A 285,371-nucleotide genomic window follows, 5' to 3' on the forward strand; every position below is an offset into this window, starting at 1 on the left:
GGTGTCCTTATGAGAGAAGAGACAGACACACACACACAGGGAGAGAAAGCCATTAAAGATAGAGGCAGATGCGGGCTGCTGTGTGCTGCTGTGGGCTACCGTGTGCTGCCAGGAGCAGCAGGTGGCCAGCAGCCAGCGTGAGTGGCCAGCAGCCAGCGTGAATGGCCGGCAGCCAGCGAGAGCTGTCGTGAGCTGCTGTGACCAGCTGACCGACTGCCTCAGCCAGGGGGAGAGCAAGGCTCATAATACCAGTAGGGGCCAGGGAGCTGTGTCCTACCCAACTAGACTGAGAAACAATGGCTTGAACCTGAGTGGGGAGAAAGGCGGAAGAAGGGGGAAAAAAAAACCTGAGCTGCCATAGACTACCTACTCTTCAAACACAATCAAGGATGTGAAAATTTTAAAGGATTATGCTGCTTCAATCTTTCTGATAATTCTCATTTAATAAAAGATGAGGTACAATAAATCCATAACATAGTTTCCAATATTAAACAGCAGACAGGATTCTTTGGTTTAGATTTTTCCTTCCTTACTTCCTAGCTTCCCAGTTTTGAGGGACTTAAGGAAACTTTCCTCATTTTTCTTTTATCCTTTATTATAGGTATAACCTCACGCTGTTGCCTGCAATGCGTCTCAGCTTACAGACTACCCACTGGTTGGGTATAACGGCCTACAAAACAACATCTTCACCTGGATTTGTTCATCTACCGGGGACCCTCAGACAGACCTCTGGACAAGCCCTAGCTGCCGGTCTCTCTACGCCCCTCCTCGGCCTGAAGTAGCCAGAGCAGTCATCACCCCTATCCCCTAGTGGCAGTTAGGGTTCCGTCTTCAGAGGGGGCATTGAGACACGTTAGTTAGCATGTCCCTAGGTAGACAGGGGGGTCCCTGGTAGAATAAACAAAGACAGCTGTATCCTGAAACTCCAGGTTCTGGGAATGTCTCCTTCACTCCAGGACAAATACACGAGAAGGTGCCTTAAGGCTGATACATGATCTTAAATCCCTTTTGGCCGGACAAAGGAGCAGATCTGATAGATAAGAATGGGTTATTTCATTATTCCCTTCAGGACGGACAAACAGGACAAATCTGATAGATGAATTCCATTAGAAGGCTCCAGCCCCCTTCCCCAAGCAGACAAGGGAAGGTGTAAAAGTAAAAACTTTTGCCTCAGTCACTGGGCTTCCCAGTTTCGGGTACCTCCTCCCGCTAGGGAGCTGCAACCTCTTCTCCTGCTTTTAATAAACTTTCTTCCTTAAAAAAAAAAAAAAAAAAAAAAAAAGGAGGAGGAGGAGGAGGAGGAAGAGAAGAAGAAAAAGAAGGAGAAGGAGAAGAAGAAGGCAGAGATTGGAGTGATGTGTCAACAAATCAAGGAATTGCCAAGGATTGCTGGCAACTACCAGAAGACAGAGGAGAGGTCTGGAACAGATTTGCCTCGGAGACTGAGGAAGGAACAAGCCCTGCCAACATCTTGATTTTGGACTTCTAGACTCAAGAACTGTGAAAGGATAAATTTTTTTTGTTTTAAACCATCCAGTGTGTGGTAATTTATAGGAAGGTTGTGTGGCAGCTGTAGAAAACTAAAACAGCAGTAAAATGGAAAGTTGTGGCCTGTGTGGGAACATAGGATGAGGTCAGAGAGAGAACAGATGAGTCTGAGACAGTCAATTGAGGCGACAGTAAATCGGGGCTGGACTGGGAAGGGCGACTGGACTTATTCACGCAGGCAGTGTGATAACACAGAGGATTAATTAAATTGGCAAGGGACACAGTGCTACTGGCGTTTTAGAGAAAAGTGACAGAATCAGCCGTTGTTTAGAGTAACTGTGTTTGAATAATTCAACTTCTGGAATCTCAAACTCATTCGCTTTTTCCTTTAAAAGTTATTAATTCCCTTCCACACACAACTGCAAGGATTTGACAAACTCCGGTTTGTCATTAATAACCACGGGTTATTGTGCTTACTAAAGCAGGCTCTGTTTTTTTAGACATAATCGGCTAATCTCACTTGATCCTCACAAATGCTCCACGACAAAGGCACGGTACCATCTCCCCAGCAGAGATGAGGAAACGTTCAGGAAGGTGAGGTGATCTGCACTCAGGGAAACCTCCGGTTGAAGACGTAGGGTGGGCCACCTAGGCTACTGGCGGGCTGCATGGCGTTCGGCAAATCACTTCACCTACATCAACCTACATTTTGCAATCTTTCAAAATGGCGTAACAGCTGCTAGCACCTCTTCGGTCCGGCCCGTAGTGATTAAATGAATGAAGCGTGTCGAGCGCCACAAAGCGCGAAAAGCAGTGTCGTCACCATCTCCCGGGACCACGTGGCCCCGGCTGCGCAGACTTGCGGGGCGGGCCGACCTCCGGCTCAGCTCGGGCCTAGACCCTCGCTCCGGCCGCCAGGGTCCGCTGTGACGCGGCTCGGGCCCGGCCGCTCTAGCCTCCCCTGGGGACGTCGCTGTCCTTACCTTCGGCAGGAGCCCGCGCCTCCGTCTTTGCGCCCGCTGGCCCTCCGCTCCGTCCCGCAGCTACCCACTGCCCGCCTGCCGCCCACCATGGCCCTGCTGCACTCCAGCCGCATCCTGTCCGGGGTCGCCGCCGCCTTCCACCCAGGCCTCGCGGCCGCGGCTTCTGCCCGAGCCAGGTAAGCAGGGGAGACGGAGCCGGGACCACAGGCCTGCCTAGCCTAGCTGTGGGCGCTCTAGGGCATCGAGACACCCCCACCCACACCCCAGCACACACACTTTCTCTGCCACCCCCTCGGCTTCACAGGGGGCTGAGGATGGGGCGGCCGCGCCTCACAGTGACCCTCGGGGACCTACATCCCTCCCCTCCCCTGCACCCAGGACCGCAGGAGAGCGATGCAACGCGTTCCCGAGTTAGGAAGTGTGGCCCTCTACGGCTCCCGGACTGCCATGCCAGGGTCGGGGGTCACGAGGAGCCCTTTCGGCACAGGTTGCGGGGGGGGCTCGAGGGGCCAGGGGAGAGCTCGTGGGCTGCGGCGCCCGGGACTGCCTCGCGCGGATTGGCTGCGGCGCCCGGGACTGCCTCGCGCCAATTGGCCGCGGCGCTGGCGGGGAACGTGTGTGCCACGCCTGTGTCCTTGACAGGCTGCCCTGGGGGGGCCGCGGTGCCCACCTGTCCTGGTCTCCCTTGGGCATGGACGGGGTTGGCAGGCCGGCGGCTGGCTGCAGTTTGTGTCCCCGGGGAAAGGAAGCTCACGGGTGGAAGGTTCCCGGGACTCGGGCATTCAGGCCCGGCTATCCTCTGCATTCGATGACCTTGGCGCACAGCATCCTCCCGCGCGTGTTACCGCCTGAGTCACCCGTGACACCACCACCCGCCCTTTGGCCTTTGGATGGAAGAGGGTCGCGGTGTAGTGCACCTCTTTTTTTTAAAAAAAAAGCCCTTAGGAGGCCTGGCTGTAGGGAAGTGGCCATCTCTCCATCTCGCTCTGCTCTTTCATTTCGTAAATATTTCATCATCCAAGTTTCACAGAGCCAAGTACTGGACCAGTTGCTGTTGATAGATACAGCCATGAACAAGCTTGAGGGAGGGACAGGTGTCACCCAAAAAATTACAAGTGTATCATTTCAAACTGTGTGATAAGTGTTGCAAAGAAAAAGCCCCCTGTATTAAACGAATTAGTAATTCCTTCCTAGTGGAGAGACCTGAGCCAGGCGTTTAAGTCACTCAAGAAGCCGATTGGGTGTCCTTAAGGACTACTTAATCAGGAACTGAGTCTACAAACCACCACAACCAGATATTAACTCCAAGGAGCAAGGCCTTGACCTTTTGTGTGCTTTGGCCTTTTGTTTGAATGTATGTATGATGTCTGCAAGCCAGCAAAACAGTTTGTCCTTTACAGAGCCCCCACTCTTGGCAGTAGTTTTGCCCAGGCTTTCACACTTGCTTCTCTCCCTGATTTGGTTCCTTCTTGGCTCACTGTCAAGGTGTGCTCTTTAAGTCAGCCTACTTAGTGGACCAGAATTAGGAAGGGAGTATCATTTACGCAGTAAATTTGGAGAACAGAATGGGTACATAAAATTATGGGCAAAAGAAAGTGTTTCACCACCAAAGTAATTTTAACCTCATCTTATGATTTGGCTGGGTGGCCTACAGCTCTCAGAGTGCTTGATGAAAATCCCTATGGGTGTGACCTTTTAGTCATTCTTGCAGTGTGAGAGCCTGAGTCATGTTGCTTTTCTGTCCTTTCCCCCATCAGAATATAAATTCCATGAGAGTAGAGACCGTACCTACTTTGTTCACTGTCATATCTCAGCACTTAAAACAGTGCCTCCGTGTCTTTCAAGTTGAATTTTTTTTCCCTTTCTTCCGCCTGCCCCACTCCCACTCCAATTCAAGCCGTTGTTTCTCAGTCTAGCTGGTATTATGAGCCTTGCATGCCCCCCTCCCCCTTGCTGAGGAATTCGGTTGCCAGTCGTGGGTCAGCAGCTCATGGCAGCTCTCACTACTCACGCTGGCTGCTGGCCATTCACGCTGGCCGCGTGGCCAGCTCATGGTAGCACACGGCAGCTCAAGATGGTTGCCGGCCACTCATGCCGACCTCATGCCGACCTCTGGCTGGTCCCACGGCAGCCCAGCTGCAGGGAGAGCTGTTGTTCACAATCTTAGCTGCAGAAGGCGCAGCTCACTGGCCCATGTGGAAACCCAACTGGTGATCTCCGCGTTAGGAGCACGGCGCTCCAACCACCTGAGCCACCAGGCAGGTCCAAATTGAATATTTTTATTTTAAACTTGGAATTTTTTTGTTGTTGTTGTTAATGCAATAGAAACAAATATGCCATCTTAATATTGTATCTTAGATAAAAGTCTAAGCATATAGGGAAACTACAGTTGCAAAATGTATACCAAAAATATAGTCTTGGAATATATGAGCGCTTACAGTTGAGGTGCTGTTCAGGTTTAAACATGATACATGACTGGATGATAGAACCAGATGTCTGCTAGCTGTTCAGACAGCTAGAAAGAACCTTCACTCCAGCCACTATAGGAGTGATCTTTACCTAAAGCCAAATGTTTAAAAGTGGAAAACATTGAAAATAAACTTAACTAATTGAAGTTTCTTTCAAAAAAAAAAAGCTCATTCTAATATAGTAAAGCCCTGGCAGTTGATATTCTGACACACTGAGGATTTGTCCTACTTAATTTTCACATGTGGGTCGTTTAAATGGAAGTCTCAAGTTTAAGTGTTTCCTCTAGCTTCATTTATAAAACAGCACTAAACATTTAACTTTTTCTTATTGACCTGTGCTATAAAAGCATAGTGACATTAAATCAGACATAGCCGCAGGTCAATGAAGAAAGAAAAATATGCTGATGTAATTTGATTTATAATGATCTCTTAATTATTTAATTCTGATTAGTTAATTTTTTTTAATTGGGGAATATTAGGGAACAGTGTGTGTGTTTCCAGGACCCATCAGCTCCATGTCAAGCCTTTGTTTTCAACCTAGTTGTGGAGGGCGCAGCTCACTGGTCCATGTGGGACTCGAACCGGCAACCTTGGTGTTATGAGCACCTAACCAACCGAGCCATCCAGCCACCCCTCATTGTTTAATTTTTAATGAAACAACTGAAGAAGTATCATGAGACCCTTTAGAAAGGCAGTGTGCAATAGTGGTAGTACAGTAACCAATAGTTAGCACACCAAAATTATAGTTTTTTAAATTTTATTTTGCAATTACAATTAACATTCAATATTACATTAATTTCAGGTTATAATATAGTGGTTAGACATTCATATAACTTACGAAGTGATCCCCCTAATAAATCTAGTACCCACCTGGCATCTTACATAGTAATCACAATATTATTCACTATGTTCCCTGTGCTGTACCTTATATCCCCATGACTCAAAATTGTAGAGTGTGTTTGCTATTGTTAGCTCTGTGATCATTAGCCAGTTGGTTAACCTCATAAAGTAAGAATGTGAGGGGAAGCATGTTAAAAACTAAAGTAGGGCTGGCCCGGTGGCTCGGGTGGTTGGAGCTCTGTGCTCCTGACGCCAAAGGCTGCCGGTTCGATTCCCACATGGGCCAGTGGGCTCTCGACCACAAGGTTGCCGGTTGGTCTCCTCACCTCCCTCAGGGGATGGTGGGCTCCACCCCCTGCAACTGAAAACGGGGACTGGACCTGGAGCTGGGCAGTGCCCTCCACAACTAGGATTGAGAGGACAGCAACTTGGCTTGGAGGAAGTCCTAGAAGTGCATACTGTTCCCCACTGAAGTCCTGTTCCTCCCCCCCCCCCAAAAAAAAAAAAAGTCTATAAAGTACTAGGTAGGTTCCTGGGGAAACGGCGAGGCACTGGAATTGACAATGCTTATCTGAATACTAAGTACCTAACATCTTTTGGTTGGCGAGTCACTATTGCTCAATGGCTGAGGCTTTGTGCTTATGTCCAAAGTGCACTGATAGGAATCACTTTGTCGGCCACAGGTTGTCCGCGTCAACTTTGTCCCCCCTGCAGCACCCTTTTCTTCATCTGGTACTGTCACTTTTAAAACATCAGAGTTCTTACAGTGTGGACAGAGAGTGTTTACCCTTTAAGGAATGGAATAATGAGTAGCATGGAGGACGTGCGCGTGATTACTGATGGAGGACTAACCAAACAGAATCCCTGCTCCTCTATTTAGATTTTTGAGATTCAATATTTTCAAATTGCTTTTAGAATTCTTCTTAAAAGATACCACTCTCAATATCTCTCTGCCAGAAGACTCAAGGCAGTTGTTTCTGAGAGAACTTCTATGCTAGATAATATTTTGAAAGAACATGACAAATAAGTGCTCTTCACACCGTTTCACAAAGGTGCCTTTTATCCTTGTGGTTAGAGGCAGCGACTCTGTCATCACTGAGTAAAGAATTTGGAGACAGAACCATCTTTTTAAAACTGGAAATTGCTTGCTAGAAGCTCTCCATAGTCTGTCCTTGGCCTTGGAAGTGTTCCTTTCACTCATCAGTTAATGACGGTGCTAAAGATAGGCAGGTGGCTACATGTTTCAAGATCTGAATTGTGGGGAGGAAATAATGTTGCTCCAAAGTGTCTGTTTCTTAACTATTGCTTAGATACGCGAACAACCAGAAAGCCGAAAATAATGAAGAAAATCAGAGGGATTTTGAGTTTTGAAATTATTAAGTCTTCTCCACTCTTCTGCAAGGTGCTTTGACGTCTTATGCATTGTTAGATTATTGGTGCCTATTGTTATATCCTGTGCATAGTAAACAAGTAAACATTGGTTTCAATGGGTTTGTGGCAGATCCAAGATGTCTCTGGCCATGGAAACCTTGCTCCTGTAACTGATGTCTTGTATTTCCCATTTTAGCTCTTGGTGGACCCATGTGGAGATGGGGCCCCCAGATCCTATCCTGGGAGTCACAGAAGCCTTTAAGAGAGACACCAATAGCAAAAAGATGAATCTGGGAGTTGGTGCCTACCGGGATGATAATGGAAAGCCGTACGTGCTTCCTAGCATCCGGAAGGTAAGCTTGCCTGGTTTAAGGGTTTGCTTTTGGTCTCAGGAAGTCAGTTTAAAGTATTAGGCAAGTGTTAGCTATTGTTGCAAACTGGAGCACCACCACACACTTTTGTACATTACCTCATCAGCTCTTAAGCTCAACTGAATGAGGGGTAGAAACAGTTGTTCCCCCATTCAATAGATGTAGAAACTGAGACTCAAGAGGTTAATAAGGGGCCGGCCCCATGGCTCAGATGGTTGGAGCGCTGCCGGGGTTGCCCGTTGGATTCCCACATGAGCCAGTGAGTTGCGCCCTCTACAGCTAAGATGGTGAACAACGGCTCTCCCTGGAGCTGGGCTGCCGTGAGCAGCCGGAGGTCGGTGCGAGCTGCTTTGTGCTGCTGTGAGCGGCTGACTGACCACTGGCAACCGATTGCCTCAGCCAGAGGAGCGCAAGGCTCATAATACCAGGATGGGCCAGGGAGCTGCGTCCTACACAACTAGACTGAGAAACAACGGCTCAAACTGGAGGGGGGAGAGAGGAGGCGGAAGAAAGGGGGGGGAAATGAGGTTAATAAGTTGCCCAGGGTCACACAGCCAGGTCTCTGACTCCAAATCATGAATATATGTGGTTGTTAGTGTATTAACCCTTTGAAATTCTTAGACTGGCATGTACCTTGAACTACTTTTTTTTTAATGTATCTAGTTTGATTTTATCATCTTATATCTATTTTAAATGTTGCACTTAAACCTTGTTCTTGTACATTCCAAGAATGCCGTTTTATGTTAAATGGTAACCAAGAGAAACTATATACCCATCCACGTAAAACCTAACTTAAAAAAAAAAAAACGAAAAAATGTTTTAATATTTCTGTTTGCAATATGATAAAGTATTTTACTTATTTTGCTTCTTGGACAATATCTCCAAATAAAAAAACAAGGCTTTACCGCCAAGATTTAACTTATTAAACAGTAAATATTGATCGAGGTAATTCCAAGTAAGGCAAAGAAGCTAAATGAATGCATTTTCTCCTGTCTAGGCAGAAGCCCAGATTGCTGCAAAAAATTTGGACAAAGAATACCTGCCCATCGGGGGACTGGCTGAATTTTGTAAGGCATCTGCAGAATTAGCGCTGGGTGAGAACAGCGAAGTGTTGAAAAGTGGCCGGGTAAGCGGAGCAGATTCTGGCATCATGCAGGATCTGTTTTTAAATTTAATAGTTTAAACAAATTTGAAATAATTTCAACCATTTTAAACCAATAAGAAAAGGTAGACCCCTTTGTGTGTGATGATTGTTTTGAAGTGGCCACACTTTTGCTCATATCCCTTCTTGAGATAGTAAATTGGCACTAATTAAAGAGTTTTTATAATGCCAATCCCAAAAACGTGGTAGTAATATGATAGATTTAACACTGCTTTTGTTAGTCTCTATATTCATTTTACATTAAATATGCTTTAGAAACGCCAAGCTCCGCCTAGTTTTAGGCCTATAATTAGTCTCCACCCTCATGTCCTAAGCTTCCCGGAAACAAGCCACAGGTAGACTGTTGGGGCTACGACCAGTCTGGCACACCTCTGTTGTTCCTTCACAGCCAGTTCAGACACTGAAAGGGAGCAGATCATGCTCCCTTCCTGCTGCCTCCCTCCTCTCTCAGAGGTCCAGAGAGCATCACTGCAGCCATGAAGGGAAGCATAAGAACAAATGTCTCTTAGTTGTCTCCTTCCGGCTCCATGGGGAACCCTCTTATTGTAGAAGAAAAATAGCCGTAAAGGTCACCGGACATAAGCTTTTTGCAGGCAGATTCCTGTATGCACCCACTGCAGGCCTGCCTTTGTAAAGACAACCAGTATCACGCAGGTGGGATGCAGACACACCACCTGTGTGCCTGACCTGACCCGTGGGGTCGTGTGCAGTCTAGTTTACTTTCTTTTGCAACAAGTATGTTTTTTTAACGGATACATTTGTATGTTTAAATATTTATTTTTCTGTGTAAGTCTGGGGAAAAACACACAAAGTAGCAAAAACTAAGCCAACATGTCTCCCCTTCCCAGCTGTCCAAGGCCAGAATAAATACATTTTCTTCACAAGGTTGATCTAAGTCCACTGGTTAGTTCATTGACTGAGAGAAAAGCATACAACCTCAACAGCATCTGTGATGTAGTTATGCTCATTAATCATGGACAGAATGTGGTTTGATTGCTATCCAGTCAACCACTTTTTAACCCCTCATGAAAACTTCTGTATTTTTCTGGAATGTTTGCTTAGTCTGTGGACATCTAGTCAATTGTAACCTAAGTATGAAACTGGCTTATCTTAAAATAACATCAGCTTGTCTTTCATAAATTGTACCTTTGTGAATTAATAGTATTATCAGATCTACAGTTACGTTTTTGTGTCTATCCAGCCAAAGTTGGCAGAGACAAACTGTTGAATACAAGAGCTTGTTAGTTGGGTTCCCCACCATTTAATCTAGAGTCCCCCAGTCCAGAAAATTTAATAAGTATATTTCGTAAAGCTTTGTATTTCTGTGGTGCCAAACACACACACACACACACACACCTTTGGTTTCTTACTCATCTCCTAAAGTTGGCTGATTCAAAGAAACAGGTTTACCTCGGGCATCTCTCTGTTACCTAAAAGATGAATATTTTCAAATTCCAAAAACTCATGAAGGGCACCTCTTCAACAACTTTGAAAATATAATGTTATTTTAATATACATGTTGACTGGCTTTTTTTGATGTTGGGAGAGTCATTCAATCTTGCATAATTGTAGAATAATGTTTTAATATAGTGATTATTCTTAGTGTCTTTTTTTCTTTGTATAAATCACTCCTTTCTCATGGGGGTAGGATGGGGAGGGGATTCTGTGTCCTGAAAGTTTCACATATAACACAGGATTACACTAAAAACAGGCCCTAAGAAATTAGCTTCAGCCTCAACAAAGGTATTGGGAACTGGAGAAACGGCTCTTTTGAGAATCCATGAGGAGAGTCAAGTCAATCTGTCTCTTAGCAAATGGGGAAATGAAACAGTCGTGCTGTTCTCTTGTTTCCAAATACTCTTTTGGAGCATGTCTTCAGCTTCTGAAAAAGGAAGGGTGTTGACTGTACCGGGCGGTGCTTCTCTGTACTTGACCTCTGTTTTGTTAAGTTGTGTGCCTGGAGGGAGTGCTGTACCTCACTAACCGTGGGTGTCCCTCCCTCAGTATGTCACCGTGCAGAGCATTTCTGGAACCGGGGCCTTAAGGATCGGAGCAAGTTTTCTGGTGAGTCCGGAAATTCCTTCGGGAAAGAACTGTAAGACAGTCTGTAAGCTGAGAATGATGGGGCTTCCTATTGCATGTGTATTTGCTGACCCGGAAATAGATTTCCTCTTTCCACTAAGTTGGAAGATTTCTTGTTCTCTGTTAAATGGAGTCAGGGTTAAAAATGAAAGTACTTAGAAGAAATTACAAAGAAGGTATTTGTAATATTATGAGATATTATAATAATAATAAATATAATTTATTGAGCACGTGCTATTATCAGGAGCTTCTATATTTTAACTTGTTTTTTTTTTAATTTGTTCATTTTTTTAAATTAAAGTTTACTGGGGTGACAATTGTTAGTAAAGTTACATAGATTTCAGGTATACAATTCTGTATTACATCATCTATAAATCACCCAGAGTCAGTTCTCCTTCCGTCACCATATATTTGATCCCCTTTACCCTCATCTACCACGCCCCTCCCCCCCTTAACTCGTTTATTTTTAGGAAGGAGTTTCACTTTACGCCATTTTACAGATGAAGAAATCGAGACTCAGAGAGGTCTTTGGCTGCACAACCAGTATAACTGTCAGAGCCTGGATTCCAACCCAGGCAGTCTCGCTACTTAATCAGCACTGTCTCTCAATCATAGAGAGGAGTTGAGTTTCAGTGGAGAAAAATGTCTTCTCAATAAAATACATCAACTTTTTTTGCCTCTCCTTTCATTGTTTTTTCATTCCCTTTCATCCCATCTCTTAGCAAAGATTTTTCAAGTTCAGTCGAGATGTCTTTCTGCCCAAACCCACCTGGGGAAATCACACCCCCATCTTCAGGGACGCTGGCATGCAGCTGCAGAGTTATCGATACTACGACCCCAAGACGTGCGGCTTTGACTTCACAGGTGCTATGGAGGACATTTCAGTAAGTGTGGCTTCCAGGGCAAGAGGGATGAAGGAACAAGGAAGAAATTTCCCTGTGGAGATCGGGTGCCTCCCTGCTGGGTCTCAATACCTGGCTTAAAATACTGGGGATGCGCTGACTCCCAGACCTCCTTATTTTTCTTACTTATCAACTAATAGTGACTTAGCTCCTTTTGAAGCTGCAAAGCAATCTCTTGGTTGTTTGTCTTTTTAGAAAATACCACAGCAAAGTGTTCTTCTCCTGCACGCCTGTGCCCACAATCCCACCGGAGTGGACCCTCGCCCTGAGCAGTGGAAGGAGATAGCAGCAGTGGTGAAGGTGAGGCGGGTGAACTGGCGGTGACAGTCCTGTGTTCAGTAGCTAGCCTTAGATGCTTAACCTGGCAAAGTCTTACCAGTGATAGTTAATTAACCTCAAGCCCATGTGAAGTTTCCACACATTGTTAAGTGGCCAGGAAAGAGCTCCTCACTTGCAGGATTAGTAGTGCTGTAACTGATGATACATGAGAAGTTTGGAAATAATTTTTGTTCCTCAACCTGGGTGAAGGGAATTCTGATAGAACTTCTCATTGGTTTGCCTGTGCCGTAGGCATCCACGGGTACCAGGGAGCTGTCTGGGCATCTCAAGACGGACTGCCTCAAGCTTTGGTCTTCTCTTTTTCCTTCCCAGAAAAACAATCTCTTTGCGTTCTTTGACATGGCCTACCAAGGCTTTGCCAGTGGTGATGGGAACAAGGACGCCTGGGCTGTACGCCACTTCATCGAACAGGGCATTAATGTTTGTCTCTGTCAGTCCTATGCCAAGAACATGGGCTTATACGGTAAAGTAAAAGACCCAGCTTGATATGTGTTCTGATGAGCTTGAAGAAGTGCTGGGAGAGGATGCCACAGGGATGTGGAGTGTGGTGTGCGTGCGTGCGTGCGTGTGTTGCCTGTGTCCCTCCTTACCCAAAGAGGAAGGAAAGGCAGGTAAAATGGATTTTACTGATCGTAGCCATATCTTCTTTATCGTCCCTGAATTCCTCCAGCAAAGAGAACTGACTCCTGCTTCTCTAAACGCTAAGTGGCTGCTCCATGAGCCAAGAAGATGGGTACAATAAAAAGAGACGTTTGAATACTCTTCAGTACTCAAACTTTCTGTTGTACCTAGAGAGACCATACTGGTTGTTAAAAAATTTTACAAAAGAAAAAATTATGTATAGCAAAGTGTTATGTTCCTGGTGCTTCTTATGGAAACAGATACCATGTAGCAAACTGCACCATGATTTGCTTTAGCATTTTAGCCAGACCTGGAAGACAAGAAGCACTTTCTCTTTTCAGGTGAGCGTGTGGGAGCCTTCACTGTGGTCTGCAAAGATGCTGATGAAGCCAAAAGGGTAGAGTCACAGTTGAAGATCTTGATTCGCCCCATGTATTCCAACCCTCCTGTCAATGGGGCGCGGATTGCCTCTACCGTTCTGAACAGCCCCGACCTGCGCAAACAATGGTAAACGCTCACTGACACTCCCCAACCACCTCCTTCCCCATCACGCAGCCTTCAAAGCTGGTTCCAGTTGGCCCCCAGTGACATGCAGTATTCCACAGCTTCCATGTGTAGGAGGGGAGAAGAATGTGCATTTTGTTAGCACTTTCAAATTAATGCACTGGTCTTTCCCTGTAAGAGACACACATGATTCAAAAATGGCAGTTTCTTTTATTCCATCATTTCCAGGTTAAGTAAAACCTGCCTCCGCCTCAATGTAAGTTCATATTGAAATACCTTACATTGGAAAACTTTCTTAAGAACATCTTAAGAACATATATATATTTTTTTATCCTAATAATAGCTAGCATTGAATTGGTATTTCTGCATGTTTTGGGTTTTATTATGTATACCATCTGACTGTCTTGGCACCAGCTCTAAATTCGTGTTACTTAGTCTTTTTGACCACAATCCATGGAAGACATATTTTACCTGATGATCCTGAACACAGATGACCTCCAGATGTATGTGTATATACCTAGAACAGTTTCAAAACTCAAAACTTAGGCTTTGTTTGTGTACTCCCCTCCAACATTTTCTAAATGCTAATTGCATCCAACTGCATTGAATTTATTGCCTACTAATGGGTCATGATACAATTTAAAAAACATTGCTGTGGATCAGGGATTGGCAAACTACGCTCTGCAGGTCAAATCTAGTCTGCCCCCTATTTTTGTAAATAAAGTTTTGTTGGCACACAAGCATTTATTTTTTGACGAATTGTATATGGCCACTTTCGCGCTGTAACAGCAGAGTTCAGTAGTTGTGACAGAGAGCTTATAGCCCATAAAACCTGACATGTTTACGATTTGGCCCTTTATAAAAAGTTTGCCAATCCCTGCTCTATATAATTTAGAGTTAATAAGAAGCTCAGATGCCCATGGAAGATGTGATTTGTTATACAAGAATTTATCCCGTGTAGCTGGTTAGGTAAGGGGGTATATCTCTGAGCAGTATCGTGGATAGAAAAGCTAAATCTGCTGTCTGCTACCTGCAGGAAACTTCATCTGCAGCTCACCTAGTTGTCATGTGGAAACTTAAATTAATCCTGTGAACATTGACATCAATAGTCTGGTTCGGGATAGTTCGTTTCAGTACAAAGGATCCGTGCTAGCCTTATAAAAACTCCACTACTTTTTAAATTACAGTTTGTTTTCCATTGTAAAGTTAATATGTAGGTACATTTCAGAAAGTTTGGGAAAGGGAAAAATAAACCACAACTCGAGTCACTATAACCCAGCTTTTTTTTCTTTGCCCATTATTATCCATAGTTGTCATATACTGTGAGCCATACTGTTATATATGTATGTATAGGGTTGGTTTTGTTTTTGTCACTTAGAATTATACTCAGCTCCTTTTTTTTTTAACTTCATATTTTAAGTGTATTTTTATATTTCCATATTCCCTAATGGTTAGCAATATTTTGGTGTGTGTTTTTTTTAATGTGTGCATTTCAATGCACATTTGAAGTCTAGGGACAAAGATGACAAAGATACTCTCTACCCTTGGGAGTTACCATCTAGTGAGAACGATCCACATATGCCATTGATACAAGACAGAATGGAATAAATGCTGACTAAAGGAAGAGCCATTGATTCTAGTGGGGAATGAGGGAGGATGTAATGAAAACAGCAGCATTTGAGCTGTGCCTTGAAGAGAGAAGGCTTTTTTCCCCAAAGGAAGTAAAGGGGAAGGGGAAAACCAGACAGAGACGTGCATGAGGAAAGGCAAAGGCGTGCAATACACATCGTGTACGAGGAGAATGTGCTTTGAAAACCCCAAGTGGTTTTGTGGCAAAGACAGTTTGAGGAGGATGTGGAAGGTTGCCAAGCTGGGCAGGTGGGAGCAGATCATGAAGCACCTTGATTGATATTGTGAAAAGTCACAGCTTCATTCTGTGGGCAACAAAGAGCATGGAGGGGTTTGCTAAGGTCTAGCCCTGGCCACACACTCAGTGGCCTTTAGGACCCAGGCCTCAAAGTGAATGGAGCTAGATGAGTGTGACTACAGGAAATGTAAAAATCACATGCCATCCCTAGAGGGCCAGGGGTTCCAGGTCCAGCCAGTAATTGCTCTGCTGATGCAGTGTTGCCAGCATCTTATTTTTCAGGAGAGCCCCTAAATCCACATTTTTATGTGCAAGTGCCCAATTTAAAAATGTTTCACTGCGTCAAATAAAACATGACTGAGACTGTTATGTGACCTTTAATTGGCAATTTGTAACCTCCGTTCTAACTGCATGACATCATCGTGAAGAGATGGTTTGGAAAATGAACACGTTAGAACAGGGAGATACACTATAAATGTTTTTACAGACATCTAGTTGGTGAGAGCCGACACGAATTGCCCCTGGAGCCATAGCAGTTGAGGGAATGGGTAGTCTGAAGAAGGGGAAGATGCGTCTAGAATCAAGACAGCCGTGTGTAGTCAGAGAACTGCCTTCTCCCGGTCCCCAGAGAGAATGAACCCTCTCTTCCCGGGGCTGGCTGAGCATAGCACTATTGGTTCTTTCTTTCTCCTGCCTTGTTCCGTCATCATTGCTGTCCACGGGTCTGCTCCCAGCCTCTGTTGTAAGCTTTTAAAGGCAAGGACCATGTCTCAGTCCTCTCTCTCCTCAGCACCTAGCACATAGCTTGGCACGTTGTGGGTTCACCACGCCTTGTCTTAATTATGATGGCCGGAGTGTTTATTCCATCCATGTTAAAATGTCGTATTTTACTGGATAGTCCACAGCTTTTGCCCCCTGCATAAAGGGTGGAGAGCCTTAGCCTTCCTCAGTTTTAGCAGGATTCATTCATTCAGCTTTTTTCCTAATAACTCAATTATATTAACTATTTTAGTTGCCTAATCAAAATAGTGTTCTGATATAAAACAGAATGCCATAAAATAGCTTTCTTCCTGGACCAGCACTTGACTCAGTCAAGGACAAAGAATGAACCCACCCAAGGGGAGTACTCGAGGAAGGTGAAAATGCTGTGAGCTGTGGCTTAGCTGTCAGGGCGAGGCTGGCCTGGAGCTGCATCGGGTGTTTCCCCACAGGTTGCAGGAAGTGAAAGGCATGGCTGACCGCATCATCAGCATGCGGACTCAGCTGGTCTCCAACCTCAAGAAGGAGGGGTCCTCCCGCAACTGGCAGCACATCACCGACCAGATCGGCATGTTTTGTTTCACAGGACTAAAGCCTGAACAGGTGAGTGACGCCCGTTTCCCTGCAGCCGACCAATGAATCAGACCTTGTAAACCAGAATTCCTTACAGGTCACCTGCCTATTCAGGATTACCCTAAAACCAGTAATTTTGGAGCCCTTTTAGGTATAAGAAGGACGTAACATTCATTCTGTTCCATGTATTAGTTGCTTACCTGTCTAGATCTTCCATGAGGTTGCAAACTCCCAAAGAGCAGGACTTGTTTTTGATCATTTTTGTGACCACAGCTGCTTCTCGGCAGATATAGAACAAGCAAGAGCCTGCTTATTGATAAGAGAAATAGCGATTCCATAGCTGGCTTCCGGATCTCTTTTTCTACAGATGCTGAATCTAAGTTTTTTTTTTTTTCACCTGTTCCCACCTCAGAATTCATTATACTACTTTAAAATCGCTTTTTTTGCCTTCTGTTACTCTAAGCTAGTATGCCAAATTTTGAAAATAGGATTTAAATGAGAAAATAGAGCCGCTGGTATTTTTTTTTCTATTTTTTATTGGGGAATGTTGGGGAACAGTGTATTTCTCCAGGGCCCATCAGCCCCAAGTAGTTGTCCTTCAATCTAGTCATGGAGGGCGCAGCTCGCTGGCCCATGTGGGAATTGAACTGGCAACCCTGTTGTTCAGAGGTCGCGCTCTCACCAGCTGAGCCGTCTGGCCACCCTGTTATTTTTCTTTTTTAACCCTTGGTGATTGTGCCAGGACTGGGAAATTCCCCGGCCTGGACGTACCCAAGCACTCTTCTCTCTGCAGGTGGAGCGGCTGACCAAGGAATTCTCCATCTACATGACAAAAGACGGCCGCATCTCTGTGGCAGGGGTCACCTCGGGCAACGTGGGCTACCTTGCCCATGCCATCCACCAGGTCACCAAATAATTTCCCTGACAAGAGGAAACAGAGACAACCTTGCTGTCACCTCTGCTGTTGTGAGATTCACATGGAGGAAGAGGAAGGGTGGCTGGTGGTGAGCGGATCATTTCTTTCGACCACAGTACTTAAAACTCAGCATTTGAATGTGTTTCTCAGAAGGAAAAACAAAAAAACAAAAAAAAACCATGTAGGTAAATAGGTAGAGGCATCTGTGTGGAACTTTGTGGCTCTGAACCAAACTCTCCCTCATCTTTGTATCTCCAGCTTTTCCGAAAGAGTTTACAAGTACAAGAAAGTCATAGCCAAAAAGAACCTTTCAATCACGCCATTGCAATATTTCCGAAGCTTTAACTGAAGCACCTTGTGGTGTTAATCCAACATGAAAATACCACTTATTAGAGGCTTTGTGAGAAGACCTAGTTCTAACATTAACTGTCGGCCTCATGTTTGTCTTCCCGTGATTAAGCCACCTTGTCAACAGACCACAATTACAGAAACAGTGTTTTGTGAAAACCAGCAAGTCTGCTGCCCACTGCAGCAAGGGAAAAAAGATGCTGTTTCCAGTCTCATTTAAGAAAAAAACAAAGAAGGCCCCCTTTTTTAGCACTCGCAGGCATTTTAGTGTTCTGGCCTCCCTAGTCACTGCTGTTCTTTTCTGTAGGCACAGAGATCTATAACTAGCCTAGATTTTCATCCTGTCCTCTGCTCGACTGACCACCCACCCCAACCTACTGCATTCACTTACTTGAAGAATGAAGAACATCGTTTACTGCTCGCCCCAAGCCCTCACCTTTCTTGGCAAAGAATAGGCAACTGCACTTAAACTGCGTTTCCCTGAAAATAAGACCTAGCCGAACAATCAGTTCTAATGTGTCTTCTGGAGTAAAACTTAATATAAGACCCAGTCTTATTTTACTATAATATAAGACCGGGTCTTATATAAATTTTTGCTCCAAAAGACGCATTAGAGCTGATTGTCCGGCTAGGTCTTATTTTCGGGGAAACAGGGTACTTCAGCATTCTCTTCAGTGATTGTCTCCTGCCGGGATGTTGCCTCTGCCCAGCTAGATCTCGTACCTGCATTCAGTGCTGTGGTGAAGTCACTCATGTCACATCACATCACGAGTCAGGCGGTGCAGGGTAGAACCAGGAAATAACTATTCTGGGCTTTGGTCTTAACCTTCATGTGCTGCCAGCTGGGCCCAGGCTTCACCTGTTGGGGAGATACCCACCATCTGCTCTAATCATGTAGACTTACCGCAGCCTGGTTTCTCTGTTACAATAAAGTTACTGTAGACTGGACCACTGTCTACTGTGTCATCTTTTTTCTTTCATGGGAGGAAAGGGGAGAAATGGCTGTATATCCCATAAGTTGGAACTCGTGTTCCCCTGACCATAAGCCAACAGCTGTGTTAGCTGTTCCAAATGTAAACGAAAGCCACATCTTTCTCTTTGCCTTGCCATTCAGCTTGTCCAGTTCCAACATGTTGAAAATGTAGGTGTAATCCTTTGGACCTTGGGGGACAAGTGGGGTACCTCAGAGGATGTTGTGGGTGTAGACTGGGAGCAGAGGAGATGAAGGGGAGGTGGCAGCTTCCGATGTCTATAGGAGCCAAGTAGGTAATACAAATAAACAGTGAAGGTAAAGTAAAAAGAGCAATGGAACCTGGATGTAAGATGGTCCCTGGTGACCAACCCTCAACCTCAGTGATGAGGAGCGATAGGGAAGTGACAGGCACTGTGAGAATGAAAGTCCAGGGTTGCAGGTCTTAAATTTTTCCTGATTTTTATGGGAGGTCTATCAATGCTTAAAAGTTGGCAACTAATTCAATTTTGTTTTTTTAATGATTTGCAAGCAATATGCAAACAGTAGGTTGCCAGCCTGCAACCTCTACTGTAAAGTCATATACCTGTCAGTGGACCTGTAGCAATGGCACCTGCATGGCGTCAGTCCTGCCCAAGGTTGTTCAGTCGCCTTTGCTTCATGCTAGGAGCCATGCTGGACGAGACAGCTACTGGTCAGGTGGGCAATGGAGCAGGAGTCAGGCCCAGAGCACATCCACAGTGCTTGGTAGTTGTTGGAAGGGGCAGCGGGCCCCACTTGTTCTTTCCTCCTTGCTTGTCACTGCCTGAGGGACACGGTGCCCAGCAGGTTCACTCCTGACCCTTGGCTCTTCCATGTCCCTCTTGCAATTGGATACACAAGGGTGGTGAAAGGAAAAACAAATGAACTGACCTGGAATTGATTTTTATGGAGGTCTTTGGAAAAGTATCTTAAAAGGGAAAAGCAATAAACATACTAGCTGCTGCGTAAAGGGACTGCCTAGGTTAGGAGAAGCTGCTTCAAGGCTCACTGTCTGGAACCAACATGGTTGAAAGTTGGCTGCCAAGACCTCAACTGGAAAAGGAACTTGACCACCCTGCTGACCTTGTTATTTTTAAACACAGGTATTGCCAGCTCACCCTGGACTAAGTCCCTTTCCTCACTGAAAACAGTCACGTGGGGTGTGAATGAAACCTGATGTTTTTCTCAGCAGTTCAGACTGTTTGCCTTCAACCCTTGCCTAGTTTTCTAGTCTGGGTCTGAGATGTTAACATTCCTACACCTGGTAGAGGAGCTAGTTTGCCGGCTGAGAAAGAATAGTCATGCCTTTGTTAAAAGAATACTTCCCAAATCTGGGTTTTATTAATTTTTTTAAAATATTGGTTTCCCTGGCCTTATTTTTTGGGCATTCTGACTCGATATTTTTTTTTAATAATAGAAAACTTTCTAGATGGTTCAGATACAGCTGACCCATTGACCCGCCATTGGGTACTATCAGACCAAACCGCCTCAGGCTTACCTCTAAATGACCAAAGTTCAGCTCGCTCAGCCTGCTTGAGAATTTTTCATTTTCCTTACTTATGGGCTGTGGAATTTTATTCATAGAAATTATTGGTTTATATCTAATAATTGAAAGACCAAATTTTTTTTTAAAATGATAATCTTATAAAAATCTTGAGAATAGTATTGCAAATCATACATGCGTATCTGATAAGGATTTGTATCCAGAATATATAAAGAACACAGCTCAAGAATAAAAAGACAAATGACCCAATTAATAACTGGAAAAAAATTCTGAATAGACATTTCTCCAGAGAAGACATACTAATGACCAAATAAGCCCAAAGAAAGATGCTAACGTTAGTCATCAGTGAAATGCAAATCAAAACCACTATGAAAATCACTCCACACCTACTAGGATGGCAATAATAAAAAATCTAGAGAAATTGGAATCCTCACACAATGCTGATAGGAATGTAAAATGGTGGAGCTGTTTTGGGAAACAGCTGTTTTCCTCAAAAAGTTAAACAGGGTTACTATTCAACCCAGCAATTGTACTCCTACATACGTGTATATTCCCAAGATAAATGAAAATACGCATCCCACAAAAACTTGTACGTGAATGTTCACAGCAGCATTATTCACAACAGCCAAAAAGTGGACACAACCCAAATGTCCAATCAACTGATGAGTGAATAAACAAAATGTGGTCTAGTGATACCATGGAATATTATTCAGCAATAAAATAGGAAGGAAGTACTAATATGCTCCACCATGGATGAAACTTGAAAACAGTTCATCCAAAGCACAAAATAGGTTAGTGGTTGCCAGGGGCTTAGGGGAGGGACAGATACAGCAGGTGACTGCTAATGGTTACAAGGTTTGGGGGGAAGAATGATGCCAATGCTGAAATTAGAGAGTGGCTATGGCTGCAAAACTCTGTGAATATGCTAAAAACCATTGTATTGGACACATTAAAAGGATCGATTTTATGGGGAAAATGCCTAAAACTCCATAAAGCCATTATGGGGGGTTTTTTATTAGTTTCAAGAGTACAAAACAATGTAGTAGTTAGACATTTACACCGCTCACAAAGTGATAACCCCTCTCCTCCAATCCTCTACTCCTCTGAGATTGTATACAGCTGCTACAATTGCATTGACTGTATTCCCTATGCTGTACAAAGCTGCAAACAACTCAGCTGTCCAACAAGTGATCAGTTTACAGTATGGTACATACATACGTGGGAATACTGCCTACGGAAACTACAAATCCCAGGATGTCCCGGGCTCGCCCAAGCCCCAGTGATCATGTGACTGCTGTTCACGTGTCGCCGCAGCCGGCTCCGGCGTGAAGCACGGTAGGTAGGTGGGCAGGAGGTAGCGGCCGTGCAGGGTGGAAGCTTTAGGTCCCCAGGGCCCGACCGAGGCCGAGCCCTGCCCACTCCCTGCAGGGCTCCGAAGCCTGGCGTCCTGGGCCCCACGCCCGCGCTCCGCTGGGCCGGCTGTGCCGCGCCGTAGCCCCGCCTGTCACTACCCAGCCTCCACCTAGTCCTAGGCCGGGATCGAGTCCTGGAGCCCCGCCCCTGTTTACCCCACAGAACCCCACTCGCCTCACTTCAGGCATGGGGGTCGTCCCCTCCACTCCCGGGGTGCCATGGTTCACCTCCCAATGCAGCCCACCCCTTACATTACTGGGATCCAGCCCCAGGCTAGAGGGGGAACCTGCTCCTGTTGGGATCTGAGGGCCCTACTGACTGCAGTGGTTACAGCTCGGGCCTGAGCATGCTGCATCAGGCTTCTAGTTCTGGCTCTGCCAACTCCCCACTGTGACCTCAGTCTAGCCTCTTCCCCTCCGGGGGTGGGGGGGGGGGCTGTTTCCCTGACTGGTCTGGTGCTCTCTTCTATGACAGAGTCAGTGGCTCAATTCCCTGGGCTCTGCTGACCAGCACAAAAACAGCTCAAACTTTTCTTTCTGCTGACGGCACGTTTTAGGTAAAGCCGTGAGAAAGAAGAAATTGGGGCCAGAGAGAGAAGGGAGGAGAATCAGATCCCAGATCTTTGGGGAGAGGAGCTGTAAGGTGCAAGCCCCCTCCACCATAGCCCATCAGGTGGAAAGAGCAGGTAAGCTGGGGACAGTGGAGGTGAGTGCTTTGAGGGGAGGGCAGGCTGAGAGATCTTGGGCCAAGGCTGAGACCTCTGTCTGAGATGTGAGCGGGGTTGAGGCGGTCTCACAGCTCTGGTAGCACTCGCTTTGCAGGGCCCTGTCTCTAGTTTTCCTGGAAGCCTGGGAGCCCAACACTCTTCCTCCACTACTCGCTGCTATTTTTTTTTTTTTTTTTTTTTTTTTTGCTGGGTTGCTGGCTGGGTGGCAGATTGCGTAAGAGGAAGTACTATGGCATCTGATTGATCTTTCTGGACTTGGAGCCAGCGGAAAGATATTTCCTCTGGAGCTGGTCCCTTGATTGCATGTGTGGTGACAAATATCAAAGAGCACCCAAACTCTCCCTTCCCCTCTCATGAGTGTACCATTCCCAACTGTGCTTGACCTTCTTCAGAAGCAATGTGAAGCATCTGACTACCCAGGGAGCTTCCTTTGCCGTTCTAAACCACTGGTGTGCTGAGGGCAACAGAGGGAATGCTCCTGTGATGAACAGGGGTTAGGTCAGTCACGTGGGCAAAGAGTGAGCACTGACCTGAATTTTGAAGGGCTTTGAAAGCTATGCAGAATTTAGACTGTGGACTGGAGGGAGGTGTGCTGGGCTGTAATACATTGAAATGCCCACAGTTCTGAGTGAGGGATATTCTTGGGACTCTGTGGTGTGGAAACAGGCTGGAAATCCAGAGAGATCTGGGTCCAAATCCTGCTCTGCAACTTGCTAATATGTGACCCTGGGTCAGAAGCTCTCCAAAGCTTTGTGACCCTGGGTCAGAAGCTCTCCAAAGCTTTGTGACCACTTTCATAAGGACTGAATTAGATACGTCCGTGACACTTCTGCCCCATATGTGGCCTCTCTCTAGTGCTGCCATGTTAGTACCCCTCTCTTTTATGTCTATGTCTTTTTACCTTACGGGTCTGTAAGTCTGAAACAAGTAGGGTTTGCCTCTGACCTATTTCTGTCTCTGCCATCCCATGCTGGGGCACCCAGTCTTCTACACAGAGGCACACCTGGGTTTGAATCCCAGCCACATGATCATGGGAAATTTGTTTCACCTTTCTGTGCCCACCTCAGGATAACCCTAGTACCTGCCTTTCCCATCTAGGCCAGGATGAACCAGAGCCCACAAGCCTCCTAGCAGAACAGCCCAAACAGGCTGGTGCCGCCCACCAGCTGAAGGTCTTGCCTCAGCTGCCCAGGGGATGTGGTCGTGAAGCAGAATCTGCAGACCCTGCAGGAAGAGGTCTCCCAGGGCCATGGCCCAGGTCAGCATCAACAGTGACCCTGGCGAGTGGGGCTTCAGCACAGACCCTGGGGAGCGGGCCCGTCTGCTACAGAGTCCTTGTGTGGACACAAACCCCAAGAGTGAGGGGGAGGCCTCCCCTGAAGGTCTGAGCAGAGGCACCACTTCTACATTTGGTGCCATCTTCATCGTAGTCAATGCCTGCCTGGGTGCAGGGTTACTCAACTTCCCAGCAGCCTTCAGCACTGCCGGGGGCGTGGCAGCTGGCATCATGCTGCTGATGGTGAGTGTGCAGGCCAAGTGGGCAGAAAGGCAGTTCAGCTGGTGGGTATGGCCTCTTTGCCTCAAAGGGGAGGCTTTGGATCAGGGATGGTCAGTAGGTGACACATGCTACCACTGTCCCCCCCGCCCACCCCCCCACACACACACGGGAGGCATTACTAATCTATTCCCGCATTCTTTCCTCTCCCAGACAAGGCTTCAAAAGCCTTCCCAGCAATCAGGGAAATTTGACATCAATTGCATGTTTAATAATCTTGTGGTTCTGTTTAAAAAGCAGGCCCTTGTCTTTTAGAACTGTATGCTGTAATATTTGCTGTTGAAATGATATGATAGCTTGTATTTTCTTCAAAATAATCCAGAGTAGAAGGAATAGACGCAACAAAACTGGCCATGCATTGATGATTTTTGAAGCTGAGTGATAGGTGTATCTATTATACCATTCTATCTACTTGTGTGTATGTTTGAAATTTTCCACAAAACTTTTGTTTTTTAAAGAAAATCGCAATTTAGCAGCCCCCAGTAATCTATTAAACTTGCCCTACAAGATGAAGTTAATGTGCCAACTGGCTCTGGACACTGGCCCAGTAAATGCTGAGCAAGACCAGGCTGCCGTTTGCCGCCCGGCTGTTCCCACCCCCTCTTGCTCTGTCGCTGCTCACAGGGCATGCTGGTTTTCATCATCAGTGGCCTCGTCATCCTGGCCTACTGCTCCCAGGCCAGCAATGAGCGGACCTACCAGGAGGTGGTGTGGGCGGTGTGTGGCAAGCTAACGGGCGTGCTGTGTGAGGTGTCCATTGCCATCTACACATTCGGCACCTGCATCGCCTTCCTCATCATCATCGGGGACCAGCAGGACAAGAGTGAGTTCCCTAGTAGCTACCTCATCCCTTCACCTTGGCCCTGGGGTTTCTGGGGGGAAGGGAAGGGCATGGAACACCTGCCCCAGGCACATTCATCTGGAAACCCTCCCTCCTGGCTGCTGTGCCCATGAGACCGATGGAAGTCCTGAGGCCCAGCAGAGCAGGAGGGCCGCACCCTGCAGCCACCTGGCATGACACTCCCTCCTTCTTCCCTGTGCAGTTATAGCTGTGATGGCAAAGGACCCTGATGGGGCTGGTGGCAGCCCCTGGTACACAGACCGCAAGTTCACCATCAGCCTCACTGCCTTCCTCTTCATCCTGCCCCTTTCCATTCCCAGGGAGATCGGCTTCCAGAAATATGCCAGGTTTGGAGGCCCCACCCCAGCCTGGGCCAGACAGCTCTGATCACAGGCAACTGGAGACCCAGGGGCTGCTGGAGATGCCACCTTGCCTTGGGGCAGCAAGAGTGGGCAAGGCAGGGCGGACCAGGGCTTGCAGGGGTTCCAGCATAAGTCTTCCTTTTCTGTCAGGGACAAGGGAGACAGTGGCCCTTTGTATCAATGGGATACTCAGCTCCAATGTCCTTGTCAAAGAAGGGACAGGTGATAATCAGGTGTGTGAAGACAGCCTCCTGGCCTGGGCCCTGGCTTTCCCAGGGAGAATGGGATTTTTGATCAGTTGGGATTGTCAGCCTGGCAGCACCTTCCACACAGCTTTTTATGAAGGGAGAGGCTTCCTGGCTTATGATCTGAAAAGCCATGGGATTCTAAGCTGTTTCCTGTGGTCCATAATGGACAGGGTCACACTCAGCTGTGTCCATGGTCCCCTTTAATGTTGACATTCCAGTATTTGTACCTTCAACCCTTTTACCTCCAGTATCTCAAAGGCCCTCGTTCTCAAAGTCCCTGCTTGCAGCCCTCGCCAAGTGGCGGCTGCTCTGACTAAAATAGGAGATGAGCTTTGAAGCCCAGTCTTCCAAGCCATGGACCTGAACCAGCGCATGTCCTAATGGTCAGAAATGTCATCTGGCCTCCTGCTGGGGTCCAGCTCCCTCCTAGCTATGGCCAGTTTCTCCAAAACTTATTTCTCATGCATGTCTTGAGTCTTGGCTTGGAATAGCCTCCCAGTTCATTCAGTAGACACTGTGGTCACTAGAGCTGCACGTGGATGCCCCTGGGGTGGAATCAGACAAAGGGCGCCTGGGACGAGGGAGGAGGAAGTTCAGTCCTTTCTTCCCGCAGCTTCCTGAGCGTTGTGGGCACCTGGTATGTCACTGCCATCGTTATCATCAAATACTTCTGGCCAGATAAAGAGATGACCCCAGGGGACATCCTAACCAGGTGGGTAAGGTCCCCCAGGTGCCACAGGGTAGAAGCCACCACTTGGGCCCCAAGAGGTGCTGGGTCAGACATGAGAAGGCCACATAGGTTCTCTTCTCAAGGCTCATTAGGTCATCGGGGCTTGACTCATGGGTATTGTGGGAAGGAGCAAGAGATCCCGATATTTTTATTGGAAGGAAGAATGAGAACCAGAGATGGGAAGACTTTGCCACTGCCATCCAATAGAGGAGCCAACATGAGACTAGGCCTCAGGTGTGGAGACTACCAGGGTAGAATTGCACATTTTTCTAACTCGTGCTCATCTGTAATTTCTGTATCTGCTACATAAAGATGAGTCTGTTTTGTCATTTCCCTTTTCTTGAAGAGAACAAACCAGAAAAGCAAAAGCTCCAGTGCAGGAGCCAGAAATTCTGGATTTTGGTTCCAGGAGGGCCTTCCAGAGCCTCGGTTTACTGACCTGTGAAATGGAGATGTGTCTTCTCCTCATTCCCAGATTTCTGTGGCTTGAATGTGTAGATGCTAGTTGGTGGAGGTCATAGTGGGCTGAATGAAGACTAAGGGCAGTGGGTTGTTGGTGGCTCTGTGAGGTTCACAGGCAGCAGATTCTTGTGTGTTTGTCCACAGGCCAGCCTCCTGGATAGCCATGTTCAATGCCATGCCCACCATCTGCTTCGGATTTCAGGTGCCAGTTGCCTTAGCTCACTCCTTACTCTATGATGGAGCCCACATTCCAGGCAGGATGGGGGAGCCTTGGGAGGAAGACTGGAGTGGGGGCCCCAGGACTTGCCTCTTGTCCCTGTGGTTTTTGCCCCCAAGGTACCTCCCTCTGGAAACCGGGGGTGAGGTCGCTTCCCCACCATAACTGTGACCTTCACCCTGACAGTGCCACGTGAGCAGTGTGCCTATCTTCAACAGCATGCAGCGCCCCGAGGTGAAGACCTGGGGCGGGGTGGTGACAGCCGCCATGGTCATAGCCCTCGCTGTCTACATGGGCACAGGTGAGTGCTCCCCTCCAAAGGCCAGGCTTGGAGTGCTCCCATTTTCCTTCTTTGTCCCCAAATCCTCGGGTTCAACTTTCCTGGGGACAGCCGTTCACGCTTAGCACACCAAACCCTTCTGTAGGCATTGGCTGAAACGTGGCTGCCTTGGGCCAGATGAGAGAGATGTATTCATCCGTTCATTCAGCAGCTCTCCACTGGTGCCTAGTAAGTGCCAGGAACTGCTCTCGGCCTGGGGAATGCCATGGAGATACATAGACCTGGTCCTGCCCTCATGGAATTGACAGTCTAGTCAGAGAGGTGGTCTTACAAGAGTAGAGCAGGAATCAGTAAAGAATTTCAGACAGTGATGTGTACCATGGTGACAGTGAAACGGAAGATGTGAATGGGATTGGGAGGGGGCAGCTTAAGGGGGTAGTTCACAAAAGACTCCTCTGTGAGGCGTTGGCATTTGGGGAGGCCCAAATGATGAGAAGGAGCCAGAATCTAAAGAGCTGGGGGAAGAGCATTCCAGACAGAGGGACCAGAAAATTCCAATCCCTGAGGCTGGGACAGAAGAAAGGTCTGTATAGCTGTAGAGGCGCAAGTTCGGGGCAGGGGACAGTCCCTGAGGCCAGACAGGGACTAGGGCCAGAGCCTATTGGGCCTTGAGGACTGTTGGGAGCCTGACAGGAAACATTTCAAGCAGGAGCATGGCTCATTGAAAGATGGCTGCAGGTGCTGCGTGGAGAATGGTCTGGATGAAGAAGCAGGACTGGACGACCAGGAAGGATGGCCCTGTGATTCTTTCCCCAGACAGTTCTGGGGCCAGCACTGTTCTACCTCTGAGCACAGAGCCAGGAGTGAGAGGCAAATGGGCAGAGTCCCTGCATTCCTGGGGCTCGTGTTTTGGTTGGGGAAACAGACAATACACAAGTTTAAAAACATTTCAGAGAGGGGAGTGCTGTGAAGAAATCACAGGGTGTTGTGAGATAGCGTTGAGGGTGGGGGTCATTGTGGATGGGCTGGGCAGGGAAGCGTTGTCTGAGGAGGGGACATCTGGGCTGAGACCTGTGTGATGAGGAGATAGCAGCATGAAGGGCTGAGCAGATGGAAAGTTAGTGCAGAAGCCTGAGGCAGGACCGTGCTGGGCGAGTGCACGATCAGAAACGTGGCAGGGGAGGGTGGGTGTGAGAAGTCAGGGAGGGAGGCTTCTGATCCCAGCCCGACACCCTGTAAGCCTCTGGACCTGCTCCAACGCCTGCCCCATCTGATGTCACATCCAACAGTGAATGGTCCATTCAGCCTTACCCTCCCAGGGTGGCCCCGACCCAGCCCTCCTGTCCCTGCCCTCAGGCATCTGTGGCTTCCTGACCTTTGGAGCGTCTGTGGACCCTGACGTGCTCCTGTCCTATCCCTCCAATGACATGGCGGTGGCTGTGGCCCGGGCCTTCATCATCCTGAGTGTGCTCACCTCCTACTCCATCCTGCACTTCTGTGGGCGGTGAGTCCCCCAACCCCACTGGGCTGCTCCCTCGGGGACCCTGAAAGCCCTTTGAACATGATCATGTGGCCTTGTGCGGAACCCACTTTGTAGAAGGAGAAATTGAAGCCCATAGGAAACAGTGCCTAGCATGGCCCCGCAAGTACCCCAGCCGGGTCTTGGGGTCCTTTTTGTCCCAGAGTTCCCAGAACATTCTGTGAGTCCTGTGAGAACCTCTAGCCTAGACTCTTTTCTGAACACACAGCCTTCTGGGTTTCCCAGCCCTTTCCTTTCGGGAGAAGAATAGCATCAGTTCCCGCCGGGTGAGCACGTCCTGGGCCAGGCAGAGCACTAAGCCCTTCTCATTGACCATCTCACCCAGCCCCCAAGGCCGCCCCAAGAAGAGGGCAACGAGGCCCACTTTACAGAACAGGAAAGGGGCTCAGGGATCAGGGCCTCGCCTGCATCTGCCCAGCCGGGGGTCTGGCTCCAGGAGCTGGAGGTGGGGTCTGTTAGCGGCTGCGCGGCTGAGGCTGAGCCCTCTCCCTATGGGCAGGGCGGTGGTCGAGGGCCTCTGGCTGCGCTACCAGGGGGTGCCCGTGGAGGAGGACGTGGGGCGGGAGCGGAGGCGGCGAGTGCTGCAGACGCTGGTCTGGTTCCTGCTCACCCTGCTCCTGGCGCTCTTCATCCCTGACATCGGCAAGGTCATCTCCGTCATCGGAGGCCTGGCCGCCTGCTTCATCTTCGTCTTCCCAGGTACAGACCCCTGGCTCCCAGGGCCTCCCGGCCTCAGCTCCTCGATTGCTCACCTGCCCGGCGAGAGCAACCACCAGCATTCACTGTCCCCCTCCACAGGCTCTGTGCCAACCCCTATGCAAGCATCCTCTCCCGAAAAGAAGATATAGTTGACACTCTGACTGATGGGGAGATGTGAGATTCAGGGAGGGTAACAAGCTCACCTAATGAGTAACAGAGCCTTTCAACTTCAAGTGTGCCCAAGTCCACATCCTATACCCTTAAGCCCCCATTCAAGTCCCTGCTGCTTCATGACCATCAGGAATCTGGCTGGTTCAGTCCCCAGAGGGCAATGGGATCTGGTGGCAGCACCCTGACACAAAAGCCAGGAGATCTGCGTTTCAGACATGGGTCTGCCACCAGATCCCTAGAAAACGCTCCCATCTTCCCAGCCATGAGTTCTGACAATACCCAGCTTATTTCTTTTGAGGAGACCACCTAGAAAGCCCTTGCCACTTTGCTTGGAGCAAGGGGACCACATCTGCTCAGAAGTGTCCTGGGAAGGGCCCTGGGGTCTAGGCACCACTGGGTCACCTTCCAGGCCTGCCCCTTTAGCTCTGAGTCTTGCCTGCAGCCCAAGGTGTCCCTGTCAGATGCTCGCCTCTCCTAGGAGAACAGATCTAGCACGTCCAGCTGGGTGTGGCTGGCAGAAATAGCATATCTGGAAGAGTAAACAGTCCTTTCTCCATCCACCACCACTGCCTATCCATAAGGGGGGAGGCTAGGCCTGAGGGAGGGAGCCCACCCAAGCTCTCAGAGCCACCTCTTCTCTTCCAGGGCTGTGCCTCATTCAAGCCAAACTCTCTGAGATGGAAGAAGTCAAGCCAGCCAGGTAAAGCAGGGCCCAGCCCTCGGTCCTCGCCCGTGGTCCCCTCAGGGGACGTGCTAGATCAGGAGGTAGCCTCTTATGTTGGGGGGGAGGGGTCCTTAACATAGTAGGGGTCAGAAGGCTTGCATACTTTGAAAAACACAAGTTTTGAAAATACTTTTTTTTTTAAATGGGTAACATGCTAGTTATGACAATTCAAACACTACTGAAGGACTTGAGAGGAAACAGTGGAAGTCCCTCTTCCCCCACAGCCCACTCCCTACCACATGCCTTCTCCTGAGAGAGCTCCATGCTATCAGCATGGCCTGTGCCCTTCTGGACTCTTCTGGGCATGTGTGCCTGTCTGTATGCAATGCTCTGCATGTGGACACACAAACACACGGGATTTTGTATCGAGTTTGTTTTTTTCAAAAATGGTTTCATGCCAGACACACTTTTCTGCCACTAGCCTTTTTTTTTTTCCATTTAACCATGTACCTTGGAGATCACTCTATGTCAACACAAGACAGTCCATTTCTTCCCTTTTGAAGGGCTGCAGAATCTTCTGCTGTGTGAACGTGTCCTGGATGTGAACACTCTTACACACACACATCTTGGCACAGCTGTTCGAGGTTCTTGGCAGGATCGATTCTTAGAAGGAAATTGCTACGTCACAGGGCATGGCCATTTTTATTTTGGCACAAATTACCCTCCACAAGGGCGGTACCAGTCAGTCTCCGCAGCACTGAATGAGAGTACCCTGACCCCCCCTCCCCTGCCAGCGCTATATGTATAACAGCCTTCTAGATTTTTGTTTAAATAGATAGATATAAAAACACCACACTGTTTTCATATGCATGTTTCTCTGAATAGTAAAGAGGTTGAGAATAGGTTGCATGCTTTTTAAAAATATATATTATGCAAGTAATATTCATTATATAAAATCTAAAAAAACACAGACAAGTCTACGGAAGCAAATAAAATCATTCTTACTACCCAGTTATAACCTTATTGCTATTTCTGATGCATATATTTGCTTTTTTTTTATTAAAGTTTATTGGAGTGACAATTGTTAGCAAAGTTACAGAGATTTCAGGTATACAATTCTGTAATACATTATCTATATCTCACATTATGTGTTCACCACCCAGAGTCAGTTCTCTTTCCATCACCATATATTAGACCCCGTTTATCCTCTTCTAGAGCCCCCCTCCCCCCTTACCCTCTGGTAACCCCTAAACTACTGTCTATGTCTATGAGTTTTTATTCCTTCATTTGTTTGTCTTGACCTTTTGTTGTTTTCAGTTTTATATACCACATATCAGTGAAATCATGTGGTTCTCTACTTTTACTGTCTGACTTATTTCACTTAGCACTTTTTTTGTTTTTTGTTTTTTTAATGAAATGGCTCACACTCTATGTCACCTGCTTTTTCCTGAAGATCTTTCCATCAGGAGACATGCGTTCTGATCGTGGTCCTGCCCTTGGCTTGCTGTGACCAGTCAATCCCATTAGCCTTGGTCTCTTTACCTGTGGATTAAGGATCGTACACCTAGCAGCAGTAACCTTTGTATGAAAAGCCCTTGAGAAATAGGAGGTGTTCTACAAGAAAAGAGATTTAAGTAATTATGGTAACTCACTGATATATGCATGTATCAGACATCTGCAGAGTCAGGGGTGGGTTGACTGACCAGGCTCCTCTCTCGTTCTGCCCTACAGCTGGTGGGTGCTGGTCTTTTACGGGGTGCTCCTGGTCACCCTGGGAGCCTTCATCTTCGGCCAGACCACAGCCAATGCCGTCTTTGTGGATCTCTTGGCATAACCAGTGCTTCCCAGGGAACACACGGCCTTTGCCATTGGACACAGGAACCCATCTCGTACTGCTGCAGGGCCACCCTGAGTACAGCATCATTCACCTCTACACCCAACATCGTTTTCCAGGGATGGATCTGGGATGAAATCAGGCTCCACACCTCTGGACAGCTCAAACCCAGCTCCCTTCCTGCTCCACTGTCCTGGCAGTGACGTGGATGGTGGGAGGTCTCGCATCACAAAGCAACCTTCCCCCACTCCTCCAGCTCTCAACCTCTCCATGCCTAGCACCCATCGGTGAAGAGGGTCAGAAGAAAGGATGCAGCCTAACCTCCCTCTGGAGAAGGAATGTGGGCAAAAGGCCACCATTGTCCACAGAGCAGCCAGTCCTGAGTAGGGGCATGCCTCATTAGCCCAGGACTCACTCAGCGCCTGCTCTGGTCTCTCGGCAGACCAGCCAGCAGAGGCTTCCTCTGGTATCTGACAAGTTCCAAAGGTAGCACTGAATTAACATAGATGCGCAGAGGCGGATAGATTCATGCCTTGTCCACTCCCTCCTGGGCCCACAGGGAGCCTATCGCCCGCTTTCCCATGGCTGATTGACATTTCCCAAGGCTTTGGGGCCTCGCCCTGTGTCATTACCCACACCCAGGTGTCCTCCTCCATCCCCAGACATTCCCAAGTCTAATGTTTACAAATGGTGCCAGCCCGGCTCAGCCAGGGGCCAGGGGCGTCCCGTGCCACGGTGCTGTGAGTACTCTGCCGTTCGCTTTCCCCATGCCGGGGAGTCTGTCTTCTCTCTCAGATCCCAGGTGGGCCCCTCTGTTCAGAGGCACAAGCGTGGGTGATGGACAAGTCTGGGACCCTTGCAGACCTGTGTAGGCTGGGCTGGTTACGATCAAGGCGAACCTGTCATCTTTTCTTCTAATGATTGCTTCTCTTCTCTCTGCCCTTCACTTCCACACACACCCCCACCCACCCTACCCAGCATGGTAGCCCAGAGATAAGAAAGGCAGCTGAGAGGTGGCTGGTTAGCTCAGTTGGTGGGAGCGTGGTGTTGCCGGTTCGATCCCCACATGGGCCACTGTGACCTGCGCCCTCCTTAAAAGAAAAAAAGAAAGGCAACTGAGTTGTTCTTGACTGGGTAGTATTTGACTGCAGGCATGCCAGCCTGGAAGTTTCCCTTCCAATCGGGATCTTGTCTGCTCCTCCCCGACCCCATCACTTCACACCCCCCCCCATCCCATTTTTCGGAGTAGCTCAATCTCTCCTGCTCACATAAGCATTGGGGCGGTGTGAGGGCATGCAAAACCCTCTCATCAACTTCAGCCCCACATGCCCACCAGGCCTGGCCTTGGTGGCCCGTCAGTCACCTTGAGGTCACATCTGGACTGTGCCCCAGGCAGGGTAAAGAGGAACTATTCTCTTGCTCCATATTCCCATTTTGAACACCTCGGCCACCCACTTTGGCCAACACCCGGCACCGAATCAGGCTTCCTTTACCTGAAACCTCTGGCATTTCCCTGACCCCTCCTGCCCAAAACCTCAGGGGGGGGAGGAGGACCCGCCCAGCAGCCAGCCACTCAGGGCAGTCAGATCTCAGAAGCAGAGGCTGACTGGAGGCCGATAGGCTCCTGCTCAGTCCCCAGATGGGGTGATCTGCCTTGCCTCACATTCTCTCAGTCCCTGGGGCCAGCCGCACTCTGCTGTTTGCTCTCTGCCTGCTGCCAGCACCCATGCCTGACAAGGTTAGGAGGCCGGCCCGGTCAGCAGGGCTGCACAGCCTCCTAATGCTGGATTTTGGGGGTGGGGGCAGCTAAGGGAGTCCTTGCCCAGAACCCAACCAGTTGGGACAAGGAGCTGGAATCCACTTGGCCTAAGAGCCCCCTCTCCTTCCCAGGGCATTTTACTGTTTCTTTTCTTCTTATGCACATCCAGACCAAGGAGGATAGTTAATAAAAAGGGGCTTGTGCTGCTGAACTGTGTGGCCTGTGTCTGGTGCTGGGGACAGAGTCCAGGCCACTGGCAGGAGGAAGATAAGCTGGGGTGGGAGTTGGGGGTGGGGCAAGAACTTTTAGCTTATTGTCTATAACCCATCTCAGAAATGGGCACCACCATGCTCCATTGACCGAGCTGGGAACCCACAGTGGTTCTTGACACCTCCCTTTTCTTCCACATCTCATGAGCCCTTCCCACTGACTTGGGAATCTTCTTGGTCCCCTATCCTTCTGCCTCTGCCTTGGCTCAAGCCCTCACTGTGTCTTTCATGCACTGCTGTAGCCTCAGACTGGCCACCATGCTGCATGGCCCTCCCTGACCTAACTCTTTAAGTGAACTTCAAAATCCTGAGCATTGACACCCCATCTTTCCAGAAGCATGTGTTGAGCAGGCCCCTTTGTCCTAGTTGTGAGCCAGTCACCATACTCAGTGCTGGTGAGAAGACACTCAGCAAAACAGACACCAGCTCCAGGCTCAGTCTAGGGGAAGACTGATGCTAAGCAAGTGGTCACACAAGTATATACTTGCAAATTGTGACATGTACCAAGAAGGGAAAATATAGAATGTTATATTTACGGACCCAGAGCCTATCTGGGGAGTCAAGGAAGGCTTCCTGGAGGAAGTGACATTTGAGCTGGCCCTGAATGATGAGTAAAAATGAATGAATTGAAGAGAAGTGGGGAAACCTTTCCAGGCCATGGGAACTGCATATGCGAAGGCCCTGTGGTAGGAGGAACGTGATTGTGGAACTGAAAAGTGGTCATTGTAGGTGGAGTATTGCCTGAGTATGGGAAAGCATTCTGGGATGATCTTCAAAGCTGCACCCCTTTATCCAACCAGCTCATCTTCTATTACACCCCCCTCCCTGCTCCAGTCATGTGGTAGGGGTGGGAACTCTCCAAGGAGGAAACACTTCAAAATGTTAGAGGGGTGGGACAGCTTTGGGCCATGGTTCACACCTGACTAGGGGGTAAGAGCTTAAGGGTTGACTTCACTTTCTCTGAGTGAACACAGGAAGGAAAGGTTGCATTTATGTCAAAGACAAACACAGCCAATGTCAAGACATGCCTTTTGCTCACTTGAGACGTTACAGTCAAATGTCTCCCCCATTTGACTGTAAGCTCCATGGGAGCAGGGTCATGTCTCCCTCGTCCATCAGCTATCTTAGCCCAGTGCTCAGCATATACTAAGTATTCGATAGTTAGACAAACGAATGAATATCAACTAACGTTTGTTGAGTTCTCACCTTGTGCCAATGCTGGACTTGCATCATTCTCACTTGGTCTTCGTAACAACTCTCTGAAGGAACAGAAGCTAAGAGATGTCAAACAGCTCGCCCAGGGATACTCAGGTAGTCACATTAGAGCCAGACAGCCCTCCTGCCATGCAGCCTGGTGATTTCAGACCCCAGAAGGCAAGCTCGGGAACCTACGACTCCTATCCTGGCACCAACACCAGTTCTTGGAACCCTCAGGGTCACGCTCCCAGCCAATCTATGTGACGGAGTGTGAAGCCTGCTGGCTAGTGGCTCTGCGCAGTCACTTCAGCTCTCTGGGCTTATTCCCAATCTCTAAAATGGGAATGATAACTAATCACTGACCTTATTACCTCCAAGGGTACAGTGGAGCCAATGTAATGATAGTACTTGAAAAAGAACAGAAATGCTTTGTAACCAGAAATCCATATTTACAAAACAGGTGAAAATTGAGTTTCTCCTTGGGAAGACTCAGGCTGGGCTTCCCCTTCCACTTCCGGGAGTCAGGGTGCTTCTTAAACTTTAACGTGAAAGTACATACCAAATTTTATCTGCTTGAGATACAAGGTCTGATTCAGTGGGTTGGGGTGGGGCCTGAGGTCTGCATTGCTCACCGTCCCAGTGTTGCCCCTACATTTTGAATCGCAGGGGGACTGGTGGACAGAACAAAGGCTTTGGCCTCGGAGAAAACCTAGGTTGGATCTCGTTCAACACTAGCTGCCTCTTACACTGTAGGGACTTGCAACCTGTAGGGTTCTCTGAACCCCACTTTCCTCAACTATAAAGTCGGAGTGATGGTATCCACCTTGCAGATGTAGATGTTATAAATACGAGGACAAATGGCATAATAATCTATGTAAAGTGCCTGGAAGTACATGGGTTAGTTCCCTAGACCGGGAGGAGTGTGCAACTGCAGTTTCTCCCTTTGGTCACTAGAGGTCGCCTTTGTGTAATTTCTGATTATGAAAGTGAAGAGCCTGCACCTCAGACGAGACTGACTTCTGAGTCACTAGGGCACCTGGTGATTCGGCTGCTGCCTAGTACAATACTTCTGAGTGATACTCCTATACAGGGGCAGGGCCATCTCTAGATTATGGCCTTCCAATCTGGTGGGGGAATCAGCCCAATCAATCACAGAATCTAATTGTGTAGGTGCACGTAGATGTAGATTAGGTATTATAAATCCAGATTTGGTAGTGATTCACTGCTATGACACAATGAAAAAATGTTCAGTAGGTGTGGAGGAAGGCCAGAGACACTGTGGCCAGGAAGAAGGCAGACACTCTATTCTCCAAACACTTTGCGTTTCCTGGGGGATAACAGGCACAAGATCCATCCATTTGGTCCTTCTTCCATGGACAATGATATTGATGTTTCCACTCCAGTATGCGAGAAGCTCTGGCAGTGTTCACTCCATCCTAACAGCAAACTGGAGAGTCAACAACTCTGAGATCTGTAAGAAAAGTCAGGCTATAGGGCATACCACTGCCCCCCCCCCAAATTGGAAAGAATGACAGACAAAAAGCAGAGCAGAAACCTCGGGGGGAACCATTGCCAGGGTAGGGAAACCTGAACTGCAATTGATGAATTGTTAGAGGCTCAGTGTGGACAAGTCAGAGATAAACACTGCAGGGGACCCAGTCATGGGGGTGGGGGAGGTTGTGCATTTCACCTCTTGGAACTCTATCAGCTTCTCACCGTAAACAGAGAATAATCATGTCATGCTTCCTGGAAGCAGGAAGGGTAAAAGGAATCACTTTGAAATGTGCCGGAGCATTCTGTTTTTCTTAACAAGATCTGCCCTCAAGAGGAACTTAAAATTTAACCAGAGCTTAACCAGCTGGGGTTTTATCAGAGCCTCCACTGTGGAGGAAGGGAAATACACAACTCCAGCCAGCTCTAGCCTCCTGGAGGGGATTGGAGGGAGAACTGTGAAGCATGTGTGAAGTTCACAGTCCAGAAGCACACAGGCTCACTAAAAGACAGACCTACTCAGAGAACACTTCCCCTCCCCCTCCCCCTTGCCACCACTGTACTAAAGGCCTATTTACAGCAGTTCCTTTCACCCAGGACTTTATGTCCAGCTATCAAGAAAAAATTGCAAAACATATAAAAAGGCAAAAAGTAGTCTGAAGAGACAAAGCAAGCATCCTCATAGCTAGACTCAGATATGACAGGGATGTTGGAATTACCCACCATCCAGGAACTTAAAGCAACTATGAGTAATATGCTAAGGACGCTAATAGATAATGTAGACCGCATGTAAGAACAGATAGGTGATGTGAGCAGAGACACAGAAATTTTAAGAAAGAACCAAAGAGAAATGCTAAAGGTAAACACTAAGAGAAATGAAGAAAGCCTCTGATGGGCTTATTAGTCGACTAGGTACAGCTGAGGAAAGACTCTGAGCTTCAGGATATCTCAACGGATACCTACAAGTCTGAAAAGCAAATAGGAAAAAAAAAATCAAAAAAGGAGAAAAGAAATTCCAAGAACCGTGGAACAATGACAAAAGACGTAACATATGCATAATGGGAATACCAGAAGGAGAAGACAGAAAATGTATTTGAAACAATAATGACTGAAAATTTCCCCCAAATTAATATGAGACACCAAACCACAGATCCAGAAAGCTCAGAGAAAACCAAGCAGGATAAATACCCAAAAATACGACACCTAGTCATTTCACGTTAAAAAAAAAAATCAAAGACAAAGCAAAAAAAACCCTAAAAGAAGCCAGAGGGAGGAAAACACCTTACTTGTAGAGAAGAAAGATAAGAATTACATCTCACTTCTTAGAAACCATGCAAGCAAGAACAGGGTAGCATGAAATGATTTAAATGTTGAGAGAAAAGGAACACCAACCTAGAATTTTGTACCCTGTGAAATTACTCAAAAGTGAAGGAGAAATAAAGACTTTCTCAGAAAACAAAAACTGAAGGAGAAAGAATTGAGGGAATTTGTTGCCAGTAGACTTGCCTTGAAGGAAGTGTCAAAAGAAGTTCTTTAGAGAGCAGGAAAATTAAATAAAGAAGATATCACAATTATAAAACAAGAAAATAATGCTTTGAAAAATGAACAAAATAAAACCTAGCACCTAAAAATTAAAATTTTTCATAGCCAAATTAAAAAAAAAAAATTTAAGAGGTTGATGATAGTTAAGTAAATCTCCCAGAAAGCAGGGGGAAAAAAGAATAAAAAGATGGAAAAGAATAGAAGAAAACTAGAGTTTCCACTCAGTCCAACATCTGACTAACAGGAGTTCCAGGAATAGAGAACAGAGAAAATGGGCAAGAGGTGCAGGGGAGGAGACAAAAAGGGGAATGTTATCAAAGAAACAACTCAAGAAAAGTTCCCAGAACTGAAAGATGTGAGTCTCCATACTTGGGCTAGTAAACTGAACTTTAAGAGCTGCACACTGGAAATAAAGAGAAAATCTTAAAGATTTTCTGAGATGGTGGGAGGCAGAGAGGGCATGCTTCTTAGTACCACTACAAACTAGAAGATAACACATCAATGCCTTCATAATTCTAAGTGAAAATTTTCAACCTAGACTTCAGTATACAACCAGACTCTCAATCAGACGTGAGGCTAAAATAAAAATAATTCCAGGGGGCGGCTGGATGGCTCAGCTGGTTAGAGCACGAGCTCTCAACAAGGTTGCTGGTTCAATTCCCGCATGGGATGGTGGGCTGCGCCCACCTGCAACCAAAGATTGAAAATGGCAACTGGACTTGGAGCTGAGCTGCGCCCTCCACAACTAGAATGAAGGACAATGACTTGGAGCTATGGGCCCTGGAGAAACACACTGTTTATTCCTCAAAAAAAAAAAGACAGACCCCTGATAAACAAGGGGTAAATAAATTTGTATCCGTTGAAGTCATTGGAGAATGTGCTTCAGCAAAACAGAGTTGTAAAGCAAGAAAGTGGAAAGCAAAGCATCCAGGAAACAAAGAATCAACCAAAGAATCAACCTCAGAAGAATGACCTAGGAAGGTGGTTTCAGAGGTAACTGGGCAATTGACCAAAAAGGTGGCCAGTTCATTTGGAGTAGAAATACAAAGAGCTTAAAGAAAGTTCTCCAGGGGGAAAATAAAACTTAGAGGTAACCTAATTTGTCTAAGCAATTGGAATCATTGCCTGTTGGTATATACAGAGGGTGCCAAAAAAATGTATACGCATTTTAAAAAGAAAAACTATTAAAATTGTAATACTCGATATATGCTGACAACGAAAGATGAATACAAGTCAGGTTTGACTTCTGCAATGACAAGAGGTGCTCAAAGTGGTCACCATCAGTGTCCAGGCACTTCTGATTACGGCGAACTACTGCTTGTGCAACGTTGACCAAAACATTAACATCTCTTAAAATGTGTATACATTTTTCTGGCACCTCCGGTATATAATAAAGCAAATGGGAAAATGTGGCCATTATTAGCTACAGAAAAAAAAAGAATGTATTTTTTTTTACAACAAAAGAACTATAATCACAGCAAACTACTTAGCACAGCAGTGAACAGTATTTACATACTCATAATCAAGAACATACTGAGAATTTAACCCTAGAGGTTCTATTGTGACATAATCTCATTTTTAAAAGGGAAGAAAGGACTTCAGGGGACAGGTGTAAGAAAGCTAAATCATTTGTCAATAATTACTGCTCTTAATTTTTAAAACAAGAAATACCAGTATGAGCACATTATTTTAAAATACTGAGAGAAATGCCAAAAGATACAGCTTAAAAGAGATGGATGTGGGGAACAGGATTAGATAGCAGTGGATGGAGTTGGGACAAAGGACTGCTGGCATTTGATACAAGCTTTTTAGTTCCACTGAAGTTTTAAAACTAGATGCATGACTAGTTTGATTTTTTTTAACTTAAAATTATCTTGAAATATGAGAGGTAAAAATTGAATGTCTGCTATAGGCCGTGTTTGAATTCTAGCTTTGCTGATTATTATGAGGCCTTAGCTGTTACTTAAACTATTTGGGCCTTGATTTCCTTATCCGTATATTACAATATTTGGGGTAGCGGAGACTGCCTGGCCCCTTCTCTATTCTTTGATAACAACAGAACTTCTGAAATAATAGATCATATGCATGTATTGATCTTGGCCCCCAGTTCCTGGCCCAGAGCTCCTAAAACCCTTGTAATTTCCTGAGTGATAAGAGAGTCTTTTGTTCTCATGAGACAATGCTCATTTCACTGACATCCTACTAGCTAGAGCTGCACCCTCCACACTCACTGAGGTCGCTTCTAAAGGCCCAAGGTGGAGAAAGAGTGTCTGGCTGGGAATGTAACCAGCTCTGTCTCCTGAAGGGGCAGTGGTTGGACCAGGGGCCTGATTCCCAGGTGCCAGCTAAGACTGAGTGATGTCCTGTGGGCTTAATTCTTAATGTTCAATAAATGAAGATGGAAGAATGAGGCAGCATGTCCATTTGTCATTTGTTAGTTTATTCTCGGTGAGGTTGGTTCTGTGGTCCCTTCCAGCTCTGGCAGATTATATTGTCCTCAGCCTTTTCCTCCCCAGTTCCTTATCCCAGGGTTTGTAAATAGAAGCCCTTGTGTACTCACATTTTAAAAAGAAGGAGGAGGAGGAGGAGGAGGAGGAGAAAGGATGAAGATAAGGGACAGAAAGAAGGAAGGAAAGATAGGAGGGAGGGAAGGAGGGAGGGAAGGAAGGAGGGAGGAGAATTTAAAAATTAAGAGCTATTATGTAGAAATGTGGAGGCCCAGCCTCCATGAAAAACTGGAATACCTGGTAACACTGGTCCTCAATCCTGTTTGGAAAGCACCAGCGCGAGCTGGATGGATCCCTGCTTTCCAGCTCACTATGGTACCAACTTGGCAGCTTCTCTCATTTATGTTCCCTACTTGACCCTGGCGGCAGGGGACATCTGGGGCGTGGAGCCCTGCAACTCACCTTGAACCAAATCAGCCCATGCTAGCCCACCCCGTGCTCCCCTGCAACGTGGCATTTGCCCTGGATCTCTGAAATGCCAGTAGATGAGCAGGTGTCAGCAGCAAAGCCAGCTGTCCTGCCAGCCTCTGCCCTGAAGCTCAGGCTAGCAAAGGGAATTGGGACTGGCCTGGAACAACAGCCAGGGCTGTACAGGTGAGGTAGATGTAAAGTCCTGGCTTCACGATGAACTTTGGCCGTCTACAGACACCAACATCCTCCCTGCTTGTCTGGTTGCTTGTGGTTCATGGAGGCTGAGGGAGAAGCTGCCTGCCTCAGGCCCCTGAACACCACGCTTATTAGCATAAACGGAGATTTCTGGGTGCTGTGCTGTTGCGGCTGGACCGTAAGTGACAAGAACCAGTGACCAACCATTCTGCTTAACTGAATTCCTCAATAACATGAATTCATTCCCTAAGCTATAAATCCTTTGATGTTTAAAATAAAAAATTCTAAAATGTATAAGGAATCTTTTCTTCTTTGGCAAAGAATATCCCATAAATAGAACTGGATCTTTCCTTGCTGACTTAAGGTGGGGTAGAGAGCATCTTCCTGTCCTCCACAATTGTTTTTAAATATCTATGATGTGTCACCCCCTGTCTAGGCTTGAGAACAGAGAAGGTGCAGGCAATTAGCCAGAGTGGGCTCTCACTACGGAATATTCCTGAGGAATACCCTTCAAAAACTAAATTCTGAATCCTAGCTTGTTTTCTGTGGATTTGCTTTTTTCAACTCTTCTGTGTCAAAAGCTGAGGAAAAAAAATCAATTGAATTGTGAGCTCAAGCTTAAATCAATTGAGGTTTAACTGAAGAGGACTCAGGCACCGGGAGACCCCAGATAACAGGAATAGAGCCTGGGGTTGGAAATGGATAGGTTTGGGTTTGAGTCCTCGTTTTACCATTTCCAGCTGGTGGGATCTTATATCCCCAATCTTTCTTGAGCGGTTACTATGCGCTTGGCACTGTGTTCTACATTTCCCATGGTCATCTCTTGTGATCAGTGAGCTCTGAGAGCACGACATAAGAAGTCCCAGGAAAGTCACTTCACTTCTCTGAGACTGAATTTCTACATCTGCTAAGTGAAAACAAAAATAACATCAGACAGGTTAGCCGGGGGGATTAAGTGACCTCAGTGTTGGAAAGGCCTCAGTACCCACTCTGGGGCAGGGTGTGGGCACAGAAGGGGTGGTGGTCAGGACACACCACTCTACCAAATTCATCCTGCCAGGGTGCTCTGCTGGGTAGTCAGGTTTTGGTTGTTTCTTTCTTTCTTTTTTTAACCTTGTCTCCCCCTCCTTTTTTTTTTTTCTCATTTTAAAGGGAACTTATGCTTCAGTTTGGCTGAGCCTTGCTGCTTTTATTGAATCCAAAGTGGGCAGGGCTGCTCCCAGCCTGCAGGGACCTTCCTGCCTGGAGCTAAAACCTAACTTCACACAGCTTAAGGTGACTGAAGTCTTCCAAGGCCTAGCGCAGTGTTAAATGAGCACTGCCCCCCTTCACTGCTTGCCTTCCCCCACAGGGTACATATACAAGTGGTAAGGAGAGCATCTCTGTTAGTCCAAATACCTTCTCGCTGTGCAACCTCACACAGGTCTCTTTCCCTCTCTGGGCCTCAGGTTCCCTTCCTCTACAGTGGGAGGATGGCAGCAGATGACTGCTGAGGTCCTTCTGACTTGGAAACCCCGTGGTTCCAGTTGGAAATCACCACTAACTGTCCTGCATTGCCTTCCCCAAGACCCAACCTATCCCATATTGATGTAGGTGATGTTGAATCTGCTAGCTGTTTCTGGGTGTGGGCCGGGATCGTGTCTCGTGAAGCCAAAGAATGGAAACACGGACCAGGGAGAGACAAAAAGTTTTAAAAAGAGGATAGTTTATTAGAGACAGGAGAAGAGGTTGCAGCTCCCAAGTGGGAGGCAGTCATACTAACTAACCTGTTTCAATATGGCTGACCAGGCTGAAGTTGGGTCAGGCAGCAGATGCAAGAACCAGGGCAGCATGAGTCCTCAGGAAGAACCCAAAAAAACAAAGGGAAGCCAACCTCCTTTGCCAACACAGGCCTCAGGGGAAGGAGAAAGGGAGGCCAAGCAGCTGGGCTGATTCCTGGCCCCAGGGCCTGCTATATAATTTGTGGGACCCTTGTTCAAACGTTATTAAGAATTTCAAGACAGTGACAACAGAGCTGTACACCTGTAGGGGAGCCTTCTAAACATAAGTCACACGGCCATGAAACTGGCCACCCTGGGGCATGGTGCCAGAGGATCATTTTTTCTTGTTCCTGCTCGTGTGTGTGTGTGTGTGTGTGTGTGTGTGTGTGTGTGGAGTCCCAAGGGACCCCTCTTCAGACCCTCTGGTGCGTTGGCTGAATGGTGGTCCCAGCTATAGCTCCATGGAGGGAATTCTGGCTGAGAAGGGGCCCCACTGGGTGAGGCAGGGGCTTTCTGGGAGCAGTGTTGGGGTGGGGCTGGAGGGAGAAGCTTATCTGGCCTACTTTTTCCTTGATGATGCAAGCCAGAGCTATGAGGATCCCTGAGGGGCTCTGCTCAACCCAGGGCCAGGTGATGAGGGCTAGGGAATTAAACTCAGGACCTGAGGGCCAGAAACTCTGGGAGGGCGACAGAAGGGCCAGCAGCTCCATGTGGATGAAACCGCACTGGACTTAGATTTAGGAGACCTGATCTGTAATTGGTATCACCTCGGGCCAGTCACTCTCCCTCTCTGGATCCCAGTATTTTCTTTATCGATCAATTGCCCTGTGGGCCTTTTAGGACCAGGTGAGTAAAATGCCATTGAAAGCAAACCATGCTGAGCATTACAGAGAGCTGCAGAACCAGTTCCCATGCTTGGATAACACAGCGGTGGTTCGGTGGTTTGGTGGTTCGAGTCTCATCTCCAGCACTTCCCAGCTGTGGGAGCTTGGACAAGTAACTTAACCTCTGTAGGCCTTAGTTTTTTCATCTGTGAAATGGGCAATAATACTAGTGTTGTGAGGATTTGAGTCATTTAGGGGAAGAAACTTAGCATAATGTGTGCCCTGGAAACAGACTGATTAGTTCAAATGTGAGCTCTGCCATATACTAGCCATGTGACTTTAGGCACATAAACCTGTTTGGGCCTCAGTTTTCTCATCTGAAAAATGGGAGTAATAATAGAACCTATTTCAAAGGTAGATGTGAAGAGCATGGAGGTGGTTCCCATCGAGTACTGAGCACAGTGTCTGGCAGACAAGTTCTCTCTCCACAACAGGGAACAGAACAGAGCCAGTCAGGAGCAGTTTGGGCATAAGGTTCAGGAAGTTTGCAAAGTTCGGCCTTAAATGGGAATATCCTCTGTTGCCCAGGAGGTGGGAGGATTCTCTCTAGAGAAGGTTTGGAGAGGCTGGAAGAAAGAGGGCTTGCCTATCCTGCCCATGAGAGCCTGGGGGATGCCTGGAGCCACCTGCTCCCTGACTGGAGCAGCCCCTTCTGCGCCTCCCTGGCTGCCATCTTGTTACGTCCAACCCGGTGGGGGTGCCCTTGGCCCCTACAGCCCAGGGGACACATCTCCCTCCTCCCTGCAGATGAACACTGGAAGCTGGACGCCAATGTCCTGTACCTGGCGTCCCCTGCTGGTGTGGGTTACTCCTACTCTCTCAGCCAGAACTACCAGACTGATGACCAGCCGGTGGGTGGCTGCGCCACTCAAGGGGGGACAGAAAGGATGGAAGGAAAAGAAGAAGAGCAAGACAGCAAGGTGGAGGTAGAGGGAGGACAGGAGAGCAGGAGCTGGTGTGAAAGGAAATGCCTCATGTCTCAGACCAGAGGCTGCAAACGGGTGGCCTGTGTGCTGTGGCCATTCAGCCCTTGGACATCTTTTCTTTGGTCTGCCTGTTGTCTGGGGGGAGGAAAACTTGAATTTTAGTTGCCACCATTTACGCAATTGGGAGATTTCACTTAAAAATTCAGATTTGAGGCTTCTGTTGAAAAGTCACCTCTGGGCCTGTATTTCCTCCTAGCAACACCCTTCTGGAGCTAACGACAGGTGGCTGGGTAGGTGGCTGTAGAAAGCCATGTGCTCTCCAGGTCACTGCTGTCCCACATGCCCTGTTGTCTTACACCCCACAGCTGCTTCACGTTCCCGTTCAAATTCCCTGCTTGGTTCCTGCAGGCAGTAGGTTTGTGGTCCCTGCTTGACTCAAAGAACCCTCTAAAAAATAAAGGATAAAGGATAATGCCTCCCTCTTGTATACTGAGCAAGTTGTACAGAGTAATGGTTAAGAGTCAGACTGCCAGGTTCAAATCCCAGTTCTGCCATTTCCCAGCTATATGACCTTGGACAATTTCCTTTAAATATCCTGTGCCTCAGTTTCCTATCTGTCATACTGTGTGCTAATAATAGGACCTACCCCATAGGGTTGTACAAAGAGTTAAGGAAGTACATACACACCAGTGACGAGGCTGTTGGAAGGGCGGTATCAACTATCGTTGTCACCATTCTTGAGGCTGTCGCAGAAATCATGCTGTGCAAGGGGACCAGCCTGAGGCAGAATGACCCAGGTGGAAAGAAGGCCACTGTGGCTGGAGCAGAGTGAGCCAGGGAACATGACACAGAGCAGGTGGAGAGATGAGGAGAATTGTGGGGACCTTGGAAACCACAGTAAGGATTCTATAGGAAGCCATCGGAGGGCTTTTAGCAAGACGATAGATTGGGGGGTGGGGGGGGAGAGAGAGTAGAGGAGGGAAACCAGTAGGGCCTGTTGTGGTGGCCCAGGCAGAGATCAGTTACCATCAGCAGGGGGCTTCTCAACATTTATTTGTCTCTTCTGGTTTCAGGGTTTTGGAGTAAGAAACAGAAGGAGCAACTATCAGCTGAAGGGTGATACTCCGGTCGAGTTTTGTTACGACCGCGGCCTCATTGGCAACGAGTAAGTCCTGTCTCCTTCCAGTTCTTGGCACATCTACCTCTGAGGCAGGTGGCTCTCTGCCACCCTTAGGCCAGAGGTAGGTGATGCCACCAGGCAGTCCAGTTTAGCGTGATCAGGGCTAACTAATATGGCAGGAAATGGAGTTACTGCCATGGGAATGGAGGCGAATCCAGGGCGCCCACACCCTCACTGCCTGACTCTCCAGCTCTCTGCCCACAGCCTCTGGGCTTCCGTCATCACCTACTGCTGCTCTGAGGGCCACTTCTTTAGTAACTCAGACGACAACTGCTTCAATGCGGTGAGTCACCCCTCCTCTCAGTGAGGATTGGAAAGAGGGGACTTCTCTCCTCCTCAGCTGGCAGGAGAGCAAAGGAAAGAGGGGCTCAGAACCCAGTGCACAGTGCTGTACACACACACACACACACACACACCACTCCCAATTCAGTGTACAGCAACCCTGTGAGGCAGGCAGATTGGTGTGGGCCCACATTGTTGTTTAAAAAAATCTTATTTCTAAAAAAAAAAGAAAAATATTATTTCTCTGGGAAATAGGTGAAGGCGGTCAAAAGGGACAAACTTCCAGTCATGGGATAAGTAAGTTCTGGAGACGCAATGTACATCATGCTGACTATAGTTAACCATATCCACTGTATATTTAGAAACTGCTAAGAGAGTAGATCTTTAAAGTTCTCATCACAAAAGAAAATTGTAACTGTGTGAGGTGGGATGTCAACTAAACTTACTGTGGTAATCATTTTGCAATATATACATACATCAAATAATTATATTGTACACCTGAAACTAATACAATGTTACATCTCAATTATAGTTGACTAAAACAGGAAAAACATTAAAATTAATAAATAAAAACTCAAATAAACATTTATTTTTGCTTTTTAAATTGCAAACACAATATATTGTCCTCATTAAAAATTCAAGCAATATGAAATTTGGTGTACTCCAGACTTAATTTTATTGTTGTTCAGAATAGGCATTATTATCCTCATCTTGCAGAAAAACAGGAAAACAAACTACTCCACAGCCTTCCAGCCAGTAAGGGGCAGAGTGTGGACTAGAATTCAGGTTTTTTTGTGTCCAAAGGCAGGGTTCGTCCCCTGGGTTGTGCGGTATCTCATAGGGCCCCCAACCCCAGTCCCTACCCTCCCCTAATCAAGAAGAAACCTACAAAGCCCTTGGCCAAACACTAGGCAGATTGGTCCTGAGCCACATCAGAGATAACATTCACTCTGCCACAGGAGATAGGACTGTCCTCAATTCCTCCTGCAGTGTTTGCTGTCACACCACCCCGGTCTCTTCCTCCCAAGGGTGTGCATGTCTGAATGAAAATGACTGAGAGTTAGTCTACGCAAGGCTCTGCATTGACTCTGATTTCATTACAAAACTGATTCGTGCAAACTTCAACACGCTATTTTTTTTTCATTTATTAGCTCTAATCATTTTTGAAAAATTAAATGTATCGAAGTCTATGGCCATACCACCCAAAATGTACCTGATCTGTCTGGGGTGTGAGATGGTGAGGGCTATGCGCAGTAAGTAGCCTGTAAATAATTATTGTTAAAGAGCAATCCACAGTACAAGTGGCCGAAAATGGAGTCGCTTGTACTAAAGCCCATAACACTGAGCCTAAACTTAACACTCAACCTAATTGCAGTTTCTAACTTCTCCAGAAATGTGCTCTTATTGGTCAGTCTGGAATTCTTCTGGTCAGTAATCTGTTATATGGGTCCTCTCCATCCCCGCCCCTTTCCCCTCAGGAAGTTAAGGCAATCTGCCTGATAAGACTCCCGTCTTCCCATTAGACAAGGTAACCTTGCCTGACACAATCCTTTCTTTTGCTAATAACTTTCTTGCTTCACCCAGTGTCTGCCTATAAAAGCCCTCCCTATGGTCCACCTTGTACAGTGTATCCAGGGCTCCTCTCTGCTTCAGATGCGATGCTGCCTGATTCGTGAACCGCGCAATAAAGCCAATTAGAACCTCAAATTTACTCAAACTTTTGTTCTTTAACATTATTATGTACTCGTATAGGTAACGCTTCCCTCTACCTTTGCAACTAGTCCAAACCACCATCATTTCTTGCCTGGACTATTACAACATCCTTCCAGTTTGGAGATTCCTGCTACCACCCTTGCTCTCCTATAGGCTCTTCTCCTTGCAGCAAGCAGCCTTTGAAAACTACGGTCAGCTCATATCATCCTCAGCTCAAACTCCTCGATGACTGCTCTTCTTATTAGGACAAGAGCCACAGTCCTCACCGTGGCCCCCTGGGCGCACACTTCTGGCTCCTCCGACCTCATGTTCTACTATGGTCCGTCTCTACCTCTGCTCTGCTTCAGCCTCACCTGCACACTCACCAGACATCAGCCTCAGGGCCTTTGCAAGTTATGGTCCCCTGCCTGGAACCCTCTGCCACCGGATGTCTGCCTGGCTTCCTCCCTCACCTCATTCAGGTCTCTGTTCAGATCTTCTGTCAGAGAGGTCTCCCCAAACAAAAGCAGCAGCCCACCTCCTCAACCCTCCCTCCCACATCGTTGTCACTCCATCACCTTGTTCTGCTTCATTACATATATATATAAGCAATGGGGCAGGGTTGAAAAGGGACCTTGGGAATCCCAGTTCCTGGTGTCTCAGAACAGACACAGCCCGCCTGTATATCCTCAACAGCTTCTCCCTGCAGCTCCCAGGTTAGCTCTCAGGGATAGGGTGGTACCATGGTCCCTCTCTACTGGTTAGTGCTGCAGAACAACCTCTGTGCCCCTGTTGACAGCTGGACACGGACCTGGCTTGCAGCTTCCAGGGTGAGAGAGGCTTGTGGTCAGTAAGGACATGGTGCCCTGGGGGAAGGGAGAACTCAGAGGAGGCCTGAGTGGGGATGGAGGTCTGCAGCCCTTCATTCTTCCAGAAGTCAGCAGCCTGGGGAAGAGTAGGTTCTAGTGCCCCTCCACGGGGGGCCTGTCGCCGGACATATTCTGCCTTGGAGAAGAAGGTCAGGAGGAGGAGAGCCGGAGAGAAGATCAAAGCCCAAGTATTTCTCCCTTTCTTTAGGAAAACAAAGAAGGAGACTTTGTCCCTCCAGCTATCTAAAGCAAAGCTCCACCCAGATCACATTTTAGGGAGAAGAGATAATGTCTTTCCAAAAGAACTTTATTAGCATTTAAATGTGCTCCAATCTCTCCATCTTAAAAAAAACCCCTCCCTTTCCTTCCAGTGACAGCTCTCCTCCCCTCTCACCTAAACCCATTCCAATCTGGCTTCCCTCCCAAGGTCACACAGCCCCAGGCCTTGCTTCATGGCTCAGAAACACTGAGACCCTCACTCCTCCTGGCTTCTGGACCTTCCTCAGCCTCCAGCAGTTCTCACCACGCCTCCAGGGCTGGACTGTTCTCCCAGTGCTGGAGATGCTTCCCTCCTTAACCGGGAGCTTGCGCACAGCTTTTCTCAGGGCTCCAGGACCTGTGTTCTCTGAAGGCCTCCCCAGGCAGCCTGCCTGTCAGCGACTCCAGCCGCTCCAGCTCCCAGAGGCCTGTGGGGGCCACTCAACCTCTCCACTTGGGCGATTCACAGGTACCTTCAACTCAAAAACTGAACTCACCAGCTCTACCCCTGAAACGGGAGTTCAAATGAGTCCGGGGCTCCTGCTGCCTGCGCCGCTCAGCCAATAGGAGTTGGGTCATAGAATAAGCGTTTATTATCAGAGCACTGGTGGTCTGCTAAGGAAGCGGGTTCACACCTCCTAACACTGCCTTAACATTCCCAGGCCGGCTTGGGGTTTTTAAGGGAAAATCTGGGCGTTCCTCCAGAGGCTACATGTTGGTTCCAGGGTCTGCATGGAGCCTTCTCTCTGGCCACGTGATCCTATGGTGGCGACAGCAACCCAGGAGCAATCATGGGAGTAGCCTGGTAACTCGGTTTCAGGGTAATTTTCTAAAACAAGGAACTGGGTGGGACAGGAGACATTCCGAGCTTAAGCCATCGGGGGATGATCTATTGTTAAGCTATAGATCCATCAAGGAAAGGTGAGGCCAGGGACGTGGACAGGCCTCTACTATAGGGGTGCCAACTGGGCCCTGCTTCACCCCCAAACCCACTCCTCCAGTCTCCTTGTTTCATGGGGGAAAGGCAGCCAGTGGTGGACAATCCTTCATGTTTTCTCCCTCATGTTTCACATTCCATCAGTTTCCAAAGCCCTACACTTTTACATCCCACATCTCTGGTGGCCCCACTTCCCTCCATTTCCACCACCTCTTCCAGACTCCTGCAGTAGCCTCCTGGTTAGTTTCCCAGCAACTTCTCCAGCTGGGCACTTGTTCCAGCTAACCTTTCAAAGCCTTCCCAGAGCCTTTAGGATAAAGGGCTGACCCTGGTACTCTGGTGGGCCTCTGGCTCCCTCTCTGGGCCTTCAATTCCTCAGAGATGCCCAAAAATGTTGGTATCATCTCTGGAAGGCTTAGCTCTCTGCTGGAATGCATCCTCTGCCTGCATCCTCTGTCCCCACGATAAGGGGACTACACTTGGAGAACCACTGCTTTGCAGAGACATGTATTATCACGACAACCAGTCCTAACTAGTTGGCCCTCATCTCTTCTGCATAAGGCTCAGGACCCAGGGTGCCCCAATACTGACCTGCTCATGCTCCTTGTGATCTTCCTCAGCTGCTGGCAGCATTTCCCAGAGCCTGGAGTCTCCCATGCCCTACCCTCAATCTGCTTCTCTTGGGGTGTATCCCTTTGCATGCACTCCCATTCTTCTCCAGAAGCGCTAGGCTGCAGTCGCCAATACAGTGGCCTTTGGAAGCAGGAAAGTGGTTAGAAAAACAAGGAAGTCTACGTGAGATGGATGGACTGTAGCATGTTTCTGGAAGTGTCCAGAAGCTGCTGCATTCTAGTGAGGGTTCTGCCCTACCTGGCTAGGCGACCTTGATAGTCACTAAACTCTTCTGAGCCTTTATTTTCATATCTGCAAAATGGTAAGACAACTTTCTCCGGCTCCTAGCCTGCCTCCCAGTGATTTGGAAAGAAGAAACCTTAAAACAAATTGTACTTTGAGAGACTGTCTCACATGAAGGCAACTTTGAAAACTATTTCACCCACATCTCTACCCACTGTCTTTTTTTTTTAAAAAAGCAGGTGCTTCTGTTTGCCTGTTGCCCACATCAGGACAGCAGGCTTGGACAGTTTATATGATTGACAGCCTATTAAATAGAAATGCCTCCCTGGAGTTGATTCTCTTCCAGAGTCATTCATTCATTCATTCATTCATTCATTCATTCATTTTTTCCAGTATTTACAGCACACTTTCTATGTGCCAATCACCATGTTAGGGCAGATGACTAAGAATTAAACACTGTAAACATAAGTAAACTTATTGCTATAGATTGAATGTTTATGTTCCTCTAAAATTCACATTAGGGGTTAAATCTTAACCTCCAATGTAATGGTATTAGGAAGTGGGGCCTTTGGAAGGTGATTAGGTCATGAGGGTAGAGCCCTCACAGAGTCCAGGGAGCTCCCTTGCCCCCTTCTGCCATGTGAGGACACAGAGAGATTAACCGGGAATCAGATTCTCACTAATCACTGAATCTGCCAGTGCCTTCATCTTGGACTTCCCAGCCTCCAGAACTGGGAGAAATGAATTTCTGTTGTTTATAAACCACTCAGTCGATGGGATTTTATTATAAAAGCTTAAACAGACTAAAACGCTCGTTAAACTGTTATCTTTTTTATTTGAAACTGGAGTTTGTCACATACTTTCTTTCACTACTCTAAAGCACACTGAGTGCCACAGGGTCATAAAAACAAAAATGGGCCTATCCCTATTCTCAGGTCAGTAATGAGGCTATTTAGGTTCAGATTGTGGAGCTGAAATGGGTCTCATTTTCCCCAACATCATATTCCAAAGATCTTTCATTATTTTCCCTATGGGTTTCAAATGTTGGAAGACTTTTGTCTGCTAAATATAATATGAACTAATTAAATGATAGCTGCTGTAGCTTTTCAGAGGGGGCTGGAGTGGGGAAGAATAAATATGTCATTTTGTTATGCTTTTTGAAATACTGAAAGCTGCCCATAGGCACCCAGTAGTGTATTTGAGTTCACGAGTTCCTGGTCACGAAAAGTCTTTTCAGCCAGTGGGGCTGTTTAGCCCACCTTTTTGGGTGCAGGGAGGGGTAATATTTTAAGCTACCTCTCCTGGAAGAGTTCTGGCAAAAGTATTTTTCTGGATCATCTTCCAGCATTGAGATTTTTGACTCGTTCATACTATAGGTAACATACAGGCTTGAATTATTAACTAATTGTTACCTGGTCTGTCTTTTGTTCCTCCAAAGATCAACTCTAAACATCTTAAAAGCAGAAGCCCACTTTTCTCAGACTTTTAGGACTCTATACTGTATTTGGAAGAGATTAAATATCTGATGGATTTATAACCTAGAGAAGGAAGTGTGGAGGGGTAAAGAGGAGGTTGGAGGATAATCCTCATCTTATTGCCCCCTTGCACCTCCAGTTCAGGATATGGTGTAAGTTTAAATGTTAAGTTGAGGGCTGAGACAGTGCCCTGAGAAGTCTGTAATACTCAGTGAGAACAACCTATCTGTCAAGGCAGGGGCTCAGATGGGCAGAGGATGAAGAGTTTGGGCAAATGGTCCAGGCTTTGGGCAGTCACTTCAAACATCAGATCAGTAATCAGGGAGGACCCAGAAAGTTAGAGCAGAGTCCCAGACTCTGTTAAGCTCAGACTCCCATCGATAGTCTTAAGCTCCACTCATCTGTCCAGAACCAACGCAGGTTGCTCAGACCTGCCCTAACTTGTTTGTAAGCATCCATTCAGAAAAGTCTAAAGTGATCATGAACCAGAGGAGACGATGTATGGCCTTTCTTTTTCTCTCTTAGCTTCTTCCTTGTACTCTCATAAAAAGAGGCAGAGAGATAGATAACTTAAAAAAAAAAAAAAAAAGTCAGAAGCTTCCTACGTAGTCTTGGGAAAAAATTTCCTGTTAAGGAGAGAAACTAAGAATTCAACTTTCAACTGGAAAACACCAAACACACAGCAGTATTTTCAGAACCTGTCTCCCTAACTTATGACATCCTGTTGGTGTATACATCACATTTCTTGGTCTGGAAACTACCTGGTTACTAATGAGCCATTGAACGTTAGAGCTGAGAGGTCACCTAGCCAGGGGGTTTCCAAACTATAGCATAGGGTGTGGTGGCTGAGAATTTGAGCTCTGAAATCAGACAGCTTGGCTTCCAATACTTGCTCTGCCACTGACTAGGTATGTGACGTTGGACAAGTGACTCAACCTCTTTAAGCCTCAGTTTTTTGTTTTTTTGTTTTTGTTTTTGTTTTTGTTTTTTAATTGGGGAAGGGGAACAGGACTTTATTGGGGGAACAGTGTGTACTTCCAGGCCTTTTTTTTCAAGTCAAGTTGATGTCCTTTCAATCTTATTTGTGGAGGGTGCCGTTCAGCTTCAAGTTGTTGCCCTTTCAGTCTTAGTTGTGGAGGGCGCAGCTCAGCTCCAGGTCCAGTTGCCATTGCTAGTTGCAGGGGGCACAGCCCACCATCCCTTGCAGGAGTCAAACCGGCAACCTTGTGGTTGAGAAGATGCATTCCAACCAACTGAGCCATCAGGGAGCTCAGCGGCAGCTCAGCTCAAGGTGCCCTGTTCAACGTTAGTTGCAGGGGGCGGAGCCCACCATCCCTTGTAGGACTCGAGGAGTTGAACTGGCAACTTTGTGGTTGAGAGCCCACTGGCCCATGTGGGAATCGAACCAGCAGCCTTCGGAGTTAGGAGCATGGAGCTCCAACTGCCTGAGCCACCAGACCGGACCAAGCCTCAGTTTTACAATCTGTAAAATGGGGTATATAACTCAGTCCCTACGTGACAGAGTCTTGAGGTGTGGTTGAAATAGACCATGTAAAGTTGTACTTTTAGAATATATTGGTTGATTAAAAAACCTACATGCCCATCACAATTCCAGGACACCACAGTAAATCCTTGGCTTCCTAGAAGTTCACAGCCTACAATTTAGGAGCCATGTAATGCTTGTCCAATATCCTTAGAATAGTGAGAAGGGAAAAAAGGTCCAGAGAACGGAAGGGACTTTTCCAAGGTCACACAGAAAGTTAGGGGTATAGTCTAGTTTAGGATTTGGGTTTCTGAATTTCTCAGTAGGCTTTTTATATTGTGCCTGCCTAGACATCCTCTCCTCAGTGTAAAGCCACCAAAGTCATACCAAAGCATGAGTGCCCAGGGAGTCAAAAGGTTTGGAGCTAGGCAGTGGTGATGGGCTGGAAGGAGCTCAGCATTTAGACTTAGGCTGTCAATGAGTTGCTTTGGTTAGGACAGAGAATCATAAGGTAGTCAAAACTATTGTAAATTGAAGTTACTGACTCATCTGATAAATGGCGCTGAAAAACAGGACGATAGAGTAAATAAGGCCTCGTATTTCTGCTCACTCTTCTCCCCAGCACCTCCAAACATTTTGTGAGATAATTTGCACAGATCTCAAAATCTCAAAGTCCTTTTGCTTCTGAGGTATTTTTGCCTCTACCCCAAACCAATTCAATAAGATTTGTTTCCTAGCACTTACATTTCCCTCTCCAGGCTATTTTGTGAAACAATTAAAAGAGTTTGTCAAGTTCTTACAGAGTCTGGGATTCACAATTAATTGGGGTGGTGGTGGTGGTGGTGGTGGTGCAGGACTGGAAGAAGAACATTGAGGAAAGAGGCCAGGTGAGTAATTAACAGCTGACTGAAATATCTTATTTCTAAATATATTTGAACCCCAGGGCACATGATTGCTGAGTGAAAAGGTGATTCAGTGAATCCCTTGTGAAGGTCTCTAGTGAAACAGTTTGGGCATAATTTCCAACTACCTGTTTCACTAAAATGAAAAAAGTTCAGCAAGTGATCTCCACTACCCCTTTCAATTTGTAAGCAGTCTACGAGTCTCTGCTTTCTAGTAAGGATAAAAGCCACCCCAAATTCTTCACAAACACCTGTGAGGACTTTGATCTCCAGGCTACTGTGTGAATCCTGCAGGCATTTGATTAAGGCAGGTCAAATCCGAGGAGTGGTGTGGGTGTAGCTCTGGTGGAGGGGCTGAAAGGGGGCTCAAGTCTCTCTGGGAGCAGCTTCAGTATAGAATAGACAACCATTTTCCTACCCAAAACAGGCTGAACTGAGGAAAGGCAACTCAGATTTATTTCCATTTATCTTGTGAGAGACCTATATTTGAGACTTAGACTAGTTGTAGAACTGACCTTAGATAGTTGACCTTTATGGGTATCACATTCTGTCTCTCTTTAAAATTATTTTAAATTACACAAATAAAACATCCTCTTGGTAAAAAGTTCAAATACGTAGTATAGTAATATATGGAATAAAAAGCAAAAGTTCCCTTTACCCTTCCTCATTCCACTCCGCTCCCCAGGGATAACCATTGGTGTCAGTTATGGGGTGTGTGTGTGTGTGTGTGTGTGTGTGTGTGTATCTTTCCAAAACCTTTTTTGCATTTAGTTATATGTAGATATAGATAGTTATTTTCTCCTACACAAATGGTAACATACAGATTATGCCATCTTTTTTTTTCTGGTCACTTAAATTTTGTATTTAACAATATATCTTGGAATCATTTCATAACAGTACATATAGATTTACCTCATTCTTTTAAAAAGAGGTCATAGCATTCCACCGTATGACAATACCGTACATTTATTTAACCTCTTCCGTATTGTTTCCAATCTTTTGGGGCCCCATAAACAATGCAGCAGTGAATATCTTTTTTTTTTTTTTTTTTTTTTTGGTCAAAATTCACTTTGTTTTTTTAACTTTATTTCATCAGAATGGGATAACAAAATTGGGACACAAAGGACACTGATACTGGGCCTAATTACAGAACATGCCTCCAGATAACTGGTAGGAAGATGAAAGAAACAAAAATAAACAAAGAAATTGGAGTTTTTAGAAAGTGAGTTCTGGGCCAGCCTGGTAGCTCAGGTGTCGAGCGCCGTGCTCCTAACACTGAGGTTACCAGTTTGATTCCCACATGGGCCAGTGAGCTGCGCCCTCTACAGCTAAGACTGTGAACAATAGCTCTCCCGGGAGCTGGGCTGGCCTGAGCTGCCACAGAGCTGTGTCCTACACAACTAGACTGAGAAACAATGGCTTGAACCAGAGTGGCAGGAGGGGGCGGGGGAGAGGAGGAAGGAGGGGGGAAAAAAAAAAGAAAGTGAGTTCAAATGTTAGTTCTGCCACAATCTGTGACTGGAGATGAGTTGTCCTGTCTAAGCCTGTTTTCTCATCAGTCATTGGATTTGAGATCACTCACTTTACCACTTTAACAGTCTGAACCAGTCTTTTGTCACTGGTATGTCCCTTTTTGGCCATGTGAGATCACACTGGTCCAGGCTAAGGAGAGAAGGCCACAGTGGTCGAGTTGCTTTGAGGATCTGGACTTGGCTCAATAAAGCTTCACTTGGTTTGCTCAGATCGGGCAGCCTGGGCCCAAAGCTGGGCCTGACAGGCTGGTGACACCACACTTAAACCTTAGGTACCAGGGAACAGAGGGATGGGGGAGGATCAGCAATTCTGGAGTGAGGAACCCAATGAAAATAGAGCTCTTCGATTCTGCTGCTAATTTTTCTACCCAGCTGTTTTAAATCAGGTTCTTCCCAAATGAAAAAGATCTCAACTCTTATGCAACCTGTTCTCCCCCATCTGTTTTTAGAATCTTTTTGTTTTGACAAACTTGTAAGAAATCAAGACAGCTTTTCCATAGGTGATGCCTCTTGGACCCTCATCTCCCTGATTGCCATTCTCCCAGAACTAAATGCAAACTCTCCCAGGACTGTGCTTTGTCCTCCCAGTGTCCCAAATGCTCAATATGCTTACAGTAGATGCTGTTGAACAGATGAATAATCCCCTCACCTGGACTGAAATGCCGTGTGTGTGGGGAGGGAAGAGGGGTGAACGCTGATGGCAAACCCTGGAATTAAGGTGAGACTCCTCATCAGTGAATATCTTGATACATTCATCTCTGTACAAATTTGCAATATTCACTTGCGGAGTAAATGTCTATATATGGGATTATTGGGTCAGTGGGTCTGTGCATTTTCAGTTTTGATAAACTTGGTCAAAATGGCTGCTATCCATAGAGGTTTTTAGCAATTTTTTACAGCAGCATTGAAAAGAAGGACCTTATTCCGCGTCCTTGGTCTGTTAAAGAGGCCTTTTCTATCACTAACATTGTAATTCTATAAAGCTACTTCTCTGTTTCCTGATATTTCAGCATTTGTTTGCTCACGTCTGCCATGTGCCAGGCACTGCGCTAGGTGCTGGGAATACAGCTTGGAACAAGACTAAAGCAATCCTTGTCCTTGCTGTATGTGAGGTCCTGAGTCTCATTCAGTTGCTTGAAAACACAAGACACTCAGTAAATGTTTGCTGAAAGAGTTGGCCTCCAACCAAGGAAAAGCAGGTGTCAAAAAGTACTTTTAGGTGAAATAAGCCCGTCACAAAAAGACAAATAGTGCATAATTCCACTCATATGAGGTATCTCAAGCAGTCAAAATCTTAGAAAGTAGAATGGTGGTTGTCAGGGACTGAGGGAGGAAACGAGTTGTTTATGGGTATAGAGTTTTAGTTTTGCAACATGAAACAGTCTAGAGATCAGTTGCACACCAATATGCATCTAATGAACACCAATATATGGTACACTTAAAAATGGTTAAGATGGTAAATTTTGTTACCTGTTTTTACCACAATAATAATAATAATAAAGTACGTTTAGGCACAAAAGGTAGTGCTTCTGAGCTTAGCCTCAAAATGGGGTGATGAGGAAGACACTTGATTTTTTTTTTTTTTAACAGGACTTTATTGGGGAACAGTGTGTACTTCCAGGACTTTTTTCCAAGTCAAGTTGCTGTCCTTTCAGTCCTAGTTGTGGAGGGCGTAGCTCAGCTCCAGGTCCAGTTGCTGTTGTTAGTTGCAGGGGGCACAGCCCACCATCTCTTGCACGACTCTAGGAATCTAACTGGCAATCTTGTTGTTGAGAGCCCACTGGCCCATGTGGGAATCAAACCAGCAGCCTTCGGCGTTAGGAGCACAGAGCTCCAACTGCCTGAGACACCGGGCCTGCCCAAGATATGTTTTTTTTGAAAGGTAAAAGAGCCAACCAGTCAACACTTCCTTTCTAGCGCTCCCATCCTCCTCTGGGAACAGATGAGCATAAAATCTTATCATCTACTATAGAAAATACATTATAGGGCCAGCCCGGTGGCTAAGGTGATTGGACCCCTGTGTTCCTAAAGCCAAGGTCACTGGCTCGATTCCCACGTGGGCCAGTGAGCTGCGCCCTAAGTCTGCAGCTAAGATTGTGAACAATGGCTCTCCCTGGAGCTGTGCTGCTGTGAGCAGCTGGAGGTTAGCATAAGCTGCTGTTGGCTGCTGTGTGTGCTGCCCTAAGCTACCGTAAGCCACCATGAGTGGCCAGCAGTCAGCGTGAGTGGTCGGCAGCTAGTGTGAGCAGCCGGCAGCCGGCAGCCGGCAGCCAGTGAGAACTGCCGTGAGCTGCTGTGAGTGGCCCACGGATGACCAGCAACTGACTGCCTCAGCAGGGGGTGGCGGGAGTGCAAGGCTCATAATACCAGCATGGGCAGGGGAGCTGTGTCCTACACAGCAAGACAGAGAAACAAAGCTTGAACCAGAGTGGGGGCGGGGAGGCGAAAGAAAGGGGGAAAAAAGAAAAGAAAATACATTATAGAAAAAGATCTGTTTCTATGCTTTTTCTCCTAAGAACAAATGGCATTGGTATCCTTCCTGGTACCGCTTACAAAGCATAAACCAAACGAGAATTTTAGCTTCCTGTCTCTCTGTTAAGGGTCCCTTCTTCAACAAGTAGAATTAGAAGAAAAAGTTGTCTTGATGAAAGTGAGGCAAGCTAGGACCCAGTGGGGCCTGGGAGACTACATTCTCCAGCATGCACCGCTCCTCCTGGGGCGCAGTAAGTGACGGGAAAAGACGCATCGCTTCTGCGACAGGAATGGGCCGGAGTGAGGGGAATACTGCATATCCCGGGACGCAGAACGTCGCCCCTCTAGTTACGGACCGGCTTACTTTCTGATGGCTGGCGTTCCCCGCCAAAGGGACGCGAGGGTCGGGGGGATGTTTAAGATTGGGAAGCCCCCCCCAGTCTACTGGACTTGACAATTGGAAAGAGAAAGGAGTGAAGGAAGCCTGTTCCAGTATAACTCAAAGTAGTTCCCGCTCAGAGGGGCGAGGGTTTACGGCCCCCCTTCCTTATTTATTGTTTCTCAGAGGCAATGCCAGTCCCGCGGCCCGCAATGGTGAAAGACCTCCAGGGCAGGTGGGAAGTCCGTGAAGCCCCAAATCGAAGTTATCTGCGCCTCCCCATTGGCCTTCGCTCGGGCGCAGGCGCAAGGGCTCTGACTCCAGTCCCTAGGGACTGGAAAGCGGCAATTGGCCAAAGCCTTCGAAGTAGGACTCCGGATTGGTAGTTGCTAGCAGGAGCTTGGTTTCTTCCTTGACTTCTGCAAGTGATAGTGTGTGATTGGTTTAAATCCGCGGGCACCTAACGGTGATTGGGTGGGTGCCACGGGCGGGGTACGATCATTGGCTGGTGCTAGGGCCAGCCCTCCCCGGGCGGGCAGCAAATGATGAAATGAGAACGGGGACGGGAAAGGCCGCGACGTGAGCGCGCGACCTCCGGCGCCATTTTGTAGAGAAACAAGCGGAGTTAACCGAAGGAGGGGGTCGAGCAGAGCCGGAGTCGGGGACCCAGGAGTTTCCTGTGTCCAGCGCTGCCGGAGCCGCCTGAGGTGAGGTGGGCTAGGGCCGGCTGGCGGTGTCAGCTACGGAACGCGGGTGCTGATGGGGGAAGGACTGGGGGTAGTAGTCCCGGGGCCACTGGGAGCGTTTACCGGAGCTCCGCGGAGTGAGGGGCGGTCGGGACGGGGAAGTGGCGAGAGGAGAGAGGTCGGACTCTCTCCCCATGGCTGGCGGAGTGTTTGGGCTGCGAAGAGGAGAGGCCAGGGCGAAGGCTCCCCAAAGCAGAGGGCAGAGCGCGGGGTGAGACCCGGTGGCCCTCGGCCCGGGCCTGGAGACTCCGAGGGCGACGGTGGCGGTAATACAGACGGCAGGGCCTCACTTCGCGCGGGCTGCACCCTCCTCAGACCCCACGAGCTCCTCAACTGCCTCTTTCTCTCTGGGCTCTCGGATAGGTGCAGTGGGCACTGGCCCCCGAGGCCTAGATCCCGGGGCGAGGGGACCGTGTTTGGAGTAGTTGCAGGCTCCCAGTTCTTTCCCGTCGACTTGGGAGCTGCCAGACCCCCTCCCCCCGCCCCCAGCACGTTGTCAAACCCCGGGTGTTTCGGGTCCCTGCGGGTGGGAGGGGCGGGCGGGAGCGAGCACTTCCTTATTACTTTTGCCACAGGTTTTGTTCCACTCGCGCGCCCGCGGCGCACACTTTCTCCGAAGTTGGCCCCCACCCACTCGGTCCAGTGTCTGTGCTAAAGTGGCCGTTTTCCTCACCCATGGGAAGTGTCCCCCTAGTGAGCTGAGCACTGGGAGGCCTCCATACTGGTGAGAGATTTACTACAGGTCTTGGTAGGGGTTGCCGAAGGCCAAACAATGTTGAAATTTCACAGACTGCAGTGTTCTTTTTAAGTACCACGTCCTCTGCAGAATTCACCTAACCGGGCTCACACAGATAATTAGCCCCAGTAGGAGTCAGCTTTCTAGGTTAAAAACAGAAAATGCTTGCTATCTGTGTTTGAAAATGTGTTTAAACTTTGAGGAGCAAACTTTTCCCCTGAAGTCACTCAATTAACTGTCACATTTCTCGGGTCTCTAATTAAACTCAGTTTTCTTTCTGAAAGCTGAGTAACAATACTTAATCTCCACCTTCCATTATTTATAATTCGATTGCCTTGAGGGATTTATGTTAACAGTGAGGAAATAATTAAGTGAATATAATTTGAGTATTTTTTGCAAAAAAAATTCCGAACATTTCCCTATGACACAGTCTGACAGGAATGGATGAAAAAAATGGGAGGACAAGTAAAAAGTTTGGAAGTAGGTGAAACAGGTTAAGAAGAAACTTATTTTTGTAGACATATTTGGTTTTAATGTTAGTGATCTGTGGCCCAGGTTGACATTTCTACCCTTCCAAAGATTGGCAGTGTAGTATTTTAGCTGTTAATAATATATATATATAGTAACAGTTTAAATAATCATGTTTTAGGAGACTGCATATTGTTACCTTGTCTAAGGAGAAAATGAGCTGATGATACATAAAGTTTTAGACCTCTAGTTGTGCTCTGAAATGGTAGCTTCTTGATAAAACTTGTTTGGAGAGTTTGTCCCTTTTCAACAAGTGTGGGTCCCAAGTCCTATAGTAGAAACTTAAATTTAAAATCAAGGCACAAAGACTTGACCATTAAAAACTGAAAGTGTTTCCCTTTCTTGCCTAAGATTGTAATCTTAGAAGTTTTAAGTCAGAAGTTTTCAGGCATGGTGGAACAACTGAAATACTCTATTTCTAGTCACTAAATTTCTTGAAGGTTTAAATCCTGTCTCTTTAACATGGATCTTGTCAGGCTAAGTACTGTGATATCCTTCTAACTTTGGGTTAGAGCATTGAAAACAAAACAAAACAAACCTGTGGGTACAGAAGAGGAAATGCTTGCTATCTCATCAAAACATGTTTAAAGGCTAATATCATTATTCTTGCACGTTGCTTTTTCCAAGTATGTTTTTGGTTAGATTCTGGTTTAGTTAGGAAAAGCTTTCCTTTTAACCAGCTTAAATTTATGAACTTGAATCTTTACTTCATTCTACAAAGTAACAGATCTTTGGCACTCAATGCCCCAGAAGGGAATTTGTCCACAATGATTATAATTGAATGCTCATATATTTTAAGACACTAATTTTTTTTTTGTTAGATTTCTGTGCTTCTTGAATTAACAAGTATTGTAGCCCGTCATTTTGAAACACTATATTTTATGAATGTGGTATATTCTTTTATAAAAGAATAGAACTAACTTTCAAGTCATTGAAAAATATTAGCCAAGCATTTCTTAAATGGCCCTCTCACCAAACTGAACTTGCTGCTGGGAGTTTCAAAATGGCATCCCACTGATTCTTATTTTAAGACCTTATACTGTATATAGAAAAATCCTGCAGTTCCCTTTTCTGTTTGCTCACAGTTTTTAAGATGCCTGTTTAAAAATTAAAATGGGCTCAAATCCTTTTGTCCTGTGTATACACAATAGTTTATTTCAATGTACTTTTCACTTATACCTTTGTAAGGCTCTAGTGAAGCAAATAAAACATTGTTCATTGAAAAGCATTGTTTGAGATGTCAGTAATTAGAGGTGTAGACTTAATCTGAAACCTTCTGTTGAGATTGAAGGAAAAGCAGCTTTTGGAGTGTAGACTTAAGAAATGTGTTTCTGTTTTCTTTTTAAATTTTTTTTTAAATTGGGGAGCATTGTGTTTTACCAGGACCCATCATCTCCAAGTCAAGTCGCTGTTTTTTCAATCTAGTTTTTTTTTTTGGGCGGGGGGAGCGCATCTCACTGGCCCAGGTGGGAATCAAACCCTTGACCTTGGTGTTATGAACACTGCGCTCTAACCACTGAGCGAATCGGCTGCCCTGTGTTTCTGTTTTTAATGCTGGAAAGCTTAGCATAAAACCCCAGGATAAAATATCTTGGTTAATTTGTTACAGTTGTTAGAAGGAAATTTTTGAAATGTTGAATGAGAGGTTTTTTATTCCACATAGATTGTGGAATAAAAGCATATTTTGAAAGAGACCGTTGTACTGTTAAGCTTCATATAAGAGCTCAACATTTTCCTTTTTACATAATTAGTTTGAAAGTTTATCGCCTTGATTTATAGCTCCTAGTTTTGAAATGCAGTGTTGCTTTTTAAACTTTGTGTAGACCCATCATAAAAGTTAATCCTTTGTTTCAGGCCCTTTGTCATTTTTGCAGTAGCTTCCTACCTAATCTCTAGTATGTTTCCCCCATCATTTGTTTATTGGATTTCTTTATTACATAAGTAATATGAATATATCCTAGTATGTTGTAAATGATTTCAGGAATATAGTTAATTCTTTACATTAGTGCTAAATTGCTACCTTAGTCATCATTTTGAAAATAGTCATCCTCTGCCCCAAAGTCCTTCAAGTACCTTAGCTTGGAGCTGTGTGTCGACCCCTCCCTACCTGTGGCAGCATATTACTATTTTTTACCATAGTGGTTCCCGAGTATACCTTTGCCCCTTTTATCTAGAATGTCCTCGTTTTATCTACCAAAACATTATCCATCACACTAGTTCAAACTCAAGTGTACTGTCTATAAATACTTTCTCTGATGTTTTTAAGCAAAATTGATTTCTTACATTCTTGGCCGGTTTCACTTAGCTGTACCATATATTGCCTAGTAAGTTTTCTGTCTCATTTTATGGTGGGTAAGGAGTTGTCCCTTCCCCCAAACACACATACAATTGCCCTGAATTGTAGTTGAATAATGCTTCATTAGTTACACTCACGTAGATTTATAGACCATGACATTCTTGAAAAGAGTACGCCCTGAATTTTGTTCTTTGGGGGCACGGACGTTTTCTTGGAGCTGTATGCTTAGAATTTTATTGACATCTTTAAATGCTTAAACTTTGAAAGCTAGTCATCCCGAATTATGGTATCCTTTAGTAGAAGTCCAGGAAAGTGAGGTGACTGACGTCTTAATTTCAGGTCAGGTCAGGTTTTTCTACTCTAGCTCTAATGTTCATTCTGTCTTTCATATTGCTTGAGTTCAATACAAGGAAAAGAAAGATAAATGAATTTGATCATCCAAAAAGTGAGAATAATCTATGTAGTCAGCCACTTGTTTTTTGAAAGACAGAAAGTTTGTCATGCAATTAAAATCTCTGGAGGTTGATTTTTGTAGTTCAAAACTCACTTTCATTTAGTGGATTAGATTTTTAGAACATCATGACTATGTAAATCTACAGAATTAAACTGTTTACACGTTGGCAATTCTCTGAATTATCTAGGGATATTTTTTCTTCACTCGGAATGTGACTTTATTCCCCTTAGTACTATTAAGATGTAATTGACACACAACATTGTGTCAGTTTAAGATTTACAGCATAATGACTTGACATACATATCTTGTGAAATACTCCCAATGCTTTCTTTGGATAAGGTTTTCTTAGTTGTGACCAAAGCAAATACAGAGTTTTTTCCTAGCAGTATTTTGGAGGATAAGACAGATTTGAGTTTTTCATTTCTTCAGTGTGAAAATGTAATACTCTAGTCTGAGAAAAAGATGGTTACAATGAGTGGTCATTACTTAACCTCAGTGTGATAAACTTGCACTTCTGTTGAGATGTGCAAAGGATGGAGGGAGTTAGTTTTAAAATATTCTTCAGCACTATGAATTGAATTCTCCCATATATTTGATACATTTTCTCTTGAAGTAGTTATATTTCTAAAGTAGCTTCAAGAAGGATACTCCCTGTTACTATCTTTTAGTAGTCTTATGTATATTATATAGTGCTTGACTTTATAATTTTACAAATGCTACTGGGAAGATGCTTCTGAATATTCAGTTGATTTCACATCAAGAACTTGGTTCCTTTCTGATTTTGGCGTAAGTATGCTTTTCTGGCTCCCTTCAGTTTTCTTTTTTTTTTTTTTTAATTGGGGAAGGGGTACAGGACTTTATTGGGGGAACAGTGTGTACTTCTAGGCCTTTTTTCCAAGTCAAGTTGTTGTCCTTTCAATCTTAGTTGTGGAGGGTGCCATTCAGCTTCAAGTTGTTGTCCTTTCAGTCTTAGTTGTGGAGGGTGCAGCTCAGCTCCAGGTCCAGTTGCTGTTGCTAGTTGCAGGGGGCACAGCCCACCATCCCTTGCGGGACTTGAGGAATCGAACTGGCAACCTTGTGGTTGAGAGCCCACTGGCCCATGTGGGAATTGAACCGGCAGCTTTTGGAGTTAGGAGCATGGAGCTCTAACCGCCTGAGCCACCAGGCCGGCCCCCTTCTTCAGTTTTTAAAAATAGGATTTATTTGCTAACACTGTTTTGTGCTGATGTATGGATTGGATCAAGTGTGGTAAAATTCTGAAGGTATCCACACAGGCTATTAAATGTTCTTTAAAGTTAGTGTTAAGGGTTCATTGCATTGATTAAAATTGCTTGTTTAAAGTGACAGTGATATAATTATGAAGCATGTCAACTCTTTAAAAAAATTTTTTTTTCTTTAAAGTTTGGGGCAACAATTGTTAAATTTTTTTTATTGGGGAATATTGAGGAACTATGTTTTTCCAGGATCCATCTGCTCCAAGTCAAATCATTGTCCTTCAGTCTAGTTGTGGAGGGCGCAGCTCAGCTCCAAGGCCAGTTGCTGTTTTCAGTGTTAGTTGCAGGGGATGCGGCATACCATCCCATGCAGGAATCGAACCGACAACCTTGTTGTTAAGAGCTTGCACTCTAACCAACTGAGCCATCTGGCTGCCCCTCCAGCAGCTCAGCGGCAGCCTGTTATTTTCAATCTAGTTGTGGAAGGCGCAGTTCACTGGCCCATGTGGAAATCGAACCGGCAACCTATTGTCCAGAGCTCGTGTTCTAACCAACTGAGCCATCCGGCTGCCCATGACATGGATTTTTAAAGATTACTTTCCTTGTCCTTATATGCAGACAAATACACCAAAGATTATAGAAGCTGAGGTTATCTGTCCGAAGGGAAAATGTAAAAGTTACTTGTAAGTATTTCATTTTGTATTTTTAGTCATCTCCAGTCAGTAAGCCCTCAAGGACTTTGGCAAGTACAAAAACATTGGTGTGATAACTTACCTAGTTTTGGAATATTTGTGCATAGCTTGTAGAGTTCTTCTGTGTTTGGGTTTAAGTGAATAATTCTCTCTTCATGTGCTATTGTCTACCCTGTTTCTACCCTTGCTCTCCCCTAGAGTTATTCTTAGTTCATCATCTAGAGTAATTCTTGTATTCTAAAAGTCATGTTATCCGATCAAAATCATCCCTTGATTCTTCATTTGTCGTTAGTATAAGCCAAAGTCCTTTCATCACCTATAGGATTTAGCCCTGCCCGATACCACCTCAAACGAACCTAGTCTCTGTCCGTTCCCCCCCATTCTCTTTACTGTCTCCCCTTTCCCCAAGTTTTCTTTGGTTACACTTGGCCTGCTTGCTTTTCCTTACACACGCCATGCACTCTCTGAGGAAGCATTTGTACTGACTGACAGATCCCTCTGCCTGGAATGTTTTTTTCTCAGATGTGTGTATGGCTATACATCCCTCAGCTCCTTCAAGTCTGCTCAGATACTACTTGAAGGCTCACTCTGAACACCCTACTTAAAGTGCACCCCCTCCCGCCCCAGTTTGATTCACCTTTACCTTGCAGTTTTTCTTTTTCCTTAGTAAACATCTCCTAAAATGCTTTGTAATTTCTTTTTCTTTCTTTTTTTAAGATTTTTTATTGGGGAAGGGGAAGAGGACTTTATTGGGGAACAGTGTGTACTTCCAGGATTTTTTCCAAGTCAAGTTCTTGTCCTTTCAACTCCTGTGGAGTGCGCATTTCAGCTCCAGTTGCCATTGTTAGTTGCAGGGGGCAGAGCCCCCATCTCTTGCGGGAGTCGAGGAGTCGAACCGGCACCCTTGTGGTTGAGAGCCCCCTGGCCCATGTGGGAATCGAACCGGCAGCCTTCAGTGTTAGGAGCATGGAGCTCTAACCGCCTGAGCCATTGGGCTGGACCATTCATAATTTCTTATGATTACTGTTTCTCTCCTCTATAATGTATGTATGGATGTATGTATGTCTATTCACTGATGAACCTCAAATATTTGGCACATAGTAAGGAATCAACAAATATTTGACTGGATTAATACATGGAATAGTAATGCATGAACTGTTTTTTGAGCTGCGCCCTCCTTAAAAAAATACATAAATAAAATAAACAGGATAATTAATACATCCATAGTCTATATAGAAATCATGGGGAAGAGATTTGAGTTGTGCTTAGCCTTGTGTTAACTTTGTGGAAAACCAAACTTGAGGTATACATCTGGGGCCTACCCTATAGAAAGTGGATGCAAAAGCCATTTTCTCAAAAAGGGCGCTATTGGCATTTGGTCAGGATAGTGTTTTTGTTCGTGCTGTTCCTCTTGCAATATGTTTATTGAATCTCTAATTCTCATTGAATGCTAATGGCTCTCTCACTTAACATTTCAAATGCTTTTGGAGATTGTATTGCCCTCCAGTTTATTCCAGTAAATACTATTTTGAGGTTAAGTTTTGTTGTCAGGGTTATTTTATTTAGCTCCAATTATTATTGGTGTAAATCACAACTTAAAATTTAATTAAAAAATTCTTTTTATTGGGAAATATTGGGGAACAGGTGTTTTTTCAGGATCCATCAGCTCCAAGTGAAGTAGTTGTTTCAATCTAGTTGTGGAGGGCACAGCTCACAGTAACCCATGCGGGGACTGAACTGGCAACCTTGGTGTAATCTGTAATCAGCACCACGCTCTAACCAACTGAGCTAACCGGCCACCCCTTAAAATTTAATTTTACAGTGGGATATGTGAAAGACTACATGAAGAAAAGGAATACCATATTTCACTTGTTCTAAAACAAATTTTCAAATGTTAACATCTCTGAAATTGGGATGTATCATGTCATAGAAAAAAATAGTCAAGTAAACTTTCTTAGTGATACATAAAATAGTGATGCTATTACAATTAAAGACAAACCAACCTGAAATGAAATTATTGAAAATGGTCTTCATCTCTGATGTGTGGGTGACTAAGGTGGAAGAAATTTCCCAAACTTTGACTACATTTTTTGCATTACGTCTAGTTAATTTGTATTTTAGGGACCTAGGAATTGAACATTAGTATTGGGCTTACCAAGGTTCTGGAAAGTTTTTGGCTCTCTTGAAGTTGATTGGTTAGGAATGGTGGTGAGGAAGAGATATGGAACTCCAGGAACTGATGGAAAGGGTAATAAATATGAAACAATAGTGTGACCAGGGATTAAATTTATAGTGCATCATACATACTGCAGCGGGAGGAGAGGTAGATCAGCCTGTCAGCTGTTAGATGATCTGAAGTGGTTTGGGAGGTTTTGCAGGGGCTGGGGCTTGAGCTGGGCCCTGGTGTTACTGCCTGTTGCCTTTGTCCCCTTTATGGAGATATGTTGACCTGCTTCCTAGTGACCACTAACTTCCCTTTCTGGAAGGCCATCAATGATCTCCTAGTGCTAATTCTGATATAATTTCTTTTTCATTGCCAACTGTATCTTTTCAAATCTCTTCCCCATGATTTCTATATAGACTATGGATGTATTATCCTGTTTATTTTATTTATGTATTCTTTTAAGGAGGGCGCAGCTCACAGTGGCTCGTGGGGATCGAAACGGCAACCTTGGTGTTATCAGCACCGCGCTCTAACCGGCTGAGCTAACCGGCTGTCCCGGATGTATTAGTTATCAATTGCTGCATAACAAATTACTACCCAATTTAACTGTTCTTGTTCTTTATTATTTCATAGGCACAGCTTAGGTATCCATAGGCTATAGTCACCTCAAGTGGAAGGGTGGGAAGATCTTACAAGCTCACTCATGTAACTGTTAGCAGGCTTCAAATCCTTGCTGGCTATTGGTTGGGAGACATCAATTCCTTGCCACACGTGCCGTCTCCTTAAAGTTACTTATAACATGGCAGCTTGCTTCTCTCAGCACAGGCTTAGAGAGAGATAAACATGACAGAATTCAGTCTTTTTGTAACTTAGTCTTGGAAATGACTTTGTTACCTTCTTTTGAAGCCACAGTTAAGGTACAGCCCACACTTGGGAGAGAATTACATAAGGATGTAACTATTAGGCAGGGATCATTGGGGCTATTTTAGAGGCTGCCTACACAATGGATATTTCCCAAAGATTTGTCCTTGGGGCTCTGTTAGGGATGCTCTCTGTTCCTAGGTTTTACTTACTACCACTAAGTAGAGGACTCCCTTGGTTTCTATTCTTTTACCTCTGGCTATTCTTCATTTCGGTTTTTGAGTTCCTCTTTTTCCACCCACCTTTAAATGCTAAGCTTCCTTAGGACTATCTAGGCCCTCTCATTCTCATTCTGCAGTTCTCTCATGCTGTCTCATTTATATGTTGATGACTTCCAGATCGACTTGCACTCCAAACTTGCTATGCTCCAAACTGTAAATCCAACTGCCCAGTGGATTGCATCTGTGTGTCTCACTCCAGATAGGTCCCAAATTGAATTCCTCATTCTCTTTTCTTGCCCTTCAAATTTTCTCTCCCTCAGTTTTATGGTAGGAATAAGTGGAACTGAGGGACTTTGTCTGGAGATGTGAGTTCTTATTTGACGTCTCTTTCCTTCACTTCCCTTCCTTCAGAGTTTCAGCGTCCTTGCAGTTCCCTCTTGAATGCATTCACTTCTCTTTCCCTCTGATATTCTTAATTTCCCTGTGACCTACTCTTTGCTTTCTCAGTTTTTCACATTGCAAAGAGGAGCTTCTAAAAATTCTCACCTGATCATGTCTTCTTATTAGGCAGAGCAGGCTAGTGTAACAGACAACCCCAAGACATCAGTGGCTTAACAGAGTATTTATACTCAGGTACCTCCTCAGATAACTTTCACTGAGTGTGTTCATTAGGTTGCCTTCTGTGCAGTAACTCAGGAACCCAGTTTCTTTCCACCTTCAGCGCCACCCTCTAGGCCTTGGAAGTTCCCATTTAGCTGGCAGGGGTGAAAGAATCGAGGTTCATGAGTGAATAGGAGGTTTTATGGACCAGGTCTGGAAGTGGCTGGGATCATTTTGGCTTACATTTCATTGGCTAGAACTTAGTCTCCTGGCCACACCTGTGCAAGAGAGGCTGAGAAATGTAGTTTAGCTATTACCCAGAAGAGGAAACAAATCTGTTTGGTGAGCATCTAGCCAGTCTCTGCCCGCTCCCTCATTCCCTAAGACATACCTACACCAATCCAGATTGTTTCCAGGGTTGTCTTATGATAAAATCCAAGGTTCTGAAATGGATTCTGCACACACTAAAGAAGACATCCACAAATTGGGTCTCAGTTACCTCCAGAAGACGTTTCATCTTGGCCACTAGCAGGTTTAGTGTGTTGGGGATCCCCAAGATTACCACCCCCAGATTCAGTAATTCACTCGGAGGACTCACAGGGCACAGCATGTTGTTGTATTTAGGGCTTATGATTTATTACAGCAAGAGAATACAGGGCAAAATCAGCAAGGGGAAAAGTCCAGAGGAAACTAGTGCCTCTTCCAGTGGAATCACACAGGACACTATTCCTCCAGCAAAGAATTGTGACAACACATTCGTGTGAAATGTCCATCAGGGAAGCTCAGTAGAAACTCAGTACCTAAAGTTGTTATTAGAACCTTCTGCCTACTTACCACATAAAAATTTTAGGTTCCCAGAGTGAAAGCAGGTGTTAAACATAAACCACATATTTTTTTGGGGGGTGGGGGGTACAGTTTAGGCACAGTGAGCTACTCTTACTAATTCTGGAAGTGGGAATTCTCCAGAAATCTAAGTTCTGACACCAACATGAGAAGCCTTTCCAGGATAGCAGTCTCAGGCCTTCTGTGTTATGATAATTTTCTGTATAGTGAGTGAGATGATTGGGGATTCTGTGTAGAGAATCTTGGAATCTGCAAAACTTTATTGATTTAATAAATTGTTTTTGAAAGTATTTTTCTGTTTCAGTGAGGGGAAAGTTCAATTTGCTACTCAACTTCTTAATTCTAACTTTTCAGATAGTTATTGTTTGTATTCAAGACACTATGCATATAAGGACATAACATACACAAAATGCTGTTTTGTAACTTTCTTTTCCCCCCACTAGAGAATTTCCATTCTTTCAAACTCCTTTTTTAAATGATTGCATCAAGGTTTGGTGTACTTGGAAACATTTATTTCCCAGAGCTATTAGGTCAGTGGTTCTCAAACATTAAAATGCGTAAGAATCACCTGCAGAGTGTGTTCAGAATACCCCGTCCTATTCTCTTTCCCCAAGAATTTGATTCTTTGGTGTAGGGTGTTGCTTAGGAATCAGCATTTTATATAGCCTGCTCTCTACTTCTCTTAATTCTTATTCATAGTTGTCTTAGTTTAAAATAGTATTATAGTAAATTCTATATTCTATTACCCTGTTTCCCCGAAAATAAGACCTAGCCGGACAATCAGCTTTCATATGTCTTTTGGAGCAAAAATTAATATAAGACCCAGTATTATATTATATTAGACCCGGTTTTATTTTACTATAAGTAATATTAATTTTTGCTCCAAAAGACGTATGAGAGCTGTTTGTCTGGCTAGGTCTTATTTTTGGGGAAACAGTAGGCCCCTTGAAATGAGTGTTTACTTTTGTGTTTTTCATAGCACCTAATGTGTGTACATGGTATATAGAGTTAGGCTCAAATGTTTGAATTAACAGGGGTGCCACCTTTAGCACATGGTATTTGTATAGTACACTGGAGTAAGTTAAATTTATATGGCACACTGGAGTAAACTGGAAGGGAATCATTTGGGGCATTTTATATAATCCTGATAAAATGAAGAATGATAATAGTAAATTTTCGAATTAAAAATATTTTTGAAGTTTAATGAACTTGAACTTGTTTCTGTGATTAGGTTTATGTTGGGTTTATGCTTGAAAAGGCTACATACGTTTTAAATCTCCGAATTACTGAGTCATAATCAAAGAGCTAATTTGCATAAATATGTGATACATTTAAACATACCCCTTCTTCCCCCCCAAGTCCTACTCAAGCCGTTGTTTTCAGTCTAGTTGTGTAGGACACAGCTCCCTGGCCCATGCTGGTATGACGAGCCTTGCGCTCCCCCTGCTGAGGCAGTTGGTCACCAGCCTTTGGCCTTCGGTAGGCTGCTCACGGCAGCTCACGCAGTCCAGCTCCCGCAATCCTCTGGCTGCTCACAGCCCCTGCAGCTCCAGGTCGAACAGTTGTTCACAGTCTTAGCTATAGAGGGTGCAGCTCGCTGGCCCATGTGGGAATGGAACCGGCGACCTCGGCGTTAAGAGCATGGCACTCCAACCATGTGAGCCACTGGGCCACCCACATTTAAAACATTTTTAAAGCCATTTGAAAATTTTAAATTTAAACATTTAAAAGTAAATGATCTTCTATTGAAAAATATAATATGGACTTTAAAAAATACATGAATGTATTTTCAGCCAAACAGTAACAATAATTATGTAATTTTACAGTAATGAAGAGGCTTTAATTGGAGAATTTGTATGCATTGTAGCATTGTAATGCATTGCTGCTGTCTTAGATACCACTAAAACAAGGCGAGATTTAAGGGTTTCAGTCGCTCCTGTCAAGAGCCTACCACTCACCCGTGTCCATATCACCACTCTGGACCAGTCAGTCGCATCTTGGTTGACCTGGCTATGCTCCTTGGCATGTGGTATGTAAACTTCTCCAGCATCTCCCTACCCCCCCCACCCCAAGATTGGCAGCTGCTTGCTTTCCAGCCAGTTACTAAAGCAGATGTTGAGGTGATAGAGCATCTTATCCATTGTGCTTGTAGTGGATTTTTCTATTCACCTGATGTTACCGGAGGGTTGACTGGTTTGAGCTGCTCTGTGGAGCAACCTAAGAGACTGCCACGAGGGCTTAGAAGATCTTTGTCTCTGTTATACTTTCTACCAATTAAAGATACACCCTTTGGGAAAAGCTTTGATCAAGCTGAGGCCCAATGTTACAGATGGGGGAGAGGAGGGAGAAGCATAGAGAGAGGTTCAATCACTTGTTCAAGACCATCTAGCCTTGTGTCATGTGCAGTTACTGGTCCTATGGCTTTATAGTTTGGATTATTTTAAAAATTGCTCGTGCTTATCTTAAACTTTGGAAAAATTACTATATACCCACAAAAGTTAAAATACAGTTGAGTACAAAGTCAATTTTTAGAAATTCCATCACGTGGTTATGATCCCTGCTTTAAATTATAAAAGTAATACATGGCCGCCATCCCCAGTTTTATTAAGAAAAGTGAAAAGAGCAGTACAATGAACAGCCACATAATTTCTTCCTAGATTCAACAATTAACATTTTGCCATATTTATTTTCTCTATATATTTTTACTGAGCCATTTTGTCTCAAATGCTTCAGCATGCATCTCCTACAAATCAAGACCACCTTGCATGACCACACTACGTCTAAACCTAAGAATATTAAATACTTTTATAACATCCAGTCAAATTTAAAACTTCCCCAGTTGCCTTAAGAATATCTTTTACAACTTTTTTTGGACTAAGATGTGATTAAGGTTTACGTTATACTTTTTCATTTTAGTTTTGTAATCTAGAACAGACCCCCCTTTTTTGTCTCTTCTTCCTGCCTGCCTGTTGGCAAGCCCAGGCTACTGATCTGGCAGAATGATCCAACACCTGGATTTGTCTGATAGGTTCTCATGTATAAATTGGTTTAAACTTGTTTCCTATGAATTGATAGGTGTGGGGGTATGGTTAGCTTTATGTTACCATTTTTGGCAAGAATACTCCAAAGTGATACTTCATATTGCAACACGTCAACAGCTACATAAATGTTGGGTAGTCTCACCATTAGTAATAAATTTGATCTTTTGATCAAGGTAGTGACTGCCAGATCTTTTATACAAAGGGACATTTTTTTCCCCTTTGCAGTTACAAGTAATCTGTTGGGTAATACTGTGCAAATGTCCCAGCATCCTTTCACTTGAGGTTTTTTAGGCATTAGTGATTCTTCCCTGAATCAATTTTTATACAGGTTAAGAAATAATTATTTTAATTTTCTTTCATACTTTATAAATTTACTAGCTGGCACTTTTCTGTAAAAGGTGCGCCTTGCCCCTTTAAGTGTAATCATGGATTCAGGGATTCTTAACTCTACTGTAGTCATAGTCATTTTTTTTTTTTTTAAGATTTTTTATTGGGGAAAGGGTACAGGACTTTATTGGGGAACAGTGTACTTCCAAGACTTTTTTCCAAGTCAAGTTGTTGTCCTTTTAATCTTAGTTGTGGAGGGCGCAGCTCAGCTCCAGGTCCAGTTGCCGTTTTCTAGTTGCAGGGGGCACAGCCCACCATCCCTTGCGGGAGTTGAACCGCGCTCCAACCAATTGAGCCATCCAGGAGCTCAGCGCAGCTTAGCTCAGGGTGCCGTGTTCAATTTTAGTTGCAGGGGGCGCTGCCCACCATCCCTTGCGGGACTCGAGGAATTGAACTGGCAACCTTGTGGTTGAGAGCCCACTGGCCCATATGGGAATCGAACCGGCAGCCTTTGGAGTTAGGAGCATGGAGCTCTAACTGCCTGAGCCACCGGGCCGGCTCATGGTCATTTTTTTAATGCTGTGATTTGAAAGGACTTTTACCATAGTATTTTACTGAAATTGCAGAGTAAATAACAGGTCCTGTCTTCTTTAAGTCAGAATGTTTGGCTGGATTTTTTTCCCCATCTACACGTGAGAATGTGTAGAAATAAATTTGTGGCTGCAAATAATAAACTTGATCGCCAGCACGCATTTAAAAATGATGTTTGTGATTAATTAAGAGTATATAATTTTTAAAATTGGCAATAATAAAATAAGCAGATTATTTGTACTTGTGCTCCTTCCTAAAGCATTTTGAAATGACATTGCATTTCAGTCATATTGTAAAATTATTGGTCATGTAAGTCCCTTTTTGATCCTCAAATTTACTGATTATTAGTAAGAATCATAGGTTTTGTGTCTTTCTGACATATCCCACTGAGATTTTTGAGTGTTTCATTTCTTTTTTGTCACAGGATAACCCACACTCACCTTTGTACTTGTTCGAAACTCTTGGAATTAGTCATTTCTACAAGGAACGTTGGTTCTTTTTAGTATTTAGAAACCGGTTCTTTTTAGTACATGTGTTTAGAAACCAAGATCCAGGAGTTAGATGGGGCTCATTGCTTTTGAGATACCATTGTTTCTAGAACATTTTTTAAATTGAGATACAATTGACATACAATATTGTGTAAGTTTAAGGTGTACAACTTTCTGATTTGATACATTTATATTGCAACATGATTGCCATTGTAGCTAGTTAACACCCAATACAAATTATCATTTCTTCTAGTGGTGGAAACAGTAAATCTAATCTCTTAGCAAGTTTAATGTTTATAATACAGATGTATAAAATTTTTATTGGGTAACATTGGGGAACTGTGTTTCTCTCCAGGGCGCAGCTCAGCTCCAAGTCCAGTCATGGTTTTCAATTTTAGTTGCATGGTTGCAGCCCACCATCCCAGCGGGAATTGAACCGCAGTTCCCACCAGCAGTACACAGCCTTTTCTCCACATACTTGGCCAACACTTATCTCTTCTTGTTGATGGTCATCCTTACAGGTGTGAGGTGATACTGCATCCTGATTTTGATTTGCACCTCCCTCATGATTAATAATGTTTAACACCTTTTCGTGTACGCGTTGGCTATTTGGATGCCTTTTTTTGTTGTTTGTGCTTTTGGTGTCATATCCAAAAAGTTACTGCCACAGCCAATGTCCAGGAGCTTCCCTGTGTTTTCTTCTAGAAGTTCTACGGTATCAGGTCTTATGTTTAAGTCTTTGATCAATTTCAGGTTCATTTTTGTGAATGGTGTAAGACGGGGTCCTGTTTATTTTTCTGCATGTTGTTATCCCAGCAGCATTTGTTGAAGAAACTATGCTTTCCCCATTGGATGTTCTTAACTCCCTCAAATATTAGTTGACTGTACATGTTAATAAGACTGCTGGTTTTGATGTGGTATAGAAATGTGATGTGATATAGAAAAAAGAGGGTTGGGGTGGGGGTTGCAATTTTGAGGTCAGAGTGATCCTCACTGAGAAGGTGACATATATGTAAAGACTTGAAGAAGTGAGGTAGTTAGCCATGTTGGTATATGGAGGGAAAAGCATTCCAGGCACAGAGATCAGCTGATGTAGAGGCTTGAAGATGAGAGAGTGCTGGAGAAGACGCGAGGAGGAGGCCGTTGTGGCTACATAGAACTGAGCCAGGGCGAGAAAGAAGAGGAAGCCAGAAGAGTACCTGCCGGTGGCTGGGTTCCATAAAGATGTGTTTGTTCATAGGCCATTACAAGGGCTCAGGTTTCCATTCTGAGGCAGTGAAGGGTTTTGAGCACAGGATGACCTATCTGAGTTTTTTATGTTTGAAAAGTGTTTTTCTCTGGCTGTTGTATTGAGTGAGAATAGACTAGAGAGTAAGGGTGGAAACAGGAGACTAGTTAAGCTAACATAGTAATCCAAATGAGAGGGGATGGTCCTTGGTTATTACAGCTGTAGAGGTGGTGTGAGAAATGGGTATATTTTACAGGTATAGCAGGAAGGGTTTCTGGGCAGATTGATTATGGGGAGTGGGAAGACTCCCAAGACTTTGGCCTAATAACTTTAAGGATAGAGTTGGCATCAGCTGAGATGGGGAAGGCTTTGTATGGGTGGAACATCATTGAGGAGGAAGATCAGGAACTCATTTTTGAACATGCTGTGTTTGAGATGTCAAGTAGGAAATTAGATACTGTGTTTCCCTGAAAATAAGACCTAGCCGGACCATCAGCTCTAATGCGTCTTTTGGAGCAAAAGTTAATATAAGACTTGGTCTAATATAATATAATACCCAGTCTCATTTTACTATAATGTAAGATCGGCATAATATAATATAATATAATATAATATAATATAATATAATATAATACCAGATCTTATTAAGTTTTGCTCCAAAAGACATTAGAGCTGATGATCCGGCTAGGTCTTATTTCGGGGAAACCTGGAAACACAAATACAGACACCATGAGAGAAGTTTGGGCTAGAGATAGAACTTTGACTGAAGTAGGTCACTAAGAAAATGAATATAGAGAAGTCCAAGGGTGCCAGTACTGTGAAGTCGAAACAGGAAGGGCCAATAAAGGAGACTGAGAAGGAGAGACCAGTGAAATGGTATTTGAGAAATAAAGTAACAAAAGTGTGTATTGGAGAGAATGATGGGTGTTTTTAAAAAATTTTTTATTTAAGTGTTTCTAGGACCTATCAGCTCCAAGTCAAGTAGTTTTTATAATCTAGTTGTGGAGGACGCAGCTCACAGTGGCCCATGTGGGAATCGAACTAGCAGTCTTGTTAAAAGCACCTCGCTCTAACCACCTGAGCTAACCGGCCGCCCAGAGAGTGATGGCTGCCCAGAGAGTCAAAGGCTTCTGGTGGTTAGGATGATCACGTCCTGGTTTACACCTGTTATCTTGGTGTACATTGTGTAGTATATATGCTGCCGAAGCGAGCACTTGCTGCACATTGTTAATGGTATCCCCTTTACATTTTTTGGGGGGAGGGATATTGGGGAACTGTGTTTTTCCAGGACCTATCAGCTCCATGTCAAGTTGTTTTTAATCTAGTTCTGAAGGGTGCAGCTCACTGGTTCATGTGGGAATTGAACTGGCGAACGTGGTGTTATGAGCACCGCGCTCTAACCACTGAGCAAACCGGCCTCCCTCCCTTTACTTCCATAAGTGTCCTAGTTTGGTTTAATAAATTATGTTGTCACCCCACTAATCTAATAAGGTGAGGGCTCAGGATTGGTTATTAGTTTAATGCATTCACTTGTCGGGATAATGAAGATTGGCTTGTTGAAACTTGTATCACACTAGTATTTTTATCCTTAGAATCCTTAGTAGTCTTTATTTTTATTTATTTTTAAAATTTTATTGGTGAAGGGGACTAGGACTTTATTGAGGAACAGTGTGTACTTCCAGGCTTTTTTCTAAGTCAAGTTGCTGTCCTTTCAATCGTAGTTGTGGAGGGTGCAGCTCAGCTCCAGGTCCAGTTGCCATTGTTAGTTGCAGGGGGTGCAGCCCACTATCTCCCGCAGGAGTTGAACCGGCAACCTTATGGTTGAGAGTCCAGCTCAGCGGCAGCTCAGCTCAACGGGTCGTGTTCAAGCTTAGTTGCGGGGGGCGGAGCCCACTATCCCTTGTGGGAGTTGAGGAGTCTAACCGGCAACCTTGTGGATGAGAGCCCACTGGCCCATGTGGGAATCCAACTGGCAGCCTTTGGCATTTAGGAGCTAGGAGCTCCAACCGCCTGAGCCACCCTGAGCCACGGGCCGGCCCCTTAGTAGTCTTTAGATGTTAATGGGGAATGGTTGTAGTTCTTGCCATGGGGTTCTTATCAAAAGAGATGATATAGTTGAAGCGTGAAGATCTCACTTGTATTTGAGGAATTGTTTTTTGGAAGATAATTTATTCAGCATTTGTCTTGCTGAATTTGTGCTGCACCATAGATAAAATAATAATTAAAATAGGCTGTCATAGCATCTATTTCATGCTGAAGTTAAGTCTGTTTCTTTTTGTCATCAGCATTTTTTATATAAATTCTGAGAGAGGAGAAACTTTTTCTGTCTTCCAAACTACCTGTCATGAATTCTATTGCCTTTTTGTATATAATTATGTGTAATAAGCATTAGATGTGTGTAATCTATAAAATAACTACTTATGTAAACAGCATGCTTTGAGTAATAGAGTTTTAGCTGAACATAATTTGCAGAAATTCAAAATTCTGTGAATTATATTTGGCACTAAAACTGGGAATTTAGATTTAAATAAAGGTGTTCTGTTTTGACTTTGTTAGCCGTACAATTTTAGTGATGCTGTCACATCTGAAGGCTTCTTAGCCAGTGACTTGCTTGAGTTCTTGGTTTGAGCTTAGGAGGTTGTTGTGGTTTCTTGGGCTTTTTTTTTTTCTCCTGGAAACAAGTATATAAGCTGCTTAGTTGAGCTTGGATGTGGAAATTCCTGAAACAACCAGTGGTTTATATATGTGTTGCTACATTCATTTTTCCTCTTGGTTGTTTGATATTTTACCAGAGTTTCAAATCTATCTTATCTTAAACCCACCCTTGTACTATTCCTGTGGGTTTTCTCCCACTTTCTTTATAAATGTTTGTTTAAAAAAGAAAGGTGGAAAATAAAAGATAAGAATACTTATGGGAAAACAACTTTAAAAGCTGTAGAAGGTGAACTCAGAGGTATCTTATTTAAGTTCATCAAAACCGTCTATACTTTTTCCTTAATGAGCATTTTTCCCGAACAGTTTTACTTTATTCTTTTAAACAACTGCCTTGTTCAGATATATCATAGTTTATTTAAATAGTTTTTTACAATTTTACTTTTTGCTATGGTAAACAATACTTCCGTGAAAATCTGTTTTCTTTGCATTCTTGAGACAGTGTATCTGGAGGGATATAATCAGTAGTGGAATTTATAGGTTCAAGGGTAGTGCAGTAAACACTTTTTACAATATTGCCAATTTGAGTTTCAGAAAAGGCTGTACCAGTTAATACTGTTGTTAACAGCCTGGTAAATCCTCTGTGTATATATCCTCAGTATGATGATCCTCAAACTTGGATTTTTGCTAGTCTGGTACAGAAAATAGCTACCACTGTAACATGAAGGAAACAACTTGTTCTTAGAATTTATAGCAGGCAAGTTTAGTTACATGTAATGGATAGATATAAGCACAGTTTAACTTTTCACATATTAGTCCTTTAGAAGGAACAGAAACTATCTTGGCACACTTCCCAAGCCTCTCCTCCTTTTTTTTTTTCTTTTTTTTTTTTTTCTTTTTTTCTCAAAGGTTCACCACCCAGCCAGTGGCTAAAGCCCTCAGGCATTGGCTCCTCTTACTTCCATGCCCAGGTCATCCACCCTATCGGTGAGACCACCCCCTGAAGGCCTCTGGACTCTGCCCGACTTCACTATCCAGGGCTACCAGACTTGCTAGGGGTCTTCTCTTACAGGGGTCACCCAATAACTTCCTCCCTGGTCTTCTTGTCTCCACTCCAGCCCCTTCCCATCCACTGTCCATCTAGCTGATGTGTCACTGTGTCATTTCTGGTTCTAAACTTCTAAGGCTTCCCTTTGCTGCCCTTGAGCTAATGTCTTGGTGGAACAGCACAGAGATTAAGATTGTGGGCCTAGAGCTTGACTCCTACTTGAATCCCACTTACCAGCTGTGTGATTTTTTTTTTTTTTAGCTGTGGAGGGCGCAGCTCAGCTCCAGGTCCAGTTGCCATTGCTAGTTGCAGGGGGCGCAGCCCACCATCCCTTGCGGGAGTCGAACCATCAACCTTGTGGTTGAGAGCACACACTCCAACCAACTGAGCCATCTGGCCACCTGGGAGCTCAGTGGCAGCTCATCGAGTTCATTCTAGTTGTGGAGGGCACAGCTCGCTGGCCCATGTGGGAATCGAACCGGCAGCCCTGTTGCCCAGAGCTCATGCTCTAACCAACTGAGCCACCCATCCGCCCCCCCCCCCAACCCTTGCTTTGTATAAACAAAACAATGTAGTCTTTCTTCATTGTTAAGATAATTGTTAAAGGTTTAAATGCCCTTACCAAGGGGCTTTTAATCTTCATGAATGTTCTGTATTTTATGTGGTGAGTTCTGATGGTAATGACAGTATGAACAGATTTCAGAAGGTGAAGCTATGGGTAAACTCAGTTCCCTGCAAAGATTTTTGTGTTTCAGCAGCGGTACTTAGTGAATTTTTAAGAAAAAAACTTTTATGTTGGATTTGTTTGTTTTGGTGATAAGAGTATTCCCTCAGATTCCATTTGGAATTAAATTGATAAGCAGCCTGTCATTTCAGCTGTATTGCTGCTTTGGGTTTCTCTTTCTAAATGTTTCAACAATACAGGAAGGAATTTGGGTTCTAGAGCCCTTAGTGGCCTTTAAGTCAGCCATTCAAAACTTAAAACATACATCCTAAGATACAACTTTAAGATCAAACTGTCTGATTCTGAAGCTGTACATAAGGTTAAGGTGAATAAATGGGATCTTGTAAATAGGTTGTAGATGGTGTGAGAAGGATTGAAAATGTTAGATGAGTGTTTGTTTCCACAAATCCTAATTTTAGTTAAGTACTTTCCTGCTCCTTCTAATAAGGTATAGTGTAAGTTATTTTGACATAGATAAATAGAAATACCAAATATTTTCGGTTGTCTTTTTAAAATACAACTTTTTGGGGGATATTTTCTTTTTATACTGGGCCTAATTTTAAAACTTGACATTTTTAAATCAGTAGTGGTTGAGACATTTAAATTTTTTTTTTTGTTTTCGGTCCTCAGTGGTATTACAGGTACTAGGAGAGGTGAAGGCTATTTAACCATTTTTCCCTTAATAAAAATTTAATTTAAAAACCTGAATTTTTTTTCTTTAAACAGGTGCCATGTTTCAGAACAGAGTAAGACTCCTGGTAAAGAAGAACTGAAGACATTGTACAATTACCAGATACAGGCTAATTACAGAGAAAGCATTAACCTGCCTCTGAGGTGACTAAAGGGGAATAATGGTGATTTTGCGCCGGGCTCGGCCGCCTGCTTCCGCCCCAACCAGCAATGAATCTTGACTCGCTCTCGCTGGCCTTGTCTCAAATCAGCTACCTGGTGGACAATTTAACCAAGAAAAACTACCGAGCCAGCCAGCAGGAAATACAGCATGTAAGTAAACAAGTACCATCAAAGGAATGAGAATGCAATGGGAAGAGAGTTGGAAATGTATCTGGATACATTGCATGAAAAGTGTCTTACTTTTGCCCCTTTTTTCAAGTGATTTCAGCTTAATATATAAAACCTTATCCCAATTTTTTTAAAAGAATGCACAGATTTATTAAAATTTTCTATAATTATTGAATATGATCTGATTTATTTTGATTTACCCTCATTTATTGTTTCTTTTTTTAAAAAGCTTTTGTTTATTTTAAAGTGTTTTTCCAGGACCCATCAGCTCCAAGTCAAGTAGTTGTTTCAATCTAGTTGTGGAGGGTACAGCTCACAGTGGCCCATGTGGGGATCAAACCGGCGACCTTGTTAAGAGCACCGCGTTCTAACCAACTGAGCTAACAGGCCGCCCCCATTTTCTGTTTCTTAAAAACATTCAGATACACTTAACTAAAACTCACCCTGTTAAAATGTAAAATTCAGTAGTTTCTAGCAGATTCACATAGTTGTTCAACCATCACCATCTAATTCCAGAATGTTTTCATCACCCTAAAAAGAAACATCTCAATCCATCAGCAGTTGCTCCTCATTTTCCTCTCCCTCCAGCCCAGTCCCTGGCAACCACTAATGTACTTTTCACTTCCATGGATTTGGATATTTTATATAAACGGAATCATACCATATGTGGCCTTTTGTGTCTGCCTTTTCACTCAGCGTGTTTTCAAGCCTCATCCATGTTGGAGCATATTGTCAGTTTAGTCCATTTGCGGTGTTCCACATTTATCAGCTGGATAATTAGGTTTGTTTCCACTGTTTGGCTATTGTAAATAGTGCAGCTATCAACATTCGTTTATAGGGTTTTGGGTGGATGTTTGTTTTTAATTTGGGGGGTATATACCGTGTTTCCCCCCAAATAAGACCAGGTCTTATGGTAATTTTTGCTCCAAAAGATGCATTAGGGCTTACGTTCAGGGGATGTCATCCTGAAAAATCATGCTAGGGCTTCTTTTCTGGTTAAGTCTTATTTTTGGGGAAACACGGTAGTGGCAAAATGGGAATTTTTTTGTTTGAGAGTCTACTATCATGTGACTCCATCTCATAATTTGGTGAAAAACTGAGACCAGGAGAAGTTAGCCCCTGCCAAGTTCAGTGGCAAATCTGGGAGTAGTGCCCATGTCTCTGGAGTTCTTGTATGGAATTCTTTTCAATTGTTGTAATAACAGTATCAGTAGTAGCTGAAGCTTTTGAGTGCTTGTTATGTACTATGCATTACCGTGTTTCCCTGAAAATAAGACCAGGTCTTATATTAATTCTTGCTCCAAAAGACACATTAGGGCTTATGTTCAGGGGATGTCATCCTGAAAAATCATGCTAGCGCTTATTTTCTGGTTAGGTCTTATTTTTGGGGACACATGGTACCAAAGAATGGAATTTTGGGGTCAAATGGTAATCCTGTGTTTAACTTTTTTGAGGAACTGCCAGATTGTTTTTCAGAGCACTGCATCACTTCTTTCCCACCAGCAGTGTATGAGGGTTCCAGTTTTTCCTTATCCTTACTAACACTCGTTATTACATGTCCTTTTGCTTTTAGCCATTCTAGTGGATGTGAACTGATAGCTCATTGTAGTTTTGATTTATAGCTAATGATGTTGAAACCATCTTTTCACGTGCTTATTTGTATATTTTGGGGGAAATGTCCATTCAAATCCCTTGACCCTCCCTCCAGTCTTTTAAAATTGTGCTCAAGTGGTTTTGACTTATAGAGCGTTTCATTCAATCTTTATGAAAGTTAAATAGTATTCTGTACCTTAGTTTAAGTGATTTTACTCCCTTCCCATTTTAAAATCAAATGGGGTATCACAATTGTATGCATTGTTAAATTATTATAACCTTTTTCTGTTTTTCTTGTCTTTGGGGGGGGTGTGTGTGTGTGTGTGTGTGTGTGTTGTGGTTTAATTTTATTTTTAAAATAGACACTATTAACCCAATTGACCCCAGTTACCCATTTATCCTACCCACAGGGAACAGATGTTAGCTGTTTATTAACTGTTTTTCCAAAGATATTTGCAAATACTAAAAAGGGGAATATTTCTCATCCCCTTTCATCTGTTCTGCATCTTTTATTTCTTTACTTATTTATTTACGTTCTGCATCTTGATTTTTTTTTTTTTTAATTCACCAGTCTGTCTTGGAAATCATTTCTTACCCATACATGAAAAGCTTTTTCATTTTTCTAAGGACACATAGTAAACCATTGTGCAGATGAATTACAATTTACTATTGATGGACATTTTGGTTATATAAGTTTTTTTGGTTTTTTTTCCTCTATTGACAGTGGTGTTACAGAGTTGTTTCTTGCATGTATGTGATAGTGTATTTGAAGGATAGATTCCTAGAAATTCAAACTTGGGTAATTCTTCTGCTCTGCTTTCTAATGGAAAAGCTCAATTCTTAGATTATCTAGTCCCTATGTGATTTTTTTTTTTTCTTTTCACGTAGTACTGCTTCTCTGGTATATTTAAATATCAGCAGGTGTGTATGCATATGGAGTTTATTGCATTTGGTGCTGCTTTGATGAATTATAATGCTTAAGTTTATTTGTCCTGTTAACCTAAAATAAAAGGTCAAAGTAAGAGGCAACAAGCATTTATTTGAAGATCAAAAAAGAATAGCTATTCAGGAAGCACTGAGTCAGGCAGAAGCCCAAGTAATGTTCCGATTAGGAGACAAAGGCAAGGGGTATTTATGAGAAAGGGACCTTCATCAGTAGAAGGAAGGCATTTCTTTTGGTACAGATAAGCTAACTCTTCCTGTCTGTATCTACTCCTAATCTCAATATCCCTATGAATTTTCCTTTAAGAGTTTACTAACCTCGTGTATGTTGTAGTCTGCTGCATCAGCCTTGTGCTATGGCATACCTTCCAATCTTCCAATTCAAATCTTTATTTCAGGGATATTTTTGTTGTCTTTGAATGTTTTTCATTTCTTGTGGCTTGAGGTATATTGATTATTCGGTGGTTATCTTTTCTGTGAGATTTTGCCTCTGTTTCTTTCCTAAGCATTGCAAAATTGCTTTCATTTCCTTCTGTTACCTTGTCCTTGAATCATTATTACACCTTTTGAGACTTTCCCCCTTAAACGAAACAGTTCTATAATTACTTTGAGGCTGTGGAATGCTATTTGTCTGAACTCTTCTGTTTGTTTGTTTGTTTTCGGGTCCTTTAACTTTTGTATGTTCCTTTACCTGTTTTGTTTGTTTCTTTGCTGTGTTTTAGTTTTTCATATAGATTCCATGCTGAGTCTTTGGATTTTTGCTCATCTTTAATAAGATCATTACAGAAGTATTGTAGAATGCCTTTGATATAGTTACTTTATTTTTAATGTAGCCTAAAGATTTTTCTATCGTTATAAGGCAGTTACTTAATTAAAACTTTGAAGTATTTTACTGTTCTCCCCTGCCCAGGTGGGTGGAACGGTATGAATTTGAAGTAAAAATGTATAGGACTTAATCTTAAGGGATGAACAAAATCTTATTTCAGCATTTTTGCAACCCAAGATCATGTTTTTAAAAAACCACTTTAGTTATAGAAGAAAAAACAGTTGCTCTTAGTGAAGGACAACATGTATCACAGAAGGAGTACGCCCAGTAGCCATAAGACATGCTTTATGATCCTACCACCAGCCAGCATGTTACATGTGGCACTTGTCTTTAGTCATTGAAACTTGATTTTTTTTTTTAAATCTTATCTATAATAACCTGGTTGTGTCTATATACATATATTAGGGTAGTGGTGAAGATTGAGTGGCTGTAAAAGCAATTGTAAAATTAAAGAAATAAATGTAAAGGATAAGAAGGGATATTTATAAAATTTTGCTGATCCTATTTAAAACAAAAACTTCAATTTTTTTTTCTTCTGGCCATTGACAGACTAATGGAATGTGTCTTCCATTTTTTTAGGTTGGTATAACATATAACAGTACCAATTAAGTCAGTACGTTCGTTAACCGTGCTCTGGTCCCCTGATTCCCTCTGGAATTATTCCTCAAATGCTGTTCCTCCAGCTCTACTTCTGGTTGTCACCTCAATATTTTAAGTCTCAGCTTACACGTTACGTCTTTAAGGGATGGATGGTCTCTCTGATGTCTCTCCCATAAGTATCATATGACCCTGTTATATTTTCTTCATACGACAGTTAATATTATCAGAAATATTTTGCCTGTACTTCCCCCACGAAAATGTACTTCATGAGGGCTATGGAACTCATCTTGAGTAGTTATTTAGTGTGTACTCAACAAAGATTTGTAAAGCCAGATATTTTTGCTCTTTTGAGGGTAAGGTCTGGTTGGTTAGAGCATAGGTAATTCTATTCTTAATTAATTTGAATTGGCACTTTAAGATAATATCTTTAGCATTCCGGGGGATAAGAAAAAATAATCTCTACCTTTATAAAATTTAAGGAATGATAACCCACAAAACCAACACATTGTGAATAGATTCACAGTAATCTTTAGAGTTACAGAAGTTCTTATTATCTGATTATGTAGATTTTAACTTGAAGGTGTCTGTGGGACAAAGTAGAAACTGGTTTTACTTAGCTACCACATTTTCTGGATGGGGAAAACTGAAACTGAAATAAGTTAACTTAGCCAGCTGTCACATAATTACCATGATACAATGGAAAAACACAGGCTTTGGTGTTGGACTGTAAATCCAGATTCTTCAATTCGTAAGTTGGATTTTAGGCTCATGGCATCTGGTTTAAGTGTCCACCTCTTCATGTATAAAAATGGGAGTCCTTATTGGCAGAGTTGAAAATTAAACCAAGGAACCTCAGTACCATATTTAGCCCTAAGTAGGTAGTTAAGTATTTGTTATTTATTAATGTAGCATTTAATAAACAAATGATTACTCTGCACATGTAGTATACTAAGCTTTTTCCTAGACTAGACAAGAAGTGAACACAGCTGAACAGATTCTCTGTTCTCTTGCAACTTAAGTCTAGTGAGGGCCATAGAAAACAAACATAACATCAGGTGGTGGTAAGTACTGTGGAGAAAGGTAAAGCAGGGCAAGGGATCATATTGATATTTCAGGGAGGGTACTTAGGAAAGGCCTCACTAATGAGATGGCTTTAGAGCAGAGACCTAAAGGAAGTCAGAGAACGAAAGCATGTGTAGATATCTGGAGTTATTCTAGTTAGAGGGAATTAACAAGTACAGACGTTGGTAGGTTTGAGGAACAGCAGGAAACTCGTGGAGCGCAGTGGCAGCATCTAAAGTACTGAGGTCAGACCAGTTCCTTTAGGGCCTTGCCTTGTAGACTATTGCAGAGTCATAGTTGGGTTATATCTTTAGGATAAAAATCATGCATAGAAAAAGTGCTGCTCTTGTGAGTCCAGTTTGTTATAAAATTGTTGGCTTACAACTTACAAAAGTATTCTTACTGCATGTCATCTGCACTACTTCTTGGTGTTTTTAGTGTAGATGTTTGACCAAGGCATAGTTATAAGGGCTGTTTACTGGTGGTTTTTTCCTTCTGTGCTTCCTGCCAGTAACTGTAGGAAACATTTTAGGAATTAGTAATTGTAAACTATTGGTACCTCCATCCCAGTAATTCCTATAACTTATTCCTAAATGAACCTTATTGTAACTTGGAATTTTGCTCTAGAGCTTGATTTATTTATTATTTTAATCTCCCTTAAATGTTGAGTACAAACTCTTATTTTTGGTCTTTTTAGATTGTGAATCGGCACGGTCCTGAGGCAGACAGGCATTTGTTACGCTGCCTATTTTCACATGTGGATTTCAGTGGCGATGGTAAAAGCAGTGGCAAAGATTTTCACCAGGTATTTGGGGCTTACCAAGTTTATGTCCACTTAGATGTAATGAATTACATTTGGGCATAGTGTACGTAGCAAACAATACATACAAATAGCATCCAGAAACAATCTTAGCTAAATGGCTAAAAGATACTGGGACTTTCCCACCTTTTTTGGCCTTGCCTTCTCCCACCTGGCTGCAGACCATTACAACTACCTAGTTAAGGCTTAGAGAGCTGGAGTGAGACCTGCCTAAAGGAAGCAGGAATGTGGGGAAGTTGTGCCTGATAAGTGAGGCAGAGGGGAGATCGCTTGTCTTAGATTGAGTTTCTTGGCTTGATTCTCAATCTGGTAAGTTTGTCATGATATTCCTTATAGTTATCTTGTCAGTGACTGTTCTATAGAGGTTTTGGTTTTGTTTAACGCTTGTTGCTAATAGACTTTAAGTAGTTTAAAATAATTTTTAAAGAGCTGCTTTTGATAATATATAAACAGCATATAATATTGGATTACACTTTAATGTCCTGAGCACCTCTGCTTCTCTTTGTGCCAGATGATGACTGTTAGTGCTAATGAAAATTCATTTTTATTTTTAAAGACTCAGTTTCTGATTCAGGAGTGTGCGTCGCTGATCACAAAGCCAAATTTTATTTCCACGTTGTCCTATGCCATTGATAATCCATTGCACTATCAGAAGGTTGGTATTGTTTTTATCTTTAATAGTCCTAAGGATGTGATCCCTTACTAGGTTTTCTAAAAAGGCTTTAAACCTGATCTCATAATGTCAAATTTGAATTTTAAAATTTCAAGTATAGTTACATTGGGGTTTTTGTAGCTTTCTAACAAAATCATGATAGTTAATTGATAATAGAATTTTACTAAAATCAGATTGTGTGAAGGCTTAAGTTTGTCAGCCAACTGTTCTAGGACGTGGTATGTTGTCTCTAGCAGCACTACGCAGTTAATGTCACTGCCATGTAACACCATAATTGGGTGAACAAGTACTTTTGCATACTTTCTGAGAATGGTGAGTTCTTGTTTTAAAATTAAGTTTGGTTTGTTTCAGAGTTTAAAGCCTGCACCCCACTTATTTGCCCAGCTGAGTAAAGTTCTCAAGTTAAGCAAAGTACAAGAGGTAAGTGATTTAAGAAAAGAGATGTAGGCAATATGAAAATTAAAAGCAGCGATTTGGCTCTTTGCTCATTCTAACCCTTCTTGTTTCAGGTAATTTTTGGCCTTGCTCTCTTGAATTCTTCCAGCTCGGATCTCAGAGGTTTTGGTAAGTTCCTGTTTTCCTAAAGATCCTATAGATTCTTCACGTACAAGGCTTTTTTGAATCTTGAGACCCATAGTTGTAGATTTAGAGAATAAGGATAATGTAAGAAGATTTTTTTTTGGTCTCTTATGTATGTATGGCAGAAACACATACAATTTACCTTCATAACCATTTTTAAGTGTTGATCAGTAGTGTTAACTGTGCTCACATTGTTGTATAACATGTTTGGAATTTCTTCATGGTGCAAAACTGAAACACTGTTTCCGCCTGCCCCCAGCCCCTGGCAGTTGGTCTCTTATTTTATACCTACCTAATAGAGCTATGGAAACATTAGAGGGTGAAAGGTGAGTTGGTGAAATGAGAATGATGTCATGTATATTTTGATAGTATGTGACTTTTTACCTATTGCAGTGCAAAAATAACTTGTGGTTTTTGGTTTACCTTTTAGCTGCTCAGTTTATCAAACAGAAGCTTCCAGATCTTCTGCGTTCTTACATTGACGCAGACGTCAGTGGAAATCAAGAAGGTGGCTTCCAAGATATAGCAATAGAGGTCCTACACCTCCTCCTCTCCCATCTCCTCTTTGGACAGAAGGGAGCCTTTGGAGTTGGACAGGAGCAGATAGACGCTTTTCTTAAGACGCTGCGCAGAGGTAAAGGAGTGTCTGTAGCCTACAAAAGATGATTTCTTTGGATGAACACATTGTTCATCCGTGTTCATCCAAGGGAGTTTAGAATACAAGTGAAGACAATGATTTACCTTTCTGTTCTTAAGTTGGTAATATTTAAGGAAGAGAGTATTTCATAATTTAAAGTAAAAAGTGATAAAAGCCTCGTTATAGAAAAGGTATAACAATAATCTTGTTATAAATGTAATCTTAGTTTTAAGATGTATATTTCTTTGTAATCTTTTTTTCTCCATTAGGGAGACAGACTACATTAAAGTGACGTGCTCTTTTTAGTTTAAAAAAATGAGTCACTTTTGATATACCCACTTTAACTCCTTGGCTACTGGTATTATTATGCTAAGACAACTCCTGATTCTATTGTCATTCTTCCTCTGATCCTTCTTTTAGAGAAGTAGTCTTTTTAAGATAAATTTCTGATAGTGGACTAACCTATCCTTTTTGACTGTTATTTTTGTTTATGTAGTTTAATTTTAACTTTGTCAGTGATAGGAAGTTTTCCACTTGTCATTTAGATAGATTCTGATATTTGTTTCTGATGCCACCCTTGTATTGGATTTGATAAACTTATTGTGATAGATTAAAGCCATATTTAGGGTATGAATTGGTGAATAGATACTGGGGTCCTAGTATATAAAATTTAAAATATACTCGTGAGCAATTTCTGTGATACAAAAACATTCACAGTCTGGAATTGATGTTGAAGTCATAACTTGGGCTAGATGGTATGGAAAAACTGAACAAGCTTTGCTTTAAATATGAATTTGTGGAAGGCTCAGGTTTGAGGGGCTTTTAAAGAGAGTAAAAGAGGATGGCATGTTTTTAATCAGTATAGCACTTGTAATCTTGTTCCTTCTTCAGATTTTCCCCAGGAACGCTGTCCCGTGGTGCTTGCACCACTTTTATACCCTGAAAAACGGGACATTCTAATGGACAGGATCCTGCCTGATTCTGGAGGGGTAGCTAAAACCATGATGGAGAGCTCTTTGGCTGATTTCATGCAAGAAGTAGGCTATGGCTTTTGTGCAAGGTAAGCCCTTAAGATTCCTTAATGTGTTACCATCTTTGCCTCTCAAGAATTTTGCTTCTAAATTTAATCTTCCACGTACTAGTTTTGGTGGCCCCTATAAATATCCTAGTGACTAAATTTCTATCTCTTCGTCCCTTCTAGTTTCTCAAATTTAGGCATCAGAGTTTGCTAGCTTAGTTGCCACAATAGGTGTTCTTTTGGGTGGGAGAGAGCATTGAGACAAGTGTTTCTCCTCTTGCTGTCACCTGCAATTTCGTCACTGTACCATCATCTTCCATCATCTTCCTTTTCTGCCTTTTTTATATTTGCCTCTTGTATATTTTTGTCACCTGCCTGGGGCACGAAAGGAAATTGTGAAACAATTTAGTAGCACTATGACTGTCATATACTGGATTGCTAATATTTTTGTGACAGTAGGTTATTAAGGGCATTAATATACTTTAAGTTCAAGTGTAACTTTTAATGTTTTAAAAACTCATTTAAACTACATATCCACTTCTGTTTTGAAAGTATGTTTGTTGTGTATATGTACTTGGCATAAAATTTTTGTTTTAATTAAACTTCAAGATGCAAAGTGAAAAGTTAGGATGTATTTTCAAGGTTTTTTTGCACATATCGGAATAATCAAACTCACCTTGAATATCAGTATTTTGAAGAGTAATTTGATTCATACTGAAGATTGAGGAGGATAATTTTATGTATCTTTATGAAAGATATTCTTGGTTCATATTTTCCTCATTGCTCTTAAACTTTTTCTATTCCGTTAGGTATAAGTGGGTAGTTTTTATATTCCTAACTATATAAAAGTAACAAGAAATTAAACTTTTTACTCTGCCTATATTAGTAAAACTAGGGTTTTCACTCAAGGGCCCAGTTTATATTAGTATTTCTTAGCCTTGGTATTGACTGTGGTAGTGTTTTTCTGAAGTTAAATTTCTGTTTCAGTATTGAAGAATGTCGTAATATAATCATGCAGTTTGGTGTTCGGGAGGTCACAGCTGCCCAGGTAGCAAGGGTTTTGGGAATGATGGCTCGAACTCATTCAGGATTAACAGATGGAATTCCATTACAGGTAAGTGTAGGAACCAGCTATTTACTGACATGAAGTCCCCCCTCTTTATTTTATTTATTAAATTACAACATGGTCGATTGTTCTACCAACCAGAGCTGAACACATTAAGTAGTTGGGTTTGCTTAATTCAAATTTTACTTCTACAGAGTATCTCTGCTCCTGGCAGTGGGATCTGGAGTGATGGAAAAGATAAAAGTGATGGAGCACAGGCACACACGTGGAATGTGGAAGTCTTGATTGATGTTCTCAAAGAACTGGTGAGTACTGGAATCATGTTTTTACATTCATGGTGTTAGTGTGATGTAGCCCACAAAAAGTAAATTTTAATGAAGAAAGTGCCTAGCCGAATGAGAGCAGCAGTGTTTTTTATTCCTGCCTTCACGGCTTAGCAGTAATGGTGTCTGAGATAATTGTGTATTGGAGACAGTGTGTAATCAGATTCCAGTTTTGTTCATTTGGAGTTGTTGCTACTAAATTTCTTTCCCCCCATTCTTCCAACACCCCCACCCCATTCCAGTTCAAGCCGTTGTTTCTCAGTCTAGTTGTGTAGGACAAAACTACCCCGCCCATGCTGGTATTATGAGCCTTGTACTCCCCTGGCTGAGGCAGTCGGTCACCGGTCGTCCGCTCACAGCAGGTTATGCCAGCTGTCGGCCTCTAATGCTGGCCGCCAGCCGCTCATGGCAGCACACAGTAGCCCACATCACTTCACGCTGGCTACTAGCCGCTTATGCAGCACACGGCAGCCCACAGCACCACACGATGGCTGCTGGCCACTCACGCGGCACACGGCAGCCCACAGTACCTCACGATGGCTGCCAGCCGCTCACGGCGGCACATGGTAGCCTGTGGCAACACTCAGCAGCCCATGGCCGCTCATGCTGGCTGCCGGTCACTCATGGCAGCCCACTGCAGCTCATGCCAACCTCGGCTGCTCATGGCAGCCCAATTCCAGGGAGAGCTGTTGTTCACAATCTTAGGTGTAGAGGGTGCAGCTCACTGGCCCATGTGGGAATCCAGCTGGTGACCACAGTGTTAGGAGCGTGGCTCTCCAACCACCTGAGCCACTGGGCCGGCCCTACTAAATTTCAAGTGGCACTGGCTGAGGTGATTTGGTAGGCTGTTGGTGGTTTTTTTTGTTTTGAGGGACAAATTTACTGCAAATAATGATTGTGTGAGAAATTATTGAGGAGAAAGGGGCCTTCTGAATGTTTTCTGGAAGGTGCAACAAAAATCCTGTCAACCTTGCTTATAGTGGATAGGGGTAATAAAAATCCAGACATATCTTACTACTTCCATTTCTGGAATATCCACAAACTAAGTAATAGGCTCCCAGATAACCAAATTACCTCTCCTAAAATGTCGAAATACTTAAATAAAACATAAAAGAATAAACTTTTAGATATTAAAAGGGTGAGAAGAAATTTAGTCAGTGTGAGAGTAGTGAAGTCAGGATGTAATACCTTCAGTCTTGTTCATAAAATGTCAAAGAACTAAACACAATATTTGAGTAAAGACTACTACTTATGCATATTTATGATCTTTATAAAGTGTCAGGTCATATATACAGATGGTGCCAAAAAAGGTATACACTTTTTTTTTTTTTTTAAGATTTTATTGGGGAAGGGGAACAGGATTTTATTGGGGAACAGTGTGTACTTCAGGACTTTTTTTTTCAAGTCAAGTTGTTGTCCTTTCAGTCTTAGTTGTGGAGGGCACAGCTCAGCTCCAGGTCCAGTTGCCGTTGCTAGTTGCAGGGGGCACAGCCCACCATCCCTTGTGGGAGTCGAACCATCAACCTTGTGGTTGAGAGCCCATGCTCCAACCAACAACTGAGCCATTTGGGAGGCAGCTCAGCTCAAGGTGCCGTGTTCAGTCTTAGTTGCAGGGGCAGAGCCCACCATCTCTTGCGGGACTTGAGGAATTGAACTGGCAACCTTGTGGTTGAGAGCCCACTGGCCCATGTGGGAATCGAACCGGCAGCCTTCAGAGTTAGGAGCATGGAGCTCTAACCGCCTGAGCCACTGGGCCGGCCCTGTATACACTTTTTAAGAAAGGAAAATACTGTATTAAAATTACACTGATGGTAACCATTTTGAACACCTCTTGTAATTGAAGAAGTCAAACGTGACTTATATTTTTCTTTTGTTATCAGTATATATTGAGTATTATAATTTTAATACAGTTTTTTTCCTTTCTTAAAATGTGTATATGTTTTTTTGGCACCCTCTGTATCTTGTCAGGTCATATATTCTATTAATTTTATTTTCACCTTTGTAACATAGGTAAAATTGAGTTATAGAAAATCATTTTGTTTTCTATATTACTACTAACAACAGTTTTTTCCCCTTAATATATGAATTTATGGTGTTCAAACAGATTCTCCATTAGTAATGGAGGGGGAAAATACTTGATTATGGTAGAAAACTTGAAAAGTGAAAAAGAAAAGCAAAGTAAAACCTGTTAACATCACTTACGGATAACCAGTTAATGTTTTTATCCTGTGGTTGTCTTGCAAAAGTGAAAACATGCCCTTTTCACTCAGTAGTTTCATCTTTGTATTTTATTGCCCTGTTGAAAATACTTTTTTAAAACTGCAGACAAGGACGGTAGTCCATGTTATCTGAACCTATTTTCTTTTTTTTTCTTTAACCTATTTTCTGATTTCAGGAAGTGTGAAAGGATACAAATTTAGTGCCTGCACGGTGGGTCTGAATAATTGAATCAGTAACCTCTTTTCTTCCTTTTTCCCTTTTATTCTCGTATATTAGAGTTTTCTGTACATTTTTTGGAGGCAGGGAGCAGAAGACAATTTCAGATACATGTTGGGTCAGTGATTTGTTTTTCGATTGCCCACCAAGGATGGGAGGAGGAATCCAGAGGGGCATGCCTGTGGATTTACCTATCTAGGATAATGGTATTTAACAGTACATTTATGGTTCTATTCTGTGGCAGTCAGTTTTTGAAACAAATTTTAGAAAGAAAAAAATAGTTTTCTAAACGTTATTGTTGCCTTAAAGACAGTCAGTTTGTTCTTTGTACCATATACAAAGAAAGCATTAAAGTCTTAATGGGTTAAAAGGAGTTGCCTAGACCAAAACTAAACCGGATGTGATACCTTAGTTGGAGATTTTTTTTTCTTAGACTTTTTTATTGGGGAAGGGGAACAGGACTTTATTGGGGAACAATGTACTTCCAGGACTTTTTCCAGGTCAAGTTGTTGTCCTTTCAATCTTAGGTGTGGAGGGCGCAGTTCAACTCCAGGTCCAGTTGCCGTTGTTAGTTGCAGGGGGTGCAGCCCACCATCCCTTGCGGGAGTTGAGTCGTTGAACCGGCATCCTTGTGGTTGAGAGCCCACTGGCCCATGTGGGAATCGAACTGGCAGCCTTTGGCGTTAGGAGCACGGAACTCCAACCACCTGAGCCACCAGGCCGGCCCTCTTAGTTGGAGATTTAAATACAAAATGTGCACAGCTTTTTTCCTTTCAAGCATAAAATGTACTTATTTGTGCAGTGTTTGGTAAATTATTTTCTATAAACTTGTTTCTTTTGCTTTGTGTTTCTCTAAGGAGTCTCATATGCTTAAAAATGAGTACCTTTCCATGGAACATTTTTTTAATGTAATTTTCAGTCATTTTGATGAATCTAGACAACTTTCCCTGATGCATACAGTAGTATGCTTGTAGAGGAGATCTTTAATTAATTAAGAATGGTGTTTGGTATAATCAATTTATTTTTGTCACTTTGTTCCAAGGTAGTAAAATCTTGGTGTAAAGACAAGGCACTTAGTGAAAAGTTACTGTTTTTGACATGTTGGGATGGTAGTATTCACTGGACCAAGTAGAAGAGAGAGTTCCCATTTATGCACTCACCTCACACCTTCTGAAGTGTGGCATGAACTGAAAGGTTGAAGTACCTTGGTAGTAGTAGAACCAGTTCATTTTGAATATTAAGGACTCACCTTTCTACGTCTCTTTGGAAATGCCAGAAAGATTCAGATGATTTTGAGTTTATAATTAGAACATCTTGATTGAACTTCAAATTTAAATTTGCTCTTTGGATAAAGCATCAAAATATGTACACTTTCGTTCATTCAACTTTGAAATGCTTTTCTCTTTTAGAACCCAAGTTTGAATTTCAAGGAAGTAACTTATGAACTCGACCATCCTGGATTTCAAATTCGTGACAGTAAAGGACTTCATAACGTGGTTTATGGCATTCAGAGGGGTCTCGGTATGGAAGTGTTCCCAGTAGACCTCATATATAGACCTTGGAAACATGCAGAAGGCCAGGTAAATGAATGGTGTTTAGTTCTAGAAGGGGAACAAAATAATGACTTATACTATGCCATCTATTCATTGATTAAAATATTCTTTTACAGTAGAAATTGTTTTGCGTGGCTCAGAAAAGCAAGAGAATTTTGAAGGAACATAGGCGTAGTTTAGTATTAGTCAGATTCAGTTGAAATATAGAAATCAAACTATTGATGTTTGTCTCCAAGGCCATCTCATTATATATACCTTTCATCTGTCTGAGTTGTCTGTGGTTTTTGAGAGAACAAATAATTAAGATTTTAAAGGGAAATTGTCATTCTAATAACCTTATGATTAAGATTAGGCTAATGAAACAATGTTTCAGATTTTCATAGCATTTATAGTCAGTTATGGTGGTAATGACTTTTTTCTCTTGTTCCAGCTCTCCTTTATTCAGCATTCCCTTATAAATCCAGAGATCTTCTGTTTTGCTGACTATCCCTGTCATACTGTTGCCACTGATATTCTGAAAGCACCACCCGAGGATGACAATCGAGAAATTGCCACATGGTAAGCACTCCCATCTAGCTTTTCTTGAAAGAAAAGAAGAGACCCTTTCTTGAAAGGGTCACTTAACACTTTTTTGAAACATAAAATTAATAGTGGGAAACTACATGGTTAAAAGGTTTAAATGAAACCGTATTTTTAGTGAGCCTGGTTACCTTAAATTTTTAGAGGGTTGTTGGTGGACAAAAATCTATTTTTAGTCCCTTTATTACTAGATAGTTACATCTCTCTTCTTGTAAAGTCTTCCGTTGGATATTTTCTGAAACTATCAACATTGGAAGGAGGTTCGTAGTGTATGTCTCTTAGTGTTCGATTACTTTCTTCTCTAGATTTGCCCTTTCTTTCTGTCTTTCTGTCTTTCTGTCTGTCTTTCTATCTTCATTTCTTTCTGTCTTTGTAGTTCCAGATGGACAACTCACCAAATCCAGTACTTTTAGCCAAATTACCTAGGTTCTCAGACTTCCAATTCCAAGTTTCTGAGGGAGAATCTGACTCTGGCCAGTAGGTTCCTCATGGAACTCTAATCGCTTCTCTCTGGGGAGGTGAGGTGTAAGGATGGTGAAAGCCCTTCCATTACTGTTGAGATGCACACATGGCTGTAGGGAGGAGGCATGGACTGGATTGGTCCCCAAAAGTATCTACTTTCTATTTCAGTTTTTCCCCAACTATACTCTGCCGGGACACTTGGGACATGTATGATATTATTGTTTTTTATTTTTCTGGCTGTGGGTGGTAGTTTTAGGGCAGTTTAAAGCCCTTTAGATATTGCCAAATCTTCTAAAACAAAAGATGGTAAACTTCCTGTAAAGGGATAGTTAACACCTGGCTTTGCTTTCCAGATGGTCTCTGTAGCAACTACTTAACTCTTTATTATAGCACAATATAAATTTGGGTGTGGTTCTGTTCCAACAAAACATTATTAACAAAAACAGGCAGTGGGTGGATTTTCCTTGTGGATGTAGTTTGCTGATCCCTGTTCTGAAAGATTGACCTAAGCAGTGGTTTGTTCTAAAGTGTGCCCTTTTCCCAGGTGCTAGCTAACATTTAATCTGCAGGTTTGGTTGATTTTTTTTTTTTTTTTCCTCCCGTTAAGTTTAAGTGTATACCCTTTTTTCCCGAAAGTAAGACCTAGCCAGACAATCAGCTCTAATCATCTTTTGGAGCAAAAATTAATATGAGACCAGGTATTATATTTTAGTAAAATAGAATATTTTTGGGGAAACATGGTAGCAATGTATCATCTTCATTTTATTTCAACAGACGAGGACCTCTTTCCATTTCATAAAACTGAAAGTCATATCACATTTAGCAATTTCTTTATATAGCTATACTTTCGTTTCTCTGGTTGTCTCAAAGATGTCTTTTAATGTTTTGAATGATTTAAGAGTCCAAACAAACGGTCCATGCAGTTTCTTTTATTCTGTAAGTTTTCCTTCTCCCACCTTTTTTTAAATACAATTTTTGACATTGATTTGATAGAGCACTAGGATCATTTATCCTCTAGTCTACCCCATGGTATGAGGTATCTGTTTCCTCAGGGGGGTTAATTTGATCTCTATCCCCATAGCTTCCAAGGACTAAGAGTGGAGTAAGGTCTTGAGGCTTGATTAAAGTAAACCAAATTTAGCTTTGTGGGGAAAGAATAATTCATAGGAGGTGCTGTGGACTTCTGAACTTGCATGACATTAGGAGTCATGCGAGCTTATAACTAGTTTATAACTTTGCATTAACCAGAGTAAGTGTTCAGGCTGTATTTTTGTGTGGAATTTTTCTTCTGTATAAATTATGTTCATATTGGAGTTTTTACTATACCTAAACTCTGTGATGTTATTTATTTATTTTCACTAATCACGAAAACATTTGGCATCTCTAGTAAGGAGGATCAGTGATTACACAAATGGACAGTGGTTTCCTCTCTCCTTCATCACTTATTCTGTTAGTTGATTTGGACTGCCTTTGAAATTAGTCTGATAACACAGAAGCATGTATGTTTGAGATGGAACAGCACCAATTCAAATGTTTTTTAAATATTAAAAGATGACAACAACTTGGTTTTATCCTGATAGCTGATATTACTTATTTGGGAAGTGAATTTTGTATACTTAGATTTTCATTGATGGAGTATCTTACTTCCATTCTTGTTAGGAAGAGCTTGGATTTGATTGAATCTCTACTGAGACTCGCAGAGGTGGGGCAATATGAGCAAGTCAAACAGCTCTTCAGCTTCCCTATCAAACACTGTCCAGATATGCTGGTATTGGCCTTACTACAAATCAACACCTCCTGGCACACTTTGCGCCATGAACTCATCTCTACTCTGATGCCAATTTTCCTCGGAAACCATCCTAACTCTGCTATTATTTTGCACTATGCATGGCATGGGCAGGTAAGACATGATCATCTGTTTGTTGGAGGATGTTCAGTGAGAAATTGTCAATCTTGGGACTAGGACAGTGTGGGAAAGTGACACTTCCACAAAGCTTATTTTATTTTTTTGCGTCACATGGTTATTAAAGTGTAAGAATTCAGGGTGGCTGGTTGGCTCATTTGGTTGGAGCGTGGAGCTAATAAAACCAAGGTTGGTGGTTTGATCCCTGCATGGGCCACTGTGAGCTGTGCCCTCCTTAAAAAAAATGAGAGCAAGGAGGTAAGACATTTTTAAAGAATTCAGTACTGTATTATGAAAGCTCTGTATTGTTAGGGTCCCCAGTATTCTTTTGACAGCTGTAAGGAGCTTAATCATTTATCAGAGAACCAGAAGGTACTCGTGTATCACTTTTTAACAATGCATGGGAGAAGATCACAAATCAATTTAAGTGGCATTATTTTCTGTTTTATTGAAGTTTAGCATTTAAATGTTATTTTTGTTTCTGTTGAAATATCATTCAAGGCCTTGAGCTTTTCACCCTCTAATTTTGTAAAATGTATTTGACAAGCAAATATTCTTTTGACCATTGATTTATTTGTTTTCTCCTAATAGCCTACATCTTTAATGACAAATGTAGAAGGTTTAAGAAAAAGCAGTCATCTTCCCCTTTACATTAAGTGCCTTTTTGGGCTACTTTTTTTCTTCAATCATTCTTATAGTAGTTTACATTAATACAAGTTCTTTTTAAAAAAATCAGATAAGACTATCTCTAAATGAAACAAATTCCATGCCATTCAGTTAGCGCTCCTTCATTTTTAGGGACTCAAATTATTAATATATGGAAGACTTACACTTTACAGAATGTTTACAAAACATTTAACCAAAAGTTTGCACCCCAGACATTTGTATGCTTTTCTCACTACTACAGCTGTGAGGTAGAAAGGGTCTTCTAAAAGGAGCTCCATCTTCTCACTTGTGGTAAAATACTTTTTCATTGAACCTTCTGTCACTCGAGGAAAGTTTCTGGAAAGGGATTTAATACAGCAATAGTAATTGCTTTGCCACTGCTTATATGAGAAATACCCACTAAATTCCAGCTATTTGTTTAGATCATTCAGTTGCAAACCTTTAGGTCAGTCCTCAATGCCAGGCTGTTTTCTGGTAAAAAAGGAAATTGAATAATTATAAAATAGGAACATTCACATTTATGAGACTAGCTAGATTGAGAAAGTACAAACACTACTCCCAGAAATACTGATACAGCACTACACCGTGCAAAATGAGAGATTAATTAAACTTTTGTTTTTATTTATAGACCAATAATTTGTAACTTAATTTTAAGGAATTATGTAAACTTGATGTACCCTTTTCACATCATATTCTATTCTAATTTTGAAAATGCATAGGCAGACTTGTACAGGACAAATAAATTCATTTAATGACTGTGGCCCACAGTTGAGGGGCAGGCTTCATTTGCAAGATGTGGAAATAACTGCTTTCCCACAAAGAAGGTCACTGTAATCACTGCTTAAATGCCTGCACTGATAGGCCTCAGTTTTACATAAAAATAACAAGTAAAGTTAGCTGGGCATTTGCAAAATGTTCAGGATTTTTTTCTTCTTAGGGACAGTCTCCCTCAATCCGCCAACTTATCATGCATGCAATGGCAGAATGGTACATGCGAGGGGAGCAGTATGACCAGGCCAAATTGTCTCGAATACTTGACGTGGCCCAGGACTTGAAGGTGAGCTTCGAATGACAGAATAACACTTTTATTTATTACTGATAAAAAAATAACATTTGTATGTAATATAGATGGCCTTAGGAATAAGGTAGAAAGAGTTAAGAATTTTGTCTTGTAAGTAGAAAGGAAGTGGAAGCAGAGTGGTTTTAGATATGTAAAAATATCTAAGTGGCAAAATTCATTTATATTTGATTGAATTGTGTTTGGTTTTCTATGATATTTGCAAAGGCTATTTTATGTAAAGCAAATCATAATTCACTCTTTTCAGATGTAATCTGGGAGAGAAAATTTTTGGAGAAACTGCTTGGGTTTCGACCCTTTTGCAAATTTCATTTGCGTTATTAACAGGATCTTTAGATCAGTAGTCCGACTCTTGATGCCTTTGGTCACTAGGGGCACAGGACTGGCATTACAGCTTTGCTCAGGTTAGAATAAGCCTGAGTCTAGATTTTAAACAATGGGTAACATTATTTTTCATGCTTTCGTGTGTTCTGCTGCAGGTTGAGTTATTTGAAAAAGCACAGGGTGAAGTTTATTTGGAAGGTAAAGTCAGGTTGAAATGTTACTTATTTTAAGTAAGGACTGATGTTACCATTGAAGGATTAAGCTGTTTAAAAAATTATGAGGAAGAAAATAGTATATTTAGACTGTTTGTGGAAATAAAAGCAGGAAACAGAAAATTACTTAATTGCTTGACTTGTAGTTTCTAATATTCTTTTTCTTTAGGCCTTGTCAATGCTGCTAAATGGTACTCCTTTTGCCTTTGTTATTGACCTTGCTGCACTTGCTTCACGTCGTGAATACCTCAAACTTGACAAGTGGCTCACAGATAAAATTCGAGAGCACGGAGTAAGCAGGATTTGTCTATTCATTATAGATTTTAAATATTGATGGCTAAAATAGCTAAAGAAAAATAACTTTTAAATGTCAATGAAGATGGTGTTATATTCTGAATTTTAGTCACAGTGTTTAGTCTTTAATCTGAAATCAGTTTATCTTTAAGCAATTAAGATCAATTTCAAATACACTGAGAGACTTTTCTTTTTCAGGAGCCTTTTATCCAGGCGTGCATGACTTTTTTAAAGAGACGGTGCCCTTCTATTTTGGGTGGACTTGCCCCAGAGAAAGATCAGCCCAAAAGTGCTCAACTTCCTCCAGAAACTCTGGCGACAATGTTGGCCTGTTTACAAGCTTGTGCAGGGTAGGAAGAACATGTTTGAAAATGACCATTTAATACTGGAATTGAATTATATAGTAATTTGGGGGGAACAGGTTGAATGATTAACAGCATCAGCAGCTTAGATAATCCAGTGGTTTTTAAGTTCAAAGTGCTTTGCTACATAAAATACATACCATCCATTGGAGTTAATTTTTTGTATATGGTGTGTGATAGGGTTCCAGTTACATTGTTTTGCATGTGGATATCCAGTTGTCCCACTTGTTGAAAAGGCTGGTCTTTCCCTTCTGAATTGTCAACTAAAAAAATGTTTTTCACTACTAATTCAATATATCTACTTGTTAATAGGTCAATTCAGATTTTCTGTTTCTTCTTGAGTCAGTTTTGGTAGTTTGTGGCTTTCTAGGAATTTGTCTATTTCTTCTGGGTTATCTAATTTGCTGACATATAAATTGTGTTACACTATATCCTTATATAATCTTTCTCTTTCTGTAAGGTTGATGATAGTAATGCCCTCTCTTTCAATTTTAGTATTTGAGCGTGTCTCCTTTGGTTGTTGTAGCTAGATATTTGTCAATTTTGTTCACTTTGTCAAAGAACTAACTTTTGGTTTTGTTTTTCTCTTGCTTTCTGTTCTCCATTTCATTTATTCAGCTCTAAACTTTATTCAGCTTTTACTTCTTAGTGGCAGCAGTAAAATTTTGAATTTAGGAGTAAAGATTTAAGACAGTGTCAGGTTTGTTTAGAGTTCGTAGCGTACAAAGGGTTCCACAGTTTTATGAGGCAGTAACACCCGAAGATAGGAAGGTGGGTTTTTGTGTTAAATATTTATCATAGTACTTGACATTTTAGAAGTCAGTCAGTTTTCTATGTGCTTGCCAAATGTAGTTATTGATTATGTGTAGGGTATTTTTACCTATACTTAAATGCATGTCTTATCTTTGACAATTAGAAACTAGTATACAAGTAAAAGTCACTTGTTGGCTTCAATATGTTCACGTTCGGGTGTAATTTTTGACAAAGTAGTTGATATGGATTGTTCTTGGGAGTATTTTAAAATATTTTGGTTGTACTGTATAAAAGTTTAGTTTCAGAGCTATAAATTAGATACTTGAAAGAGAAAGCCAATGCTCAGAAAATCCTAGTGATTAATGACAGATGCAAACACATGGAATATGGTGGAAATTTAGCCATTATGTTCTGGCAAATTTTCTAAAGAATCAGATTTGTTTATTTAGGTGTTCTAGGGAATAACAAGTGATAATTTTTCACTTTTCTTTTCCCTTTAGGAGTGTTTCTCAGGAGTTATCAGAAACCATCCTCACCATGGTAGCCAATTGCAGTAATGTTATGAATAAGGCCAGACAACCGCCACCTGGAGTTATGCCAAAAGGACGCCCTCCTAGTGCTAGCAGTTTAGATGCCATTTCTCCTGTTCAGGTAAGTGAATGAACACTGCAATTGGTACATCTGCATTTGTTCATAGACTTGGAATAGAGTAAACTTCTACATTATCATTAACATTCTACTCAATGGAAAATTTGTCTGAATTTACTACATTTTAGATAACTGCATGTCTCGCATCCACTACTACATTTTAAAGGAGATCCATAAATAGGCCTTGTAGTTGAGAATAGATTTTAATCATTAAATAGAACATGACTCTAAGAGGAAAGATTTAAAACAACTTATTTAGATAAATAATAAGGGCTTCTTTTTAAAATAAGAAAAACTTAGACTGAGAAATAAGCACTGCCTTTGAACCTGATGTGTCTTGTTTGTAGCTTCACGGGCCAAGCAGCAGTGCTAGAGCATAAGGACTTGTTATAACTGGGGCTCTTCAGCTCTCAACTGAACTGCTCTTTTAAAAACAAGGTACATTTAAGTTACTCCCTGACACCAACCACTCCCTTCTTTGTGGGAGCAACATATTTCGCTTCTGTTTTCAGCTACATTGAACAGCAGATTGGGGTTTAAGAAAAGAGCATTTAGTGACTCTTCATTGGCTACTGTAGAAAAGGCATTTTGCATGTCATTTTCTACAGCCATGAAGATCTGAAATAATGCCACAAAGTAAGAAGCTTGGAAGTGCAGTTATTAGATATTTTTTTAAAAGCTTGGTGAATAGTATACCTTGTTTTTTGTTTTTGTTTTTTTATTAAAGTAGATGTAATCTCCAACCCCCAAGATTTTCAGATTTGGACTAGATTTACTTGTTTTGACTGGAAGATTTATTTCTAATTTTGAATGCTTTTGTATTGAAAGTTAAATAAGTATGAGAGATTCTTTTTGTTTTAAAGGGGTGTATTTGAAATTGTAAGGACTTAATGTAATAAGTGTCCATGTCACTGCTAAATGCTTAGTATTATAGCTGCAGGGTAATTCATCTTAAATGCTATTTTTGAAGTTTTGTAGCCCTAACATTATGGCTCTGGTACTTTGGCAGAGGCTAACTCTTTAAATCTACTCCATCTATAATAGTAAGAAAAAAAGCTTAGCACACTTGACTTGATTTTGGGATTTAAGCATCATCATGATTGCGTGGGGTTTTTGCAATTTACTTACTAAGCATTTGAAGAACTATTGCTAAAGATTGCTTTACCTGTGTCACATGGCTGTCTTTGCTTGAAGTATGTTTAATAAATGTTTATGTTTTTCTTTAGATTGACCCTCTTGCTGGAATGGCATCTCTTAGTATAGGTGGTTCAGCTGCCCCTCACACCCAGAGTATGCAGGGTTTTCCTCCAAATTTGGGTTCTGCATTCAGTACCCCTCAGTCACCAGCAAAAGCATTTCCACCCCTTTCTACCCCAAACCAAACAACTGCATTCAGTGGTATTGGAGGACTTTCATCACAGCTTCCAGGTAAAGGTGTGGGTTGGGAGGGGTGCAGATTATTTGTAATTTTCATTGTGCCTTAGTGTATGGCAAGGGATTAGGAGTGACTGATAAGGAAAGCTGCTTCAACTTAATTGTGAAAGTTGCTGTAACATCCATAGTTGGGAAGAGAAAAACATGCTAATGTAATATTAATTCAGTTGAATTACAGTTAAGATATTTCAGTTGTAAAGTTAGTTGAATTATTCAGAAAGGATTCTGTATTACCAAATGATAATATAAACAGTAATAAGTGTGTTAATCAAATTCTGAAGGACTTAGGCTTAGATCAAGAGCTCACAGCGTTATGAATGACCCAAGGTTGGTATAATAAAGGTAGAAAATACTTCACACATCAGATTCAGGTGTATGTTCTGCTTTACTGCACTTCACTTACTTTGAAAATGATAGTAAATCTCTAAAACTTTTCCATTTTTACAAATATTTTGACTTTTAGCTTTATATCAAAGTAAAGGTTACTACTCCCCCCCCACACACACACCTTTGGACCCACTTGTTTCTTCTAAGCTATCTGCACCTTTTATTTTCAGAGTAAGTTTAGAGTATTAAAACCTAAGGATTTTAGGTTGTAATGACAGTAACCTAGTTAATCCTTGTGCTGTATTATTCTAGCCCTGATTGTTCATTTAAGCCATATTTACCCTACTTAGTAAGGCCTTAGCAGAGTCCTAACTATTGTAAGACTGTCTTTGCTCAAGTTAGGAGGAGTAAGAAGTCCTGACTCATGCTGACTTAGAAGATAGTAGCATGAAATTCTTCAATTTTAATCACTGAGGAAAGCAAGCCAGTTCCTGTTATTTTGACTACCTTATATCTCATCACATACGAGAATGTACAGTTAAAATTTTACTTATTGATATCAAGAACACAAACTAGTAATTCTAAATGCTAAAGAAATTTTGACATTGTTTACATCTACTCTTACCAGTTTAGATTCTTGATAAAATTAAATAGACATTGTAAGAGACTTAATGATATGAATAAAGTCAAGACTTCTGGCTGCTTCATTCTTTCTAGTAGGTGGTCTTGGCACAGGCAGCCTGACTGGTATAGGAACTGGGGCTCTTGGACTCCCTGCAGTGAATAACGATCCTTTTGTACAGAGGAAACTGGGCACCTCTGGACTGAACCAGCCTACATTCCAGCAGAGTAAGATGAAACCTTGTAAGTGGTAGTGTTGTCTGTGATTGTGAAGCGTGACTGATGCACATAAAACTTTTTTGATTATGTGTCCAATTCGTTGTCCCTGTAGTTATGTGGACAAAAACATTGACTTATGTTAAGATATTGTTAGTAGGGCCATATGTTAAGGCGCCTTCTAGATCAGTGGGAATAAGTTCACAAATTTGAGTTACTAAAATGAAAATTTGAGGTATCACTCTACCTTTGATCTGGATTGCCAGAACAAAATGATAGTTAGCGGTAGCATCCTTAATGGTGTTATCCTAAAAGTGCGGTACAGAGAAAAGGAAAATCTTACCCCAAATTTTTGTTGAGTGTTGTTTTTTAGCACATCAAGAGCAGCCAGATTTTTGTTTCAGCTCACTAAGTTTATAAAAAATTAATTACTATATTTTAAGGTTATAGATTTATATAGCATTGTGATATGAAATAAATATTGTCATATGATATATATGATGTAATTTAAACAATTTTTAAAGTTTTCACCTCCTTAGTAAGTTATTCTCTCAAAGTCAGAAGTCCTGTTTGTAAATACATAGGTATCATTGACTTAAATATCTTTCTTGTCGTTGGGACTAAATATTCATTATATAGGATTTGAAAGTATACCAACTGACTTGGAAATGTTAGTGTGAAAGGCTTGTCTGAGTGTTATGTTTTGTAGCATGCTTTGTGTGTATTATCATCAGTGTGTCGTGCACGTGCATTGACGATTCTTATGTGTTAAATGTGATGTTTATTATAAAGTAGTAAAGACTTGTTAACCTCGAGTGAGGTTGTATTAAGGGTAAGTGCATTGTGAATTTGAACTGGTGGACTTTCATGGTGTAATGAAAGTCCTGATGAAGAAAATATTAAGGTAGTTGTAAGGCCATTTGTTACAATTCTTTAGGTATACCTAGAACACTTGAATATTGAAACTTGACCACGTAATACTTTCTTCAGTTTCTTATTTTTTCTTCCCTTAAAATTAAAACTATATTGGTCTCTCTGGCTCTCTGGGTGTTTTATGGGGGAGTGAAGTAAGATCCTAAATGCCCACTGGTTGCTTTTCTGTTTCTAACAGCGGACTTGTCTCAGGTGTGGCCAGAGGCAAATCAGCACTTTAGTAAAGAGATAGATGATGAAGCCAACAGCTATTTCCAGAGAATATATAATCACCCACCACATCCAACCATGTCTGTTGATGAGGTGAGTGTTTAGGATGATCGAAATATTTATGGTTTAGGTAAATCTTACAATGCCTCTTTCAAAGGTTTGAGAAATCCAGCTCAAAGTGCTTTGATAGGTCATGCATCTTTTGAAACCTTAACATTTATCTTAAGCTCAGTTTATCATTCAATATTCTGCTTAGTCTATTAAGAGCATTTTAGGAAGACTCTTAATAAGTTTCCTTTATGTGTGTATTGTTTTTGTCTTGCTTTTTCCAGGTATTAGAAATGCTACAGAGGTTTAAAGACTCTACCATAAAGAGGGAACGAGAAGTATTTAATTGTATGCTAAGGAACTTGTTTGAAGAATATCGGTTTTTTCCCCAGTACCCTGATAAAGAGTTACATATAACAGCCTGCCTGTTTGGTGGAATAATTGAAAAAGGACTGGTCACTTACATGGCACTAGGTCTGGCCCTGCGATATGTTCTTGAAGCCTTACGCAAGCCTTTTGGATCCAAAATGTATTATTTCGGAATTGCTGCACTAGATAGATTTAAAAATAGGTGAGTGGATGAGTTTCCTGTGAAGCTTCTTTTTTAATATAAGGAGAAATAATAACTCATTTATCAACTGGTTCTTGCCATGTCCCATCATTATATGTATATTAACGACTACATGAAGTAGAAGAGGAAGAAGTGAAAACAATTACAGTTATCAAATAAGTGGTAGGAAAAGTATGAAATCACAGGGTTTTTTGTTTATTGAGGTTTACTTTATACACAGTGAACTTCACCATTTTAGGTGTACAGTTCTTCGAATTTTGACAAATTTATACAGTTGTGTAACTACCATAAACACAACATACTGAATATTATCTATGACCCCCACGTAGTTCTCTTGTTGCCCCTTTGAAGTTCACCTTCCCCCACCTCTAACCCATGGTAATCACTGATGTGATTTGTTTGGCTCTAGCTTTTCCAGAGTGTTATTTAAATTGAATCCTACACAATGTGTTATGAATCTGACTTACTGTACTTAGCATGGTGCTTTTCAGTAGTTTCAATAGTTTCTTTTTATTGCTGACTAGTATCCTATTGTACAGATTAATTACAAATTATTTTTCTATTCACCTGTTGATGAACATGACCCTTTAAAAAACACAGATACTGTTTTTGGATGTAAAAGGAGTGAAATTCATAAATATTTCCTCCCCCTGCTTCTGTGTTCTTCCTTTAATATTGTCTTCAAGTAAGGTATTTCATAGGTAGAATGGGAGAAATGCCTAGACTGGCATTTGGAAGAAAGTGTTTGTTTATTGTGCTGCCTCTGTTCTTACATGAAATAATGAATGAATGAATGTTTTTATTGGCAGATTGAAGGACTATCCCCAGTATTGTCAGCACTTGGCTTCTATCAGTCACTTTATGCAATTTCCACATCATTTACAGGAGGTAAGTATCTTCCATGTTTAAAACCTTTCTAGTAGTTGGAAGAGTTACCTATTTTAATTTGATTTTGGACCCTGGGAACGGCATTAAGACTTTAATGATTGGCATGATACAGGTATACATATTATTTGTTGCTTATTTTGCAGATTAATAGGTCATAAAAAATGTCATTGTTGGATTATTTTTTTCTAAGCAGTGGTTTTGCTTGATTTAAGAAAAGATCTTATAGCCTGATAATGGCTCTTGAAGAATAGACATCTTTTACTATTATCAAGAGAGACTTGACTTGATTTTAAAAGGATTTGAAATGGCAATCTTGGATAAAAATAAGTAAAGTTGTTCCTCTGATTTAAGTATAATTCAAAGCTATTTCATATAAGACTAGACTGTTTCTTAAAAATACAGCCTCCTTACCAACTGCTTTGATTCCTTTTGAGGTAGTTGTTAAAAAGGAAGCAGTCCTTGAGGAATGGACCTAGAAAATATACATTTTAAACCATCTTACATGATCTTGAAATTTCCAAACTATTGTTTTAGTGATTGATTTTAGGCTTATTGGTAAACATGCATACCTTTGTCTTACTGTTGGTCAAAGCTTATAGAGAATAAGAAAGTTAATATTTATTTTACAAAGAGTAGGTAAATGGCTCTTAAGATCATATTTTAAGGACTCAGAAAGATCAGAATTTGACCTCCTTTTAATTCCGTATTATAATTTAGTCCAGTGCTTTCTACCTCATCCCACGGTTTGTTTGTAGGAGGGTTATTGTGATGGCTTAACCTAGGAGACCATGGAGTGGGAGGCAGGAAGGAGTGTATTCATTTCCGTGAGGGCATTGGGGGGAATATACCAAAACTATAGTACTGAAATCTATACAGGAAAGCAGAGTTTTACAAACTTGGATGTGAGATCAGAGGCTTAACCACAGTCGTTTATTTGGAAGAGTCGGGAATATGGATCTTGGAAGACTGGAGAGCAAGAGTGGTGGCATGAAAGTGATCACACAGAACAGTGATCCCCAGCACCCACTGTTAGCAAGACAGCCAGAGGGGGACGGGGGAGAGAGGTCGTTGTTGGTATTTCTATCCTTAGTCAGTGTAAAGAGCTATACTGTCTTTAGAGGTTGTCTTTCCCACTCAGAAATGCCCATTTTTGAATAGTTATCGAACATGTAGATAGTAGTTTTTGTTTTGCCAGGTATAGACTGTTGGAATGGAAATAGTACCAGGAACCCTATGTTAGTCTTAATTTGTGTGTGGGAACAAGGTTTATTGGTCTGTGAAATGAAAAGGAACAACCTGTCCTAGAATACCCAGTATCAGTGCTTACCCTCTAGTTGACTTGGCAGTATACAGTATGTTTTTGTTTTGCAGTAATAGCTTTGCTGAGTGGTAACTCAAATTGCAGTGTGTTTTTTAGGCCTTAGGTTTCTCATCAGCATCCAATAAAAAAGATAAGTTTACTGTATAAATTTTAAATGTTTTAAAGTATACATGTATTAAGGGGACTCATATGCAGGTGTTTGTGGCTGCTTTTTTGGAAGTCACTTTGCTAGACTAGTTCTTTCATAAATACTAATATTTTACCCCCTGAAGAGTCTGTGGTGTATCCACTTACGCATATATCTGGGAATATGGGCCAGGATGGGGCAAGGAGTAAAGGAGGTAGATGAACCAAAAAGAGTACTCAAATGATTTCTATCCTCTCAGAAGTGAGGGGAATGTAATTAAAAGACATCCATTTCTGTTAAGAAGTCTTTTAATGTGTTTTCCTCTCCCTACCCTTGTAGTATATCGAGTATGGACAGCAATCGAGAGATCCTCCTGTGAAAATGCAGGGCTCTATCACAACCCCTGGAAGTATTGCACTGGCTCAGGCCCAGGCCCAGGCCCAGGTTCCAGCAAAAGCGCCACTTGCTGGTCAGGTTAGCACTATGGTAACCACCTCTACAACCACCACTGTTGCTAAAACGGTTACAGTCACCAGGCCAACTGGAGTCAGCTTTAAGAAAGATGTGCCAGTAAGTAGGTCTATCTTTTTCTCTCTCCCAAGATTTGTTACGCTGTAATTACAGGGCATTAGTGAGCACGTATTTTAATTTTATTAACAACACTTGCCTACTGAAAAAAGATAATAAAGACCAGCACTTCTCCCTTTGTATCTTCCCCAAATTTCCCAAAGGCAGCCACTATTAATAGTTTAATATATATTCTTGCCAACACTTCCAGTGCACAATCATATGCACCATGTATATTTTTTATACTAAAGGAATCTATACATCTCCCCCCTGAGATTTGTGAAGTAAGCATTTTAATTTATTTTATGTGCTTTATTTCTTTAGCCTTCTATTAATACTACAAATATAGATACATTGCTTGTGGCCACAGATCAAACTGAAAGAATTGTAGAGCCCCCAGAAAATATTCAAGAGAAAATTGCTTTTATCTTCAACAATCTCTCCCAGTCGAATATGACACAAAAGGTGAGCATGATATAATAGTTTATATATCACTATGAATGCTCTTCATTCTTATCCTGATAGGTTGGGGGATTTACATTTGTCATGCACCTTGTTTAATACTCACTTCACTTTAAAGGTAGAGTTAATAGAATCAAAATGAGGGGAATGTGGATATAGAACGAGTGGTTTTTGGAGACTTTAAGTAGCACTAGTTTTAAATGTATTGTGTAGTGAGTTACAGGCATTTTGAAATAAAGTTTATGATCTCATGATGGAAGGTTTCATTTGTACTTCTAGTCACAGCTCATGTCCCTCCCAGAGCCCATTCAAAGCATTTATTAGGTGCCTAATTGAGGTAGACCTTGTGAACAGCATAAGGAATGACAAAGATGCGATGCTAAGCCAGTACTTGGAAATGGCCTGTTTTAGCCAGTAAGATTAGCCTAAACAAGTGGTTTGAAATACATGCAAGTACTGTCTTTTACAATCTCACCCTAATTGATTGGGGGTAGGAGGAGAAATTGAAATGAAGCCTTTAATACCATTTTTGGAAAAGAAGGATCAAAGTTTACAGATGATTCCTAGAGGTGGAAATTTAGGAAAACATAGATCTGGTGTTAATGTCTTTTAGTGGCAGGTTGTAGATTAATAATTTGTCCTCTCTTGGTCAATAGAGAGTTGGGTAAGATGGGGGCGAGGGACTGCATGTTTTATAATTTTAAAGTTGAAAGTCACCATAGATGTTTCAGTCCTAATCACCCACAGTTTGAGAGGTAATTGACTCTGTACTAACAGAAATTGAACATACTGTGCTTCCTAGCGTCTGTCTGATGTGGGGACAGATACAGCATGGTTATTTAGCACCTAATTTTGCAAGGAGCCATGTGCTGTAGTGTTCTCAGAGACAACACACATAACCATATTTTATCATCTTTTAATTGTATAATTCTGTGTCAAATTGGTTGGCTAGGTTGAAGAACTAAAGGAAACTGTGAAGGAAGAATTTATGCCATGGGTTTCACAGTACCTGGTTATGAAGAGAGTCAGTATTGAGCCCAACTTTCACAGCCTATATTCAAACTTCCTTGACACGCTGAAGAATCCGGAATTTAATAAGATGGTTCTAAATGAGACCTACAGAAACATCAAAGTAACATTTAGTTCTTGTACTTCTTTTTTCTGTTTTGAGTTTGGAAATACTTGATTTGGCAGACAATTTGGGGGTGGTGGTTTCTGTTTTTTCCTACGTGTTACTTATATTAGGTATTTATGAAAGTTGCTCTAGAGTTTGTTTCAAATAGAACTAAATTTCATAAAGAATTTAGTCATATAGACATATTCTATGTACTGTTTACTTTGAAAGTAACTGTTATTCTGATTCATTACATGCATGGTTTTAAATCTTTACCCTCATGTTTTGAACTTGCGTTATCCACCTCCATGTATTATTTGCAATATACTCTTAGCTCTAGTCCCGTTGGTTTTTTTTTTAAGTAGTCTTATAGAAATCCATTGTATGGATGTATATTGCCAATGGATATTAAGGTTATTGACTTTCACTATTACAGAAACAGTGCTGCAGTGAATGTTTTTTCATGTATGTATGTCTTAAGTGCCAGATATCTCTCAACTCTAGGACTATTTGTAGACTAGCTGCTTAGGCCTCAGCAGTTTATTTCAAGGTCAGGCTCTTCTAATTAGTGAATGCTTGTTACATAAAATTCAAGCATTTTATTGCTTAGGAATAACTTTTTGAGAAAAAAGTGTGAACCAGCATACAGTTGTGATGAGTCTTTGCTGAATAACTTGGGACATTGGCTTAAAAGCCAGCACTATATTTAAACCTATTGTTGGGAATTTTCCCCATTCTAGGTTACGCTGTAGTGCAAAAGCATTCCTGGCTCTTCGTGTTGCACAGCTGAGTTTGAGCCGTTCTGCTGTTGCTGTATAGAGTGAAGGAACATAACTGTATTCAGCCTTTATTGTCTGATATCAAGAGTGATTGGGATATGTGAAAGTTTCCACATTCTCGGAAACAAAATTTCAAGACCTTTCTTTTAAGTAAAATTTTAAATTATAAATTAAGTTTATAGCCATAAATTAAGAGATACCATGTAGTAGGTGGATGTATGTAATGGTTCTGTCCCCCTTAAGAAAGTAAAAACTAGAGAATTAAATGGATTAGGTTTTCTAGAGATTTGCAAGAAATTGTAGATGCAGTATTAGACTACATTTCAGACAGTCATCTTGTCTCCAGAGATGTACAGTGAGTGACCTGGATAATGCTCAAAATTGCAATATACTGTGATCTTGGTTATGTTTCTCCATGTGCCGCTGTCTTGAAGGGCTTAGAAGCATGGGTAGTCTTCATTTGAATTGAATTGAGCTATTCAAAATAGATTTGCAGTTGGGTCTTTGTGTCAAACTAGCTAAAGTTTTCAGAATTTTAAAATACTCTTCCTGTGGGAGCATACATACACTTTTAATCTTGTGTACTTTGTATTTTGTGTGATGTAAATATATTACCTATAAAATGTAAAAAAAGATGTAAAGGTTAAAGATATCACTGAACACAACAAAATAGTGCTATGATAGTATGGAGTAGACCTACTTTTGGGGGGCATGGTCTCATAATTGATGGCTTATTTTTAACGTAGGATAATGGAATTCTGAAACATTTAGTTGAGATTTTTTTTCCATAAGCTCGTTTTCATGCCTTTCTTAATTGTATACTTTTTCAGGTGCTCCTGACCTCTGATAAAGCTGCAGCTAATTTCTCAGATCGTTCTTTGCTGAAGAACTTGGGACATTGGCTAGGAATGATCACACTAGCTAAAAATAAGCCCATCTTACATACTGTGAGTTACAGCTAAAAGTTCATGTAAAAGTTGAGAATGTTGATATTCTGTCTAATACAGCATATTATGTCTAAAAGTCTTGACTTTATTTTGGGCTATTTTAATGGTATTGGGTGTTTGTAAGAGTTTGGCCTATGTTTTGAATCCCTAATTGCAAGCTAAGTGTCCGACATCATTCAGCAGGATCAATGAAAGCTAGTTAGGTATGATTGTCACCACTTCCTTTTTATAAGGCAGGGGTCAGATATTATATTGACTGCTATTTTGAGGATGAGTTTGGAAAGATACCTTTCTTTGGGTATTTTGTGAGGGGTTTGGAAGTTTATTTCCAGCTTTTAAAAATACATACATTTTTAAAATTCTAGGACTTGGATGTAAAGTCTTTGCTGCTGGAGGCTTATGTTAAAGGACAGCAGGAGCTGCTCTACGTAGTGCCCTTTGTTGCCAAAGTCTTAGAGTCCAGCATTCGTAGTGTGGTGAGTAGATTTTACTGTTTTATTCGTGGCTAAATTTGTTAAGAGTTGATTTTAGCACAAGGTAAAGAGATTGTATCCTTAGTTCTAATGAATATAGAGCTAGTTCAGTCAGTTTTCCTCAAGTAAATTTGGATTTCCAATGTGAGAGACTAAGTAGAATTATAGGGCTGATTCTAAAAGGTGGCTTTGGGTTTTGATATTTTTCTGAAATATGGTATGGATGGGAAGGCTAGGGGTTTGTTATGGCCATGTAAGTATAAGTGCTTAACTATTTTAAATAATACAGATTAAAGTGATTTGGCGGCCAGCTTAACATGATTGTTTTTCTTTAGGTTTTTAGGCCGCCCAACCCCTGGACAATGGCAATTATGAATGTATTAGCTGAGCTACACCAGGAACATGACTTAAAGGTAAATCTGTTGCTTCTTTATCCATTGGAATATTCTCTACCTTCACATTATTAAAATTTACAGGGAAGGTGGAGTATTTAAGGGGAAACACTGTAGCAGTTGGGTGAGAAAATAGTGTATGTTAAGAATAAAGCTACATTTTTATTTTAAAAATTCTAATCAAATATTGGATTTACGCAGTTAAACTTGAAGTTTGAGATTGAGGTCCTCTGCAAGAACCTTGCGTTAGACATCAATGATCTAAAACCTGGAAACCTCCTAAAGGATAAAGATCGCCTAAAGAACTTAGATGAGCAGCTCTCTGCTCCAAAGAAAGATGTCAAGCAGCCAGAAGAACTGCCTCCCATCACAACCACAAGTAAGTGTGATAATGAGCTATCCCTATGCTTAACCAGAATGTTCTATTGAAGGGTATGTTATCATGAATACAATAAGTCTTAGTTGTTTCACATTCTGTGGTGCTGAAATGTTGTGTACTTTTTGGTGAGCCTTCTAAATTAAGGCAATGTTAGCAACGTGTAGTTATTGTCTTATTGTATTAGACTCTATCCAGTAATTCATACTGTATTCTTAATTAAGCTGGGTTATCTTTATATTGAGATCTCAGAAAGAATTGCATGATGTGACAGCCTTTGTTATTCCTCAAATCTGGGGCTGGCCAGACCAGCTAGAATTGCCGGGAGAGGGGATTATTTTACCTGGTGAAGAGGATTGGAAGTATGGGTGTTGAACAAATGATTAGGAGGAATGGTTAGAATAAACCAGCTTTTCTTTCTCTCAGCCCTTATTAGCTAAGAATCCCCAGGTGAAACCAGGGAACAGCCTAGGTTGAAAATACATGTCTACAATAAAGAAAAATCCAAGAAGGCTTGGGCCTGCTGATGTTGCATGACCCCTCAGTTGATTTCTTGCTATGGGCACTGCCACTGACAAAGTTTTACATGCTTTGTTCAAATGTCTGTCAAAATAACAGAATTTCCCTATGATAATTCAGGGTGGGGAAGAAGTCACCTGTGCCACCCTTTCAACACCTCCCCTCCCTGCCCCACTAGTCCAGTTAGTTGAATGAAATACAGGCCGCTTCAGACTTTGCTCATTTTATAGTGAAATCAACAAGTGTGCTCTTTTTATTAGCTCTTGTCTCATCTCTTTACATTTAGCAACGTCTACAACACCAGCTACCAGTACCACCTGTACCGCCACGGTTCCGCCACAGCCACAGTACAGCTACCATGACATCAATGTCTATTCTCTGGCAGGCCTGGCACCACACATTACTCTAAACCCAACAGTAAGTGAACACCATACTCTTCCCCAGCTTCTACTTTGGACTAGGTAACTGGTCACCTCCCCTTCTCCTCTCTCCCTTCGTTCTGGATTCCTAGGTTATAGGCAGAGAGCTGGGATTGGCAACTACTATGTAGCACAGCTAGGATGTTTTTCTACTCTAAAAATAGTCACTGTGACTAGATATCATTTATATTGGTTCCTCATATCCAAATCTATGTTCCTAAAATCAAGACAGCTGGCAATATAATCATCTCCAAGAATTCCTTACACAGGTCAGGAGATCCAGTATATACCGTAGCGTTTTGTTCTTTATTTTCTTTTCCTCTCTCTCTTTCTCTCTCTCCCCCCTCTCCCACCTCCTTCATATCTATTTTCTTTCTTTCTGTTTGTCTTGTTTTTTATTTTTGTTTTTGCTCTTATTTTCATTATCTTATCACTTTAGCTTTGTTGTATAAAGTAATTTCTTTTGGCAGATACCTGGCACTGAGCAGATTCATGTGTGTGTATAAAATCTCCAGGTCAAGGTCTGGAAGTGGCACTTCATATTTTAAGTTATGTCTCTGTGACCTGGTTCTGGGAGATAGTCTGGTCTAAAAATAACTTTCCAGCAGTCCTTTTCCTATACTTAAAGGTAGTATTTGACTGTGTGTATTCAGAGTGATAATTGATTATCATCTTCAGTCTTTTATTATGCTTAACATTTGTTTAGTTCAGAATTAGATACTTGGAGTTTTCATGGTTTTTCCTTTTTAAAAAACTGAAAATGTTTACAAATATAGGAGTAACATCAGTCCATTGAACTTGGTTGTTTCAAGGACTTGAAATGATTTTTAAGAGCTCATGTTAACCTGGTCTTTTTTTTTCCTTTTTCTTTCTATAGATGTAGCATTTAGTTTTTGAAGGAAGAACCTAGATCTAGAAATTGTGATTCCCCTTTATATTACTCCCAGGAATCTGAATACTTCCATGTGTTTATCATGAATATTTTAAAAATTGCTTACGAATTCAGTAAGTTAAAGAGACCTAGTGAGTTATTAGGGCATAAATTATAACAGAAAAGATTGGAAACAGTCTTTCAAGTGAAGCAAAAGGTTTCAGTGTACAATAATGGAAAATGCTTGCTATTCTGAGAAATTATTTGTTAGCAATAAAGGTTTTTGTATAAAGCATTTTCTCTGTAAACTTGATTCTTTGTGTATTTCCCCAAGCTACTAAAGAAGTTACTTTCTTTAAGAATACTTGAGTCACAAATTTTAACTAAGCAGGTGGTGTGTCTTGAAGCATTTTGTAATGAACAATGTACCCATTAAACTTAGAATTTTTTAAAAAAAATCAGACATGTATTAGTGCATCACAAGGTACACTGAAATACTCCCTCTTTGTAGCCCAACTTCTGATTCCTGAGCTTTTTAGTGGTTAAAGTAGAAAATAGTAGTTAATAGTTAACTTTGAAGTAATTCCAAAATCATGGGTGTGGTTACTGATAAAAGAAATTGGATTATCTTATTTAAATAAGCCGTTGACTTGACTTATTTTTCTCCACCTAGATTCCCTTGTTTCAGGCCCACCCACAGCTGAAACAGTGTGTGCGACAAGCAATTGAACGGGCTGTCCAGGAGCTGGTCCACCCTGTGGTGGATCGATCAATTAAGATTGCCATGACTACTTGTGAGCAAATAGTCAGGAAGGATTTTGCCCTGGATTCTGAAGAATCTCGAATGCGAATAGCAGCTCATCATATGATGCGCAACTTGACAGCTGGAATGGCTATGATTACCTGCAGGGAACCTTTGCTCATGAGCATATCTACCAACCTGAAAAACAGTTTTGCTTCAGCCCTACGTGTAAGTTGATTATTTTCGTGCTGTAGCACAAAACAAGAGTTTCTTTTTCTTTGCATTTCCACTTACTCTAATAGTCACCGTATTTGTTCGATGTCTTCCTATTAGATTGTAAATTTTGCACGGTGAAACACCATGTCTGGTTTTGTTCACTATTGTATCCTCAACACAGTGTTTGGAGGATACCATATACCCAAATATTTATTGTTTTTAAAGAAACGAAGGATTTTAAAACAATGACTAAGTCAGTAATAACCTTGATTCTGTTTCCCATGAATAATTTAGAGTAAAGCACTTGAATAGGACAATACAGCTACTTAACGTGACTTCGTATGTCTCCGGACATAATCACACACTCCCCAGGTAATTCAGTTAGTAATCTTGGGACTCAGATGTCATGGTTAGTAATCCCTTTGTTTACTGCCTTTCTGTTTTCATAACGTTCTTCACCTTCACAACAACCTGGTAAGATGTTTAACGTGAGTGGTTTTTTCATCTGACAGGTGAAGATGATTGTTAGACTATTTCATGATCACAGCTAATGAGTCATAAGTAAAGTCAGGACTTTTGAAATTCATTTGTCTAAGTACTGCATTCCTATTATCCTCTCTGTCTTGTCCATCCACTTGAAAACTTGAAATATTTTTTCTTTCTGTCTCTTTCCTCCAATAGACTGCATCCCCACAACAGAGAGAAATGATGGATCAGGCAGCTGCTCAGTTAGCTCAGGACAATTGTGAGTTAGCCTGCTGTTTTATTCAGAAGACGGCAGTAGAAAAAGCAGGCCCTGAGATGGACAAGAGATTAGCAACTGTAAGTGTTTAGCATTTGTCTTTTATGTATTTTTTTTCTTTCTGTTTAAGAAAGTGCCTCATAACAAGAACCTCAGTGACTTTTTTTTATTTGCAGGAATTTGAACTGAGAAAACATGCTAGGCAAGAAGGGCGCAGGTACTGCGATCCTGTTGTGTTAACATACCAAGCTGAGCGGATGCCAGAGCAAATCAGGCTGAAAGTGAGAATTGGGTGCTCTGTCTCTCCCTGCTCCATCTTTGTTTTCTTTCTGTTCTGGTTACTTAAGCTCCTCACCAGGACGAGAACAGTGGGGTTAAATGTTTCAGAGAAAGCATCTCATCTCAGTGTAGCATTTCACTTAAAGGCAGCCTGTGGAGAAGGTACAGACAGATAACAGCTTAATGTGCCCCACCCCCTACAGTAGCGCCGTAAAGAGTTCATATGCTTGTTAGTTTTCACCTTTCCCAGCTTGGTCCTCCTTTCTGGTACTTGTGTTTTTATTTTTAGTTGCTTATTGGTACCAAGAAGATGGTCATTTTTACCAGCTCCATTGGAGAATTGCACTGATACAGTCTTATTTGAGGCATTTTCCAGTGGAAAAATTCTTAATTTATAGATAAGAGTGACTGACAGGATTCAGGGAAATGGGAAACAATGTGTGTATGTGTGCACCCACATGCATATTCCTCATGCTGTTACGTACTGTAATGACTCTTGTGTGTCCCTTCTCAGAACCCCTTTGCATGCTTCCATGCAAACTTTCCACTTTCAAAAAAAATTTCCTTTTTTGTGAAGAGGATCCTGTCAAAACAGATTTTCTTCTTCCAAGGTTGGTGGTGTGGACCCAAAGCAGCTGGCTGTTTATGAAGAATTTGCACGCAATGTACCTGGCTTCTTGCCCACGAATGATTTAAGTCAGCCCACAGGATTTTTAGCTCAGCCCATGAAGGTAAATACTTTCCTTGGATTGAATTGAGTTTTACAGTTTAATTTGAATTTTTTTGTCAGTTAATCTGTTACTTGCTACCTGGTAGCTTAAGTTAAGGGGGAAAAATTCTCCACAGTTTTTATCAGCATGATATACAGTGGGTTTTTCTTTTTCTTTTTTTTTTTTTAATATCCATGAGGTTGATTTAACTTTTATGTTTGGCTCAATTAGAGGAATTTACATGGCTTCCCTGTTTTGGATTTTTTTTAAAGATAGATTTCTGAAAAACTTGAAACAATTATTTACAGAAAAGTTGAAATTGTACAGGGAAACATTTTGCCCCTGAATCATTTGAACATAAGGGTCTGATCGTGATGTCCCAGTCACGTTTGAGTCCTTTGGTCTATTTTTCCTACAGAGACATTCTATGACCATAGTACAAACATTGAAATCAGGAAGTCAACACTGATATGTTAATACCATCTAATCCTTAGACCTTGTTCACGTTTTACCAAGTGTCCCAGTACTGTCTTTTTATAGTAGAAGGACTTGTTTCAAAATCTCATATTTCATTTAGTTGTCACATTTTTAAAATTTTCCTCAGGTCAGTTTAGTACAGCGCGTCATTTTCTTTTTCTTTTTTTTTTTTTTACCGTGATACTTTTGCAGATTATAGGCCAGTCATTTTCTAGAATGGGCTCATTTGGGTTTGTCTGATACGTTCTCATGAGTAGAGTCAGGTAGTGTATCTTAGATAGGAATATCTTAGAAATGATGCTGTGTTCTTTCTTTTATCAGGCTTTGACAGTTGGACTGTATTTTCCATGGTCATAGGCTGTAGAGAGATTATTAGATGCCACAAGTGATGCTATCCCCCGCCTATTCCATTATTTATCGTGTTCTCTTTGATCACTTGATTGTGTTGGTGTCTGGCAGGCTTTCCACTACCAAGTGAAATACGGTACCCCTCAACCCATGCCTGCCTTGCAGTGTCCCACCAAATGGCATTAAGACCAAATAGTTCAGAAAGGGGAATGGAAAAACCTTTCCATATTTTGATGAAAAAATTAGGGGAAGAAACATAGCAACAGATTTTTCAATTGCTACATATACCAGTGGGAAAAAATCTGTAAAATTTTTGCTTATCTTTTTCTTGGTGTTTTCTTCTCTAAAACAGCAAGCTTGGGCAACAGATGATGTAGCTCAAATTTATGATAAGTGCATTACGGAACTGGAGCAGCACCTACATGCCATCCCACCAACTTTGGCCATGAATCCTCAAGCTCAGGCTCTTAGAAGTCTTTTGGAGGTTGTAGTATTATCTCGAAATTCTCGGGATGCCATAGCTGCTCTTGGATTGCTCCAGAAGGTTAGTTCTTAAACTGTTACTTTTAATTTTATTTGTTTTTTTAAGGAGGGTGCAGCACACAGTGGCCCATGTGGGGATCGAACCAGCAACCTTGGTGTTATTAGCACCACACTAACCAACTGAGCTAAGCGGCCACCTTCTGTTACCTTTAGAAGAAACTGGGTTTGTAAACATCAGTGACCTGCACTATCATCTACTTAAGTTATGTTTAAGATTTTAAAAATTAATATAAAGCAGGTTCAGTCCTGTAATAAGCAGGTCATTTTCTCCAGAGTAGAATATAGTCATGGCAGTTAGAAATGATAAAGTGGGAAAAAAATTTTTTTCTATTAAGGTAAGATTTTCTGGGAATATGATTAAGAAACTTTAAAACATAGCCCTTCAGATTTTGAGAGACAGGTTAATCCAGGTACTTGGGTAATGTGGTGCAGGTAGGTGGGGAGCATTGGATTTTGACTGAGGGACAGTGGAGCCATTTATGACAGTGAAGAACACTGAGTGAGCATAAACTAGATAGAACTTAGAGAGAGTGTGTTAGGTAAGTGAAAGGGGTTTGGGTGAGTGGAGAGTAACTCGAGGCCTTAGAAGGTATGTTGTAGTTTGCATTAGGATTTGTTTTTTGTCTTTGATAGTTGGGCTGAGTTCTATCTTTTCCATGGTTCTGAACACTTTTCCTTCCACAGGCTGTAGAGGGCTTACTAGATGCCACAAGTGGTGCTGATGCTGACCTACTGCTGCGCTACAGGGAATGCCACCTCTTGGTCTTAAAGGCTCTTCAAGATGGCCGGGCATATGGGTCTCCGTGGTGTAACAAACAGATCACAAGGTCATTAGCCGTCTTAGAAGAGTAATGCTTCCTGGACTGCCTTCTGACATGCACAGCCCTGTTTAGGTCCAGAGGTTTCCCTCTTTTCTGGAAGATGAATGGGACGTTTGGAATTTCTAATTGTTGAGTGGTTGTCCTTTCCCTCTGGTGCCCATGACTAATACAGAAAATCCATACCTTTGGGTAGTAAATTGTAGATCCTTGGTTTTAAAAGGCTTCACAGCTTTCATAACTGGTGTTCATGTGTAAGTATTTTAATGTCTTAAATGGAATGCTGTTGTCTTTGAGAGCAAAGCTTGAGTTTTAAGACTGGGCAGTCCTTCATTACTGTCTGTTTTGAATCTTGGATACTGATTTGCAGTTGCTTCTCAAGGCATCCTTAGTTTGGAACGAGTTACCATTGACTAAAACAGGCTCTTTATTTTACTTGATACAGTATGGATAAGCCTATCTGAATAAAGAAATACTTTTCCTAGGTGCCTAATTGAATGTCGGGATGAATATAAATACAATGTGGAGGCAGTGGAGTTGCTAATTCGCAATCATTTGGTTAACATGCAGCAGTATGATCTTCACCTGGCTCAGGTAGGAAGGGGACTCAGGTGTGGAAGGGACTCTGGGAGTTGGGAAATGTCTTTGCTGTAACCATTGTTTTTCTTATGTTGTGCTTTTTGTGTTGCCAGTCAATGGAGAATGGTTTAAACTACATGGCTGTGGCATTTGCTATGCAGTTGGTAAAAATCCTGCTGGTGGATGAAAGGAGTGTTGCCCATATTACTGAGGCAGATCTGTTCCACACCATTGAAACCCTCATGAGAATTAACGCTCATTCCAGAGGCAATGCTCCAGAAGGGTGAGGATGAAAATGCTTGGGATTCATGTGTATTCAGCAGTCTAAGAAAGAGCTTGTGAAATGAATGTGCAGACTTACTAACATTACCTGTTATAACTGCTTTACGTACAGCGTATGGGAAGCTTTAGTGAGACCTAATACTGTCCCTTGAAGTATGATGGCTTAACTAACAGCCAAGCCTTTTGCTGTGGAGGGTATATACAGTATTAGCCTTGGTGTCAGTCCTATGTTCAAGCCCTGGCTCTGCCACTTAAAATCCCTCTGATTTTAAGCAAGTTGATACACCTCCCTAAGCCTGTTTCTTGTATAAAATGGAACTAATAGCAAATAACTGTTGAGAATTAAATAACAAAAATCATGGCATATAATAGGCATGCAGTGAATACTTGTTGACTCTGAACATCAGCTCCATTGCAATGGGCACCATTTTTTGGCCAAAAAGTGGCTTAACTGAGGTCAGTCATTTGCATATTATGTCCTCATGAATAAACAGATACCAAGAGACCAAGGGTAGTTTTAAATATGGCAATGGTAAAGTGATCATCATTCTTGTGGTTTCTAATAAGCAAATTGTCCAGTTGTATTGTCTGAAATCACAACCATGAGTAGACTGATTTTCACTCTGGATTTATTGTACTAGATTGCCCCAGCTGATGGAAGTAGTGCGATCCAACTATGAAGCAATGATTGATCGTGCTCACGGAGGCCCTAACTTTATGATGCATTCTGGGATTTCTCAAGCCTCAGAGTACGATGATCCTCCAGGCCTGAGGGAGAAGGCAGAGTATCTTCTGAGGGAATGGGTGAATCTCTACCATTCAGCAGCAGCTGGCCGTGACAGTACCAAAGCTTTCTCTGCGTTTGTTGGACAGGTAGAGCTTTTGGAAAGAAAGGTGCTTTTTATTCAACATAAGTAGGGTGTGATGCCTCCAATATTAAAGTTCAGTATTATGTACCTGTGGTCAGTTACCTCCATACTCATGTAAACCAAAAATGTCATCATCATTACCCTGTTAAATTGATACAGTTTGTTTGCTTCCTCATCATTGGTCACTAAGCAGTAAAGCCAACATTCCCTGTCATCCCCCTTTAGTTCTGTTTTTCCTGTTTCAATTGTCGCAGCTACAAAATAAAATGGGTCAGATAATGAATAATGAAATTGCTAGGTATACATGGTAATTTTACCAGCTTGATAATCTGCACTGATGCGATTATGGGCTAATAAGTAAAGTTCTCCTAATAGCCCATGTTTAAAAAATTAAATAAGAAAACACAACAAAACAAAAAATATTTAAATGGCAGGGCTTTTTATTGTATTTTCTAAATTAAGTAGCTTACCTACTTAAAACGGATTAACATGTTCTTTTTGGGAAATAGTTTCCAGTATTTTCATTCAATTTGATCTAAATTGAACTTTGAGTTAAAGTGTTAGGAAACAAGTCTCCAGCTAAAAACTAGGTTTGGCAGGAATATCTCTGAACAGAATGAACAGAAAAAAATGTAAAAAGAGATCCATAGTACCATTTAGCATTGTTTTGAGCATCACTGGCTGCTTTCTGCCCCTAAGGGATTCAGATCCAATAGTCAAATGTGTCCTAATCATACTTGGCTGACAAGAGTGGTACTTTTCCTGAACTGACCTTAAAATTCCTTTAGTAGATCTGTTGTAATGTTTGTTCAGGGAGAGATAATCTGCTTATTTCTGCCGATTAACCATTTTATTTCTTCAAACTGAGACCAAAGCTCTAAGTGTGCACCAAAGAAATTATAAATCTATTATCAAATAAATGACAATTGAATGGGGAAGAGCTGATTGGAATTTTAGAAGTTGTTAGAAATTGGATTTACTTTTCAAGATGAATGTTACTTAGTAACTCATACTAAGTTTCTCCCATAAAAAAATACAGGGAATTATAAAACATAACTATTGAAAAGCTGTTAGTGTATGTTTGTAGTTTGATTTCTGATTTGGATGGAAGAATTTTGAATCAATTGGTTTTTGTGACCATCGGTATTTCATGGGTATGGATGTGGCAGCTGTCTTAGCTCTTCTGCTGGCTTATTAGCGCTCATTTTTTCTCTCCATTTGAAAGAGATAATATATTATACTTTTCTCTTTTGCATCCTTTTGATAATTCATTCTTTCCTCCTTGTGCTCCATCTTGATCATAGTAGTTGGTCCTCATTTCCTCTTCCCTGTTAAATTTTCAGATTTCAATGTACAAAAGTCCCTTTGCTGGGCTCTGTCTTGGCTAGGTTACATGATTGTCAATTCAGCTGTTTTATTGCTTATCAAGGGACAGTTAAATTAACTTTCCAAGATAACAGTCAAGTTTTCATTCTGGGCTTGGTTTCTTTGTTTAGTAAGCACTGACTCCCTCCCTCTGCAGCCTTAATGTTTGTTACACTGTCTTCTTTTGTACTAGCCAAATAATTGCTTTGCTCTGCTTCACTTCCAGATCATATGTCATAAAATTTGTACTTCATCCTTTTTAAAAAAATATACTTGCCCTTTCCACTTTATTTTAACTTAATTTACATGAAAATAGTTGCTTATGATCTGTGGGTATTTTCATTGGGTATCTACTTATTATACAAATTATTACCTGATTTTCCTGGAGCAGCTAGTTGGAGTTTCAAAAACTTTGGTATTGGTTAAGTCATTTGGAAGAAATTATCTCAAATTCTGTGAGAAAGTAAAATAATTTAATCTCCTCCTTGAGGACAATACACCTTGGACAGAATGTCTTAATATGACTTTGAGTGAGTTACTGAAAGTTGGTTTGATTTGCATAATTTTCCAGATTATTTGGCTGTGGACTGTTCAAAATTGCCATATTGTTATCTTTTTCAATTTCTATCTTCTCTGTTCTCAGTTAAACTTAAAACTAAAGGAATTCTGTCATGGTCCCTTAACGGACCATTCCTTTTCATGACAGCTTTTTTACAAAATAAAAATTGGAAATATGACAGCAGGAATAAATGAGAGATTATTTCTTAAACATGAAAAAGTTTACCTGTGTATATTATCTCATTGTGTCTATATATTTTTGTTCCCTTGGTAGATGCACCAGCAGGGAATCCTGAAGACTGATGACCTCATAACCAGGTTCTTCCGTCTGTGCACTGAGATGTGTGTGGAAATCAGCTACCGTGCTCAGGCAGAGCAGCAGCACAATCCTGCTGCTAATCCCACCATGATCCGAGCCAAGTGCTACCACAACCTGGATGCCTTTGTCCGACTCATTGCACTGCTAGTGAAGCACTCAGGGGAGGCCACCAACACTGTCACGAAGATTAACCTGTTGAACAAGGTCTGACATCCTTTCTTGCCTTAGTCTTGGTACACTGTACCAGTGGTTCTAAACCCTAAGGGTCCAACCCCTCCCTCAAAAGATTTTGTTAACATCCCTCCCCCTTGCTGTATTGAACTTAAATTCATAGATAATATGTAAACATAATCACCGAATTTTAGAAGAGTATATGATGCCTTAACTAAAAGACCCAACCCACACCATAATGCAGTTCAGCATGTTAACATTTGGTAATGACTATGCTAGAAGATAGTATGAGATTTGCCCTTACACAGAATCACTGTGTGAGATGGCTGGATATGTTCACTAATAAGAGATTGGCAACTCAAATACCATGAGTGACATTATAATCTTTGTCTTGATTTTTCTGCAAAGGAACAACGTACATTTTCTTTTGATTTATACAGTGGAATTTCTTGGAAATTTGAATATTAAAATAGTGCAAAAATGAACTTAGAGTTTGGTCTTGGGTAATTACAAAAATTCCTCGCAGTTAAATGGGAAAATCAAGTGGAATAGAAGACAGTTCTTTGTATGAGACATTCTGCAGCCTAACAGTCAATTTCATGTCAGAAAAATTGACCGGAAAAATTAGGTCATTAGATTTATTAACATGGTAAAATATGATGTACCATGTTGATTTCTAGAGCTTAGAAAAACCACTGGGCATCTGTGGAGCGGATACATGTCTGGTTGAAGGGTATTGAAATTCAGAGAACACACACAAAACTACAGATCAAAATCAATGTATGGGCCCCTTTGGTTGTCAGCATATAATTTTGTATTCAAATGGTATATATCCTTTCCTCTAATGTGGAGCTTAAGAATGCAAGGTAAAAAAGCATGACTAGAGAGTGGTAAGTGAATTATCTTTGTGATTTACAAGCTGTTATCTGTGTGCTCCGTAGGTCCTGGGTATAGTAGTGGGAGTTCTCCTGCAGGACCATGACGTTCGGCAAAGTGAGTTTCAGCAGCTTCCCTACCATCGGATTTTTATCATGCTGCTCTTAGAACTCAATGCACCTGAGCATGTATTGGAAACCATTAATTTCCAGACACTTACAGCTTTCTGGTGAGTAATGTTGAATTTAATAGATTTCCTGGTAAAGATTGCTGTTTTAATGTAGCAAAATTTGAGAAGTAGAACTTTTATGGATTTTAGGCATATTTATTCATAACATAGCTTGCATGTTGTCTACTTACTTATATTCATGTGTTTACTATATTTAAGTTAGACTGTGCTCCTGATAAAGGTTTTCTTCTTCCAGCAATACATTCCACATCTTGAGGCCTACCAAAGCTCCTGGCTTTGTGTATGCCTGGCTTGAACTGATCTCCCATCGGATTTTTATTGCAAGAATGCTGGCACATACGCCACAGCAGAAGGTGTGGCTGCAGTTTATCTCCTACAGATGAAGACTGTAACTACCTGGGGCTTGTTAGCACTGTTAGTCATGCAGTAGTCATCATACTTCTTCCAGGCCTAGTTGGGAATTCTTCCATTGAACGTGGAGTCAAGGCATGGAGAGAGGCTTAACAAGTACTTGACTGCCTCTGTCTGGTCCATTCCTCAGTGACTAGGGTATTGCTTCTCCAAGTCTGTTGCGTGCCACCTATGTTAATCTCTTACACCTTTTTATAAAAAGTTGAAAGCTTGACCCACCTCTGTAGACATCTATATAAAACTGGGTAATGGCTCTCTGGAACCTCCAGCTTTACACTTTCCCACTCTAAATGCTAAAGGCTCTCACACTCAAGGTTGAGGACCACTGGTCACGGTACTTGAAGAAATTAGGACCAAGTTCTAGTAATGAGTAATTAGTGTGAGAACAAACACAGTTAACATGAGAAGTTTCTCTCCTATCTCTCTTGCAATTAAATGACAAATGACCACTGTAGAAAGTATCCTTAATTGGTCCTTTCAGATCAGAAGAAAATGTGACTACTATGTGTTTGGCAAAAAAGAAAGTGAAATAATCCTTAAATGGAGTTAGTCTTGTTTGGCGGAGAAGTGCATTGCAGGAGGAGCAGCACAATATATTGAATAAAATTACCCAAGAATGAACATAATTACTGCATTTGGGGGGTGGTTAGCAGGCTGGAGCTGAGGAGCTGGGAGTGGGAAATGAAAGCGTTGAGATTCAGAACTTAATTCAAAGAAGGAATTAAGAAAACAGACCTAGTTGCCGGTTTCTCAGTTGGCTAAATGTTTCATGTCTGTCTGAAAGTTCCTCAAGTTTCCCTCCTCCTGTTCTTTAAATTTTGGCACAGGCACCAAAGACCTGTGTGTCTTGGAATTTCTGGAGCCAGTTTGTTTAAAATATCATTTCCTACTGTCTCCATAATCACGCGTGTTCCTTTTTAATGCCAGTGAGTCTTTGAGAGGTACTTATGCCAGTATTCTCTAGTTATATAAGTATGAAGAAGTCACACTTTACCCTGTTTCCCCAAAAATAAGACCTAGCCGGACCATCAGTGCTAATGCATCTTTTGGAGCAAAAATTAATGTAAGACCCAGTCTTATGTTATGTTACGTTACATTATAAGACCAGGTCTAATATTATAGTAAAATAAGACTGGGTCTTACATTAATTTTTGCTCCAAAAGACGCTTTAGCACTGATGGTCCAGCTAGGTCTTATTTTTGGGGAAACACCGTAGCTGCTTGGGGAACTTTTTTAGTGGCAGGATAGCAGCTGAGTATGACTCATATACATTTCTTTCTTTCAGGGATGGCCTATGTATGCACAGCTACTGATTGATTTATTCAAGTATTTAGCACCTTTCCTTAGAAATGTGGAACTCACCAAACCTATGCAAATCCTCTACAAGGTAATTAATTTGGAGTTATAAACAAAAATAATTAAAACTGAAACACTTAAAAAACTTTCAACTGGGAAGTATATTTAGAAAAGTACAAAAATCAAACATACTTGCATGATCAGCACTCGGTCATAGGGTATTCATATGTTCAACTTTAGTAGATAATACCAGTCTTAATAAAATTCTTCCAGCAACACTTTAGTTACTTTTTTTTTTTTTTAACATCCTTTTCCTACCTGGTATTGTCTGTTTTTCATTTTAGCCATTTTTGGCAGTTGTACAATAGGATCTCACTGTGGATGTAATTTGCGTTTCCTTGATTTCTTAGTGAGGTTTTTATGTATAGATTGGCTATTTGGATATTTTCCTTTTGTGATGTTCCTGTTCATGTTTTATGCTCATATTTATTTGGGTTATCTGCATTTTTCTTATTTTTGATAGGAATTCTTCATATATTTTGGATGTAAGCCCTGTGTTGATATATTTTTAAACATCTCACACTCCCTGTGGCTTGTCTTTTCACTTCACTCTATTGAAAGGATGTTTTAAATTTAATGTCAAAATGATCAATTTTTTACTCTTATTAAATGCATTTTGTGTCTTGTGTAAAAAAATTGGCCAATCCCAAGTTGCATTCTGTTTTGTGGGTCCCCTGCCCCCTGCCCAAGAAGCCATATAATTCTTTTACGTTTAGGTCTGTGATCTTTCTAAAATTTATTTTTGTATATGGTGAGATACACAAAAAGACACAATTTCCTCCCACTTTCTTTTTTTTTTTTTTAAAGTTTATTGGCGTGACAATTGTTAGTAAAGTTACATAGATTTCAGGTGTACAATTCTGTGTTATTACATCATCTATAAATCCCATTGTGTGTTCACCACCCAGAGTCAGTTCTCCTTTCATCACCATATATTTGATCCTCCCACTTTCTTATACCTCCCTCCCCCAACCACAATACCTATATAAGGCTTTTCAGCCCCATTTGTTAAGTCCTTCGTTTTTCTATTGAATTGATTTGGCACCTGTGTTAAAATAATTGACTACACATTTATGGATAACTCTCTAGTTGATCTATTCTTAGGCCAGTACAAGTCCTCTTTGAGCTTTGCTCTCTTTTAACGTTATTTTGTCTGATCGGTACCATTTGCAGTTCTCTAAAAACTTTGCAATCAGCCTCACTTCTAAAAACATGCTGAGATTTATATTGAGATTATACTTAATCTGTAGATCAATTCGGAGAGCACAGACATCTTAATATTGAGCCTTTCAATCCATGAACATGTATATGTCTATTGAGTTAGGTCTTTAGTTTTACTCTGCAATGCTATGTAGTTTTTTAACATAGAGGTGTCGAACATCTTTCCTTAGACTTAGTCCTACATTTGATGGTTTTTCTGAAATGACAAAAGATAATCTTTTTAAAATTCTCATTTCTTACTTGTTGGTGGCGTATAGAAATAAAATTGATTTTGTATATTGGCCTTGTTTCCAGCCGCCTTGCTAAATTTACTTTTTCTGACAATTTATCTTTATATTTGGCAGGGAGGGGTGTATTCTATGTCTACAATTATTTCGTGAATCTGTAACAATAGTTTTTTTATTTGCTGTTCTTCTTGCCTTATTGCACTGGCCAGTGACTCCAAGACATTGGTGAATAGAAGATAGTGATAATAGCATGCTTGCTTCATTAATGATGTTGGGGGAAACTTTCAGTAATTCACCATTAAGTATAATGTTTTTGTAAAGTTATAGTTTTGTTTGTTTTGTAGATACCATTATCTGATTAAGGAAATGCCTTTCATTTCATAATGTGCTGAGACTTTCTAAATCATTAAATGGGTATTTTGTTGACTGTTTTCTGTTAATGTTGTAAATCCATTAATTTTCAAATGCTTAAACCACCACTGCATTACAGGACCATTTGGTCATGATACAAGGACTGATTTCGATTTCTAATATTTAGGATTTTTGTATAATTTTCGTATCAGTTTTTGGTATCAGTGGTAGGGAGAGTTGGAAAATGGCCTATTTTTGTAAGACTGAAAATGCTGTTAATATTTTCTTAAATATTTCTAAGGATTTGCCAATAAAGCCATTGAAACCTAGAGTTTCTTTAGGAAGGGTTTTAACAACATATTTAACTAACATCTTTGTTATAACGGACTAGTCCGTTTTTTGTTGTTTGTGTTTGGTAAATTGTATTTTTCAATTTGTGTATTTTATCTGCATTGTCAAATTTACAAGCATAAAATTGTTTATTAGTCTCAAATTATTTTTCATGTCTGTAGGATCTGTAGTGATGGTCCTTTTTCATTCTTGATACTGGCATTGTGTTTTCTCTGTCAGTCTTGGTAGGGCTTATCAATATTATTGATCTTTTCAAAGAACCAACTTCTCACTTTGATTGCTACGTGCTCCCCCTGACACACACATACACACACTTGTACTTTTTTTTAAATTTTTGTTCTTTCTTTGGTTTTCCTTAGCTGTTATTTTTCCAATTTCTGAAGAAAGAAGCTTATTTCATTGTTTTTATTTTTTTTGTTTTTGTCTAACGTATTCTAGCATGTGTATGTATTTAAGGTTATAAACTAATACCTAGTTTATTCTGATTTGCAGATGTAAATATTTTGATAAATCTCTTGTGATGTTATTGTTATTGTTGATTAAAGCCTGTAGCTCTGTTATCGAAGTATATTTTTGCCTTTTTTACTTGAGTTAAATTCATAACAGTAAAAATATTACTCCTGTTTTATTACTTAGTGTGGAATCAGCCAATGTTTTTCTCTTTTTAAAAAAACAGGGCACTTTAAGAGTGCTGCTGGTTCTTTTGCATGATTTCCCCGAGTTCCTTTGTGATTACCATTATGGATTCTGTGATGTGATCCCACCTAATTGTATTCAGCTAAGAAATCTGATCCTGAGTGCCTTCCCAAGAAACATGAGGCTCCCAGACCCATTTACTCCTAATCTGAAGGTAAAGTTTAAAACAGTTCAAGGAAAATAAAGTTATGTCTTAATATTTTAGTCCTTTCTCTGGTATGTGGGCTCTTTAATTCCGCTCTCCCCCAGCGTTCACATTTATAAGGTAAGCGTGCTCTCTGGGGGAAGCAGTCATGTTATTAAGCCTTAAGGGTGATTTTTGTTGCGCAATATTGGTTCCCAGATGTGTCTAGTTTGTTATTTTCAAATTAAATTTAGCTACATTTATAGAATCTCAACCTAGGTATCAGGCCAATCATTTGCTAGGTGGCCCCAATGCACAGAATTGCAGAAAAAGACCTTTGTAATGCCCATATTTCACAGGTGTTTTTATGTGTGTACTTGTGTTGTTTAAATTGTTGAAGGAGAAAAGGGACCACTTAAAAATCGTACCTGACACGGGTACTATAATTTTTTATGTATTTTCTACTTTTTCCCATGAATGTTTTTAAAAGTAGCAAATATGATGTTGTCTTTTTCTGCTGGGGTGTCTTTTTCTGCTGGGGCGTCTTTTCTAAGCCTAGGGCTCTTGGTGAGTGAGGAGTCTCATTATGGACTTTTATTTTGAAATCCAAGTCCAGGACAAAAATGATTAGTGGTGCAAGTTAGACCTCTCCACCAAAGGTACCTACCCTGCCTTATTTTAGAGAGTTATCATAGAATGAGAGATTACTGTCATTTTGTGTACAAATTCTTTTGACTAAAGATAAAAAGTTGCAGCTTTACTGTTTAAGACATTTATAATGTGTGTAGTTTTAGAAAAAATATTCTGTTACTTGCTAGCATAGATACAATTTGCTGTTAGCTCCTACAAATGCTTCTGGTTGTGATTCTTGTATTTGTTTGTGGCAGGTGGATATGTTGAGTGAAATTAACATTGCACCCCGGATTCTCACCAATTTTACTGGAGTGATGCCACCTCAGTTCAAAAAGGACTTGGATTCCTATCTTAAAACTCGATCACCGGTCACTTTTCTATCTGATCTGCGCAGCAACCTACAGGTTAATTGATTTGGCCTAACTCTCAGCTGTGTCTTTCATAGAAAGCACTTTTCCATGCACAGTCCTGTGTGTGTCCTGTTTGGGAGTTAGTCTTTTCACGCTGATGAAAAAATTTTAAAACATACTGTCGTTTCTAATGGTTGGATGAGATTAACTGCATTATATATTTTACTAGTTCGTCTTACCAGTGACACAAAAGCTTAGTAACCTTGGAAGAGGTGACCAGGGAATGGACTGATTTCCTGTAAGAATAGACTGCTGATAATCATTTCCTGTCAGTACTCCAAGATTTTTCTAAAGAAATTGTTTGATTTGCTGTATAGAAAATGACTTGAAGTTGTTTTACCTTTACAGTCTGTCCACACCAAGGAACCACAACATTTTCCCTCTCCAAAATCTTTTTTTTTGGGGGGTAGTGGGTTGAGGGGAACAGGACTTTATTGGGAAACAGTGTGTACTTCAGGACTTTTTTCCAAGTCAAGTTGTTGTCCTTTCAGTCTTAGTTGTGGAGGGTGCAGCTCAGCTTCAAGTTGTTGTCCTTTCAGTCTTAGTTGTGGAGGGTGCAGCTCAGCTCAAGGTCCAGTTGCCATTGCTAGTTGCAGGGGGCATAGCCCACGATCCCTTACGGGAGTCGAACCGGCAACCTTGTGGTTGAGAGGATGCATTCCAACCAACTGAGCCATCCAGGAGCTCAGCGCAGCTCAGCTCAAGGTGCCGTGTTCAATCTTAGTTGCAGGGGGCGCTGCCCACCATCCCTTGCGGGACTCGAGGAATTAAACTGGCAACCTTGTGGTTGAGAGCCCACTGGCCCATGTGGGAATCGAACCGGCAGCCTTCGGAGTTAGGAGCATGGAGCTCTAACCGCCTGAGCCACCGAGCCGGCCCCAAAACCTTTTTTATAATTGAGATAGTGCATACTTTGACTTCCTAAGCTTTCCTTTTGTGCCGGTACCTGTTAAAGCGGTGACTTCTTAAGGGAAATGCTGTTTGTTGTTGACACCACTACCATCCTGGGGCAGCTGTGTATTTGTTAAATAACTTTAACACACTCGAGAAAATTTAAATCATAAAGAATGTTGAGCAGTTCAGCTTTTCTGTGAAGGCACAAAAAGGATTTAAAGATACTGGTGCCCGAATCAATCCTCTGAGAATAAGTCAGGAGCTTTCTGCTTTGTTCCTTTAGGTATCCAATGAGCCTGGCAATCGCTACAACCTCCAGCTCATCAATGCACTGGTGCTCTATGTGGGGACTCAGGCCATTGCACACATCCACAACAAGGGCAGCACACCTTCAATGAGCACGATCACCCACTCGGCCCACATGGACATATTCCAGAACCTGGCCGTGGACTTGGACACTGAAGGTGAGTGCTCAGAGTCAAGTTCTCTGCACTTTCTGCCACAATCCAGTCATAAAAATACATTAAGCCACAACGGGAAAAGAATGTTCTGTCAATGTGTATGGGTCTAGCTGATGATTTCATTTTTAATTGGATAGTATCTGTGCAATGCAGAAAACACAGAAAAGCATAAAAGAATCATCCAGAATCCTTATTACATCAGTTACTATGTCAGTGTATATTTGTATGGAAAAAAAAAAACATGTTTCTTTTACTAGCCTCTCTAAAAATAGGCTTGTTACATTGTTTTGTTAGCCAGACTTTTCCCCAGCACTTGTGGGTGTTTGGCAGGCAACATGTTAATATTAGGTGTGTAAACTTTAATGAATGGGACTTTTTCCTCTTTGCTCTGCAAGAAGCTCAGTGTAATTCCTATTCTAGGTTGCATTCTGCCTGGCTGAAATACATTTATTTTGGTGTTTTATTTCTATGTAGACCACCATAGGTGCTAACCAACTACCTACCGTGTTTCCCTGAAAATAAGACCTAGCTGGACCATCAGCTCTAATGTGTCTTTTGGAGCTAAAAAAGACCCGGTATTATAGTAATTATATTATATTATACTAGACCCAGTCTTATGCTATAGTAAAATAAGACTGGGTCTTATGTTAATTTTTGCTCCAAAAGACGTATTAGAGCTGATGGTCAGGCTAGGTCTTATTTTCGGGGAAACACAGTATATGTACAGTTCTCATTTTGGCACACATACTTTAGAAGGATGCCTACTTTTTAACTCTACTATGGATTCTCGAGAGGCTAATCTTGAACACACACACACACGTACGCACGCAGCTTGCCTATTTGTAGAAGGGATTTAAAACAGCTTAAAATTAAGGTTTAACAAAATTGAATACCATTATGTCCAGAGCCCAGCAAAAAAGGGATGGTAGTCTTTAGGGACATGTTAAAGCTCACTCTTACAGCCTTACAGACATGTCATATCAAGCAGAGGCAGACAAACCCAATTAAGATAATATTTAGTCCAATATAGTTTAAGCTAGTGGTTCTCAAAGTGTAGTCTGAGAACCCTTGGGGGAGTTCCCAAGATCTTTTAGAAGACCTGTGAGGTCAAAACCATATTTTCATAATAATAGAAACTTTTGCACTCATGAACAGATTGAACACACAGGCAGAAATGAGTCACTAAGTTTTTTTGGAAAATACTTTTAACATGTTACTAATATGATGTAGATCTATTTTTTGTTTTTTGTTTTGTTTTTTTTTTAGAAAATTTTACTGTGGAAAGTCCTAGAACTCACAGAAATTAAAATTCTTGTGGACATAAAAACCACAGGTTAGGTTAAAAGTCTACATCAGAAATCCAAACCCTAGCCAGTCAAGAATGATTTGTCTTCTTATGTTGGCCTTACAGAGCAAGTCCTCACTGAGTTTACTTAACTTCTAGGTCGGTATCTCTTCTTGAATGCAATTGCAAATCAGCTGCGGTACCCAAATAGCCACACTCACTACTTCAGCTGTACCATGCTCTACCTTTTTGCAGAGGCCAACACTGAAGCTATCCAAGAACAGATCACAAGGTAAGATAGGTTTGTTTTTCAGGTGCTTCTAAGATGTTTCCCCTTTACTAATGAATTCTGAGTGTTTTTCTAGGCATTCAGTTTTCATTGAGCATCTTGTAGATATGTTAAATGTAAGATACGGTTGTCATCAAAATGGGTATGATTCCTGCCCTAATAGTTTGAGGGTCACAAAAAATCACAAGTAGAAAATTACAAATCATAGAAAGTAGTTTTCAACAAAAGGCACCAACATTTTAAGGTTAGGAGTTTCTTTCAGATGGTGGCACATTTTTAAGAGTTCTGAATCACAGGGGCCTATTAAAGTCCACATTAAAGAGCTTGGACATTTCTTCATTAACTCTAGGTTGAAAGGTTTTAAGCAGGAGAAATAACAGGAATTATACTTTCGTTTTCCTAATGATAGCTAGGAATCTGTTGTACATTTCTTGGATTATGTACAACATTGGAGACTAGAAGCTGGGTAGATTCTAGTAGTTGCAAGAGGTATATACACGTACTTTAAAAACTGGACCAGACTTCTTAGACTTGCTCCTACACCTAGTAGTAGTTTGTGGGTATTAGATAATGGTATTCCTTAGGATATAAATATTTAAGCCAATACTCACTGCTGTTCAGAAAAATTATACCAGTTTATACATGTACTAGAATTTGTTGCACCATGTCATCTGATAATGTCCTTGATTTACCTTAACTTAGTCTTTTAGGCTCAGTGATAGGAAGAGGGGTTCAAACCTAGGTTTTCTAATTCTAGAATACACCTGCATTAACCATGCTATATCGAGTATAGAGATTAATCCATCTGTCTTAAGTAAAGCTAACAAATTTGCATGTAGTTTAATAATCAGGGAGAAGAGTTAGGAAAGAAGCATAGTAGGGAAGTGGTCATGAATCTGTATGTTTCTCTGTGAATTAACTAACTTCTCCCCATCTCCAGGGTTCTCTTGGAACGGTTGATTGTAAATAGGCCACATCCTTGGGGTCTTCTTATTACCTTCATTGAGCTGATTAAAAATCCAGCTTTTAAGTTCTGGAACCATGAGTTTGTACACTGTGCCCCAGAAATTGAAAAGTAAGTTAAAAGTAATTTTTTTAATTGTCTAAGAATGAGACAGGAGAATGAGGAGGATCATTTGATGGCTACGGTTGGTGGTGGTGGGGGGGTGTTGGATGGGAGGTGAGGGGTGGGTGCTGATGAGCTTTGGCAACTCCTGCCTTCTTAATGAGACACAAGATATTGTTGGGCCTGAATTTTTCTCACAAACTTGTAACTGCTCCCTTCTTCAGATTATTCCAGTCTGTTGCACAGTGCTGCATGGGACAGAAGCAGGCGCAGCAAGTCATGGAAGGGACAGGTGCCAGTTAGATGGAACTTCATCTCTGCTGTAAAAGTGTCAGCTTGGATGTCCCAAGTTCATAAATTGGCTGAAGATTCCGTTCAGCTCTTCCTGACTTTCCCAGCCCTTTGGTTCTCGGGTATCTGCCCCAATTACTGTTTGGGTCAGCTTCCTGTCTATGTGGGCACGTTCCAAAGTTTAAATGCATTTTTTTGACTCTTGGCCAAAATTTAGAAGATGCTGTGAATATCATTTTGAACTTGTGTAAATACATGACAGAGAAAACCTTTGTCTGGAACTTCTTGGGTTTGTGCAAAATGTGCCCACGGCAAGTAGATACACTAGTACCTGCCCGGCTTGTCACTGAAGAGGCTGATGCCATGCCCTTGTCTAAAGACACAGCTCCATGTCTTCTGACATTCTCGGTGTCCCAAAGAAAAACAAAAAAGCCAGTTTAAATGTTATGTAACTTTTTTAATGTGGAGAGAGAACCTTGAAAACCACAGTGTGGATGTTAAAAGTGTGGATGCGCTAGGACTTGGTATTCCAAGGAACCTGGGAAGAGCTCACAATCGCAATCCCATGGATTTTTGTTGCCTCTTCCCCAAACTAAAGCTCGCTGCTGGAGACCATCGTTTTCTTACTTGTGTTGGAGAACATACTGCTTGGGCCCTGTGAGAGACAGCTTTTTTTTTAAATAAAGGGAAATAAGACCAGACCGAAAGCTCCCCGATCTCTCCCCTACTTGTAAACTATGAGAAAAGGGAACCAAATAGTATGAATTGTCACCCTACGCCCATTAGCCCAGGCTAAGATGAACAACAATCAAAAGGACCAATACAGCCCCTTTTGGATTTTGAATGTTTTGTAAATGTATTGGTCCACGTGTTGTAATTCTGTAGACTTTTAGCTCAGCTCCCCTACTTCATGTATGTGTGCAGACTACAGTCAAACATTAAAGTCATGATGCCCACATGGGTACACTGTGCCTTCCTCAGTAGCAGCAGCCAGTGCTGGAGGTGAGGACAAAGTGGGCACCTACCCTTACAAAGCCTGGGCCTTTGGGAAACACCAGCTTCTTGCTGAATGATAGATCTTACCCACTAATAGTCTGGCATGTTAAAACAAGCTAGAAAGTTCTTTCTTCTTGTTCCTTTTCAATAGCTGAAAGTTATAATTACAAAACACCCATTTAAAAAATATCCTTTATCCTCGGCTGTTTTGATGTTGACTTTTAAAAGAAAAACGTGTCCCACTTAAATATACCTTACCTTTAATGACTGTAAAGCTTTAATGGCCCAAGAGGACAAAAAGGTTCAAGATTAAATAGAACTCTTACATGAGTGGGGCTAGAATGTCATTGGTGTCTTAGGGTTTCTTCCCTCAGGGTGCGCTGTCCCATCTAGATCAAACTTCAGACTGCTGAGGACTTAGTGCTCTGAGTGCCAGTGACATAGCTTATTAAATACGCCAAAAGGAAACAAAGTCTTTTTAAAAAGGTAAAGTGACTTGAACTCAAAATAGACCCAGATTTTAACGAGTTTTACTTTCAAAATCCATATTATTAAATGCTAGGCTATAAGACCTATTACTAATCACAACCGCATTTCTCCTAACTGGTTCAAACCGAGAACAAAACAGCTATAAAATGTATTGGTTTTGGTGACAATGGTTCCCAATCCTTAAAACAAGTCACCCTTAACTCAGAGATAATCCTAGCACACCTCGGCTCCTTTTCCCATTGGTATTTAATAAGGAAAGAATTCAAATTTTCTTCGTTTTAAAGCATCAGTTGAGTATCAGCTTAGGTAAAGTTCTTCTCATGGATGAGTTCCTTTAAGCAACAGGAAACCTGCTACCCTGTCAGTTCCAACAACTGGTGTAAGATCATCTTTTGACCATAACGAACCTGTAAGGCCTGCTGTTCCCTCCTGCTGAGTTTGGCGTACACCTCCTTGTTACTGAGTAAGTCTTGCTCAGCTTTTAAGTCTGTGGCATAGGTTTTCAGGGTCAACAAAACACTGTCCCGAAGAAGCTGTCTCCATGATTCTTTCAGCTTGGGGATATTTCTGATGGTCAGGCTGTTCTCTTCCTTTTTATCATCTCCCCATCCATCTTGGTCTTTAAACTCTCTGAACTCCTCAGCAGGCATGCACAGTACCTAAAAGCAACCATGAGGCCATTTAATTAGGATATACTACTTGTATATTTCAGAAATCGATTTAGCGAAACCAACCTGTCTGGCAGCATTTAAGTGTCCTCTCTATCCCATCTTTCCTATTTTATCTAGCTTTACCTAGCTCTGAATACTTAAGCTATTTTCAGTACTAAATGGCCATTCTCAGCCCTGTTACCTGGAGTGTGGTGGTCAGTTCCTCTTCAGTCAGCACTTCTTCCCACCCAATCACAAAGGCTCCCTCTTCCCCTACCATCTCCAGTTTGCATAAGTAATCCCAGCGTTCACATATCAGGAGCCTTTCAGCTTCAACTTTTGTTCCTGTAGATAGAAACACTGTAAAAAGTCTGAGAGTACCCTAGAGCTCATTTCTTTGTCTAGCACCTAGTCTACAAAAGACAACTGCTATTTAGCAGGGCACCTGGGGCGGGACAGAGGCACATTCACCAGTATCCAAGATTAAGTTAACCTGAACACTCACCCTGTAATGCTGCTTCACGAACTGTCACCATTTGAATGTCAGCGGTGTCATCTGTGTTGTCAGGATATGGTTCAACAAAACCGTACATATGAATCAGTTGCCAATTAGCCATTTGCCCATAAGTGTTGAAAATCTCATGGCCTTTAGGAATGGGCTGAGTAGCCACCATCCGAAGACAATTCTGGAGTGGAAGGGAGAAGCTGGGACCAGGCCCTTCCCAGTTCAGTCCCAGGAAGATTACTCCCCTCTTAGGAAAAGCCTCCAGCAGGTACAGTTCAGCAAAGGGACTGATGCTATGCCATCCTACCAACAGTCTACCTATAGTTCCCATTAATTTCCTGTACTGCAAAAGGAAAGGAGTGAGCCTACAAAGGTCAGCCTCAGTGTTTTCAGGTTAATCGGTTCAGGCACTTTTAGCACTTAAAAAGCTGCTAGCTTTTAAAAACAAAACCCAGATTGAAGTAGGAAAGGCAAACGGAGGCAAGGTTTAAATAACAGCCATCTCCTAATTTTTAATCCCATAAACTTGAAACTTTCCACATAGCAAATAGAACTGAGACACACTGCCCGGGTATCATCTTCAGACTCTGACCTGTCCGCAGGGCCCTGACAGTCTTGGCTCCCTGGACCGCACAGAGCAGCCAACCTCTAGCACCAAGTAAATGATGGTAGGAAAAAGTTCATCCAAGGACTGGCCACAACTTTGAGGGCTTTGAGATGTTTTGTGTCCAACTATTTCACTGGAATGTGCAAATGAATACATACAGGAGGCCTAACTTTACCTACTCCTTTTTAGCATGAGAACAGCCCATTTAGCCCAATTGCCAGGCTGGCATAAATGTCAGGCACTGGTTTGAATCAAATGCCCCATGCACATAAAAAGAACTGGAGAGATCCACTCACTGGAGAGTATTCTAGATTGGCATTGTGATTGGCTACGTGGTTTAGTATGTCTGCAGCAGGCACCATCAAAGGGGGGTTTGGCTCCTTTTCATCCTCCTCTTCCTCCAGTGGTTCCTGAAAGCTGCCACAGAGTTTGGCTCAAGTCCAGCGTAGAGACTGGGGATGGGGTTCCCTTCTGTCCCTCAATACAGTTCAAAAGAAAAGGGTCCCTTCAGGCTCTGCTCACTGACCTGTAGGCCATCACAAGAGCCACGAGTTGGTGGTAGAGTTCCGGGGAGCGAACCCTGGGGCTGAAAAGATCGGGGTGGGCTTCCATGAAGGGCAGCACGATGGAATAATACTCGCTACGGATGTTGGCCAAATCCTTCTCCACGGCCTCAGGCACCCCTGTGCCCTGTAGCAACCGCTGGCGCTCCTCCTGGGGCCTGCATAAGACCCCCACAGGTTCCATTAATAATACCCTACGGGGACTAGTGCTTGGGAGCCAGCCCTGTTCCGGAGCTAGGGCGGTTCGCGCCAGGCTATAGCACGGGTGCTCCCCAGCCCCAACTACGGCTCTCACCAGAACATAGGGTGCTCCAAGTTGTCCAGCTCGGGCCAGAGCGCAAAGTAGGGGCTCCAGGGTGAGGCCGGGGCCTGCAGCTCGTGGAGCAGCGCCAGCAGCAGCGGCACCCAGCCCGACTGGCTCTGCAGCGCGCCTCGCTCTGAGGGAGACAAGAGGTGAGAGCCCGAGCGAGGCCAGCAGGCCCACCTCTGTGTCCCACTCCCGCCGGCATGCCCACCTCGCTCCAGCAGGCCGCTGATTGAGCAGGTGTGCTGCGACAGGAGCACGGCCCGCGGTATCGCAAAGAGGAGCTCCCCAGGTTGCACGCTCTCCTGGGCTACCATGCCGTAGCCGGCCACCGTGCCCTTCCGGCTCACCGCCACCTGAGCGGGGGGTGGAGCAGCCGATCAGAGCTGCCGGGCGCCGCGCCTGTTTCCGCCTCCCAGCCCGCCCGACCTCCACCCCACTCACCTTGGGACTCAGCTCCAGCCCCACGCTCTGGCACCAGCTCAAGAAGCCGGCCACCGGGTCCGGATCGCCGCCGCCTACAGGCCCCGCCACCTGAGACAACCGAGCGCAGTGGGAAGGCCCCGCCCAGGAAAGCTCGCTGGGGGCGGGGGAGACCACGGCGCGCGAGGAGGAAGGGCTCTGGGTGGGGGAGGGGACCCGAGAGCTGCAAGGGACCCGCGGGAAGGACGGAGTGGAAAGGGCCCCCGCGCGGGACAGACTGCGGGCGGGGCCGCGCGAGGCGCAGTGGATTGGGGTGGGTCCCGCGCCGGCCACCCGCGACTTACCCGCTGGCGCTTCGCCGGAGTCGCCATAGTCCAAAGGCGTGCGGCCCGGGCGGTCCGGAGAGCCGCGCGGGCCCTTCCGGCGTCCCTAGCCACACCTCGGGGCGGGACCCTCGGGGGCGGGGCTTATAGCCAAGCCTGCTCGAGGACCACGTGAAGCTCCTGTCAGCGTCCGCGCGGAAAGGGAGTGGGGATTTGCCCCTCGTCAAATCATTCCTCCCGAGATCATCCTTCTGTGAGTCCGAGTGTCCCCAGTTGGGTTTAGAAAACCAGTCGGGTGCAGGTTTTCTATGTTCTTGTGCCACCTCGAGCCTGATTCTGAGCCAGCCAGGCACAACCCTCCCCTTTGGTCTCAGATAGCTCGGACCTCCGGTAGAAGTCCGGGTGAAGGACAAAATCCGGTTTCTGGATGCGAGGCTGAGGGCCTGGGGGCTACTGGCTTTGAGTGCACCCGGGTGGGCGCAGGCCGACCCCTCGTGTTCATCTAACCGTTTTTTGTCAATTAGAGCAATGTGTGTGTGTGTATGTTTCAGAGTGGTGTCGGGAGGGCTTCCAGAACTAGAACAGACCCTTCTACCCAGACTGTTTTCATCTTCTGCCTAGCACGTGGTGGGTTTTAATTTTATTTACTTGCTGTATTAGCTGACACACAGCAGGAACTCTATTTATTGGGCAAATGGCTGACTTCCCCTTGTTTCACCATTAAATTTAAGAAAAGGAGACAGTGAATGTAGAGGTTACAGATGAGTTTAGAAGTCAGTGCCAAGACCAGCTCCCAGCTTGGTTTATTAGGGCAAATCCCTTATCCTGAGGCTCAGTTTCCTCAGCTGTGAAACTAAGATATCTATCCTGTAACTGGTAGACTAATGTATGGGACAAGAAGTGGCAACAGAGATGGGTGGAAACGCTTATCCTCACCATGCAGGCTCCACCCCACCTAAACCCAAGAAGCACCAGCCTCAATGGCCTCACCATTCTGTTTATTCAAAAGCTTCCCATGGACATGACATCACCATACTCAAATTCTTCTTAGTTTCTTTATTAGTTTTTCAGCACAGTTAACTCTTTCTACGTTGACAAGCATTTTTGTTTTCCATTTTGTCATTTCCAAGTCTTATGACATTATCCACTAGAATACACAAAATTAGTCTCTTCACTCTGTACAGAGAGGAAAATAATAAACTCCATTCAAAGTTCACTTTGACCAGAGACAACCTCCAATGGACAACCACACACAGGAGGACCCAATATACATATATAATGTGTAGATATTTATAGATATCTCATCTGAAAGAACACAGGAAAAAAAAAATCCAGGACTTGCAGTGCTATCTACAGTAAGAGGGAGTATTAATTCTACCAGCTTTTCAAACAGTCACATTCGATATTCAAAGGAAGCACGTGAGTGAATAGAAACTGGGGACAGACTAACACTCCACCAGGCTCTAGAGCAGTCTCATAATGGCTTAAGATTACAGAAGGGGGGTGATATGTGCAGAGGAAATGTGGATGCAGGTGTCCTCTCAGCCTCAGAGCACCCCCTCCACTTCCCCCAGCCCTGCATTTTTCATGGCTCTCCCCTCTTTTCACTCGTTTTGGGGTTTGTAGCAATTGATTGAGGCTCTGAGACAAATGGCTTCTGGTTTCTGGGCCAGGAGAGTCTACCTGGTAAAGTAGTAGAAGGGAAGTATATGGCACAGGCCTGGGCTTTAGGGCACAGGAGAGGGCTGGGGTGTGTGAGAAGCCTTTCTCCTCTGCCTGGCCCTTGTTCAGTTGAGGAATCTTCACTTCCCACCCCAGGATCCAGCAAGCCTCGGCCCGAGCCCACTCCAGTAGGCTGACAGTGATGGGGCCCATGGAAGTCTTGCTACCTTGGACCATTTCTCTCCAAATAAACCCTCTTACTTAGTGATGCCTATGTGAAGTGCTGGCATCACTTTACCATAACTCTCCCTAGAAACACCATGTTTCGGGCGGCCCTCGCCATCCTGCTGATTGGGTTGTCCTCCATGGAGCCTGGGAGCAAAAAAGGGCCTATTGGGACTTTCAGCCACTGCTGCCTCTGGCCACGTGCTGGCTCCCAAAGGCAGACAAACACAAGTTCTCAGGGGTGCACCCAATCCTCACTGGCTATCCCAGCCTTGAACCTCAGCCCCCAAGTCAGGTCCCTATGGAGATGGAGAACCAGGAGACTCTGCTTCAGGGCCTTGGCTCAGAAATGCGACAGGGCTGGAAGGTGGTGGAGTGTGTGGGCTGAAAGAGACAGTCTGTGGGGTTTCTGCCCTCAATGTCCTTCATGTTCTGTTTTTCTTGGACAAAGAAACTCAGGGGCTTTAGCCCCTGCCTGCCTGGCCCTACAGCACTAGGCTGCCAGGAAGCACCAGCGAAACAGCTGCCTGGTCGGAGCGCCCCCTTGTGGCTACTGTTCAGATGATTGTCACATGTGCTACAAGACAGAAACAGATGTGCTTAGTGGAGGGGCTGGGGTGAAAGGGGCCTGCAGAGCTCCAGGGCTCCTCACGTCCCAGTGTTCCTTGCTGCTGTCTCCTGATTCTCACGTGAGTGCCTGAGCTGGACCCCATGCTCCTGCTGTCCCAGCAGCCACCACCTCAAAACCCCGTCCCATCTTTAAACACGCTTGCCCAGGGTGTCATCATCACATGCTCTTTCTTTAATCCAGGATATTACCCTGGATGCTGGCCAGAGAAGGACTCAGAGTCTTTCCTTAGCTGATCCCCTTCACCCTGACCCCACCCTGACTGTGCCAGATGGTAGGGAGTTGGAAGAGAGGGGTCTGAGTTGCCCAAGTTAACAAGGTGAGTGAGGTGGGGATAGGGAAGAATGAGCCCCTCAAACCATCTGGAGATTTCTGTAGCATCTAAAATGGATCCTCTCCGCTTTTTAAACAAAAGAGAAGCAACCCTATTTCCTCCCCTTCGCCCTCACAAAAATAAACTAAAGGGAAAAAGGAGCCGGTGAGAGGATGGCAGTGGGACATTGATGCGGGCAGGGGCACGTGGGTGTCTTCCGGGGACCCAGGGCTTCAACAGGACACCTCCATGGTGTGGTTGACCTGGCCCAGCCCCTCGCTGCTCTCCGAGTGGGTACAGGCCTGTGGGCGGCTGCCATCCACCGAGCTGGCACTGGTGAGGGACGCGGTGCGAGAGCGGGCAAGACGGGTCATGCTGGCGGAGGGCACTGTGGACAGAGACGGGGCCAGGCATGAGGGCCAGCAGGCGGGCGGAGGGCCAGCAGGCGGGCGGACTCACACAAGCAAAGCGGCCAGCAAGACCCGTTCTTCCATCGGCACAGACGCCTTTCCCAAGCCAGGGCTCTGGCATCTGCTCTGTCAAGGCCAACGCATGCGATGCCAGTGACAGTAAGGGGGCCAGTGGGGCGGGGGCTGGGGTCACAAAGGCCAGCAGAACCCTCTCAGAACAGCTGGCCGGAGCTACGGCCAGAACAGACATCCTTGAGCTGGTGTAGAGATAGAACATTATTTCAACTATGCCCCCCTCAAGAGGACGGTGCGACAGGAAGAGGACTACTTCTGTAAAGGAAGACAAGGTGTGATGGCCTCAAACTGCCCTAAATCCCATTTTCGCCCTTATTCAGAGTTTCACAAGCAAGACTCAGCCCTCCTGAACTCAACCAGCCACCTGTCTGGCTTGGGCATGGTCGGGTACCCCTGTTTGCGGTACTGCTTCCAGAGCCGGGCCTGAGCTCAACCTCTGAGAAGGTCTGGTTCCACCTGCCAAAGCTCTGCAAGCCATAGCCCATGGCAGCCGAGAAGCAAGACTGCTCTAAAACCCAGCCAATCTGGAGCCCTAAAATGGGAGAGAGCCCACGCAGCTCAGGAGCTATGCAAGAGGACTCGGGCTTCGAAGTTGAGCAGGACACAGGAAGGTTCCAAACCACAGCAAGATGCGGCCTGGCTCAGCACTGCGCAGAGGAAAGAGCAGGGGAGACGGGTGGGGCGGGAGCTTTCCATGCATCAGGAGAGGGGTCACGGGGCTACCTGCTCCTCCACTCAGCCTTCGGTCCTTCAAGTATGCAACTAAGAGAGAAGACAGAGCCGGAAGGGGGCGGACAGGGGGGAGACAGAACACGGGTGAGGAGCGTGGTCCTGCGAGGCAAGGATGCTGAGATGGACCAGAGATGAGATGAAACAACAGGCACAGAGGGCTGGGGGCAGGGCCAGGGCCTCAGGAAGCCCACTCCTGCCCACCCACCAAGCAGCAGCCACGGGAGGAACCACAGCACCCACTGATCTCAGCCTGGCCCTAGGAGCCCTGACAGCAGTGTGGGGCCACTCATCTCAGGCCTGCCTCTCCAGCGTGGGCTGGGGCACTGAGGGGCCCTCACTGCTTGCGGGGCCTCAGTCTCCCTGTGCAACCTCCCACAGCCCTCCCAGCTCCTAGGCTGCCTGCTGGTATTTCTCCGGGACCCTGAACACTGGAACAGCCCCTGACAAGTGTTGCTCATCCAGCCATCCCCCAGATGTTCCCTGGGTGTGTCCTGTGCTCGGGGCTCGGCGCTCCCGCTGTGGCTCGCTGTCAGCCTTCGCCCTTCATTGCCCTATTTCTGCACAGAGAGGCTGGCGGGCCCCTGGGAGCCGGAGGAAATTCTATTCCTGGATGTGCCCCCCGCCTTCCCACACAGGCCTGTCCTCCCAGAGGGACAAGCTCCAGAGGCTGAAGTCTGAGGGGAACCAAAATTCAGGAAGAGGAAGTTTGCTTCCAGCCGGAACCAGGTGTGTCGGGGAGAGGGGTCAAGGAGATTCGTGTGTGTATGTGTTGGGGGCCTCACAAGCACAGCTGGGGAGCCTCATCTCTGCACAAGGGGAAGTCTGGAGGCGGGGCGCCGGTGCTCTCTGTACCCCCTATTACCCTAGGATCTTCAGAATGCCCCCCATGTTCAGCTGCCTTCAGCTCTCCTCACACCCAGGTGGCCCCACGTGCCTTCCCCGGTCCCCAGACTCCAAGTCCACTCTTCTGATGCACATCTTCTGATGCACATCTCCCACCTGTGACAGAAGCCTGCTCAGGTGCTGTAGGCTCAGCAAGGGGTGGGTGGTGTGTATGACTCACCTTCAGGCAGCTTCTCCGGCAGGACCCAGCCTGGGCCCTGGTTCCCCAGGCCCAGCTGTGCCATGAGAATGGTGCCCCAAAGCCTCCCCAGGGTCCAGGAGAGCTGGGCATGGCCTGGGATGATGAACTTATATATAACTTAGGTAGAGATGCCCTGGCAAGTCTTTGGATGTCCCTGGCTGCAGTGGGGACCATGTAATGAGAATGATCCAGCATCCAGGTCCCCCGTGCTACAGACCTCATCTGCCCCCAGCCTGCTCAGCACCACCTGGCAGGTGTGCCAGCCCCACCTTGCCGCCTGCCACCAGTCTGTGGGATGGGGTGAGGGAGGTGTACTTACTGTAGCCCATGCCTTGCAGGAAGTATTTAAAGGCTTCAGTCAGCTTCCCGGGCTGCAGGAAGGAGGAACAGGTACATGCTATGACTGGCTGCCTAGGAACGGGCAGAGGGGAGGCTTCCCCCACCCCAGGGTAGGTAAGGGAAGGAGGGCCAAGAGTCTCACCTGTGTGACCTGGGGCAGCCCCCCGGAATCTGCCATCTGCAGGGGAGAGAGGGGAGTGAGCTAAGCAGGGGCCACCCCACACCTTGCCTGGCCCTCACACACCTGGGTAGGCTCCACTGAGCAGACATACCATCCTGCTCCCGCCCTGGCTGGGCCCACAGTTGGGGGAGGTGGCCCAGGGCTGGGGAGGAGGGCCTCACCTTCAGGAAGGTCGTGGTGGTTGGGTCCAGTTTGGAGTTGCACTCAACCTGGGGACAAGGAGCCAGCTTCAGCAGAGCAAGACAGCCCCAGCCCCTGAGGGTATCAGGGGAGCCCCTGCCCCACTTGCTACCTCAGGTTCTATCCCTGAGCTTGGAGGTTCTACTGGTAAGGCATGAGAGCAGGGGGCAGACACAGGCCAGGACCGAGGCTCTGGCTAAGACTGCCCCCCCTCCAGCCGCCTTCTTAAAGACCAAGCCTTCTGTGGGGCCTGAAGCCCTTGAACTCCCCTCACAAGTGCTGGGAGGGCTGGGCAACGTCCTCATGAGGACCCAGGACCACCTTGGCAGGAGCGGCTGGGCAAGCGCCAGGGACCACAGGAGGCGGGTGTTGAGGTGAGATGGCCGAGGCTCAGCAGCAGCCAGGCCTCTGCCTGGGCCAGGACGGCCAGCGCAGCCCACACACCTGCTCCCCCAGCACCCCAGGCACAGGAGTGAAGTAGCTTCCTGCATCCTGAGGGCTGCCCAGGGCACTCCTGGACCCCTGACCTGTGATGAGGGGGACATGAAACCCCCAGGCTGCCTGCTCCCAGAGTTCCAACAGGAGAGGTGACACACGGTCCCCAAACGTAATGGGTACAAGTGGTAGTCAAAGGGGGACCACCGTTGTGCTCAGGAATTACTTATTTCGTAACAAATGAATCAAATTTTAGAGAAAAGAGATCTTAGTCTCTGGGCCTGAAGTGTGTAGAGACTAACGTGGGGCTGTCCTGCGGGAGGGCAGAGGGGCCCCCAGGTGGCCTGGCCCTGGCCCCAGCTCCCCCTGTCTCCACGCCTCCCTCATCTGAATGACTGGGGGCTGCGCCAGGCGGTGATGCATGGCAAGATGGTGGGGAAACGGGGTGAGGAGCCCACCATTCAGTGCCTGTCCCTGAGGTTTCCAGGGCTGGGTCAAGAATTGGCCAGAGACCCTCCCTCTTGCTGTCCCTCCCCCCACCAAATCAGGGCATACTCCTTCACTCACCACCCCATCCTCAGCAGGCGCATTATCTCCAACCACCAGCATCACGGGGCAGCTGCAGACACAGAGAAAAAGGGTTGTCTGGCTTGGGAATGGGGAGTGACACAGGCATGGGTAGGCTGGAGGGCAAGCGGGCACTCACCGGAGTGTCTTGGCATTGGGCACTGTTCCAGGCCGGTTCATGTCCAGGTCTCTGCGGCTATGGGGAGAGGCAGAGGTGGGCATTGCAGGACTGGATGGGGTGTGTGTCCCCAAGCCTGACACTGCTATATTTCAGCCATCCCCCTACAATGACAATTAGGGTCCAACATCCCTGGAAGCCCTGGGATGGTCCCAGAGTTGGGGCTCAAGGTCATCCAGTTGTCTCAACAGTGGAACAAGGCTTTACAGATCCCAACTGGTAAAACGGGGAGACAGGGACCTGTTCAGCATAAACAGAGGTCTTAGGGCTCCCCATGTGTGACTTCTTCCCACACCCCCAAACTCATGCCAGATGGGCCCTCAAGTTTGGCTCTCCCTCCTTGGATGGGCACCACCACCTGTGCTGTGGGATTCCCCGGCCTCTCACTCTCCATTGTTTCTCCAGCAGCCTGCACATAGCTGGTGCTTAGTAAATATTTGTAGAAAAGGAAAGGAGAGCAGGCGAATAGGGAGGCCTAGCTGCGTCCCTGCAGGCGACCTCCAAAGGGGCTCCAAGGAACACAGCTTGAAAACCACCGATTTCATCCAAACTCCTCCCCATTTATAGATGTCAACACTTGGGCTCACAGTTGTTGGGGGATCACGGATGTCCCGTGTCCCTCACTGTTCCCGCTGGCAACACCCCAGGGAGGAGAAGGAATGGACGAGCCCAGGGACCAGAGTCTGGAGCCCTGCTCCCCTTCTGCCCCTCATGTGGTGTCAGCCTGGGCAAGAAGTGACCCCTCTTGTAGGCTTAACCGTCTACACATCTACACACAGGACAGCGTGTCGCCTGCCTGCTCTCACGCAGTTGTAGTGCAGGGTCCCTCGAGAGGAAGCTCTGTGTCAGGGCCCCGCCCACACCTGTTGTACATGTTCCAGAAAAGCTGCAGGTTGGCCTGGTTCACCACGTTCCCGATTTGCTGCCGGTAGCTCTGCACCAGCTCCGTGTTGCTCACCAGCTCCTCCTGGGCCCAGGGGGACAGACAAGATGAACGGGGCACACATGGGAGTGGACAGACGGGGACGTGGGCCCGGGGGCTCATGCAGCTGTTCCTGCCAGAGCAGCGTTTGCCTGCTCCTGGCAGGACAGGGGACGGGGAAGCTCCACAGAGCTGTGGGAAGAGGCCTCCCCCATCTGTCTGTGAGATGCCTCAGCACAGTGGCGGAAATAGAGGACAGAGTGAGACAGGTCAGAGGCCACATAACTCCCGACTGCCTCCTCCTGCCCAGCTGGGAAGGGGATAAGTCCCCAGCACCCCCGGGAGTGAGCAGAACCAGGCGCTTCGCAGTGGCCGAGGCTCCCCGAGACCCCCAGCCCTGCCAGCCCTGCTCCTGTGTGAGGATGGTCCCACCTCCTTACCTGGCTGAAGAGGTGGGATAGCACCGTGTCAGGTAGTGTGCTAGTCAGGCCAGAGAGCTACAGACAGAGGTAGAGGCCAGTGTGAGAGCGGCCCCGCCCCACCCCCACCCCCCGCCAGGTGGACCACACCCACCTTGGTGGCAGCCCAGTCGATCCAGCCTTTGCCATTGGGGTCAATATTTATCAGCACCAACCCCTCCACCAGGTCGGGGAAGATGAGCTGCCGTGAAAGGAAGACAGGACTGGGGGGTGGGACGAGGTGCAAGAAGTCCCAAACTTCCCACCTAGAAAACAGGCTGTAAAATTCTGGCCCTGCCTGTCTCACGGGTGGTTGGGAGGGTCCCAGGAGAAGGTCACACACACTCTATAAGGACTTCAAGAGGCCACTGATGGTGACAGCTGGGAACCTGCATGGGCTCCACTTCAGCTGCCCCTGCTCGTCCTCCTCCCCACCCACAACCTTCCAAAATTCTTTGCTTCGTTTCGAATCTATGCCTCTCTCACTGTTTTTCACCCCTTTTACTATATCTTTAGAAATGCTGCTGTTATAAAACTGAGGATTAAACGTCTTCAATAAAACATTTTGTTTCTTTGCTTTTACAGACAGCAAAGCTGTGGTGGTGTTAATTATGTGAGAACCAAAGCCTGTTTTGTTAGACATGGTAAAGGAGACCTGCCTTTTCTGTGCACCTGTTTTCAGGTGTTTAGAGGGTGACATACATACAATCCTCAGGTCATGTCAAATTTGGGGTGGCAGGGAATGGTCTACAGTGAACAAAATGGTGAAGTGTTGAAATTGAAACTGGAGGTTGAAAATTCTATTTCTTTTTGAATAGTTTGAATCCTGAAAAGTTTTTGTTTTTAGAGATGAAAAATTTGTGGGCTCCTATCCAACATGATGTTTCTGAAATGTGACTTTCTTTAAACTTTGCAAACTTAACATAAGCGTACTTTTTGGTTAAAACATGACTCATGTTTAAATATTACCCTAACCAGCGAATGAGTGGTTAGGATCATCCTTATTTATTAGGTATATAGTTTGTTGCTAACAGACATTTTGGCTTCTGATACCAGCTAAGTAAGTTATAGTTTACAGTCTTTCGAGGAAATGTAGGGGAAAAGTAACCCCTTTTTTAAAAAGTTAATTTCTTTGGAGGAACACAAGAAAAATGGGCTTTTCTAAGTGAAGAGAAAGTGGGGAGAGGAGGAGAAGGAAGAGGAGGCAAGTTCCTGTAGCTGAAGGGGTGGCCCGAGGAAGACCAGGCCTGGGATGGGGATGGGGGTAGGAGACTCACTGCAAACTTGGCCAGCACATAGGCTCCAGCTCCCACACCAATGCCAATCACGTACTTGAACCTGGTGGAGAGCACAGTTGGTCACTCTAGAGCTAGGGGTGCCATTTCCCATGAATGCCATCCAGAGCAGACCCCACCCACAGCCCTCAGCCCTCAGCAGGAGCCTGGTGGCTCTGTGGTGATGGTGGGCGTTCCCCAGCCCCCAGCACAGGGGCAGGGGCTGGGGGGACTCACCCAAAGTGCTGCACCACGCTGGGGAGCATGGCGGCCAGCTGCTCCATGGAAGGGAACTGGTACCTGCAGACAAGAGGAGGAAGTCAGGGCCAGGTGTGGCCTGGAACACAGAGCTGGGGAAAGCTGGAGGGGATCCAGGGAACCTACCCCTGAGGAAACTGCGACGCCCCCACCTGCTGGCCCGGAGCGTCCACGTGGCACACCACAAAGTGCTTCGTGATCTCCTGCATGTCCTCAAAGTTGAAGAAGGTGTTGAAACACAGCTTGTCTGCAAAGATACACGTCTCAGCTGCGGCTGAGCAGAGGGGCGGGGAGGCCTGTGGCTCTGACGGAGGGCGAAGCAGAGGTCTCAGCCTCACATCACGGTCCAGTGGGGAAACCAAGAGCCAAACGGCTCAGGGCACAGAGCCACATGTGGGCACGGATGTGCAGGGGCACGGTGTGGAGGGAGGAGAGGTCTCACTGCTCGGGCAGATTCGAGGCAGGGGTGCACTTACGATTGAGGCCCACGTCATGGTAGGTGAGGATGGCCGGGCGGTTCCCCTTGGGGGAGCCCCGGATCACCACGTGCAGAAGGCCATAAGGCGTCTCGATGTCATGTTCCTGGAGGGGAGAGGCAGTGCTGGACTGGGCAGCCCCTACCCCTGGCTCTCTAGGGAAAGAGGCTGTGGGGCCTGTGGTGCGGCCTCCATGCCCCACGGGGGGGGGGGGGATATCCTGTTCGTGGAGCCCGGAAGACGCCGTAACAGATGGAAAACCCCTCCCCAGGGGTGTTTGGCACAGGGACAGGAACTGGTATGCACAGGAGAGTTCTGGTCCCCTCTGCAAACCAGACAAGGGGGTGAGCAGCCACTGCCACGGCCCAGGCCCAAGCCCTGCTGCACTCAGCCCTCCAGGGTCCAGTGAGGCCCGTTCTCCCCATCTCACTGCTGCCCCCCCCAGGACAGCTCCGCCACCCAGACTGAGTTCTGCCCTTACCATGTTCCTCCCCGCCTTGGAATCCTTCAAAGGCTACTGCTCCTGAAGGCTAATCACCTCAACAGCCGGGCCTAGAATACTCGGTACCACCCCCAGGCCGACCAAGCCCAGTCTCCAATCCTTACACCTGGTCCCACCTCCAGGCCGCTCCTTCCACCTCGAAAACCACTCCCTGGGGTCCCCAAGGCCTCAGGGAGGGCCTGGTTAGACACCCCCCTTCCAAAGGCCTTCTTCAGTGGCCACTCTGGGATACTCCAGTGTTCACGCCCTTGGATTTGCTGTTCGGGGTTGTTAGTGTTTCAGGAAGCAGGAGCTGGATACTGCGGGTTCAAGACTCGCTCTGCCCCTTACAGTGACTCTGAGCAGGGTACACCACCTCTGTATGCCTCAGCCACCCCTTCCTGAGCCATCTCAGAGGGACGCTGTAAGGACTAAGGCTGATATCTGCGGAGCATTTGGCACTTGGAGAAGGACCCAGAAAAGGGGCTGTTGTGCTGGGGTATCCCTGAGCCTGGGGAGGCACTCTGCTGGCTGATCCCTCTGCAAACAGGTCACTTTTGGCCACTCAATGGGGAACTCCACAAGGGTCTGTCAGAGCTGAGTAAACAGAACCCAGGAGCCCTGGGGGTGGCCCAGTGAATTGGAGGTGGGGTTAGGGTCAAGGACAGGAAAGGAACAGCACATGACTGAGCACCTACTGGGTGCCAGGTGTCTGTAAAACAGAAGCTTTTCCCCCCTATTGTGCACATGGGGGACGCTTAGGTTCAGAGAGAACCTAAGTTCCTGACCCGGACAGGAGAGGGGAGACAGGAGGCAGAAGATAGCTTCTTGAGGACCGGCCTTTTGGGTCTGGGCTCAGAGGACCCCTGTCCAGGCCTGTGTCTCCAGCGGGGAGTGACAAGATGGTACCAACCCCAAGGCCAAAGGCCACACCCTGGAGCCACACTTCGGCTGTGAGGCCTTGTTAGATGAGCCCTGTTGTCTCTGGGTGGACCTACGTCCATCACAGCCTCCCCATGTCCCAGGCCCGTCCTCCCGCCAGGCCATCAAAACAAGGAACACCTCCTGCTCAGTGTCCACTGATTGAACACTCTTCTCTCCTCTTCACAGGGATCCAAGCCACAGAGGAGCAAACTCAGGCTGGGAAAGGAGAAATTACTTGCCCAAGGTCAAGCCCAGAGAGGGCAGGGCAGGCCTTGCCGGGTGCAGGCCTCAGGGGTATGCGCTGAAGGCTGCCTTTCTGAGGAGATCAAGCTCCACCCAAGACACCGCCGAGCAGGCAGCCAGAGCAGGGAGCCGCTACGCAGGGGCTGGTCCCTGCTGCATCCCCCACCCCCACACTCTGGGCTCTGGAGGGCCAGGCAGGGGCACAGTGCTATGGAAGGCGTGGCTGGAGGGCAGGAGGGGCACCCATTGCACAATAGCTGCATTGCGCTTCCTGCGGCACGAACGGCAGTCTCGCAACACGGAGTCACCCCCTCGCCCTTTCAGGCACAAGTCAGGGCCCAGAATGGCAGTCTTCCACACACAGACCACCCGTGGGTGTATGTGATGGGGTGTCTGTCCCCTCCTGGCCCTGGTGTGACTGCCCCATCGCCATCCCCTGGGCGGCGGGACTGAGTGCGGTGCCTGCTCCACTAAGGCTCAGCTTCCTGGGCACGGGAAGGGCGGGGACGAGAAGGGCTGTCCGGAGCATCGGCCCGGTTGCCCCAGCTGCGCGCGGCCCAGTGACCTTGGCTGACCCCTCCCGCAGAACCAGGAGCTCAGACCCAGTTCCTTCAGATAGAGGCCCAGTGTCCAGGTCTCGCTAGGAGGTGCATACGCGGGGCGCCCTAAAGGTGGCAGCCGGACGCGCTCGGAGCCCCCAACTCCCAAGACCGACCGCTCCCATTGGCTCCCAGTGACGTCAGAGCCCGCCCCCAGCCCCCAGTTGGGCACCAGCCGGAGGCACTGCGGCAGCTAGTCCCCCCTCGACCTGTGCGTCTCCCCTCGTCCGTGACCTTGAGGGCTGCGGGCCTTTGGAGCTGAGTTTCAGCGCCCGCGCAGGGGTAGAGGGGTGGGAGTGTGGAAGGGCAAGTGCGATTCTCCGTCACCCGACTCAGTCATTCAGCGGGGAGGAGGGGAGGCCGACGCGGTGGTCCGTGGTCTGCGGACCCGGCAGGGCGGGAGGGAGTGACAGGTGGAGGGATAGCGGTGCCCCGCCTATCCCTTATTGAGCAAGAACAGCACCCGGGGGCATCGCTGCCCAGGGCGGGAGGAGGCGCCCTGCCGCCCACCTGGGCCCCCCACCCCCGGCCCCGCAGGCTGATGGCTCCAGCGTTGCCTTCCCTCACCCACAAAATAAGGCACCGCGACCCCTGCGCGTCTCCTCTCCCGCAGGGACCTCGGCCTGAAGGCCCTGTTAGCACCCCGCCCCAGACGTCCTCGCAGTGCCTTGGGGACCACGAAGTGGCTGCACGCACCTCCTAAGAAAGGAAGAGGCTGTCTGTCCAGGTCGCACTCCGGTGCAGCCACCCAAACAAACAAGACGACCCCACAGGGTAAGAACGACAAACACCTGCGCACACAGACACCCAGATGCACGCAGGGCTGAGGTGATTACAGGCGCGAGGCAGCCGCCAGCCGGGCACGTGCCAGGCGGAGGGCACATGTCAGTGATATGTACACACGCTGGCCCACGGGTCCACACTGGCTTACAGCCAAGTTACAGCCAGGTCCGTTTATGCAGATTTCAGCCCTCTCCCACAGGTCCTGACTGGCAGGCAATCCCAGTCACCGCTGCAGGCCAGGGCCACCAGGGGCTAGAACTTGCTGGCCTTGCCTCAGTTCCCCCCAAGGTGAAGCGACTGAAGGCAGATCTGCCACCAGACATAAGCAGCGGGATGCACCTTCCTTCCCAACCACCTCGCCTCCCCTACAACCCTCACTCACCCCATCCCAGCACTCGGGCATCTTGCCGAGGGAGGCGACCCGCCTCGATGAGGAAGAGCAAACAAAGGCCTGAGTCACTGGGGTCCAGAGGGAGGGGGCAGCTCCAGCGGGAGGCCAGCGGCTCTGTGATGGGGCACCGCTCCAGGCCCATTTATATGTGGAGCCCGCCTGTCCTAGGCCCGCCCCTCCTCCCTGCGGGGTTTCTGAGCAGCCACTCACTCGCCTGGAGCCCCAGCTCCCAGATTGGCTGTCAGGAGAAACTGGCTCCAATTGGCTTCTGAGGTCCTCGCTCACCCTGCTCCTGCTCCTCCTGGCCCGCCCCCACCCCCACCCCCAGCCCAGCAATACATCATCCTTTATGGTCCATGGCCCCTGTATCCCACCTGCCCCCAGCACACAGGCAACACCAACAGCTGCAGCTGCATAAGGGGTCCTCGGCCCTACACACAGATGCGCCCTGTGTCAGGTACACAGGAACCTCTCACAGACACCCACACCCCAGCCACCGCAGCCTTTGGCCCACACCCTTGGATCTGTGAGGGGCCTGAGAGGGCCCCAAGCCCAGCCTTCACATCAGGAAGGCCTGTGTCACTTCACCTTGAGGGGACGTGGGGAGTCACTGCTCTCTGGAGCCACCTGGGATGTGACCCTGCTCCAGGTTACTGTTCCTTCTCCTCAGCACCCCTCCACCCGCCCCAAGGTCTCCCCTAGGGCAGTCTCCACACCCAGTACCTGCCCACACTGCTAAAAGGAAGGTTGGGGGGGGGGCATACACCAACTCTGCCCCCCCACGCCTATCCTGCAGACGCACCCAGCCCTCTTCCTGGGACCAACCAACCAGCATGGTGCTTGGCTCTCAGATCTCTAGGGAGTAGGACACATGAGCGCCTCAGGCCCTGTCCTAAGCAGCAAGGCTTTGGGTGGAGAACTGGCTAGAGACAAGCAGGTAGAGAAAACAAAGGAGAACAGCGGAGGAAATAGGCCAGGGAAGGGGCAGAGGAGGGTGCCCAAGGGCTGAGAGATGCAGGAGCGACAGAGAGAAGGGAAGGGTGCTGAACCCCTGTACCCTCATTCTGTCTCTTTGGTGAAAGATGGCGCCACTCACCCCAGCCTGAGCTGACAGCCCTGTGCACTGGCTGGCTGCCCTGGGGGAAGGAGGTCACCTCCCTGTCACTGGGTGCCTAGTGACCTGGTCAACACCTGCCTTGTACACTATTCCTGGACATGTCCTCTGCCCGGGGGGCACCAACCACTCTCCCTGCCCCATCTCTGACCTCTGGCTGTGGAGGCCTGGTGCAGAGTGCTGAGCTCAGGGTGTGGAAGGGGGTGACCCCCCCAGCCCATCACATCCTGGCCATGCACCCTGTTCCCTGAAGCTACTTGGGCATAGGAAGAGGCTCTTGCCACTGAGGCAGGTTACAGAGGCATAGCCCTGCCCCCTGACCTGCCCACAGATGGTCCCATATGGTTCTCGAAGTGGGGAAAGAGGCAGCCTTTCCCCCTTTCTGCCACCAGACCCCTGCTCCTCCATGGTCACCATCCAAACTTATGCCCACTCCAACCTCTGACCTTTGAGTGGCCTCTCCCACCCTTAGACCCAGGTGAGAATCTGACCTCAGACACTGCCCTCTCCAAGCCACGGCCCCCATTTCTGCTCAGCTCACTGGCCTCAAATCCACAAACCTGAGTTTAAGCCCCAGCTCCCTACCCACTAACTCGGTAACCATGGCATGATTTAACTTCTCTGAGCCTCAGGGTTCTCAACAGTAAAACAGGAATTGTGGTTTCCTTACAGAGCTGCCGTCAGGATGACAAAACGCTGCATATATCACTCCAGACCTGACCCCACGCCTGCCGGGACCTTGCCCACATCTGGTAGGGAAGAAATGGGACAATTTGTGTGCTTCTCCAAACTGTTGGCTCCATTCCCTGGAGGCTGTGCAGTGGTTGTAGTTGAACAAGGCAGGTTCAGGTCCTGCTAGTCAAATCCAGGCGCCTATCAGAATTCTGCCACGTCTTTGCTGTGTGACCTTGGGCAAGTCAGTCAACCTCTCAGAGCCTCCACATTGGTAAATGGGAAAACAGCAGTGCCTACTGCACAGGTAGATGCAAGGATAACACATAATGCTCACAAACCTATGAGGAAAGATTAGGAAACCGAAGCGCAGAGAAGTTAATTTTCCCACTCAGCTAGTAAGCAGTGGAGCTTGCTAGCACCTTAGCACTTTGGGCCTGAGTTCACATTAAGAGTCGCAAATGTGTATTAGAATATCTGCCATATGTCAGGATCTATTTAAATGCTTCCCACATGTCACCTCATTTTGTCTTCTTTATAGATGAGGAAAATGAGGCACAGAGAGGTTCAGGAACCTTCTCAATGTCACACAGCCAGTGAGCATAGAGCCACACCCAGGTAGTCTGGCTCTGACTCCATGCTTTAGTAGCCACTAGTCACAGTCAGCCGAAGATCTGAGTGCCAGGCCTGCGAGCACCATCCCTGACCCTACAGAAACCTGGGAAGGTCCAAGGTGCCTGTCTCACTGTACAAACGAGGCAGTGATATGTGCTGGAGGTCACGTGGCCCATAAGTGGCAGGGCTAGCACCTGGACCTCTTGATTTTGTCCTTCTGCCTCTCACACTGACTGGGCCCATTGAGGCATGGCCATCCTTGAAGTTGCTTTTCTACAAAAAAAAAAAAAAGGCCGCCTCCACATGGTATAAGCAGAATACATGATAAGGTGCCTTTTGACACACGCTGCCCTACCAAGTGAAGGATCTTGAGAACCAGGGTCCCACACACCGTGGGGCGGCCACCCCACCCCGGGCTGGGCCCAGCTCAGGAGTGTGAAGGACCCATGTTTCGTCTGTCCCATTTCGCACGCTGCCCCCAGGGTGTGTGTGTGTTCTGTGTCAGGCAGGTGCTGGCTGCTCTTGGATTTTTGTTCACCAGCCCCCGCCCTCTCCCCGGGGAAGAGGGCCTGTGTGTCCACACATTCTCACTCTCAATCAGAACAGGAAGGACAAAGAGCAAAGAGGACCCCGTGGTGTGACCGCACTGATCTCCGGCTGGACCTGGACCATCTCGTGGCCGCATCCCTCCCTCCTCTCTTCCTGGGCTTCTGTTTGTTCCCTAGTCCCCAGGCCCCATCCTGTCCTTCCCAGTTTCAGAGCCCTTTGCAGCTGGAAATCCTGGGGGACTGGAGCATGAATCCACTGGCTGCTCTGAAGCCTCTACTTGCGTCCTTGAAGGAGCTCATGACGCAGGGTCCAGCTCACAGGCCCGATCTGGACACTCCCTGCGGAGCTGCGTGTTCGGGGGAGGAGCTAGCAGGCCACCCCACCTCCCGAATCATCCTTGCATCCAGACCACGAGGCTGGGGCTGTCCTGGAGCCCAGAGACTGACCCAAATCGAAGTCAGGCCCTGGCCAGGGCAGTGGCATGGGCTGGTTCCATCTAGCCAGAAGGAAGGTCCCAGAGGGTCTGAATTTGTTCAGCCTGTTTTGATGGCAAGTGGGGCCCTCGAACCCGTGAGGATCCCTTTGTGTCTGCCACTAGACATTTTCCAAGAACTGGAAATAAATGGCCACTATGGGACCCAGAGGGGAGAAATGTCTGGCTGAGTGAGTGACATCATTGTGCAGAAGAACAAAAACAAAGAACGACTTCAGTTTTCACAGAGAATCTGGCATCTAACTAAAGAGGACATCGTTGTCCCGGCAACAACTGCCATGGAAACAGGAGCTATTTCAGAGCATCAGCTTTCATTGGAGGAAAATGCTGATTCAGATGACAGCATCCCTCCTCCCATCTCCATCCTCACTCCCCTCCCCCCTGGCCTCCCTCCCTTCCCCCTCCTGTTCAGGGAGGGAGATGGCATTTCCCCCTCTGGACAGGGGGCAGGCAGAGCCACTGTGAGCAGTAAGGGCATTCCTGATGCTGCGAGGTGCCAAGCCTCTGCCGCTCCAAGCTGGGGCACATGGACAGGCTGTGACCCTTTTCTGGGACCAGGCTGGGTGGGTGAGGGGCCAGCCAGCTGTCGGTCCCCAATCTCAGGAGGCTGAACTGAGACCTACCTTCCAGTCTGTGTCCACGGCCAAGAGGAAGGTGTCAGAGTTCTCCTAAGGGAAGGCAAACAAAGGAGGTGGGGGTTAGGCCCAGGCTGCAGGGGTGGGAGTTGGAGGATGGGGGAGCACAGGGCTCGGCCTTGAGCAGACTCACTCGCTGTTCCCCATTGTATCTTAATGTTACCAAAAGTGACCCAGGGCTTCCCAAGCTCCAAGCACTAGGCTAGTAAGTGTCTGACAGATGAGCCTATGAGCAGCTGCGATTTTCTCTATTCATTTAAAATGTGAAGATTTCCATTTGACAGGAGAGTAGGGTGTGGCTGAGAGAGGCTGCATCACAGAGCTAGAAAGCGACAGAATCTCTGAAATCTCTGACTGTAAATCCTTGCCATTGGTCACTGTCCTGTTCACCCACAGATGGTTTTTGAGGTCTGACTATCGGGGCACAAGGCCAGAGGCCAGGGAAGGACAGCAGAGCGTGCATGACTACAATACCCACTTTAAAGATGGGGAAGCTGAGGCTCAGGTAGCGAGGGAGGAACAAGGGGCTTTTCTGGCCTGCACAAAGGAGTTGTCGGGGCCTGCAGTGGCAGCGGCTCCCGCCATTCCAGGCTGGCCTGCTTCACTTTCTCAGAGCACCAGGTCCCCTTGTTTTGGGCTCATTTACTGACCAGTGTGAATACGTGATTGATGCCCATTTTTCCCACTGGACTGCAGGCACCATGAGGGCGGGACCACGTCTGACTCTGCTCTCAGCACAAAGCCTGGCGTGGAATGGGCTCCCCAAAGATAAGAGATCTGAACAAGTCTCACTTGGAAAATGAGAGGAATGTGGCTCAGACACCCCCACTGTTCCCAAGACAGCAGAGATGGAGAGCGGAGGAGTGGAGGTTTGAACCCCTGTGTTCAGACACTCTGCGCCCTCTTTGGGTCTTATTTGGGGAAAAATCCTCATGGGGAATCAACAGAAACCCAGCCTCTGCCTTGCCTCCTACTGTGTCTGTCTAGAAACCTCTCCACTGCTCTCTGCTCAGCTGCGGGCAAGCCACCTAGCCTCCCAGCCTCAAGGTCCACAAGGATGAAAAGAGAAGCACGGTGTGAGCTGTGGTTGCATCCTTGGAACTGGGCTGTCCTGCACTGGACTCTGGACGCTGCGGAAGCTCCGTAAGCCTCTCCTGAATAACAGGTGGATGCGTGAGACGATCAGGTTAGAACGAGGGTGTTCTCAGGACACAGCCAGAGAAGGGGATGGCCACTGAGGAGCAACGAGAAGGAAGACGACCCCAAGTCACGGGAGCAGAAAGGAAAAGAAAGAAAACCACCAATTCTGATGTTTTACTTCCCAAATAAGGAAGGACAAGTTCAACCACCTACCTCTGGCAATTGGGGTGGAGGGGGTAGTGGAGAGAACCAGAGGCATTAGAGGGTCTCACAACCCAAAGAGGAAGCCCAGGCTTTGGGGGACTGTGACTGCTAAGCCACAGTCACACTGTCACAGAAACAACGGCTGCCCTCAGGCCTCACCTCCTGGGGGCTGTGATGGGGAGGTGTGGGGAGCATGGTGGCCACCAGGCCACTCCAGGAACCTCTGAAGAAGGGGATGGGGCTAGAGGAAGGGGCTGGGGTTCTCAGGGAAGGGGAAAGGCTCGTTACTGATGAATCCTCTCACTGGAAGACCATGCCCCAGGGGGACCAGGGAAAGCGATGTGAGAGATTTTTATTCTGGAGACCCTAAGGGCTCAGCTGTGTCAGAGAAGGAGGGAGGAGGCAATTTTGTTAAAAACAAAATCAACACAAAGGATGAGGCCGATAATGGCAGGGCCCTAGGAGAAGGGGCAGCTGCGGGAAGGGCAGGACCCCAAGCCAAGAAGCAGCAGGAATAATACAAGCCAATCCAGAGACCCCGGAGGTCCGGGAGGAACTGCACTGGGGGTACAGGAGGTGACGGAACGGGGGAGCGGGAGGGATGGCAGGTAATGCATGGAAGTATCCACTCCTCACTGGACTCAAGGGACTTGCACCCAGTAGGTGGCGGAAGATTTAAAAAGGGAAAGGGACGGACATTTTCGCAAACTGTAGCTGGCAAAGGAGGGTCTGTCTACGAGTGTAACCATCCGGGAGAGCCAGCCAGGATGGCTCTGGAAGGCAAAGGGCAAGGCAGGACTGCACCAGGCGTCCCTGAAATCTGCAAAGGCCCCGCCGGGAACACTTGGGAGGTTTTTGAGGAGTTGAGGATGGGGTGCGGGGGGGCTGTTAATGCATCTTTGGGAAAAGCAGATGTGACCAGGTTCACAGCAGGGGGCATGTGCTGACAGCGGAGGGGGCGAGGGGGGCACGGGTGGAACTAAGCTGGGACCCTGGCTCTGGTCCAGGTGGGATGAGGTGAGGGACAAATGCAGCAGAAAGAAGGCAGAGAGGCTGCTGCTCAAAGGGGGCAGTGCTCACGGAGTCATGGAGGGAGGGGCACCAAGGGGCTGGGCCGGGCTGGCAGAGAAGGGGTGTGGGGGCATCCCTTGGGATGCCCTGCTGAGGTGAGGGGTGGGATAGGCACAGGACGTGTGCCCTCAGCACCCCCCGTACCAGCAGGCAGCACCTCTGTGCAGGCTGCCCTGTAACCTTCACACCTCAGCTCTTGTGATGGGTGCAGGGGTCCCCTCACCAGAAGGCTGGTTGTGGGGTGGAGGAACTTTTCAGAAAGTTCTGAGAAACTTCTTTCTTCTGAGCTGTATCACAACCTATAGCTTCCACCTGGGCCGTCGTTACCTACGCTGCTAGGTGCTGGGAGGACCCAGGGAACAAAATCCACAGGGTCTGTGTTGCAGAAGCCGGCAGGGCACGGCCTGAGGATGGTGAGTGCTAGGGCACCGAGCATGCTGGGGTGTCAATATTAGACCTGATGGTCAGAGGAGGCCTCTCTGAGGACGGGGCATTTGAGCAGAGCCTGAATAAAATGAGGGGTGTGGGGAACAGAGCCAGGAGTGCAGTTTCCAGGCTCTCGGCCTCAAGTGGAAACATGCTGGCTCGGGTAGTAAATGGCCATCAACTGTGATCAGATGGCCATCAGCTGTGGTTATTTGGCCGTCAGCTGTAACCAGTGAGCTGTTGGCCACTAATATAACTGCTGTGGCTACTCTAGCAGGAAAATGGGGGCTAGCAAGAAGATGGTGGCTGAGCTAGCAAGCGTGGATTGCAGTTAGCATGGTGGATTGCAGCTAGCAAGTGAGGTTGGTTGGTTGGCAGAGAAGTGGACGGCAGGTTGCAGATCGTGTGGCTCCTGTTTCCTGTGTCTCCAACCCAGCCGCCAGCGAGACTATAGTGGTATGAACCCCCATCCATGGATCCGTGGGTGTTCGTTTTCGGCCTCACCATATCCTGCGTCCTTATGTGGGGAGCGGAGCTGAGACCCCGCGTAACACCCTGCATGACACATGGCGCAGCGAGCAGGGTACGGCGCCGGCCAAAGCTCTCTGAAGAATGGTGGAGCAGTTTGTGCGTATGAACACTCAGTCTCAGGAAGACCAGGAGGAGCAGCTGCCGGAGAGCTGGACCCCGTGGAGGGGTGGGAAGACGTGGACGGTTCTCCGACCAGCATAGGCCAGAGAAAGCGAAGGTCATTGTGACCATGTGGGCTGGGAAGTGCTTGCTGAGGCAGCCCGGATGCGGGACTTGTAGTCCCAGGAGGAAACGCTTGCTGAGTCCTCTGTGGGAGATGCGGATAAGGTCAAGGTCATCCCTCACCCCCAAGTTGGGAAGGACTTGGAGCCCTCGCCCTGCGGAGAGGGCACACATTGTGAGGCCAACGCACAGCCTTGGTGAGTGACTGTGGACTATGGGGAATGGGCTCCATCCCTAATTTAATGGCCCGCTTGACTATTTGCTTGGGAACTGGCGGATGTTTGCTTCCTGTGTCTCGCTCAGCCGCCAGCGAGGCTGGTGCAGGGAGACCCCTTGTTGGGGTGCAGGCGGATGTTTGCTTTTGTGTCTCAACTGGCTGCCATCGAGAATATGTAAGCACCTTGGCTGGGAGCCACTATTGTTCCAGCACGGTGCCCTGAGAACCCAGGCTGTGCCCAGAAAGACTGGTGGTATCCTGAGAACCCTGGCTGTGACCAGGAAGTCTGGTTGTGCCCAGAAAGACTGGTGGTACCCTGAGAACCCAGGCTGTGCCCAGAAAGACTGGTGGTAAACTGAGAACCCTGGCTGTGCCCAGGAAGTCTGGCTGTGCCCAGAAAGACTGGTGGTACCCTGAGAACCCTGGCGGTGCCAAGGAAGTCTGGCTATGCCCAGAAAGACTGGTGGTACCCTGAGAACCCTGGCTGTGCCCAGAAAGACTGGTGGTACCCTGAGAACCCTGGCTGTGCCCAGGAAGTCTGAATGGGCCCAGAAAGACTGGTGGTACCCTGAGAACCCTGGCGGTGCCCAGGAAGTCTGACTGGGCCCAGAAAGACTGGTGGTACGCTGAGAAACTCTGGCTGTGCCCTGAGAACCCTGGCTGTGTCCAGAAAGACTGGTAGTACCATGCGAAACCCTGGCTGTGCCTGGGGAGACTGGTGGTACCCTAAGAAGCCCAGAAAGTCTGGCTGGGCCCAGAAGTACTGGTGGTGCCCTGAGAAACCCTGGCTGTGCCCAGAGAGCCTGGCTGTGCCAGGATATTGCATTCACCTCCAGGCTCCTCGCACAGGGCCCCTTGCGGAAGACACTTGTCGCGTAGATTGTGAGGCGAGACCCTGGAGGGATGGAATGTGGGGACAGAACCAGGAGTGCAGTTTCCAGATTCTCGGCCTCACAGGGAAAGTTGCTGGCTCAGGTAGTAAATGGCCATCAACTGTGATCGGATGGCCATCAGCTGTGGCTAGTTGGCCGTCAGTTGTAATCAGTGAGCCATTGGCCACTAATATAACTGCTGTGGCTACACTAGCAGCGGATGGTGGCTGAGCTAGCAAGCGTGGATTGCAGTTAGCACGGTGGACTGCAGCTAGCAAGTGGGGTTGGTTGACAGAGAAGCAGACAGCAGGTTGCAGATCATGTGGCTCCTGCTTCCTGTGTCTCCAACCCAGCCGCCAGCGAGACTACAGTGATATGAACCCCCATCCATGGCTCCGTTGGTGTTCCTTTGAAGCCTCACCATATCCTGCGTCCTTATGTGGGGAGCGGGAACTGAGACCTCGCATAACACCCTGAATGACAAGGGGCCAGCCCTGAAAACTACTGGGCTAACGTATCCCAGGCAGAGAGAACAGCTGGGAATATGATCGGTTTGTTCCATGAAGAGCAACGAGCCTGGGAGGCAGGAGAGGAGTGAGCAGGGGAGAATGTGACAAGTGGGGTACAGGTCTCATCCTGGGCCTCAGGAAGGGCTGTGGCTGTAACTCTCGGTAAGACGGCAGCCACGGACCAGCTCGAAGCAGACGAGTGGCGTGATGTATTTTCAGAGGGTTGTGCAGAGTAAAGGGGCCAGTGCAGAGTTTCCTGCCAGCATCTGGGCAAGTGATGATGGGGCCTTGACCAGGGAGGAAGTACGATGAAAATAGAGGCCTGCAAAGTGTACATTTTCCAGCTCACCAGCCACCCCTGACCATTCCTGGGGGGCTGCCCTCAGATAATCTGAACTTATAAGTTAACTCAGGGTCCTGTCTTAAATATAAGACTGTACCCTTCTGGGAAGGACTGCTGTCCTCATGGGGTTGGGCCCCTGAAACCCCAACCAGCTACTACTCTGTCCCAACACGTGGTGCTCAGTGGCTCTTGGGCTCACCTTGCAGGTCAGAGACCAGTTCAGGGACTTGGGTCCTGGCCTGTCCATCTGTAAATTAGGGGGGAGGAGGGAGGAGGACGGGGGCTGGGAAGCATAACCAGGAGAGACCCCCCCAGCCCTGAGGCCTCAGAATTCTATGAGCACAGCTTTTCCTTGGAGGGAGCGAAAGGGAAAGGGTGCCAGGTGTCATCACAACAAGAAAGTGTGGGGTAGAAATAACTGGAATTTAACACCTAGAGCCCCAATGAGGGTCCCTTAGGACAAAATAACAACCTCAAGTGCCTCCAGCCACTGATCCTGGAGCCACTGTTGGTGACACTTGCTCTCATATATCAGAGCTTGTAAGGAAAACACAGAAGCTACAGACTAGGAATAGGCCCTCGCAGATGGGGAGGCACCATCCTTGCTGGAGGCAGCACTGCCCAGCAGGTATCCTTTTGGGGTTCAAGGGCCTCCCAGAACCAGGGGTTGAGTCAGGCTCTGTTCCTGGATAGCTGTGTGACCTTGGCTAAGTGAATTAACCTTTCTGTGCCTCAGTGTTCTCATCAAACGGGAGTAACTGTCCTAAACAGCCTCCCAGCCTCAAAGACAGCCAAAGCCACAGCGAGGTTGGCTGGATGTTAGTCGCCTAGGCGCTCAGCCTGGCCGGGAACGCTCCCAAGGCAGGGGACTGGATTTCTCAGGGTGGCCTAAGGATTCCTGGTGCGTGGCTCGCCCCCATAAAAGGTCAGCTAGGCATGAAAGGAGGGAAAACGCGCTTTCCTTCCTGGCCACGAGAGGGCGCCCTCCGCCCCAGGATTCCGCCCCTCCCAAGGGGGAGGACTCACCAGCTCCGCGCCGTCCTGGCCCCGGAGAAGCGGCTTCTCCTCCGGGAATCGCAGCTCCTGCAGCCCGGCCATGGTCACGTCGTGAAGCAGGAGCCCTGGGGAGGGAGGACGAGGGTTGGGGCCTGCTGTGGCGGGGACGCCCCGGCCCTGCTCTGACTCTCCCAACACAAGCCCGGGCTGGGGCAGGGGCACCGGTACCACACTGACCGCTCCATCCCCGGGTCCCCAAGCGCAGGCCCATCGCAGCCCTTCATCAGGGCAGCAAGGCTCTGTCTGCAAGGCTCGCCTGCTTGGCTCAAGGATGCAATGTTATTATTTGTTCTTTAAAGTTAAAACATGCTTTAAAACAAACAAACAAAGGAAATGAAAGAAGTCAGAGAAGAAAAGCAATACAGGGCGATTCCTAAAACAATTTGTCATAGGCAGACAGAAGCCCTCTGTGTTTAGAACTTGTTAGTGGGGTCCTAGGGGACAGGGGGACAGAGCTGAGGCTGTCCTGAGCGCCTGGAAGACAAGCCTGGGTGAGGATAGCCGAGGGGAGAAAAGGGGGGCCCTGGTAGTGTGATGTTGAAGGAGGGGGTGCCCATCATGACAGACCACCGGAAGGGAGGGATGACACATGGTGACCATTCAGCCCACAATCCGTTTAGCCTGGCACTGCCATCCCTCCCTGGGATTTCAGGATGGCATAGATTAGAATACACTAAGAGAAAAAGTAGCCGAGGACATGACCTGGAAATTCATAAAAGAATTAACATTGGCTAATAAATACATGGGAAAATATTAAAGCTCACTAGAAGTCAAAGAAATTCAGATTAAAACAAGATACTTTGTTTTGGCCAATGGGACCGGCAAACTTTGCAGTGAAACTGGCATTTTTCTTATATTGCTTGTGGGTGTAGAAATTGAGACATCTTTCTGGAGGGCCGTTTTGCAAAATGAATTAACATCACTGAAAAGATTCATACTCCCAGACTCAGCAATCCTCTCCCTGGAAGAAATTTCCTCAGGAAACCAGAGAGGGCACCTAATGACTTATCTGTATGAACGCTCACCACCAGGCCATTTATAATATTAGAGAAAAACTGGAAGAAGTTAAGTGCCTATGAAAAGGGCATTAGACAAATACACTGTGGGTCAGTGACTTTTAAAAGACATTCAATAACATGGGGCAATGCTTGTGTCATAATAAATAGAAAAAGCAGTTATAAGCCATATAGTATTCAAATTATGAGAAATACAAACAGCCCCACAAAAAAAAAGCCTGGAAAGATGTACATCAGAAAGTTAGCAGGCATTATCCCTGAGTGAGAGACTGAAAATGAGGGCCTATAAGTCTGAAATCAGGGGAAAAAACATTAAAAAAAAAAGACTGTTTGGTTGAAGATCAGTGAGAATCCCTTATCCTTGCATTTCCTAGCTCACACAGTGCTTTCTTCTGCTCTTGATTTCACCCTGGTGAGCAGTGAGATGAGGGAACCAAGGCTAAGACAGGTTCATTGGCAGGTGCAGACGGGGCCAGGCCTGGAAACCTGGTATTTGGACACCTAGTCTAATCTGGTGCCTATTCTGTAACATCATGGCTGCCTGACCTCGTGGGTTCCTTCCTTCTTTCCTTCCTCCCTTCCCTCCCTCCCTCCTTTCCTTCCCAACTCTATTTTTAGCCTTTCTCACAGATGAAGCCCTCAGACTTTCCCTTCGGCCCCGAAAGGCTGCCAATTCCACTAGCTGTTTGGTCAGAAGACACCCCCTTTCCCCCAGCCACATCTCACCCCTGCCCATCCCTGCTGCTTTGGCTTCTATCAAAGGAAGGCCCAGGGACTCGGGAGTTGGCACAGTGGTGGCTTGAAACCCAAGGGCACAGGGCCATGGATGGAACCCATTTCGGTGGCCGAGCTGTCATGAGACCAGGTTTCAGCTCCAGACCTTCCCTGGGCTTCCTTCCCTTCAGTGAGAAGCTAAAAGCATCAGCTCTCCAGAGTGTTACAAAGTTGGTGCCTCAATGCATAAGGGTGCCCACCAGAGTCGAGTTTGGGGTGAGACATGCTGAGGCTGGGCTGGCAGCTGCTGGCCACTCGGGCCTCATGGGTGGCTAATGAAGAGCTGTGGAGCCCCATGGGAGAGCCTGTTCCTAGCGCAGAGGCCAGGCAGGGAGGCCCCTGCCCCGCAGCCCCCAGGTCCCTGCACCTTGGTGCCATGCTGGAGAGATCTGTTCCCAGTGGTTTCCGGGGAAACCAGCTAACACAATGCCGATGGGCTGTATTTTTAGAAAGGCATCCTCCCCGCCCCTTCGCTTCCATCCTTTCTGATTGTTGCACACTCATCCATCCATCTGGGTGGGGAGTTAAAAGAAGGATTCCCACCTTGGGAAACTCTTCCCCCATTAGGACTTTTTTAGCCACCAGCTTCCTGAGCACCCAACTCGATTAAACGCCTTGGCAGCTCTGGGGTGTCCCTGCCCTCACCCAGGCCTGCTTTGAAACCACTCTGGAGAGCATCCTCCCCAAGGATGGTGCTATTAAAAGGGCTGAGAGTGGGCAGTGCAGGGACAGGTGGCCTGTGATGGAGGGGGTGGTGGGGAAGGGGGCTGGAGAGAAACCTTCTAATCCAGAGAGCTGGGGATGTCTCAGCCCGTGGAGAACAGAGACAGCCCAGAGCCCAGCAGGTGGGGATGTGGGGCTCCAAAACAGAGTCCAGAGGGAAAGGCAGAGGAGGTTCTTCTTAAGAAAGTTCTGATTTAAAAAACAAACAAGAGCCCTGAAAAATTATATAGTCAATAACATTGCGATAGCATAGTTCGGTGCCAGATGGTTGCTGGACTTATGCTCACTTCTTTAGGTATGTAAATGTTGAATAACTATGGTGTACTCCTGAAACTAATATAATATTGTACGTTAGCTAAATTTTTAATAAAAATCTTTCTAAAAGAGCTGTTAGGTAAGTTATAAGAAAATGAGGTTCCTTATCAAATCCTATGTACACCTTCAATTTACACAACGTTATATGTCCATTATATCTTAATAAAGATGAAGTAACGAAAGAAAGAAAATGAGATACCTAACAACGTCCCCCAAGGAAGCCTGGGTCAGGTCTGCAAGGAGTTAGCAGCACAGAGCAGGGTAGCCTGGGCCACCCCAGGGGTCCGTGAGGCAACAGTGATGGCACTTTTCACTCTGCTCTGTTCCCCTCTGATCCCCGATTCCCTGAAGGCAACACGGAGTGTTAAAACCAAATGGGCCTGGGATGAATTCCAACCCTCTGCTTACCAGGGGTGAGGCCTGTGTCATAGGAACCACGGCCGCTATTTCTTGTAATCACTCATTGTCTACCTTCATTTTGAGCAAATCACTAAAAGGGTTGCTTACCCGCAAAGTGGCCGTTTAGCCTCCCTTGGTCCACTTCAGAAAGTTCTGAGGTGCGACAGAGACAACTCAGGATAGAAAAATGCCTTTTAAATGGAAGGTTTTTGTACCCACTTGGATGGGACAAAAATAGTTTAAGATACGTGATTGGGGTCTGCCTACTTAAGACAAACACATAGTTTTCTTCCTCCTGTCCCCTGAGGAAGGGTTCAAACCTGCTGGGAGGGAGGCTCCCCCTGAAGTTCGTGATAAAGGGACAGGAAAGGGATGGGGGAGAGGAAATACAGCCTCTTCAGCAGGATGACAGAGACCTGTGAGAGGCCCCTGGTGAAAGAGGCTCCTGGCCCTGCGAATACGGGTGGATTCTTTACGAGGAACTGCATTTCTTTTCAATTATTTTTGGTTGCTGATTTGTGCTTCTTTAAATGTGATTCTGTGCTGAGATCTGGGCCATGTGAACCCTCAGATTTATTAGGGTTAAAAAATACAAGTGACTACATGGTCATTCCTGAAACTATTCAATAAATGTTTCAATTAAATTGATAGGTGATAGTTACATACCCTACGGAATAAAGCAGCTATTGAATGGGAAGCATGGCTCAGACAGAGGTAGGGGAGGTTTGGAAATATACTGTGGGGATTTGGGGATTGTCTCAACAACAGGGGACTCCTACCAGCATTTAGTGCCCAGGAGCCAGAGGTGAGAAAGGTCGTGCAATGTAGTAGGGACCATGCTGCACAACGAAGAATTGCTCCCCATCCCAAAACAGCAAGAGCTGTCGCACCGAGAAACCCAAGAACTGACAGAGAAGGAAGGCAAGACCTAAGCAAAGTTAGTGTATGCAGGAGAAACCGTATAGGTGAACCAGACCCTGTGGGGCAGGGAGAAACCAAACATGTGAGAAAGGAGGCTGGACTGTGAAATAAGTGGTCAAAGTTGTGGTCCAAGGTGCCCTGTGGATGCTGTACCCCTGAACGTCCTGGTTATTAGGGCCCATTAATACAAGAAAAGGCGCAAGCAAATGAAATAAGCCGCAACTACGGCAGGAGGACAGCCAAACTGGGCCTGGCCAGAGGGGTCTGTGCCACAGAAAAGGAATGACTCCTGTCCAAGCCTGTGCATCCAAACACCCTTCTACTCACCCCACGCCAGCACCATGGTTTGAAAGGAATCCCCGAAACCAGAGACCCCAGAAATCAGGAACTCAACTTCCAACGGCACTAGATGCGTGTAGGGAGTTTGGAGCGGTACAGGCAGGTGGCCCTCATAGTACTCTCCCTGTCCCTGTCCTGACTTTGAAGGGTTGGGAAGCACTGGGAGTAGGACAGGAACTTGACCTTCCCTCAGCATCCCCATTTCACAGAGGAGGAAAAAAAGGCTCAAGGAGGGAGCAACTGGGGCCAGTCCTCCTGTGGCAGGTCCCATGCTCTGAAACCCCACTCCACCAGTACTCGGTCTCCCCAAGTAGGTGGCATGACAGCAGGATGGAGGGAACACGATGTCTTTCTCTGACCCAGCCTCCATTTCCTCTCTCTAGGTCTAGCCCTTGCACTAGACCAGTTCTCCTGCTTTTCCTTGATTCGGGCCTATGAATTCCTCTCTCTCCACAACTACCACCACCCTGCACACGCGCACATGTGCACACATGCACACACCACACACACTCATCCTTCCAGCACATTCCCACTGTGCGTAAGGCAGCCATATTGGGATTCTGACCCTCAGAGCTAAAGACCCCAGCTGCCTCAGGAGGCATATCCTGCCCATAGGAAGCACGCGCCTTTGTCCACGCTGTTCCCTCTGCCTGGAATGCCTTTCCCCGTCATATCCTTACAATTACAACAAGAAGAACAATCATTCATATTTTTCTGCTGACACTCAATATATTTTGTTGAACGAGATGAAATGAAAGAACGTATGAATGATTCTTCACTCAGACTGCAAACTACTAAAAGACTGATCACATTCAGTGCTGGTGAGGGTGTGGGAAACAGCACTTCCTCTCACAGACTGCCGACTGGATGGCAGTGGGTTCACCTTTATTTAAAAGGCAACTTGGTAGTTTGTAAAACTAATTATCTGTCAACTCTGCAATTCTGTCTTTAGGTATTTATCCTAAAGGAAACCCCACGTGTACATTAAGAGGCAGTGTGCAAGGATGCTTGCTGCAGCCCTGGGTAGAGTAAAAACATGGAAACAACCCAAACGAACATCAGGAGAATGTAACCAAAAGCTAGGGAACACCTACACCCCAGAACAGCACGCAGCTATTTAAAAAATGAGGAATCTCCATTCAGACACACAGCGTTCTAAAACATGCAGTCAAAAGACAAAGGCATGTCACAGCATAGTAAGTATAAAGAAGTCCATTTGTGTAAAAACCATATGTACTGAACAGGTACACATTTGGAAATTTAGAAAAAGGTCCTCACATGATTCAGGGTGACTGTAACAATGCTTATCTCAAGGGAAGGACATGGGTTTGGAAGGGTATAAAAGGAGATTTTTATTCCACATAGCGGATTTTATCCAATCTAAGATGCCATTGATTATAACTTACACTAACATTGTATGTACCCATGGAAAAGGAAGAAGCACTGCCAAAATGAAGACATAATACTTCCCCCCACCTTGTAACTTTTTATTGTGCAATAATTTCAACTTACAGAAAAATTGAAGAGAAGACAAGGCACAGAAATTTCCCACATACTCTTCACCCAGCTCCCCCTAACGTGATGCTACAGGACCGTAATCCAATGAGGGAAACCAGGAAATGAAACACTCATTTGATACGGTATATGAATTCCATCCGTTTTCCCAATAATGTCCCAATCCAGGATGCCACACTGCATTTGGGTGTCATGTCGTCTCCTCCAAGTGGGGACAGTTCCTCAGTCTTTGTTTTTCATGATGTTGGCACTTTTGAAGAATACTTATTAGTTGTATCTGTGGAAAGTCCCCCGATGTGGGTTTGGCTGTTGTTTGCTTATGATTAGACCGAGGTTATGTATTTTTGACAAGAATACAAGAGGACTGATGTGTCCTTATCACTGCCTCCTTTCGGGGGTAAGTGACGTCAATGCGTCTTATTACTGGGGATATTAACCTTGATCATTTGATTAAGGCAGTGTCTGCAGGTTTCTCCACTGTAAAGTTACTCTATTTCCTTTTGTAACTAGTAAGTATCTGTGGGAAGATACTTTGAGACTATGTAAACATCTTGTTTCTCATCAGACTTCTGCCCACTAATTTTAGCAACCATTGATGACTCTTGCCTACAATTATTATCAAGGTGTTTGCTTACTGATACTTTTCTATTTCTATCATCCCTTCTACATTTATTAATTGGAATTGTCCTGTAAGAAAGAGCTACCCTTTCTCCTCCATTTACTTAGTCAATTATTTATTCACATTAGTCTGAAGTCATAGATATTTATTTTATTCAGTGGGTTATAATCCATTGCTATCATTATTAATTTCGTTATTCAAATTGTGCCAGATGTGGCCATTGCAGGTTCCTTTAAATTGACTCTTGGGTCCTATTACCATGCACCCATTATTTTTTGAGAAGTTTCTAATTTTCTAGCCCCATACGATGTTCCAAACTCATCTTTCACTTTCTCTACCTCAAGCCTGGGGTCAACCACTTCTCCAAGGAGCCCTGGTTCCTTGCATTGGACCCAGATTTTTTAAAGCATCTATCACTCTTGTGAATTCTTTAAAAGAAAAATATAAGTGAAATAAACTGTTTAAGGTCTTCCTAAAACTTCTTTACATTCAGGTTCTGATGCCTCTGAATTACTGTCTGGAAGTTGCTAGCATCCATGCTTTTTGAGGCAGTCCCAGCTCCTCTGACATCAAGACCACTGGGGGTGCAGCATTTTCCAAGAGTGTGCCACTACTATCTCCAGGATTTCCCTCCAAGCTGCACATTCTGAGGTCCATGTCAGAGACTGTATTTTAGAGATGTTAAAGTATGAAAAAAATGTGCGTCTTAAAGTTGACATAACAGCTCTTTCATAACATTTTTTCCTATTGTGGCACAGGACCAATGAGTGAACAGTTTCTGTACACAGCATGGCTTCAGGCGTGAAACACAGACATCAATAAACCTCCAATCCCCAGACCAAGGGCAAGGGCAGACAGAACTGGACTCTCCATAACACATCCCACGTGGGCAGCTTCTGCGTGGAGCCAGTAAAAAAGTCCTACCGTGGCAGAGACGATGAATTGTCTCCCAATATCTGTTCTCCCCTTCTTCCTTAATAACAGATCCCAACATTTTAGATGGGCAGGTGGACAATGGGAATAAAACCTATATATGATCATGTGGCAACATTCTCCCAGTAAGATGGAAACGGAAGCATGTGACTTTGGGGTAGTGGTCTTAAAGCGGGGAGACATGCCATTCTTCAACCCTTCCTCCTGGCTGGAATACAGATGTGACAGTGGGAGCTTGAACGGCCATTTTGGACCCTGAGGCAAGATACTAAAGGTGGCAACATAGAAGGAGTCTAGGGACCTGAGAATCACGAAGCCATGATTCTGGACGGTGCCTACCCCCAGGTTCTGTTTATGAAAGAGAGAAACACACTTTTAGCTTGCTTCATCTATGGTTAGCTTGGGTTTTCTGTCACGTACCATTGAAGTTAATCTAAACTTGGGGCATTTTTCTTGGAGACCTACCCTAATGTGCTAAAGGAACTCAAAGCAAAGGGAAAGGACGGGACTTGCCCAAGGAAAAATAGGGAAATACTGGAGCTGATCCAGAACCTGTGGCTTCCTCTCTGTAGCACAATCCATGAAGCGAGTCTATTCTCTCTTCCACTAGTGAACCGGCTCCTTCTAACGCACCCCTCACGAACCCACGGTAAGTGTATCCACACAGGTAACCATGACCTACAGTCAAAAGTTTAAAAGCCCAGTTTGGTACTTTATGCCACATATTCTCAAGTTTCTTTAACAAAGTTTAACAAAGGTGCCTCCATTCCTCTGTGTATCTTTGCCAAATTTGGCAAACTTCCCAGAAACACAGACACACTTGCCCTGGATCTTTATGCTATGGAGCAGCGGGGGAGAGACAGAGGCTGATGGACACTCCACATTCCCCTCTTTGTGTCGGTCTACATTCAGTTTTTGTCACTTGTAACCAAGAGACCTAACATAACCTCCAGAGGGGCCAGCATCCCACCCAGCCACCTGGCAATCACACATGGGCAGCCAGGCCGAGGTGTGGGGCCAGAGGGCTCATGGGATTGGAGGCAGCCTTCCCCACCACACTCAAATGGCAGCACCAGCGTCCACTCTAGCAGTTTAGGTCTTTTTCAACCCAGGCACTTCTGTTACATGGATCCAAACCTGTGATGGTCAAAAGCACCCCCAGGACATCTTAGGGCCTACTAGATGGCCACCTGGGATTGCAAGGGATCTCCAGGCCACCCCTGCGCACTACCCCTCTCTGCCCCAACCCGATATGCCGAGTTCACATGAATAGCATGGAGCTGGCAAGGGCTCAGAGCTCTCACGTTATGGATGACGAAAGGCTTGTGCAAGGGCTCAGGGTGGGACAGGATGGGATCTTCCTGAAGGGGAACCAACCAGCTCCCCTGCTCCACCCCCAGGCTCCAGGCCCCATCAGGACATCTCTACTTGGGGACAATAACATGGGCAATATTTTTACAAGCCACTTCCGGCCTGCAAGAGCCTGGCCACTGGCGCAGGCTGTCAGGAAACAGTCTCGGGTGCACAGACTATGATCCTGAGGGCTGCAAACCTTGGACTTGGCTATGAAACCTCCCAGTCTGGGGAGAGGACACCCTAGAAGTATTCCCTCCACCCTCTGAGAAGGCTCAGGTCCCCTCCCCATCTCACCTGCCCAGGATGCATTGCATCACCAGGCACACAGCACCTGCCCTGCCACCTCTTCCCAACAGGTGACCTGGAACAACATCTCGGTCCTCAGAGGTATTTGTCATGGGGCTTAAGACGCATGGTCATTCTGGTTGGATATACACATCACCTGTGGTTTAAGGCACTTGAAGATTAAGAAAAGGGGAGGGAACACAAGGTGGTTTGTGTCAGGTTGGGAGCAAGCTCACATCCTGTCAATGTTTACAAAACATGGGCTCTCCCAGCTGATCCTCAGGACCCCTCTGGGCTGGGCCAGGCTCAGCTCAAGGTCACACAGCTCGGGCCAATCAGAACCAGGCTTCCAGACCCCATGGTGCCACCCTCTGCAGAGGCTGAGGCACAGAGTCTGACCGGTACACACCCCATCTTGGTTTCCCAAGGCGGTGGTAACAAATCACAACTTTGGTGGCTTAAAACACCCATTGTCTTAGAGTTCTAGAGATCAGAAGTCCAAACTCAGTTGCACTGGGTGGAAATCCAGGTGTTGGCAGGACCGCTGTCCCTCTGGAGGGTCTAGGGGAGAATCTCCTGCCTTTTCCAGCTTCTAGGGCTGTGTTCCTTGCATTCCTTGACTGGCGGCCCATCTTCAAAGCCAGCAGTGGGAAGCATCTTGCTGCAGGCATCACATCACCTTCTCCTGTGGTCTGTGGTCCAGTCTCCCCGGCCTCCCCCTTATAAGGACACCTGTGGTTGCATTTAGTGCCCATTTGAATAATCCAGGATCCTTAATGTAATCCCATCTGCAAGGTCTCTTTTGTCATATAAGGTAACATTCCCAGGTTCTAGGGATTAGGATCTGAGTATCTGGGGGGTCGGGAGGGGGCTCAACCTAGCTTCCCCTGCACCACCCTCCCCTCCACATGTTGTTTTTTGCAACTCTACTTTTTTGCCAGAAATGGTCAGTTTGCCAGTAGCAACTTCCTCTTCCCCGTACCAGGGAGAGCCTATTTCAGTACCCACCTTGAATGACGCCTTCTCCCTCGAGTTTTCCAAGAACCCACCCTCTCCACAGCACTGGACGTCAGCTCTTCTACCGAATTCTCGCAGGATTGGTTTCATCAGCACCCCAGTACTTAGCACTTTCCCTGATGCATTTGTTCATTTTTAGTTTTAAAAAACAGAACTTGAATTTTGCACAATGCACATTCACTGAGAAACGTCAGAAAAACAGAAGAGCAAAGGGGGGTAAAAATCACATACGAATCAGAGGAAACCACCGTTAACATTTTTGCTTATATCCTTTTATTCTTTTTTCAGTAGTAATTAATATACTGAAAAAAATTTTTCTTAAAAACAAAAAAACACTGTTTTGAACCATCTTTTGGACTCTGGAGCCAGATATCCTGATTCAAATCCCAGCCAGCCACTTAGCATCTGTGTGACTTTGGGCCAGAGACTTAACCTCTCTCTCAGTTTCCTCATCTGTAAAAAGGAGGAAATAATAGCACACACTTCATAGGGTGGCTATGATGAGTTAATGTATAGAAAGCACTTAGGACTGTGCCTGGCACATGGCAAATGCCATGTAAGTGTGAGCTGTCCTCACCATTATTATATGTATAGGGGGACATCTGTTCAAGTGGGTAAGTAACTTTGGCAGCGTAATTTGCAGCTGCCTGCAGTTCCCTGGTACGCGTGCACTCCCATTTATTTAATCTCCTCTACTGTTAGGCATGTAGGTTGTTTCCAGTTTTTTTTCCCTTCTTCTTCTATAAACAACTATGAGATAAACATCCTTGAACAAACACCTCTGCACACATCTTTATTGGTTCCTAAAAACTCAACTGCTGAGTCACAGATCACTTTTGAGTGTTTGATGTATCATTGCCAACTTGCCCTTCATAAAAGTTGCACCAATCTTTGCCCTCCTATGTGCAGTGGAACGGCACGCTCACCTCCCCCCCGCCCCACCCCCACCACTGGTGGCCGGGGCACACTCAGTGATCTGCATGCCTTTCCCCTCCTCCAGACCATGCCTCCCTACTCACCTGTGCGTGCCCCACACCCACATTGCAAGGCCCCCGTGAAGCAGTGATGTTTACTGAAATGGGTGAACTAGAAACGAGGATTCGGGGTCTGATTTTTCAGCCTCCTGGGGTAAATCTATGCTTCATTTTCCGCCACATGTAAAATGCAGGTAAACACACCTGCCCACAATCAAATCCTATCTGAAGGTAGCCTATGACACTGTGCAGGGCTACAGATTCCAGGCATGAAAATGACACCAAAATTCCAGACAGGAAAGTTTTGCTTTTTAATCATACATCAAGTAGATTTTTTAAAAATGTTCAACATCCAATACTGAGACTCCCAAGGGGCCATTTCAGAGCTCAAACGTTAGCGGTCTCTCTGACTCCGAACCATTTCGGAGACATATTGTTTGGGTACAAGCACACAAAAATCATCACCTTTCGACCTGCAAACAGACTAATGTCCCACTTTTCCACATCACACTAAGAAATAAAAAAGCACCCGCTACGAAAGGCACCAAGAGTCTGACCTCTGAGGATTGCAATGAGCTTGCGTGCAGGCGAGACAGGGCACTGGGCTCCTTCTCAGGATGCTAATGACGTAGGGCCATTATTCCCATTTAACTGATGAAGAGACTGAGGCTCAGAGTAGTTAAGAATTTGCTCAGGAGCTGAGAAGGGAGGAGACCCTCAAATTCACATCCTCTGATTCCCAAGACCCTGTCCTTTCTGAGCCTGCAAGACACTGTGAAGGAGTCTGAAAAATGCATTAGTCACCCATGCAGCCTCCGGGGACAGCCCCTACCACCCCCTCTTCTCTCCAGAACAAAAAGACACGCTGGGGCTGGGCATGACAACTCATGGGCATCCTTCCAGTTCTGCATGTGAGGGGTACCTGGCTTTCCCCAGCTAGTGTCAGAGCTGTGCATGGCCAGCCATCAGGGCCCAACCCCTGATGTCCTGCTCTACTCTCTCCCCTGTGACGGGAACCTGAGGCCTAAGCAAGGTCCCCAGAGACACATCTCAGGGAGGCCTGAATTGTGTGGAAAACCCAGAGAAGGAACTGGAACATCCCGGATGAAAGGCCTCAGGCAACTGGAGCACAGAGGGTAGGGGAGACCCCAGGACACTGAGGAGGTAGCTTGGGGACAACAGCCCTACGACTGCCATTTGCTGACGGCCTGCCTGACGCTGCAAACAGCACTTTACACACACTCTCACATCTAATTGCTGAAGAGCACGACCTGGTAGGTACCATGATGATCCCATTTTACAGATGGGGATAGTGAAGTGCAGAGCAGCTACAGGAATGGCCTAAAGCCAGGCAATTGGAACACATGGGACGATTCAGGGCTCAGGACACAGGTGTGAAACGCACATCTTCTCAGCTGTATGATATGAGGACGTGACTGATGTCACTGGTAAACTGGGCATGATAATAAAATAAGAGAATGTGAAAACTATAAGCAATTGAATAAATATGAGTTTAGCGAAAAGATTCAGTGAAACAATTTCCTAATGCTGATGTGGGGGAAAGAAATTGGAGGCTTCTGAGAAATTATTCTGGAGACACAGCTGATGGGTGGGCTATGTGAGGCTGGACTCAGTCAGCAAGTACTGAGAGAGCTTGTCTGATGAGGGAGGAAGGGCCCTAACCCCTGAACCCAGAAGATGAGGGACCTCCAGGCCTGGGCCCCCACTGGAGCCCCACACATGCCACTTGCGAGCAGTCCTCCCCCAGGCCCTGCAGGGCGGGAAGAGGAGGAGAGGAAGGATCCCGGAGCTTGGTCCCGCGTGCAAGGTTATAAAACCCACTGGGTTGGAAAACCTCTCCTTCAGGGGATTAACAAGTTCAGTGCCCTGTGCAATCCCCTTTGAAGTCAGGTGGGTGAGCTTGCCTCAGGGGGGCTCTACAAGGAAACGCTGGCAAGGAATTGCAGGGTGTGCCATCCTGGTGGTTACCTGGGCACCGATCTGGCACTTCTGAGCACCTGGCAGTTTCCAGTGCCCCACTTTCACCTCACTAGAAGTCTGCCACCAAACCAAGGAGCGGCCAGCCTGAAACTTCACCCCACCTACGCCCCAAACACACACACACACACACACACACACACACACACACACACACACTCCAGGCCCTCCAGCCTCCACTTCACATCACTCCCAGTTTAAGCCTCTCACACCCCAGGGCCTCTGCATATACCAGACCCTCCATCCTTCAGCCTGTAATGCCACCGCCCTCTCCATTAACAGAAATCTTATCTTACAGGGTCCAGTTCAAATGCTGCCACATGCTCAAATCTCTCCACTCCCCTCGTGTCCCCCACTCCGACTCCAACCTGTTTCCTGAGTGCACCCCCACACTGCTGCCCCCTTTTCTGTCTTGTAACAGGGTCCTGTGCTCTGTTCTCCTGCACCAGATGGTAAGGTAGAGGTCAGGGACCAGACCTCTTGAGTGCCAGAGGACAGTGCTGGAATCCACGTGTCCATCCAGGACACACTGAGCACCGCCACCAGCCAGGCGCTGGTGGGATCCAGACAGGGTCCCTTTCCTAGCCCCCGTCCTCCTGTCCGAGTCTCTCCGCACACCTTTCCACAGAATCTGCCTGTGCAATTCGCCCTTTGTGCCTGGGAGCGCGTGCCCCACCCTTCAAAGCCCTGGCCCAGCGTCCTTGCTCCTTCCTGCCTTCTCCTCTTGGCACATCTAGTGTCCGCTGCTAATCTCCAGCCTCAAGGCCCTGGATGTGGTTTCCACCACGGTGTCTGGCCACTTCTCCAGGGGAACCAAAGCTGAAGGGCCCCAGTAATCAGGGTCCCATCTGGCTGCCCACTTCCCAGGCCACTTGGCCTCTACTCTCAGCAGTAAGCTTCTCCTGGGAGAAGCGCTCAGACTGTCTCTTGCAGGGAGCAGGAATAAGAGGCCATGGCAGGGGCTCTGTCGGGAGCGCCTTTCTTTGGGGACCGAGTGACACTGACTGGAGGACAAGGGTTCTAAACTTCCTTTCCTCTTTTGGGGACCTGACTAGAGCTTGGCTACTCGGAGACGCCGGGGGGCCGCTCCCCTGACCAGAGCTCCCGCCACATACGCTCTACCCACCGGGAGGCCGGAGACTCAGAGAACAGCGCAGGGCGGGGCCGGGTCCCGCACAGGCTAGGAATCAGCTGGCATCCGCACCCCCTCCGCCAGCTCGGACCCGAGCCGCCCAACCCCCCGCCACCGCTCCCGGCTCGCGCTCCAACTAGGACAGTGGCGGGCGGCGAGGGCCGGTGTACCTGTCAGCAGTTGGATCTTGTGCCCCAGCACCTTCATTTCGGCGCCTGGCGCTGCCCAGCTCCGGGCTGCGGCGTCGGGGAGAGGAGCGCGGAACGCGAGGCGTGAAGCAGCAGGAGAGGGAGAAGCGGGGCAGGAGCAGCAGCCAGAGCCAGGAGCGCGCTTGCCGCCCCCCACGCCGCGCTCCCCCCTCCAAAACGCTTTTAAAAAATCCACCAATTGCACGACCGCGCACCCCTAAAAGGCGCCCGCTGCCACCTGGTCGGGGTGAACTCCGGGAGGCGGAGGGAACGCACGGGGTGGGTGCGGGGGACACTCGGGGGCGATGGGAGGAGGCCGTGCGCACGCCGCTGGAACAAAGAGGCCCTGCCACCCTCGGGTGTCGCGGTGGGGGAGGCGCGGGCGGCGGAGGGGCCGTGGCCTCGGGGTCCCCGCTTCTGGCTGGGAAGGCGAGGAGGCAGAGCCTGGGCGCCGTAGAGGCGGAGGGGGTGCGGCCCTGGCGTCGGCGAAAGGTGGCCCAGGCGACAAGGAACCGGCTTGCGGTTCTGGGGTCGTGCGCTGTGGCTGCGCCGGGGCCGGGGGCTGATCGAGGCCGCGGTGGCAGGGGGACAAGAAGGAAGGGCCGAGGGCGGCGCCAACTCACCGAGGGCGATGTGAGCGAGGACGAGGCGCAGGCGGGGAGCGGGGCCTCGCCGCCAATGCGCGGGAGCGGGAGCCTGCAGCCCCAGGCCCCTAGGTCGAGCTGCGGCGGGGGGCGGAGGCCGGCGAGGGCGTGCCCACGTGGGTGTGGTGGGCGTGGGCGCTGGGACGCCTGCGGAGCCTGCGATGGGGACTGGTCCCAGGAGGCCGTCCTGGGAGCTCAGCTTCCGCCTCCCGCCACCGGGGGAGTTCCCGTGGGTGGGCAGGCGGGCCCGCTGGACACGGAGACACCAGAGCCTAGCGGAGACCCTCCGGTTCATCGTCTCCCCCGCATCCTCCACTCCTTACCTCCCGAAGGCTCCTGGAGGAAGGGTCGGGTTGTGGTTGGAGGCCCCGCCCGCCGATACGGTCCTCTTCCAGCCGAGCGGCGTCGTGCTCCCGGGGGAGGGGGCCGCTTCCGCCTCAGTCTTTGTTTAGATTCCCGAGGGGAACCCCAGCCCAGAGGAGGCATCACCCCACCCCACCCCTGCCGCCGCCTGGGAACCACTGGGGAAAAGCCCTGGGGGCAATGACACAAGGAAGAGCCAGGCGCTCAAGCACCTTTGGGGCGTCTTCACCCAGTCTTCAGAATCCCAGGGTTTACTTGGGGACTCGTGTGGGAGTGACTGTCTCCAGCAAAGGTGTCTGGGCCCTCAGCCCCACCCCAGGCCCCCTCCCTCGTGTAGTAAGGCACTTGTTCCCCTCAGCTCACCTCCATTATGTGAGCGGGAAAGGGAACTGGGAGCTCCCAGTCTTTCTCAGGTTCTGGTCTGGCCCTGTGGCGTTGCTCCCACTTGTCACCCCAAAGGTGGGAGCGCAGAAGTCCCTGGATGGAGTCCTAATGCAGGGAGAATGGAAATCTGATGACCTGAAAATATTTACTTGGACAAAACAGTTTAAGAGGAGGGCTCCTGGGGGCTGGGGTTCTATCCAGACTCTGCGAGTGACTTTGGACGGGCCTCTGCCCCTCCTGGATGCCAGCCTTTTACGTATAGAGTGAATGTGTTGGACCAGGTCATCTGGGAGTTCCAGGAAGGCAGTGGGGTGGGAGGTCTAGAGGATCCTGCAAAGCCTCCCCCCACCCGCTCACCTTCATGGGACCTTTATCTGGGCTGGTTTGTGGTGAGACCCCAGGTTTCCTTCAGCTCCAGGCTGTGGGGGAAGCTGCTATGGCATTGAATTAAGAGAATCACCAGTGTTCTTTGAGAAAGTTTGTGATATTTGGTGGCTCCAGATGGGGTGCACGTTCCTGCTTGGGGTGCAGTCTATAACCACATAGGAGGCAGCAAGCTTGGGTTCTCCTTACAGCTCTGGGGCTCACCTTGGGGAAATCCTCGCCTCTCAGTTTCCTCTTTTGTGAAGGGGATGGGGGGAGGTCAGTGGTGATAGAGTGAACTGCTATATCCAAAACATCCAGGAGACTGGTTCTGTATATACAAGTTGGAGCGAGTCCTTAAGAACACAGGCTGGTTCTACAGTTTCCTGGCTGTGTGGTATCCAGTAAGTTACTTACCCTCTCTGAACCTCCATGTCCTACCCAGTGAAATTGGAATGATGCTGACCTCAGAGGGTTCCCATAAAAATTAAATGATGGAACATAAAGTGCTTAGTACAGTGCCAGGCACATGGCTGAAGTGTTCAATAGACAGTCGCTATTATTGGTGATAACATTATAATTATTGCATTAGAGATTCTCTCTGGCTTTTCTGAGTTCTACCCTTCTCAATAATTTCAGACTAGTCATTAAACAAAACAAATTGTTGATGTTCTAGTAACATAATTCATGAGGTCTGGCCTTTTCTGAATTGCTCGGAGGAATATAGGCCTGGGGAGGAAGTATAAGGCTGCCTAACAAGAGCTTTGAAACAATGACACTTCTGTCCATGTGTGGAATGGTGTCTGCCACGGCCTTGCACTAATATAGACAATCCACTTGGCTCAGATACGCCATGAGCTCCACGTGAGCATTCAGGTAGGCCAGGTTGTGGGTTTGAACCCTAAAACTGGAGACTTAATAGATGATGAAGAAATGTGGTTGTAAGAACACCTCCCTTCTGGGGTTGGGGGGCTACTGCAGCAAGCAAAGGTGCTCAGGGAACAGGCAGGTAGAGGCGCCCTGGCCCCTTCTGGAGGAGTCAGCATGCCTAGCAATGAGGAGTGCCCACTGAATCAGCAGAAGGGCAAGTTCTCAGTCCCTCCTGCTCCTGAGTGTTTCCTCCCTATGAGGGGGCATGGGTTCGGGGTAGGCTGGATGGCAGAATTTTTAACAGAGGAAAGCAGAGCGTGTCAGAGGGCCAAGCTGTTGGCTGGGACAGGGGGCCTCTAAGACATGTCCCCCAGCCTTGTTCCTAATTACCTGAAAAATGCTGCCCAAGTCACTGCCTCCTCTGGACTTCCCTTTTCCCATTTGTAAAACAGGCAGGAGACTGGCTTGCACCTTGGCTGCAGAGGAGACACAGCCTTTCTGAAGACCTCTCCAAGCCTTCATTTCCCCATCGGGAAACTTGGGCTAATATACCAGGGTGGATAGTTGCAGGAAATAATGGACCTACTCTGACTAGTTAAAGAGTAAAAGGGCTTTGATAAAATGAGGGCAGGCAGCTCTCAGGATCTCAGGAGCCAGGCCCAACACTGCAGCCTTGGTCTGGTGTCAAAACTGCTGCCATCTCCGGGCACAGCCAGCACCACCCCAGGGCAAGGACACTGGACGTTGCCATCAGGCTGCCTCTGAAGCCTGAGGTGGTGCTGCTGCCACTGCTGCATCCTGGCCGGTATGAATTCTGTGTGGTCTTGGCTTCCCCATGTCACCAGTTTCTAATTCACAGTCAAGAATGGGTGTGTCTACATTTTCGACAACATGGATGGACCTTGAGACTACTTGCTAAATGAAATAAGTCAGAAGGAAAAGGACAAAAATTGTATGATTTCACTCATATGTAGGCTGTAAAACAAAAACAACAACAAATGAACAAACAAGACAAACAAACTCAGATCCAGACAACAGAATGGCGGTTATCAGAGAGGAAGGGAGTGGAGGGAGGACAAAGACGGCAAAGAGGGTCAAATATATGGCGATGGAAAAAGACTAGGCTTCAGGTGGTGGGCAGGTGTCATAATAGAAAGCTGTATACCTGACATTTTTATAATGTTATTAACCAATGTTACCCCAATTAAAAAAAAACCGGCATGTCTGATTGGAGGCACCCAGATCAGGTACCCTGCCAAAGCTGCAAGGGAGGCAGGGCAAAGGTATTCTCAGGTCTTCTAGTGGGAGGTGGGCTCTGCCCCACAGGAAGTGGGTGTCAGATGCTGGCGGCCAAAAAAATGACCGTGCTTACTTCAGATAACAATGGACTTGTTGTGAAACTGCTACGAGATGACGCACACGGGCACTTAACTCGGAGCCAGCATGGAGGGAACACATGATCCCTGGTTCTGAGATTCATACCACACTGCAAATCCTGTGTCAACCGGCAGAGCTCCTTCATGCTTTAGTCTTTGATTTTTCAGCAGGTGAAAGACAAAAGGACCTTGAAACCAGTATGGCGTGCTGCCCTTTCAGATACAGAGGCAGCTCTGGTCCCGTTGCCAGGAAGACAGGTGACTGGGTTTTTCCATTGTGGTGATGAATTGGGCTGAGTCACTATTCCTCTCCAGTCCCCTCGTGACCATGACTGGGAGCAAGTGAAAAGAGCTAGAGGTGGGGTCGGGGGTGCAGATGACCCTGGGGCCATGGAAGCTTCTCTCAGCAGAGGAGGATAAGGCAGAAACTGTCCCCCCTCCACTAACACTCCCCCACTCACTAACCATGAGTCAAATGGCCTCAGGGAGAGAAGAGTGGATTCTGTCTCTTCTTTTATAGTATTATTGGTTGAGTGCTTCTTTGGTGCCAAGCCCCTTGCTGTGGGGTGCAGTGGAGAACCACAGCTGACCAGGGCATCAACCTTGCCTTTAAGGTTTATGCACAGATGGGGGAAACCAACTTAGAGTCCCCTAATCTAGATACTGGACAGACTCTGATAAAATATGTCATTGAAGTTACTATGCAGTACAGTGGGGGCCTGGAGGGACCAGCCAGGGCTTCCTGGAGCCTTTAGAGTGGTGGGAAGTCAGTAAATGGAGATGGGAAAGGGGGTGATTGGGGGAGAGTGCCATCTACCCATCCATCCAACCATCCATCCATCCATCCATCATCCATCCATCCTACATTGGGTCAGCCAGGCCCTGTGCTAAGCTTGGGGAGGCACACTACAGCCCTACCCCCACTGACAAGAGCTCCACTCCTGCCTGCGTGAACAGATGACAAGGAAGCTGGAACGAGGAAGTGGGCAGGGGTGAGTGCCTGGCGTCAGCCAAGTTCTGGAATTTCACTAGGCACCAGATCATCTGCTCCTTGCTCCAGGGCCATAGCCTGGAACACTGGCTATGTCACCACTTTTCCCCGTAACATGTAAGACCCTCTTCCTGCAGGGCCAGAGCCCTTTGTTTTCCAGGTAACGCCACCCATCCCACTACCTCCTCGCCCATCCCAGAGGACTGCAGAACCGCCTCCAGTTCCCTTTGAAAAAGCTCCTTTACCTGCCCTGGAACCTTTACCAGACACAGGGAGCCCCAGTTTGTGCTGAGTCAAGGCCACTAGTGGATCTGTTTTTTTTTAAATTCCCATAGTCATATCTACTCAATGCAGAAAAGTTGTAAGATGCAGAGGGAGACAAAAAAATCTCTCATGATTCTATTGCCTAAAGATAATCAGTTTAACATGTTGACATCCTGGGCGTTACGTCCTTCAGCATAAGTGGGTGTGTGTTTCCCCCAGAGGAACCACGCTGCACATATTTGTGAAGCTCTATCTTTTTTCACTTGCCAGTATATCATGAACATTTACCTTGATAAAAATTATTATTCTACAATGTAATTATAATAGCTGCACTGTCTTTTTTGTGTGGGTATTTCAGCATTTTCTTGGCCAATCCTATATCATTGGGCATTATGATGTTTCTAATTTTTCCTTACTGGAAACACTGTTGCAAGCGATCCACCCAAAGATGCTACTTTGCCCACATCTCTTGGTTGACCTCCTCAGGCAACTCTGCAACCCCCTTTGCCTGGCGACTTGGTCCCTGACCTCCACCAATGCCAGCCCATCCAGCTTCAGAAAGAGGCCAGTGCATGCTGAAAAGCCCCGAATGTCTTCACAACTACTACATTGATTTTTGGGGATACTTGGGGAAAGAGTGGAGTGGTTACCAGCCCCACCTTCCCGACTGTGCCAATCTCATTTTAAAGGCTGAGGTTTTGATCTTGTAAGATGTTACCCTTGGGGAAACTGAGTGAAGGGTTCACAGGACCTCTCTGTACTTTTATGCAACTTCCTGTAAATCTATAATCATTTCAAATAAAGTTAAAAACAAAAACAGGGGCCGGCCCAGTGGCTCAGGCGGTTAGAGCTCCATGCTCCTAACTCTGAAGGCTGCCGGTTTGATTCCCATATGGGCCAGTGGGCTCTCAACCACAATGTTGCCAGTTTGATTCCTCGAGTCCCGCAAGGGATGGTGGGCAGCGCCCCCTGCAACTAAGATTGAACACGGCACCTTGAGCTGAGCTGCCACTGAGCTCCCAGATGGCTCAGTTGGTTGGAGTGCGTCCTCTCAACCACAAGGTTGCCGGTTCGACTCCCACAAGGGATGGTGGGCTGCTCCCCCTGCAACTAGCAACGGCAACTGGACTTGGAGCTGAGCTGCACCCTCCACAATGAAGACTGAAAGGACAACAACTTGACTTGGAAAAAAGTCCTGGAAGTACACACTGTTCCCCAGTAAAGTCCTGTTCCCCTTCCCCAATAAAATCTTTTAAAAAACAAAACAAACAAACAAACAGGCAGGCCTGGGGTGAAATATTTGGCCCCAGTCTCAGGAACTAATGTTTTTAAATCTATACTTGTCACAAGGACCAGAGCTAAGGTTTTCCTGCCTCAATTTCCCCTGAAGCGTGGGGATTGTTCTAGGGAAGGCAGCCCTCCTGGTGGGCAGTGCGGGGGGGCCCTCCAGGCTTTCCTCTGTCCTAACACTCCGACTGGCCCAAGTATGTGCTTGAGGGGCCTGACCAACCCCAGTGTCTACCTATGGAAGGGAGAACCAAAGGGGCAGGGAGGAGGCACAGCCTCCGCTGTGGGCCCCAGGGAGCTCCTAGGAATCTGGCAGAAAGCAGATGAAATGCTAAGATTCACTCTTTGGAGAACTAAACCAGTCTCCTTCCGGAGGAGCCTCTATCCTGAAGTTCTGGGGAGAGCCAGCCCCCTTCTGCAGTGTCATTCTCCCAACCCCACCCCGAGCCTGAGTAGAGCCACCCACAGAGCTGGGCATGTGCCACTCCCTAGACCCAGGGTGGGCTTGGCCCTATGCTGGGATGCCCAGGGGCTCCGTCCCCTCTTGGGCTCCTAAGTGTCCCTGCATCGTCCCCAGCACCACGACACAGGGTTGGGTTGAATCAGAGGTCCCAACCCAGTTTCCAAATAATAGACTGAGCAACTGACTTAGGATGCCGGGTCAAGGGTCACCAGGACCATGCTTAAGCTCGATTTGCTAGAAGGACTCCCAAAACTCAGGAAAGCCATTATTTTCACGATTACTGTAAGGACACAGGCCAAAGCTGGTAAAGAGAAAAGGTGCATGAGCAAAATCTGGGAGACTCCAGGCACACGTTTCCAGGTGCCCCCTCCCAGTAGAGTCACACAGGACTTGCTTAATTTTTCTGGCACCGATGAGTGACAACACGTGCAAAGTACCAACCAGGTAAGCTCCTCTGAGCCTTGGGGTACAAGATTTTTATTGGGAGTTGGTCACATAAGCATGTAGCACCTGAGTGACTGACCTTAGCGACTCAGTCTCCAGGCTTCCAGTAGTCAAACTGACACAGCTCGGTCAGGCCCTCAGGTATTCCAAACAGGCAGTGGCCGTGAGTCACACTGTTAGAGTAAACCATCTGGTCCAACCACTACGGTGTGGTCCAGGGCCCCAGACACACAAAACCACCCAGATGAGGCAGGATATTCTGAGGGCTCAGAGGTTATCTCCCAGGCCTTCCTTTGGAATGTGCAGGATTGGAGCAATCCAAGCCTGCTGAGTTAACCCCTGACTGCACAGATGTCAGTCATGTATTTTGCCATATGGACACGCAAACCGCCATCGTCAATTATCAACGTGATTTCATACAAGAAAGGAGGTTGAACTCCAAGAAGGCAGTTGGGACAGCATGTGAAAAGGTCAGCGCTCCCAAGAGCAAACAGTTGGCATAACATTGCTGGCTTTGAAGATGAGGGAAGGGCCCAGGAACCACCAGCATACACCAGAAACCTGATATGTGGGCTTTTCTTGTTGACCATACAGCTTTGCCCCCCCCCCCCCGCCCCCGCAAGGAACAGATGAGCTGAGTGGCTCCCCTGGCTTCTGCACTAGCTCTGGGTCAGATGTCCCCACTCTTGGGAAGGCCCAGGCCCTGCTGAGGGTGGGAGGGCTTAGTCTAGGGCGTCATATCCAAGCCAGCTAGTCCTTTCTTTTCTTGGGCCTTGCTGCTGTTGCAACATATGCTGGGAAAGAGAAGGGTCCGGTGTTTGTTTTGTTTTGTTTTTTAACAAATGCCCTGGCCCCTGTCCTCGCCCTGACCCCAGGCTCCAGGCTTCACTAAGTCGGCTCCAGGGTAGACCAGCTATTCTTCTTACGTCCCCACTCATCCCATTTTCCTCACTGTTCAGGCTCCACGCATGGAGCTGGGCCATCAAAAGCCTGGGCTGATGACCTGGTGTGGGCCTCATGACGGGAAATCAGACAGCCCAGGGTTTCACCGTCTACTGCACTACCTGGGTGACCTTGGCCAAGTTTCCCAACCATGCAGAATTTCCTCGTCTCTCAACAGGTCTGATGATCAAGCTGGGACGAGTTAGTGAGTTGATAACTGAAGTGCCCCAGCCCAGGTCCTGGTACCCGGGAGGGGGTGCCATTGATTGATCAGTGGCTGTCAGGATTGTGGATGAAGAAAGGGGGTCCTATAACTTCTTGAGTGAAAGGTTTTAAGCCAGCCCTGTCCATTGTTCTTGTGCATCTACGTTCAGACACCTTTGAAATGCCAGAAGTAATACCCCTGGAAGAGTGTATTAACCCTCAAGAGAGCACATAATCTTGTTACCGATCCTGTAACTCAATCCTCTCCTTGCTTTCTCCAGTCCCTCCTTTCAGTCCCACCCTTAATCTCAAATGCATAAAAGAAGCTGCAAAACTGAGATCTTGCTCCCTGGCATATATCATCAGTTTGGTTCAAATAAACTCTTAAACATTCTCTACAGGTGTTGGACATTTGTTACATCAACAGGGTGATGAATTTTGTGGTTCCAAGTGTGGGGGTAGGGGGATCCTTGTGACCAGTACGGTGACATAAGCAGTCACCTTGGAGCTGGGTGCTGAGAAGCCAGGGGGCCCCATAGCTCCTGGACCTTGAGAGAGGGAGCCAAGTCATACACAGAGCAGGAAGACATCTGGTGGGGTATCCGTACGTCATGAGAATTGAGGGACCTGTTCACCACAGGTCCTTTGCACATGCGTTTTCTATGCCTGCCGCTTCCCCCACGTCCCCTCACTAATCCTGCTTATCCCTGGGGTGTCAACTTAGATCATACCTGACTGCCTAGTTCCCTGATTTCCCTCCTCTGTGCTCCCATTGCACACAGGCTTAATAATAATAATACCAATAAGAAGAGTCTACCATTGATTAAGCCTTTACCACATGCCAGGCATAGCGCTAAGGGTATTACCTACATATGTTGTCTCATTTTATTCTCCCAACATTTGGAGAGAGACTGTAGCTCTATTTTTCTGATTTTAGATGAAGAAACAGGTTCAGAGAAGTAAAGTACATGGCTCAACACCCCTCCTTTACCTGTACGTGTACAGTGGTTATCCGTGTACAGGTCCATCTTCGTCCTGGCTTATGGGCTTCCTGAGGGCAGGAATTGTGTCTTGTTGGAGCCTCAGCTTCCAGCTCTGGGCCTGGTACCTAGGATGGGTTCAGTAGATGGCAGCCCTCCACCAATATTTGTTGAAGAAATAATGAGTGATTGAGTGCTTATGAAGTATCAATGCAGTGGTTGGCTCACTATAGACAATCAACAAACACTAGTGCTGGTGGTGGGCAGAATAATGCCCCCCTACCCCAAAGATATCTATGTCTCAATCCCAGGAACCTGTGAATATGTTACATGACTTGGTAGACAGGAACACAGGTTGTAGATGGAATGAAGGCGGCTAATCAGCGGACTTTAAAATAGGGAGATTATCCCGGATTATCTGGGTGGATGCAATGTCATCACAAGGACCTTTAAAACTGGACAAGAGGCAGGAGAGAACCAGAGAGATGGCAGCGTGGGAAGGACTTGGCTCGTCGGCGTTGCTGGCTTTGTAGGGAGGAAAGGACCATGAGCCCAGGAAACCAGACAGTCTTTCAAAGCTGGAAAAGCAAGGAAATGGATTCTCCCCTAGAGCCTCCTAAAGGAATGCAGCCCCACCAACATCTTGATTTTAGCCCAGTGAGGCCCATTTCAGACTTTGGACCTATAAGGAAATTAACTCGTATGGTTTTACGCCACTGATGTAGTAATTGTTCACAGCAGCCGTAAAACACTAATATAGTGCCTCATCTCCATTGCCGAGGACCATACTTAGTGGTCATTTATTAAATGATTGTTGAACTGAATTACTACTGTAAGCACTGCACTTACTATCAGGAAAGATGCATAAGGAAAACGTCTCTTTGTATAGTTTGGATTTGTTACATCAGAGGCCTAACTGGGAGGTCTCAAGTCTCAAGCTGGGTTAGAGTTCCGTTCTGTGACCAAGCCACTGGTTCTGCAGGCTTGGCTGGGTGGGGACACAGAGAATGACTCAAGGGTCCTTTAGGGGATGGGAGTCACTGGCTCGTGAGTGAGCAGCGATGCTGGGCAGCTGGAGTCAGCATCCTGGCTCTCCCGTGGCCTTAGGCCTGAAGGTGCCATCTCTGGGTACCATACCTGCCGCCTCCATAATCATCAGGGCTGCCATGCACGGAGTCCAAAGCCCCCTACAAAATTAGCCCGACAGCTCTGTCTTAGCCAGCTTGGGCTGCTATAACAACATGACACAACCTGGGTGGCTTATAGACCGTTCTGGAGGCTAGAAGTCTGAGATCAAGGAGCCAGCACAGTCAGGTCCTGGTGAAGGCCCACTTCCGGGTTGAAGACAGCTGTCTTTTCTATCCTATCAGATGGTAGGTAACAGAGAGAGAGCTCTCTGGGGCCTCCTTTTTTTTTTTTAACTGGGGAAGGGGAACAGGACTTTATTGGGGAACAGTGTGTACTTCCAGCACTTTTTTCCAAGTCAAGTTGTTGTCCTTTCAATCCCAGCCATGGAGGGCGCAGCTCAGCTCCAGGTCCAGTCGCCATACCATCCCCCTTGGGAGTCCAACTGGCAACCTTGTGGTTGAGAGGACGCACTCCAACCAACTGAGCCATTCGGGAGCTCAGCAGCCGCTCAGCTCAAGGTGCCGTGTTCAATCTTAGTTGCAGGGGGCACTGCCCACCGTCCCTTGTGGGAGTTGAGGAATTGAACCGGGAACCTTGTGGTTGAGAGCCCACTGGCCCATGTGGGAATAGAACCAGGAGCCTTCAGAGTTAGGAGCACGGAACTCCAACCGCCTGAGCCACTGGGCCGGCCCTTGGGGCCTCTTTTATAAGGGCACTAATCCCCTTTATGGGTGCTCCACCGTCATGACCTAATCACCCTCAAAGTCCCCACCTTCTAATACCATCACATTGGGGTTAGGATTTCAACACATGACTTTTGGGCAGGACACAAACATTCATTTCATAACAAGCCCCATCGTGTCTATACCAGGATGATACCAACCTGCCAGAGGAGGGAATAGCCAGCTCTCGTGTTTCCCCACTGTGGTGGGTACTGTTCCAAGTGTTGAGCATCCTTAACCCGTTCAGTCCTCATAACAGCTGTATGCAATGGGTGCTATCATTATGCCCATTTTACAGATTAAGAAACTGAGGCCTGGAAAAGTGCAGTCATTTGCCCACTCATCCAGCCAATAATAATTGGGATTGAACAAAGCCAGTGTCTCTGTTCTTACCCATGGCCTTCTACTGCCTCTCCACATGGTATAATGATTAGCATACTGACTTTATAACGGCAATCACACCACCTCGCATTGGGTAAGACCTTGCTATTCACACTCTTTCTCACCCTGTTTTCTCTTGTCATCCTCACGGTGTCTGGTCATTATGACTAGTGCCCCTGGCTTACATTTTGGGAAACAGAGCTCATGAGAGGCAGGCACCGGCCATTTGAGGCAAGAGTAGGTTCCTTCCTGGGTCTCTGGCTCCAAGTCCAGAGTCTCTCTTCCACCAGCTGCCCCCTGCCTTACCCTGGTACATTATTTATGGCCCATTACTCACCTCCTGCAAGCGCCCAGATGCTGCCTGCCAGAGCTGTGACCTTGCTGTGTCTCCTGGAGAGGACCAAGGGCACTTCTTCCCGCTCATCTTCGCATCTCCCCTTCCCCTGGCAGCCTCTTTGGGTCTCGGCAGGCTCCCGGTGTGTGGCACAGCCCGTCCCCTCTTCCCACCCACAAGAACCACTGTGCGAGCAGTTTCCTCTTTGCTCAGCCAGCTAACCAGCTCGCCCAGCACAGCAGTGGCACTGGCAGTGTCCAGCAGACTCACCATCTCCTCAACACGGCCCTGGCTTGATAACCAGTGTGTGTGTATGGGTGGACAGTGTGTGCGTGCGTGTGTTGTGAGAGGAGGGTGTCACATATGGGGAGGGGAATTGAAGTGCTGCCAGGTGCACACACTTGAGTTGCCTTTTCTGGGTCTTGTAGCCGAAAGTATAACAAGTAAGGATCGTTTCCTTCTCATGGTAGAGACCAGGAAGAGGCACTTAGGTCTAAAGTGAAGGTTGAGAGCAGGACCCCCACAGCTGGAGCCCACAGCTTTGGAGCTGTGTGCCCTGGAGCAAGCTGCTTAATCTCTCTGTGCATCATCCTCCTCCTCTTTATCTATCTCACCGAGTCTCTCAGGATTCAGTGAGACAATGCACTGGACCATCAGCGCAGGACCTGAGGAAGGTAAATGCTGATAAACATCTTTTGACAGTGCGTGGTATTCTAATCTGCATCCCTCTCGCTAAGGTAGGAAGAGATTGGATCGCAGAGTCCTGGGAGGAAGAGTCCTGGGAGGGGCTGGTTTCTAGGCAGCAGCTCCCACCTGTGTCTCAGTTTCCATGTCTGTATAATGGGCAACAGCCGAATTTAGCCATGGTTTAACACCATGGAATTCTGGGAAATGAAAGTGCAAAGTGCAGGTAGTTACAGAAATCACCCCTTGGACTGAACTCTCCCCACTTTCCTCAGCATTAAAGGCATTGGGCCTATGTGAGCACATCAAACCAGAGGGCAGGCATCTGTCTCTCCTCCCTCCCTGCTTTTAGGCTCACTCTCAGGTGCTGACTGACTGGCTGAAGATTCTCAGAAACACATGGAGACCCTGTGACCCACTGAGCCCCTGAGCCCTGACCCTGGGACTCTGTGGGCACTAAAATGTCTGTCTTCACTAAGCTTCCCCAGTGGTTCCGAAGCAGGTGGCCCTCTGCGAGCAATCAGAGACAAATACTGCTGGGGATTGTGCCAGGTGCCCCTGGAACGAGTCCTAGATGTCCAGAGTCCCTCTCCTCTATCCTAAGACCCTGGAAGTGGAAGGAATGGGCTTCCCCAAACCTCACCAGCTCCCACTTCCTCTGATTTAGGGGGATGAAGAGGTCCTCTGTTCTCAGGCCACGTGGACAAATCACAGGCCAGGAGTATGTCAGGCTGGCTTGCCTTCCCAGACAGGACTTGCAGCCTGCTCAGCTTGGTACTCTCCCCAGGGGCAACATTTGCAGACTCTCCCTGTGGGCATTGCTGATGCATTTCCGGGGCTGCAGAGACAATGGTCTCCACACAGCACATCCCACTGGGCATGGAGACTATTTAGAGCCAATTCCAGACCCTGGAAGGTTTGATTCCCAAGTCAGAGCTAGGCCATTCTGATTCCGTGCCACACAACATCAAGAAGGAAGGAAGCAGTGAGGCATCCAGGCCAGGGTTCAAAATCCCAGCTTTGCACAGATCTCAACTGGTCACTTGACCTGCCTGGTCCTTGGTTTTCTCATCTGTAAAATGGGGATAACAACACTACCAACATCTCAGGGTTGCTAGGAGGATTATAGAGGCAATGCATACAGGACCCTATTCAGGCTGAGATATATGTGGTCCAGTCTTGGGTTGGGGTCTCAAAGAAACAGCTCACTGAAATTCCAAAAAGTGCTCAGGCCTCTTGAAGAACACAGAGAGGGTCTAGGTCCATATGCCGTGGACACTTTTGGTCAAGTCACCATCCCCTGTAACACCATACAACGATCATAAGGTGCTTGCTCTCCTTTTTAGAAAATCTGCCCCTCATCCATGTATGTCTGCCTCACCCTTACCAGGTCTTGCACTGCAGCCAGGACCCAATTCCATGGACAAATACTCAATTGACAAGTCAGCACAGCAGCCCTGCCACAGTCAAGCCCAACTGTGTCGGCACAGTTGCCACCTACCACAGACGTGCTGCTATTGACCTTGGTTCCCTCGGGATGGTTCTTCTCCTCTCTATCTTCCAGAACTTGTCCGGCAGTGATAGCATCCTTTGGGGAGGGCACGGAAGGAAAGAGAGTGGGCAGTGAGAGGGCCCTTGTTGGCAGGCCTGGGACAGCTGGGCACACTCCTACTTGAATGGTTCTCTAAGGTGGCATTTCCAGAAGTGCCCAGTAGAAGAGCTCTGTTGCAATCTTCCCTCAAGGCAAACAGTGGGATTGGGAAATGCCTGCAGTCAAGGATGGGAGAACCTGGGATGAAGTCATCCGCCCCCGCCTCCGCCCCGCCACTGCCCCTCTGGAACCTATCAGCTTGACTGGCCCCACACAAACAGGACAGGATGGTTCATGGTATTTCCCAGGTGATGCATTTGGATGTGTCTACAAACCTTTACTGAACGGAGAAGTCTTATCAAGGACCAGACAGCAGGTCAGTTTGGAAACCAGGGAACACCCGGGCATATGGGCTCCCCAGGCAGCGAGGCCCTGGAAATGCTGCAGATTCACTCTCCAGGGCCGAGAGCTGCCAGGAGAGTGAGGCTGAGGGCTGGTGTACCAGGGAGCTGCCAGTGATGCCAGTTTGTACGGGGCACTATGAGACATCGGAAACGCAGCAAGAGGGAGAAAACTGTATTAATTAACCAGAACTCTTCTCAGGGGAAACCATGTATCGGGTAGAACGGAATGCTTTGGGAAGCCTCTTGGGGCAAGGGTGGAATACGTAATACAAGTGAGAACAATTGGTAACCGGATGCTGAGGTGGTGGGTGAGGAACACCAGGGTTTCTGTTTTGCTGAGGGTGGCAGGCAAGTTTGGGCCTAAGTACAGCTCTCAAGACAGTGCAGGAGAGACTGGATCTGTACCAGGTCTCCCTCCTGCAATTCCCCGCTCAGGGTCAGCAGGGATGCTAGTTTTAACGGCTGCCTGCCCAGGGGCCCTCACCTCTCAGTCAGGACCCGGGCCTTTGTCAGCAGCTTCATTCCGTCTCTTTGTGGAAGTTTCCTATTACGGGTTGAGTTGTGTCCCTAGAAGACATGTTGAAGTCCTAACCCTCAGTACCTACGAATGTGACTCCCTTTGGAAACAATCTTTGCAGAGGTAATCAAGTTAAGAAGAGGTCATTAGTGGGCTCTAATCTAATAGGACTGGTGTCATCATAAAAGAGAAAATTAGGACACAGCGACAGACATGCACAGAGGGAAGACACCGCAGAGACATGCGGAGAAGGCCATGTGAAGACAGAGGCAGAGACTTGAGTGACGCATCTACAAGCCAAGGGGGCCGCCAGAGTCCGGAGGGGGCAAGAAAGGCTCTCACTAGACCCTTTGGAGAGGACATGCCCTGGCGGACACCTTGATTTTCTCACATCTCTGGCCTCCAGAGCTGTGAGAATGTTTCTCTTGTTTTAAGCCACCCAGTTTGAGGTACTTTGCTAAGGCAGCTCTGGGAAACTATCTAGTGCTAATGACATGATTGTGTGTGTGAGCCTTGTCCGAAGTGTTTTTCCTGGTCTGGCCCAGCGCACCTGCCATTGGCTGGAGTGAAAATGATCACAGAGCCTTTCCAGGAGGAAATTCCACAAAGCACAACTTAGAGAACTCAGAAGCTTACAAAACTGGCCTTGGTTCTCTATCTGCAAAAAGAGTAACTGGGATGCAATTGGCTCGCTCCAAACTCTAACTTGCTTTGGATTTATAACCGCCCACGCCCACCCCAAATCAGACAATAAAGAGCCAAGGAACTGACAATCCCAGAGAGTTTGCTTGGCCAAGTATGGGGCAGGGTCCCCAGGGGACTGAAGGGAGGTGTTTGTCGCCTGGGTGAGCAGCCTGGGGGCTCCCAGGCTGCTCCTCTCTACCGGCATTGGCGGAGGCTTGCAGCATCCAGGGTGGACATCTGGTTGGCTTGGCCATTCTGGCACTAAGAAAAAAAATTTCTAACATAAATGAAGTCCTGTTCCGAGCTGGGCTGTCCTGTGAAGCTTTCCCATATAAATCACATCTTAGGCTTTAAAAGCCCTAAAGCTGAGCCATTTTTGATATGGAGGCTTTTACCTACTCTATTATTTATGATGTTGCCTCTATTAGCTTCCTTTCTCTCTGATATTTAAGAGGCTAAATCCATCTGTTCTTTCCACTTTCCCAAAGTAGGAGGAGTGGAAATGGCAACAAAGAACTTGTCGGTAGCTTGATGCTGGAGATTTTAATATTTCACTGTTTATTTAGACAACATAAAGTTTAGGAGTGATACAAGTAAAGTACAGCCCCACGGTCAAAAACAAACCAATGACACAAGAACGGGACAGAAGAGATGTGACGGAAGAAGATTTAGGTGTTCAGCTCATTTCTAGCTTACTGTGAGATTCCCAAACATGCTGATCAAATCTGGTTTAATATCCAGACTATATAGAGAACTCCTAAAACTCAACAGCAACAAAATCTAACTTAAAACTGGGTGAAGGAAGGACTTGAAGAGACATTTCTCCAAAGAGGACATACAGATGGCCAATGAGCACACAAAAAAATGCTCATCATGACTAATCAGCAGGGAAATGCTAATGAAAACTACAATGAGATATCACCTCACACCCACTAGCACGGCTACTATAAAAAACAAACAAAAAACAAACAAACAAACAAGTGTTGGCGAAGATGTGGAGAAATCGGAGCCCTTGCACATTGTTGGTGGGAATACAAAATGGCAGGGCTGTTATCGAAAACAGTATGAAGAGTCCTCAAAAAATGTAAAATAGAATTGCCATATGACCGAGCAATTCTACTTCTGGGTATAGACCCCAAGGAATTGAAAGCAGTGTCTTAAAGAGATATTTGTACACCCATGTTCATAGCAGCATTATTTACAATAGCTAAAATATAGGAGCAACCCAAATGTCCACTGACGTATGAATGGATAAGCAAAAGTTTCAGTTAAAACAAATTTTTTTTTTTTTACAGCAAAGCAATCAATAGAGTCTACAACTACCAAAGTCTGCAAAACTTCTGAGGGAAGAAGCTACCTTTTCTGACGGTTTATCTAAAGCTTTTGTAGGATTTTACACACTAGTTTTTGATCACCAAAAGCACAGAATTTCTCATGCATCTTTTGTATCTCTAGTGGCTAGTATAACCCCTGACATACATTAATCCACTTTTTTAAAAAGAATTTTACATCTAATCAAATCAGCTTTGATTTAGCCCATTTATATTTTTTAAAAAATAGAGGAAAAAAACTAAAAACAGATGTGATTTCCTTCTGAAATCTGTTATGTAAACACTTTTGTTAAATTTCAACATCACAAGTTAGATAAAATTGTCACTAATTTTTTCATGGATAATGCCTTTATTACACTGTCAGCTGATTCAGGTACATCCATACATTGTCAGCTGGTTTTTCTGCTGGGAGTCAGCTGTCTTGATGTTCCAATACAGGCTCACCTCATTTTATTGGGCTTTGCTTTATTGCGCTTCAGAGGTATTGTGCTTTTTTACAAATGGAAAGCAAGACCCTCCACTAGCAGAAAGATGAGGACTCGCTTTATTACGGTGGTCTGGAACACAAACCAAAATATCTCCGAAGTATGACGACTGCTTTAACCAACCCTTGGTATCTCAGCTAAGACCTGTCTCAGTTCCACCTGGAAAGCCACCACCAGCCAATGGAATATTATTCAGCCTTAAAAAGGAAAGAAATGCTGACACATGCAACAACATGGATGAACTTTAAGGACATCATACTAAGTGAAATACGTCTGCCACAAAAAGACACTGTGATTCCACTATATGAGATTCTGAGAGTAGTCAAATTCATAGAGGCAGAAAGTAGACTGTTGTCTGGCAGGGGTGGGAGGGATGAATGAGGAGTTATTTTTTACTAGGCACAGAGTTTCAGTTTTTCAAGATGAAGAGTTATGGAGACAGCTGATGGTGATGGTTGCACAATATTATGAAATACTTAATGCCACTGAGCTGTACACTTAAAAATGGTTAAGATGGCAAATTTTATGGTATATGTATTTTATCACAATGAGAAAATAAAATCCACCAATCGATTATCTTACAGCTCTGGAGCTTAGAAGTCCAAAATAGGCTGGCAAGGCTGCATTCCTTCTGGAGGCCCCAGGGAGAATATATTTCCTTGCCTTTTCCAGCTTCTAGAGGCTGTCCGTATTCTTTGGCTCAGAGCCCCCTTCCAGAAACATCATCGCTCCAGCCTCTGCTTCTCTCCGCACATCTCCTCCCCTCCCCCACTGCTCCACGTCACCTGCTATAACTGTGAGTGCCCTGCCTCCCTCTTATAAGGAGCCTCAGGATTCGATGGGCCCACCTGTTAATCCAGGAGTCTCTCCCCGTCTCAAGAGCCTGAACTGCAACGCATTTACCTTTTGCCACGTGTGGTAACAAACTCACAGGTTTTGAGGATTAGCAGGTGGACATCTTTGGGGGTATTATTTTGTCTCCACAGTTGCCTACAGAAATAGTTGCATGAGTGTGCGAGGATATAGGTGCAGTGACTTCAAATATTGAAAATGTGGAGACAGCCTAATGTTTGACAATGGGGTTCTGCTTGAATGGCGCTGCAGACTTCTCTAGGATACTACGCAGCCATCGCAAGCATGAGACACATGACATGAAAGGATGTCCATGGGGTATTTTTGAATGAGAGAGACAAATGTCAGAAATTCGTAATTCATTTGTTCAACAAATATTTTCAATGGCTATCATGCGCCAGGAGCTGGGAACACAGCAGTGAATTACCCAGGAGGAGTGAGTTCTAGTTCCTTTCTATATAAAATCTACATGCAGGGCGGGCCCGGTGGCTCAGGCGGTTAGAGCTCCATGCTCCTAACTCCGAAGGCTGCCGGTTGGATTCCCACATGGGCCAGTGGGCTCTCAACCACAAGGTTGCCAGTTCAATTCCTCGAGTCCCGCAAGGGATGGTGGGCTCTGCCCCCTGCAACTAAGATTGAACACGGCACCTTGAGCTGAGCTGCCTCCCGGATGGCTCAGTTGTTGGTTGGAGCATGGGCTCTCAACCACAAGGTTGCCAGTTCAATTCCTCGAGTCCCGCAAGGGATGGTGGGCAGCGCCCCCTGCAACTAAAATTGAACACGGCACCTTGAGCTGAGCTGCCGCTGAGCTCCCGGATGGCTCAGTTGGTTGGAGTGCGTCCTCTCAACCACAAGGTTGCCGGTTCGACTCCCGCAAGGGATGGTGGGCTGTGCCCCCTGCAACTAGCAACGGCAACTGGACCTGGAGCTGAGCTGCGCCCTCCACAACTAAGACTGAAAGAACAACAACTTGAAGCTGAACAGAACCCTCCACAACTAAGATTGAAAGGACAACAATTTGACCATTGTTCCCCAATAAAGTCCTGTTCCCCTTCCCCAATAAAATCTTTAAAAAAAAAAAAAAAATCTACATGCAGAAATACAGGTCTGCATGGTACAAACGTCTTCTCTGGGAAGTAAACACTAAATTGTTAACAGTGGGTATCGTGGGAGAGGAAGAGCAGGCAAAGTGATGAAGATTTGCCTGTTTCCTTTGGGTGTTTTCCAATTGCTTTATCTTTTTCAGCGAGGAATTCTTATTTCTGCTCAAAACTTAAAATGAACTAAGGGACAGTTATCAGGACAAATGATGTATGGCCTAAACCCATTTCATAATGATGAAACTGTATCATCCTCAAAACAGAATGAAGGAAGGAAAGCGTGAGGGAAGGAATGAGAGAATGGGGGCGGGAGGTGGAGAAAGGAGGGAAGGAAAGAGGGAGAAAAAAAACGAACAAGCCTGATTCATGTTATCTCGGAGAAGGCAAGGTTTGCGGGGCACTTAGCCAAAAGTGTCCCTCTCTCCCCTGGTGGGAAATGGCAGCTCCTGCAGAACGAATCTTTTATATGCTCTCGTCGGGCACCCAGCCCTGCTGTACACAGTAGGTGATCAGTGACATATCGGACCAGCCAAGTCACAAATGGGAGCACACGTAAAAGCAGATGATATCTGAACAGGAGAAGCCACCCTCAGGCCAAGATTCTCTTTGATCCCACATGGCAACAGGAACATCTGTGAATCTACACCAAGATTCGTCTCCCCTCGTTTATAACCATTTTGGCTCAAAGTCTGGTGCTCCTCAAGCCCCTGGAACTTCCTAGTTCAACTGAAGCAGAAGTTGTGCTGTTTGAAGAAGTGGGTGGAAATTGCAGGTCTCTTATTTCCACCATGGTGGTTCCCAAGATGAACTTGGGGTTCAGTACTTCTTTGCCCTGAACTGCTACCTTCGAGCTCTGCTCTGCTCTGTGTCTCTGGGCCGATACTTGGTGGCTGTGGGGCCCAGGGACCCTCAACCCCCGGGGCAATGTCATCTCAGGCTCTAGACTAAATTCCCCTGATAAGTACTGTCTCAAAATTGCACACCTGGTAAACAGGCTGCCCGGGAACACCGCCCAGGAACAAACCAAACAAGCTGTATCTTCTCATTCCGCTCTTGGTTCTTAACTGTTTTAGGAGAAAAAGACTGGACTTGAGTATCTAAAACACACGTTTTACTCAGAAAACAAAGAAGCTCTGATTTTCTCACTGGGGAGCAGTGAGAGTTGTCACCTCCCTGGTGCTCTTAAGCATAGACTGAAACAAGGAAAACATATTTCAGTTTGTTCTGTTTGGCCCCTTGAACACATACTTCAGCCTTCCTAGACCTACATTGAAACTGCTCCCAAAGTGTAGTTTTAGGTGACATGTCCCTGCCGCCTTATTGTTCTGTCCCCCTCTCCTCCCACTTCCCCCGCATGCACACTCTGACACATTCCTGCCCCAGGCCCTTTGTCCTTGCTATTCTCTCTGCTGGAACCCTCCTCCCCCAGGTGTCCTCATGTTTCCTCCCTCCTTCAGATCTCTGCTCCAATGTCACTTTCTCAGGGAGCATACTGAACCACCCTCTTTAGAATTGCACCCCCTTCCCCATCCCAGCCCTCCAACCCCCGTCCCTGCTTTATTTTTCTCCGTAGCACTCATCACTTTCAAATACATGACTTCTTTCTTTTGTTTATTGTCTACTCCCTTTCTAACAGAAACCCCCTGGGGGCAGGGATTTTTATGTATTTGATGACTATTGTAAACCCAGTCCTAGAACAATTATTGAATCTGAATCTTTATAGAGGAGTTTTGTATTATGTATTCATAATCTTAAAAACATGCTAATGATTCCACCCAGCTATTCCACATCTAGGAACTGATCCCTGGGAAATAATCACAGATGTGTGCAAAGATATAGTTAGAAATGTTACAAAAGCAAAGCACTGAGAATAATAAGATCTGACATTTAATTAGCACTTTCCAAGTGCCAGACCCTGTTCTAAACACTTTACACATCTGAACTCTTTAAACCTCACAACAACCGTATAACCCACCTATTAGTGTCTGGCTTTTACAAGCAAGGAAATGGGCAGAGGGACTGAAGAGTATGTAACATAGCTAGGATTTGACCTGGTGTATCTGACTCATGAGCCCATATGTTTAAACTACTCTATGGGTTAAATAAGCTACATTCCAACCATACTGAGGCATAAATTTAAAATGATGGTATAGACCAGGGATTTTTGGGGCCCAGACAGTAGCACTCCACTGTCTGGTCCCCAGTCACATCAGCCTATTTAACTTCTTCAGGGTTCTATGCGTTTCTGAAATCTTCATTTCTACTTGTTTATGCCGGATCTCCCCCTGTAGCCTGCATCATTTGGCGGCTTACCTTGTGCTGGGCGTTACTCTAAGCACTTTACTATAACCCAGTTAAGTGTTCTTCGAAACCCTACAAATACTATTATGACCCCCATTTTACAGATGAGAAAAGTGAGGCCCAGAGGTGAGCAACTTGCCCCTAAGTCGGGCAACTCTAAAGTGGCGAAGTTGGGATTTGAACGTAGGTGGCCTCAGTCCTTCATTACTACATGATCCTGCCTAAAACCACTAATGAGATTAAAAACTGACCCCTAATTTACTTTTTTTTTAAAGTTTTTTTAAAAAGCTTTTATTTAAGTGTGTTTTTCCAGGACCCATCAACTCGGAGTCAAGTAGCTGTTTCAACCTAGTTGTGGAGGGCGCAGCTCACAGTGGCCCATGCAGGGATCGAACCGGCAACCCTATTGTCAAGAGCACCACGCTCTAACCAACTGAGCTAACTGGCTGCCCCTACTTTTGTTTTTTAAAGACACATTTACTCAGCGTCATGATCAGACTATTACATTTAGCAATCAACAGCATGGGTACACAAATATATATATATACATGAAAACCCTTTGTTGGATTGCTGTACACTTTCCACAGAACAGAAACTAAAACAAACAGTTATACAATTAGTCACAAATATAGTCCTCGAGTTTTTTGTGCATAATGCATGAGCGTTGTTTAAAACATGGCTTCTTCGTAGCAGCTAGGCCCTGCCACCTCGGTACTTGGCTGAGTCCACAACCTGTTGTAGCCTGGGGCTGCCCTGTCACTTCTCTGGCTCTCCTTTCCTGCTAAGCTTTGTTTCCTGGCAGTAATTAAAACCTTCTGCCACTGCCATAACTGCTGCTGCTGCTGCTGGAGCCGCCATAACCACCTTGGTTTCATGGTTTGGCGAAGTATTGGCCTCCACCACCATAGAGGCCAGAGCTTCTGCCTCCAAAGTTTCCTCCTGTCGGGGTCCAAAATTTGAAGACTGATTGTTATAGTTGCCAAAATCATTGTAGCTCCCATCACTTCCAAACTGCTTCCATCTTTACTACATCCTTTATATCCATCCCCGCTGCCACCATCTCCCCCACCACCCCGACTGCCACCAAAGCCACCTCGACCACTGAGCTTTCCTCCATGACCATAGTTGGCTTTCCCACCATAACCACCTCCTCAACCACTGAAACTTCCAGAACCACTTTGACTCCTTTGGATGAAGCACTAGCCATCTCTTGCTTAGATAAGGCTTTCCTTACGTCACAGTTGTGGCCGTTCACAGGATGGTGTTTCTGAATGGCAGTCTTGTGTCCAGAGTCACGGTCATCAAAGGTGACAAAAGCAGAGCCTCTCTTCTCGCCACTGCCTCGGTCAGTCATGATTTCAATCATTTCAGTTTTCCTACACTGTTCAAAATAACGTCTTAGGTGATGTTCTTCAGTGTCTTCTTCGATACCCCCAACAAAAATCTTTTCCATTGAAGTGGACACCAGGTCTTTGAGGATCTTCTCTTGAGACAGCCCTCTCTGGTGCCACAATTCTTCATCCGCCTTGTGTGGCCTTGCCTGCATGGCTGCACCCCCACCCCCCAACAGTGGCACACGGGACAAACCCAAAGCCTGTGGAGCACGTGGTGTTTGGATCTCTCATCACACAGTTTGGAAGAATTCCCCATTGCTCAGAACAGCTCCTCAGACTCTCAGCGGCTGTTTCGCAGCTCAGACCTCCGATGCACAGTGCCCAGCAGCCGTCCGGCCTCTGTGGGAGACTCAGGCATGACCACGGAGGGGACACTTGAACGATGGGTGTCCACAGGCAGAAAGGCCCTAATTTACTTTTGGAAGATCTGAATTGGCTCAAGGACTTTGCTGGTCACACTGGTGCTGGACAGCAGACCCCACAGGACACCTCCATCCCCAAGCTTCTATCGCCTGTGTTGACTTGGGGGATGTGATTTGACCTGTTTTTTACCCTCTGGATCTATGAAAAAACAGACCACAGTTGGTAGCGTCCTACTGCTTTGTGTTGACTTTTAAACTACTGAATCCATGAGCTCACTTCCCTTATGTAATTCTCAACAGTGTCCTGCTGCATCAAAGTCACCAGCCCCGACACATGTGGAACTGAAACTCTGGCAGCGCCTCTGGTTGCAAAAAATAGGGGACTCAACGCCTATTTGGGTTCTATTTATATTAAACCTGTTAACTTGTTACTGTCAGAACAATTACCAAGTGGAGGCCTGCTGTTCTGTAGAACTGGGGAAGGGGTGCTTCTTACTTTATTTTTTTTTACAATTCACTGGCTTTTATTGTATTCACAGAGTTGTGCAACTATTACATCTATTTAAGAAATTGTTTATCACCCCAGAAAAGAAATCCTGTACCCCTCTTCAACTATCACCTCTTCAACCCCCAGGTCTCCAGGCCTAGGCATCACTCGTATACTTTCTGTCTTTATGGATTTGCCTATTCTGCATATTTCATATAAATGAACATATAATATGTGGTCCTTTGTGATTAGCTTCTTTTGCTTAGAATGATGTTTTCAAGGTTCATTCATGTTGTAGCCTGTATCAGTGCTTCATTCCAGTTTATGGCTGAATGATGTTTCACTGTATGGATATAATACATTTTGTTTACTTATCAGTTTGGGTTGCTGGGTCATTGGGATTGCTTCCACCTTTTGGCTATTGTGAATAACGTCTCTATGAACACTGGTGTACAGGTATCTGTTTGAGTCCCTGCTTTTAATGCTTTTGAGCATATACTTACAATTGCTGGATCATGTGGTAATTCTATGTTTAACTTTTTAAAAAAGATTTTTATTAAAAATATAGTTAACATCTAATATAATATTAGTTTCAGGTGTACACCATAGCTATTCAACATTTATATACCTAAAGAAGTGATCACCATGATAAGTCTGGCAACCACCTGACACTGTACCACGCTGTCACAATATTAACTATATTCCTTATGTTGTACGTTACATTCCCATCACTTATTTGTTTTACACCTGGAAATATGGACCTCTTATTTCTCTTCACCTTTTCCCCCCACTTAAAATTTTTCCATTACAGTTGATACAGTTGATAATATTACAATAATATTCAGTATTATTTTACATTAATTTTAGTGTACATTTGTGGTTAGACATTTGTATAAGTTAAGAAATGACCCTCCTAACTAGTCTAGTACCCACCTGACACTATACATAGTTATTACCATAGCCAGTTCCCTTAAGATTCAGCCCCTGATAAAGCCTTATGTGGTACACATGGCAGGATCTCAGGGCGTCACTAGAGTGGGAAGAATTGTGGTCAACAGGTTAATGGGTTAATGTAGACTCTGGTTCGGTGCCAGTGCTGAGCCTGGAGCGAATCAGCAAAAGTCTCAGAGTACACTGAGGCCAGCTGCCGCCTGCCTGAGTCCTGCAGACTCCAGCAGTTTTTCAAGAAAGAGTGCAGTGCAGGCAAGACTAGCTGCTCTTGGAAAAAGTGCTTCTGGTATTGGGCGGAGTTGGGTGGTTTGGATGGGGGTCCCAGTGAGTCAGCAGTCTGGAGCAGTGGAACGCACCAGGCCAATCAGATTCAGATTTGGCCTGTGGGGGTGGGCTCAACACAGGAAAGATGTCGGCAGCCTGCTGGCTGCAAGGTAGGAGGGCTCAACACAGCAAAAATGGGGGCTATCTCTCCAGCCCTCACTCTGAAGCTACACACCTCAGTCTGCCCCCTGTATGCCTCTGACACTTCCCCAGTCACCGTCCCTTCGCTGGAGCCCAAGGTGAGTGCCTGCGAGCGAGTCTGTGCACGCGCCATGTAAGAGTATGTCTGGGTTTCCTGCAGCCTTCTGCCCCACCCGGATTGTCGGAATCCCCACTGTTTTTCACAGCCAGATGTTGTGGGGGCTCCTCTTCCTGGCACCAGTACTCTGGTCTGAGGAGGCAGGTGTGGGGCTGGGGTCTCTCGTGTGGGGAACCTCAGTGGCTGAGATATTCCTCCTGGTTCCCAACTACTACACGGAGGTTTGGGCCCATTTTGCGTTTCCACCCCTCCTACCAGTCTCGACGTGACTTCTTTATATCATTAGTTATAAAATTTTTGTTCGGCCAGATTTCAAATGGTTCTCCAGGTTGATTGTTCTATAATTTAGTTGTAATTTTAATGGGTTCATGGAAGGACGCAGGCACAGTGTTTACACCGCCATCTTGGATCTCTCTGAAAGGGTGTTTTTCTGGAGTGCCTGTTCAGTCCTCAGGCAGAGAACTTTCTTTTCGAAAGGACCCCCAGGATTGAAGTCTCAGGCTTATTCTCAACCCCAACATTGGTTTTCTTAGCAGATAATTTGGTAACATCCCCTGCAGCTGGTCTTCAGTTAACTGAGGTTGAAGGTAACATAATTTCCCTTCTACTTTTTTTTCTGCCTGATTTTTGTAACTAGAAACCAGTTTAAAGGCTTCCAACCTGGGGCAGTGGAATATTAATTCCTTTCACACCTTGTAAAAGTTTAAGCACTGCCCAGGGCACGGGGAGGACAGTGTGAAGAGTCACTTGGCAGAGCTATAGAGATGCATTTGTGTCTCTACCTTTGCACCTTGAAATCAGCCAAATCTATGTGAGCCAGGCCTGTTCTCATTCCAGGCCATGGGGTGCACCCCTGCTGGCTGCAGTGTGCCCTCACCCCACGGCTCTGCATTTTAATCCTGGGGTGCCTTCTGGAACTGCACAACTTCAAGTTCAACTGTCCAATAATGAAGCATCTACTGGGTATAAGCTTCGTACTCAGGGGATGCAGTTGGTCTGGGGTAGGGCCCGGGAGTTTGCATTTCTAAGATTCACAGGTGGTGCTAATGCTGTTTGTCTGAGGACCACACTTGGAGAACCACTGCAGTAGGATTTCCCTTAAATGTCTCTCCCCTTGGAGGCCACGTGCACATGTACACACACCCACACCCACCCCTACCCCCCCTAGACACACACCCCTGACTTGGGAAGCTGCTGCTGCCATAGGGGCTCAGGCACTCTGTATGGCCCCTCTTGTGCTCTTGTTTGTGAGGATCTGGCCCTGCTTCCTCCCCGCACCTCACCTTCTGTCGCTCTTATCCTAGCCCTCCACACTCCTGCTACCCGGGCCTGATTTCCTTCCTCAGAACAGGCCAAACCACAGACCTCACCCAGGGCCTTGGTACTTGCTACATCCTAATTCAGACAGGCCCTCCGTGAACACACTATTTAAAGAAGGTGCCCCTAGCTGTTCCCCTTCACACCCCTTTAATTCCCGTCATAGATCATGTTGCAATCAGATCTAATCCCCCTTGAGAATGTAAACTGCACAGGGGCAGTGACCATTCCGCTCCCCAGTGCAGACCCCACGCCTGGCACTGGCACAAACTAGACTGTCTTTGGAGAAGTGAATGAATGGGATTAGTTTCTGCTGTCAGTGAAACCCACACAGGAAGAGGCTGGATACCTGCCAACCTTGTCCTACGGGCTCTTCTTTCTGCGAACCTCCCTTCCATCAGGCCAACCATTGGCCATCTGGCACTTGGTTTTGAGCAAGGGGTAGGGTGGGGATGGAGGGAGGCAGGGGACTTTTTGGAACAGCCAACGTTGCAGATTAGACACATCTAATCATATCCAGAGGGCTGCACTGTGTTCTGCCAATTGAGACACCCAGATTAAGCAGGCCAAGGGCCCCTGGGGCAACATGCCATCAAAATAACTTTTCAAAAATAGCAACTTGCAATCTCAGGAATGAGCATGAATTGTCAGTGACATGAGCAGTGTTTTGAAACAGAAGGAGTCCTATTTATATTGCAGATAATGGTTATGTGACATAGGCATAGCTTGGGCCAATTTTCCCAAAGGAGACGCTCAGGGGTGATGGTGTGCTGATGCCTGTAGAAGCTGTGTTGGAAGGACCAAAACTGAAGAAAGAGACGCCTGGTGGTGTGATGGAAGAGGGCTGCCCACAGCTCCTGGCTGGCTCTGCCGCTCACTGATCAGAATGCAGAGCAGTTGAGCATCTGACCTTCAGAATCAGCTGGACCTGGGTCCCAACCCTGGGCCCGGCACTTGTTGCTGTGTGACCTTGAGCAGTTACTTAGCCTCACTGAGTCTGTCTCTTTCTCAGGAAAACAGTAATTTATCTCTTAGGGTTGTTGTGAAGAATAATTGAGATAATGCATATAAAGCCGGTATTACAGCCCCTGGCACAGACTAGCACTCAATAATTAATGATAGCTATTATTAGCTATAACACTTAAAAATGAAACAAATTTTCTTGGGGTAAAAACTACATAACATAAACTTTGTACTTTCAAGTGTACAGTTCAAGTGTGCAACAAATTTCTAGAACTTTTTCATCTTGCAAAACTTAAACTCTATACCTTTGAATAACAAGTCTGCATTCCCCCCTCTACAGCCCCTGGCAACCACCAGTCTTTCTGTCTCTATGGATTTGACTATTCTAAGTACGTGGAATTATAAGTGGAATTATACAGTATTTGTCTTTTTGTGATGGGCTTACTTCACTTAGCATAATGTCCTCAGGGTTCATCCATGTTGTAGCCTGTGTCAGAATTTCCTTCCTTTTTAAGGCTGACTAACATTCCATTGTGTGTATACCTCATCTTCTTTATTCATTCATCCATTGATGGGCACTTGGGTTGCTTCTACCTCTTGGCTTTTGTGAATAATGCTGTGATGAACGTGGGTATGCGATTATCTCTTTGAAATCCTGCTTTTGATTCTTTTGGGTAAATGCCCAGAAGTGGGATTGCTGGATCATATGGTAGTTCTATTTTTAATTTTTTGAGGAAACTCCATACTGTTTTCCATAGCGGCTGTACAGTTTTACATTCCCTTCAATGGTGCTCAAGTGTTCTAATTTCTCCGCAATCTCACCAACACTTGTTATTTTGTGGTGGTTTTTTTTTTTTTTTTTTTCCTCCGATAATGGCGATCCTACTGGGTGTGAAGTGATATCTCATTGTGGTTTGGACTTGCATTTCCCTAATGATTAGTGATGTTGAGCATCTTTTCATGTTTGTTGGCCATTTGTATGTCATCTTTGGAGAAATGTCTATGCAGTCCTTTGCCCATTTTTTAAATCACGTTATTTGTTTTTTTGGTCAATGAACATATAAAAAATAATCAGCCTCATTACTGCTCAGGAAAATGCAAGTTAGCATCACAATGAGGTATCATTTTATACCCATTAAACAGGTAAAAAATGAAGAAATCTAATAATGGGGTCTCTCACACATAGCTGATGGAAGAGTGAATTGGTACATTTCAGCACTACCTTGTGAAACTGAGCGCTCACAGACCCTAGAAGACAGCAATTTTGCTTGTAGGTGAAATTCACCCCAGAGAAACTCGTAAATAAATGGTTGGGATGTGTAGAAGGATGTGGGCAGCAACAATGTTTGTGATAGAAAAAATAAAAAAACACTGGAAACTAACCAGGTGTCCAGTGATAAGAGAACGCTTGTAGAAATTGTGATGCGTTCCCACAATAGAATATCATTCAACCATAAAAAATGAATGAAACAACATGGTTGAACATTAAAATATAAAACTGAGTGAAAGAAGCAAGGTCCTGCAGACGGCATGCAGCGTGGTACACAAAACACAAAACCCAATCAAAATAATATATTCATTAAATATATAGACAGAAAACCCAGGATAGTGGGGGGGGCGGCAGGGGAACTATGCGGGAGGAACACAAAAGCATTGCTTATGTTCTAGAACTTAAACGAACGGCAAGTTCACGGGTGTTCGTGTTATAACATTTCCTAATCTAAAGCCGTGTTACGTGTATTCTTTCACATGTAGTAAATGTAATGTGATAAAACGTGAGGTTTTTTTTTGACAGCCTGTTCTAGTTAATCCTTAGGGGACCCTTCAGCTCTAAGCTATGGCGTCACCGCTACCCGTTCAGGGAGCTCTGATAAGAAACCCCATTACTCCATCATCGGCTTATTTGGGAAGAATTTGGAAGGAGCAGGCATGTCACCGCCTTAAGGCTTCCCAGACAAATTCTGGGCACACAACGCCGGGTGGTGGCTGGAGGTTGGTAAGAGGACGCAGTCAGAAAGGTCCCCCAGACAGGAGGAAAACTGGGATGGCTGAACTGTGGCGGACCCAGCTCCCAGGACTGGGAAAACTGACTGGCCAGCAGAGGTCAGGCAGGGAATGAGGGGGCCGTCAGGCTCACCTCTACCACCGGTTACATTTCTAGAAGGGAACAGAGTGGCATCACAAAGCGAAGGGGTCCCACAGAGAATACTCTCGAGCAGTCACCCCCTTATCAGGTCTCTTGCTTTAGCTTTCAGAGTTAATGTTCATCTCGGGGGCCTGGAGACATAACCTCTTTCCTAAGAGATTTGTTCTGCCACATGGGTTCCCAAGGGACCGTTCCCCATCGTGTGGATGACGTCCAGTGGGCATGCTTGGGTTGCAATGAAGCAAGGTGATACATTTCTCTCCATTTAATGCAGCTAAACGCTGTTCTCTCGACAGATACATACACAGTAACTCAAGACACATATATTCCTATGGCTTCTTTATTTGCACTGGCAGAAAAGTCTTTTTAAATCACAATGGTCTATGGAAATAACAGTCTTTTACAATACAGGTTTCCGTTTTTATTGATTTATTTTTAAAATGCCTTAAAAACTGGAAACTTGATTTTCATTGCTGGACATACATGAGCACGATGTGTCATGTTCTATGGTGCAACACCCCCCCCCCTTCCCCAGTCTTTGAAATAATCTAGAAATTCAGCTAGTAGCATCCTCTGAACTGTTTCTCAAGGTCTGCACTGGCTCAAAACCTAAGAAAATACCTCCTACACTGCTTAGTTATTCGAAAAGAAGCACGTTACTTAATACTTATCCAGAATTTGGATAAAGAAGTGACTGAGTATGAAATGCTAATTAGAAAATGACAGTGTCTTGTGAAAAGTTTTAAAAATGTTTTGCCCCTGAACCAAGTGCCAAGCCCTCTTGTTCCCCTTAAGATAAGGCTACTCTCCGGGAACAACTGTTGTCATCTCTCCCCTCCGATGACTCCGGCAGTGCTGGCTTTCGATACTGGTTTCTGTCGCCAGTCTTTTTTCATGCATCAAAATGCATTCTCACCGCTTTTCCTTCAATAAATCACACCCTTCTTCTCTCACCTGCCTCATTTGTTACATTTGGATCTGTACCCCTAGTCACTTGCTAGTCACTTGCTTTTCTGCATCCAAAGAAAAGAAGGTGTCCTCAGGGAAGACTGTTAGTCGCACAAAGGGAGCCATACAAATCATGTGGGAATCAAATCAACTTCTTTCTCCAGGCAGGGTGATACCAGAGCAGAGGCTGTCATTAGGATTTGGAACTCTGGGCTTTCTTCAGTTTGGTTGGGTTTTGTTCATTGGGCAGAGGTGGGAGAGATTTGCAAGGATTTAACTGGTTCTGCTGCTGCCCTTAGGGTTCTGAAACACTGGCATTTCACAGGTATTGTGTTCAGATCTGTGCTGACAAATGGCAATGATGTTGGGGTGTAAAGCCTGCTCCTTTGAAACTCATTTAGAAAGAGGTAATTAGCTAGTATGTGCCAGAAGGGAAAGGGGAGAAAATCAGGTTACTGCTATCAGAGGGAGAGAGGAAGCTAGAAGTTCTAAGGAAAACCAGAGACCTTTCCCCATCAGATTTTCAGGTGGAAAGCAAGCACTCCTCCCTCCTAGACGAGCTGACCAGAGGCCTGCCCCTGAGCAAGGCCTAACAGGCTCCTACTTGGCCGTTACCCAGCCCCCCACCACGAAGCCTTTCCAATAAGCTTCGCTTCTAACATTAGTGCAGGGAACATGCTGATGCTCTGCTTTGCTTTCAAAAATGAGTGCCCCCCTACATGCAACATAAGATTGGATTTTGGAACAGGAAAAAGGACACTAGTGGAAAATCTGGTGAAATCTTAATCGAGCCTGTGGCTTAGTTACCTGTGTTTGATAAAGGTACCATGGTTGTGTAAGGTGCTAGGGAAAGCTGGGCAAGGGGTGGATGGAATTCTCTGTACTATTTTTACAACTGGTCTAGAAATCTGAAATTATTACCAACTAAAACGTTTAATGAAATGATGCCCCTTTTAGTTGACTTGCCTCGGATCTCTGGAAAGCAGACACAGAAGGGAGGGGAGGCCTCTGGCTTCTGGGGGCGGCCTCACGTGCACCTTCCTTCAGACCACATCGCAGGACCCCGGAAAGAGAATGTGTCCTACAGGAAGGATGCTTGGCAACTGAGCTGTGTCTGGTTACACCATGTGTACTTTGATTCGCTAGGCATAAAGGAAGAGGCCTAGAAAAATCAAACAACGGCAGGCTGCCAGGTCACCTGTGTTTATCTTGTGCTCAGTAAGAGTGACCATCCGTTTTCTCAGGCTCGCCTTTGATACACTAGGTTTTATGCACTACGCATTAAGAAAGGGAGATTTATTGCTCATTCAAAATGGCAATACCAAGAGTTAGCAACAGAATTCCAAATCTTAGACATGTTTCTTTAGGTGTAGGGCATTTAATTGTTTTTTAAAAAATTGTTTCTATGTGTATTCAATATTAAAATGTTCAGTTTACCGATACTAGATAAGGATTGTTGAAATCAAGGTTCTTATAGGTAAGCATCTATCCAATATTTTGTTCAAGTTATTTCCATTCAGATTTTTCTCTTGAACACATAAATATCTCCTTTCTTTTCCCAAGATCAGTATAAAATATTGCATTTTCACTTCAACATTGTTCTAAGCATAAAGATGAAAAGCTCTCCTGGGATTTCTTGAAGGATGAGGGAACAGAAGAGAACAGATAGATTCATAGTGGGATGGAGTAAACTTGAACTTCTGTGTAAACTTGAGTGTGACTCAGTATTTCCCAGTATTCCAGAAACTTGTCAGGTCCAGTAGTGCTGAGAGATTGAGAAGCTCTGTAAAATGCTCTGAAATCTTAGGCAGAAGATGAAATTTTTATTTAAAACAAGAAATAAATTACTTCTGCTACAGCAGCAGTAAGAACATTCAATACCAAACCACAGGAGAATGAGGAACTTTTCAACAAACGGGGCTGGGATGGTAAAGTGGCCTTTTTCTGAGGTGGGAAGGTTTTGAGCAGAAAATTAACAAGATCTGATTTACTTTTGAATAAGATTACTCTGGCTGCTATAGTGAGACGAGTCTGAAGGAGGGGTGGAGGGTGAATGCAGGGAGGCAGATGGGAGGGGCCCATAACTGTTCAGGACTGGAGGTGGGCAGAGGTGGTCAGGTTCTGCACATGATTCGAAGGCAGACCCAAAAGATATGGCGAGTAAGAGGAGGGCCGAGGAAACATCTAGGTTTTTGTCCTGAGCACAGCATTGGGAAGCACAGCGTTGTCAAAAACAGAGATGAGAAAGATTATAGTGGCACTGGGAGGGTAAGATCAGGAGCTGTTTTAGCCACGTCAGGTTAGCTGTCGAAGCGGAAATGTCAAGCAGGTGTTTGGATACAAATCTGGAGTTAGAGGGAGAGTTCTGAGCTGGAGATGGACTTTGGTCATCAGCAGATAGATGGTGTTTAAAGCCTGACACTGGACCAGATCGCTAGGAAGTGAGAATGGCACGAAGAGATCCATGGACTGAGTCTAGAACCATCCAAAGTTCAGAGGTCAGGGAGAGCAGGAGGAACTGACCCAGGAGACCAAGCCTTGCCCCCCTCTTCTCCGCAACCTGGACTGTTCCAGGGAAAAACCTGAACAGGGAGGTCCTTTGTATACAATTAACGCCAGTTACCTGGAAAGTCTTTAAGGGGTAAGGGCACACATTTTCTCCCTTGATTTTGAAGATCGACTTGGTATTTGAGTTAATTTGTTGACTCATTTTGAAAAATTTACCTCTTTGAAGGGACCAAACAGAAATCCCAAAGACTGATTTGGGAAGGGTTGCGGGGGAAAGGGGTAGTAATCGACAGGCTTGACGGTGAATTTTAATTGGAAATGGGTTTCAAAAGCTACTTATAATCTGTTCAAAATATAAAACAGGAAATACATTCTGCTCGTGCAAATCCACATATGTGGCCCCTTGGCAATTTGTTTTTTTGTTTTTTTCAGTAAGAGAAAAACTGGCAGCAGCCTTAGGACTGACTTTAAATACAAAGCGATTTGTGAAAATAATGAATCCAAAAATTAAATAATATGCTTTGCTCACTCTGCTTGTGAATTGCCTCTGGGGGCCCTGGCTATAGGTAAATGCTGAGGCAGCAATGGAAGCCCCAACTTCCTAGGGCAAGCACATTCTAAAACAGAGAATGTACCTCATATTTATGAGTATCATCCACACAAAAGAGCAGTGGCTAAAACATGGATTTATTGGGACATTATTATCAAATACGATCAAAGATAAAATTCCCCGATCGCTCTGCGGGACCACCTGTAGTACTCAAGTTACAGAAACAGTATTTGTACAGAGTGCATTCATTGCAAAGCGGATCATTTATTTAGCACAAAAATCAGATTATAAAAACATCGATTCCATTTTAAAATTTGACATTTAAAAAGCACTTCTGACATTCTAAGTTTGCAAAGACATCTGCACAGTCTGGATACCCAAGTCCCTCAATAATTTCTAAAAACAAAGGCAATTTTCACTAGTTGTGGGAAGTCGGAAGGGGCGCAGTGGTGTGGAGACGGCTGCCCTTCCAACAGGCGAGTGGGCCCCAAGAATGCTGTTTTCCACTCAGCCTGAGTGTCCTTGCTTCTTCACAGAGGAAGTTTTGTGCTTGCTTCAACAGATCCTTGGTAAATGGTCAGGAATCCTCTAGGGAATCATGTTGCAAAATGGACTGAAGATTAAAAAACATAACCAAGGCCTCTTGCCCACTTCCATTTGGCCAAGTGTTAAGCTTCTCACACAGGGCTCTATATAACCAGCAGCCCTATAGTCCTTATTTCCGTGTAATAAGGGCTGGTTAGCCCCCGTTAATAACTACTGTGCAATTCCAGTCGACTCCCTGGCAGCTTTTCTAGGGCGGGAATGGAGTAACCGTGCAGATGCTCTCAAGATCTCCAAGATATAAACAAGCCCAGCTTAACCATTTCCCCTCTAGGTTGATGGTAGAGTCGTGTGACTTCCTGATGCCAGAGGAGGAAAGCAACATCTCTGTAATAAAAGCCATGCCATTCATCTGCTTTTCCCTTTTCCTTCCTTATTCTTGGCGACTGTTTTTGGAAATTGGAGTAACGCCCCCCAGGCAGGTGGCAGGAGATGTATTTACAAGGCCAGCATCCTGGGGGTGCGTCCTTTGTGCTACCATGAGGAAGATGAGGCAGTGAAGCTCAACAGACCATTCTGGAAACAGACTAAGACGGCCCAAATTGTGGCTGTCCTTTGGAGCTAGTGACACTGGGCATCAAGCATGTCAAAGCCAGGCACATGGAATTCCAGTTCCAACCCTATGGCAACGTACGTATTGATGAGCCTCCTTTATAAAGGACTTTGAGTTCTCGGTTGTGACTTCTTGGGTTAAGTTGGCCTGGGCCGTGGGTCAGCAGGGTGGGATAGTCCTGGAAGACTTACAGGGCCAGGGACATCCTCCAGCACCAACTTTCCCAACCAGACGATACCTCCACTCCAGAGAGTACTGCAGGAAATAAGCCATGAGATGGAACTGGATTCTGGCCCTTTACAGGGTCAACCAGGTTCTTACCAAGGACACTCAGAGATAAATCTACAATGTGCGATTCAGTGTTCTTCTGGCCTTCAGTTTTCCATCTCCGTGAACTTTCTCTTCTTGTAGTTCTGAACGAGGTTTGAAGCTGTGATCTGAGAAGCCTGCCCTTTCTCCCAACACTGAAAGTCATTCAGTCCTTTCTGCCCTATTTGAAATAAGCCCCTCTCCATCTCGTCCAGCCTGGCGACCAGTGCCGAAGTGTCTTCATTGTAAGCATTCTGGGAGCAGTCCATGATGCGGCGAAAACGTCCAATAAATGTCTGAAGAGGAAGGGAGAAGAGAAATCAGACTCACTTTTATCCCTGAACAGTTAAATGACAAGAAAGGGAAGAATTTGGTCTCAGGACTCAGTCAGAGTAAGTTATTTCACATGGCCAAGCCTCAATTTATTTGTCTGTGAAATGGGTTGTGAAAATCCAATGAAGTAATTAATACATGTAGAGCACTTGGCAAACAGCTGGCAAGAGTCAGCTCCTCGAAAAGCCATAATAATATCCTTACTGTCTCGTGGCAGTCTTACCTTATATATAAGCAACTCTAATCAACAGCACCTCAAAGCAGTGATGGAAAACGAAAACATACAACTCACTTAAAAAGGGCAGTGTTCTGGTTCAAGAACATGTCCTGGAAACATTAGATTTTCCTCGTCTTAACTTACCGCTCAAGAGTTTCATAAGCTCAAACCATCTATACTCTATACTTGACTTCTTTTTCTGAATGGATAGCAACAGGATTTTTTGTTTCTTTTTTTTTTACTGTCACATTAAAAATGGTACCATGTTTCCCTGAAAATAAGACTGGGTCTTACATTAATTTTTGCTCCAAGAGATACATTAGGGCTTATGTTCAGGGGATGTCATCCTGAAAAATCATGCTATGGCTTCTTTTCTGGTTAGGTCTTATTTTCGGGGAAACACGGTATATGTTAGGCCAAACAACCCTTAAGCCTAATAATGGAGGGTGTTAGCACAGTCCAGGGAACACATGTCTCTTGAGCTAACAGTTCTTATGAAGCTAAAAATGAGGAAGTAAAACGCGGTAGAAAAGACGGTTTCTTCTAGTATTAACAGAATAAAAAATAATTACAAAAAGTTAAGGTTATCCTGTAAAGGATGACAATATATGCATAAGGTTGTTTTGTCCATGGACAGTAATAAGTTACCATTTATTAAGTGGCACTGCATATAACCTCACTATAATTTTGGCACTATTACCTCCATTACATAGGTGAAGAATTGATGCCTAGAGAGGTCAGGTAGCTTGACCAAGTCACACAGCAGAGCCAGGTCTTAACCACAGAGCAAGGGAAGGGAACAAATAAGCAAATAGCACATGTATTTCCTACAGGACCCCTCAGACCAGTCCTGGGGCTGGATTGCGACTGTGTATTTAAGTGCCTGACAGCTGTAATCAACCATTACCTCTTTCTCATTTCCAGGACTTCCTGCGGGTCCTGACTCTTAGCAAGCAAACATGAGGCTCAGCAGGCAAGTCATATGTAAGTGTCTATACATATACATATGTACATATACTATATAATTGGCAAATACAGTGTAACTGTAGACCTGGAATAATAATAAGCTAATTGCATAAATTATATACTTCCCTGGGTAAGAGTGATGTCTGGTGGCTGCCACAGCTGACTCCTGAGACATGTACAGTGCCAGAGATTTTCACATCAATTACTTGCCTGTAGGAGAGACTGGGAAATGTCTACATTCTCTGGATTGTCAAAATGCAGGAGTTGGGAGCCAAAGCCGTAGAAACGGGGCCCCATTTTGTGGAGGTCCACCACGTTGGCGTCCGCACTGAGCACCGTCCGCCAAGCTTCTTGGTAGATCTTGGGAAGTTCCACAGAAAGGATCCGCCGCTTGTTGTCATAAAGCCCTTTCGCCAGCCACAAGGGGAGTTCCAGCTTTGCGCCCTGCATCAGACAAGAAGGTAGATTTTAAAATCAATGACAGAGTAAATGTGTGTATGACAAAAAGGAAATACACGCTGCACGAGCAATAATGCCTGTTCTCTTTGGGGGAGTGACTATCAAACACAGAAGAGCTGGTTGTGACTTGAAGAAATGAATTGTATGCGCTCAAGTTTTATGTCATGATGGAAAGGAGGGAGAAAATGGATTTATACAATAAAAACATAGTAGAGAACAAAAATGTGGTATAAAGGGAAAGTTTCCTAACGTAAACAAAAACTGTCCAATTCCAGATACTTCAGAGGTATCAGAAACATCCTACTTTCTTTGACTATTCAGTATCCATTCCACATATACACTTACTGAGTGCCGACTATGTGTGAAGCGCCACCCTGAGCGCTGGGGACGACAAAGAAAGATAGGGTCAGCCTGAGCTCAGGCCACTACTCCCCACACCACTTCACAGCTTCAGCGATGACAGAAAAGATAAGTGTCTCTCTGTTCTTTTAAAGTCTTAACAGAATTGGAAAAGATGAGGAGACAGACCAGAAGTTAAGAGAAATATCTCCCCCCAACCCCGCAAAAAAAAAAAAAAAAAAAAAGAAACAGAAAAGGAAAACATAACTGGGTTGAAGGAGGCAACAAAAGTACTCCACAAAACTGTCATGGTCATTAAAAACAGTCTGATAAACTTTCACAGCCAAGAGGAGCGTAAGGAGACATGACTATTAAGTGCAACGTGGGATCCTGGAACAGGAAAGGACATTAGGTAAAAGTGAAGGAAATATGAATAAAGTACCAGCAGCATGTCTCTATTTCCCAGTATGGGAGAGTACCAAATCCTTATCTGCTCTAATGGAAAGTCAAGAAATAATGCCTACATTTTTTTTAAAAAAATCAAGAAGTTTAAGACTATTATTTAGAAATAGGGAGGTGAATTTTAAAGAAACTACCAAAAGTAGACAGACCATGTGGAGCTGCAAAAGGAAGTGGGGGGAAAGCAAGGCAGGGCCTGCTATTTTTTTATCTTTTAGTACCATTTGACTTTTTAAACTTTGTATATGTATGACTTTGATAAAAATGGACTCAAAACAAACCAAACAAAACACCCTCTAAACAAAACTTAAGGTTAATAGGAAATCAAAAATAACCACTACAGGCCACGTTCCTGGGACAAACTTGTATATGAAGTCAGACAACCCAAGGTTCCAACGCCAGCTCTCCAGGTACAGGGGGGGCCCTGGCCAAGCTACCATACTTTCCTGGGCTTCAGCTTTCTTGTATGTAACAATACCTAATTAGAGGGTTGTTGAAGGATTAAAGGGGTAATAAATGGAAAAGTACACTCCACCTACCCCATTCATGTTGGCACCAAAACCCTCAGTAAATGGTCGCTGATACCGTCATCATTATGCAGGGACGAATCTAGCAATCTGCGGGGCACACGCTCTTGCAGAACACAAAGCTGTTGCTTTGTTTTAAGGCAAACGTGATCAGAACCCTGAACCTGAAGTATATTCAACGGGAGCCAATCTTTAAGCATTAACTCATGGGACGGGGGAGACAGCACTGATTAAAAAATGAAATCAGTATTGGAGGGAGCCTGACGACCCAGGATAAAGTTCGTTTCCGTGGAGGTGGCCAAGGCTAGGTGGGGAGACCTGCGAACAGACTTCGTCGGCGCGAACAACCCTGCCTCTCCCTATAACTACAAATCCCAGAGGACAGCGCGCCCGGAGACGCCACGCCCCAAAGCCGCGAGGCCCACCGGGAGTTGTAGTGTTCTCGCGCGGGGCCGACCCAAAATGCTTACCTGAGGGATCGCGTTGTCGGTGTCGGCCCCTCCACTCCGTTCCAGGAAAAAAGCGCCGAGGCGTGGCATGGAGGTCTCTGTGCGCACCGGGAGTTTCTCGTGGGACATCAGGATGTCGTCCAATGAGAGAAAGTTCTCCTGAAGTCCCAGCGCACCCGACTCCACCCGGAAATAAGCCTCGGACATGGCGGCGACTTGAGCTTCTCCACTTCGACTCGTGTGATTCAGGAGACCGCGGGGAGTCAGGGATGTAAAAGGAGGAGGAATCGAAGGCTGGCCGGGATTGTGAGGGTTTAGTGGATTGAAACTTTTCCCGCGTCCGGGGAGGGGCCAGACAGGAGCAGTCGATCCAGGCGGGTCAGCCCAGGCAGAAGCAATCGATAAAGTCTGCCGCGCAGACGGTCCAGTGCGACCCGTGGCGGGGACTGGGGAGCGCTAAAGTAGTCTGCTGGAAATTTTCTTTCGCAGGGTGTAGCCCAGTGTGGGAACCTTAAAAAGAAGCTGGTGATGCCCGTTAAAGCGGCAGGGTGCATTTGCACTAGATTGTGTTTATGTGGTCCTTTAAATGTTTATATGAAATTAAAAGCACATTACAACACGTTTGGAGGCTTCAAGAAAGGTGTCATTGTGCCCTTCATCCCAGGCCTGATCGAATCTATTTGCTAGTTTTGTCACTTTGCATCTCTGTTAATCTTGGTACTTGAAATTAAAACAAAAACAAACAAACAAAAAAACACTCCCGCTGTAGCTCCAAATAGTTATAGACTTTTTGTAGTATTTTGGAGGAGGTTTGCGGTGGAGTGGGACGAGGGGGTGTAGCACTAGACTACACATGGTTTGCAAAGGTCCTGAGCCTAATCCAGCGCCTCCCAGCTCACCTAACCATCAACTGACAATCTCCACTTCCTTTATCTAACTCACACACAAAGCCAATCGTTCCCCTGTTCTAACTCACCCCAAGGTCAAATATTGGACAATTGGAGACCACCCTTATAGCCCATAGTCCATCAACGTTATTCAAAACATCCACTCCTAAGCTTGCTCAAACTTGCCTACTTTGCCCTGCCCATTTCTTCCCAGACAAACCCCAATAAAGGCTCTGGGCCATGTTCTTTTGGGAACTGTGAGCAATAAAACTTCCAATGGCACTGACCCCATTCTGTGTCATCACTAAGTTACCTCTGTAAATTAAATCATGGGTATCATCAAAACAAGAAGCAGTGCGGGTGTCAGGGCCAAACTGTGGAAAACATTGGGTGCTATTCTAAGGCGTTTAGGCTGTTGCATAGGAAATGGGAGAAACCCAGTGTAAGGTTTTTGAGCAAGCCACAACATAAGTCTGAGCTTTAAGAAGAGAATTCTGGCAGTGTGGTGGAGAAGGGCGAGATTAGACCTCGGGAAGCCAGTTTGGACGCTGTTCAGGGGGGCAGTACCTGGCAACTAATTGGATATAGGAAGTGAAGGATAAAGAGGGGTCAAGGATGATTCACGTTCTTAGCCTGGTTGACCAGATGGATGGAGATGGCATTAACAAAGGTACAGAGCACAGGAATAGGGCAAAAGATGAGATCACTTTGGCACTCATAGAGTCCAGGGGCTGCTAGACAGGCAGGTCTGCAGACCAGTGGAGAAACCAGCCTTGAAGCTTTAGAGTTAGGAGGCATCTATTCAGTTACATGAGATTTTTTCCTTTATCATATTTTAAATATTCAGTTTGCTACACTATCCAATACAAAAGTAAACATAATTCATAGTCAAAATTTATTTCTCTGATGAAATGGATGTATGGTACGGGATAGAGTTTGGGGTAGAAATATAAGTTAATTTGTCTAATTGAAGGCAATGCAGGCTATTTACTGACAAGGATAATTGAAACAGTTAGGATGGATGCTTAATGATTTATCAATATCAAAGAATGGCATTGTTTTTGCACGCAGACCAGAATGTTGGTTCTGAACTCCGATACCACAGTATTTTAGTACTAAAGTAATAGGCCAGTGTTTAAGATAAAATCAGAGTACCTTGTTTTTCTTATTTAGTGTCTTGGCTCACTATGAAGCTATTAGTCACTGCTTGTATATTTTTATTCTATTTAATCTGTCCTCTCCTTGAATTAATAAATGAATAAGCCAGAAAAAGTGAAATTAGTGAAAGTTTGAGCTTATGATGCTAAATAGTTGCATTAATTCATTGACAAAAGTGGCACATAGTTTATCAAGTATACATCTATTTACAGCCTAAATTATAAGAGCCAAGAATGCTTCTTTCCTCTAAGAAAGCTTGTGTTCATTAGTACCCAGCCAACCAATCTATGTACCAGAATTACACTAAACAGAATGTCAGTATATTTAAAATATTCAGAGTATATTCAGTATATTTATAATATATGCAATTTCCGTCTTCTGAATGGTGTTGGCTGGATCCCTGAAAAACAGTAATTTTCCACTGTAATCATTTCAAGATTACCAAATTATAGAATTGTGTAGCACACACAGATTTTAGATAAGCAAAACCACCAGCAGCTTTAAATCTGTTCTTTTGAATACCAGTGCTTTCTAAATGTCTCCCGCTGGGGGGGAGGCTGTGACACAAGTGACAGAAATTGAGCTGGGCCGGGGAGGGAGAAAGAGAAAAAGAAACGTATTGGACTCCATACTTCCAGTTGCTTGCATAGCCCCTGACACCCTATAACTGGTCCATTAGCAAGTGCTGGCTCTGCCTTCATAGGATTTCCAGAATTTGATTCTGGTCCAGGCCACCAGCATCTCTTACCTGGAGTTTTGTAATAGCTTTCTAGTCTTCCTTTTGCCCATGACCTCTTTGTTCCTTGAACACCCCAGCCCCACTGGGTTTTGCACTGTCTGTTCCCACTACCTAGATTGTCTTTCTCTTGGATTTCCACGTGGCTGGTCCTTGTCAGGTCTTCACTGAGAACTCACCTCAATGAGGCTTTCCCTAGCTACCCTTCCCCCACTGACAGCGGCTCTCTCCTGCCTCGTCTCCCTCCCCACTGACCGCTCTCTAAGGTACTATACATTTTACTTCTTTAACTTGTTTATTGTCTGTCACCCTACTAGAAGGTTAGTTCCATGAGCACAGGGATTCCTTTTGGTGTATTTTTCACTGCCTAGTGCATGCTGGACACTTCGTAATGAGTGCTTGAATGAGTGCTTCTTTAGTTATAGCAGAGATATTATTTTCCCTTAAAACATAAAAATAAAAACAGTGAGTCGATTTGAGTAAATAATAGTACAAGTGGTGTGCAGATACTGCAACAAAGGGTAGCAGTGAAACACTGAGAACACTGAATTAAAGTGGTGAAAAATAGTTTGCCAAAGTACAAATTAAGTCATATCTGACCTTCTGGATCCATGAGCTTAAGTCATTAATGCCACAACAAAAGCTCATTGACTGGGCTTCACTAATTTGAATTTGTGGAAGTTTTAGTAAAACTGTACTGAATTACACCTACACCAACTGTAAAAATGGAATGCTTAAGCAAAAAGAGTGAAGATTTAAAATGGTTGAGCTCCTACCTATGAAACGTTTCCAGCAGCTATTTATACTCAATTGCTACGTTACTTCTGGGATCTGATAGGCTGAAGTGGAGGCTGACCCCCCCACCACTTTAATTTTCTTTTAGAGGTTAATGGTTCTATTCATTCGTTCTTTGTTGAGGTCACGTTGGTTAATAACATCATATAAATTTCAGTTGTACAACATTATAATTCCATATCTGTACACTCTGCAGTTAAATATATAGTAATGGAAGGAAACTTCCACCACTGTAATTGGCTTTGTGACCTTGGGTGACCTCAGGTACCTCTCAGAAGCTTAGTTTCTGCATCTGTAAAATGGGGAGAATAATGTTAGCTCACAGGATTGTGGTGCATGTACGGTACCTCAGGGCCTGGCCTACAGTACGGGCTCCATAAATGTCCTTCCTGTCATCATTCATAGGTGTTTGTGTACTGCTGTATCCTCAGCACCACAAACAATACCTGGCACACAGCCATCACTCAATGAACGTTGATTAAATAACTATCATCATTCATCATCATCTTTGATCTAAGCTTAGCTACACTTGCTCCTCTCCCCAATTCAAGTTTCTAAACGTACTTGAAGGTGATGAGTTACTATTCTTCAATTCAACTCTTTCCTGCAAAAATCCAGACAGAATTCATCTCCCATGAGATAAATTATTCAAGTTCAAATTATTAAAGTTTTTCGTGTGTGTATTTTGAAATTACAGTATTATGTTTGAAACCTTATTATGTAAAGTTAACAGATTTAAATCACTGGCGTTCATTTTTACATAATTTAAATGTTCTTTTGGTTGAGCTGTTTCTTGAGCACTGCTCCAAAACGCCTTCTATGAGATCAAAATAAATTGATGGGCACGATGCAATCTTATGTGTGGGTAGTGCTGATTTTAGATTCTTCCCACATTCTTCAGCAGTACTAGCAGAGATTGTAAACCCATTTTGCATATTCAGAGAGATTTTGCGTTTGTGTGTGTCACCCTCACAACTTGGCGAAGCAGCAGTTATGGCATCATTATAATAGAGGTACTTGTTTAATCCAGCATGTCTTTTCCTGTGTCCCCAGCTCCACAAAAATACCCTTTCTCCCATTCCTATATGTTCATCTTCATCTGGTAATTTGCTATATAATTTAACCCATGATCTGATAGCCAGAGTTCCTCTCAGTCCAAAGGGGATGGAGTGGCAAGTAAACTCTTTAGTTTGAGGAGAATATGGAGGAAGAACAGCTGTCATTTATTCATCAAGATGTTCAGAAGCTTATTAGATGCCCTGGGGCTATCCACGTGTTCTAGCCGGTTAGGTGCCCCGTGGAAGAAATAGTAACATGAGGTGATGAAAACTATGACGGAGCCATGTCCAAAATGTTATGGAAGCTCAGGAGGAGTTGGACAGAAGAGGGGTTTGACCTGGACAGAAGAGGGGTTTACAAAGGCTTTCCAGAAGAAGACTCACCAGAATGGGGCCTTTGAGTATGAGAAGGGCTTTTTCAGCAGGACCACAAATGTGAGGAGGGGTCATTCCAGACCCAAAGATCAACTTGAGCAAAGATGTAGGATTGTTAAAGTTTAACAAAATTAACAATAATTTCCTAAGAATATTATCTAATAGTTTCTGTTCACGTCTCCATAGTTGTCTCCAAAATATTTGTGATCTAGTTAATCTTACAGGAGCCAAACAAGGGTGACTCATTGCATTTAGTTGCTACAGCCCTTTAAACAGACCCACCCCCACCACCTTTCCCTTCCACCCCCATGGCCCTGACTTTCTTGAGAGTCAAATTCTGTTCTGGTTATCTAAATAAAGAAATTTTAAAATACTCCAAAATTTAGTGGCTTAAAACAACCATTTGATTATAGTTTACAATTCTGTGGCTCACGAATTCAGGCAGAGCTCAATCCCGTGATTCTCCTGTTTCACACTGAGAACAGTCACTTGGTATTCATTTGGCAGATAGACTGGTCTGGAGGGTCCAAGATGGCTTCACTGTCATGTCTGACCCTTGTTAGGGGTGGCCGGAAGGCTGGGCTTAGCTGGGACCGCCCACCACAGCACATCCCAATGTACATGAGAGAAATCTGTAATGAGCCCTACATTGTTTTAAAAATACAGCCTGGAGAATTGGATTGAATAAAAAGCTAGTAATGTTATCTATGATATATATCTATAATATATGAAAAGGTAAATAGTACTCTTCTATCTTTAGAAAGTCACTTTTTAGTTTTATAAACTTGATTTTGATTTAAGCAAAGTTTAAACACTTCGTCTTAAAATTCAGTAACTATAACAAAAAATGTCATTTTTTTCACCTATCAGATTGACAAAGATTTTAAAAATCTGAGAAGATGCTATGATGGTTAAGGCTATAAATTAGTTTAACCTCTTTGGAAGGCAATTCAGCTATTATCAAAATATAAAGTGAATGTACTTTTTGATGTAGTCATATATTTCTAGAAATTTTTTCTGTAATATCCTGCACATGTGTGTAAAGATATATTCAAGGACATTTATTGAAGTATTGTCCCTCCAAAAGTTGTTGAGACAATAGCAAAAGATTAGAATCAACAAAGGGCCTAGCAGTACTGTTAAAATAAATTGAGATGATTTTACTATGGAACAGTACAAAGCCATTAAAAAGAATGAGGTAGATCCATATTATTGATCTGATATAACATCCAAGTTATATTCTTTCTTTTTGTAAACTGCTGATGATTTTATTGATAACGATAAAGATAATTGATAAAGAAGGCCAAGCCAAAAGTACGCTTCTGAAAATATCAACTTTAAGTTTTATTTACTCAGTATTAATTTTAGATGCTAGGTTAAATAAAATTAGTGATAATAAGCCAAATGATACAGGAATCAAATTCAGTTTATATAATGCTTTTGATAGCATCAAAGGAGTTAAGACATTCTTTGAAGAAAACCAGTGATTATGTTTGTCAAACATTTATCACTGATGCTAAACAAATTGCAGAATCTCTTAATTTTGACACCAACTTTTCTACCATTTATTAAAAAAATACACACACATAAAAAGGAGGAAGATCTTCAACTGAAAATCTCATGATAAGAAAATTATATTCTTAAGTGAAAAAAATCCAAGCCACTGCATTAAGGCAAGAAAAAGAAATGAAGATGTAAAGCTTGGAAAGAAAGAAAGAAAACTGTCTTTATTTGCAGAAAAAATGACACCACCAAATGCTGTTGACGATGCAAAGAAACTGGATTGCTGGTAGGAATGTAAAATGGCTTTTTTAAAAGTTTGGCAATTTCTTATAAGATTAAACATACAGTTACCATATGACCCAGCACTTGTACTTGGGCATTTATCCAAAAGAAATGAAAACGTAGTTGGACACAAAAACTTATACCTGAATGTTCATAGCACCTTTATTCACAATAGCCCCAAACCGGAGACAACCCAGAAGTCCTTTGAGGTTAATGGCCAAACACACTGCAGTGTATGCACACCATGGAATACTACTCAGCAGTCAACAGGAGTGAACTATTGGCACATGGAACAATGTAGGTGAGTCTCCAGGAAATTATGCTTCGAGAAAGAAGCCAATACCAAAAGGTTACATACTGTGTGTTTCCACTTACATACCATTTTCGAAAAGACAAAATTTTAGAAATGGAGAATAGATTAGCAGTTGCGGGGGGCAGGGGGGAGGTGTTCAAGACGGAGGGGGTAGGAGGGAGTAGGAGGGAGCTGGGTATGGCTATAAAAGCACAACTTGGGGAGTACAAGTGAAAGTGTGGAAATCTGAATAAGGTGTGTGGACTGACTTTGCTTCAAGCAATCATGATTCAGCCGCAGGGGAAGTTTTTATCTTCTGAAATGTCATTATACATAATTTAAAATTTTAAATCAATGATTAGTCCCAGCCACGTAGGTGTTCCTATGTACCGACGTGTTGAGTTGGAAGGTGTGCTGAAGGTAACGAAGGCCCACGCTTCCAGCAGGAAGCAGGACGCCCCTCTGCTGATCGGATCCCTTGCTGTGACGCTACTGTGGCTGTTTGATGTTTAGAAATAGACCCAGTGGCCTGTTTACTCAGTTTATGGTGACCAACATCACATCATTGCTGAGTTCTTTCAACTTCTTGTCGGTTGATCTTGTTCACCTAACATTTGTTGGGGAAATCTCTTTTTAGGAGATAAACACTTTCACTTAACAGAAATAGAAACATTAACTGAACAGTCTATAACAATACCCTTTTAAAGTATCCTGCATCCCACCCTAGCAGTAGAGAACCGGGAGTATCACAAAGTTGAAATTTTAAAATGTGAGATTTAAAGTACAAAAAGGATGATTTGATTCTATGATGAGCAGATCAAGCACTTTTTTTTTTAAAATTCTCTTTCCCTTCCCCTGTCTCCAAGGCCACGAAAGATCTAAACTATTTCAGACCTGAAAGATGCTCAAATCTGTCAGTGCTTAGCAGTTGGAAAACCAATGCAAATAGAACATTGCACCTCCCCAAAACCTACTGTTCCTGTTCTTACAACACAAAAGGCCATGTCACAGACCATGAAAAGCATAATCCTCGTTGATTATACTAACAGTAACACCAGAAAAACGTATTTAATGCCAGAAACCAAGCATTCGTTTCCTTGCAAGCAATGCAGTGTGAAAAAAAATATATAGAAAAGTGGTACCTTTGGCAGCTAGCACATTTAGAAATAATGCACAAAAACACTAGGGGAGAAACAGATCTGAGGTTTGCTGAAAGTACAGGAGTTTAATAAAGTTTCTTGTTAATGGAAAACCCTCTTGGCTTTGCAGGAGTTAGATCTTTGATGCACTTTGGAATTTACAAATAAGGTCAGGATTAGGCAAAACCAAACCCTGTGGAGTGTGAGTGTGTGTGTGAGAGAGTTATCTTCAGTGTCCACTTTGGGCATGGATTCTGTCACTGGGAATGGACACTCCATGGGGACCTCTGAGAGCCACCTCTCTTTAGCCTGCTCAGTCCTCAGAGGCAGTGTGGGAAGGGCCACCGTTCCTGAAACTCCAAAATCATGCTCTGAGCAGGCAGAGCTCCTCTGGTGCTAACGCCATCGCCTGCTTGTGCTGGTGTCCTGTCTAGAGTTGGGTTCATGTCTAGGCTGATCAATTGTCCCAGTTTGTCTGGGACTCGGCGGTTTCTTGGGACACAGGACTTTCACTGTTAAAACCGAGTCAGTCCCAGGTTAAAGACTTAAATGTAAAACCTAAAACTATAAAGCTCTTAGAGGTAAACCTGAGGGAAAAGCTTCATGACATTGGTCTGGGCAATGATTTCATGGATATGACACCAAAAACTCAGGTAACAAAAGCAAAAATAGATAAGTAGGACTACTTCAAACTGAAAAGCTTCTGTGCAGCAAAGGAAGCCGTCAACTGAATGGAGTGGAATGGCAAGTTATGGAATGGGAAAAAATATTTGCAAACCTTATATCTGATGTGTGGTTAATTAAAAAATATATATAGATATATATAAGAAACTCACATACAACTCAACAGCAAAAAAACTAATAACCTAATTATAAAACTGGCAAAGAACTCCAAGTAAGACATCCAAATGGCTAACAAGTATATGAAAATGTGTTCAACATCATAAATTATCAGGGAAATGCAAATTAAAACCACTATAGGCTATCACCTCACACCTGTTAGGATGGCTACTATCAAAAAAACAAGCGATAACACATGTTGGTGAGGATGCACAGAAAACGGAACCCTTGTATACTATTGGCAGGAATGTAAAATGGTGCAGCTGCTATGGAAAACAGTATGGAGTTTCCTAAAAACAGAACTACCCTATGATCCCACAATCCCACTTCTGGGTATCGATCCAAAAGAATTGAAATCGGGATCTCAAAGAGATACCTGCACTCCTATGTTCACTGCAGCACTATTCACAACAGCCAAGGTCTGAAAACAACCCCAATGTCCATCGCCACATGAATGGACAAAGAAAGTCTGGTGTATACGTGTAAGGGAATATTATTCAACTTTACAAAGGGAAGGAAATCCTATCATTTGTGACAACATAGATGGACCTGAAAGACATTAAGTCAGTCACAGAAGGACAAATACCACTTGGTGTCAGGCCGATGAGGCAGCAAACGTACAGAAGTAGAACACAGAATGCTGGTGGCCAGGGAATGGGGACGGGTGGGGATAAAGGGAGTTGTGTAGCAGGTATAAAGTTACAGTTGCACAAGACGCATACGTCCTAGTGACCTGCTGTACAACGCAGCGACCACAGTCAACAGCACAATGTTGGGCACTTAAAACCTCAAGAGGGTAGATCTCATGTCGAATGTTCTTACCACAAACACACACACCCACAAAAGCAAAGGGACACGAGGAACATTGTGGAGGGGATGGATTTGTTTATTCCACTGATTTTGGTGGTGATGGGATCCTGGATGTCAGCATATATCTACACTCATTAAAATGTACACATTAAATATGTATCTTTTGTATGTCAAGTATACCTCATTAAAGCTGAGATATGTGTATGGGGTACCTAGAGTAGACAGATTTATACAGACAGAAAGTAGAATGGTGATTGCTAGAGGTTGGGGGACCCTCTGTGTGAGGTGCTATGATTTTGCTCATTTTATTCATTGGGAATTTGCTCCGGCTCTCGTATCTCATAGAGAGGTTGACCTACGATTCAAGCTCAAGTTAGTTGGGTTCCACTGTGTGTGCTTATAACCACTACACCATCGATCATCTATTTTTAAAGAAAGATGAAATACTTGAGATGGAAAAAATATTCTATGGAATTGAATTAACTCATTTCTGAATCATTACTTTTTCCTACAGAGTCTTAGATATGAATAAAGCTGCAACTTTTCTGTATCTACTGATTGGCTTTCATAATCTCAAGGTATTCTCTAATGAGATACAGGTTCCCAAAGTTTTCACAAAAGTAAAGGGAACTTCCGTAGTTCTGGGCTGTTCTTCCAGTTGTATGCCGCTATGCAAGATTTTAAATCACTGTTTGCCAATGCTTAGGCGGCTATTAATAATATATGGTGCCACGTGTCTCTGTGTCAGCATTTCTGAGTCATGGCCAGGTACCTATGCTTTAATGGGATCTGACTTACTTACATAAGCTCCATTAACTTGACAGAGTTTGAGTCTATAAAACTGAAAAGGACGCTCCAACCTATGATATTTTTCATCTCTGGTTATAACAATGATGTGAATTCAAAATTATCCCTATAGCCTCATGTGACTTTGTTTTAGTCATTGCTTAACTGCTCTCTTTTCATGTAGAATGAACTTTCTCAAAAGAGGAGTGTACCCTTGCTATTCCCCCCTCTTGCTCCGTACTCACTGCTTCACCCCTTGCAGCCTGGTTCTGTGGCTCTGCTCCCTCCATCATCTCCTAGATCCGATGGGCCCTTTTCAGATCTTACCTGGCTTGGCTTCTCTGAGTGTACTATTTGCCACTCCACTCTTCTTGATATTTTATCTCCCATTGCATTTCAGGATAGCAGTCTCCCTTGGTACTTCTCTTATCCTTAAGCACTAACTTTTAGTCTCTCTTGCTGGCTGCTTTTTTATCCTTCTCTTTCCATGGAGATATTCTGTCCTTACTCCTCTTTCCCGTTCTAGTCTAAATACCATCTTCTACGAATCTATCCTCCACCTCACTGACTTGGGGATCTCTCTAACATAAGGTGAATAAATCTTGGGGTCCCCAATGCCCATCTCAGCTTGGGGTGGTATTCAAAGAAACACACCCCAGTGACCGAAGGCAATTAAAAACACTTCCATGTTCACTCCTATATGTCTTAGAGAACTTGAAAAGAGGTCTTATTATTAATCCCAGATACTGTCTTCCCAAATCCTCTTTCCCTATTATGCAGACATTTAAAGAATGAACTAAATTTATATGCACTGGCCTGGACAGCTAAAATGATTAGTATACTCTTAAGTGAAAAAACTCCAGTTGTAGACAAAGAGGTATACCACAATTCCATTTATGTGTCTCAAAAAGTGTATGTGAGTATATATAGGAAAAAATTCAGCATGAAAAGCACAAAACTATTAATAGGTGGTCACCTCAGGCAAAGTGATGGAGGAGGAAGGGAGGAATATTAGAGGAGTGGAGGGTTTTACACACAGAGACACACACACACAGATGTATTTTAGGTCTTTTTAAATTTTTTGTATTGTTCAATATTTGTCAAGTAAAAAATTCTCTGAGAAGCAAAGCTTTCCCACTAAGATCAAGAACAAAATAAGGATGTCCCTCTCACCACTCCTTTTCAGCATCATACTGGAAATCTTATCCAATTCAATAAGACAAGAAAAGTAAATAAAAGGTATACTGATTGGGAAGGAAGAAAACTGTCTCTGCAGATGACATGGTTGGCTATGTAGAAAAATCTGAAAGAATCCACTCCTGGAACAAATAAGCAATTACCACAAGGTTGCAGGATACAAGGCTAATACACAAAAGTCAATCATTTTCCCACATACTAGCAATGAACAAGTGGAATTCAAAATTAAAAACACAATACCATTTACATTATCGGTATAAACCTAACAAAATACGTACAAGATCTACATGAGAAAAACTGCAAAATTCCAATGAAAGGAATTAAAGAAGAACTAAATACATGGAGAGCTATTCATGTTCATAGATAGAAAGAATATTGTCAAGATGTCAGTTATTCCCAACTTGATCTATAGGTTCAGTGCAATCCCAATAAAAAAGTCCCAGCAAGTTATTTCATAGATATCGACAAACTGATTCTAAAGTTTATATGGAGAGGCAAAAAACCTAGAATAGCAAATATAATATTAAAGAAGAAGAACAAAGTAGGAGGATTGACACTATCTTATTTCAAGACTTACTATAAAGTGACAGTAATGAAGACAGTGTGGTTTTGGCAAAAGAATAGATAGATCAATGGGACAGAATAGAGTCCAGAAATAGAGCCATATAACTGATTCTTCACAAAGGAGCAAACACCATACAATAGAGCAAAGACAGTCTTTTCAGCAGATGGTGCTGAAACAACTGGACATTCACATGTGAAAAATATGAGTCAAGATACAGACCTTATACCATTTCCAAAAATTAACTCAACATGGATCACAGACTTATACGTAAAATGCAAAAACTGTAAAACTCCTAACAGACAAGATAGGAGAAAATCTAGATCATCTTGAGTATGGTGATGAAAAAGGCATGATTCGTGAAAGAATGAATTAATAAGCTGAACTTAATTAAAATAAAAAATTTCTGCGCTGTGAAAGACATGAACTAGAAAACAAGCCCCAGAGTAGGAGAAAATATTTTAAAAAGAAAATCTTACAAATACTGTTATCCAAAATACATAAAGAATTCTTAAAACTCAACAATCAGAAAAGAATCCAATTAAAAAATGGGCCAAAGTCCTGACATCTCACCAAAGAAGATGTACTGATGGCAAATCAGCATATGAAAAGTTGCTCAAGGTCATGTCATCCGGGAAATGTAAATTTAAAAAATGAGATACCACTACTTACCTATTAGAATGGTCAAAATGAAAAACACTAACACCACCAAATGCTGGCGAGGATGTGGAGCAACAGGAACTCTCACTCATTGCTGGTGGGAACGCAAAATGGTTCAACTGCTCTGGAAGACAGTTGGGCAGTTTCTTACAAAACTAAACCTACTCTTACCAGATGACACGGCAATTGCACTTCTTGATATTTACCCAAAAGGGTTGAAAACTTATGTCCACACAAAAACCTTTACATAGGTGTTTATAGCAGTTTTATTCCTAATTGCCAAAACTTGGAAATAAATAAGTTATCCTTCACTAGGTGAATGGATAAACTGTAGGACATCCAGACAATGGAATATTATTTGATGCTAAAAATAAATGAGCTATGAAGCCATGGAAAGACATGGAGGAAGCTTAAATGCATATGACTAAGTGAAAAAAAAACAATCTGTATAGTTCCAACTGGATGACAATGAAAACAGTAAAAGGATCAGTGTTTGTTGGAGGCTCAAGTGAGGGAAGGATGAATAGATGGAGCAGAGAGGGTTTTTAGGGCAGTGAAACTGCTCTGTATGATACCATATTGGTAGATCCATGTCATTAGACATTTGTCCAAACCCATAGAATGTACAGCACCAACAGTGAACTCGAATGTAAATTATGAACTCTGGGTGAAAATAATATGTCAATGTCGATATACCATTTTGGTGTGGGATTTTGATAGTTGGGGAGGGATAGCATGTGTGGGATCAGGTGGTATTGGAAATACCTGTAGGTGCCATTCAATTTTGCTGCCAACTTGAAACTGCTGCCAGAGTCCCAGAGCATCTCTTCCCACCTTCTAGATCACCCATATGAAATTTTTAACTTATGTGCCTTCCTCACTCAGTGGTGAGCTCAGGAAGGCAGGAGTTTAATCTTCCCCAACATGGTGGCTGGAACACAGTACACGGATGTTCTAAGGATAAGAGCGAACGTGTGTTGAGTACATACTGTGTATGTGGACTTTGAACTAGGTCAAGATGGTACCTGTCATCATCTCAGTCCTCCTTTCCTAAAACCCAGCTCTGCCTTAGTCCTTGCAGAGGGAAGAGCCACAGGTGGCCTTTTTCAACACTGTGAAACCCCACTCCTGGACCACAGATGCCCAAAGCAGGGATGGGGAGCTGGCTTAGACCAGCCCACCCATAGAGGGTGAAGAACCAAACTGAAAAAGCTCAACCCAATCAGGGGTGATGGCGATTAGCTTTGCCTACAGATTCTGTCCTGGGAATTTCAACTGGGGAATGCAAAGGGAGACTCGGTTAGTAGCACAAGCAGAAGGTGAAAAGATGAAGGGCAAGAGACCATCAGGCACTGATTGTCGAAAACGAAGAGAAGCAGTTAAGTAGAGAGATGCAGACTGGAGGGCGGGATGGTTGACCAGCAGCATGTGAGTGACTTGAGCAAGGCCGGGAGAAGGACGAGTGAGTGATGCAGCAGCCAGTGGCAAAATAATGTGGTCCCCAGAGCTGGGCTGCAGTCTTCCTACAGAGCTGTAGGGGGTGGTGCCTCAGTGAGAGTCTGGCCTTCCCTGCTGCTCAAGCCTTCGTGGTATGTTCCAGTTACTGCCTGCATCTGTGTTCTTCCAAAGCCTGCCTGAAACGGATGCTCTACATTGTCACCTGGGCTAATTTTCTCAAGAACATGGAGGCTCCCAGAGGTGAAGTGACCCCCGTCCCTCAAAGTGGTGGAGCTGGGCGGTAAACTCAAGTTCATCAACTCCAAAGCCCTTGGTGCTAGAGCTCTGTCCGGCCATTGTACTGTCTAATGCCTCAGTTGATGAGGCAATGATGAAAGCTAACCGTGTCAACTCCAGTCTCTTTCCAGGCCATGCAATGCAGGCCCTTATTCAACATGAGCTTAGTTTTTATAAATCACATGTTTCCCTTTGCAGAAACCTGCAACCCTTCATTAATCTTGATAATGACTGTACCAGATGGCATCCCAAGCCCTGTAGGTATGTAACCAGCTCAGTTTCAACTTGCTGACAGTGATAATAGGAGGGAACTAGGAAAGAAAACACTGGATCATCATTATGGTGGTTGCATATTGGCCTATTCAGTTATTGTGTTGTCTTCCCTGAACCTCTTTCCCCACCTTTTTCTGGAACTTGTTGCTCTGCCCACTCCAGCTATGTGCCTTGGATGAAAGCTGGCTATTACACATTCCATACCCCTAGCTAGAATTAATTGGGTCTCGGATGGGTATCTGATCATCCCTTCTCTCCTGCAGCCTGGGAAATCATGGTGCCTCCATCCTGTCCGCCTTTGATGGTCCACACATGGGAGTATCCAAAGCCAGGCCAATCAGAGCCCTTTCCCAGGTTTATCAACCTGGGATAAACTAAGAGGGATGTTTAAATGCGTCAGGAATGTTCACTCTCTCTCCACTACAGATGAAGTGAGCTCAGTAATTTTGTGTGTGTGGTAAAATACACATAAAATTGACCATCTTAACAATTTTAAGTGTATATAGTTCATTAGTGTTAAGTACATTCACATTGTTGTGTAACTAATCTCCAGGTCTCCTTTCATCTTGCAAAACAGAAACTTATACCCACGAAACACCAATTCCTATTTCCTCCTTCCCTCTGCTCCTGGCCGCCAACCACCCTTCTACTTTCTGTCTCTATGAATTTGACTACTCTTAGGTCCCTCGTAGAAGTGGAATTTATAAACCCTGTAGTTTTGTAGTTGTTATTTACACTAAAATAATGAGTTAAAGGGACTTTACTGAATTATTTTATGGTTTATAAACACTCTAAATATATTTCAGGCTGAATATTTAACCACTGTAGGATTATCAGCCTGTATTTTACTTTCTGGTATTTCCCAAATGAGCCACGGTAGACAGCTTCTTCATTAATCTTCATAATGACTGTACCAGATGGTATCCCAAGCCTTGTGGGTATGTAGCCAGCTCAGTTTCAATTTTGTGACAGTTCTGTTTCAATGGCTGAATCTGTACACCACTGGTCCTCACCAGGGGTGGTTTGCTAACCCCCGCCCCAAGGGACATTTGGCAATGTTTGGAGACATTTTTGGTTGTCACAACTGGGGGACGGGTACCCCTGGTACTGGTGGATAGAGGCTGGGAATCTGCTAAACATCGTACGATGCACAGGATGGCCTCCACAACAAGCAGTTGTCTGGCCCAAATGTTCATAGTATTGGAGCTGAGAAATGCTGATCTACACAGCGCTCCACACTGACAACAATTTTCCAATCAAGGAATCATAGCAGACATAATGGAATGGAAAAGTGCCTCCTTTCCCTGAAAGGAGACCTGGTGTGGTTCTAATGGCTTCAGTCTACTACCAAGAAAAGCAACATAACACTAAGTTATGTTAAAAAAAAAGTTTCCCCTCTTTAGAGATTCCAAAACTTGACCTTACGTGATGCTTTTATAACCTCTTCCTACATCGTACGTTACATTTTTGGCACTTGACAGTGGAAATCATGAATTACACCAGTATTCCAGTTTTTTGGAGAGGTGATGGTCAGAAATCTTTCTCTTGGTTATTATGCAAGCACGCTTTCAAATTCCTGGCTTGCAAGTGGTCTGGAAAATGGATGTAATACACAAATATATTTCTTTGCAGCAAATATTTCTATATTAGTATGACCATGTAACAATTAACCTGAAATATATAGGACCCAGATAAAGCTCTCTGTTTGGCAGCCCACATTCTATGATAAAAATCGTCAAAATTCCAAGTAATGGCATTTTCCTGATTTCTTGAGAGGATAAGGGGAAGTGAAACTAGACACTTGAGACATTTTTTTTCCTAAGAGTTCTAATTTAGAAGCATTCAAGACTAGCCCCAGAATCTATGGGCTAGTCAGTGACTAAACGAATCCCTGAGTTTAAGTTAGGTACTTTGTGATATAGTTAACTTCCTCACACGATGCTGTTAGGTGTCTTATACCAAGTTACTGAGTATCTTATCTGTTAGGATTCTTGTTATTGGAAGTTTCAGAAGATCCAACCCCAACTGGCTTAAACAAAATGGGAGTTTACAGGCATCACTGAGAGGTCCCCGGAGGAGCTGGGTTCGGGACCTTAACATGATGCGTTCAGGCCTCCATCTACCGGCCTATTGGCTCTGTTCTCGTCGGGTGTTGGCCTCAGTCTCCGGCTTCACTTGAAAGCAAAGTGGCCACAGCTCCACCCTCCCATCTTTCCAGGTTCAAGTCCAGCAAGAAAAGAGAAGAAAGGAAACTCCTCCCTCTGCTAGAAGCCTATCCAAAGCCACAGGGTCCCTCACTGGGGCGCATGCCTTCCCCTGGCAGGGAGCCTCAGGGTCAAGTGCACCCAAGTACAGGACTCAACATAGAGAGGGATGACTCTAGGGGCACATTTCTGACTGTTATCAGCAGAAGGGGAAGTTGTTGATGCTGGGCCATCAAAATAGCGAATGACCACCCGTAGTGTAAACAAATATATAACCAATAATGAAATAAAGCCAAAGAAACTCTTGGGCCAGCTAACTTTTTAGCATTTTAGCATGTGTTTATGGTAGTTTAGTTGGTCATCTCTAGCAATATTTCCGTGACTTAGTTAAAACAAGGATGGCTACTCCCTTTTGTTGGGAGAGGAAACTAAAGGCCCACATGGCTTGTGAGATATTCCCAGTCTCTACTCTGGGGCAGTGGCCTGACTAGAAACCAGGTCTTGGGTTCCTAAAATTGCTTTCTATTTATCCAGAGGTGCTCTGTTTATAGATCATTATGTGGGATATTTTTTAATTAAAAAACTTTTATGAAAGAAAACCAATAAAATGCACCTAAGCAATAAAAAAAAATTTTGTTTAGTAGCATTGGCGAAGTTTCTACTTTCGGTGGGTGAAAGAATTGACCGTCCAGGTGCCTAAAAGTGTTAGTGGTCCTCTTGATGCAATGGGGGTGCTTTAGAGAATCAATTGTATTTCCAGAGTCTGGGCTGGAAGAGCTCAAAGAGTATGATGAAGTTGTAAGTAATACGTGTTGGACTCTCGGATTGTCTGTGAAATCACAAAAGTTGCAGGAAATCGTAGAAAACACGAAGGTCTGTAGAGAGATGTGCCCTGTCTGCCCTTGGTTTTCACTTGAGCTGTCACTCAAGATGAGCCCTCTGTAGAGAAGTGGCCCAGGACTCAGTGAGCATCAGGTTTTGGGAAGTGAGCAGCCACCGAGTGGTCCCCTGGCAGTGGTTGTTTGCCTTGTATTCTTTTAGGGGTCAAACATCTTTCCGAAAGGTGCTGGGTGGATTGTGCCTTTGTGATTTGTTTGGTGGTGCCCTGAAAATTTCTTGTCTCTGTTCCTAATTTTAGAGCCAGCAGCTGTCATTGCTTTGTTCTAACAAGTCGGTAATTTTCCATTCCCCTTTCTTATTCGTATTCCCTTAGTACATCTAATCATTCACTCTGTAAAAACTTCTGACTTGGTCTTCTCATTTTTTTAGCCCCAAGTAAGGATATGCATGTCACGTATGCTATCATTTAGGGCTTTGTCATTTCTGGAACTTCGTCATTGCTTTTAAAAAAATTTTAAAGCTTCTTTTCTTCAAAATACTACCTTTTGTTTTACCTGCATACACCCCACCTATGTAGTATAAACATTCTTACATTATTTGATAGATAAAGTTTTGGCACACCATGTTTTATAGGACATGACATTCAATGCTTTTCATCTTCATGATGAAACAAAACGGTTGCTTTTTGTTTCTTATTTGTCCACGTATTTATTTTTTAGTGTTCCATGAGCGCTAGTAAAATTCCTTGGATATGTTTTACAGGTGGTCTCATAACTTTATTTTTCTATTGTAACATTGCATTGTCTGGGATTTCCTTCAGAATAATCCAGATGAAGGGGGAGGGGATAACGGGCTAAGGAAACATAACTGGCCACCATAACTGTTGAAGTGGGTGGGGGGAACATGGTGGTTATTATACTACCCTCTATACCTTTGTGCATGCTTGAAATTTTCCAAAATAAAAAAGTTTTAAAATTTTTTGCAAAAATATTATTTTTAACAATTTCCCTTTAATAAAGGTATGATGAGAGCAGAAACATTGCCACCTACTGGTAGAAAATATATTACACTTGTTTTTCTTTGACTTGGATAAGTTGCAACACCAAAAAGACAGGAACGTTCTATTATAGTCTCTGTCTCCAACCTAACAAGTACTAACTCTAAAATGTTATTGACATTATTATTTTCTCAGAACTCTCCATTAATATGAGTTGCTAGGTACAACTCACATAAATTGTATTACAATCTCTGTCCTATCAGTAAAACTAGTGTTTGAAAAAGGTCAACTTACATTTTAATATAGACTCATGATTTTTAACTTTGAAAATCCCAAACCAGAATATAATAAAAAATGTATTTTTGACACTTAAATGTATTTGGTGACTTGCGAATGTGTCTGTATTTTAAGTTCTCATGTTTATGTGAGCTTGACATTTTCCTGTGAGCTCACAAGAAAAGTGCTGCTTTCACATGTGGGGGAAATGTAAGAGAAACTTCTTTAAATCATATAGAGTAGACATAAATATTTGAGCGACAAACACACTTGTGGGATTAAGCAGGATGTTCTGGAAGTCTTACTTGAAGCTTTGATACCAGGATAAGCACAAAGTTGACATCAACATGTATTTCAAGCCCCCTCCCTTCCTTTCCTATGATTATAGTTACATGTTCACTTAATCCTCCTTTGTTTTCCGAGACATAAATTTTATTCTACATAGCTGTCACGTATATGGCTTTCAGATAAAATTTATGATACTATCTGGCCTATTAAAATTCCAAGAGTGACAATCTTTTCTGAGATAGACATTTTTTTCCTTCATTAATTATCTCTATAGGACCATGTCTGCACCCTTCTATTTCTTACAAGGAATTCTGAGAAGGACAGAGTTTCACCCAGTAATGAAAATATGTTGCATTGATCTTGTCAGCCAAGCCTACTGATTATAAGAGAGTTAGGACACATACGTTTATATCTTCCAGGAAAACCTTGTAACTGGCTGGCTCAGGCTCTCTTGCAGCTCCTCAGAGCACAGCACAAAGATAACATTCAAAGATTCTCAGTAATGGCGACACACTTCCTAATCAAAATCATACTTACCAGTTCAATTCAGCTGCAATTTTAAAAAATGAAATAGTGACATTTCCTGTTTGAAGATGATGTAGAATTTCTAATAGTTCAGCGTTGGAGACTATTTTTGGGGGACTGCATTGCACTGTCAAATTGTTAGGTTGTTCTTGGATATGACACCAAAAGCACAGGCCACCAAAGAAAAATAGGTAAATTGGACTAATTCAAAATTTAAAACTTTTGTGCATCAGAGGCCACACTGTCACAGTAAGAGGAAGAGGCTGTATGAGATTAAACTTTAAATGAGTATTATAGAGAATAAGTTGAAGAGAGAAGAGAAAAAGTTCCAGGAGACCTGGTCTAGGAGAACAAAAGGCCTAAAAATCAGAGATATGACAAATCTTGACATTGCTTTGAAATTATGAAGCCAGTCTTCAGTTTGGAGCCATCTCTGTTTGTTCAGTCAAACAACAAATACTTATTAAACATCAACTGAATAAAGAGGGGATTACAGAATTTACAAAAATGAATAATGACACTTTCTTTAAGGAGCTAGGAGATTACATATATATATATATATATATATATATATATATATATAATTTTTTAAAGTTCTTTTATTAATCAAATTATAGCCATGAAAACAACCCTAACAATATTTTTAATTTGCAAATTTTGTTCAGATTAATTTTTTTCAAAATATTCTGAAAACTCACCATTCCTTTGGTTTTTCACAACATAAGAACTAAGTTCTGTCAGCGGCCCGAAGAGAACTCTCTGGGGATTTGGTCATAAGAAGGTCCAAAGAAATTTCCAATGTGTACAGTCCCACTGGAGTGGTCTTAGTCGCTTGGGATGCAATGGAAAAAAAGTCCTGACTAAAATCATCAGCTCTGCTGCTGCTGGCCCAGCTGTGTCACCCAAGGTGATCCATGCACGTCACTGAACCCCGCTTCTGTCAATGGAGGAAGCTGGCCTATCAGAGTTCTGTTTTTTCCAACTCCAAAATTACCTGTGAGGTTTCTTTACCACTTGTTAGGGCTCGAACAAAAAGGTAGCGACAGTGGGGCAACAACATGGAGCTCAACCAATGTTTGAGGAAAGCAAAGAAGGGAGAAAAGGCACCCCAACCAGTGGTGAGTTGCCCCCCACCCGCCAGGTGAGGACAGAATTCTCTCGCAGGAGAAAGATATGAATAGGACGAGGAGATGCTCCATCCAGGCGTTTCCTCTTGCCGAATACGTTTCCCTCACTTCATGGATGTTCTACAATCACATTTCCAGGCGCGCTCCTGGAAAAACTCACCTGCGCTCTAAGTAGTGATGTTTGTTTTCATCGTCCCAAACAGAGTTTGGAATGCTTTCAACTTGTGCAAGTTTGAAAGGGTTGTGTTGGTCATCCTTTAAAAAAAATAATGTTGATTATAGATTTCTGAAGCTTGGACTTCTTGAACTTTCACTTATAATACAAGCTTATAAACACTAACATTTGAGACTCTATTCAAATTGACCATAACAAGATTTAAATGCCACTTCTGTAAAGGGCTTTTTTCTTTTGCCAACATCATTTAATGCTGGAGGCAAGAGACTTGAAGTGTGATCGATCCCCAGCTACCTCTCTATGCCACTTGACACCCCTGGACCTTTGTGAAACAGTGGCTTTTGAGGGTGTTTTGTTTGTTTGGACAGCAACAGAGCATTTTTATCAAATAGAAGCTTAGCTTTGAGCTCTAGTACAAAGACAGGTGCTCTGGCTAACAAGGTCCCTTGTAGGTTTCCTGGGCTCACGGCCCATCCATGAGATGCTGCTGCAGGGAAACTGAAGGGCGGCTGGAACCCCAAGTTTCAGTGATGCAGAAATATTATAATGCTGTCACCCAGTGAGGGTGACAACCTGAGGGTGACAGCCACAGAAAGACACTTTCTTGCAAAGTCAGTCAGCCTGTTCAGCCTCTGTACTGAGAGTTCATTTAAAAAGAAAAATCTGGGTGCTGAGCCACTTTGGAAAATGAGGCAAATGAAAGAGTCACCGGACATCAATGAAGAAAATAAAGAAAAACACCCAAACTGTAATTAAAGTTTTAATATTTTTCAGTAAGCTGACAAAAGTAAGTAGTTTTCTTCCTTTCTTTTTAAAAAAGCAGTTCTTTCTAAAATTAGTAACCCGAAACCAGGGAAAGCGCGTTTGCTTTTGAGCCCTTTTGTCTTGTTGTTGGCAAATAGCAGATTCTCTGCCAAAGACTCCTCAGCGTAGAAACCTTTTGGCGTTAAGTTTGAGTGCCTCCGCTGGCTGCCCTTCAGGGAAACCGTGAATGTAGAATCTTGCAAGCAAGATCGTCACCTACCGGCCAATATGATCCCCGCAGTAAGCGCCAGGATGGCATTTGGTTGGCGGGGACGGCTTGGAGATGGGCACCTTTAAGTTCACTGGCTGAACTTTCTTGGACAATGTGTGAGAGATCATGTGTGTGTGGTCACCTCAGGGAATGAATGAGAGCTCAAAACTTACCCACTCTAGGAAAGAACGTTCCCATTTCTGTTGCAACTCTCCTGGAAACCCTTCAGACTCTGGAACAACTTGTGTTGTCCAAAATGAACAATGTTTTACAAACTCACCTTGTGAAATAGATGCACTAAAACAATGTCATAGTATTGATTTATGAGCTGCTACGTTTCAAGATCAATCTAACCCATAAATTCTTCCACAAAATACGTCATTTTGGGGGCCATAGGAATAACTAAACCTGTCATTATAAGGAAGTGGGGCGTCCTCGAGGACCGGTATTTACCCAGCACTGCTTATGCCCAGTACCAGGCTAAGTCTCACTGTGAACCACAGATATTTACCAGGTCCCTCATTTCAAAGACTGCACAGTCTAGCAGTTAGCTTACATCAGAGTCTATTTTAAAACACAGCCAGTGAATGTTCTTTCTAGATCCTTCTTACCAGTCTGTGTGGGTGCAGCATCTGTGCAGATCAGTAGGTTATTCTTTTCCTGAAGTATATTTCTCAAGACACTATTTGTAATTTAGAACATACGGTTCAAAGTCAAATAGATCTGGGTTTGTATCCCAGGTCCACTATTTACTAGCTGTGTGACCTTGGGCAAGTTGTTTAACCTCTCTGGGTCTGAGTCTCCTCATTTTTAAAATGTGCATAATAACTTCTATGTCTCGTGTTGTTGTGAGGATTAAATGAGATACTGTGTGTTAATACACTGAGCAGAGAGTTTGGTCTGTAGTAAAAATAAATGTGTTATAAGTATTTCAATACGTAGATTAAATGTATTAACTGGCTTTACTCTCTGACCTGTGGAGTCGGACTTGGTTGGCAAGAGTATTTCCAAAACTTTTACCTTTTATTGCTATAGCTTTTTAGAGCCACTTTGACCCCTCATATTGAGACAAATCAATCTCCAAACTCAGTTTTCCAGTGAGGCAGGTGAGGGAAGTGATGCTTGTCCCTCTGCCAGAGGTCACACCAGGTAAGTCTGTGACTACTCATAGAGATCCCATAATATCCTTGAATTTGACACTGGTTGCAGAATCTATATAATTTTGATTTACCTAAATAACCAGTGCCCATGGACTTTCATTGTTTCGAAGCTGGAGAACTGCCATTTGAAAGCTTTGGTAGTCTTCTCTCCCTGGAGACTGGATGATCACTTTTTGTAGCAGCTTCCTGTGCATGGTGAAAATTGGCAGGATGGGCCAGTCAATCACACAAATATAAAAGGTCCTTGGTGACAACTGTGTGGTCTCTTGTAACCAGAATACCCATGCTTCAAACTTCTTAATTGTCAAGCTTCTCGTGCCATTACACGCAGCCTCCTCTGCACGCTGGAATCACCAGCTTGCTGATGCCCGAGTCCCACCCCAGCATCTGATTCCATCGGTCTGGGGTGGGATGAGGACATGGAGAGTTTTTAAAGCCCCCCAGGTGGTTCTGATGTGCAGCCGATATCACAAACCGCTGTATGAATGGCTGGTTGCAGCATTTGTGAATTATTTTATTTCTAAAAGTTCCAAACCATTCAACAACTGGCCATCATGTTTCCTCACATGGAAACAGAGGATGTTTAGCACAACCATGGTACTAGATGCCTTCAATTTGCTTGAATTTGATGCCATTTCACTGAGTGTTATCACCTTCAGGATTAGACAGCCTCTGGGGGAGATGAATTCTCCCCCAACCCCTGGCCACTGGCTGAACCAGGCAGGCCCAAGGGTTGAGGGAAGGGATAGGGCAGCAGCCACTGAAGCAATAGCTTGTTCTGTCAATGTAGCTTAACGCTGCTGAGGTGAGAAAGCCTTAGGGACTTGAAAAAGCTGGAGGATTATCTTTCTTTCCTAGTCTGTAAATAAAGAGAAAGAGTAAGGTGAAGCCAGCCCCATAACCTCACATACCAAGCCTTTCAATTTCACTCAGATAGCAAAGTCTATTAAAATGCAACAATTGCACATTTCGTATTTACAGCTAAAGCATTTTTAACTCTGTATGTTTCTTAAAATTCTGATACCTTGCTCTTCAAGAAACAAAATGCCTAAACTCCCTGCTTTAATTAAATAAGCTTAAATATTTGTTGTTTTGGCGGATGTTTCGCTGGTAATGTTTGTTGTTTCTCTTAATAGAATGTGACAAAAATAATTCACTCAAATATTCATGACTAATTCTTAAGTTAAATGTACAATGACTTCACAGATACTGGTTTCCCTTGGTTTGGATTTTAAAAATTATTATGGTAAAGTACAAATAGCACAAAATTGACCATTTTGACCATTTTAAAGTGTACAACTCAGTGGCATTCAACAGATTCACACTGTTATGCAACCATCCAGTTCCATCTACGTAATCAGAACCATTTAGTTCCAGAATGTTTTTATCACCCCTGAATCCACTTAAGCAGTCGTTCTTTATTCCTTCTTTCCCCACATATTGTATGATTCCATTTACATGAAATATCCAGGATAGATTATGAAAGCCATACAGACAGAAAGTAGATTAGTGGTTGCCTGCAGCTGGAGGGGGCTGCTGGGGAGAAATAGGGAGTGACTTGCCAATGAGTATGGGTTTCTTTGAATGGTAATGAAAATGTTCTAAAATTGATGATGGTGGTGGGTACACAAATCATTCTCTTATTCAGTAAGTGCTTACTGGCTGATAAGTGGTAAAGATATGATGTATTTTTTGAAGTACAATAATTTTTGTTAATAATTAATTACAATCAAAAGTTTTAAAAATTACTCTCTGCTCTTTGAGCTCCACAGAAGGGCTGGAAGGATTACAGTTCGCATTCAGTAAGTGTTCCTTACTACATAATAGCAACACGTGCTTATTCAAGAGAAAGCACACAACAAAGCAGAAGATCCCTATCTCCTCCCCACTCCCACTCCCCTACATCCTTAATCAGTTTCTCAGGGGTGTGGGTGTGGCCTGTCGGACATTTCTACAGCTATCTTTTTTATAATGTGCTTAAAAAAAAACCAAGACCAGAAATGAGCTCCCACCATACGGCATGCTTTATAGTTTGCTTTTCTCCAACAGTAGCTGGCCAAAGCCTTTGGAGGTCCAGGCATTGAGTTGTACCTCCTTCTCTGTCCTGGCTGAAGATTCTTGCCCATGCAGAATGTATCCTTAGAGGCACAGAGAGGCTTGAGCACGACCATCTTTTTTAGGAAAAGCAGATCTCGAAGCCACCAATGCAATTTGCAAGGGGCTCCTTAGAAAAGGGCAGTTTTTGTCCTTTGTAGAGCACCAGTCTATGGCTGGGTGCCATGTACATGAATCCATGGAAACTCCAAACCTCCCCGGGCAGCAAAAGGGTCCTGAGTGGAACTGAGCCATAGCCGGAGAGCAGGAAGAGGTGTGAGTTTGCTGCTAGATCTTTGTGGAAACGAAGAGTATTCCTTTTGGTTTCATATGCAAATAAAGTGTGTCTATCTGGGAAGACTACAGCTTAAGATTTTATTACAAAATAAATCATAGTAAGAACTATGACCCACATCTATAAAAGACGAGTGGTGAAGAATTCGTGAAAATAAAAAGGATGAAAATTTCCAAAAGGTTTGATTTTGAGTGTGATGCTGTAGTATAGCTGTTGTATAATGTATGTCATCCAGTTAAGGATTTAAGTGGGATAACATCACTGCTTTTCAGTGACTTCTGCTGTTCTTATTGTTGAAAAGACATTATTAGGCATTAGTCAATTGCCAGATATGGAATAAAAATTCTTAGGCATAAAAGATACTCCAAGCATGAGACCAGTGAATCGGTCAAGTGTCGCTTGGTCAGAAGTAACAGGAACCTTTGACTCTTATGTAGTAAAGAAGTTTGCTGGTGGGATCTGAGCTAGTTCACAGAAGAGCCGGTTCTCAGGGAGGATGGGGCAAGGAGGGACCCTCAATGTGGCAGCAGAGCCCTCAGGCCTGCTGTTGGCCTGGCTCAGAGGCTCCAGCTGTTTTCACCTTTCTGCCCTTTGGCTCAAGACTCAGATTCCAAGAATGGGAGGATCTGATGAGTCTGGCTAGGGTCACAGGTCCTCCCTTGGGCCTGTGGGAATATCAGGCCTGTGGTGTTATTGCTCCAATTCACAGAAATGAGGGGATGGCTAAGAGAGTTTCCATGAAGTACAAAAATAGTGATGGGAGAATGGGAACGTGTCAGAAATAGAGTGGCTCGGACTCAAGTGGATTCACTTATACTGGGATAATTGAATCTGAGAGTATGATGAGTCTGAGTAAGCAGACAAAAATCTATGTGAATAAAACAAACAATAGCAACAACAACAACAAATCCAAAAGTGAAATAAGAAGTCGAACAATGACCACCTGGAAATTACATTTTCCTGTCCTGGGAATTCATTAGTCCAGTTTCTAATGTGTGGTCTGTTGTAAAGCTCAGTCCCTTTCAGCTTTGAGCATCACTGCAGACTAGGTGGTCTGAAAAGCCTTCTCATTGCAAAACAGAGCAGAGGACACACCTTTGAGTCATCTTTGCTCTTACAAACTTTAGAAGATTCCAAGAAAAATGAGCTGAGGCCTGAGCTGTCAACAACTGGAAGATGAAAGGTTGGCCTAGGGCAGGGGCTGTCAGCAACATAGCTGTTAGAATACTTACCCTGTTTCCCCAAAAATAAGACCTCGCTGGACAATCAACTCTAATGCTCTTTTGGAGCAAAAATTAATATAAGACCCGGTTTTTGCTCCAAAAGACGCATTAAAGCTGATTGTCCAGCTAGGTCTTATTTTCGGGGAAACAGAGTAGCTAGTTAGTGGAGAGGGTGGGAAACCAAGCTACAGTCCCGGGTAGTGGCGCCCTCTGGTGATCAGAATCAGAAGAAAACTCGCTGGAAGAAAGTATACCTAGTTTAGACCCATGTGATACCCAAGGATTAAGAACGAGAAACTAACAATCATTATGAAGGAGCATGAGAACACAAGCCACTTTGTGTAAGAGTTAGCAGATAAAGCAAAAAGCATATTTAGAATTCCTCTACCCTTCAAATAGCAGATCTTGGAATTGTCAGATACCAAATATAGAACAGATATATATGAAATGGTTGAACAATGGATGAAATGACAAAAATGAAGACCAACAAGATACAATCAGAAACAAACATGGAGTCTTTTAAAAAATGGATCTTCCAGAAATAAAAATATTTGTTTGTTGAAGTTTTAAAAAACCTCCAGAGGGTGGGTGAACAGCAGATTAGACATAGATGAAGAGAAAATTAGTAAACTGGAAGGTAAATACACAGTAATCACCCAGAAAACAGCACAGAGTGACAAAAAGATAAAATATGAAGGGATAATAAGAGATACAAAGGATAGAATGAGAAAGTCTAACATATTTCAATTTGGAGTCCCAAAAGTAAAGACTAGAGAGCCGGAAGAAGAGGTAATATTTGAAAACAGAATGGCTGAGATAGTTCCAGAATTTATAAGAAAATATAAATACACAAAGCCAGAAAGCATAACATATTCTAAACAGAATAAATAAAAAGAACTTTATAATTTAACAATTAGATTGAGGGGAGACTTCTCAAAACAATGGAATCCAGAAGACAGGGAATAAACATCTCCAGAGAACTGAGAGGAAATAGTTCTCAACTTAGAATTGTGTACCACCAAAACTATTTTTCAAGAAAGGGGGTGCAAAACCAACAGTTACAGACTAGCAAAACTGAGAACATTTGCCACCAATAAGTATGTATTACACTAAAGAAAATTTCTAAAGGATGTTCTTAGGGAGGAAATAAAAAATACAAGGTATAAGGTACAAGGTCTAAGATACAAAAAGGAATAGTGAACAAATGACATAGCAAATATTATTTAAATCCAAACAATCATAGTCTGAATAAAATAATAATAATAAAGTATAATGTATGGGGTTTAAAAAGAGCTAAAATATGGAACAATAATAGCATGAAAATCATGAGGGGGAGATTAGAGATTAGAGTTAAGCCATTTTACTTTCTTTTTTTTTTCCAAAGAAGGCCCAGCTCACAGCTCACAGTGGCCCACGCAGGGATTGAACCAGCAACCTTGGTGTTATTACATGAGGTGCCTTTAGACAGAAACACACATAAGACAAGGTTGTGTATTGATCGATCGATGAAAATGGTACGACCAGAGGCCCACGGGGTCCTAATGCTGTATTTCTTGGAGAAGCAACAGTCAGTATTTGTCAATTCAGTGTTTGCCATGCTTTCATAGAACATAGAGACAGAGAATAAAGAGAATCAACTCTAGTTCAATTCCCACGAAGATAGGACAATTCTAAATCTGTATATCGAATAAGATAGCCTCGAAACTTATAAAACAAAAATGGTCATAACTAGAGGATGAAATTGATAAAATCACCATCATAACAGGAAGCGTCTTTCTTAATTTACTGATAGGTCCAGCAGACCAAAAAAAAAAAAAAAAAAAAAAAAAAAAATCAGGAAAGATGCTATACTATTAACTTGAAAGAGCTAATTAATTACCTAAAATTGTGATGCGTCTGTACAAAATTGACCTCAGGTTGATGGTCAGCATTAAATGGCCCAGTGAGGCAGAGAATTTAATGCCCCTGTTCGTGAGGTCTGCTAGGCCCCGGCGGGATTCTGAGCCTTTCCAGTGGGTTGAGCTAGACCATTTCTGTGAGGAGATGGGGTTACTGGTGACCTGCATGTGGCTCTTTTTCATGCAGGAATTTCAAGAGGAGTCTGGAGATTCCTCATGCATTCACTTCAGCATCTCAACCCCTGCATAGAGGCAGCCCCATGACTTTGGCTCAGTCACTGTTTCTGTTTCTGCCCCCATAAAGGCAGCCCAAGGTCCAGACTCAGAAATGCAGCCTTAGAGATGGTTCACTACCCTGGAGCTGGAAGGATGTTGGTTCGAGTCCTGCCCTGGCCATTTTTAAGTTGTGTGCCTTTAGGGAGGTGGCTTTACTTTGCCACTCTGAGCAAGCACGTTTCCATCTGGAAAGCAGAGGTCGTTCTTTCATCCTGGCAGGGTGACTGGGAATCATGAATGAGAAAATGTACATGAAGGCTCTCTGAGACTTGTGATGAGGAACATACTAAAGGATCAACTCCCATTTTTCCCACTACCCACAACCGTTCTCATCCTGTTGCACCAGCAGAAGCCAAGCCCTGCTTGGTGTTAAAGGTGACGGAGAATGTTCAGGGCGTCAAGGCTAACTAAAGGGGAAGGAGATAGCGTCTCCATTCGGAGGCAGGCTTCACTTCCTATCCAGCCATCCTTCTGTCCATCGGCCATTGTGTTTGGGTCCAATAAATATCTCTTAAGCACCTGTGCCAGCAGCCTGCAAGCCCTCTGGTTCCATGGAGTTACGTCTTATCACAACGTTCATTGTCAACACATTTCTCAAGTCATGGCTGCTCGCAGTGGCAGGAGTGTAGATTCCCATCTGGCCCCACAATTTGACAGAGCCCATCAGGTAGCTTGGTTTGGAGCCACTAAAGACAACTGGGCTGGGCCTCCAGGAAAGCACACTGGGAGTGTGAGAATGCCAACACGCCTGGAAAACCAAACCCACCCTAGTTGTGTGCTTCCTTCGTCCAGTCTGACAAACCTGTGTAGACACAGGGCGGTGGTGAGGAGACAGACAGACCACGGCTACAACTGGACAGGACTTTGTGATCCAGCAAAAGGGATGTCTTCTCCGCCAGACCCAGGGAGAGCCAATCTTCCAGAATAGCCCTGCCAAGTTTAGGAAACAGGCAGGCTTTTCATCCTGGCTCCTCCAAAGTCCTCGTGTCCAGACGTTTGCATGGTGACACCATGGTAACCATCATGCCACAATGGAACATTCTTCCCCAGGTGGTAGAAGGAACCCCTCTGCTGGGCTCTGCTGTGTCAGGTCAGAGTGCGTTCATTGCTCCTTCAGCAGGAGCAGTTCACAGAAGAACTCTGAGAACCGTCCTGACAACAAGACACATCCAGTGTCATGAGCAGAAGGAACACGGCAACTGAGAATGACACGCATGGGTTCCTCAGGCTCTTGTGCATTGTTTGAGACAAGGGTAGACCTGGAGGTATGGTGGGCGGTGAACACGTGTGGGTTTTGGATTTAGACAGACCTGAGCTTGGATTCCAGCCGCACCACCTGGCAGCTGTGTGACCTTGGGCAGGCTTCTCAGGGTCTCTGAGTGTCAGTTTCTGAAAACCTGTAAAATGGGAATTATGATAGTGTCTGCCTCATAGGATTTCTGTGCGAATTAACAAGCCAAATGCTGGGGCTGTGACTATGTAAAAGTGTGAGCTGTCCTTAGTTTAAAGAAATCCAGCATTATTTAAGCCAGCAGAGTTTAGTAGGAGGGGCAAAACTAGCATGAGCTTGCACTAAACCCCTGCTTTTTCTTTCGGCAGCATTTTATGGCTACAGAGTTAAGGCAAGGGTTGAATTCCACAAGTCAAAAAGCAACGCTTTTCTGAGACCCAACTCTCTGGGAAGCCCAGGGACTCTGAGTGGATTGAGGAGAGAGGTGACAGGCGTGGGCTGCCTCGTCTCCTCCTTACGAATCCTAACAGAATATCCGTGCTGGACAGCTGGTCCCTGCCTCTTCACTGCACAGAACCGAGCAGTAGAGATGTGACAGGTCTGTCTCATGTCTTGGAAGCTTGACCAGTGGGAAGGAAGGTGGCTGGGCCTGTGATGCTGAGGGGAAGGCAGCGCTTTGGGGAGGAGAGGACCAGCCTGTGTGTTTGGCTGCCCTGTGTTCACAGCTGCCCACGGTGTCTGCCGCGGCTGTCCTTGGGGATGACAGAGATGAGAGGGTTGCTCCTGCTGCTGCTCTGTGTCGCCCACGCTTCTGCCAGTGAGTGTGCTGCTTTCTTACTCCCGACTTAGCTGATCCTGCAACACGGCAGGGGGAATCATCCCGGAAACGAAAACGGTCCTGACTGTCCGGAGAGGGACTGGGGAAGATGACTCTCAGTGCTTTGCGCTGGCAGCATGCCTTGGTGGTGGGAACCAGGCTGAGAAGGAGAACGTGGGGCGTGGGTCTAGGAAACTATGGCTTCAGCAGCCTGGGGCCAGGGCTGAGCTTCGGGAGAGGGTGCAGTTAGGAAAATGAGCCTCAGGCTATGCGGGAGCCCACTGCACAGACAGGTCAGCAGGAGGCCTGTCTCCCCACCCACAGCTCCCACCTTGCTCTTCCTGGGGCATCGCCCTCCAGGCACCCGCAGGTGGGGGTGTCCAGATGGGAACCAGGCCTTTCCTGTGTTTCTGCTTCAACATTGTTGCTCCTTGAAGCCTTTTATCATTAAACCAAAAGAGTACACGTACTGCTAACCTGACCCCCAGTGGCAGGGCTTGGCCAGGGAACAAGGAGGGGTTTTGGAGGCTGCCAAAGCCTCCATGGGCACAAGTGGCAGTTGCAGTCCCCTCCCTGACCTCCGGGTTGTCCAGGACTCAGACCCAGCCTAGAAAGGGTCAAGTGGCTCTGTCCCATTTTGCTGCCAGCTGGCTGTGTCCCGTCTTCGGGCAGTTAGATGCGGGACGTGAGAGAGCCCCCTGCCTTGTGCACACGTTGAGGGGAGAACTCCCTGCATTCCTCACCTAGTGCATCTCCTTACAGCTCCAAGGAGACCGAGGGCCCACAAAACACAGAAAGGGCCTCTCCTCCCTCTTAAAAAGGCTCAGGCAACTGACCCAGGGCAAACATTTCATCTCTGGGTCAGATTTCCTCATTACATCCTGGCCTTCCAAGGGTTGTATAAGGTCAATTAGAAATAGCCAATTAGAGTTTTGAAAAAGGAAACGTCACCACACACCTGTAGGTTTTTGTTGGGTCAGGATGGACTGGTTGATACCTTGTTTACCACACATTGCCAATGTCCCATAAAAACTAAAAACAAATGAAAAGACCCACAAGGAAATCCTTTCTTTGGTGATTCAGAATGACTTAGTCACCTGACAAACCTCATCTTGCTAACAGCCAGCACAGGCTGTTCCTGTTCCAGCAAAGTCTCCAAGTGTCAGTTCCTAGAGACGTTTGGTCACATGATGCCCTGTCATAGGAAGATTTCCTGTGGTCCTCTAATGACAGTACTGAATGTGACAATCAACTCTAGAGTCATGGTTTGGAAACTGTCTTTGATGCTCACCTCAGAGATCACCCCTCGCGGAAGCCCTCCCGGACCTCATGCTCTGGGCAGAATTCATGCCCTCTCCTCTGTACACTCTGGGCACACGCCCTTGTGTCACGAGTCTCTCTGTTCGGCTATCACTCTTCATCGTGTCTGTCTCCCCATGCACTGTGACTTCCCCTGGGGCTGAGACAGGATCCTGAAATCCTTCCCTTTAAGTCCAGCCCCTAGTTCAGCACCTGGCAGGGCCGTGTGTGCAGTGGAACCAAGGGCTGAAAAAAAGCAGCCACCAATGAGCTGACCCATACTCAGCTAGTGGTACCCATCAGGTGGTGTTCAGAGCCGCTGATTTAGAAACCGGCACTGGGTACTCGTGGTTTGGGATTTACAAATAGCAACGTAAGCAGTGGTTTACATGGAAAAAAAAAATGGAAGCGTCCATTCCGCCTTTCGGTTTAGCATTATTCGTCATGGGGATACAGTTTGCAAAGCACCTTCCCATAACCTCACCTCATGGGATCTTTACAACCCCATGTTCCAGAGAGGAAACTGAGGCCCAGAGAGGTGAAGTGTTTCGCCCCAGGCCTCTGAACTTGAGGCACTGAGTCCAGGGCCTTTCTGAAACCCTAGTGGTTCTCAACCCCAAATACAGACTAGAATCTATCTGGGAGCTTTTAAGAAAATGCTAGTGTCCAGGCCCCATCCCCAAGGGTGTGGATGAAATGTGCAGTCAGGTTTCATCCTTTGAGGATGAAATGGGCACCCCGGGGGCTCATGAGGGCAGGGCACAGCGCCTGGCAAGGAGGATATGGGGCAGTGGAGGGAGTCAGCAGCCAGGCACCCCCAACCTCATGTGGACACTGTCCTCTAATGATGCCTGGGAAGGAGAAGGCGCAGCTCACCCAACCTGGGGCATTGAGTTTTAAGGGTTCTTCCTGTGCTATCATTCTAACACACAGAATCAAGGGATTCGATGACTATGGAGCATTTTTTTTAAAATACAGGGCAATATGGCCCATCTTGGGCCAACCCGGGTTGGCAGGGGAGGATATTTTTTAAAACTTTAGTCAACATTTAACTCTCATTTGAAATACAGTCCAGACTGCCCAAGAGACTGTCCAACAGGAAGTGACCCCTTTGAGGGCTCGGGAAGGCACAGACCAACTAGGCCTGGGTGGGCCCACCTGGCAGGAACTTTGAGCCCCTTGCTGACAAGATGTCAGGGAACAAGATGTCAGGGTGGCATCAGGCCTCTCTCTGTTCATCACCAGATAATTTATTGAGAAACTACCATGTGCCAGGCACTGTGCCAGCCCCTAGGGATACCCTGGCAAACAAAACAGACACGATAGGGAAAGCCACACGTGCCAGCAGCCCAAGTCGGGAAGAGCAAACTTGAGGATATGAAACGTGTCTGGGACAGAGACGGTGAGGGGTCGAGAGCGTGAGGAGTCTGGATTCATCCCGACCGGTCCTATGTCCTACCAGCTGTGTAACTCAGACAAGGGCTCACCCACTCGGTACAAGTGCTCACCCACTCGCAAGTTCAATTTTCTCATCTGCAAACAGAATGACAATGTCCACCTCTGGTTCTCTTGGTGGAATTGTGTGAAGTCGTGTATATCAGCAGTTCTCAAACGTTTGGGTCTCAGGACCTCTTTCTACTCGTTAACATGACCAAGGGCCCCCAAAGAGCTCAAGTTGCTTGTGGAGCTTTAGCTTTCCGTATTTATCATGTTAGAAGTAAAAACTGGAGAAATTTAAGGCACAAGAAAATACAGGTTCACACATGCTAGTAGCCATCAGAGTGATGACATCATGTAGCCTCCGGAAAATTGTGCTCACTAGTGAGAGAACGAAAGTGGAAAAAAGCCAATACAATCTGAGTATTCTCATGAAGATGGTTTTAACCTTGGAGACCTCAGAGAGCGTCTCACGGAGTCCCCAACGACAGAGGGCCCTGACTACACTTTGAGAACTGCTGATGTGCACAAAGGTTTCAGACACTGCCTAGTGTGCTCAATAGATGAGAGTGGTTATCGGTAGCCTGACATTATTTTTAGATTCAAAGATGCCACCAAGCATCTTTCATAGGGAAGGAGACCCACTAGGAAAAGAAACAGGTGGCAGAATTAGTGGTGACTAAGACACAGAGCCAGACGGAGTGGGGAAGCAGCGAGCGGGGGTCCTGAGGTCTGGCGCGGTGGTGATGGTGGTGGTGACCATAGGCCACCAACTCCTCGCCCCAGCAGTAAGGCCCCCGCAAACCCCCTCTGCAGGTTGTGGCATCCAGAAAACCAACTTTATAGAACCTTCTGAGGAGGGTCTGGTCAGCGCGGAGGAGTTCCCGTGGGTGGTGTCGCTGCAGGATTCCCGCTACACCCACCTGGCTTTCGGCAGCATCCTCAGTGAGTTCTGGATCCTCAGCATCGCGTCCGCCTTTCAGAACAGGCCAGTACCCCTGCCTGTGGGGCTGCACGCCCCCCCCGGGGCGGGCTGGTGGGCTCTGCTTCCTGTTCCGCATGGGCAGGCCTAGAAGGTGGATTCCTGATGACAGGGCAACAGTGCTTGCTCTGCTGTGAGTCTCAGAGTCCTGAAATCACCAGATGCCAAAGATGGAGCAGTCTGGAGTCTTCACCTGCCCAGTAAAATGGTGGTTCCTCCACCCTCCACAGGAAGGGTGCTCCTTCCCATTTTGCTGTGATCACAAAGGCAGGTCCCTATTGCTTGTCTTGTTAAGCGAATTGATAGGAGCCCTTATCTTACAACACTTACTCGGGCCTCAGCAATGGGACTGCTACACATATACACACAGAGAAAAGACTTGAAGGAAACACACAAATACTATAAGAGCATATATCTTTGGAAACTCAGAATGCATACGATTGCTGTTCTTTGACCATCTCAGTGTTCCCCCGAGACTTTACAATAAATGTCCATTCTTTTAAACCAGAAGAAAAAGCTCACAAATGTTATTGAAGGAATAACTTTTTTTTTTTTTTTTTGTAAAACATCTTACTTTTTGACCCAATGATTTCACTTTTGGGAATCAACGTTAAGGAAATAATTTCAACCACCAGAAAAATTTTATGCACAGTCATTCATAGGATGGCTAAATACACACAAAACACTGGAAACATAATGTCCAATTATCATGGATAAATATAGTATATTACCCTTTTATATAAATAAATATTGCTCATATATATTATATATACATACAGAGTATGGGGGGGGCGAGAGTATAATTACTATAACGGGCTAAACAAATTATAGTGTAAGTCCTTGATAGAATATTGTGCAGCAACTGAATTTTTTAACATGATGCATATTTTTAAATTGAAAATACATGTATTTGAATGAAAATACATGTACATAGTATAATGTTCATGAGGAACCAAAGGATACACAGGAAAAAGTTTCTCCTCTCTCCCTTGCCCTCTAGTCACTAGTATCCTTCCCTTGAGCCATTTTGTCACCAGTTTCTAGGATATTTCTAGGGTATTTTTCCTTAAATACTCAATGCGTTTATGGATATCTACATACCTTTAGGGTCTATCTATATTGATTCTTATATCTATTGACAGAGGGAGAAAACCTCCCGATCCCCATATGAGTCTGCTGGGGTTGCCACAACAAAATACCACAGACAGGGTGACTCAGACAACAGAAATTTAGTTCTTACCATTCTGGAGGCTAGAGTCCGAGATCAAGGCGTTGGCAGGGTTGGTTTCTCCTGAGGCCTCTCTCCTTGGCTCGCAGGCTGCCACCTTCTCACTGTGTCCTCACATGGCCTTTCTTCGCTGTGCGTATGAGTCCACTCCTGGTGTCTCTTCCTCTTCTTATAAGGACACCAGTCCTATCGGATCAGGGCCCCACCCTTCTGACCTCATTTAATCTTAATAACCTCCTTAGAGGCCCTATCTGCAAATACATGTGGGGTTAGAGCTTCACCTATGAATTTTGGGGGACACAATGCTGTTTACAACACCTCCCACTACAACTGGTAGGACATGATACAGAGTATTCCACTCTTAGCTTTTTTACTCTGTTGTGAACGTTGGGAGACCTTTTTCTTATTGACACATGCACAGTAACCACATTCTTTTTCACCAGCTGCGCAGTGTCCCATGATGGATGCACCATAATTACAGTGCTTTAATGATGGAAATATGCAGTTTTCAGTCTTTTACCAGGACCAGAAATGCTGCATATGCAAGTATTTGTCGCATGAATAACCTAGGAATGGAAAGACTGGGCTAACTCTTAACGGTGATTGGTGACTAGCCCTCCAGAGAGGTTCTGCTTTCTATGTAGTGTTTTCATTACTGCTGTTTTCTGTTTAGTCTGCTGGTTTGGTTTTGATTTTCTCTTTGACTGAGGGTTTCATTGAAGACAGAATTTTTAAATATCCAGGTGCTAAGGTGTTTGGTTTGGTTTGGTGGCGTGGTTTAATTTTGAGGTGTCCTGTGTGATGATTTGGGAGTTGTTGAGGCTCTCCTTGTGGTCTACTATATGTCGTCCATGTGAATATATTCCACAGGGAAACTTAAAAGTTCATTCTCTGTCTTTGGTGCACAATTTAATATATAAAATTGGGGGAGTCTTCTTGATCCGTCCTGGGCTCACAGAGGTGAATTAAAATCTATCATGTACAAGCTTCTGGCTCTTTCTCCTTGTTTCCTGGAGTTTTCACTCTGTGGACATTGGGTCACTTGCTGCACATGTTTATAACTGTGAGGTCCTCACTGTAGACTGAATCCTTTCTCATCATTAAGTGCCTTCCTCTGTCTTACTTCACGCTCTTCTGCTCTGATGTTCAGAATGAAACTCCTGCTTCTTGTTTTTATTGGAGGTTATGTTTTCTGCTTTTATTGCTTCCTGTTTTGCTTTTCATTATATGGCCTTTGCTTTGCTTTGTATGTCTCTTCTGACAAATTTGGAAACTCTGAATTTTTGCTCTGGTGTTCATCTTCACGAAAGACACTGAAGTCCTGTTTCTTCCCAGGACTCCTTTCTAGACTCCACTGTGGCCAGCCCCAGAATTCCCCAATTCACTTCTTCCCTCCTCCTCCTGCACCACTCAATTTTAAAAAATTATATATGTGCTTTAATTTTTACCTCCATTCATATCTGTATTTACACATCCTTGTTACTTCATGTTAGCTGTAAATAAATCATATGTTTAGACGCCTATAAAAGATGAGAAAATTGGTGTATACACCTACCTCTTACTTTTTTTCGCCTTTAGTTAAACCATTTGGTTATTGCTTGGGTTTACATGTTTACTCTAATCTAAAATTTTCCAAAGTTTTTACTTTCATTTAGTCCAACATCGTAATGAATTCCATACTTACTGACAGTCCTTTTGCTGGATTTTCTCCATTCAGCACTAGCATTGGCTAAATTTGTCTTCAAGTGGTTTCTTAAGGGACTCCCAAGAACCATATATCTCCTTGGTTTTTGCATATGCAGAAATGTTGTGCTGCCCGTAAACTTGAATGACCACTTAAGTATAGAATTCATGGGTCACAGCTTCTTTCTTTTGAGGACTTACTAGACATTACCCGCTGGCTTCTGGTATTGAATCTTTCTGTGGAAAAGTCTGAGGCGGTCAGATGTTTTTCCTCCATAGGTGGGCGACCACACATCCTAGTATGCCTGGGAGAGGCCCGGTTTATCCTAGTACCTGTTATCCTAGTATCCTGCTGTTGGCATCCTCTTTCACCCTTACAAGTTCCCTGGGTTAGACAATACGTTAGATGGCCAAAGTTAAGGTGACAATCTTTTTTTTTTTTTTGTCTGAATGCCCAAGGAGTCCTTCTTTGCCACTGAATTCCACCAACTTTACTAGTTGTGCTGGATCTCTCCCATTTGCCCCATCCAGACACACTCTCTACTCTTTTCTACCCTCTGGGTCCCAGGGGGCTGAGCTGTGTGGGTTACACCAATAGGTGCTCTTGCCTTTTGGGTTCCAGTTGGGCATGGCCAAGGGGAGCGCTGGCAAGAGATCAGAGGGAGGGGGAAGAGTGAGGTCAGGGTTCTTGTTCCCCTGAGAGGTACTGCAGACTGGATGCCTCCTCCAACCAAGTGACCCAGTTCCCACAGCTGTGACCACGCCCTCCCCTTGTCTAGAGCCTAGAGTGGCGCCAGCACCCCGTTGTTTCCTCAGCAGGAAGGGGTACTGCACTATTCCCTGTGGTTTCCCTACATCCTGCCAAGACCTTTGGAAAGAGTCCCTTTATTAAACTTTCCTCAATTGACCTTATTTGAGCATGCCATCTGTTTCCTGCTGGGAGCTTACAAGGATATGTCTCAGTGTTGATCGTTCTGTATTTTTTTTTTCTCTAGGATAGGGAGTACTCTTCCAAACTGTAGAGTCAAGTCTTATTTTCAGAAAACTTTCTTAAATTATATCTTGAAACATTTTTTCTATTTCATGATTTTAGTTACCTTCTTTGTGGTCTGCTGACCCTCCATGGACTGCTGTATTGGTCATTTTCCACTCCAGCCTTTAATATCCATTTCGTTCTGGTTGCTTTTCTTGGTCTGACCTTCTGTGTCTCTTACTGTGTTTTCTGTGGTCTCTACTCTTTACGCAGCTTCCAATTTGGCGCTTTTTTGGTGGTGGTTTATTTCTTTTCTATCTACTTCTTTGTGGAGAAGCATGTTCACCCAGCTTTTCTGACTGTGTGGCAATAGGTATCATCTACAACCCCCTGCACACCTGCTGGCCTTCACTGCCTTTTTTTTTTTTATAAGAAAACTTTATTTTTTACGATTTTGTTGGGGAAGGGAAACAGGACTTTATTGAGGAACAGTGTGTACTTCCAGGACTTTTTCCAAGTCAAGTTGTTGTCCTTTCAATCTTAGTTGGGGAGGGCACAGCTCAGCTCCAGGTCCAGTTGCCATTGCTAGTTGTAGGGGGCACAGCCCACCATCCCTTATGGGAGTCGAGGAGTCAAACTGGCAACCTTATGGTTGAGAGCCCACTGGCCCATGTGGGAATCGAACCGGCAGCCGGAGCACGGAGCTCTAACCGCCTGAGCCACCAGGCCAGCCCTTCCTTCACTGCTTTTTGTCAGCCCTTCCTCTGATTCTGAGGTTTAGATTCTCTGGTTTAGATTCTCTTAGTTTTATGGTTTTGTATTTGTTTCCCATTCTTGTAGTTCCTTGGGTGATTCCTAAGATGAGAATGGGAAACACCCAACTGAGCTCCATCATTATTAAAATCGGAATTTCTCTGAAGTGTGTTTACAGAGTATACAATACGGAAAGACGTTTGTTAAAAACACTAAGTGCTAAAATCAAGAGTCAAGATTACATCGTTGGTATAACAACAACTATGTAAAAAAACACTATGCATAAAAACAAAACAAAACAATAATCAGCCATAATATAACAGATTATCTTTAGGTGGTGGGACAAGTGATGTTAACATAGAAGACTCTCAAAGATTCTATGGGCTTGCAAAGCGGGGAACATGTCTACGAGTGTAGAAAATATTTCCTGGGACTGGGTCCAAAGGATGAGTAAAACTTAGCCCAAGGAAGATGAGTTGGAGGAGTGTTCCAGGCTGAAAAAATAGTCAATATGAAAACGGGGAAACGTGCAGCTCCCTTGGTGCCTTGGCTTCTCAACATTCCCTTGCTCACTCTCTAGGAAGGCGGCCGTCGCTATGGTTGGCATAGCTAATATGGATGCCAGCGTGATTGCTCATGAAGAGTATCCGATCAACACCATCATCATCCATGAAGACTTTGATAACGAAACCGTGATGAATAACATAGCCCTCCTGAAGACAGACACGCCGATGCAGTTCAACAACCTGGTCCGGTCCATCTGCTTCCTTGACCGAGAGCTGCATATGCCACCAGCCTTGCAGAACTGCTGGGTGGCAGGATGGAATCCCACGACTGCAGTTAATGCCTTCCTTCTCCTAGAGGAGGCTGTGTGTATGCTAGCAGTGGGGGTGACTGGGATGAACAATTCTAGGCCTTACGTTAATAATTCAGGGGACTCAAAGTTCTAGATTTGGGCTGGAACCTTCACCTGAGTCAAGATTCCCGGTGCTTGCCCTTTCCATGGCCATTCTTACATTTGGTCCTTTTTCTTCTAGTCCTACACCAAAGTTGGAAGAACATAGGCAGTGGACAGCCTGAAATTAATGCAAAGTTATGGAGGGGCCAGGGGACATTATTCCCTGAACTAGAGCCAACTGTTCTCTTGTCCAAGCCATCCTTGTTTTCTTTTATTCTTGGGAAATAAACAAGGAAATGTATTCTCTATAGATGTGGAGAAAAAGTGAATATGTTCTCTGCCTATTTTCACATTCAAGTTCAAAGCAAAGGCAGTTTTCAGTAAAATCTCAGACACAGGTTCTGATTTCTATGAGGAAAGGGGTTTTATTAGAACATTTTCTACTCACTTCCATCTGGACATGTGAGTTGTAGTTGAGTTGACCAAGGGAATGTTTTCTTGATAATAATTCTTGGGCTCTCTGTTGCATGGTCCAGACAGGAAATCACATGACAATGAGTATCCTGAGGAAAATCTCCGTAACAGACACCGATCTGTGTCCCTTACATGGTTTCCAGAAAACAGGATGTGGCAATCACATAGAGGAGGAAACTGATGCCGTCTGCTTGGTAAGAACACGACGGAGCAGGAGCTCCATGCTGAGAGTAAGCAGTGGTCACTTCAAGGGATGGTGAATTCTGTGAGGGCAGGGACTGTCACTCGAGATGCATGGCTATCTCCAAAGTGGACAGCACTTGGCAGATAGCAACTGCTCAATAAAAAATCTGAATGAACTAACCAGTCACCATTTTCAGTGTAACATGAGTAAGCATGGCTAAGTCACAGATGTTTCCTCAGTAGCTTAAAGTTTGGAAGTGTGAGTCCAAACCAAGCATGCAGATACACTCTGAGCACGTCTGCAGTGTGGAGTCACTGTATTCAGCTTCTATGGAACCTAGATTCTGATGCTATATTTCATCAGTTATTGGGTCTTTTCTTTTTCCTGTAAGAAGCCCTCCTCTCCACCCAGATGAGGGCTGTACAGATGTGGCTGCCCTAGTGCCCAGGAAAATGTGCAGAATTCACAAATACCTGTCCATAGCCATACCTGGAGCAACTGTGGCTTCTCAGACCACAGTTAATGCACGTTAGAGACAACAACTCAGGTCTACCAGATTTCCAGGGTTTCCCTCCTCTACTCTAAAATTGTCTTTCTAAAATGTTGATCACCCCTTTTCCTCGAAGTAACCTTCAGGATTCCCTGATGAGGATTATTTTTTTCCAGAGGATGTAGAGAAATTTTTTTAGAGAGAGGGGAGAAAAATACATACATGAGCGCAATTCTAACAGTCACTTTATTGTGGAAGCACGAAGGACTTCCTTTCAATAAGCAGTAAGTTTGCCCTTCCAAAGTTCGTTCCACATTTATTGAGTACTGGACTCTCTGCCAGGGGGAAGACTGTAACAACTTCTTAAATTAGATAGTGTGTGAAAATACAGCAGAAGACATAGCTATTTAACAAAATCCTGCCCTCAGCCATTCTACCAATCCAGTACCATACTTCACCAAATCTAAGATGCACCACTATGTTCTGTAATACCAAACTAAAATAAAAATGCTGCCAGTTAAACTCTGATATCAACGGATTAAAAGCTACATCCCATTTCAAAGATGTTAATTTTGTAAGAGCATCTTAGAGTCAGTGGAACATGGGAAGTTGTGTATATGCTAAATGATCCCCTCTTTAAACCACCTGCAAAGTTCAGATTTGTTTTTAACTGTAGCACACCTTTGTTTTTGAACAGAATTGTGCGTGCAAAGTGTCTCAGACATAAAAATCGTGACTTGTCCTTATCTTGGAAGTGTGTTCTAGAGTCCAGACATCCTCAAAGCCACACTTCTCATGTGCAGAATAAACCACCCAGATTCAGTATCTGCCCAATAGGTCCCCGGAAACCCAATGAAAGCAAAATCACTCAGAATTCACCCCCCTTTCCCCACAACTGTTAGGGCTTTTGCTGAATATCAAGGTTGAGGATCACGCAATGAAAGAACCCCTCCATGCTGGGGTCACATCCTGGGGGAGATGAGGTAGGGCTCTTCCAAAGGAGTGCCTGGAGCTTTTTGTCTCACCTATTGGTGCTTCAAAAGTTACATCCCTGCAGGTTATGGGGAAGAGAAAAGGCAGCAGATCCTACATCTGGGCGGATGGCAACTTGCAAAAAACATGCAGTAGCTGGGGGTGCTACACAATCATTCATCAAACTGTCCTGAATTGCATTCTTTTTCTTCCTTAAATTATAAAACCCCAGTTACAACGAACTAGAAATGCGACTGGTGAAAGGAGGGGAGACCACGGCACTTTTGCCAGAGAGCTTGTCTGCCCCAGGCAGACATGATGGGGTACAGACAGGAGCCTTCTCACCAGTCTAGGATAGTCAGCCTGAACTCTGCGATGACATCTATCCTCTACTGTTTGGCAGTACTGGGATGAAGACAGTAGATTATGAAAACCTGAAAAATCAAGTTCTAGACTAAAGCACTCCCTCCCATCTAACGAGAAGCACAGAGCAAAGTCTAGAATGTCATCCTCATGCAGCTGGCACAGGACAACCCGGGAATTATGTGCTCAGCTTTGCAGAGCACACTGCCCTGCTGTCTGGCTTGCACTCACCCCTTTCTTCTCCCGTTTGCCTGGATTTCTATCCTAGTGTGGCTTCCTCAGAAAAAGGGAGGTTTAGTGAAAGAAGAGGGGAATGGGCAGGGGCCAAGTGGCCATTTTTGCCTCTCTGCTTCTCGTTGTTGAGTCTGTTCAGGTTATTTTCCATTGTCAGCTGCAGCCCCCTCCCTCCCTCCGTGCCTCAGTGCCATCAGCGAAAGCAGTGTGTGCCCAGCTCTTCTAACCAGGCGGGCCACACAGGTCAAAGGTGGTTGGCCAGCCTTTGGACAACAATCCTTTTCTGGACCAAGGTGGACCATGGGGAGGGTATTCCTTTCAGAGGGGGCCTGGGAACAGGACATGGAAGGTAAATTATACCTAGTAGCTGTCTTGTTGCTTTTTCCATATTTCTCAGCTTTTCACATAAAAATGATGGCCTTCTCTAGATACCAAGATATCAGCAGCTGCTTCTTTATTGAGTGCACACAGTGTGAGGGCACTGTGCTAGATGCTCTGCCTGCGTTACTGGAATTAACTGTATTCCCACTTTAGCACAAGAGAATTAAGTAACTTGCCAGGGTCACATATCTAGCTAAGTGTGCCAAGCTTCTACCCACTCACTGAAGTGAGGAAAGGTCTGTGTGGCAGAATTCCCAAGTCCCAGGGGACCGCTCCTATGGGAGCAGGGAATGCTAGAGGCATGGGCAGGGGCTGGGGAGCAGGTGCATGGACAGACAGCTGCACAGATGGATCACCTGTGACCCTAGTCCAGTGTGCGACCCCAGGAAGTGTGAGTCTGACCCAGGTAGGATTGTGGGTGAAAGGGAGCAGCTTAAACAACGGATGGAAACAAAATAGAGAGGAGAAGGAAAAATGAGAGTATTCCAGGCTATCAACAGATGAAAGAACTACCAACATTTGAGGAATGAGAAACCAGAAGAAGGAGAGGATTTAGTCAAAGTACTGGAAAGGGGCAAGAAAATGAACCGAGACCCAGGAAGCTACAGGCAAACTACAGAAATCTACAGATAGTTGGTATAATAAAAGCTAAAGTCATTTGTTAGAATTTGTGGTGGTGCCTACCTAGATTGGAAACAGTATCCTATCATTTATCCCATTTTCAGCAAGAACCGGTGTAAAACATTTCTAGAACAAACCGCAAATTGCAGAAGACTGTCTTAACAAAGAAAAGATTTTTTTTTTTTACAACTGAAGCCTTCTGCCCTTTGTCACAGGGGGACCCAGGAAACCCCATGATGTGCCAGCTGCAGCAACGGAATCTGTGGGTGCTGAGAGGAATCCTGTCGCAAGGTGGTGAGAAATGCCCTGGCCTGTTTCTGTACATCAAGGTGGAAGACTACAGTGCCTGGATCACGTCCAAGACTCGGAGCACCGGCCTTCCCCTGTCTTCCTTCCACCACTGGGTGAATTCGGTTCCTTTCTCCAGCGACTCGTCACATGTCGCTGTGACAATGAAGAAATATTCTAGGCTGGGCCAGGTTGTATGGCCCCAACCACACTTCCAAGGACAAAGAGGGGCCCCCATACCTTCATGGCCAACAAGAAGCTCTAGAGAGAGTCTAGACTTTAGTGTAAAGAGTGCAAGGAGCTCGGGCAGGTCTCCTGAGGTGGCGGTACATCCCATGTACTATGACTATTATGGTGGGGAGGATGGGTCTATTTCAGGTCAGAACAGGTTACATCAGCCCCAACAAATGGTCTTGTTTTTTCTGTGCTTGTTATGTGCAATGGCATATAGTCTAGGAGCTAAGCCTCCAAACTGAAGAGTGTGCTCAGAATGCTGAGTGCTAGGCATGCGCCATGATGCTTTGGGGTCTATTTTTGATAGTCGCCCACCTGGGCTGCGGACAGGCCCATGGCACATACTGGGCTGACCCTGCCTCCTCTGTCCCATTCCCACATGCGGGAAAGTCACTTTCATTTGTGCTTGTGAACTAAATGTGGGCTAACAAGTGTCAAACCATTCGAGTGCCCTGTGGTTCTTTCAATGTTAACGGTTCCTTCCAGGGGCCAGGTTGTGAAAACATTCCCCATGGGCAGCTGTGGCCTGGGCGGTGACTGTCAGCCTGGATGGAGAGTTGGGACTCTAGCCAGCGCAGGGAACAGTGAGATGATGCCATGACTAGAAAGAAGCTGATTATTTTAATGGATCACTTTTTACTCTACAGCCATGAACTCCCTCTGGCTATTTCCCAGGGGGGTAAATTGCCAGCAACTGCTCATTGGTTGTTTTCATTTTATTCCAAGCCTTGCGGTAGCCTTTTAAGGACATCTGCAAAAAGGAAAGAGGGGACAGGAGAAAGTCAGTTGGGAAACACCGATTGTGACTGTTCAGAATGCAACCCACATCCAGCCCTGTGATGCTGCAGGTGACGCTGTGTGGGGCAGAGCCAGCCATGCATGCTGCAGGATGCGGGCCACCTAGGGGCATCTGGAAGATTCTTCTAAAGAGCTTCTTTCTGTTCAGTAGAGTGAGACTTACAGGTTCCTGCCATGATTCTCCGCTACTTCTCAGCTCCAGATCTGACGGGCCCAAGTTGGGATCCTAATTTACTTCCTACCACCAAGTGACCACAGGAAATGGAGGCAGTGTCCAGATGTGAAAACTCCATGCTCACCAGGTGCCCTGACTGGGTTTTTAAGCTCCTCTAATAATGTCTTAAGTACGCTCAGTATGCAACCTGGCCTGTGGCAGAGTCTGTGCTATCTTTTTTTTCCTGACGCTGGCACATTGTTTGTGCACTTCCCGTTTCACTCCCACAGCTCTCAAAGGGTGTGGGGGCTTCTGTGCCCACTGTAGCATAAGAAAAGGCTGTGGGGTTCATCAAAAACGAAAAGACCCATGGCAAATATGTAAACACATGGAATCGGGTTCTGAGTGATATTAAAAATCTATTACTATCTCATTTTTTTAAAAAAAAAACAAAAAACCTGGCTTCTCCATGTGTAAAGTAGCAATCGCTAAATTATCAATAGTAAGAGGAGGGATTAAGAAGTTCCAGAATTAACAAAGCAAGCAACTAAAAACACACTATGATGGCAGCATCTCTTCCCAGTAACCTGAAAAGTCCCTGTCCCTGACAATGAAAAAGCAGTTCTGTTTTGTTTTTTAAAGTTAGCCTTCATTTTGGTATAAGAATTGAAGCCACTGCTGAGATTTCTCACAGATGTTACATGTTCAAATACCTGTGTACTTAGCTCAAAAACAAAATCCTCGACAAAAATATGAAGGGCATAAAAGCCTGCCCGTCTTGGGCTTCTCTGGGACTCACCTCTGCAATCTCCACTTTCCTTTCCCACATCCTGATGGTCTTCTCCAGGTCCCCACTTAGCATCTTCTCCCTGACGTACAGCAACACCGGCGGTACCCGGAACCTGGCCAGTTGCTTCCGCAGCTTCTTGTTCAAAGCCTCGGCTTTGGCCCGGTCCTGGGTTGGGAAAGACCAATTCAGCCCAGAGAGCCCTGGTATTTCTGGCCTACTGCAACTTACTGGCCCTCGTATCTCTCCCCAATTTCAGGGCAGTTCTACAAGTAATGTTTAAATTTTCAAAGGAATGAGGGGAATCACAAAATTCTGATTTTTTTTTTTTACAGATGGTGATGTTTTCATTCAGTTCAGAAGTACAGTCTAAAACACTTTTCCTTCCTCCTTTTATTAAGAAACAGGTTTTAATTGTTTTGACCATTAGGCTTGGCTTTTTCTTTTTATGGGTAAAATTATGTATGTAAGTACATTTTGATTTGATCAGTCTCAATTCACTTTCCTGTCTTTTTTTTTGGTAACTCAAATCCACACGAAAAAAAAACAAATGGCACAAGTAAAGGTACCTATAAAAGACAGTATAATTGCATATTCTCTTTCTCTTAACTGATTTAAAAAGTAATTTCATACAACACCATGTATGTAATTGTATTTGGGACCTATAGCATATTAAATGTAATATATTTGACAAGGACAGCACAACGGAGGCAGACTAAAACAAAGGTGTACTTGAGTAAGGAAATAACACCACCTGGTAACTCAAATCCACAGTAAGAAATGGAGAGAACCAAAAATGGTTACTAGGAAGGTTAATATAACAAATTCTATAAGTACACTTCATCTCCTTTCTTCTTTCATCGTTTGGACCCCTTCCTCACACCATTTATAAAATTAACACAAAATGGATCATACACCTAAATGTAAGACCTATAAAACTCTTTGAAAAAGACACAGGAGTAAATCATGATATTCTATTAGGTAATGGTTTCCTAGATATAACACCAAAAGCAAAAGTGTAAAAGAAAAAAGTAGATGAACTGGACTTCATCAAAATGAAAAACTTTTGTGCTGCAAATAGTACCTTCAAGAAAGTGAGAAGAAAACCCACAGAATGGGAGAGTATGTTTGCAAATCATATATCTGACAAGGGATTTCAGTCCAGAATACATAAAGAATTCTTAAAACTCAATGACAAAAGATAAATAACTCAAAAACTGGGCAAAGGACAAAAGACATTTCTCCAACAAAGACGAGACAAGTGGCCAATATGCACATAAAAAGATGCTCAATGTCATTAGTCACTAGGGAAATTCAAATCAAAACCACAATGAGGTATCATTTCACACCCACTGGGACAGCCATTTAAAAAAACCTAAAGTGTTGGTGAAGATGCACAGACATTGGAAACTTCACACATACCGTGTTGATGGGAATGTAAAATGGTGCAACCACTTTGCAAAACAGTTTGGCAGTTTCTGTAAATGTGAAACGTAGGAGTTTACCATATATGTAACCCACAATTCCACTTTTAGCTTTATGTTCAAGAGAAAAGAAAACCTACATTCACACAAAAACTTGTATGTGAATGTTCATAGCAGCGTCATTCATAATCGCCAAAAAGTGGAAACAACCCAACTGTCCATCAATTGATGGTGAATAAAATGTGGTCTAGCCATACATGGAAATATTATTCAGCCATAAAAAGAAACGACATACTGATATATGCTACAATATGAATCTTAAAAATATTATTAAAATTAAAAAAGCTAGTCACAAAAGACCACATATTGTATGATCCCTTTTATATGAAATGTCCAGAAGAGGCAAACTTACAGAAACAGAAAGTAGATTCGTGATTGCCTAGGGCTGGAGGGAAAGGGTGAGGAGAGGTGGAGAATGGACGAGGATTTCTAATGGGCACAGGGTTTCTTTCTGGGGTGACAAAAATGTTCTCAAGTTATTGTGCTGATGGGTACACAACTCTGTGAATATACTATAAACCACTAAAATGTACACTTTAAATGGGTGGATTATATGATGTGTGAATAATATCCCAAAAGAGCTGTTAAAAAAGTTAACAAGAAAACTACAATATACTAAGCAGCGAATGCCAGGCTTTTAAAGATGGATTTCATGTTTTACTTATAACATCAACCCAAACAAATAAGTAGCACAGAAATTCTGCATGAGGAGAGCAAACAGACTTCCCCTTTAACTTTGTTACCTGCCACTCTGAACCAAGACCGGCTCTTTTGCAAAGCCTGTTGGTTCTCAATTAAGGATACACTGTGGATGCCGTGACCAAACTGAGTCAGATGTAATAATCCTGTGGCTTTTTGGCCAGTGTAGGCAGGTTTGGGGCCACACAAACCTGAAGTGCCAGGGATACTTCAGTCCCATTCAAGACAATAACACTAATCATTGTATTAACAGCTTTAGAGGTTGACAAAGCATTGCTTCGCATGTTCCTGTCTGATCACCACACAAGTTGTGACGGCTGTTTCACAGATGTGGAAACTGAGTCCTGTCTAATTCAAAGGCTTGTGTAAGGCTAGAAACTGGCAACACCAAACCTGACGTCAGGCCTTCTGACTACAAGTCCAGCGCTCTTTATCCCCGACCTTCCCAAAAATGTCCTCTTTGAGTCACATCCTAGGTGGTGCATTTAACTCGCGGAAATTCAACTTTATGTGCTCAGCAAAATAATGAGAATACTAAGTTGCAATGCAGATGGCGGGAGCACAGATGATGCCACACATCTTTTCACACAGTGACCATAGGCCCTGGAGTGGGCACAGGACAGAGGTCACAGGACAGAGGTCACAGGTCTGCTGCCCAAGCATCCGCTGTCCCAAGCAAGAGTTACATGTGTAAAGAGTTCTCTCTCTCTCCTTTACATAGAACAGTATAGTTTGCTGTGTGTACTTTTTCTCATATCAATTACACTGTTACATGCACTATACTTTTTTTTTAAATGTGTACTCACAATACTTGAGATATTTTACTTTATGAGTCATTTAAGGACTTCTCAAGGATTATTTGGACTCTGCAGGATTTCCATCTTAGGAGCTGTCTCTAGAACCTCATCCAGCCGTGAACTGCAACACTACAGGACTGTGAGGCTCCAGGTACTACTTCCTCCTTTGATGGCCCGGAGCTATTTTGGTGTTTGTGGTCTAGGCTTTTCTAGACAGAAGTCAAGGTGGCTTGGATCTTGGTGAACGATGACTCAAGCCTTCATAGACAGAAGGAAACAAACACGAGAAAGAGTATGTTTGCCCGCTCCTACCTCCTCTACCTGTAGCGTTTCTCTTTCAATTTTTTCGAGTAACTCATTTCTCAGCGAGATCTCCTTTTCCAGATTGATGGACATTTCCATTGCTCGTTGTAGCCTGGTCTGAAATATAAGCACACAGCAAGTCTTGAGCAAAGATGATCACGCAGAGCTATACAAAGGACGGATGGCTCTTTATGAAGCAGGAGAAAAGCAGGCCCATGCAGGAACCTGGGCCTCCCCTCTCACAGCTGCCCAGATGTTCAGAATCCTGGTGTCTAGGTAGTGGGGGAGGAGAGGACAGCGGGAATCTTGTCCTCACCTGCCAAGTGGCCAGGCACTGGGACCCAAATCCCGCCGCACCACTTAGTAAGAAAACCTTTGGGCAAGTTCCAGAACCTCTCTAAACTTGGTCTGGTCACCTTGCAGGGTTGTGGAGAGGCTTAAGGGAGATAATCCTGATAAACGCTGGGCGCAGTGCCTGACACACGGAGAACTCCCAGCAAACAGCTGCCAACACCACCTCACTCAGATGAAGAGGGAGAAACAGTCCCCAGGAGGTGGGTGCTACTGCCATCCCCGCTCTGCAGGGGAAGCAACTGACTCTTAGGGAAGTGAAGCAATTTGCCAAGGTCACAGAGGCAAGAGGGAGCCAGGATTCGAACCCAGACAGTGGAATTTCACGGCCCACAGGCTCCACCACTGTCTCCAATGTCTGTCAGGGCTGACTGTGCTGGTGTGGGAGGGGTCCTGCAGAGGCTGTCCCACAGCTTCGCTGCCACCCTTCACCTGTCCTCCTCCCTACCCCAGAGTCCTGCTTCTTAGATTTACCCTGTTTGGGCCTCTGTCTCCAGGGGAAGAGTCCTCCTGGAGGAGCCGGGACATGCTTGGCTGAGAAGTGGACCCAGGGACAGGAGCCAGTGACTTCAGGGGGCTCGCTCAACAAACCCCGTAGAAGCCACCCACCCTGCACCAGGCACCGGTGAGTGAAACAGCACAGGCCCTACCATCAAGAAGATGGCTCGCAGTCTAGACGGAAGTGCAAGAAGAATCGTAAAACTGCCCTGTGCCTAAGAATGTGAGGACCGTGGTCTGAAGGTTTCCCTGGGGGGAGGGATGCCAGAACAGGAGCTGAAAGGTTAAGTCCAGTAGGTCTCGGTAAGAGAGAAGGGAACATTCCAAGCTAATGAAAGAGCCTGGAGAAGAGGATCTAAAAGGAGCTGGGAAGGAGGCGGGTGCTGGGGCAATGGCCCAGGGTCAGCTGTGGGGAAGGGGAGACAGGGCAGGACTTCACAGCAAACCACCAGTTGAGGAGGGAGTAAAGGAGAGCAGAGGGAAGACAGTCACCCCTCAACTTCAAGACAGGGCAAGAAAAAAGGGAATCGCATGGGCAACGGCCAGGCTCTGGTGGGGCAGGCCTTTGAGAAGATGGGACATATTTATGATTCTGAGCGGGATGGCAGGCACTCAGGCGGCTACTTCTGAAAAGTCACGTTACCTTTCTCTTGCTGTGTAACGTATTACCACAAATATTGTGGCTTAAAGCAATGTGTGCTTGTTATCTCACAGTTTCTACAGGTCAGAAATCCAGGCACGGTGTGGCTGGGGTCTCTGCCCAGGGAGGGTTCCCCGGGGCTGAAATCAAGGTGTTGGCCAGAGCCGTGGGTCTCATTTGGGGTTGGATAAGTAATTACACAGTATCCTCTTCCAAGTTCACAGGTTGTTGGCAGAATGCTTTTCCTTAAAGATATAAAACCGAAGTCCTTGCTTTCCTTCTGGCTGTCATCAGGAAGTGGCCTTCGGCAACCTGAAGCCACACTCAGGTCCCTTCCACGTGGCTCCCTCCAAGCCAGCAAGGGAGAACTTATCACTAGTAAATCCCCTTCATGCTTCAAATCTCTGACTTCCTCTTCCAGAGAAAACTGTCTGCTTTCAGGTTCATGTGGTTAGGTCAGGCTCACCCAAGTCATCTCCCTATTTGAAGGTTAACTGTGCCATAGAATATAATCTAAGATATAACAGAACCTAATAATGACAGAGCCCATCCTATCCACAGTCCTGGGGGTTGGGCAGAGTGTACATACGGGGGGCGTGTGGGGCAGAGTCTTGGGGAACAGCTTAGAATTCTACCTACCACAAGGCACCACTAATTTACAGTCAGCTAAGAAGGACGTGGGAGAGCAAAGTGGGTAAAGGGCGTCAAATGGTAATGGAAGGAAACTAGAAACACAACAGAGTATACAGATGTTGAATTATAATGTTGTACACCTGAAAAATTACATAATATGAATAACTCATGTTACCCCAAATACATCTAGTTTTAAAAACCCAGTTAATCAATATTTACTAAATGCTCTCAAATAAACTTGTACATTTTAAAAAGTGACACATCTCAGCGGTAGCCTCACACTTATAATCTCCCAGACTCCACCCTGCAGGGCTTGTGGCAGAAACATGGAAGACAAAGGTGCCCCTTCGAACTGATGTTCACTCACAAAACTCTCAGAAGAGGAGAGACCGTGTCTGTCTCCTTTGTGGCTGAAGGCACTTAGCCAGGTTCCTCGCCTGCCCGAGGTGCTCAGTACATGTGGTAATAGAGGCAAGTTATTCTGCATGTTTTTAACAAGGCGTCACACTTAGGTGTTAGATATTCCTTTGAAAGTGGTCCCTGACACCCTCCCATCCTGAATTACTAGCAGTTCATTTGACAATAGTGGCTGAGCACCTGCTTTGGCCACTGTCCTTGGTGCTGGGGGCACACGGAGCAGAATAGCCAAAACTCCATTCTGGTGGCGAGGCCCAAAATCCACCCCCTGTGGGTGAAGTCTCGTGCCTGGGGTCCCCAGTGGAGTCCCCCTTCAAGCCCAGGTGAGGCCCGACTCCACGACTCTGCCTTCTTCCCCCCAGGAGACCTGAGACATAAGGGAAGTGAGCTGCTTCTCCCTCAAACCCTCGCTGTTTCCTTCCTAGCTCCACTCAATGCCTACTGTGATTTGCAACTGGCCTACAGGCATGATATGATGGCCCCCGGGGATTCGGATCGGAATGGCTCCCGTTCTGACCACTGCAACCTGTGCCACTGCAACTCAGGTATCACAAACCACTGGTGCTGTGTGTATAGACCTGTCCGAAGGAGCTCAGGCCCTGCAACCTGGCAGTTTCAGTTTATAAACCAGTAGCTCCACTCCAAACCCCTGGCTTTTCCCCACAAGATCAGACAGGCCCCGTGTTATTCAGTTGATTTTGCAGGATAAGATCAAGGTCCAATGTGATGTAACCTCGTGCTGCCCAGCTCTCTAGCCAGCAAGGGCCTGCGAGTCACAAGGCTCGGCTTCATCTTGAAACAACAGTGATCAGATAAGCTAAGTACCGATGCGATAAGCACAGAGTGGATGATCTGCTGGGTGTTTACGACACAGGAACTTCAGAATGCCAGCACAATTTTGTCCACACGTTTTATGCCAGGGGACGATGGCTGGCGGAGGTGAGACACGCACTGGGCCAGGAGCCCCAGCTCTGGCACAAACTTGCTGCTTGAATCTGGCAATTCCTCTGCCCCTTTGGGCTTCAGGCTTTTCATTTGTAAAAGGAAAATATTGGACAAACATTAGCCTAGACTAAACACGTTCAAATTCACATTTTAAAATGACACTGTGTGGGCCACATGAAGCCCACCCGTGAGCCACCTAAGCCTGTAGCCACTGCTGCCACCTGGGCACTAGGCCAGGGGTCAGCAACTTGGCTGTGTAAAAGGCCGGACAGGTAGTAAATAGTTCAGGTTTTGCAGGCCAAGAAGCAAAATGGAGGATATTGTGTAGTTACTTACCTTAACAAGAGAAAAAACAAAGTTCCACAAATGCTTTATTGATGAAATTTCAAATCTAATAATTAAGTACCATATTTGGGAATACAGGTCTACTAATGAGAAGAGTGGAATTTCTGAGGGAGAAAAAGCCAATTTTGCTCAATTGGGTTTCAAAGGTAGTGTTCTCTATCAAATTGGTTACAAATATTCTTGTGTAGAAACCATTCTTAGCTCACAGGCCAGTGGGTGAGATATGCTGGGCCCACAGTTAGCTGACCACTGCATTAAACAGTTGCTAGTAGGGTAACCAGACAGCCTGGTCCTCTGGGCCAGGCCCTGTTCATAACCATAGTCGTGATTAATTATTAATAGTGCTTCTTTTTCAATCAAACGGGTTATGTGTGAATGAGGAATTATTTAGTAGTTTTCTGATTTATAGCTAAGATGGTTTTTCCTTTGCAGGGTTTTCAGCAGGGAAGTGCTTATTATGTGCCTAGATTAAACAGGGCCCTGAAGGTGGTTAGTTCTCTAAACTTACGGTGCATAAAAAGCATATCTGGGGAGTTAAAAACAACAAATGCATGGCCCTCACCTGCTAATTCAATTTGTCAGGGTGGCACTAGGCTGTCCTTATATCTTTTAAAAAAGGCAACGCTCCCTGGGTGGTTCTGATGTGCAGCCAGGGCTGTGGGAACATTTGGAATATTTTAGGACACGTGGCTTTGTCGAGAGAACTCATGGATCCGCAGGAGAGTGAAGGATGCCCTGAGCCCTCGTGGGAAACTGCACTAGTACACGGAAACCTCACTGTGGCTGGAAAGGTGGGGGCCGGAAGCCCTGGGGACCCGGGCATCAGGGCGCACTTTACTTTGTATGCGTGGAGGACTTGCAGGGTGGTTCCGGATGCCAGCTTTAGATGGATCAGTTCTTGGTTCCTTGCTTCAATCGCCTCTAAAAACTGAGCATTCTCGATCTTCAGCTGCTGAAAATCCACGTCGTGCAGGGCCTCACTGACCTCTTCCTTCTACAGCTCAGAAATAAGAAAGAAATGATGTGAGGTTGTGACTTGTGAACTTATGGCTCCCACCTTGCTACTCTGGGTGAGATTTTGGAAGTCAGCCATCATTCAGTCATTCAACAAACATGGATTGGGTATCTGCTTGGTGCCAGGCCTGATAATAGGCCCTGGGGATAGGGATTTGAGGACATACATTGCTCCCTGGCCTCAAGGAGTGCACACTCAACAAGGGTTCACAGACAGGTTGCAGTGTGGTATAGTGCAGGGGCCCCTCAGCCAGGCCAGGGGAGGACAGAATTCTGGGTCAGGGAAAGCTTCCCACAGGGGGAGGTGCCTAAATAGAGCTGTGAAGGAAGAGTAGGAAGAAGGCCACTTAAAAGTGGTTTTTCACCTGGAAACCCAGGACAAGCAGGCCTGGATGACGTGCCGATTCTTCGCTGTGGATGTATTAGTAGCGTATTGGGTTCCCTCCCTGACCTGACCCCACCTTACCTGCCCCACCAGGTCTGTGCCATCTTATACCTGTGGTAGGTAGGTGGTGGCCGAACTCGGGGCTGTTCCCTATCCCCACGCTCTGCTCACGCTGTACTACCTAGGAGGCATCTTCTGTCCACAACGATTTCCTCAAGCTCCAGTACGACCCCTCCTCTAGCTCAAACACTCCTAGCCTGTCTTTGTCAACAGAGGGTAATGCCTTCCTCCACTGAACCTCTGGAGGCTGTGGCTCCATGGTCCTTGCTGCTTTGGCCTCTGCACAGCCCTTACGCATCCCTGCTTTTCTCAGCATCACCCCTCCCCACTAGTCTGTGAGCTTGAAAGAGCTTTTAGGTTAAAGGTCATCCATCAACTCCCGATCTCACACTGAAATCCCCTCTTTAGGATGCCTGAGCTTGCGTGATGCCCAGAGGACCAGGAAATCACTGTTTGGAGGCAGCTTCTCTCAGCTCTGCTGGGGCCACATTCTTTCTCACACTGAACGCCAATCTCCTTCGCTGACACCCTCCCCCCCACCCTGACCTAGTCCCACCCTCAGGGCCTCACAGGTGGTGTGTCCTCTCCTCCTGGAGGTGGCCAAGCACTTGAAGACAGCAGACTTGGCCCTCCTGCACCCTCTCCCCTTGGGTCCATCAGTCCCAAGTCCTCCCCCTTGCTTTCTGCTCCCCCTGCCCTCTGGCTCCCGCTCCTACGTGAACTCTAGTTACTGATTCCTTCCAGCCTGGAGCTATCACTGGGACCCAGCGCTTCAGGTCGGGCTGCTCAGAACAGAGTGGCACAAGACCACCCCTTTCTGTGGTTCTCTGAGAGCAGCCCCACCCCAGCGTCACCTCCCGCGGAGCTGACTTCGTCAGGCACTCGATGGCTAAGCCATGCGGTACCTGTGCCGATATTTGAGGGAACAAAGTGGAGGATTTTACATTTGTCCTTAGTCGCTGGGTGTTGTTAGAGTTGTCCCAGCTTGTTGAGTCTTTTGTGATCCCAAGTCAACCGAGCAATAGTCCCGGGGCATGTTAATTCTCCTGGCCAGCTTTGTGTCATTCTCAGTGGTCACCACTGGTGTGCATGCCACCAGTGCCCATATTCAAGTTAATAATAAAATATTGAGCTAGGAGAGGATGGAGCCACAGAATCCCATTCTGGAGCCCCTGTGCCATGTCTGCCTTATATCAGGAGCCTTTAGGACCAGCTGTTGTTCAAAGACTCACCAAAGAACCCTATTACTGTGCCATCCACGCTACATGCCCCCAAAGTCTTGACAAGTATGTCATCAGGGTCTTTCAAATTCAAGCCAACTCTGTCTACATATTCGCCACCACAGTAACTGTATTAGTTTCCTATTGCTGCTGTAACAAATTGCCACAAACTCAGTGGCTGAAAACAACACAAAGCTATTACGTTACAGCTCATAAGGTGAGAAGCCCCAGCGATTCTTTGGGCTAAAACCAAGGGCCGCCTTCCGTCTGGAGACTCGAGAGGAGAGTCTGTCTCCTTGCCATTGCCAGCTTCTAGAGGCTGCCTTTGTTCATGAGCCGGTTCATGATGTGTCTTAAAAGCACATCACTCTGATCTCTGCTTCTCTTATCACATCTTCGTTTATTCTCTCTCTACTGTCTCCCTCTTATAAGGGCCCTTGTGATTACATTGGACCCACTGAAATAACCCAACATAATCTCCTCAACATCCTAGATTTAATCACATCTGCAGAATCCTTTTGCTATGCAAGGTAACATATTCAGATTCTGGAAATTAGGACACAGATCTAAGGGAGGACATTGTTCTGCCTACCACAGGAACCGTAGAAAAAGAAGGAAAAAGCCACATACCTGCCTCAATTGTAAAAGCATCTTTTTCCTCTGGACTTTGAGAGAAACATTTTTCAAACGTAATTTATCCTTTATAGTATCCTAAAAAACAAAAACAAATTTTAATCCATGTCTCTTCTTCTTCCCTGTTGGTTTGAAAAGCTGGTAAGTCTGTGGCTATAAACCAAATCATGAGTCCTAATAAATAGTCAGTCATTTATTTAGGTCTTTTTACATCTACCCAAGCTGATGTTGCTATAGTATCTCACTCACGACCAAGACGCAAAGGAAGCTGGGTCTGCTCCATGCACATTTTCTATTGCTTTTCAATTCAAGATAATTTGGGTATAGGGCCCTTTCCTGACAAAATGATTTTATGATTCTTTGGTCTTTTATTCTCTTGGTAGTTCACACAATTTTTATTACTTATAACACATTAGGGTTAGTAAGCCTCCCTATCTCCAGAATCCAACGCTTAACATGCCACAAAAATCTTTGGAAGTGAAGGAGCATTTTATGTCTCACTCTTATAATAATGGAACTCAAAGAGCTTGAGATTTTCTGGCCCACGCGGTCACCTGACTAGATAGGCTCACACCTTTCTCAAGAAAACATATCAGATCTGGAAACAAATAGCAACAATAAAAAAAGGAGTCATCGATTTGAGATACTATTACTATTCATCCTACCTGATTGACTTTAGCCTGGATAAACTTGCATTTCAAGACACACACACTTTGGGGAACGCAAACAATCTGCATGTGTGAGCAACGTTTCTAATGGACCCAACGGCATGGGGCTGCCTTACGTGAACACTTGCAGGTCACCCTTCTAGGAGTCTCTGCTCCCTTTCTAAGCTCTGAGCTCCTGCCGACTCACCCTCTGGCGGTTCATGTCATCGATGTACTCCATCATTTTCTGAGTGGCCAAAATGCTCCCTTTCTTCTTGGATATGGTTTTTAGAACATCTTTCTTAAACTCGTGCATCGCTTTCTGAACGTCGGTGCATCGAACATCAGCTTCCTCAATGATAGCCTTGGGGAGTCAGCACAAAGAGGGAAGAACAGCGTTTCCAAAACTTCCCAAGCATATAGCCCTCTAAGGAAACCTAAGTTCTAGGCCTTTCTGTGTCCCAGTGCACAGTGTTTCCTCTTAGTCTTAGAAAGATATCCTTAAGATACAAATTTGACTATATGAATGTTATATGTAAATATATGCCTCGAAAAAGTTATAATATCCATAATAAGGGGATGAACAAAGAAAAACAGGGCCTCAGATATCTCTATAAATATGTGTTTCCGTATCTGAAATATTATTTATCTATTAAAAATTATAATGTTAATATAATATATGATATATGATGATATATAAAAATATAATATAATGTAATATAATCTGGAATGTTATACACGAAAACATTAACTACAATCACATCGGGAGAGATGGATTGGTGGAGAGACAGGGAATACTCTTACTAAATATTTCTATAATTTGAAAAAAAGATGTTATAAATGAGTACATGTGATGACATGGAAAGATATTTTAAGTGAAAATATGGCTTATAAAATAATATGATAACTTTTATAAAGAAATTCATACATGCATAGACAATCATCTAAAAACTATTTTATATAAATAAATACACGAGTCTAATTATACAATAATGACCTTTAGGTGGTAAGATTGTGGATGTTTTCAAATATGCTTCTTTTAACTTAACTGTATGTGTAAATTTTGCTACAACAAACAGAGATTGTCTTTAAATAGAAAACACAAAAACACACACATTATTTTAAAGAGTAAAACAAGACATTCTCTGCAGCTGCAGAGCAAATCATCCTCGTTCAGGCTTTTTCATGGGGCACCAAGAAGCAAGTGTCTTCCTCCAGGGGCCGGTCTCTGGCCTCAACCTCTTCCCTCCCCATCGTCTTCACATGCTAGAACATTAATCCACCTTAAATGCCTTTTTCAACCTGTTGATCCCCTGTTCAGACTTCCTCACTGGGGTCCTGATTTCTAAGACATCAAAGATAAACTCCTCTGCCTGGCTTTCACAGTCTCACAGCTCTCCTCACCCCGATTTCCTAACACAGTCCCCAGAGCACCCTCCTCTCTAATCACACCAGCCTCCTCAATGTCAAGAACCTGCCATGCTCATTCCCACCTTCACTGCCTCGCTCATGCCATTCTCCTCACCTAGGGGGCCCTTCTTTTCCTGTTCCTTAAGCCCATGCTATCATTTTTCAAGGCCATGCCAAGTCCTAGGTCCGTTCCATCTCCTCAATAAGTCTTCTCTGACCATTCTAGCCCACACTGTGATGTTTACATCACGCAATCGAGCATGTGAGGACAATACTACCAAATCCTGAGCTCCTTTAACGTGCTAGAATTCAACGATGAACGTTTGGAAATAGAAAGAAGGAAAGTTGTGGGGGGGAAGGGGAGGGAAAGAAGGAAGGAGGGGTAGGTTTATGAAATACAGATGGTTCATCAATGGAGACATGAGTCCACTGATCGGTCCCTCTTGAGACAATGAGTGCGATTCTGTGTGTACCCACATTTAGAAATAGAAACATTTAGAAATAGAACAGTGAGATTTATTTTTCATACAACATGGCTCTCAAATACAAGCCAACAGCTTTATCCCACGGGCAACCGTATCAACAGTGATATTTCGTCTCTGGAGGGCAGCAGACCGTGTTGGTCTCCAACTAGATATGGACCATGGTCATGCATGCTGCATCTGGAGGGTGACTTAGGGACTTTTCAACCAACTCACTGACTTAAATCTCAAACCTTTGTATTATTAAGAAATTATTACAAATTTTAAGGGCACTTATGATTATTATGGTTATGGCTTTTTTTTTTTTTAAGAATCCATATCTTAGAGAAATATACTAAAATATTCACAGATAAATGATACGTTTAGAATTCACTTCATAATAGCCCACTGGCCTACGATGAGGGTGATGTTGGTAGGGTTGTGGAGGAAACAAGAGTGGCCATTGTTAATAACTGTTGCATGTGGTTGTTGAGTACATAGGGGTTCCTTGTGCTGGGCTCTCTGCCGTTGTATAGTTTTGAAATTTTCCAGTTGAAAAATTTTAAATCTGTTGTCTCCTCAAGGAGGTGGCGGTAAGTTCCTTAAAGGTAGGCCCTCAATTTGTCTTCATCTATTAATATTTGGGTTTCTTTCAAAGTACCAATAATTATATGAACACACCCTAGGTACTTCTTGGTGAGACGGGAGTGGGGCACGAGGTAGGATGGCCTAGAGGGAGAAAGGTGTACCTCGTGATACTGCAGGTCCCGTTCGGCATTTGCCCTCAGGTGCCTGATTTCATCCTTCGTGTCCTCCAGTTCCTTTTGTACAAGCTCGCATTTCTGGTCGACACTGAGGCTTTTCACATGGTCCATACCTATGCGGGATTTGGATCTACGCTTGATTCGCAACTATACCTCAAGAAAAACAAAGTCATTGTCAGGTAGGAAGTGGTAAAGCAGCCCGAGGTGGGCATCAAAATGACCGCTCAGACCTGCTAGAAATTCCTTTAATGACAGCCAGAGAGAACAAACTCAGTGTGAAGGGATTCTCGATGTTAGGCCTGAAGTGACGGTTATTTCACAAGTCAACCTAAGGCCCTGAGTGAAATACTTCCAAGGCCTATGCTTGACAACGAACTGAAAATAAATAAGGGAAAGTGTCTCGAGGATGGAGAGACTGTGAAGCTGCAGAGACTAGCACTCAAGTAAGGGTCAGGGGAGGCCCAGAGTCCAGTGCCTCTGGAATTGAACGCAGAAGAAAAACTGCATCCGGGGGTGCAATGCTCAGCAAAAACAAATAAATGGACAAAAACTTTAGATTTCCTATACATTTCAACCCAAGATCACAAGCAGGTGGCCCAGGGAATGGGTGGGCCTCAAGCTGGGATTGTTTGGCCCTCAAAGAACAGACTCATACACAGTTTTAAATGTAAAAAAAAAAAAAAAAAAATTGCCCACATTTGAAAATCAGGATATGCTACAAAATAATCCAGATTTCCAGCTTGTTTTGAAAAAATCATCTGTTCTGGCAACATCAGGCCACCTGGCTGGAGCTTTTAGAACTCTTTAGTGCCCACATCCGGCCCCTCCACCTCTTTATGTGACTGAGGCTTGTAAACATTTGAGTTCCCCAATTTAAGGGAATTATTTCAAATAAACTAAGATATTCTGGGAGAGTTGATCTACTGTCTATTGAATGTGATTCCCTTCACACTCACTTGAAAGAGAAACCTTGAAGGGGAAGAAAGAACCAAAAGAACAAGGAGAAAGTCTCATACCACTTGGCCGAAGAGGGCACACCAAAGGCAGATACATAAATACCATTTGCATCTAAATCATGGGTGTCCAAACTTTTTTCAATGTTTTTTACAAAGGGCCATATGCGGTAAATTACACAAACAGCCGGGCCACTCACTCAAGGTGAAGTACGTATTGCCTCACCTGGTTTATTTAAGTAAACTAAATATATTTTTGGAATTTGCTGTGGGCCAATTAACAATGGATTGCAGACCACAGTTGGCCCGTGGGCCGCAGTTTTGGCACCCCTGATCTAAAGAAACAAACAGAATAAGATAATCCTTAGATCTTAAATTCTTAAAATAAGATAATTCTTGTGTACCCGTGCAAATTCTGCTTCCAACATTTTCATTTCTGATATTCGTAGCGGTCGCTGATCCCTGGATTCCAGTTTATTGTAATATTTCTCAAACATCTCTGTCTCAGTTTTGAGAGCAGAGTTTCCATAGCTGCAAGACAGAGGGTACCTGAGTAAGTTCTATTAATAGGAGTTTCAACACCAAATAACTAGTATTTAACACTTACTTTCTATGTGTGCCCTTCTGAGATACTTAATCTATTGGTGCCTCAGTTTCCTCATCTGTAAAATGGGAATAATAACAGCACCTACCTTTTAAGGTTGCAATAAGGAATGCAAAGCTTTCGGGACAGTGCCTGGCACACAGTAAGTCCTATTTAAACATTTTATATTATTTACTACGTCTAATGAGCCACAGAATTCAAAGCACTAGGATTATATTGAAAATTGTGGCTGTGATGAAGCTACAGGTTTCATCTTAAAGTATTTTCTAACCCATGTGTGAAATTCCTTTTGAATTACTACATTCTTGAAGTCACACACGTCTACAATCTTCAGATGTTTTCTTTGGTTTATGTTTCTCAGGTTTTTTTAATCTCCAGTAACCAATAGACGAAGCATCCACTGGAAGTTTATGATAAATGGTGGAGAAGCTTTGAACAGATGGTTTTTAAACAACTAGGGATGACAAACCTAATTTATCCTGTACAAGCCAAGATTATGACCTTTTAAACTTTATATATACAGTTATATATAGCACAGTTATATATATGTTATTATAATGTTACATATAACATAATAACTGCGTGTAATACACATGTGTATGTACATGTATATATGAGAGAGAACAGCTTTGATATTTTCATATGTTATTGAGCTAATTCCTGTTTGGCTGAATTTTAAGATTAGTGGAAAACACTCAGTGGGAAGCCGAATAAATCAAAGCCTCTTTCTTTTTCAGCATACGTCACGTTCCCACTGTAGGCTGTGGAGTCGGACCTGAGCCTGAATCCCAGGACTACCACTGTCTAGCTGTGTGGCCTTAGGAAACCGACTTACCCTCTGTGTCTTTGTTTCCTCACCCACTTCCTATGGTCACTGCTATACAAGGTCATATATGCAAAATACCTGGTACATAATAAGCACTCAAAAATGGTAGTTATTAGTAATAATACCTCATTTCTGTCCTAAACAGTTTTAGGTGTATATGGTAGAAGTAACATCTGTTCAGCTGCCAGAGATAGGATATTCTGTGTGAGACCAATAAGTTATACCGTTACCACAACTACATCATAGAACCTTGCTATCCAATTTATTTGCTAAGTAGTAGATATAAAAGATTGCTAAAAAAACCCCAGAATATTGGGCCAGTCATTCTTTGCTGTCCATCTCCATGCTTATACATTGGTTCAGGCATAAGTTGCCTGATACTGAAAACATCTCGACAGCCTCCTTTCTATCCTGTTGCCACATTAATTTTATCATAGAATCTTAGCATTGCAAAGGGGCTTAGAGGTCACCTGGTCCAACCTGCCCCCTGCCCACAGTGTAGAGAAACTGCTAAGCACACAGGCTGGCACCAGACACACCCACCAGGCTGAAGCCCTGGCTTCTCCAATTACCCTCTGGGCTTCCCACCATCAGCCCCAGGGCCTACACCTCCACCCTCTTCTGGCTCCATCAAGGCTTGTTAGCTCAGCGGGGGTGCAGACTCAGGGGTAAAGAGCAGAGACAAGTTCCTTCGCCTCTTCGGGGTTGGGAAGGTGGGGGGTGTCTCATTTTCCTCAGTGTTCAACGCGGACTTGGGTGTCTCCATGCTGGACCAATGTCTGAGCCCACACGGTGAGGAGGGGCCGCCAGTACCTGAGCTCTTCCACCAGCCCGTACAGCTGGATAACAGGCAGCTCGTTCTCCCCCTCCTCGACCTGCGACTCGCTGACAGGTGTGTCGATGTCATCATCCGTCATCACTCCAACGAAGCAGCCCTTGCCAATTCCGAGTGTGGCCAAGACGACAGTGCTAGCGCCTCCGGTCACTTGGGCTGCAACCTAGCGTGCGTTGCCGGGGCAACCGGACGCCGGAGTGTGGGCGGGGCTCCTGGCAGCCCCGCCCAGCAGGGCCCCTTACATCTCGGTGCTGACCACAGGGAGGTCTCTGGCCTTGACCGTTCATTTTCACTTCTCCAACAATAGTTCTCTTTCTGAAGCTTATAAACAACAGAAATTTATTTCTCACAATTCTGGAAGCTCATGGTGCCAGCAGCTTTGGTGTGATGGTCAGTGAGGGCCCACTTCGCGGTTCACAGATATCACCTTCTGTGTGTCCTTAGGTGGTGGAAGAGCCTTCAACAATAATTCTTCAAATGATAATAATAGCAGCTACTGTTTGTTCCGCACTTACTATGCCACTGACACCATGTTAAGCATAGTTTATGAAAATCCTTGCAACAACCCTGTAATAATATCGATTATTCTTTTTATTCTTCAAAGGAGGAAGCTGAGACCCACAAAGTTAATGCCATTTGTCAGGGTGTCTTCCTTCCCCTACCTCACTGTGAGGCTTCTACTCTGCTCACTACCTGGTACTTCATGAATACGAACTGCAGTGTCTCTCAGATACCAAGAGCCTGCATTCCTGGAAGGAAAAACCGGGCTGATTATTAAATGGGTATAAATTCAAGAGACGTCCTAAACAGGCACTAAATGCGGTCTTAGCATCCTGGGAGATGTATGGAGCAGACCCTCCAGGAACTTCCGTTAAATGAGGGAAATCAGTCCCCTGGAGTGACGATAGTCACAAGGTTGGTTGTGCCTCACACCGTTTCATAGTTATCATCTCATTTAATCTTCAAACGTCTTATGAAATTGGTATCATTGTCTTCATCTCACAGATCAGGAAACTGAGGACTCGAGTAGCTTAGATGAGTTGTCTGTGGCCACACAGGAACAGAATCAAGCTCTAGCGGAACCTGGTCTATGCTGTTAACCTCTGCACTGATGTGTGTCACGGCGAGGATGGGTGAGGCAGCAGGTAGCTTTCTGCCTGCTCCCATCCGGATGGGAGTGATACAGGATGGGAGTGATACAGGAGAGTTGGCATGTCCCTAGGTAGATAGGGGGGGTCCTTGGTGGAATAAAGAAAAGACAGCCATATCCTAAAACTTCAGGTTTTGAAATCACTCCTTCGCTCCAGGACATAATGTAACAAGGCCTTGAGGTTAATCATAAAATTCCTTTTGGCCTGACAAATGGAGCAGATCTGATAAACAAAGAGTGGGTTACTTTGCTAATTCCTTTAGGATGGGCAAGCAGAACAAACCTGGTAAATGAATTTCACTAGAAGGAGCCAGTTCCCTTCTTCAAACAAGTTCTCTTCTCCAAACAGCTCCCCTGCCCCAAACAGCCAAAGGGAAGGTATAAAAGTGAGAGCTTTTGCCTCAATCAGGGAGCACCCCCGTTCGGGACGCCCTCC

General features: G+C 44.8%; 8 protein-coding genes and 2 non-coding genes across 32 annotated transcripts; 6 read left to right on the forward strand and 4 right to left on the reverse strand.

Moving 5' to 3' along the window:
* Positions 1-2,204: 2,204 nt before the first annotated feature.
* Positions 2,205-18,542, forward strand: GOT2 (glutamic-oxaloacetic transaminase 2). The gene is made up of 10 exons (XM_019755008.3): positions 2,205-2,647; positions 7,347-7,503; positions 8,519-8,647; positions 10,688-10,747; positions 11,488-11,649; positions 11,863-11,967; positions 12,319-12,469; positions 12,969-13,134; positions 16,210-16,360; positions 17,124-18,542. The coding sequence occupies exons 1-10, from the start codon at positions 2,262-2,264 to the stop codon at positions 17,244-17,246; spliced, it is 1,590 nt and encodes a 529-aa protein (XP_019610567.3). The 5' UTR covers positions 2,205-2,261; the 3' UTR covers positions 17,247-18,542.
* Positions 18,543-21,380: 2,838 nt separating this feature from the next.
* Positions 21,381-33,802, forward strand: SLC38A7 (solute carrier family 38 member 7). Of its 3 annotated transcripts, none has more exons than XM_019755018.3 (12): positions 21,381-21,424; positions 22,059-22,187; positions 23,328-23,748; positions 24,409-24,607; positions 24,828-24,972; positions 25,849-25,947; positions 26,572-26,629; positions 26,831-26,945; positions 28,281-28,428; positions 28,964-29,163; positions 29,980-30,034; positions 31,730-33,802. In XM_019755018.3, the coding sequence occupies exons 3-12, from the start codon at positions 23,479-23,481 to the stop codon at positions 31,830-31,832; spliced, it is 1,392 nt and encodes a 463-aa protein (XP_019610577.3). In that variant the 5' UTR covers positions 21,381-21,424; positions 22,059-22,187; positions 23,328-23,478; the 3' UTR covers positions 31,833-33,802. The 3 variants fall into 3 exon arrangements, with proteins under 3 accessions (XP_019610577.3, XP_019610585.3, XP_088656453.1); XM_019755026.3 differs by having other exon boundaries at positions 23,328-23,487; XM_088800327.1 differs by lacking the exon at positions 21,381-21,424 and having other exon boundaries at positions 22,049-22,187; positions 31,730-32,942.
* A 25,857-nt stretch (positions 33,803-59,659) lies between these two features.
* Positions 59,660-137,005, forward strand: CNOT1 (CCR4-NOT transcription complex subunit 1). Of its 6 annotated transcripts, none has more exons than XM_019754931.3 (49): positions 59,660-59,796; positions 81,270-81,545; positions 87,284-87,391; positions 87,963-88,061; positions 88,431-88,499; positions 88,589-88,643; positions 89,089-89,292; positions 90,187-90,355; positions 91,301-91,427; positions 91,574-91,684; positions 95,548-95,718; positions 96,122-96,249; positions 98,392-98,632; positions 100,239-100,358; positions 101,085-101,207; positions 101,408-101,559; positions 102,825-102,975; positions 104,199-104,400; positions 105,451-105,597; positions 106,682-106,806; positions 107,046-107,332; positions 108,142-108,220; positions 110,008-110,238; positions 110,560-110,700; positions 111,650-111,829; positions 113,421-113,537; positions 113,903-114,013; positions 114,346-114,423; positions 114,604-114,781; positions 115,584-115,714; positions 117,261-117,557; positions 118,227-118,367; positions 118,464-118,568; positions 119,178-119,297; positions 120,454-120,645; positions 121,329-121,471; positions 121,948-122,056; positions 122,155-122,324; positions 122,965-123,217; positions 125,390-125,638; positions 126,547-126,710; positions 126,907-127,024; positions 128,368-128,469; positions 131,265-131,438; positions 132,296-132,445; positions 133,629-133,809; positions 135,251-135,383; positions 136,321-136,455; positions 136,671-137,005. In XM_019754931.3, exons 2-49 carry the CDS (start codon positions 81,444-81,446, stop codon positions 136,747-136,749), a joined length of 7,152 nt encoding a protein of 2,383 aa, XP_019610490.1. In that variant the 5' UTR covers positions 59,660-59,796; positions 81,270-81,443; the 3' UTR covers positions 136,750-137,005. The 6 variants fall into 6 exon arrangements, with proteins under 6 accessions (XP_019610490.1, XP_019610516.1, XP_019610507.1 ...); XM_019754957.3 differs by having other exon boundaries at positions 122,965-123,196; XM_019754948.3 differs by having other exon boundaries at positions 105,451-105,582.
* Positions 103,283-103,418, forward strand: LOC141567778 (small nucleolar RNA SNORA50). Its single transcript, XR_012490607.1, has one exon. It is a non-coding gene; the product is annotated as a small nucleolar RNA SNORA50 (small nucleolar RNA).
* On the forward strand, positions 112,508-112,645 carry LOC141567776 (small nucleolar RNA SNORA46). Its single transcript, XR_012490605.1, has one exon. It is a non-coding gene; the product is annotated as a small nucleolar RNA SNORA46 (small nucleolar RNA).
* Positions 137,006-138,247: 1,242 nt separating the features above from the next.
* Positions 138,248-141,768, reverse strand: SETD6 (SET domain containing 6, protein lysine methyltransferase). The gene is made up of 9 exons (XM_019754994.3): positions 141,619-141,768; positions 141,296-141,385; positions 141,063-141,207; positions 140,843-140,984; positions 140,511-140,705; positions 140,281-140,401; positions 139,378-139,558; positions 139,075-139,217; positions 138,248-138,881 (listed from the first exon to the last, which is right to left on the reverse strand). The coding sequence occupies exons 1-9, from the start codon at positions 141,643-141,645 to the stop codon at positions 138,576-138,578; spliced, it is 1,350 nt and encodes a 449-aa protein (XP_019610553.3). The 5' UTR covers positions 141,646-141,768; the 3' UTR covers positions 138,248-138,575.
* An 870-nt stretch (positions 141,769-142,638) lies between these two features.
* NDRG4 (NDRG family member 4) lies at positions 142,639-182,117 on the reverse strand. 15 transcript variants are annotated; one of them, XM_074314791.2, is made up of 17 exons: positions 181,959-182,108; positions 166,055-166,149; positions 159,482-159,526; positions 151,995-152,100; positions 151,645-151,765; positions 151,498-151,560; positions 151,264-151,324; positions 150,102-150,188; positions 149,969-150,025; positions 149,470-149,573; positions 148,568-148,624; positions 148,429-148,480; positions 147,408-147,455; positions 147,208-147,243; positions 147,046-147,097; positions 145,634-145,757; positions 142,639-144,813 (listed from the first exon to the last, which is right to left on the reverse strand). In XM_074314791.2, exons 2-17 carry the CDS (start codon positions 166,124-166,126, stop codon positions 144,558-144,560), a joined length of 1,341 nt encoding a protein of 446 aa, XP_074170892.1. In that variant the 5' UTR covers positions 166,127-166,149; positions 181,959-182,108; the 3' UTR covers positions 142,639-144,557. The 15 variants fall into 15 exon arrangements, with proteins under 15 accessions (XP_074170892.1, XP_074170891.1, XP_019610425.2 ...); XM_074314790.2 differs by lacking the exon at positions 181,959-182,108 and adding an exon at positions 181,556-181,580; XM_019754866.3 differs by lacking the exon at positions 181,959-182,108 and adding an exon at positions 181,212-181,548 and having other exon boundaries at positions 145,634-145,672.
* Positions 182,118-215,003: 32,886 nt separating this feature from the next.
* GINS3 (GINS complex subunit 3) lies at positions 215,004-220,581 on the reverse strand. The gene is made up of 3 exons (XM_019754846.3): positions 220,122-220,581; positions 218,078-218,311; positions 215,004-216,647 (listed from the first exon to the last, which is right to left on the reverse strand). Exons 1-3 carry the CDS (start codon positions 220,305-220,307, stop codon positions 216,417-216,419), a joined length of 651 nt encoding a protein of 216 aa, XP_019610405.2. The 5' UTR covers positions 220,308-220,581; the 3' UTR covers positions 215,004-216,416.
* A 30,831-nt stretch (positions 220,582-251,412) lies between these two features.
* On the forward strand, positions 251,413-266,910 carry PRSS54 (serine protease 54). The gene is made up of 5 exons (XM_074314803.2): positions 251,413-251,628; positions 255,181-255,352; positions 260,564-260,822; positions 261,418-261,549; positions 264,816-266,910. Exons 1-5 carry the CDS (start codon positions 251,466-251,468, stop codon positions 265,362-265,364), a joined length of 1,275 nt encoding a protein of 424 aa, XP_074170904.2. The 5' UTR covers positions 251,413-251,465; the 3' UTR covers positions 265,365-266,910.
* CFAP263 (cilia and flagella associated protein 263) lies at positions 265,738-284,844 on the reverse strand. 2 transcript variants are annotated; one of them, XM_019754775.3, is made up of 9 exons: positions 283,764-284,843; positions 281,925-282,051; positions 280,553-280,714; positions 278,141-278,296; positions 277,283-277,363; positions 274,812-274,967; positions 270,154-270,261; positions 266,874-267,029; positions 265,738-265,873 (listed from the first exon to the last, which is right to left on the reverse strand). In XM_019754775.3, the coding sequence occupies exons 1-9, from the start codon at positions 283,865-283,867 to the stop codon at positions 265,787-265,789; spliced, it is 1,137 nt and encodes a 378-aa protein (XP_019610334.1). In that variant the 5' UTR covers positions 283,868-284,843; the 3' UTR covers positions 265,738-265,786. The 2 variants fall into 2 exon arrangements, with proteins under 2 accessions (XP_019610334.1, XP_074170900.1); XM_074314799.2 differs by lacking the exon at positions 270,154-270,261 and having other exon boundaries at positions 283,764-284,844.
* Between the last annotated feature and the right edge of the window lie 527 nt (positions 284,845-285,371).

This window comes from Rhinolophus sinicus, chromosome 8 (assembly GCF_057876585.1).
Source record: "Rhinolophus sinicus isolate RSI-liver-muscle chromosome 8, RSI-T2T, whole genome shotgun sequence".
NCBI classification, from domain to species: Eukaryota; Metazoa; Chordata; class Mammalia; order Chiroptera; family Rhinolophidae; genus Rhinolophus; species Rhinolophus sinicus.

What these genes read in the sequence shown, in the direction of transcription:
- GOT2 (XM_019755008.3), top strand. Translation starts at nt 2,262, where the DNA reads ATGAATGAAGCGTGTCGAGCGCCACAAAGCGCGAAAAGCAGTGTCGTC. An exon ending in GCGGCTTCTGCCCGAGCCAG is followed by an intron (nt 2,648 to 7,346) that starts GTAAGCAGGGGA and finishes TTCCCATTTTAG; the next exon opens with CTCTTGGTGGACCCATGTGG. An exon ending in CCCGACCTGCGCAAACAATG is followed by an intron (nt 13,135 to 16,209) that starts GTAAACGCTCAC and finishes GTTTCCCCACAG; the next exon opens with GTTGCAGGAAGTGAAAGGCA.
- SLC38A7 (XM_019755018.3), top strand. Translation starts at nt 23,479, where the DNA reads ATGGCCCAGGTCAGCATCAACAGTGACCCTGGCGAGTGGGGCTTCAGC. An exon ending in GGCTTCCAGAAATATGCCAG is followed by an intron (nt 24,973 to 25,848) that starts GTTTGGAGGCCC and finishes TTCTTCCCGCAG; the next exon opens with CTTCCTGAGCGTTGTGGGCA. An exon ending in CCAGGGGACATCCTAACCAG is followed by an intron (nt 25,948 to 26,571) that starts GTGGGTAAGGTC and finishes GTTTGTCCACAG; the next exon opens with GCCAGCCTCCTGGATAGCCA.
- CNOT1 (XM_019754931.3), top strand. Translation starts at nt 81,444, where the DNA reads ATGAATCTTGACTCGCTCTCGCTGGCCTTGTCTCAAATCAGCTACCTG. An exon ending in AGTCGAATATGACACAAAAG is followed by an intron (nt 110,701 to 111,649) that starts GTGAGCATGATA and finishes TTGGTTGGCTAG; the next exon opens with GTTGAAGAACTAAAGGAAAC. An exon ending in ACCAGGAACATGACTTAAAG is followed by an intron (nt 114,424 to 114,603) that starts GTAAATCTGTTG and finishes GGATTTACGCAG; the next exon opens with TTAAACTTGAAGTTTGAGAT.
- SETD6 (XM_019754994.3), bottom strand. Translation starts at nt 141,645, where the DNA reads ATGGCGACTCCGGCGAAGCGCCAGCGG. An exon ending in TTGGAGCACCCTATGTTCTG is followed by an intron (nt 140,706 to 140,842) that starts GTGAGAGCCGTA and finishes GGTCTTATGCAG; the next exon opens with GCCCCAGGAGGAGCGCCAGC. An exon ending in CCAATCTAGAATACTCTCCA is followed by an intron (nt 139,559 to 140,280) that starts GTGAGTGGATCT and finishes CTTCCACTCCAG; the next exon opens with AATTGTCTTCGGATGGTGGC.
- NDRG4 (XM_019754866.3), bottom strand. Translation starts at nt 181,527, where the DNA reads ATGAACCGGAGGGTCTCCGCTAGGCTCTGGTGTCTCCGTGTCCAGCGG. An exon ending in AGCGTGGTGCAGCACTTTGG is followed by an intron (nt 151,325 to 151,497) that starts GTGAGTCCCCCC and finishes GCTCTCCACCAG; the next exon opens with GTTCAAGTACGTGATTGGCA. An exon ending in ATGTGCTGGCCAAGTTTGCA is followed by an intron (nt 150,189 to 151,263) that starts GTGAGTCTCCTA and finishes CTTTCACGGCAG; the next exon opens with CTCATCTTCCCCGACCTGGT.
- GINS3 (XM_019754846.3), bottom strand. Translation starts at nt 220,307, where the DNA reads ATGTCCGAGGCTTATTTCCGGGTGGAGTCGGGTGCGCTGGGACTTCAG. An exon ending in CCGACAACGCGATCCCTCAG is followed by an intron (nt 218,312 to 220,121) that starts GTAAGCATTTTG and finishes TGTCTGATGCAG; the next exon opens with GGCGCAAAGCTGGAACTCCC. An exon ending in TTTCCCAGTCTCTCCTACAG is followed by an intron (nt 216,648 to 218,077) that starts GCAAGTAATTGA and finishes CTTCCTCTTCAG; the next exon opens with ACATTTATTGGACGTTTTCG.
- PRSS54 (XM_074314803.2), top strand. Translation starts at nt 251,466, where the DNA reads ATGCTGAGGGGAAGGCAGCGCTTTGGGGAGGAGAGGACCAGCCTGTGT. An exon ending in TGTCGCCCACGCTTCTGCCA is followed by an intron (nt 251,629 to 255,180) that starts GTGAGTGTGCTG and finishes CCCCCTCTGCAG; the next exon opens with GTTGTGGCATCCAGAAAACC. An exon ending in AAACTGATGCCGTCTGCTTG is followed by an intron (nt 261,550 to 264,815) that starts GTAAGAACACGA and finishes CCTTTGTCACAG; the next exon opens with GGGGACCCAGGAAACCCCAT.
- CFAP263 (XM_019754775.3), bottom strand. Translation starts at nt 283,867, where the DNA reads ATGACGGATGATGACATCGACACACCTGTCAGCGAGTCGCAGGTCGAG. An exon ending in GGGACCTGCAGTATCACGAG is followed by an intron (nt 278,297 to 280,552) that starts GTACACCTTTCT and finishes TGACTCCCCAAG; the next exon opens with GCTATCATTGAGGAAGCTGA. An exon ending in AAACGCTACAGGTAGAGGAG is followed by an intron (nt 267,030 to 270,153) that starts GTAGGAGCGGGC and finishes TTCCCAACCCAG; the next exon opens with GACCGGGCCAAAGCCGAGGC.